At 41.7% G+C, this 288,358-nt stretch overlaps 1 protein-coding gene across 1 annotated transcript; it reads right to left on the bottom strand.

Moving 5' to 3' along the window:
* Nucleotides 1-164,035: 164,035 nt before the first annotated feature.
* On the bottom strand, nucleotides 164,036-287,799 carry LOC126258329 (uncharacterized protein C05D11.1-like). Its single transcript, XM_049955634.1, has 19 exons — nucleotides 287,681-287,799; nucleotides 287,402-287,559; nucleotides 274,754-274,894; nucleotides 272,383-272,483; nucleotides 260,401-260,610; nucleotides 241,185-241,307; nucleotides 240,861-241,015; nucleotides 234,913-235,012; nucleotides 226,131-226,400; nucleotides 225,354-225,608; nucleotides 225,002-225,175; nucleotides 224,567-224,803; nucleotides 209,619-209,799; nucleotides 207,924-208,176; nucleotides 194,663-194,849; nucleotides 177,722-177,865; nucleotides 177,247-177,407; nucleotides 176,985-177,137; nucleotides 164,036-164,706 (listed from the first exon to the last, which is right to left on the bottom strand). Exons 1-19 carry the CDS (start codon nucleotides 287,761-287,763, stop codon nucleotides 164,646-164,648), a joined length of 3,147 nt encoding a protein of 1,048 aa, XP_049811591.1. The 5' UTR covers nucleotides 287,764-287,799; the 3' UTR covers nucleotides 164,036-164,645.
* Between the last annotated feature and the right edge of the window lie 559 nt (nucleotides 287,800-288,358).

Genomic DNA, 288,358 nt, shown 5'->3' with positions numbered 1-288,358 from the left:
CTCCGCTTACAATTGTTTGCAGTTTTGGATTAAGTTTACTTGTGGAAATTATCAGCAGCGATTTCAAATGCTCATCAATTAAATTAGATTTGTAAATATTTCTTGCATATTTCATTTTGGACAAAGTTTTTTCATACAGAGAAGTACTCCCGAAATAGGTAAAAGGCCAGGAGCAAACTTATGCAACTGATCAGACTGTGTTAGTGAAAGACTCTTATAACATTCCAGCAATTATGAATTTCGATTTTTTCTTTATAAAAATCCTTACGTTACAAATCAATAATTTCCATAAGTTCTGGAGCAAGAGTTTCTATATCAGCGTTAAAATGATTTTTTTTAAAAAAAACTTGATACCGTCTGCAATCGCATCGAAATCTGAGAAATGAGACTCAACCTTTATTTTTAAAGCAATTAAAGTTTCATTTACGAAGTCTACCGAAAATGAAGTCTCTGATTTTGGCTGACTGTTTCGTGTGTATTAATATGTGTAAAACATTTTTTGTTAAATCGAGACAAACAAAACATTCTTTTGCCGAAAGAATTTACTGTGAGTGTACATATCAGGCAGTAGCTGGTTTTCCCCTCGTAAATTTAAATTAAGATCGTTCATATGTTTAATTAAATCGGTATAAAATGATAACTTCCATAACCATTCAATGTTTTCTACTTCAGCCTGAGAAGGATTCCTTTCATTCAAGAAAATTTCGATTGTCGTTCGGAGCTCAAAGGCACCGGGGAAGTGTCCAAAAATACCTACGGCGTTTGCGGCTTCATCATAGGAACGTCAGGAAGCAAACTGTAGGCACCACAAAAAAACCTTTTCGTAATCATTCAAATGTAATTCTCAGCGAAGATAAAGTGCTAGAACAAGGAGCATGGACATCGGAAGTCCCAGGTATAGCAAACACTTACACAAACGACAGTAAAAAGGAAAGTAACGTAAACCAGGAGGACAAGAGCTGACGCAGTCGTAAAACGCTCTCGAGACTAACTCATACGGCGCTGCGCAAATTAAAAAAGGCAAACAAGAAGTTAATTGGGGGAACAGTTTAGAACGACAGCCAGCTTGTGTTTTTCTTGCAATAAATTTATTCGAATTCTGACTGTGACTAAAAGGTGCAACATCGATGAGCAAGTGCCGATATAGCACTTACAGTGATGTATAATCCTGTTAACTAGAGCGTAACCCCATACGACCAATGCCTGAACATGGCACTGGCCCGTTGGCAACTTCCATCAGACCACCTGTCTGTTCACAAAGTACAAATGTGTTTCCTGAAACACTAGAGCAGCTCGCCTGGCTGACACTTACCACTCCTCCATCTGCCCTCGCTTTATGTTTAAAACTAAGCACAAAATTTGACATTAAACTTACTCTCATCTTAGACAATTCCATTACAATGTCCACCTGAACACATACCGCCTCACACAGACACTAAGACGTCCGAAGACACTGATTTAGCAGATTCTTGATAGATAGACGATAACAAATTTTAGTCTCTTGTCAAACGAAATAAGCGTTAGAAGTCAGTTTGCAAGGCAAACCGGGACTCAAACTGAAGGGAATGATCTCTCAATGAGCTGCATTCTTGTAGACATGTTGGCGCATTTACTGCAAATGATTTCTTGCCTGAGTCACTGTGCGTGGTTCCCCTCATGGCTGTTCGCCCCACACACACATGTCTCCTTCATGAAGTCTTCTGAGCCCAGTAAACGATGATATCACATTTCCGATAGCTGCAATAAGGCCACGTCGTTCTTCAGCCGATCCAGAACTAGAGAGTCCTCGGTGATCACATTGTGAACAAATAATATACGTCCACCCAAAAGTTCCGAGACTGATCTTATTTCTGGCGTGCAAGCGACGTCAGCGCAGTACTTACGGCTACAGCCTAAACTATCAGATGTAAAGAACAGACATGCATTCGACCAGTCAGTTGTAAGCATGTTTGAAAGAGTTCTCTATAATGTGGCACCTGGATCAAGTCTAGAGACATGAAACTGAGTACCAAGAACACAATGTCACTGAAAATGCGTTTTGTGAAAAAATAGCACTTACAACTTCCATTCCCGCTCTTCAATTCTTCTCTGGAAAGAAATCAACTCGGGGGTCGAGACTTGTTGTTATCACTAAGACCCTTCCAAAAAATCACAAAGTGTAGAAATTCGTATGAAGGGTCAATGCTTTGACGGAATAACCATCATTCAAGAGATCGTGACATGCGAGTTGAACAACAATCCAAAGAAGCAATTTTCTGACGATTTTAAGTCGTGCAATGGACGTTCTGTGCATTGTACTGTAGTGTGTGTGCGTGTGTGATGGTTGGGGGAGGTGGGAGGGGGAGGGGGGTGCAGAACACCAGAAGTATAAAAACCACCGTTTTGACTTCTCTCTATTTTTTTCTTAACCCAGTATCGAAACTTTGCCGACTGACCGTGTAACCTCCCAACAGATAAATTCCGTAACCTCGCAATAAAAAAGAGATTAACCTCCCAATAAAATGTGAGTCATATATAACTTTTCAACAGAAATCTCGTAATGTAACCTTTCAATAATTAACTTACTGTGAATCTAAACTGGTAAATCTGGACGTCAGCAGTGCTGCGTCATGGCCCTGAAAAATCATTCTGAATAAACTGAAAATTCTTACCTCAGTGATGTCACCAGATAACGCGTGTATATCTGCTCCTATAAGACATTTTTTTGGCACAGCCCAGTGCAATGCTGGCCACTAGATTCTGTTGTGTATGAAAAAAAAAAAAAAAACTGATTTGCTTTACGATAATCGGCATGACTATCGATAGGAGAAATTAGTAAAAACTTTAAATTCAGATGAATGCCTGTCAAAAGTTATCTTTATAAGAAAGATTATTATTGAAAGATTTTTGAAAACATTTACATGGGACTTTGATATAACAATAGTACAAAAATCAGTTGTAGCAATTAACATATGCGCGCGGCAATAAAGAACAATAATATTTTGCTTTTACCTTATACTGCATCGCTCAGGCATCGCCATCGTTCTCCACGACCGGCCTTGGTAATTCCATAACTCTACTGCTCTTCTCAAGCTACAAAACACCACTACTGGACTGCATTGTCCGTACTCCAGGACACAAGAGGTCTCTGCGAGCTATACAACTCGACAACTGCTGTCTATGAGCGACCTGACCCAATCGCCTGACTGCGATCTAGTACTCCTACTGCTGCCAACACTGCTCTCTGGTCTGCGATTCTATTGTAGCTTACATATCGCAGGCAGCGCGTGAGCAATCCATCGAAGTTACATCTGCTCGAGTGCGCTACCAATAAATTCCTTAGTCATGGACCTCTTACAACCGGTTATATACAAGAAGGGCAAAATAATACTGGTTCCGAAAGTTTTCACTCTTCTTAAAACGGGCAACCCATATTCCATCTTCTGCTCTGGGTTCGGCTCATGTAAGTTTGTATGCCTACTGAAAGGTGCATGAAATATTTTCCGGGACAGTGCTATCTTACCCAACCTGCACGTATTGAGAGCCTGATAGTCACATCGATTTCTTTCAAGGACGGTCATCTCAGTATCCACTAAAAACCTTGTAATTTAGGAGAAAATATATATATATATATATATATATATATATATATATATATATATATATATATATATATATACTCCTGGAAATGGAAAAAAGAACACATTGACACCGGTGTGTCAGACCCACCATACTTGCTCCGGACACTGCGAGAGGGCTGTACAAGCAATGATCACACGCACAGCACAGCGGACACACCAGGAACCGCGGTGTTGGCCGTCGAATGGCGCTAGCTGCGCAGCATTTGTGCACCGCCGCCGTCAGTGTCAGCCAGTTTGCCGTGGCATACGGAGCTCCATCGCAGTCTTTAACACTGGTAGCATGCCGCGACAGCGTGGACGTGAACCGTATGTGCAGTTGACGGACTTTGAGCGAGGGCGTATAGTGGGCATGCGGGAGGCCGGGTGGACGTACCGCCGAATTGCTCAACACGTGGGGCGTGAGGTCTCCACAGTACATCGATGTTGTCGCCAGTGGTCGGCGGAAGGTGCACGTGCCCGTCGACCTGGGACCGGACCGCAGCGACGCACGGATGCACGCCAAGACCGTAGGATCCTACGCAGTGCCGTAGGGGACCACACCGCCACTTCCCAGCAAATTAGGGACACTGTTGCTCCTGGGGTATCGGCGAGGACCATTCGCAACCGTCTCCATGAAGCTGGGCTACGGTCCCGCACACCGTTAGGCCGTCTTCCGCTCACGCCCCAACATCGTGCAGCCCGCCTCCAGTGGTGTCGCGACAGGCGGGAATGGAGGGCGAATGGAGACGTGTCGTCTTCAGCGATGAGAGTCGCTTCTGCCTTGGTGCCAATGATGGTCGTATGCGTGTTTGGCGCCGTGCAGGTGAGCGCCACAATCAGGACTGCATACGACCGAGGCACACAGGGCCAACACCCGGCATCATGGTGTGGGGAGCGATCTCCTACACTGGCCGTACACCACTGGTGATCGTCGAGGGGACACTGAATAGTGCACGGTACATCCAAACCGTCATCGAACCCATCGTTCTACCATTCCTAGACCGGCAAGGGAACTTGCTGTTCCAACAGGACAATGCACGTCCGCATGTATCCCGTGCCACCCAACGTGCTCTAGAAGGTGTAAGTCAACTACCCTGGCCAGCAAGATCTCCGGATCTGTCCCCCATTGAGCATGTTTGGGACTGGATGAAGCGTCGTCTCACGCGGTCTGCACGTCCAGCACGAACGCTGGTCCAACGGAGGCGCCAGGTGGAAATGGCATGGCAAGCCGTTCCACAGGACTACATCCAGCATCTCTACGATCGTCTCCATGGGAGAATAGCAGCCTGAATTGCTGCGAAAGGTGGATATACACTGTACTAGTGCCGACATTGTGCATGCTCTGTTGCCTGTGTCTATGTGCCTGTGGTTCTGTCAGTGTGATCATGTGATGTATCTGACCCCAGGAATGTGTCAATAAAGTTTCCCCTTCCTGGGACAATGAATTCACGGTGTTCTTATTTCAATTTGCAGGAGTGTATATATATATATATATATATATATATATATATATATATATATATATATATATATATATAATAAGGTGTGAACATTTCACGACGTGGAAATCTTTGGGTGTGATATGTCTTTTGTCCACCAATGTCTCTCTGCAGCAGTTCGTCCGGCAAGTAAAACCTGCGCCAGTAAACGTAGTATGCAATCGCAGCTGTCTTCTCCATTCATGTAGCACTAACTGCTGTACTGCACTTAAACACGCCACTCGTTTACTTGCAGCCGTTTCGTAGAGCACTAATACGCTAAGAACATAATAATTTTTGTATAAGATGCTTTACATTTTCCTGAGTCGTTACTTTCTTTCCGAATTGGTGGAAACAGGTAGCTCTTGTTGCTTATGATTATAATGCAAGTGTTCCACTGAATCAGGATACTGTGGAACGTATCTGGTATACCAGATGTAAGGGCCTACTACCCTACCTACTGACTAAATACAGGCACTGTGACGAAACAAGATTGGACTGAACAGATACAATAAAGCGCTTGTAGCTCTATGTTTTGTACACTTATTTTCTTATTCACTAAAGGTGGTACATATAAGCTGAAGTAACTTTTACTATTTGAGAGATAATTGAACCAAATTTTGCAGGTATTTTCACTATTTTACTAGCTATAATCAGGCTTTTTTCGGTTCTCTTGTCACGCTATTTGATCAGGACTTTGCTGGATACACTTAGAACACATACTATCACACGAATAATATTTTCTGAAATGTTACTTTCTTCAGGAGCCAAGGAATTCAACGCACTGCATATTCTGACTCAATGGACTTGTACTCAATAACATGGAAGCATCTTTCATGTTAGAATCATGCGACTGTGAATACATGCTGCTGACAGGGTAGAATACCTGATATTTGGCTAAAAGTGGAGAAATGTGACAGGAGAGAATGTAAAAATTATAGGAGCATCTGTTCGCTGGATACTGCCTATAAAATTCACACCACAATAATTATTAATTGGTTTAAGGGCATAGCGAACACTAAAACCAGTGAACAGCAGATGGGGTTAGATAGGGCAGCTCTACAATATATGCCATTTTTGTAGTGAATCAAATGAGTGAGAAAAGAAGGGAATTCAATTTGGAAACTCGCATCGCCTTCATTGATTTCCAAAAGACATTTATCAGCCCGAATAGAAATACTCTCAGGACATCTTTGATCAGAAAAGATCTGTCTGATAATCTGTTAAGAGCAATAAGAAATTGTAAGGGGTTCATTAGGGGTTCATTACTATTCGCTAGCGCACTTGAGCAGATGTAATTTCGATGGCTTGCTCACGCACTGCCTGCGATATGGAATGTCTATGCTACAATAGAATCGCAGGTCAGAGCAGTGTTGGCAGGAAGTCGAGTTTAGTAGCTCGCAGAGAGCAGTCGTGTTTTGTTGCTCGCTCAGAGCACTTGAGTTCTGGAGTTCGGACAGGGCAGTGCAGCGGTTGACTTGTGTTGGGCCGGTTTGCAGAACGATGGCGGTACCTGAGCGATGTGGTGTAAGGAAAAAAAAATTATTGTTCTTTGTTGTCGCGCGCATATGTTAATTGCCACAACTGACTTAACCACAATTGTAATGTTAAAGTCCCATGTAATTCCTTGCAGAAATGTTTCAATGATGACTTTTGTTCTGAAGAAAACTTTTGCCAGTCATTTATCTGAGTTTAAAGATTTTACGAATTTTTCCTGTGCATAATCATGTTGATTAAGCAAAAGAAAATCAGTTGTTTTCCTACAAATGAAAATCTAGTGGCCAGAACTGCACTGGGCTGTGCCAGAAATTTCTTATAGGAGCAGATATATAGATAGCGTTATCCGGCGGCATCATTGTGAGGTAAGAATTTTTCAGTTTATTCAGGATGATTTCACAGGGCCACGACGCAGCACTGCTGACGTCAAAAATTATTAATCTCGATATGCAGTTAGTCTTTAATGGAAAGTCACATTAAAACTTGAAATTTTATTATTAGAAAGAAATTTCTCTATTGGGAATCTAAACGAGATTTTTCTGTTGGAAGATTATACTAAATGTGAATATTATAATTATTTTTCTGTTGGGAGGTTACAATATAACAAAACACTGTTGTGTTTATTGATACGAGGAAGCAACTAACGCCTCAAGTGAACATAAATCAAGGAGTTAGGTTGCTGTCTCTCTCCTGCTATTTCCTAAGACTGTCTCCTGCAATGACAGCTATTAGCAATACAGCCGTGTCCGGCAGGTTGCTAAAGCGCCAGCCCACTGGCGACGACTTCTTGTGAAGATCGAACGTCAACTTTCTTGACAACAACATCAACACATCGCTTTGTTGTCGAGGGAATCTGCTGCAGCCACCATGGAAACGTGTGCCGCTAGATTCATCACTAGTGGTGCAAGTACCACCGTCAACAGCAGTGTAATCAGGGTCACTACTTTGCATCTGTGAATCACGTGCTCACGGAGCACCAAGCAAACATCCTTTCATTGGGCGTCTATTTTTTTAGGACACCGCCCGACCGCTATGCTGCCACTTCAGTTCACTCAGCCTACTGTGCAACCATATCGTTTACAGCAGTGATACCAACCTGGACATTGTGCCTCTACCGCCGCCACGAGCCACCAACCATCGTCAGGCACCTCAACCTCGCCAAAGTTGATCTCCGTTGACTCGGGGCGTCAAGACTTGGTATCAGCCTGTGTTTACTGATTCTGTATAAGGACATCCGTCCACATAGTGGTCCATCCAACTTTAGAATTGAACTAATTACCACTCTGCAGCTTTGTGGTCCAAACTGGACATATTGTTCAACGATTTTGCCTCTTTGTCACAAATTCTAAAATACTGTCATTCTATATCAATTTTCGATGAAGAGAGCAATTCTTTGTGTTCCACTTATCTTGCATATTACTTATGGACTTAATTTTTGAGTCATTACAGAGCTTACAGAGCTTCTGAAGGTAGGAGACGAGGTACTGGCAGAAGTAAAACTGTGAGGAAGGGGCGTGAGTCGTGCTTGGGTAGCTCAGTTGGTAGAGCACTTGCCCGCGAAAGGCAAAGGTCTCGAGTTCGAGTCTCGGTCCGGCACACAGTTTTAATCTGCCAGGAAGTTTCATATCAGCGCACACTCCGCTGCAGAGTGAAAATCTCATTCTGGCATTTCGTTGATGCTTGTAAATATAATGTCTTTGGTTTTATACCTACATGGGAATCTTGTCTTACATTATGCACCTTTCGATATCTATATGGATGAGGTCATACACTATGTGATCAAACGTATCCGAACACCTGGCTGAAAATGACCTACAAGTTCGTGGTGCCCTCCATCGGTAATGCTGGAATTCAATAGGTTGTTGGCCCATCCTTAGCCTTGATGACAGCTTCCACTCTCGTAGGCATACGTTCAATCGGGTACTGGAAGGTTTCTGGGAGAATGGCAGCCCATTCTTCACGGAGTGCCGCACTGAGGAGAGGTATCGATGTCGGTCGGTGAGGCCGGGCGCGAAGTCGGCGTTCCAAAACATCCCAAAGGTGTTCTATAGGACTGAGGTCAGGACTCTGTGCAGGCAAGTGCATTAAAGGGATGTTATTGCCGTGTAACCACTCCGCCACAGGCCGTGCATTATGAACAGGTGCTTTATCGTGTTGAAAGATGCAGTCGCCATCCCCGAATTGCTCTTTAACAATGGGAAGCATGAAGGTGCTTAAAACATCAATGTAGCACTGTGATGTGACAGTTTCACGCAAAACAACAAGGGGTGCAAGCCCTTTCCATGAAAAACACGACCAACCCTAACAACACTGCTTCCAAATTTCACAGTTGGCACTACACATGCTGGCAGATGATGTTCACCGGCCATTCGCCTTACCCACACCCTGCGATTGGATCGCCACATTGCGTACCATGATTCGTCACTCCATACAACGTTTTTCCACTATTCAATCGTCGTTTGGCATTTACCGGCCTGATGCGTGGCTTATGAAAAGCGGCTCGGTCGTGAAATCCACGTTTTCTCACCTCCCACCTACTGTCATAGTACTTGCAGTGGATCGTGATGCAGTTTGGAATTCCTGTGTGATGGTATGGACAGATGTCTGCCTATTACACATTACAACCCTCTTCAACTGTCGGCGGTCTCTGTCAGTCAACAGACGAGGTCAGCCTGTACGCTTTTGTGCTGTACGTATTCCTGCACGTTCCACTTCACTATCACATTGGCAACAGTGGACCTAGGGATGTTTAGGAGTGTGAAAATCTCGCGTACAGACGTATGACCCATGTGACACCCAATCACCTGACCACGTTCGAAGTCTGTGAGTTCCGCGGAGCGCCCCGTTCTGCTTTCTCACCATGTGTAATAACTACTGAGGTCGACGATATGAGAAAAGTGTGTATTTGGGGGTGTCCGTATACTTTTGATCACACAGTGTAGAAGAGGGAATTAAATTTTCAAGTGTACTACAGTGCTCTCACCGCTGTATGAATTAGGTAGTACTTTATATGCAGACATTGTTACTGTGCAATGGACAAAAGATAATTTACAAAGGGGCAATAAATTTTATGAAATATAGCAAACGAATTTGAACTGATAATATCTCCAAATAAATAAAAAAATAATGGCGTTCCTCAGAAAAACACGATGAGATCCAAAACTGAGATAAGTGGCAAAATATTGGAGGGGGTATCAACCATTAGCTATCTCGGATGTGAAATATCCCCAAGAATAGATCACGTCACATAAACAAAACTTTGTTAATTTAAACATACCTGTGGAACAATTCCTAGAACTCTGAAATATAAAACCGGAAAGGAAACGAAATTGAAGCTTTGTAAAACAACGGTGGTGCCGGTAGTATTATGTGGAAGTGGGACGTTGGTAGTCTCGAGGAAAGACAGAATGAAGATTACGTCAGCTGAGACGGAATTTCTGAGGGTAGTTCAAACGTTCAAATCTGTGTGAATTCCTAAGGGACCAAACTGCTGAGGTCATCGGTTCCTAGACTTACACACTACTTAAACTAACTTAAAGTAACTTACGCTTGGCGGCTACTGTGGTCGAGTGGTTCTAGGCGCTTCAGTCTGAAACCACGCGTCTGCTACGGTCGCAGGTTCGAATTCTGCCTCGGGCATGGATGTGTGTGATGTCCTTAGGTTACTTAGGTTTATGTAGTTTTAAGTCTAGGGGACTGATGACCTCAGATGTTAAGTCCCACAGTGCTTAGAGCCATTTGAACCATTTTAACTTACACATAGACCCATGCCCGAGGGAGGACTCGAACCTCCGTCGGGAGTGTCTTGTTGACAACGTAGTGTAGGGTCCACCCGATATCGTCACGAGCCCAGGAGGGGCGCTGCAGCATCAGTCGTCTACTGCCATAGCCCGTTAACGCCTCATTTCCCCATACTGTCCTAATTAATACATTCGTCGTACGTTCAACAATGATTTCTGCGGTTATTTCTGTTAGCACTGAGGACTCTACGCAAACACCACTGGTGTTGGTTGTTAAGTGAAGGCCGTCGGCCACTGCATTGTCCGTGGTGAGACGAAATGCCTGAACTTTGGTATTTTCGACACACTCTTCACAGTGTGGATCTCGGAATACTGAATTCCCTAACGATTTCGAAAATGGAATGTCCCATACGTCTAGCTCCAACTACCATTCCGCGTTCAAAGTCTGTTAATTCCCGTCGTGCGGCCATAGTCACATCTCTATTGTTCTGAAATGAATCACCTGAGTACAAATGACAGCTCCGCCATTGTACTACCCTTCAATACCTTGCGTAAGCGATACTACCGCCATCTGTAGATGTGCATATCGCTATCCCATGAGGTGTCACCTCAGTGTATGATCTACCTTGTTAACTCTGTGACACAGGCTAGTACGATTCTATGACTACAGGCTAGTAAACCGTGACTTATCGTCTCTGAATTGTAAATGAGATCACACGAGATAGGAGTATGCTATGCATAGCAGCTGTGTTCGCAAGTGTGATGGTGCAGGAAAAGGCCAGTTCGGATATAATAAAATAAGGAAATCCACTAGATTATTGCCTTTGGACGCCGTCTGGAACGAAACTGGTCAGTGCTACACTCACTGATTAATAAACAACAAGGAATACTATTCTTGTATTTATCACAATACATTAATATTTCACATAGAATTATTTAACATCTATATGTGTAACTAGCATGTTATTTTAATTATGTTTACATAAGTATGAATACGAGTTGCAGAAATAAATCGCGTTTATATTCAAATGACTGTAATTCAAGATTATTAGGCATAGCTCGTATTTCCAGAATGAGATTTTCACTCTGCAGCGGAGTGTGCGCTGATGTGAAACTTCCTGGCAGATTAAAACTGTGTGCCCGACCGAGACTCGAACTCGGGACCCTTGCGTTTCTACTGGCAGAAGTAAAGCTGTGAGTACGGGGCGTGGGTCGTGCTTCGGTGGCTCAGTTGGTGGAGCACTTGCCCGCGAAAGGCAAGGGTCCCGAGTTCGAGTCTCGGTCGGGCACACAGTTTTAATCTGCCAGGAAGTTTCATATCTCGTATTTCTTTATATAGTTTGATCTTTTGAAAATATCCGTTGTACGTTTGTAATTATTATTACTTTACGAGTATTGAAACATTTGTGAAAAGCGGAAAAATTTTCAACATGAATGAACAACCTACGTTCGCAGCTGAGGCCCCTAATGCACGCTTATACGGTGACGCTCGAACCGGGGGGGTAAACCCGTTCGAATCCTGGTGGTGAAAAAGTTTTACTGCCAACTTTTGGTCGGCAAATGGACGAGAGGTGGTGGCGTAAAGTTCCTGATTACCAGACTTCGCGCCAGTGCCTGGCTTAAGTACCAAAGCTCCCCGCAGTGTCTCATGAAGTGAGCGAATGTGGCACTGTTGATGGTGCTCGGTCTGATGGGGTCTTTAAGCTTGGCGGCCCTCTTGATGCTGTTCACGAGGAGCACGCTGTGTGACGTCACAGGGTTTCATCCTCTTCTTTCTCTCATCACCGTCATCATTACCATCACCATCATACAACACACAAGCTTTGCACTGCACTCCACACAAACACATTACATATATCCAGTATTACAAATAATGCGCCGCGCGGAGTGGCCGCGCGATTTGAGGCGTCATGAACGAACTGCGCGGCCTCTCCCGCCGGAGGTTCGAATCCTCCCTCGGACATGGGTGTGTGTGTGTGTGTGTGTGTGTTGTTCTTAGCATAAGTTATTTTAAGTAGTGTGTAAGTGTAGGGACCGAAAACCTCAGCAGTCTGGTCCCTTAGGAATTCACACACATTTGAACATTGAACAACAAATAATGCAATGTAGAATGAGCAAAAAAAGACATGAATGAACTCCTTTTTGTTCTTGTTGATATTGCAGTGTGACTTTGGTGCCAAGCTTTAGCGGAGGTTTTTATAACACATTTGTGTCTCAGCAAGCCTGCATAATAGTGTGGCTAAGCAAGCGGAACAGAAAGATGTGCTAGTAAGCAGTAGTACAGTTTCAGAAGTCGCGTGTTCAAGAAAATGCGAATGAATGGAAGTATGGCTAAAATCAGACGTTGAAGTTCATTTAAAAATCACCAGTGCCGTAACTGCTGGAGTGACTTAATCACTAGTTGTCGAAATCATCGCTAAAAAATTTTTAAAAAAATAAAAAAATAAAAAATGTTAAAATCTATGTTTCGCTTCCGGCGCTTGAATAATTATGGATCCATTGCAATAAACTCGCTATTATGGACTCAAATGAAATTACAGCTACAATCTACTTCAATTCCGTAATCGAGAACAAAGCCGGCAGGAGTGTCACAAGACTGATGATGTGATGTCCTGACAAGAACATCCGTTTCAGATGGTGCAGCAGGGCAGTGTGACTTACATTCTAGAATGCACTTCTGTCATCATTCAGTTGCTCTTTAATGGAAATTTACAGTGATAGAACGGTGAATAAGAAAGGTACAGTCTATCCTAATAACAATTACATCTTCTAAACACGCCTTATACGCACCAGAGGAAAACCTTGACGTTCCTCTCATCGAAATTGTCATTCCAATATTCTCACTCTCACTTCAAAATCCTGTGACGTTATGTCTAGTGTCGGGTGCCAGGACTGACAACACAGTAGAGAGATAGCTGGACGCAAATTGCAGCATCCTGTGCGGGCGCACGGGGTACCAGCAACCGCTCGTCGTATACCAGCCAGTAACTCGCGGATTGCTAATGTTCACCAAAACTTGTTTTTCATATTTCTTACCGTGCATATGCAACACTTTCCTTCTTCTTCAACATTTTGTTATATATGTGCGTTTTGCATGTGAATATTTCATCACTCCAACTTTCTCTTTTCCTTCCTGTCGAGCAGGGGCCGATGGAATATGTTATCACTTTCCACACGAGTCTCAGTGTCACAGGCTGACTTTTAATTCATAACTTCTTTATACTATATTCGCAACACATTTTACAGATCGTATCCACAAAATTACAGCGTTGTACAACACACAGTTAAAGAGATATAACGACTATGGCTAGGGACCAGTGCCTGAGTGAGACTCGATCTCGTCTCGAAAGTGTTAACTTAACACCAGTCCTAAACGTGACTGGCCGTTGAATCACTGTCTTTGAATTACAAACAATGCTTCACGAAATATGCGTATGAATGCATAGCGGCTTCTTGTCGCAAATGCGGTGATCTACAAAAAAGACATGTTTTTTGCTCGCGTATCATGTCATTTCTGGAAACCCAGAATCTACTCTGTAGGAATCAACATGGATTCCGGAAACAGCGATCGTGTGAGACCCAACTCGCTTTATTTGTTCCTGACACCCAGAAAATATTAGATACAGGTCCCCAGGTAGATGCCATTTTCCTTGACTTCCGGAAGGCGTTCGATACAGTTCTGCACTGTCGCCTGATAAACAAAGTAAGAGCCTACGGAATATCAGACCAGCTGTGTGGCTGGATTGAAGATTTTTTAGCAAACAGAACACAGCATGTTGTTCGCAATGGAGAGACCTCTGCCGTGCCACAGGGAAGTGTTATGGGACCACTGCTTTTCACAATATATGTAAATGATCTAGTACATAGTGTCGGAAGTTCCATGCGGCTTTTCGCGGTTGATGCTGCACTATACAGAGTAGTTGCAACATTGGAAAATTGCAGCGAAATGCAGGAATATTTGCAGCAGATAGACACTTGGTGCAGGGAGTGGCAACTGACCCTTAACATAGACAAATGTAATGTAATGCGAATACATAGAAAGAAGGATCCTTTATAGTATGATTATATGATAGCGGAACAAACACTGGTAGCAATTACTTCTGTAAAATATCTGGGAGTATGCGTACGGAACGATTTGAAGTGGAATGATCATATCAAAATAATAGTTGGTAAGGCGGGTGCCAGGTTGAGATTCATTGGGAGAGTCCTTGAAAAATGTAGCCCATCAACAAAGGAGGTGGCTTACAAAACACTCGTTCGAACTATACTTGAGTATTGCTCATCTGTGTGGGATTCGTACCAGGTCGGGTTGACAGAGGAGATAGAAAAGATCCAAAGAAGAGCGGCGCGTTTCGTCACAGGGTTATTTGGCAACCGTGATAGCGTTACGGAGATGTTTAGCAAACTCAAGTGGCAGTCTCTGCAAGAGAGGCGCTCTGCATCGCGGTGTAGCTTGCTCGCCAGGTTTCGAGAGGTTGCGTTTCTGTATGAGGTATCGAATATATTGCTTCCCCCTACTTATACCTCCCGAGGAGATCACGAATGTAAAATTAGAGAGATTCGAGCGCGCACGGAAGCTTTCCGGCAGTCGTTCTTCCTGCGAACCACACGCGAGTGGAACAGGAAAGGGAGGTAATGACAGTGGCACGTAAAGTGCCCTCCGCCACACACCGTTGGGTGGCTTGCGGAGTATAAATGTAGATGTAGCTGTAGAAAAGCTAAGTTTGATAAAATAAGGAAATCCAATGAACTGAACCAAGTTAGTTGCTCTCCGACGTATCGCCAGTCAGTGTTAAGATGAAGTTCAAATGTTCAAATGTGTATGAAATCTTATGGGACTTAACTGCTAAGGTCATCAGTCCCTAAGCTTACACACTACTTAACCTAAACTATCCTAAGGACAAACACACACACCCATGCCCAAGGGAGGACTCGAACCTCAGCCGGGATCAGCCGCACAGTCCATGACTGCAGCGCCTTAGACCGCTCGGTTAACCCCGCGCGGCTAAGATGAAGTTCTGATAAGAAGTTTCCTTTTCGAGGTGTTTGTCTCGATATTTTTTGGCGTAGCAGGCCAGTCTACCTTCTATACAAGAATTAACTTTTATCGTCATGCAAGAAGTCTGGAATAGAAGTGTTCAGTGATAGATCATGTTTTAATGTTTGTAGAGAGATTTTTCGTCAAAAAAGGTGGGGAAAACTGTTACCTGTAACAACTAAGGCCGAGAGCTGTTTCCATACCGTTATGCTATGTTTATATGGGAATTAAGGTGACATTTTTTGTTTCCTGTGTGCTATGCGTCGATGTCTTGTTAACTGAGAGTCTGTTCTACATTTAATCTTCGTTCAGTTTTCTGCCGTATGAGTATCCGAACACCATATAAAATGGTCGGGTAGAATTAACGTGAACTCGCTTTCGCCCATGCGCGAAGTTTGCCAAGATCACAAGTACGGCATTTGTTCTGCATAACAAGTCGTATTTAGATGTCTATGATGATGTATGTCTAGTTCTGGTTTTTTATGTCTGTAAATGCTACACTGTCTATATAAATTTTATCTAGGTTTTGATCTCACTTGAAGATTATAAGCCGCGGCTCTGTATCAAAGTACAATGATTCTTACACATTTTATATCAAAACTGTCCCTGATTTTAACACACACTACGGATTGATTTTTGTTCTATTGCACAAGTAACTAGTTGATTCGGAATTTACAGAAAATAAGACAGTTAATGATTCAACAGGCCAATTAAAGCGAAGATCTCCTAAAACGGAGCCAAGTTACTTACTTTACACAAGAATGAAGTATGTAAAGCGATCATATACTGCTAATATCTAGACACCTCTCAAAGTACTGTTCGAGCCATCTCGCGTAAGCCTACCAGTATTAACATGAAGATAAGCGCTCTTACAGTAAGTGGTAACCTGCATATGGAACCAATACAACTAAGAGTTTAGAATATGAAGCTGCGATATGAGAGATAGACATAAACAAAACATGATAGCGACCGCCGCAGTGCGAAGTGCCGTTACACTATTATAGCCGTGCACCGTCCCTAAACTTTCGAACACGACAGCCTCCAGATTAATATTAACGCCATGCTCTGGGTGAAGGAAACTGATTTTGTCTACGTGATAAAAATAATACTGATAGTCCAAACGATTTATTACGGTAGGATTTACAACTTTCGCCTGACTGAAATGTGCACTGACTGTAACAAAGAATATGACATGCCTAACAGACCTGTCTTGGAATGTCCAGTCGTGCTGAAGTCAGGGTTTTACTGCAGTTACCCAGTTCCTTTAGAAACCTTACTTCTGGCCTCATAAGACATTGTTTTACTTGTGCCATCTTCGCGAGAAGCATAACTACACACTTTCTTTATCAACAATAGCTTCTTAATTACTATAATCAAGTCATTAAATTAAGTATTTAATTGTGGAGCTGCCTAAGAAATTCTTGTGAGAAAATGTATCCACTAGGAGTGTTATACAGCGTTTATAATAATTAATGGCCTAAACGTATACAGTAGAAAGCACACGATACTAGCAACAAACAAATATGTTCAGTAAATATAGAACTACAAACGAACCGTGTACATTGCGATTTTATGGCTACCAGCCAATACTGACATTCTGTGTAAACACCCCGTGCCGGTCCGTCGGTCCGTGGTGTGGTCTTCGTTTACGTTTTCGAAATGTGGAGCTGAAAACTGAATGGATACGACCGTACATTACACAGTCAGAGTGCCACTCATGTCAGTTGTTTGCGGAGCGTTAGTTGTGTTGCACGAGTATTGGTGGTAACGTTGAACATTATAACAATAAGGAGTACGCTGGTATGCATTTCATGCGTGGTAAGAGCCACATCAATACACGGGAGGCTGCACGCTTGTACCAAGAAGCAGTCCCTGCTAGAAGGCACCCCGAGAGTTGGACGTTTACAAGGTTGCATCAACGACTCCGAGAAACTGGGAGCTTTGCACATGCTGCGAGAGCCGGTAGGCGGGCATGAATTACACCTATGCTTGTAAATGTGGTGCTGGAAACAGTCGAACACTCTCCAGGAATCTCGGCGAGTAGACTTGCTTCACTAATTCCTGGAATGAGCCACAGCAGTGTTTGGAGAATAATTCACCGCAGTGCAGTGTATCCGTACAGTCTCCAAGAAGTTCAGTGCCTAAGTTAGGGGTCTTTAATTATCGCAATTCTCACGTTTGGAGTCATCTAGGCTCCAACCCATATGCTGTGCGTTAGTCTCCGCATCCGCGACGTTGCTCATTGAATGTATGGCTAGGGTTACTACGTGAACGTCTTATTGGACCGTATATGTTACCAAATAAAGCAAATAGACGGAGTTACCTTCGGGTTCTGTGGCATCATCTTGCAGGATTGCTCGAGGAGGTTCCGTTGGAGCAACGTCAGAGAATATGGTACATGTGTGATGGAGCACCGGCACATTTTGCTGCCATGGTAAGAAACATCTAAGGTGCCGATATGGCCAAAGATTGATTGGATAAGAAGGACTTTTACCGCTTCCAAGGTCACTTGATCCGAACCCCATGGATTTCTGTGTTTGGGCCACCTTAAAAGTTTTGTATGCGCCACTCCAGTTAACATCGTTGAAGAATTGGAGCAGTGACTTGTCAACGCTTACCGAGAATTTAGAAACGATCTAAGCGTATTTCAAAGGATTGTGACTACGGGTACAGACCCACATTTGGGGTAAAAAATGGAAATGAGCGTATGGCGACAGTGGCCGGGAGTTCCCAGGCGCCGGCCGGAGTGACCGAGCGGTTCTAGGCGCTTCAGTCTGGAACCGCGCGACCGCTACGGTCGCAGGTTCGAATCCTGCCTCGGGCATGGATGTGTGTGATATCCTTAGGTTAGTTAGGTTTAAGTAGTTCTAAGTTCTAGGGGACTGATGACCACAGTCCCATAGTGCTCAGAGCCATTTGAACCATTTTTTAGCTCCCAGGCGGGAAGTTCGGCCGCCAAGTGCAAGTCTTATTGAGTGCGACGCCACATTGGGCAACTTGCGCGTCGACAATGGGGTAAAATTATGATGAGGACAGCACAACACTCAGTCCCTGAGGGGAGTAAATCTCCCACTCCAGCCGGGAATCGAACCCGGGTCCCCGTGCGTGGCGTTCCAACGCGCTGACCATTCAGCTATTGGGGCGGACACATTTGGGGCACAAGGACGAAACTGCGAACATTTCCCTTAACTACGAGTACAATCATGTAACCGTTGTCGCGTTCATTCAAAAACACCTGCATTTCTACCAAAGCAGCTTTAATAACTTTTCTTAACGTTGTGAAGTATTATTACTTTTTCCTGACTGGGATGACGTTTACACAGAACCACGCCATTGATGGTATCTGTTCTTTCTGACAAGAAAGAACAAATTCCATTGGCGATCCTGCAGCTCTCGAAGAAGGAAATTACAATGAAATCCAAACCATTAGCTGCTTACAGGCGTTGATAAATATCAATGGGGACAGTTGAAAACGTGTGCCTCGACTGGGACTCGAACGCGGGATCTCCTGCTTAAATGGCAGACGCTCTATCCGACAGAGCCATCGAGGACACAGAAGATAGTGCGACTGCAGGGACTTATCTCTGGCATGCTCCCCGTGAGACCCACAGTTCCATCTTACTGTCCACACACTACATTTGCAGTGCCCCTGTCCACTGTGCTCATTACTCGCGGTAGTCAGTCTACGAATTCCCGTAAGAAATTGATATGAGACTGCATCTTCACTGAAGAAGATCATTGGCCAGTAAGCCTTATCTATATAAAGATGGTATCTGTTCTTTCTGGCATTCCCGAAAGAGCAGATTCCATCAGTGATCTTGCAGCTCTCGAAAAATGAAATTGCAATGAAATCCAGACCATTAGCTCATACAGGCGTTGATAAATATCAACGGGGAGAGTTGAAAATGTGTGCCCCGATCGGGACTAGATCCCGGGATCTCCTGCTTACATGGCAGACGCCCTACCCGACCTTTTTTTTTTATAGGGCTTAAATTCTTTCATTCATAACAGTTTTGACTTACAAGCGAATTTTTGGTTGAGCTATGATACAAGAAGTGAAATTGATGAAATAAAATATTTGCATCGGCCGGGAATCGAACCCGGGCCGCCCGCGTGGCAGGCGAGCATTCTACCACTTTCTTTTTTAATTTCTTTTTTTTCATTTTTTTAAAGAAAATATTAAGCATCAAACAAGGTTTTTTATATATATATATATATTAATGTAGTGGACCGGTGGGGGCTCGGGGGGCAAAGTGGGCAGGAGTCGAAACCTGAGGCCTGGCCACAGTGTCCCCCTCACCACCACCGATCCTGTGGTGCTTAGGGAAATAGGAGACACAGGAATCAACAGTAGTGGAAGGCGTTGTTATTTATTTATTTGCATGTGTTTTTGTAAGATTCACTAATATCATGAAATTATGGGAACACATATGCGAAATAGAAAAGAAATATAAATTCTGGTTAAAGAAAAAGAAAGGAAAAAGGAAAAGCAAAAAGAAATAAAATCCGCGCAATCTGCGACGCGCTCTCCCATCTGCGGAGGTCAGAAGTAGAATAGATCGTAGGCGGTTGAAACTCAGACACCGCTGGGGTAGGAGGGGTGGGTGCCCTCTGAGCCAGCCTCCCCCCAACTCAGTGGAGGTCTAACAAAGACCGCTCGAAGATAGTTAGCAAATAATGTTCGGTAACGTGGCGTGTTTTCGAGAGCTGCATGGGCTGTTCGTAAATGGGTCCAGAAGTCGAGGCGGGATTTAGGTCCCTCATGAAAGAGATAAGCGACCGCCCACCCTTTGATCCACGTAATAGCATGACATTTGGCCGCGGGAAAATGTCGGTCCTCCGGGTATAGAAACATTCGAGGTTCGATTGTGTCTGGTGGCACCCGGAGATAGCAGGCAATGATTTGCTGCACGAAGCGCCATACATCTTGCGATGAGGCGCATGTCAGACGGTGTTCATCAGTGTCCAGTTGCTGGCAAAGGAGACAAAGAGGGGATTCTGACAAGCCAATGTTGTGCAGGCGCTGCTTCGTGGCAAATTTCCTGTTGATACCACAGTGCCCGGACGTTCTTAGGGAGGAAGGGCTGGTGGACGGTAGTCCACACTATGGGCCACTGGATGGAGGGATGTTTGGTCTCCATCACATTCCGGGGAACACAGCGCAGCAACAGGCTGTAAAAATCTTTAGTCCTAGGTGGGCGTGTATCTGGGAGACTGGTATGTATGTAACTGTAGTCGACGAAAAAGGTCGAAATATGGGACAAATAAGGCACGATATGGCCGACAGACACCGGTGGTGAGGTGGAAGCAGGTAGGAGGACCTCAAGCAAGCTGCGTGTTATAGATGTACCCTGGCCCATCCACTGTTTTCTCATGGTACTTATGTACAAGGCTGCAGCTCGCATACGGACATTGACGAGCCCGACGCCACCATACCGTGAGGGCAGGGTAAGTGTCTCATAACGGACTTTAAACATTGAACCAGCCGTGAGATAATAGCCAAAAACTGCCTGAAGGTTGCGCCCAATTGCAGTTGGCAGAGGGAGAACTTGCGCGATGTGAACCAATTTTGATGCCACATAAATATTAATAAACTCAACCCGTTGAAGTGTGTCCTGGCGGCGCAAGAGGTTCTGGCGAACGTCGTTGCGGATGACGTGTAACAGGCGACGGAAATTCGTTGCCGCTGTGCGTGTGACCGTGGGGGTAAAGGTAATGCCCAGGTACCGGAAAGTCCGCACAAGCGGGAGGGGTGCCACTTCACCCTCCTGGAGGCCTCGTCCAATGTGCATTGCAGAAGATTTGGCGACATTCGTGGCACTGCCAGCGGCAGCCCCATAACGGGTAATCAATTCGAGGACTTCCCGAATCTCAGAGCCGGAGCGAATGAGGAGAAGGAGGTCATCAGCATATGCTCTACAGCGAAAAGTGTGTTGGCGTAGGGTGAGGCCAGAGAGCTTGGTCGTCAAGCCCCCAATAAGGGGCTCAAGGGCAATGGCATACAGGAGGGTAGAGAGGGGGCACCCCTGCCGTATCGAACGGTAGATAGGTACCGGCCCTGCTAAACGTCCATTGACTTGGACACGTGAACTGGCACTGTCGTAAAGACGCCGGATGACGTCGAGATATGGAGGGGGGATGCCCATTCGGGCTGCCACCGAAAACAGGAAACCACGACGCACTTTATCGAAGGCGCTGTCGAAGTCTATAGCGACGACCGCTGCCCTGAGTCTGCAGGCGCCGCCATCGCAATTAAGTCGCGGCATTCCCCTGTGGCAGTCTGTATGTTAACCTGTCTTCCAGACGTCGTTTGCTCTGGCGAGAGGATATGAGGGAGTGTAGTTCGGAGCCGCATTGCCAGTAAGCGCGCGAAAATCTTGTAATCGGCATTGAGTAGGGTGAGCGGTCTGTAACTCGTGACCATCGAACCACGGGCTGGTTTGTGGACTGGTATAATGATGCCCTCAGCAAAGGCGGGTGGGATTGCTTGGTCAGATGTCATCAGTTCTTGATACATAGTCGTCCACCGTGGTGCCATGAGGTCCCGAAAGGTACGGTAAAACTCAATTGGTAAGCCGTCAATGCCGGGCGATCTGTTGACTGCACCCTTGGCGATTGCGTTGTTGACTTCGTCTAGCGTGACCGCCACTGTCAAAGCATTCGCCTCCGTGTGGGGGAGGGTGCCCACTGTACTCATTATTCGCGGCAGTCAATCTACAATCTACCGAAAGCTCAACCCAGTTGCATTTATGCTTTGAAAATGACAGGGCATGCAACTGTCGGAATAGCAGTACTTACCGAGGACGTCACATGGCTGTATTCCCGATGTCCGAAAGAACAGATACCATCTTCAGACAAATAAGGCTTACCGGCCAATGATCTTCTTCAGTGCGGGTGCAATCACATTGCTCAAACTCTTACGGAGATCTGTAGACTGACTGCCGCGAGTAATGAGTATAGTGGGCAGGGGCACTGCAAATGCAGTGTGTGGACAGTAATTTGGAAATGTGGGTCTCACAGAGAGCGTGCCAGAGATACACTATGTGATCAAAAGTGTCCGAACACCTGGCTGAAAATGACTTACAAATTCGTGGCGCCCTCCATCGCTAATGCTGGAATTCAATATGGTGTTGGCCCACCCCTAGCCTTGATGACAGCTTCCACTCTCGCAGGCATACGTTCAATCAAGTGCTGGAAGGTTTCTTGGGGGAATGGCAGCGCATTCTTCACGGAGTGCTGCACTGAGGAAAGGTACCGATGTCGGTCGGTGAGGTCTGTCACGAAGTCGGAGTTCCAAAACATCCCAAAGGTGTTCTATAGGATTGAGGTCAGAACTCTGTGCAGGCCAGCCCATTGCAGGGATGTTATTGTCGTGTAATCACTCCACCATAGGCCGTCCATTATGAACAGGTGCTCGATTGCATTGGAAGATGCAAACGCCATCCCCGAATTGCTCTTTAACAGTGGGAAGCAAGAAGGTGCTTAAAACATCAGTGTAGCCCTGTGCTGTGATAGTGCCGCGCGAAACAGGGGGTGCAAGCCCTCTCCGTGAGAAACACGACCACACCATAACACCACCGCCTCCGAATTTTACTGTTGGCACTACACACGCTGGCAGATGACGTTAGACCGGGCATTCGCCAAACCCACACCCTGCCATCGGATCGCCACATTGTGTACCGTGATTCGTCTCTCCACACAACGTTTTTACACTGTTCAATCGTCCAATGTCTACGCTCCTTACACCAAGCGAGGCGTCGTTTGGCATTTACCAGTGTGATGTGTGGCTTATGAGCAGCCGCTCGACCATGAAATCCAAGTTTTGTCACCTCTCGCCTAACTGTCATAGTACTTGCAGTGGGTCGTGATGCAGTTTGGAGTTCCTGTGTGATGGTGTGGATAGATGCCTGCCTATTAGACATTACGACCCTCTTCAACTGTCAGCGGTCTCTGTCAGTCAACAGACGAGGCCAGCCTGTACACTTTTGTGCTGTACGTGTTCCTTCACGTTTCCACTGCACTGTCACAGTGCACCCACGGATGTTTAGGAGTGTGGAAATCTCGCGTATGACAAAAGTGACACTCAATCAGCTGACCACGTCCGAAGTCCGTGAGTTCTGCAGAGTGCCCCCTTCTGCTCTCTCACGATGTCTAATGACTACTGAGGTCGCTGATATGGAGTACCTGGCAGTAGGTGGCAGCACAGTGCACCTAATATGAAAAACCTGTTTTTTTGGTGGTCTGGCATGTAAGCAGGAGATCCCGGGATCGAGTCCCGGTCGGGGCACTCATTTTCAACTGCCCCGTTGATATTTATCAACGCCTGTAAGCAGCTAAAGGTCTGAATTTCATTGTAATTTCACACGTCATTAATGGCTGGTAATCTAAAAGTCGCAATTATCTCGCAAACTATTTGTTTATGGACCTATGTTTACTGATAACCGATTAACGTCGTCGATGGTAGCTGATGTATTTGATTAGCAACATAAACGAAGTGAATCGTTCGGATCGCTCTTTAAAATATTAATATACATATATAGAATGTTTAGTAACAGTGGGTTATAAGTTTATGACAATTCGTATCTGCCCACCTACGGACAGTGGAGGAGTATATGACCGGTGCACGAGACTACAGCGGCGAACGAGTCTGGCTCAATAAACGGGCCGCTCAGCCTCGAGACGTGTTCAAGACATGTTCAAGACGCTGCTCATAGCAACGCAAGTTTGCTGAACTGACTACCGTTGATTGTTGAAACGTTACATCGCTTGATTCACTACAGTGGACAGTTGATTGACGCCGTAGCGGGTGATTTTGCTTTGCTGCCGTATTGTATTTGAAGATGACGTTGATTTCAGCAAGAGGTACGTTGAAGTTTACTTTTGTGCGTATCTCAGAGCACTGGTATTTCAATGCTGGCAGAAATACAGGGTCTCCCAAAAGTAGTGTACCTATTCGAACAATAGCTAATTTGTTTAATAATGGTGTTACAACTGAAATGTTCATAGCTATTTACAACCTATAACCAGAAGTTTATTTGGGAGAAAACATTAGGGGTATGTTGACTACTCACGCTTTGACAGTAACGAATCCGTAGCACAACATATTGCTGACTTTCTGCCGCGTCTCTCGTGAAAGGTTGCGGGTTGCCGTGTTAATGTTATCTGTAGGGTAATGAGAAAGTCAGTAGGAGCAGTACTACTGGATATAGTAAAAGCATTTGGCCGCGCCTGGATAGATGGTCTCGGTTACAGACTTGACCAGATTATATGCCCATCTGCATTAATGACTCTTTTCTTTCGAAATTGCAGTTTTACGTAAGAAATAGTATTCGATCCAGCCAGACACGGCCAACTGAGGCAATGGTACCAGAAGGTTATGTCTTAAGCCCTGTCCAACACACAAACGACATCTATAAACAGGTCGGCGGTGAGACAACTCTCTACTCCGACACGGGTACAAAGAGTGGTCAGAAATTGTCTGAAGAGCTTGTAATGGTGTTACAGGGTATGTTGTGCTGAGAAATAATTGTTAAGAACAAATCCGATACGTTGCGCTATTTCCGAGTTAATTAGCATTGAAGTTAGCCAATCAGGCCGCTGAGCGCGAAAATTCAAGCAGCCCGCCAGATAGAATTAGTGTCAGCTGTTGTCATGGCGTAGATGATACCGCCCGAAACTGTTCAGCCTCTGAGTCGGGTTCGATCCTTACTGTCGTCGATATTTAAATAGCTGTCTTGTTCGGTTTTTAGGAATCCAAACGAAGAACACGTTTGATGACACCGTCTCTGGCGGTCCGGTTGAATTTGCGCGCACAACGCCCTGACTGATTAACTTCAGTGCTAATTAAATCGGAAACGGCACAACATATTGGGAGCTGTGGCAACCTTCTTCTCATACATCGCCATCAGAACTTGGACAAAATCACGTTCTGAAGGACAAAATTAACCCGTCAAAATGCTAAGCTCTCAATTTCACGACCAAAATAAAATTCCCGGACCACTAACTCTCCACTAGCGGCCGTCATTTGTTTTGGTGTGGCTCGGTAACACGTTTTGTGACGTATTACCCAGGGCACACATAACAAAAGCTGCAAACAAAGGTTGTGCACACGTATCTCGACTATGCTTTCTCCTGAGAGGTGAAGAATTAACAGTGAAATGCAAACTCCTTCTCTGACGCCGGGTCATACTTTTAAAATTCTGGTACGGCTCGCAAGTGTGGTTTATGGGGACAGACGCCATCCTCGCACGTCTCCAAACTCTCAAAATAAAGCTTTCTGGATTGTCTCAGGTGCTGACAGATATGTCCCAAACACACACATAAAACGTCTTTTAGGACAACCCATCATTTGCAACCGCACGTAGAACAAATCAATAAAATTCTATGGGTCTATAACCAACATTTGCACAGAAACCAATTCCATAAACATTCGCCTTTTAGAGCACACTAGCGCATTCTGAAGTTAGACGGCCACTGCCCACTGACACTTCAAATACAGAGCCTCCCCGAGAGAGCTGCGAGTTTATTTCTGTGGGCACTGTCCTTTATGAAACCCTAAAGAAACAAAGAAGGAGCCGAGAGATCCGGCAATCTCGGTGGACTGAAGTGCAATGTTCTGTCGAGCGGTGTGGTAGGTATCACTGTCTTCCTCAATCCACAGTTCATTATTTTTCATAGCTAATAACGGTCTTAGAAACGTGTTTAGCATGTCAAGGTAACGTCCACCATCTAAAGTGACAGTAATTCCGTAATTCCTTCTGCAGTTTCAAAAAGCAAAGAGTGAAACACATTATGCGACATTATACCACATCACATTGTAACACGTCGCTCCTGGAGAGTTCTTTTGTGGATAATTTCAAGGCATTCTGTGGCCCAATTGCGGTAATTCTGTTTATTGACACAGACACTAATGTCAAAATGAGCTTCATGGCTCTTAATACGTTTCTTATGGAAACTAAGTTGTTCTGCCAATAAGAGAAATCAATTTTCAAACCGCAGCTTTCTCGCAGGTCAGTAAGCCAATACTCTTTGGGAAATCTGAATTTTATACCAATTTGTGTATAAGTCAGTTGTTAAAATTCTTTGTAACGAGGATTTGGGTAAGACAAGTTCCTGAAAAAGACGACTAAGCAACGTTTAGGTACGGCTTGCCATTGATATATAGGCGTTGTCACTATTCGCTGCCTTCCGCGATGATTTTGGACGTTTTTAGGTTCTTTAAATGGCCCACACATATAAATAAATATTCGCGTCGTCTCCGTGAGGCAAAGATATCGCAGGGATGTATGATTATATCTCTGTTGACAAAAATAATTGAAGAACAAAAAAAGCAACTATTTCATGTACCTCATTTGTCTTTTTTCACCGATCTCGCTGTCCATCGATCTTCTGAGCTAGTGCGAGAAAGACGTACGTAATTATATTTGTCTCAGTATAGTGTTAAGTAAAAGTTTTAATATGTGGGAGTCGCAAGTTTTTCATTCTACTACCGAGCTACGTGCTAATGTCCTTCTCCAGATGCGACAAAGACTTGCATTTTAAAATTCAGCTCTTCGGAGAGGAAGTCAACTCGAAGAAAGAAAAGCCGCCGCAGCCACGCCTGCACTGTTGTAAGTCGTTGGGAAGAAAAGGTAAATCACCAAGCTGCACACTAAAAGTACCAGTTAACATTTATTTAATGTTTTAGAACGCATCTACGCCAGCGCGCTTTTCTGGGCAGATAATTTTGGTGCGGCTTCCCGATAATGGATGTATATACCTCTCTCCCCATAGCCAATATAAAGTCCACATCTGAGGCTATCGGCAATATTACCAGTGTTTGGAACTGATTCACGCATCTTATTACGTTCTGATGATGCAGTGCGAGCATTAAATTTTCTTTGGTGTGTCTACTGTGCTTGCACAATTCTTTGTCAATGTGTAAAGCACAGTTCAATAATAGCAGGACGTCCTTTATTACTACGCCTATACATGATTAATTTGCTAGGTCACAGCAACAATCTGCAACAATCTGCAACAAAGCTTTCGAGCTTCCATTTGTAATCCCTTGCGATCATGTAACTGAAGTTCCAAGTTCACATAAACTAGTAATTTCTGTGCATGAAGATAAGTGGAGCAAGAGGTTTTCTTTCCCCGTTGTCAACAGTGTTAGGCAGGTTAACACCGATTTATTGAAGCACAATAGTAGTGAGGTTAGGGTGTTCCATGGACACGTTTTATATCAAATTGATATGCAAATTAATTAAATGAATCAATTAATTACCCTCATCCCCTCTCCAGAGGACGTCATGGGTTTCCCCAGCCGGCACGTGTGTCCCTACGCCCTCCCGCTCCCCCACCTGCCCTATTGGCGGGATTTTCGAATTTTGGTAGGGAAGAATTTTTGCAGTAAATTCAAAAAATGGTGGGAATTGAAAAATGGCGGGAATTTCTATGTACCAAGGCTTTTCTGATATCCCCCCACCCTCCCCCCCCCTAGGAATTGGCCGGAAATTCAAAATGGCGGTGTCCTATCTGAAACTTGAACCCCGGTACTTCTGGGCAAAGGGCCCAAGTGCACCCCTCAATACACAATACAGGGAAACTGTTCAGATGCAGGAGAGGAAGTTTATGTTAGTGTACTTTATCTATTTTGGGTAAGAAACTGAAAGTAATGATCAGTCCTAATTATGTAATTAATCATAAAAATCAGTCCTAATTACACAACTATGTGCACAGCGCTACACAAGGAGCGCCTAAAATCGAAATACAGCTCAAGAATGGACAATATACAACTGATGTTATCCTGCTGGGAAAAAAATTCACAATAACACTCAAAACTAGTGGCAGACGTACTCAAACTCTATATATGATGATCCTTTCATCTACAAGCTGGCAGAGAAAGGCTATTTTTATTTTCGACAGGAAATTTGTTCATCTGATGAGATGTTGATGTTGGATAGAGAGGAGTTTAATAAGTGTATTACCTATAATATGAGGACTGTGTCTATTGCAGTTTGATGTTGAAGTTCGCTACAGATGTCTCCCACTGTATTGTTCAACAAACAACACGGTGCTCAAAATTCAAATCAGCAGAGCTCTCTTTATTTCTTGACAATTTCGTCCTGTTCTACTGGTCTTGAGAGGTCACCATAGGTGTAGCTGCTATGTAAGTTGTACATAGCAAGAAGGGATAGGGCAGCAAACCATCGCTGAAGGATTAGGGGAAACAATGCATACTACCACACCCAAAGAAAAATACTTCACTATTCTAATTACACATAGAAATTGCCATGAAAAAACCAGCACTCGTAAACAATGTGTCATAATGCAACACATGCACTGGGGATTGAGAAAAAATCACTGTAATAACACAGCTGCTGCAAAAACCGACCCCAAAAGATCACATGAGGAGAGAGGGGTGGCAGCTCCACATGTGTTCTCCTTGATGTGCGGTCACGAACTAACCAACTTAGAACGAGTCTCACCTCCTCACTACCACCCTTCATCCCTTCCTCTCCTCATCTTACGTAGGGATATCTTATGTAGGGATACAGGCCTGTTCTCTCTTGTCACTTATGGCCCACAAAGAGATCCATCTGGTAGCAGCGATATACTGTCTCCAGTCTGTAGAAATCAGTTACTGATGGACAAAAAGACTCAAAAACAGTAGGTGATGAAATTAAACGTGTAGGTCATTGCCTTCAAACAGCTGTTTGTAAACGTTCTACTATGTCACAAACTCTTCCAGTTTCCATATGTTGCAATGTCTTCCACATTTATGTCAAGACATCACCTCTGTGTTTTATTTCTACCATCTAGTGTGTTGTGGGAGCAGCGTAGTTTACACTATGTGATGTCCAGCATGAGCCAATGGATCAAAACGTGTCAGTGTCGGTTTAGCACCTGACACAGACGTCAAAGTCATGGTAGAAAACCAAAATGTATGGCAATGTACAAATGTGTAGTAGTACACTGATTGGATGAATTACAGCTGAAAAATAATGTATCATACTGCTTATGAAAGAACAACGCAGGAAGCCTTTCTTGTGATTGGAGGTCTGTTGGAGATGGTCTTACTCCAGTACAGGAGACAAAACTTTATACAGGCCTATACAAGCGACTTCGATTACTGCCCACCTGCTCCAATGGACCAATAGGTGTATATGTAATATGATTGGTGTCAACGTGCAGATGGCATTTGGTTTTCAATATACTGGAAGAGAGAATATGGTGAAATGTTATAGAAAGTTATTTTACAAGAAGTGGTATAGATGATTAAAGTTTGGATGCAGATAGTTCATAGCGATTCTTTACCTACTCTGGATGTTACAAAATAATGATGAGGAGTGCTCTTGAACGTAATAAATGACTATATAGATCCTGATCTGTATCAGTATTTCATACGTCTGAAAGTAATGTAATGCCCTGTGCATGACAATTTGCTATCTGAACACGCAGAATGCTCTCAAATTATTCTGAAACTATACAGAAATTGACTGTATCTATTCTCATGGAATCATGACTGTTTTTACTATATCGTCAAGATTGCGTGTTTAAAAATACATATTACCACAAGTCTTGTGTTATCTCATACTTCATATCCTGCAATTATAAAGTAGGTACCACTTGAGTTGTAGCTCATTACGGAACCTAGAAATGATAGTGTTTAGCCCAACATCTGATTAGATTGAACAGGCTGTTCTGTAATGGTCATATAACTCACGAAACTACAACACAAGAATCTGGTGCTATTGCGAATGATGTTCTACTGGGTGACAGAAACTTTACACATGGGTCAGTAGAGGCGAGTTACAGAACAAAAGTGTCAGATGCCAACACGCAGACAGTGTTTGTTTTGGATGTATTGGTCGAATCTTATAAGGTTCTCTTCTAAGTTACACTAAGACATTAACTACAATGCATGCTCTCACGGCTTATTTTTTTATATTTCATAAACGCCAGCACTATATACCATTCCATTGGCCCTAATGACACTCTCTGGCGGCTGTTGTGGCCGCACTGTCCTCCGTACCCATGAATCTGGGGAAGAGAGAGAGACTGAAAGATCATCGTGAACATGGCAGACGCGAAGTTGAGTTTGATGGCGGTGCTGCAAGCCATCTGGACCTGAAAGAAGATACATGGAAGCGCCAAGTCGACGGATGATCTCGCCTCGCGCTCACCGTTTGCTGCCGGTAAAATCCCTGTAAAACACAATATCATGCGGCGCGAAGCGTTACTTGGGGCCTTCCTTCGGCACCGGATGCTGAGGAGGGTGGAGCGGTGTCCGATGGCGGCCGTGAAGCAATTCCGCCGGCGGTAGTCCATCTCTTGGGCGCGAACGATATGAGGCGAGAAACAGTTACAATGCTTGATCCCTGGTGTGTGCGGACCGAAGTTTGGCCATCTGCTGCTTGAAGGCTCTGACAAAACGGTCCGCTTCGCCGTTTGACTGTTGATGGCTCTGAGCACTATGGGACTCAACTGCTGAGGTCATTAGTCCCCTAGAACTTAGAACTAGTTAAACCTAACTAACCTAAGGACATCACAAACATCCATGCCCGAGGCAGGATTCGAACCTGCGACCGTAGCGGTCTTGCGGTTCCAGACTGCAGCGCCTTTAACCGCACGGCCACTTCGGCCGGCACTGTTGATGGAACGGTGCACTAGTTAGATGCTGTATTCCATCCTCGTCGCCAAAATGTCGAGTTCTTGTTGCCAAATGTGGGGCCTTGCCCACTCGTCTCGTATAGGGTGCCTAGAGGATGCTGCGTTCTCGGAATGCTGTACAACTCAAGCAAATAACATTAGTAGTTTTATTTCAATAAAGCAGATTTACAATACTTAACTTGTATTTACAGTGGTGCCGCAAGTGATGGTCGCCATGCAACATAAATCCGAGTCCTTGCTATACACAATGTTCCTGCAAGTTTGACACACAGTTTGTGGATCACTAATGCTGTTCTCGTAGCACTCTCTGCTAGACCGTGCTAATACTATGCAAATCCTGTCCACTAATGATTGACCGAGGCTGGCAGAAGCGGCGCTTGTATTCACTTCTTGCAGAGGTCGCTCTTGTCGTGGCACGTCGCCTCACTGCCGTTTCTGGTCTTGCGTTCTTCCTCTTTGTTCCGGCGCTTGTGGCTACGCCAGAACAGTCCTACATTGATAATTTAGTCGTCTGAGAAGAATGTAATGCCCTTGTGAACAACAACTGAGATGATCATGTGCCATCATTGTCGATCTTTAAAGAGTATACAGGGAGGTGTGACAGACGCAGCAGGATGCCTTGGATTGTTGTTATTACTGGAGAATCTAGACAATTATGTAACAGCTATACCATGGTGACATCTCTGTGGCAGTGGAAAAGGACGAAGTTGTCGAGAAATAAAGAGAGTACTGTTTATTTGAATTTTGGGCACTGGGGTTTTTGTTGAGCAGTGCAGTGGGAGGTGTCTGTAGCGAACTCCGACTTCAAACAGCGGTGGACACAGCCCTCACCTGCATGATTACAAGTAATACTCCTCTCTGTCCAACATCAACATCTCGTCAGATGGACACATTTCCTGTCAAAAATAAAGATAGTACCTTCCACTTCAGGCTTTTTACTGCCAGCTTATAGGTGAAGGTATCATCATACGCAGAGTTTGAGTACGTCTGTCTGAGCTGTATTCCGATTTTAGGTGCTCCTTGTGTAGCACTATGCATATCGTTGTGTAATTATGACAAATCTTTACATTTGTATCCCACTCAAAATAAATAAAGTCCATTAAACTAACCTTCCACTCCTGCATTTGGGCAGTTTCCTTTTGTTGGGGGGTGCACTTGATCTCTCCACCCAAGAAGACCAGGGTTCGAGTTCGGGAAAGGGCACCGCCATTTTGAATTTCCCGCAAAAATTCGAAATTCCCGCAAAAATTCGAAATTCCCGCCAATAGGGCAGGCGGGGAAGGGGGAGGGGGAGGGGGAGGGAGGGAGCAGGGACCCACATGTTGACTGGGGAAAACCTGTGATGTCACCTATGGGAGGTAATTAATTGCTCAGTTTAATTAATTTGCATATCAATTTCATATCAAAAGTGTCCGAGGAACTCCTGTACCTGCCTACTCACATTCCATCTTTCTTAAATATATCTGGGTACTGAGTATTAGTTATATACGACGGATAGATGAGGTCATGTCCCATACAGCGCGTATCATCCTAGTTTTATTATCATTAAGTCACTGATTCGAATTTTGATAGGAGATCCTTTTTTGAAACTTTATTTTAATTCATAATTGCCAACAAATGGATATGTTAGTCAGAAACACACATATATAAAAGTGGATGTGTTTGCGTCTGTGTGTGTACATGTACCACATCTCCTAAAACCATTGGATCGAATGCAACCAGACTCCCTTTGTGACTTCTCCCCAGTCACTAAAGTTTTATACCTTTCCAACATTGTTTGAGTTATTCAGCACAACTTTTCACATTCTGCTTGTTAAGTGTGATCCAAACCAGCTGTGTGTAAAGCAATCAGTTCCTCAAATACACTCCTGGAAATTGAAATAAGAACACCGTGAATTCATTGTCCCAGGAAGGGGAAACTTTATTGACACATTCCTGGGGTCAGATACATCACATGATCACACTGACAGAACCACAGGCACATAGACACAGGCAACAGAGCATGCACAATGTCGGCACTAGTACAGTGTATATCCACCTTTCGCAGCAATGCAGGCCGCTATTCTCCCATGGAGACGATCGTAGAGATGCTGGATGTAGTCCTGTGGAACGGCTTGCCATGCCATTTCCACCTGGCGCCTCAGTTGGACCAGCGTTCGTGCTGGACGTGCAGACCGCGTGAGACGACGCTTCATCCAGTCCCAAACATGCTCAATGGGGGACTGATCCGGAGATCTTGCTGACCAGGGTAGTTGACTTACACCTTCTAGAGCACGTTGGGTGGCACGGGATACATGCGGACGTGCATTGTCCTGTTGGAACAGCAAGTTCCCTTGCCGGTCTAGGAATGGTAGAACGATGGGTTCGATGACGGTTTGGATGTACCGTGCACTATTCAGTGTCCCCTCGACGATCACCAGTGGTGTACGGCCAGTGTAGGAGATCGCTCCCCACACCATGATGCCGGGTGTTGGCCCTGTGTGCCTCGGTCGTATGCAGTCCTGATTGTGGCGCTCACCTGCACGGCGCCAAACACGCATACGACCATCATTGGCACCAAGGCAGAAGCGACTCTCATCGCTGAAGACGACACGTCTCGATTCGTCCCTCCATTCACGCCTGTCGCGACACCACTGGAGGCGGGCTGCACGATGTTGGGGCGTGAGCGGAAGACGGCCTAACGGTGTGCGGGACCGTAGCCCAGCTTCATGGAGACGGTTGCGAATGGTCCTCGCCGATACCCCAGGAGCAACAGTGTCCCTAATTTGTTGGGAAGTGGCGGTGCGGTCCCCTACGGCACTGCGTAGGATCCTACGGTCTTGGCGTGCATCCGTGCGTCGCTGCGGTCCGGTCCCAGGTCGACGGGCACGTGCACCTTCCGCCGACCACTGGCGACAACATCGATGTACTGTGGAGACCTCACGCCCCACGTGTTGAGCAATTCGGCGGTACGTCCACCCGGCCTCCCGCATGCCCACTATACGCCCTCGCTCAAAGTCCGTCAACTGCACATACGGTTCACGTCCACGCTGTCGCGGCATGCTACCAGTGTTAAAGACTGCGATGGAGCTCCGTATGCCACGGCAAACTGGCTGACACTGACGGCGGCGGTGCACAAATGCTGCGCAGCTAGCGCCATTCGACGGCCAACACCGCGGTTCCTGGTGTGTCCGCTGTGCCGTGCGTGTGATCATTGCTTGTACAGCCCTCTCGCAGTGTCCGGAGCAAGTATGGTGGGTCTGACACACCGGTGTCAATGTGTTCTTTTTTCCATTTCCAGGAGTGTAATAATGTACGACAAACATGTTGTATCTTGGAAATCCTTAGGAACAGGGTATATGCCCATATAAAGTTTTATGCCTCAAACGAGCGTTCCTGTCGTATTCCTGAATACTGACTGTTGCTCCTGGGACATCCTGTATGCCGGCCGCCGTGACCGAGCGGTTCTAGGCGCTAGCCGGTATGGTAGCTCAGCGTGTTCGGTCAGAGGATTAGCTACCCTCTGTAACAAAAAACTGAGTGGACAGATCAAAGGAGAACCTAAATGGATGTCATCTTACGTCAGCGCCGAACAAATTCAACAAACAATATGGAAGAAAATGAGATAAAAAAAAGAAAAAGAAAAAAGCGCTTCAACCCGGAACCGCGCTACTGCTACGGTCGCAGGTTCGAATCCTGCCTCGGGCATGATTGTGTGTGGTGTCCCTAGGTTAGTTAGGTTTAAGTAGTTCTAAGGGGACTGATGACCTCAGATGTTAAGTCCCATAGTGCTTAGAGCCATTTGAACCATTTTTGAACATCCTGTATGAGACATACACTTACCGGGACGAAAATGCGGGTAAAAAACTAGTTTTTTGATCAAACAACGTATTTTTATTTTTAGTTACTGATCGCATGAAAGTGCGAGTATTCTCAATATATTCAAATTTAGTATAAAAATTAAAACCACCAAATATAAAATAAAATATTCCGTTTCTTCTAAACATTGAACAGTACAATTGATGTATATAAGTTTTTTTTTATTTAACGATAAGGTATTTCGCATATCTGCATCAAATTCTGGTTTATTTTCGCGTGACTAGCAGTTAAAATTAAAAATTCGCTATTTTTACTAAAATTGAGATTCAATATTTGTTGACTGGCATTGCCGTTTGATAATAAACAATTTAAATAAAAGTGAGAAAAAGCATCTACTAGAGATTGCAACGTTTTTACACTACGAACTTACTTACGAACGACAATTTTTAAAAGTTAAAAATGTGTGTACCTAGCAGCGCTCGGAAATCTTTTAATCTCAAAATATGATTTTTGCGAGTTTTTGTTTAATAATTCTGCGTTACTACATTAGGAATTTGCATCTGGGCAATAACCTTCAAATCCTTAAGTACGAGGAAAATAAGACACCCAGACAGTAACGCCTACATGTTATGTTCAAGGAAAGCAGCGAACGTCTACATGTTATGTTCAAGGAAGCAGCGAATAATAAATTAAGCCTTAAGGAACTGTGAAATAATTCTGCTGTGATATAAAAAGATAATTGAATAATCACTATACTGTGGAGTAAAAACGGAATAAAGGCGTCTGTTTGAAAGTGTAATTCATTGCATATCTGTAAAACCAAATCTGCTGCTGGGTAGCATTCAGAGTCGTTTTGCTTCATTCCGTGTATTGTAACATGATTTGTTTCGCCTTGGCTTCCTGTCCACAAGACACTCGACGCTGCTCAAGCCTACTGAATTTGACGGTCGAGTGTCCTGCGAACCGTAATAATAATACCAAATAGTGATCGGCGAGTAGAGGATGTCGTCCATAATGACTGAAGCACTCATCAAAGTTGAAGTTTTATTCGAATCTGATGGCATACTTTTGTTGCTAAAATTCACTAACAGACTCCAACAACCGATAGAATAAACTAACATTGGGACTGCAGTCAGTTGTGCTTAGTGAACTTCTCCCAACTGGTCATCATATAATGGAAATCCTACGTGTGGGTCATGTGTCAAATTTGTTGTAGGCAACAGTTATGGTCAATCTGCTAGCAGATACGTTTTCTGCAGTTAGTCAAACAGCAAACCAATCCACTTGGTCTAACCCTCAGGAATGCAACTCAAAAGTATCCTGTGTTACACCAAACTTTCAATTATTTTAGAATTTCTTACCACTTTCGGACTCTTAGTTTTCACAATACTTTTTTCCTCGAAGGTTAGCTAAAAATTTTGTCAATACAAGTAAGAATATAAACGCTTTTAGAAAACGTTGTTTGAGGAAGTGTCGTATAGCCCCTCCTTTCCGACTGGCTTAGCCAGCACAAATCACTCCGTTCGGGGCACATTTTTTTTTTGGGGGGGGGGGGGGAGCCGCTGTGTCTCGAAGTACTTCATCTGCATGTCATTTACTAATGTTACTAAAAGTGCTTTTTAAAATGAAATCTGAAGTGAGTGGATGATATATCACTACTGAGACTTTGGCTAGTATGACTGACAATTAAATCTGAGTTACGTTTTAAAAAATAATGTTGTTGTTGTGGTCTTCAGTCCTGAGACTGGTTTGATGCAGCTCTCCATGCTACTCTATACTGTGCAAGCTTCTTCATCTCCCAGTACCTACTGCACCCTACATCCTTCTGAATCTGCTTAGTGTATTAATCTCTTGGTCTCCCTCTACGATTTTTACCCTCCACGCTGACCTCCAATACTAAATTTGTGATCCCTTGATGCCCCAGAACATGTCCTACCAACCAGTACCTTCTTCTTGTCAAGTTGTGCCACAAACTCCTCTTCTCCCCAATTCTATTCAATACCTCCTCATTAGTTATGTGATCTACCCATCTAATCTTCAGCATTCTTCTGTAGCACCACATTTCGAAAGCTTCTATTCTCTTCTTGTCCAAACTATTTATCGTCCACATTTCACTTCCATACAAGGCTACACTCCATACAAATACTTTCAGAAACGACTTCCTGTCACTTAAATCTATACTCGATGTTAACAAATTTCTCTTCTTCAGAAACGCTTTCCTTGCCATTGCCAGTCTACATTTTATATCCTCTCTACTTCGACCATCATCAGTTATTTTGCGCCCCAAATACCAAAACTCCTTTACTACTTTAAGTGTCTCATTTTCTAATCTAATTCCCTCAGCATCACCCGACGTAATTCGACTACATTCCATTATCCTCGTTTTGCTTTTGTTGATGTTCATCTTATATCCTCCTTTTAAGACACTGTCCATTCCGTTCAACTGCTCTTCCAAGTCCTTTGCTGTCTCTGACAGAATTACAATGTCATCGGCGAACCTCAAAGTTTTTATTTCTTCTACATGGATTGTAATACCTACTCCGAATTTTTCTTTTGTTTCCTTTACTGCTTGCTCAATATACAGATTGAATAACATAGGGGAGAGGCTACAAACCCTGTCTCACTCCCTTCCCAACCACTGCTTCCCTTTCATGCCCCTCGACTCTTATAACTGCCATCTGGTTTCTGTACAAATTGTAAATAGCCTTTCGCTCCCTGTATTTTACCCCTGCCACCTTTAGAATTTGAAAGAGAGTATTCCAATCAACATTGTCAAAAGTTTTCTCTAAGTCTACAAATGCTAGAAACGTAGGTTTACCTTTCCTTAATCTTTCTTCTAAGATAAGTCGTATGGTCCGTATTGCCTCACGTGTTGCAACATTTCTACGGAATCCACCAGTTTTTCCATTCGTCTGTCAAGAATTCGCGTTAGTATTTTGCAGCTGTGACTTATTAAACTGATAGTTCGGTAATTTTCACATCTGTCAACACTTGCTTCCTTTGGGATTGGAATTATTCTATTCTTCTTGAAGTCTGAGGGTATATCACCTGTGTCATACATCTTGCTCACCAGACGGTAGAGTTTTGTCAGGACTGGCTCTCCCAATGCCATCAGTAGTTGTAATGGAATGTTGTCTACTCCCGGGGCCTTGTTTCGACTCAGGTCTTTCAGTGTTCTGTCAAACTCATCACGCAGTATCGTATCTCCCATTTCATCTTCATCTACATCCTCTTCCATTCCCATAATATTGTCCTCAAGTACATCGCCCTTGTATAGACCCTCTATATACTCCTTCCACCTTTCTTCTTTCCCTTCTTTGCTTAGAACGCGGTTTCCATCTGAGCTCTTGATATTCATGCAAGTGGTTCTCTTTTCTCCAAACGTCGCTTTAATTTAACTATCTTATCCCTAGTGAGATAAGCCTGTACATCCTTACATTTGTCCTCTAGCCATCCCTGCTTAGCCATTTTGCACTTCCTGTCGATCTCATTTTTGAGACGTTTGTATTCCTTTTTGCCTGCTTCATTTACTGCATTTTTATATTTTCTCCTTTCATCAATTAAATTCAATATTTCTTCTGTTACCCAAGGATTTCTAATAGCCCTCGTCTTTTGACCTTCTTGATCCTCTGCTGCTTTCACTACTTCATCCCTCAGAGCTACCCATTCTCCTTCTACTGTATTTCTTTCCCCCATTCCTGTCAATTGTTCCCTTATGCTCTCCCTGAATCTCTGTACAACCTCTGGTTCTTTCAGTTTATCCAGGTCCCATCTCCTTAAATTACCACCTTTTTGCAGTTTCTTCAGTTTTAATCTACAGTTCATAACCAATAGATTGTAGTCAGAGTCAACATCTGGCCCTGGAAATGTCTTACAATTTAAAACCTGGTACCTAAATCTCTGTCTTACCATTATATAATCTATCTGATTCCTTCTAGTATCTCCAGGCTTCTTCCATGTATACAATCGTCTTTCATGATTCTTGAACCAAGTGTTAGCTATGATTAAGTTATGCTCTGTGCAAAATTCTACTATGCGGCTTCCTCTTTCATTTCTTTCCCCCAATCCATATTCACCTACTATGTTTCCTTCTCTCCCGTTTCCTACTCTCGAATTCCAGTCACCCATAACTATTAAATTTTCGTCTCCCTTCACTACCTGAATAATATATTTTATCTCATCATACATTTCATCAATTTGTTCACCAACTGCAGAGCTAGTTGGCATATAAACTTGTACTACTGTAGTAGGCGTTGGCTTCGTGTCTATCTTGGCCACAATAGTGCGTTCACTATACTTAAAAAAAGTAATAATAAATGAAAAGTATAGATTTGGGATGTTGGCCCAACGGAAATCTATATATCTCCTCTTGTGCCAGTCAGATTATCCGACTACTAAACTGGCGGTATTTCTCACGCAATCGGTACCCTCTGTACCACCTGTCGTCTGCAGCTCACTCCGCTACTTACGTCACCTAATACGATCTCAACTAAAGTATGAAGCGAAGCTTGGTGCTGGACATTAAGCCATCTAAAGCCAGAAGTGTTGCAGTCTGCGAGACGGCAGCCACGTATCAGTATTTCCCGCTTTAAGAAGCAGAACTCTCTGTGGGTGATATAGGGCATGTCTAACGTTGAACTGTCCCCGTTTCTCGAGCTCCTTCCATATTGAGGAGAGTCCTGCCGTTTGCCAGCACTTAACTGCCTGCTCTTCATCTTACGTGTCCCGGGGCAGTGCCTGCGCGCCGGAGGGAAGAGCAGATGTGTGCCACCACAGCCGTCACGCCGGTGAAAGGCGGCCGCGGCCGGACGTACCCCGCTGCACTTCCTGGAGCACTGACACCGCCCTGCCCCCAGCCACCACTCTGACAAACAACAACAGCGCTGAATGCTGTCCTTCCGGGTCTTCAGCCGAGCTCTTTCTGTTCTGTGCACCCAGTCGTCGTCCTCCGATGCTGCGACGACTCCAACCATACTGTCGTCAACTATGGTTGGTATCACGACGTTGTTTATAGCTCAGTTCGATGCTCACTACACGCTTTGATTCTCTTTTGCTTTTCAGACTCAGCACTGATATTCCGTTAAGGCGCATCGTCTCAGCGTTTTCCAAGTCTGGTAGATGTGATCGCCGGCGAGACCTTGAAAAAACTGCGTGCCGGCCTCCAAGCCTTGTTTACATTGAAATCTTCGTCCTCCTTTATGAGACCTTCGCACAGATTCATTTTGACAGACGCCTTAATTATGCTGTCCCAGGTACTTGGCGCTTGCAGGACGATACTAGTCTCATCGCATTTCACTTCAAAACTATACCCGACAGCTGATTCCCTTAGTTTATTTAGCTGGGCGTGTCGCTGATGTTCCTAGCATCCCTCCTCGACTGTTCTAATAGTCTGCCCCATGTCAGACGTGCCACATTTGCATAGTATGCTGTACACGCCCGGCTTTCGGAGGCCTAGATCGTCTTTAATTTACGAAGAAGGCGTTTTATCTCCGTTGACGAGCGCAAAATACGCTGTATTCTATGTTTCTGTAGGAGTATACCGGTCTTTCAGGATACTGTGCCAGCATAAGCTAGATAAGGGATTCTTGGCTTCTGTTTCTCTGTCTCAGTATCAACATCGTTCTCAGGTGTGCTTGATTTTGACAGGAACGTCCGCTCAGTTTGACGGAGAGAGTACCCATTCTTTCGGAACACTATTTGTACATGGCGTAAATCTTCGGCCACGCTCTCCTTCTCGGAAAGTCTTCGAAGCTTATAAACCAGTGTCTTCAGCACGCAATTTCTTTGGGGTGGATGGCTCGACGCATGGAAATAGACATAAGAGTGCATGGGTTTTTTACATACGCTGTAACCATGGATCCATCCCCCACTGTCTCGTGGATTAACACCACGTGACATAACATTGGAGGTTTCCTTGGTGGTATTTAACAGGGATGGGCTGTATGATACTATCGGGTTGTATTCATTCCTTTAATCTTCAAGAAAACGGCAGTAAAATACACTCCTGGAAATTGAAATAAGAACACCGTGAATTCATTGTCCCAGGAAGGGGAAACATTATTGACACATTCCTGGGGTCAGATACATCACATGATCACACCGACAGAACCACAGGCACATAGACACAGGCAACAGAGCATGCACAATGTCGGCACTAGTACAGTGTATATCCACCTTTCGCAGCAATGCAGGCTGCTATTCTCCCATGGAGACGATCGTAGAGATGCTGGATGTAGTCCTGTGGAACGGCTTGCCATGCCATTTCCACCTGGCGCCTCAGTTGGACCAGCGTTCGTGCTGGACGTGCAGACCGCGTGAGACGACGCTTCATCCAGTCCCAAACATGCTCAATGGGGGACAGATCCGGAGATCTTGCTGGCCAGGGTAGTTGACTTACACCTTCTAGAGCACGTTGGGTGGCACGGGATACATGCGGACGTGCATTGTCCAGTTGGAACGGCAAGTTCCCTTGCCGGTCTAGGAATGGTAGAACGATGGGTTCGATGACGGTTTGGATGTACCGTGCACTATTCAGTGTCCCCTCGACGATCACCAGTGGTGTACGGCCAGTGTAGGAGATCGCACCCCACACCATGATGCCGGGTGTTGGCCCTGTGTGCCTCGGTCGTATGCAGTCCTGATTGTGGCGCTCACCCGCACGGCGCCAAACACGCATACGACCATCATTGGCACCAAGGCAGAAGCGACTCTCATCGCTGAAGACGACACGTCTCCATTCGTCCCTCCATTCACGCCTGTCGCGACACCACTGGAGGCGGGCTGCACGATGTTGGGGCGTGAGCGGAAGACGGCCTAACGTTGTGCGGGACAGTAGCCCAGCTTCATGGAGACGGTTGCGAATGGTCCTCGCCGATACCCCAGGAGCAACAGTGTCCCTAATTTGCTGGGAAGTGGCGGTGCGGTCCCCTACGGCACTGCGTAGGATCCTACGGTCTTGGCGTGCATCCGTGCGTCGCTGCGGTCCGGTCCCAGGTCGACGGGCACGTGCACCTTCCGCCGACCACTGGCGACAACATCGATGTACTGTGGAGACCTCACGCCCCACGTGTTGAGCAATTCGGCGGTACGTCCACCCGGCCTCCCGCATGCCCACTATACGCCCTCGCTCAAAGTCCGTCAACTGCACATACGGTTCACGTCCACGCTGTCGCGGCATGCTACCAGTGTTAAAGACTGCGATGGAGCTCCGTATGCCACGGCAAACTGGCTGACACTGACGGCGGCGGTGCACAAATGCTGCGCAGCTAGCGCCATTCGACGGCCAACACCGCGGTTCCTGGTGTGTCCGCTGTGCCGTGCGTGTGATCATTGCTTGTACAGCCCTCTCGCAGTGTCCGGAGCAAGTATGGTGGGTCTGACACACCGGTGTCAATGTGTTCTTTTTTCCATTTCCAGGAGTGTATATAAATGACCTAGTAGATAGTGTCGAAAGTTCCATGCGGCTTTTCGCGGATGATGCTGTAGTATACAGAGAAGTTGCAGCATTAGAAAATTGTAGCGAAATGCAGGAAGATCTGCAGCGGATAGGCACTTGGTGCAGGGAGTGGCAACTGTCCCTTAACATAGACAAATGTAATGTATTGCGAATACATAGAAAGAAGGATCCCTTATTGTATGATTATATGATAGTGGAACAAACACTGGTAGCAGTTACTTCTGTAAAATATCTGGGAGTATGCGTGCGGAACGATTTGAAGTGGAATGATCATATAAAATTAATTGTTGGTAAGGCGGGTACCAGGTTGAGATTGATTGGGAGAGTGCTTAGAAAATGTAGTCCATCAACAAAGGAGGTGGCTTACAAAACACTCGTTCGACCTACACTTGAGTATTGCTCATCAGTGTGGGATCCGTACCAGATCGGGTTGACGGAGGAGATAGAGAAGATCCAAAGAAGAGCGGCGCGTTTCGTCACAGGGTTATTTGGTAACCGTGATAGCGTTACGGAGATGTTTAATAAACTCAAGTGGCAGACTCTGCAAGAGAGGCGCTCTGCATCGCGGTGTAGCTTGCTCGCCAGGTTTCGAGAGGGTGCGTTTCTGGATGAGGTATCGAATATATTGCTTCCCCCTACTTATACCTCCCGAGGAGATCACGAATGTAAAATTAGAGGAGCACCTGGCAGTAGGTGGCTGCACAATGCACCTAATACGAAAAACGTATGTTTTTTGGGTGTCCGGATACTTTTGATCGCATAGTGTATGAGGGCGCGCGAAGCGCCCCCCCCCCCCCCTCTCCATCTTGCGGGGCCGCCCGCATTGCCACCCGTTCTTTGAAGAAAAGAAGAGTCACTTTTTTTGATTAAAAAAAGACCAGTGGGAGAGGTTCTTCAATACAAGCAAACGAGCATAAACGCCCTTAATGATGGTGATTTTGTTATGCGAGCGTTGTCTGTTTGTCCTAGATCTGACTATCCTACTTAGCACACGCTGTACAAAATATTTGCTTGTCTACCTGCATCTATTGCTACAGCAGAAAGAAGTTTTTCAACATTGCGGCGTACCAAGACACGGCTGAGGCCGACAGTTAAGGAGGATCGACGTATTGGCCTAGCTCTTTTGAGCACTCACCCTGACATTGATTGACCTATTGACGATGTAATTAACCAATTTGCCAGGAAGAATAGGCGCATAGAATTCATCATTTAAGGAAGAGAACCACAATTCTAACATTTTTATATCATAAGATGACATCGTCTAATACATGTAACTTTGTAAGTGACTTGATTATTGTTTATTACAGTAAAAGTAAAAGTAGCTCAAGATATCTTTAGCGTCTCCTCCTTGGGGTTTCTCTGTGTCCACCATTGGGTATATGTCGAGATTGTCTGCTAGGTATGTTGCGAATAGATTCTTTATTAAAGAAGTAATGAATTGAAACGTCATAACTGATGCTGAAATTTTACTGCATGAACAGAGAAAATGTAGCAATCGATGAACTTTTTCCCTTTCATAATTTCGTGTGCGTATTAGCGAGAAAAAGTTTCGTAAATGTTTCAATCTGTGTGTAAAGTTTGTTGGAAGTCGCTAAGTGTTCTCATTCTCAACTACTAGGTGAATGAAGTCCGAGTGTCTGCGTGCCATCAGTTACGCAGCCTCGAGACAAACACACAGTTTCTGACTATAATAAAACTCTTATCGTGTTAAACTTTTAATATAAGATTACACCTCTTAATGAGTAGTTTACGATAGCAGTTTGATTTTTCAAATTCGGTCAAAAATTACGCGACATACTGAAAGCAGGATTTTTGTTGTCCCTGTAAGCCTTTAGCTAGTCACCCTGCAGTTGTAACCGGGTTCTGAGATAGCAGTTTAGTTAAACAGATTTAGAATAATGTTCCTCACTGTAAGATCCGCAATACTGGAAATAACAAGCCATCGGCTGACAAAAAATTTGGAAATTTGTGGTAAGATCCTATGGGACCAAACTGCTGAGGTCAATAATCTAACTTAAACTTACACTAAGGACAACACACACACCCGTACCCGAGGGAGGACTCGAACCTCCGACGGGGGCACCCACGCGAATCTTGGCAAGACGCCCCAAACCGCGCGGCAACCCCGAACGGCTGACGGCTGACAAAATTTATCATTTCAGAGATGGCAATCAGTTTTTTCCCCTGCTTACTTCTCGAGTCAGTCAAAAAGTGTGCTATAATCGACATTTCATTATTACGAAACTGTAAGAAGAGTAAGAAATGAAGAAGACTTCCACGAATAAGGAGCACTGAAGCACGAACTTTATATGAAACGTTATACTATTAATATAGACTGCGAAGGAAGACGCACTTAAAAAGCTACCTGCTCAATACAGTGTGGGGGGGGGTACTGTCGATTGTGTACCAAAAATAACACCGATAAAGGAAAGACAAAATAAGGATGGAAAGACGTCCTTGGTAACGCCACTCACGGAGAACCGTGAGGATATTTATCTCCATGTAGCTTCGTGGGTCTTCTCCTTATAGAGAAAAAAGAGCACCTGCTATATCTATTATATACCGTCTGAATAAGAACGTTGTATAACAGTTTTCAGCTGTTCCCAGATACAAACGGCGGAACAATATCCCGCATTGGAACCGACTGAAAAACTCAAAAAGTGTAACATGCACGTGAGGCGGTTAAGAATCTGATGATAGCAATGCCTGCTACAAGAGTCACGAGCAAATACATTACAGCATTTTGCAGCATCTCTTAGGAAAAGCTAATTCTCTATGAACTTTTTAACTAAAGTCATAAAAAGTTGTTTGATTCATTTAAACATTGGAAAGACATTTTGAGATTCGAAATCATCCCGCAGACGTAGCGCGAAAGTGCTATAGCTCTGAAATATTTTGCGTCATTTCTTTCTTTTCCACGTTTTAAATACGATAAAAAACAAAACACCATACCACGTGGTCGCTTAGGAGTTTGGTCATCTCCTGGGGAATACTAGCAGCACTAGCCACCAGTCTTTTTTTTTTTTTTTTTTTTTTTTTTTTTTAGTTGATTGGGTGTGGTATCACTAGTGGGGCAACAAAGGCACTGCGAATGTCTTTAGCAAACTTCTGAGGGTGTGTTGAGGTCCTACGAATAGCCTCACACACCTGAACTAGCCAAATATAATTGGGGTTGGGTATATGCCCCATAAGCGGACCGCTAACGACTGTTTTGCCTCAGCATAGTAATCCACCCAGATCTGCGATCTGCATGCAGCTCAACTGAGTTTGAGTCATGAACTTACAACTCCCGGTTGCTAAATTCTGTTACACCCGTAGCAATCATTTGTTGCCTCACGCAAACGAAACTATTGTTTGGATACAGGGCACGATAAATGTGTTTTACCTAGACAGTGCTGCAAGTTATTAATGCGGTATATCAGTCGCAGACAAAATCTGTTACTTTTGACACAATGTATTGTTTGTCACAATGGAAAGTGCAATACGGTTGATTCTAGAATATCTTCACTGACACAGAATGCAGTTTTTAAGTGCTACTCTCTTATTAGTAGCCACAGCTCATAGCATTTCAAGCTGTTACTCAGTTAGTATTGTACATCTACACATACTTCTGCACCCCTCAAGTTTCGATACGGTTTATTGCGGTGGGAACCCTGTACCACTACTACTCATTCCCTTTCCTGCTCCACTCGTAAATGGAGCGAGGTAAAAGCGACTGTCTGTATGCTTTCGTACAAGCCCTGATTTCTTTTGTCTTCGTGGTCCTTACGCGAGATTTGTATTGGTGGCAGTAGAATCATTCTGTAGTCTGTCCCAAACGCCAGTTCCCTAAACTTCCTAAGTAATATGTCACAAAAAGAACGTCTTATTTTCTCCGGGGATTGCCACTTGAGTTCATGGAGCATTTCCGTAATACTCGTCTGTTGATCGAATCTGCCGGTAACAAATCCAGCATCTGGCTTCTGATCTGCATCGATAGTTTCCTTTAACAGGAGCTGGTGCGGACTCCAGATATTCGAGAAGTACTGAAGAATGGATCACACAAGTGTTCTGTTCGCGACCTCCTTTGTAGATGAGCGACAGTTTTGTAGAGTTCTCTCAATAAACTGGTGTCGACCATTCGCCTTCTCTACAACTGACCTCCCGTGCTCTTTACATTACAAGTCGCTTTGCAACGTTCCGATAAACCTAGATATTTAATCGACTCGACTGTCAAGCAGCTCACCACTAGCATTATATTCGAACATTACATGGTTGTTTCTCCTACTTATCTTCATTCGCTTACATTTTTTCTACATTTAAAGCCAACTGCCTTGCATCACACCAATTAAAAATTCTGTCCAGGTCGTCCTGCATCCTCCTAGTCACTCAGCGACAACATTTTCCCGTACACTACAGTATCATCAGCAAATAGTTGTAGACTGCTGCTTATCCTAGCCTTCAAATGGTTTGTGCATGTAGATCGCATTTTGTCGATGATGAATACTCGCCGTCCAGAAGAACCTTCTGAGTTCTGTTATGTAAAAGGTCTTCTATCCATTCACATTTATGACAGCTATCCCGTATGTTCGGATCTCCGTTAACAGTATGTAGTGTGGCAGTCAAACGCTTACCGGAAATCTACGCTTATGGAATTTAGCTATTGCCCGACATCCATGGTTTACGAGATAGAGAGTGCGAAAAAGATAAGCTGAATTTCTTAAGGACAATGGTCACTAAAACCGTGTTGATTTGTAGACAGAAGCTTCTCTTTCTCAAGGAAATTTATTATATTCGAACTTAGAACATGCCGAAGAATTTTGCAGCAAACCGGCATTAAAGATATTAATCCGTAATTTTGAGGGTCATTTGTTTTACCCTTCTTATACAGGGTGGTCCATTGATCGTGACCGGGCCAAATATCTCACGAAATAAGCGCCAAACGAAAAAACTACAAAGAACGAAACTTGTCTAGCTTGAAGGGGGAAACCAGATGGCGCTATGGTTGGTCCGCTAGATGGCACTGCCATAGGTCAAACGGATATCACTGCGTTTTTTAAAATAGGAACCTCCATTTTTTATTACATATTCGTGTAGTACGTAAAGAAATATGAATGTTTTAGTTGGACCACTTTTTCGGCTTTGTGATAGGTGGCGCTGTAATTGTCACAAACATATGGCTCACAATTTTAGACGAACAGTTGGTAACAGGTAGGTTTTTTTAAATTAAAATACAGAACGTAGGTACGTTTGAACACTTTATTTCGGCTGTTCCAATGGGATACATGTACCTTTGTGAACTTATCATTTCTGAGAACGCATGCTGTTACAGCGTGAGTAAATACCACATTAATGCAATAAATGCTCAAAATGATGTCCGTCAACCTCAATACATTTGGCAATACGTGTAACGACATTCCTCTCAACAGCGAGTAGTTCGCCTTTCGTAATGTTCGCACATGCATTGACAATGCGCTGACGCATGTTGTCAGGCGTTGTCGGTGGATCACGATGGCAAATATCCTTCAACTTTCCCCACAGAAAGAAATCCGGGGACGTCAGATCCGGTGCTTCGACGACCAATCCACCTGTCATGAAATATGCTATTCAATACCGCTTCAACCGCACGCGAGCTATGTGCCGGAAATCCATCATGTTGGAAGTACATCGCCATTCTGTCATGCAGTGAAACATCTTGTAGTAACATCGGCAGAACATTACGTAGGAAATCAGCATACATTGCACCATTTAGATTCCCATCGATAAAATGGGGGTCAATTATCCTTCCTCCCATAATGCCGCACCATACATTAACCCGCCAAGGTCGCTGATGTTCCACTTGTCGCAGCCATCGTGGATTTTCCGTTGCCCAATAGTGCATATTATGCCGGTTTACGTTACCGCTGTTGGTGAATGACGCTTCGTCGCTAAATAGAATGCCTGCAAAAAATCTGTCATCGTCCCGTAATTTCTCTTGTGCCCAGTGGCAGAACTGTACACGACGTTCAAAGTCGTCGCCATGCAATTCCTGGTGCATAGAAATATGGTACGGGTGCAATCGATGTTGATGTAGCATTCTCAGCACCGACGTTTTTGAGATTCCCGATTCTCGCGCAATTTGTCTGCTACTGATGTGCGGATTAGCCGCGACAGCAGCTAAAACACCTACTTGGGCATCATCATTTGTTGCAGGTCGTGGTTGACGTTTCACATGTGGCTGAACACTTAAAGTTTCCTTAAATATCGTAACTATCCGGCGAACGGTCCGCACACGTGAATGATGTCGTCCAGGATACCGAGCAGCATACATAGCACACACCCGTTGGGCACTTTGATCAGAATAGTCATACATCAACAAGATATCGACCTTTTCCGCAATTGGTAAACGGTCCATTTCAACACGGGTAATTTTCACGAAGCAAATACCGTCCGCACTGGCGGAATGTTACGTGATACCACGTACTTATACGTTTGTGACTATTACAGCGCCATCTATAACAAAGTGAAAAAAGTGGTCCAACTAAAACATTCATATTTCTTTACATACTACACGAATATGTAATAAAAATGGGGGTTCCTATTTTAAAAAACGCAGTTGATATCCGTTTAACCTATGGCAGCGCCATCTAGCGGACCAACCATAGCGCCATCTGGTTTCCCCCTTCAAGCTACACGAGTTTCGTTCTTTGTAGTTTTTTCGTTTGGCGCTTATTTCGTGAGATATTTGGCCTGGTCACTATCAATGGACCACCCTGCATAAGGCAGTCACCTGCGATTGCTTCCCTTCACTTGGAACTTCGCGTGTGCGATAGATTCGAGATAAAAGCAAGCTACGTATACAGTTAACGAAAATGAAGAAAATGAAACCCTGTGTGTGGTTCGTATCAGCAACTTGTCGACAGGTACCTCGGCCTTTGCTCCCAACGCAATAATTAGTCCTACAACAATAAAGACACTTTAATCGTTTAGACAATAAATGAGCGAGCACAGTTTTTTATGTTCCCCTTTCCTCGTGACTTAAGCTGTACTCACTGATCAAACTGCTAGTACTGCTCGTGGTATGCTACATATTTTAAATACGCATGCGCGAGTCTTAAAGTTCAGAGACCAGTAAGTATTTGCGAAGTAAATATCTTCACAAAATCATCTCTTTTTCAACTACTAATTTGCAAATACTAGTCGGCTTCTACCAGAACGGAAATCTCGTAGAAACCAACATGAGGGCATATCAGTTTAGGTTGAGGAGTAACATGGGGACACGCGAGACAACACTGACCCTACGAATTATCTTAAAACATAGGTTAAGGAAAGTCAAACCTACGTTTTTAGCATTTGTAAATTTAAAGGAAGCGTTTGATGATGTGAAGAATACGCTCTTAGAAATTCTGAAAGTAGCATGGACAAACTGAAAGGACCGAAAAGTTATTCACAGCTAGTTCGAAAATCAGACTGCAGTTATAACATGAAGAGCTGTACAACATTAAATGGAAGCAACTGTTGAGAAAGAAGTGGAACAGGGTTGTAGCCTATTCCCAAAGTTACTCTCTGAGTGAGCATTAAACGATCCCAAAGAGAAATTGGGAAATGAAATTAAAGTTCAGGGAGAAGAAATAAAAACTCTAATGTTTGCCGACGACATTGTAATAGTCAGAAGTGCCAACGAACTTGAAAGAGCAGTTGGACAGAATGGATAGTATTTTCAAAAGAGGCTATAAGGTTAACATCAGCAGAAGTAAAACAAGGATAATGGAATGTAGTCGAATTAAATCATGCGACGCTGATGGAATTAGATTAGGAAATGTCACGTGAAAGTAATAGACGAATTTTTATATTTGGGCAACACAATAAAGTATGTAAAATTTAAACCTTTCTCGTAGTATTAACTGTTCCGTGAAATTTCCGAACTCCCGGATGTCTGTAACTTGGCGCCACGATATTTCTGCGCAGAGTCTTCTGCCCATCTTCAGGTGTATACTGGTGAAAATAAGCTGAGCTCGGTGTATTTCCGCCAGTATACATCTGAAGACGGCTAGAACCTTGTTCAGAAATGTAATGGCAGTAAGTTACAGACATCCGACAGTTAGTAGGAAATTTCATTGAACAAAATAAAATATGACAGAATATAAAATGCAGACTGACAGTAGCAAGAATAGGGTTTCCGTGAAAGAGAAATTTGCTAATATCTAAGATAAATTATAGTGTTAGGAAGTGTTTTCTGAAGATATGTACTTGGAGTGTAGTCCTGTATGAAAATGAAACGTGGTCGATAAAGATTTCAGACAGGAAAAGAACGGAAGCCTTTGAAATGGGGTACTACAAAAGAATGTTGAAGATTAGATAGATAGATCGAATGACTAATCAGTAAGTATTGAACCAATTGGGGAAAACGGAAATTTATGGCACAATCTCAGTAAAAAAAAAAAGGATCGGTCGATCGGACAGAGCCTGAGGCATTAAGAGATTGTCAATTTGCTAATGGAGGGAAATATAAGGGATCTAAATTGTAGTGGGAGACCAAGGGTTGAATACAAGAAGCAGGTTCAAACAAGAGTAACATAGAGATGAACATATCTGCACAGGACAGACTAGCGTGGAGATAAAAACAATATTCAATGTTAGGAACTCATCATCATCATCATCATCATCATCATTTAAGACTGATTATGCCTTTGAGCGTTCAGTCTGGAGCATAGCCCCCTTATAAAATTCCTCCACGATCCCCTATTCAGTGCTAACATTGGTGCCTTTTCTGATGTTAAACCTATTACTTCAAAATCATTCTTAACCGAATCCAGGCACCTTCTCCTTGGTCTGCCCCGACTCCTCCTACCCTCTACTGCTGAACCCATGAGTCTCTTGGGTAACCTTGGTTCTCCCATGAGTGTCACATGACCCCACCATCTAAGCCTGTTCGCCCTGACTGCTACATCTATAGAGTTCATTCCCAGTTTTTCTTTGATTTCCTCATTGTGGACACCCTCCTGCCATTGTTCCCATCTACTAGTACCTGCAATCATCCTAGCTACTTTCATATCCGTAACCTCAACCTTGTTGATAAGGTAACCTGAATCCACCCAGCTTTCGCTCCCATACAACAAAGTTGGTCGAAAGATTGAACGGTGCACAGATAACTTAGTATTGGTACTGACTTCCTTCTTGCAGAAGAGAGTAGATCGTAGCTGAGCGCTCACTGCATTAGCTTTGCCACACCTCGCTTCCAGTTCTTTCACTATGTTGCCATCCTGTGAGAATATGCATCCTAAGTACTTGAAACCGTCCACCTGTTCTAACTATGTTCCTCCTATTTGGCACTCAATCCGTTTATATTTCTTTCCCACTGACATTACTTTCGTTTTGGAGATGCTAATCTTCATACCATAGTCCTTACATTTCTGATCTAGCTCTGAAATATTACTTTGCAAACTTTCGATCGAATCTGCCATCACAACTAAGTCATCCGCATATGCAAGACTGCTTATTTTGTGTTAACATATCTTAATCTCACCCAGCCAGTCTATTGTTTTCAACATATGATCCATAAATAATATGAACAACAATGGAGACAGGTTGCAACCTTGTCTTACCCCTGAAACTACTCTGAACCATGAACTCAATTTACCGTCAACTCTAACTGCTGCCTGACTATCCATGTAAAGACCTTTAATTTATTGCAAAAGTTTGCCTCCTATTCCATAATCTCGTAGAACAGACAGTAACTTCCTCATAGGAACCCGGTCATATGCCTTTTCTAGATCTATAAAGCATAGATACAATTCCCTGTTCCATTCATAACACTTCTCCATTATTTGCCGTAAGCTAAAGATCTGGTCCTGACAACCTCTAAGAGGCCTAAACCCACACTGATTTTCATCCAATTGGTCCTCAACTAATACTCGCACTTTCCTTTCAACAATACCTGAGAAGATTTTACCCACAACGCTGATTAAAGAGATACCTCTGTAGTTGTTACAATCTTTTCTGTTTCCATGTTTAAACATTGGTGTGATTACTGCTTTTGTCCAGTCTGATGGAACGTGTCCCGACTCCCACGCCATTTCAATTATCCTGTGTAGCCATTTAAGACCTGACATTCCACTGTATTTGATGAGTTCCGACTTAATTTCATCCACCCCAACTGTTTTATTGCACTGCAATCTATTGACCATTTTCTCCACTTCCTCAAATGTGATCCTATTTCCATCATCATTCCTATCCCATTCTACCTCGAAATCTGAAACATTACTGATCGTATTTTCACCTACATTGAGCAACTCTTCAAAATATTCCCTCCACCTGCCCAAGGAATCCACAGGATTCACCAGCAGTTTTCCTGACATGTCCAAAATACTTGTCATTTCCTTCTTACCTCCCTTTCGAAGACTGCTAATTACACTCCAGAATGGTTTTCCAGCAGCTTGAGCCATAGTCTCCAACCTGTTTCCAAAGTCTTCCAAGATTTCTTCTTGGATGCTGAAATTATCTTTTTGGCTTTGTTTCTTTCTTCAACATAACTTTCTCTGTCTACCTGAGTTCTAGTATGCAGCCATTTTTGATACGCCTTCTTTTTCCTTTTACAGGCTGCCTTGACTGTGTCATTCCACCAAGCTGTTTGCTTCATTCTACACTCCTGGAAATGGAAAAAAGAACACATTGACACCGGTGTGTCAGACCCACCATACTTGCTCCGGACACTGCGAGAGGGCTGTACAAGCAATGATCACACGCACGGCACAGCGGACACACCAGGAACCGCGGTGTTGGCCGTCGAATGGCGCTAGCTGCGCAGCATTTGTGCACCGCCGCCGTCAGTGTCAGCCAGTTTGCCGTGGCATACGGAGCTCCATCGCAGTCTTTAACACTGGTAGCATGCCGCGACAGCGTGGACGTGAACCGTATGTGCAGTTGACGGACTTTGAGCGAGGGCGTATAGTGGGCATGCGGGAGGCCGGGTGGACGTTCCGCCGAATTGCTCAACACGTGGGGCGTGAGGTCTCCACAGTACATCGATGTTGTCGCCAGTGGTCGGCGGAAGGTGCACGTGCCCGTCGACCTGGGACCGGACCGCAGCGACGCACGGATGCACGCCAAGACCGTAGGATCCTACGCAGTGCCGTAGGGGACCGCACCGCCACTTCCCAACAAATTAGGGACACTGTTGCTCCTGGGGTATCGGCGAGGACCATTCGCAACCGTCTCCATGAAGCTGGGCTACGGTCCCGCACACCGTTAGGCCGTCTTCCGCTCACGCCCCAACATCGTGCAGCCCGCCTCCAGTGGTGTCGCGACAGGCGTGAATGGAGGGACGAATCGAGACGTGTCGTCTTCAGCGATGAGAGTCGCTTCTGCCTTGGTGCCAATGATGGTCGTATGCGTGTTTGGCGCCGTGCAGGTGAGCGCCACAATCAGGACTGCATACGACCGAGGCACACAGGGCCAACACCCGGCATCATGGTGTGGGGAGCGATCTCCTACACTGGCCGTACACCACTGGTGATCGTCGAGGGGACACCGAATAGTGCACGGTACATCCAAACCGTCATCGAACCCATCGTTCTACCATTCCTAGACCGGCAAGGGAACTTGCTGTTCCAACAGGACAATGCACGTCCGCATGTATCCCGTGCCACCCAACGTGCTCTAGAAGGTGTAAGTCAACTACCCTGGCCAGCAAGATCTCCGGATCTGTCCCCCATTGAGCATGTTTGGGACTGGATGAAGCGTCGTCTCACGCGGTCTGCACGTCCAGCACGAACGCTGGTCCAACTGAGGCGCCAGGTGGAAATGGCATGGCAAGCCGTTCCACAGGACTACATCCAGCATCTCTACGATCGTCTCCATGGGAGAATAGCAGCCTGCATTGCTGCGAAAGGTGGATATACACTGTACTAGTGCCGACATTGTGCATGCTCTGTTGCCTGTGTCTATGTGCCTGTGGTTCTGTCAGTGTGATCATGTGATGTATCTGACCCCAGGAATGTGTCAATAAAGTTTCCCCTTCCTGGGACAATGAATTCACGGTGTTCTTATTTCAATTTCCAGGAGTGTACTTTTACACACTACTGTTCCAAGACATTCTTTAGCCACTTCTAGTACTGTGTCCCTGTACCTTGTCCATTCCTTTTCCAATGACTGTAATTGACTACATTCAACTAACTTGGTACCTTTCTGAGATCGCTGTTATGTACTTGTGCCTGATTTCCTTATCCTGAAGTTTCTCCACTCTTATCCTCCTACATATGGACCTGACCTCCTGCACTTTCGGCCTCACAATCCCAATTTCACTGCAGATTAAATAATGATCAGTGTCATCAAAGAATCCTCTGAATACACGTGTGTCCCTCACAGCCTTCCTGAATTCCTGATCTGTTATTATATAGTCAATGACAGATCTGGTTCCCCTGCCTTCCCAAGTATACCGGTGAATGTTCTTATGTTTAAAAAAGGAGTTTGTGATTACTAAGTCCTTACTGGCATAGAAATCCACGAGTTGTTTCCCGTTCCTGTTGGCCTCCATATCCTCTCCAAATTTACCCATAACCTTTTCATACCCTTCTGTTCGATTTCCAATCCTGGCGTTAAAATCACCCATGAGCAGAACACTGTCCTTGTCCTTTACTCTAACAACTACATCACTGAGTGCCTCATAAAAACTATCCATCTTATCTTGATCTGTCCCTTCACAATGCGAATATACTGACACAATCCTAGTTTTCTTGCTAGACACTGTCAAATCTATCCACATCAGTCGTTCGTTTACATACCTTATTGTAACTACGCTGGGTTCCATTTCTTTCCTGATGTAAAGCCCTACACCCCATTGTGCTATTCCTGCTTTGACTCCTGACAGGTAGACCTTGTATTCTCCTACTTCCTCTTCTTTCTCACCCTTTACCCGAATGTCACTATCAGCTAAAACGTCCAGCCCCATCTTACTTGCAGCCTCTGCCAGCTCTACCTTCTTCCCAGAGTAGCCCCCATTTATATTAATAGCTCCCCATCTCATTACCATTTGTTTGCCAAGTCGTATGTTAGGAGTCCCTGGTTTGTCAGTTAGAGGTGGGACTCCGTCACCTCCAAAGTTCCGAGGCATTTTGCTCTGATTGTTGCCAGCATCATATTTAAAGTACCAGGGAAGCAGGTTGCTAGCCTTACTTGCCCCGAGTCCCATTGGGTTTTACCCCTAACGGTTGAGGGACTAACCGGTGGATTTGGTAGTCTTTGCCGTAAGAGCACAAAGGTGACCACGACTCAGAATATGTCCAAGATGCCCAGCCTTATTACAAAGTAACTGGTATCCCTACAGTCGGGACAACTTACTTGGCCACTCATACGTTGCCCGTGGTTCATGAACTAGGACATGACTACAGGAACCCATACCATGAACCACAATGTTAGGAACTGAGGAAACATTATGCTGTCTCCTTACTTCTGGCAGGACAGCAATAACGAGAACTCTGGACGCACTGAACTGCATAACAAATTTTCTTTTCCAGGTCCATTCAGGAAATGTAAAAAAAGAAAAATAATAAATATTTTTTCGAACAAATAGCGAATATGTGCTACCCACCCCTACTACGCCTCCAAACCTGTAATTTTTATTCATTTACACAATGTACTATTTATGGCAAATATACAGAAATTGAAAATCGTCGGTCACTTGTGTTTTAAAAGGCCACAGTCCGTAACCATTCTACACAGAATTCGAAGGATTGCTACAATGCTTACGGTACCGTACACATCTTGGAAGATGGAAAGTCACATTGGCCAATTGAGCACAGTACCACGGAAAGTGGCAGTCGGTAGTTACGCATCCTCTGATGCAGGGAGTCCCCTTCCTACCGGTTTTCGAGCTCAGGGTCAACCACAGTAACATGTAGCTTTAGCTCGCATGTGGGACCCAAGCTCGGCTGAGTGAACTTCGGCAAGGCTACGGCTGTGCCTGCGCGTCAAACTCTGAAGAACCAGTGCATCTGGCAATTTACTGCGTTCTGGTTTTCTATCCTGGGGAAAGTAGAAAGGCGGACTGATAAGCTAGGTAAAACAATAATAAATACCAAAAATTTATTTTCCAGCGTAATCTCCGTTGGAAACGATGTGTTTGGTTAACTGATAATGGATCTTTTCAGTGTCTCAAAAGAAACTGGAAAACAGTGTCTCCTCCAGCTCTACGAGTTTCTTGTTCAGAGCACTCGTCACGTAAACTGTCCATTATATCAACGCTGGACTGGGAAAAGATCAACGCCTATCGGTGCTCGTGAATTACGAGAAAGACGGCAGATCCTAGATTTCCTGGAACCATTTGACACTGTGACAGATTGCAATTCTTATCGAAAGTACGAGCATTCGTAATAGGTTCTTAGACATGTGAGTTGCTCGAAGACTTTTTACGTAAGAGAACTCAATTCGTTGTTCTGGGAGGAGAGTATTTAACAGAGACAAAGGGAACACGAGCTCACCAGGCAAGTGTGACGGGATCAGTCTTGCTCTCTACATATGAGGGCTACTCGGAAAGTAAGGAACGATAGGTCGCGAGATGGAAACCACAGTGAAAATCAAAACCGTTTTATTTGCAACAGTTAGCTACAATTTCTGGCTACTTATCTCCATAGTCGCCAATCCGACTTAGACGTTTGTCGTAGCGTTGTAACAACTTTCCAATACCCTCATTATAGAAGGCAGCCGCCAGTGCTTTCCGCCAATTCTCTATGTTGGCCTACAGCTCGTTGTCTGTGCCAAAACGTTGACTTCATAGCCAGAGGTTCATGTGAGCAGAGATGAAACTCAGAGTGAGACAATTACGGGCTGTATTGTGAGTAATCAAACATTCCAATTGAAAATGATGCAGGAGCATCTTGATTGCGCCTGCAGAATGCAGCTGAGAATTGTCTTGAAGAAGAAAACGCATGACTGTTATGTAATGTTGGCTGCATAGCTTCAGGCGAAATTTCTCACCAGGCCCTCGTACTTGGCGGGAGACACTATTGTTCTAGGTATCTTTATGTGCTCCCTGTGTGTTCAGAACTAAAAAGAACGACGTAACGCGATCGACTGGCATATTAGAGAGACTGCCAAACACACCTGTGCAAAACTTCATCGAATTTTCACTGTGGTTTCCATTTCGTCACCGATCGCTCCTTACTTTCCGAATAATCCTCGTACATAAATCTATGGCACAGTTGTGCGCAGGGAACTGTTGGCTTTGAATGACAATAGGAGGCTACAGGGTGTAGACAGATTATAATCCGTGTGATGAATGGCAGTTTGGTTTAGATGTAGAAAAAAATGTAAGTTAATAGAGTAGGGAAAACCATCCTGTAATGTTCGAATACAACATTAGTGAAGTGATGCTTCACAAAGACACGTCGATGAAATATCTAGGTGTACCGCAATGTTGTAAAGTGGCTTGAAATGAAATGAGCACGTAATGTCGGTTGTGATGTGGCCCACCATGAATTCTTCTCCCGTGCCTACCCTTTCCTCTCAGAGTAGCTCTCGCAATCTATGTCCTCAGTTCTTTGCTGGATGTACTCCAGTCTATTCCTCTACAGTTTTTACTCTCTACAGTTCGCTCTAGTACCATGGAAGTTATTCTCCGATGTCTTAACAGATGTCCTATCATCCTGTCCCTTCTTCTTTTGAGTGTTTGTCATATATTCCTTCCCTCGCCGAATCTGCGGAGAACCACCTTACCTTATCAGCCCACCCAATTTTCAATGTTGTGCAGTACCACATCTCAAACGTTACGATTGTCTTCTGTTCCGATTTTCCCACAGTCCATGTTTCATTACTATACAATGCTGTTCTCCAGGCGTACATTCTGAGAAATTTTTTCCTCTAATTAAGGCCTATATTTGATAGCAATAGACTTTCTTAGTCAGGACTGCCATTTTTGCCAGGGATAGTCTGCTTTTGATGTCTTCCTTGGTCCATCCGTCATCGGTTATTTTGCTGCCTAGGTAGCACTAACCGTCTTCAGGCCACAAGTGGCCCATCGGGACCATCCGACCGCCGCATCATCCTCAGCTGAGGGTGCGGATAGGAGGGTCGTATGGTCAGCACACCGCTCTCCGCTGCCTAGGTAGGAGAATTCCTTATATTCGTCTACTTTCTCATCCCCAATTCTGATGTTAACTTCCTCGCTTTTCTTATTTCTGCTGCTTCTCATTAGTTTCGTCTTTCTTAGATTTAGTCTCAGTTCACATTCTGTACTCATTACACAGTTCATTCCATTCAGCAGATCGTGAAATTCTTCACTTTCACTGAGGATTTCAGTGTCGTCAGCGAACGTTTTTAATCCGAGCACTTCGTTCTTGGTCTTCCATTCTTATTTTTCCCCGTTGATTCTTGTACATATTGTATATTACCCGTCTTTCCCTACTGCTTACTTCAATTTTCCTCAGGATTTCGAACATCTTGATGCAATTTACATTGTCTAACACTTTTTCCAGGTCGACAAACCACATGGACGTGTCTTAATTTTTCTTCAGTGTTGCTTCCATTATCAACTGCAACAGCCGTTTCTCTGGTAACTTTACCTGAACTTCAGCTGAAGGGGAAAATTCTAAAAAAGTGTCGCTTATCTATAAGGCAGACCACATACAGAACACCTGTGCTGCTCATTCTTGAGTACTGCTCGAGTGTTTGGGATCTCCACCAGGTCGAATTAAATGAAGACATCGAAGCAATTCAGAACCGTGCTGCTGTATTTGTACCCAGCAGTTTCGATCAGCAAGCGATTATTACTGAATGTCTCCGTGAACTCAATTGGGAATCACTGGAGAAAAGACTACGTTCTATTTAGAAAGTTTAGAGAAACGACAATTAACCAGCCGATCTGTCTCTGTCCAGCGATGATAATTTTAAGCTGCGGACCAAGCCCCTGATGATCCAACATCCAACTACGGGACGGCAGATATTTCATTTGCTTCTGGCCACCCATACCTGGGAGGCATCCTCTGTCCACCACCTGGGGACGCGCCGTCTACGAGTTACATACTACTCCGAGTGGAGTACAGATCTTTGTAAATGTTACAAAATTCCATTTTCTTTAAATTTTGTATTTGTAAACTTAACTGTATTGTCATTTCGTCAGTCCATTTTACCAAAATACTCAGAATGTATCCCTGAACAACCTCCGACATGTTTTCAGTGGATTTAGTTTTCACCCTGTATATCCTTATGATCTGTTATTGCGTCTATTTCAGCCTCTTACTCTGATGATAATGATATCTTTTATGACTGAGCTGCAACGAGTTTTTTCATTTGTTTAAGAGCCTCGTGTCGGAAAACATGGCATAGCAAGTAAATGTGTGTGTTCGTTGCACTATAAATTTTGTCAAATTTCTTCAGGAGAGCAGGTTTCGAGCTTGTATCGAAGCTTAGTTTTGGAGTCTTTGCACATATTGACTGGAAGGGACAATTCAGTCGTGAAATTGCCATCCTAGCTGTCAGTTCTCTTGGCGAATGCTCTAAATACAGGTCCTCCTCTCCATTAGCTTTTTCCAGCTCCATAGCAGCAATCAGCATAGACGAAGACTCAGGCCCAGAAAGAACGTCGCAGCAACAATGTTTAAAAAACAAAAACTCGTTCCATCATTTAGAATGTGGAGTTCCAGTACGTTTTCACATCTTTTACCATTCTCAAATTTTCTCGTTCAAAAATTGCTCTAAGTCTTTTTTCCTTTTGTTTCGAATGATCTCTAGTATTTTCTGGGCGTTTTATGAATTTAAAAATGTATCCAATTTTTAGTCTGTGAAACTGTTAAATATTACATTAGAAATACTTAACGATTCTCGATTTTGTTAATTTCATAAGATGTAAGAAAAATCAAATACCAGGTAAAATATTTAGATAATACACACATCAAAAAAAGTTTTAAATCAACTCGGTTCCGAGAGTTCCGGAACCTGTACAGAAAATTGGAATAGAGGTCAACATAAACATCATTTCCGCCCTTTTTATTGCTCATGAAAACCACACATTGCATGTTGTACCACCATACAGCGAGACCTTCAAAGGCGGTGACCCACATTGCTGTACACATCGGTACCTCTAATACCCAGTACCACGTCCTCTTGTATTAATGCATGCCCCTATTCGTCGTGGCATACTATCCACAAGTTCATCAAGGCACTGTTGGTCCAGATTGTCCCACTCCTCAACGGCGATTCGGCGTAGATCCCACAGAGTGGTTCGTGGGTCACGTCGTCCATAAACAGCCCTTTTCAGTCTATACCAGACATGTTCGACAAGATTCATGTCTGGAGAACATGCTGGCCACTCTGGCCGAGCGATATCTTTATCCTCAAGGACATCATTCACAAGATGTATACGATGGGGTGCGAATTGTCGTCCATGAAGACGAATGCCGCGCCACTATGCTGCCGATATGGTTGCACTATCGGTCGGAGGATGGCATTCACGTATCGTACAGCCGTTATTGCGCCTTTTTTGACCACCAACGGCGTACGTCGGTCCCACATAATGCCACCCCAAAACAGCAGGGAACCTCCACCTTGCTGCACTCGCTGGACAGTGTGTCTAAGGCGTTCGCCTGACCGGGTCACTCCAAACACGTTTCGCACGATTGTCTGGTTGAAGGCGTATGTGACACTCGTCGGTGAAGAGAACGTGATGCCAATCCTGAGCTGTCCACTCCGCATGTTGTTGGGCCCATCTGTACCCCACTGCATGGTGTTGTGGTTGCAAAGATGGACGTCGGAAGTGAAGTTGCGCATCATGCAACCTATTGCGCACAGATTAAGTCGTAAGACGACGTTCTGTGGCTGCACGAAAAGCATTATTCAAGAGACATGTCAACGACAGTTCCTGTCTCTCTGTATCTCCTTCATGTCCGAACAAAATCGCTTTGGTTCACTCCGAGAAACCTGGACACTTCCCTTGTAGAGAGCCCTTCCTGTCACAAAGTAACAATGCGGACGCGATCGAACCGCGGTATTGACTACAGACACCACGAGCCATGTACCTCCTTCCTGGTGGAATGACTGGAACTGATCGGCTGTCGGACCCCCTCCGTCTAATAGGCGCTGCTCATGCATGGTTGTTTACATCTTTGGGAGGGTTTAGTGACATCTCTGAACAAAGGGACTGTGTCTGTGATACAGTATCCACAGCCAACGTCTATCTTCAGGAGTTCTTGGAACCGGGGTGATGCAAAACTTTTGTTGACGTGTGTATAATTAAGAAAGCATGATATGTTTGCTAACTTTACAGATAGATTCGGAATTCCAACGGTATAACATTGATGTATTAATGTCAATATTATCACAACAAAATATCGATATTCCTGAAACATCGATATATACTATCTGATCAGAAGTATGTAGTGTGTCCACTATTCGCCTTTATAGTGGCTTTTAACTCTTCTGGGGACACGTTCAGCGTGGGGTCTGAATGTTTATGAAGATATGACAGCTCATTCTTCCTCAAGAACCGAAACGAGAGAAGATAGTGATATATAACGCTGGAATGTGGAACGGAATCTATGTTCTAGCTGACTCTAAACGTGTTCCACTGAGTTTAGGTCGAGACTCTAAGCAACCAGTGCGTTTCAGGAATGTTACTGTTCACAAACCATTGCCTCACAGGTGCTGCTATGGCATGGTGCATTATCATGCTGATACAGTCATCATCTCTGAACATTCCTCTGCTACATACAGTACGCAGTACTGTAAAATATGTTCCCCATTTAGCATTTTCTTAAGCGCAATAAGGGGACCACAACCTAACAACGAAAAACGCCCCCATACCGTAATACCGCCTTCTCCGTACTTCACTGTTGGCATTATCTATGATGGCAGGTAACGTTCTCCAGTTAGTACTCAAACCCGTAGCCTACCGTAGGACTGCCACAGGGTGCAGCGTGATCCGTCACTCCAAATCACCAGTCATCCACTGTCCTGTGGCGTTGGCCGCTCTTTGCACCACATTAAGCGTCGCTTGCCATTGGCCACAGAAAGGTGTGGCTTGGGAGAAAGTGTTGGATCATTCTTTTCAGTGCCCTACGCACAGTCATTGTGGTGGCTGAACTGTTGGCAGCGCTTTGGAACTCTCAAGTGATTTCTTCGCCTGATTTCATGCGATGATTTTACAACCACTATCCGCAATGGTCCCTGTCTGTCGCTAAGTGCGGTCTGGCTTGTCTCGGTTTAGCTATGGTTGTTACTTCGCTTTTCCGCTTCACACTCACATCGTCAATAGTCGACTTGGGCAGCTTCAGAAGGACTGAAGTGTCCCTGATGGATTTGTCACCCACGTGACTCCCAAGACTAGTCCACATCCGAAGTCGCTGAGCTCTCCTGATCGACCCACTTCGCTGTGTCTCTGCTGGCTACGGATTACTCCGCGCTTCCTTTTATACTGCCGGTTCGACTCTCGTGACATCTAGTGGTCAAGTCTCTGTATGTCCATAATTTCAAGAATGGTTGCAGGACTCAGCTGTTCAGTACTGAATGTCAAATCACACACCTTTCAGCCGTCTAATTTCCAAACTGTTATTTTATTGGGCTACCAGTTTCGGCGATTTATTACGCCCTCTTCAGTCCCCAGACCGACGTGTAGGTTCCGGTCAAAATAGGAGCCAGTATTCAAAGTCTGGTATCTGTAGATTTCTGCTTGATACAGCGATCACTGCAAACATGTGTGATCGCTGCATCGAGCAGAAATCTACAGATACCAGTCTTTGAATGCTAACCCCTATTTTGACCGGAACCGAGGTTGGAATCTTCCTGCACGGCGGTTAGGGGGCCTGGAGATGGCGTAATAAATCGCTGAAACTGGTACCCAACAAAATAACAGTTTCGAAATAAAAGGGCTGAAAGGTGTTTGATTTGACATTCTCTAGTGGTCAATTCCGCACTGAATAGGGGCGTCCAGATACTTTTGATCAGAAATTGTATTGCCTCCATTCTAGATGTATTGCATTGATCCTAAATGACCTGATTCCCATGGACAAGTATCGACCATGTGTATGGAGTAGAGGGGGAGGCGGGGAGGGTAGAGAGCACAGGACTATGGAATCGTGGAAAGACGTTTTGTGCTGTAATAAATCACTGTACATCGCGTAGTTGTCACGGCAGTACTTCTGGTTGAAGGTCTGGTGAGCACTAAATTACATTCAGCGCAACACTCATAGTGGAGATGTCAAGTGATGGTCTTGTTTTCATGCTAGTCCTATTTAGCAGCAACCAAAAAGACTGTAACACAGACATTTACGAGCACCTAAAGAGTGAGAACTTTGCAGTGCAGAAAAGGTCGTCATGAGCGAATGGAAAGGTAAGTGATCGTAAAAGTAGTATATTTATACCATCTAGTACCTGATATTTGGAAGGCGTACATGTATTGCATCTTCAATAGATCTGTTTTGGCATTAGTTATCAGATTCCTATGTAGGCCTGCAGCAGATACAGACAATTTCTCTCGCACTCCAGTTAGTTTGTTAATTTCTGGCCCATAGCCTGTTGTAAAGCTACAGATTTGTGCTCGCGAGGCCTGGGCATTTTCACTTGTTACCTAAGATACGGCAAAAATAGCTTCATCTTGAGCGTGCGATACCGTGACGCCACTCTTGTTATAGAAGAGCATAAATTATAGATATAATTTTGTAAACAGGGATGACCTAACCCAGAAGAAAGTAAAACATTCTTACTGTAACATACAACAGGCTTTTCTCTGATAAACTAACTAAATTAACAGCAAAGGTGCATAGCTTAGTATCCTTTAACCCAAATCGTGTTCTATAACCATATCAAATCACCGCATTTATCGGTCTCATTGTCGGATAAATCGTCACATAACGAGTCTCCGTTATGGCAACATTAAACTAAACTCCACCCGAGCAGTCCATGAAGGCCCAAAGGTACCGACCGGCCGCCGTGTCTTCCACAGCCCACAGGCGTCACTGGAAGTGGATATGGAGCATTAGTGTGAACTTGAATCCTATCCGTCAAGCGTTTGCAGGGTTTACCCTTACTTTGCGCTGCAACTGCATCTACATACACTGAATTTCATTAAAATTCTAACTTACAGAAATGAGAGCCTGAATGAATACAAACTCGGGAATGGAAGGAAGGGCTTAAACGTTCCGTCGACAACGAGGTCATTAGAGGCGGAGAGTGTTGGGGGAAATAACCCCACTATGTTCTTGACAAAGCAATCCTCCTCGTATTTGTATTCTACATCTACATCTACATCTACATCTATACTCCGCGAGCCACCTTACGGTGTGTGGCGGAGGGTACTTATTGTACCACTATCTGATCCCCCCTTCCCTGTTCCATTCACGAATTGTGCGTGGGAAGAACGACTGCTTGTAAGTCTCCGTATTTGCTCTAATTTCTCGGATCTTTTCGTTGTGATCATTACGCGAGATATATGTGGGCGGTAGTAATATGTTGCCCATCTCTTCCCGGAATGTGCTCTCTCGTAATTTCGATAATAAACCTCTCCGTATTGCGTAACGCCTTTCTTGAAGTGTCCGCCACTGGAGCTTGTTCAGCATCTCCGTAACGCTCTCGCGCTGACTAAATGTCCCCATGACGAATCGCGCTGCTTTTCGCTGGATCATGTCTATCTCTTCTATTAATCCAACCTGGTAAGGGTCCCATACTGATGAGCAATACTCAAGAATCGGACGAACAAGCGTTTTGTAAGCTACTTCTTTCGTCGATGAGTCACATTTTCTTAGAATTCTTCCTATGAATCTCAACCTGGCGCCTGCTTTTCCCACTATTTGTTTTATGTGATCATTCCACTTCAGATCGCTCCGGATAGTAACTCCTAAGTATTTTACGGTCGTTACCGCTTCCAATGATTTACCACCTATGGCATAATCGTACTGGAATGGATTTCTGCCCCTATGTATGCGCATTATATTACATTTATCTACGTTTAGGGAAAGCTGCCAGCTGTCGCACCATTCATTAATCCTCTGCAGGTCTTCCTGGAGTACGTACGAGTCTTCTGATGTTGCTACTTTCTTGTAGACAACCGTGTCATCTGCAAATAGCCTCACGGAGCTACCGATGTTGTCAACTAAGTCATTTATGTATATTGTAAACAATAAAGGTCCTATCACGCTTCCTTGCGGTACTCCCGAAATTACCTCTACATCTGCAGATTTTGAACCGTTAAGAATGACATGTTGTGTTCTTTCTTCTAGGAAATCCTGAATCCAATCACAAACCTGGTCCGATATTCCGTAAGCTCGTATTTTTTTCACTAAACGTAAGTGCGGAACCGTATCAAATGCCTTCCTGAAGTCCAGGAATACGGCATCAATCTGCTCGCCAGTGTCTACGGCACTGTGAATTTCTTGGACAAATAGGGCGAGCTGAGTTTCACATGATCTCTGTTTGCGGAATCCATGTTGGTTATGATGAAGGAGATTTGTATTATCTAAGAACGTCATAATACGAGAACATAAAACATGTTCCATTATTCTACAACAGATTGACGTAAGCGAAATAGGCCTATAATTATTCGCATCTGATTTATGACCCTTCTTGAAAATGGGAACGACCTGCGCTTTCTTCCAGTCGCTAGGTACTTTACGTTCTTCCAGAGATCTACGATAAATTGCTGATAGAAAGGGGGCAAGTTCTTTAGCATAATCACTGTAGAATCTTACGGGTATCTCGTCTGGTCCGGATGCTTTTCCGCTACTAAGTGATAGCAGTTGTTTTTCAATTCCGATATCGTTTATTTCAATATTTTCCATTTTGGCGTCCGTGCGACGGCTGAAGTCAGGGACCGTGTTACGATTTTCCGCAGTGAAACAGTTTCGGAACACTGAATTCAGTATTTCTGCCTTTCTTCGGTCGTCCTCTGTTTCGGTGCCATCGTGGTCAACGAGTGACTGAATAGGGGATTTAGATCCGCTTACCGATTTTACATATGACCAAAACTTTTTAGGGTTCTTGTTTAGATTGTTTGCCAATGTTTTATGTTCGAATTCGTTGAATGCTTCTCTCATTGCTCTCTTTACGCTCTTTTTCGCTTCGTTCAGCTTTTCCTTATCAGCTATGATTCGACTACTCTTAAACCTATGGTGAAGCTTTCTTTGTTTCCGTAGTACCTTTCGTACATGATTGTTATACCACGGTGGATCTTTCCCCTCGCTTTGGACCTTAGTCGGTACGAACTTATCTAAGGCGTACTGGACGATGTTTCTGAATTAAGTGACTGGAGGAAACCACGGGTAATATACACTCATGCTCATAAGGATAATGCTGATACATGGTGAAACAACACTCTGGTGGGCGGTTTGCGGGCTTAAATCACCTCGGGGTATGACCATGCGGTGCATTTGATCTGCGGTCGTCGCATGGTGGCGCTGGCAGCAATCCACATACGCAGAGGTGTGTTGGTGCATGTCAGAGTACGGTGCATCGAGTAAGTGGGCAGACGTTTTCAGACGTGCTAATGGTGACTGTGTGTTGAAAATGGCTCAAAGAATACGTACTGATGACGTTATGAGAGGTAGAATACTAGGGCGACTGGAGGCTGGTCAAACACAGCAGGTCGTAGCACGGGCCCTCCGTGTGCCACAAAGAGTGATCTCAAGATTATGGCAAGGATTTCAGCAGACAGGAAACGTGTCCAGGCGCTACAGTACGGGACGTCCACAGTGTACAACACCACAAGACGACCGATATCTCACCATCAGTGCCCGTAGACGGCCACGGAGTACTGCAGGTAGCTTTGCTCGGGAGCTTACCGCAGCCACTGGAGCAGTTGTCTCCAGACACACAGTCTACAGACGACTGAACAGACATGGTTTATTCGCCTGGAGACTTGCAAGGTGCATTCCACTGACCCCTGGTCGCAGGAGAGCCCGTAAAGCCTGGTGTCAATAACACAGTACATGATAATTGGAACAGTGGTCCCAGGTTATGTTCACGGACGAGTCCAGGTATAGTGTGAATAGTGATTCTCGCCGGGATTTCATCTGGCGTGAACCAGGAACCAGATAACAACCCCCAGGAACCAGATACCAACCCTTTAATGTCCTAGGAAGTGACCTGTATGGAGGTTGTGGTTTGATGGTGTGGGTTGGGATTAGATTGCTACACCTACACCCCTGCATGTCTTTGACAGAGGAACTGTAACAGGTCAGGTGTATCGGGACGTCATTTTGCACCCATGTCCGCCTTTTCAGGGGTGCAGTAGGTCCCACCTTCCTCCTGATGGATGATAACGCAGGGCCCCATCGAACTGCCATCGTGGAGGAGTACCCTGAAACAGAAGATATCAGGCGAATGCAGTGGCCTGCCTGTTCTCCAGACCTAAACCCCATCGAGCACGTCTGGGATGCTCTTGGTCGACGTATCGCTGCACGTCTTCAAACCCCAAGGACATTACAGGAGCTCCGACAGGCACTGGTGCAAGAATGGAAGGCTATACCCCAGCAGCTGCTCGACCACCTGATCCAGAGTATGTCAACCCGTTGTGCGGCCTGTGTACGTATGCATGGTGATCATATCCCATATTGATGCCGGGGTACATGCGCAGGAAACAGTGGCCTTTTGTAGCACATGTGTTTCTGGACGGTTTTCTCAACTTATCACTAATACTGTAGACTTACAGAACTGTGTCGTGTGTGTTCCCTATGTGCCTATGCTATTAGCGCCAGTTTTATGTAGTGCCACGTTGTGTGGCACCACATTCTGCAATTATCCTTAATTTATGAGCATGAGTCTAAGTCCGGTTGGTCAAACGAGGATTCTAACCGACGTCTTTCCGAAACTAAGCCGCTGTCGTATCCATTGTGACACCTGTAAAAATGAAGGACGTACATAACAGGAAGTCGTTCCGTAGAGATCAGTTTTGAGCCTGATGGACGCAACAGTTTTTCGGCAGACTTCATTGTTAAGCAAATGGTTCAAATGGCTCTGAGCACTATGGGACTCAACATCTTAGATCATAAGTCCCCTAGAACTTAGAACTACTTAAACCTAACTAACCTAAGGACATCACACACACCCATGCCCGAGGCAGGATTCGAACCTGCGACCGTAGCAGTCCCGCGGTTCCAGAATACAGCGCCAGAACCGCTAGACCACCGCGGCCGGCCATTGTTAAGCACCGACTGAAATAATTGTCATTTCAAAGCGAAGTTAGCTAGAGAAAATTACACATGTTGTCTCACGCTACAAGTGGGCAGACAGCACAACACAGTAAAACTCAGAACACAGGTGACGCGCATAGGTAAATTCAGCGGATCAGGAATATATGAACTCACATGCGGCACTTGCCAATCAGTATACATAGGGCAAACATGCAGCAACTGTAAAACAAGATACTCAGAACACGCCAGAGCCCTAAAAGGTAACAGAACACATAGCACATTTGCTGACCTCCTAACAGCCCATAACCACCACCCAATTACAACACCAACACATTTAAAAATACTGAAATCCAGCCGCAGCCTATACCACAAACACAACAGGTGAAAACTTCGACAAAGAGAAGGCAATAGCAGAAGGCAAACAAGTTTTAAACGAATACACTACTCTCTGTAAAGGCACATTATTTAACGCATTAAAGGAACTTTACGGAAAAGGCAACACAAACAGCTAAAGGAGCTTACACACACAACACACAGAGAGAGAGAGAGAGAGAGAGAGAGAGAGAGAGATGAAAGAGTAAACAAATTTCAGATTCGGCGCCAAACTCACTAGGGAACAAATGAACGCCGACATGGTTAGGGCACACAACATCGTTAACACCGCATTTTGTGAAGTGCAAAGGCGTTTGTTAAACCAAAATTATACAAAGTACGTTTAATATATTTGTGTAGTACTCTCATATCGCGAAAGAAGAAGGATCTGTCATAATAATATATAATAACAAATATATAAGCAAAACATTTTGCCACCTTAAAATCACGTTTTTTAAAAATCAAGGGAGGTGTTAACTCGCTGATAAAATTCACTTTTACATCGTCTGGTTTGCAGATGACAATCTATCAGTGCAGGACACCATGCAGATGGTCCTGCAAAACCGTATAATGTACAATAAAGGTAAGAACAAAAACGAACGAAAACTGTGTTTAGGCCTCATTTTGTTAGATCGGTTACAGCCTAAAGTATGTTCACCTTTTACAGTTTTTCAATAAACAAAACCCACTGATAATGGCACAGAGGTGCCGAAATATGTTTGGGTAACAAGGAAAAATAGTGTTTTGCATAAAAGGCGGAACCTATACCCAATAATTTTAACTGTAAACACGGGAAGATGCTAGAGCTGCAAATTGAAAAGATGAATGTTACTGAATTGGTACGTAAATCACTATGTGCTCAACACTCGTAAATTCGTAATGAATGAATTTATCGCATGAATGTTTCGAGAGAATCATGGAATGGATGGCTATAAATTACTTATGTAATTAAGAGTTGTTTCAGACATAAAAATCTGTAGCGTTTAGGGATTTCATTCGAAAAAATTACTCTGGAATTTGAGGTTGAAAAAGAAATGTATGTTCACCAGTTCAGTACATTACGGTATTTTCTATATGTAAAAAATAAAAGTAGAAGGTGATAAATACGATAAATAGAAATGAGTGTGACTTATTCCCAAGTGTCTATACTAAGTTATCTATCTTCGAAGAAGATACTATCTTCGAAGAAATCTAATGCCTTTGAGGAAAGTTAAATAAGCGTGCGAGAGATGATTTGCGCCGATCCCCACTGCGAATTATTCCTTTGAAATTATTACAGATGGCATCATCAGCGTAATGTTAATACTCTTATGTGCAAAATTTAAGGACGAAAGAAACCTTCGCATGATATGTTACTGCCAAGTAACATAGCTCGATGAAACTTGGAATATTCATTAGAAGGAATTACTTCAGTATAGTACAGGAGGTTACTGAAAGAAATACTCAATGCGACGAATAGAAATGACACTTTTATTCAAAGACAATAATTAACTGAAGTCACCGCGATTAATGAAGGACCTCTGGGCATTGCTAAAGGAGGGACATGGTTGTTAATACGGTGTCTGATTATCTCGGACGGGAATGTTCTGCAACGCGCTCCCATGCTGACCACAAGGTTGGTGAGAAGTGCTAGTGGTAGGACGCTCCCTACCTCCACAGCGCGGTTGACACCTATTGGACGGTCGATGGTGCACGTGGAGGTGTTGAAGTACGTCTCCCCAACGTACCCTACACGTTCTCGGTGGGACTGAGCTCGGGAGTACGGCAGGCCGGTCAATTTGCCAAGTACCCGCCGTTAGTTTGCCAAGTACCCGTCATTGCTGAACGTACCCTCCTATGGCGTGAGGTGAGAACACGTAGGCCTAATGCACCCAGGAACACTGTCGACATGATCGTTTTGCTGGTCCAGGATTTATCATACAGGGAGGCATAATGTTGCCCTGGCGTACTAAACCCCAAATCAGTGAAACAGTCAACGTTATTGTGACATTGTTGTCCTTCCCCACGTGCGTCGTGCGTCTTTTCTGGATTGCATTCGGTCCTGATTTCACTTTTATGGATGACAATGCGCGATCGTATCCACCAGCGCAGCTGGAGGGGCTCTCGGAACAAGAGGATATTCCACGAATGGATTCGCCTGCTCGTTCCCCTCTGTAATGGTACTTGACTTACGTAACCATTTCGACACCTCACCTCAACCTCTCGATACCAGCAATATTCTGCTGTGTTTCTGTAAAATAGTTAACATATTTCTGTGACAACATTCAGATTTGATTTCATTAATGTGGAGGTACTTCGATACTTCGATACTTCGATATGTATATATTGCAATGATATTATTCTTATGTGTATTCTGTCTTTTGTCACTATGATCTTTGACGTACTTGTAACTCTGATTTTTGGGCGCGTAAGCGGTTATTAGAGAGTCAAGCTTTGGTCGTCATGTTAAAAAGACGCAAATTGTAGTCAGTTTATGAAATGTGAACTTTAACAGTGAGGAAGATATTTTAAAGTATGTTTTATATTGTGAAGTGATTTTTGGAACGAGTTACGTGATATTGCAACAAAAGTAATAAAAAAGAAGTGTAACTTAAATTCGGAGTGCTGATTACTTTTTTACATCACCATTGTCCCAACTTGCAAAAGTTTAATCTTCAAGAATGGTTTATGAAACACATCTATAAAACTTTTGAATATCGCAGAATAACACTTAGACCTCTTTGCATCCGAGCTTGGAATCATCACTACCTAGATTTTCGACGATTGAGCCATGAGTTCACAACGAGACCAGCTTAGGAAACACGAAAAGATGAGTGCCTAGTTTATCCATTATTTCAAGAAATGACTTTATTAACTGTGCTTTAATCACACCTGCCACATAATATAACTTTGTTGTTGCCCGAAAATGCAATATTTTGCAGCGTGAGCAACTCTACAATCATAATTAATTTTTGACCTTTGTTGTGGCAGGGTTGTTAGACCTGACTTAAACCCCTTTGATCACTTGTAGGATGCGTTGAGGAGATGTATTACAACATATCGTTGGACCATCCAGCAGTCGTTAACCACGCCGATGGAGAAAGGGTACGCCCTACCACAAAACTCCTTATCAACCTTGCAGCCCGTGTGGGAGCACATGGCAGAGCATGCACTGCTGTCCGTGCACACCCTGTTAAGAACCGTATCTTCCTTTTGTAATGTCCATGGGTCCATTGTAAATCGCGATGGCTTCAGTGTCATTTCTGTTCGTCTCATTGTGTATTTCTATCAGTTACATCTGTGTTACAATGTTGCTGTTGTTTCCATGTACGGCCCAAGCTTGGTCAAGCTATGTTACTTGGCAGTCACACTTCATGCGAAAGCTAGTCTCGTCTTCAGTTTTACAAACCAATGTAGTTTCAATTTGTTCTTTTGGAAGTAAGCTATCATTAATTCAAATGCAATAATAAATGTCGTCAAGTAGCCACTTACTTTCCTTATATATAAATTTTCAAAATAAAGACATTGTCTTGTAAATCCTGCTTTCAGCGTCTGGAAATGTTGCATTGATACCGAAAATCAGTAACATCTTTAGCTTTGTTAGCTTTGTTGTGTACCAACCATTTAGTGAACACTGCATAGACAAAGCACTGCTTCTGTCGGTTATGTTGAGTTGCAGAGCACCTTAATATCTGGTTTATGTGAGGAAAAATACACAACATTTCACACTATCTTCGTAAAATTGCTCATCGGTGTGGCATGTCTTTTCGAAACGGTTACACAACTTCGCAAGCCCTTGAAGAAAACTGAAACGTACACAGTTTCATCAAACAGGAGGAATTAATAGAGAAATGCAGTAATATAAATTTCTTATGTATGAAAACGTTATATTGGGGAACTTAGATCGTTTCGTCGTAATGTTATATACACGACAGACACAGTGTATGTGAAGATTTTGATATTGGTTATCTTTCTTAGAGTGCTAATCACGAAATCCTAGAATTTCTAATGTCAAATTTTGGAATTATTTCCCGCAGTAAACCTCCCAACTAGAATTGGTCATACTACAACATGCTCAGACGACTGTTTTTGCCCCTACTATCTGTAATAATTTAGATATAAAAGCGATAGGAAATGCTTTTCTAACGGTGTGGGTCAAACTTTGAAAATATAAGTAGTTGGACAATCTGGTTTGCATCATAAAAGAACAACAACGAGTGAGAGATAACAGATGATTTAGTTGCCAATTTTTGAGAGATTTTGTGGAGAGGACACAGGGAAAACATTTCCAAGACAAACGCAGTGAAGGGAAAAATTGAGCATATCTTAAAACATATGCCTGTAGAACTTACAGCGTCTAAATCAAATGATCGCAGTATTTAACAGAAGCAGGGGCAACTGACTCTTAACAACGGGAATTAAAGCGTCTCTTACCAAGAATGGAAGGCACTGCCTAATTCAGAGGCTACACTGTAATCAAAGATAGAAACTCTACAGCCTGCATTTTTAAAAACCTAAAACATTCAACAAGTAAAACTTGCGTACTACGCACGAAAAACAAAACAGTTGAAGAATAAAGCCAAAAGTAATTTGACATATTACTGTAACCTGGAGCAATGCTGTAATTATTCTAGTTCCCGGGAAAAGAGGCAGTGAAGGCCAAAAAAACTACTAACTTAGCAGCCTACTCTCCGTAACGTACGATATAATCTTTGAAATTAACATAAAACTCATAAAAAGACATTGCATTTTAATCAGGCAAAAATACAAGTTCATTTTAGAACTGAATAGAGTACAAAGGAGGATTGCCAGTCGTAAATACAGAATTTAACACTGAGTGTAAATCAACATTTTGTCTGGAATTCATACACGCAGAGGCAGTGTTGACTTATTTCAACGAAATATGTACTCCTCACCCTTGAGTAATAAGACACTGATGTGAGTAAATTGAAAAATATATATCAGTACATGAGATACGATATTATCAAAGTTACTCTCAGCAACCCATGTGGGAATTTTCAGATTTTTAAACTGGAAAAACGAAGAACGAATACGTGTTAATGGTTCATTTCTTAACTACCTTAGTTTTATAGATGTCATTCTGCTGTTCGCCCCTAGTACATACAAACTTCAACAACTAGCAGAACAGCTTAACAGAAGAAGTTCGAAATTGGCCTTAAAATCCGTTTGAATAAAATTAAAAATACGTATAGACAACCGAAGTTATGCAGTGTCACTCGCTGTATCACGATATACGGTGAAGTATGTTATATAATTGTTTTTATGCATGATAATGGATTTTGTGTTAAGAATTTTTATTTACCCAAGACTACAAAATGTTTGTTGGTGTTTTTCTATTTGTTGCATGCTCGACGCAGAGACTTGGCGTAAGGAAATAGATCTTCCAGGGGCAGCACAAAGTTTTCGAGACGCTAGATAGCATTAATTCCGAGTCGACTGTTGTTCGCCGCGAGAAGGTGCCAGAAGCTATGTCAAGAATTCCGTTGTCCATTATGAACTTTCAAAAAAGACGGATATTCGTGTCAACATTGTTTCAGTTCCGATACAGCCACGATTGCCTTCACACACGTGCTGAGTAATTTACTACTTGGAAATTACAAGTAAACACCTCTATGTAATAAATTTATTTGAAGTGTCGAATATACAAATGTGTTTCTGTGGTGACTAATTTTCAAAATATTTGAATGGAATTTCTTTTGAAAACTAATAGGTTAGTAAAAATTATCACTGCAGCTGAATCAGACGTAAAAATCAAACACTACGTAAAGCTATCACAGTACAGTGATCTCTGGTGTTCCAATATTAAGGAGTGGTTTTATCACAGTTCGTTTTGATATTTCTCGAAGGAAAGATGCTATAAGCTGGCTATGAGTGAAGAGCATGACAATTATCTCGACAGTGATCATTGCTATAACGAATATTAAATAACAATGTGAAATTACTCAAAAATAATTAATTTCTATCGAGAGATTTATGCAAATATTGCGCGGAAGTATTTCAACAGGAGAGAAGATATTGCGAGAAATTTTAACTGGATGTTTTATGGAACAAACATAATGTCAACCGTGTCACTATTCTCTCCACAAGAAATTTTAGATGAACTTGCAACAAGATACTTCGGAAACGAAGTAGTGTAGTAGCGATAATAAAGTAGCAAGACTATTATTTTATTTAGAGTATTGTGTGCAAATTTGTTATGGCGTACAAGTGCGCTTACACTAAATACACGGGTCACAGCACTTTGCAATACATCGAAATGAAGCAGTACAGATTAATAATGGTTTCCACAAGGAGACTTTGTATTTAGGCCAGTTAAAGACAATCAGGAAAGGAAATGAATAAACAGCGGTGTAAAAGTGGCTTGTAGTGCCTTTACGTCAACTAAATAGTTTTTGAAAATGAAGATTCGATTTGTCTGAAGGGAAAAGTTTACTGTTCTGATTTATGTCATACGGAAACGACGCGAAGCCGAAGCGTTACACATCGAGAAATAGAGATGCGTCTTGGGAATTACTTGGAGAAATTGGAAAACGAGAAAATAGGTCACGGAGTGGCTGGAGTCCAGAACGTAGCTACACTGACGGAAAAATAATGTCACAACACCAAGAAGGAGTTGCTAGGCTTGTTTCTACAGCTCAAAGACGATATCTATTCAGATTTCTTGCCTGTGGCTTGAAAGTGGCACTAGAAGCGCCACTATGAGGATGCAAATCAGGTTTGCTTCAAATTCACCCTGTAACGGTCGTGAGCATTAGTTACCTTCGAGATTGGTGAGCTGATGTCAGTCAAGAGTGTCTTTAAGGTGACAAAGACGCCATCATCAACACCTCACTGAGTTTGAATGGGATCGTGTAATAGGGCTACTAGAAGCTGGGTGTTCCTTCTGCAGAAAGAGTTGGCAGGAATGTAGCCAGTGTACATGGTTGCTGGCAGCAGTGGTCACGAGAATGCACGGTCGCAAGAAGACCGGGCGCCAGAGGGCCACGTGGTACTAGCGAGGGGGCAGGCCATCTTGTTCGGCGTTGCGCTCTGCCACATCGTACTGCATCTACAGCAGCAATCCGACCAGCAGTTGGCGCCACATGACAGTATCATTCATGGCAGCTCTGGTTTGAGTTTTCCGTTGCCAGAGGTGGATCATCATCAGGGATCCCCGAGCTTTCGCTCATCCTCCCTTCAAGTCCCTTCCATATATCCACTACCCAGCTCCACCACCACGAAGGGAATCAACTTGAAAAAACTACGCCCTTTATGGGGGAGCGGACCTTCCAGTTGAAGAGCACCTTGAGCTGCCCCATGGGGTGCCCCATGGGGTGCCCACGGGGCTCCCAGTGACGCCACCACTGCTGACGGCGACCCTTTCGTCAGCAGTATAGCATTCGCTTACAGCGTGTTCGTAATTATGGAGGTACGCAGTGGGACAACCTGTAGTCCTCAGGCTGTCCAGGCTCACATGTTATCAATCACCAGTTTCCCAGGATCTCGGGTGGTCCCTGTCCATAGGACTGATTTTCTCGCCCTATGATGTACTCTTCTCGCCACTGGTGTCCCAGGATCCATGTAGAGCCGTCATCAGTGTTTTGAGAGGCAGCTCGTCAACCCTCCACACTCAACCATGGTTCCTCCAAGTGCATGAGAGGTGAGGGTTTTTTTCCGAATCATTGGGTCAAGAAAGATACTGGTTGATTTCAGTTCGTAATGGTTGAGTTTTTGGTCGCAAACCTGTCTATTTAGTGTGCCTAGATGTTTTTTTTACGCTACTTCATGGACTCTTGTTACTTCCCTGATTTCAAACGCTTCCTCAGCAGATGCCTTTATTGCTGAGAAACTGTCTATTGTTTAGAGAAATGTTTCCTTTCTCTGGTAGGCTGCAGGTCCCACTGCTTCTATGAGTGTGCAGGTGCAGAGTATATGATTGTAATCCTCTTCCTCGCCACATGTACATCTGGCACTTTCTTCAATATCCAGATCACAAACTTTTTGTTCAGACCATGACCTGTCAGCAGGCATGTTAGAGAGTATGGCAGAATTGTCGCCCTCTGCCAACCTGCCTGCCACAGTCCCACATCTAGTACCTAGCTGTAGGTTTTGCTTACCGTTCTGTGTCTGGTTCCATCTATTCTGCACTCTTCTTGCAGCATGATGTCTAGTTGCTTGAGAGCGCCACATCTAGGATTTCTCCTGTAAATGGCTCTTGAAGCCCAGAACTCAGCGACCAAGCCAGCCATACCATGTCTAGTATGGTACAGCAAGGCTGCCTTCACTATCTGCACATCAATTGTCATTCATCCTGCTAATATTTGCAGAGCCTCTGGCGATGCAGTCCTACAAGCTCAGATCACCTGTAACAGAAATGGCCTTTGGATTGGATCGATTATTCGTTTAACATTTCAGTGCCTTGTCCGTTCTGCACATGAGCTGCACTGTACCTGCAACCAGAGAAACACAAACCCTGATAAATTCGATTAAACGGTTTTTTCTGCAGAACCCACTCTGTTCTGATTATCCTTAACGCGATAACACTTAGCTTATTCTGGATGTTTCTCATGGGAGGTGTGAATCAGCGTCTTTCACTGAAATATGTACCGAGGTATGTAAATTTGAAAACGAACTGTATATTCCCTCCCTCGAATGGGATAGTTGGCATGCTTGTATCGCTTCCTACTCTGTCCCTTAACGATGATTGCGAGGTCATCTGCTTATTCCACTTTTTGCTCTTGGTCCCTTCCTTTTCAATTACAAACTCATCAAAAATGAGATTCCATAGGAATGGGCCGCAAATGGAGTCTTGTGGACAGCCTTTTGTCACCATTTTTTCCACACAACTAGCGCTATTTTTGACCCTAGCCCTCCAGTCCTTGAAGTAATCTGCCATTAGGTCATACAGGTTACGTAAGCATTGGATTTCTCTCAGTCCATCATGACACTAGGCCACCGTAAGTTACCAAATGGCTCTGAGCACTATGGGACTCAACTGCTGAGGTCATTAGTCCCCTAGAACTTAGAACTAGTTAAACCTAACTAACCTAAGGACATCACAAACATCCATGCCCGAGGCAGGATTCGAACCTGCAACCGTAGCGGTCTTGCGGTTCCAGACTGCAGCGCCTTTAACCGCACGACCACTTCGGCCGGCCGTAAGTTACCAAAGGTGCCTGCTATGTCCACAAATATTACCACCACATACCTCCCTTCACAATCCACATTATTCAACATTTGCCTGATCGCCATTTCTGTAGTTTTGCTTTTTCGGAAACTGAACTGGTTGCAGGCCTTGAGGGCTGATCATCATGTCATTTTTCAAGACGACCGACTATTAGCCGTTCTAGAAGTTTCCTTAGAATAGGGAGAAGGCATACTGGGTGGCAAGATTTGAGCTCGTCCCAAGGTTTGTCCACTGATTTCAGTAATACGCAGACATTTCCTCTTTCCCACACATCTGTGACCTTTCTTTCTAGTAGGCTTTCGTAATATAAATCCGAGAAAAAACGGACACTAGCATGCCAAACTTTTTTTATAACTGAATCATCAATAACATCAGGGCCCCTTGCTTTCCCTGGTTTACAAGCCTTTACAGCGGCCTCTATTTCCACTGACGTGAATTCTGGGTCGAGGTCCCAGTTGTCGTAATTGTGTTTACCGATTTCCACAGATTGTTGGTAAACTGTGACCTGTTCTGGATTGTCATCAGGTTCAAAATGGCTCTGAGCACTATGGGACTTAACATCTGAAGTCTTCAGTCCCCTAGAGCTTTGAACTACTTAAACCTAACTAACCTAAGGACATCACACACACCCATGCCCGAGGCAGGATTCGAACCTGCAACCGTAGCGGTCGCGCGGTTCCAGACCGAAGCGCCTAGAACCGCTGGCCCACCCCGGCCGGCTTGTCGTCAGGAAGCAGGTTCTGTAGTAATGATTCTACAGTCTCCTCCCATGCACTGTAGGAGTGTGGCCGGTGGTTTTTAAGTTACTGAGCACATTTTTCGTGCCATATTTTAGCCGGATTATTTGTCTCACTATGGCCCAGGGTAAACTCTGGTCACAGTCAATGACCCATTTTTTGCATGTCTCCTCCTTGGCTTTTGCAGTTTCCTTATTGTAATTGTTTTACATTCTGTTGTAGTTTTGCCTTGCTTCTTCTAGATCAGTTACATTATCGTTTCTTTGTGCACGTTGTAGCTTTCGTCGTGGCGACATGATGTCACGCCACAGGTTGGCATGTGTTGAATTTCACCATGGCACTGGATTCTGTATCCGTGACCATTTTATTGACTACTTCGTTTGGGCTATGTGGTCAATGGGCTGTGGGTCTGGTCAAAAGTGGGCCACTTTGCTAAACTTGTATTGTAGGTTACAAGTTGCACAGTATCTCTCCCTCTTTGGTGTGCTGTGACTTCAAATGTTATTGGCCTGCGGTCACTTGATGTCCATTCTTCATGGACCATCCATTGGCACAATACTCTGGCAGCAATGGGTATGCAGACCATGACATCACTATTCTTTCCCCGTTTGGGCCAAAGAATCTTATTAGCTCTGATCTCTCATTCACTTTATGAGTCCATGTTGTGAGATGAAATCTTAAAGTGTTCTGCCTGCTGCATCTATCATTGAGCTATGCCAGACTGGTAAGTTGCCATTTGCGTCCTTCCCAATACAATAATCGGTTTACCTGGAATTTTGTCCAAAATGATCTCCAGTTCATGGAGGAATTGGTCTGTGACTATGTAAATCTCACCTAAGACTCCATTTACGGTGGCAAAAGCTAAATGTATATTGCAGAAACTTATCGGTTGCAAAGCCGTTACTGTTTGTGACTTAAATGCTACGGCTACCTTAGGTGCTCCATCATTGGAGCTGTAGATCAGCTGGAAGTTTGTAGGATAACGAAATAGTTTATTGTTTACGTAATATGGTTTCTGAATCAATGGCACATCTTTATTTTCTTCTTTTATTCGCTGTGCCAATTGTTCTGGGATTATTTTTGTTCTTTGCCTATTTATTTTATAGAATTCTTATTGCGCTCTTTTGTATATGTTCGTGGTCTCCTTCCAGGCTTCATCTCTACGTTGTTGTTACAGGCCATAGTCAGTTCTGTTTTTTATAATGTCCTTAACTTTGTTGTACTCTGGGCAAGATTTCTCCGTCACTGCATGAGTGTGTGGCTACTTCGCGAACTTACAGTTTGCATACTGGGTTGTCGGACCTTCTTTGAGCATTCCTTGCTGCACAGTGGCTGCAGAGAGTTTTGCGCATTGTTGCACGTTGCTGCTGTATAGTCATCACCTTGGCGCTTGAAGCGTTTATATCGTTGAATTTTTGTACCTTGTGGGAGGTACAGTTATGTAGATCCAATCCTTTTGTATTAGGATGCTCCACAGTTTTGGTGTCGCTTCCAATAGAACGTTTGCCTCTTCCCGATTTCTTGAACAGCATCTTGATGCAGCCCATAATTCCTCCCGTGTCACATACAGCCTGGAGATGTTTCTTGCAAACAGGTCTATTTTCAATTCATCTTCCCTTTTAGGTCTGGCTACATCAAAAATAAGTAGCTTCGGATTTCTTTTCTTTGGGTCAGAGACAGCGATGCCTGATTGTGTTAAGTCATCACACTTCTTTATTTCCTCGACATCCTGATCATTAGGGGCTTGAAGAACAATGCATTTGTTCTTTATTGTCTTGCAGTTCGATATTCGTACGTCTTTCAGCGATGTTGCGATGAGGTTCTTTACAGTTTCTTCAAGTTCCTTCTCAGTTTTCTGAATTCCTTCTGCTGGTTTTATCAAGAGGACTTTTGGCTGTTGTGTTTATTATACAGGCTGCTGTTTGGGTACTGATGGTTTTGCGGCTACTTCCTTGGCATAGCTCTCGAAAAGTGATGTTATTTCTGTGTGAGGGACCTTCACGCATCTTAACACTGTTGAAGTTCGAGAATTTCCATCTCGTACTTCTGTAGTATCTGCTAGTACACAGAGTTTTTCTGAGATAAACTTCTTTTGGACATTGTTTATTTTATAGGCTTCATTAAGCAAGAAGGCCGCCATCTCTTCCCGTATGGTTTGCATTGCCTGAAAATCGAACATATCACCGAACTGTACTTGTCAGTAGGAGCAACCGAATTTCGTCCAGGTTGATATGCTGCCCCTACACCTGTTCTTAGTGGGCGATCGTTTTGGAGAGCTCAGATTCTTAGGCTGTTGTAACGTTACAGAGCATGAGACGACATGTGGACAGGCCTACCCTAACAGCCTGGATATAAGCCTACCTGAGGCTACAGGGAACTGAGCATTTGCCCGATTTGGCTCACGCACGTCTTTAAATTTACATACATGTTCCCTTACCTATGATACATACAGGAAAACTGAAAACATATTTTTGGAAGGCATATAAAATACTACTATGCGTGTACACGAAAAATTTTTTGCAGCCTTGGAAAAGGCACGAAAATGTTTGTTTCTGCCACCACCCAGCAGATGACTACAAACGACTTTACATTTGCAAAATAGATTTGCTATACTAACAGACAAGTAAGAATTTAGGAGACATATTTTAAAGAGAATATCAACATACAAAGATAATATTTACACAAAATTTTAAAAGCTTGGACAACAGAAACGAAAACGCTGTTTTCTGTCATACACAACCTCGTGGTGCACACTACTTTAGCTTTACAAGTAGATTTCCTAACCTAACAACCAAACAATAATTGCAGATGCCTGGTACGAAAGAGAATGGAACAACCTACAAGGATAGCATTCTCACAAAGAATTTAAGAGCTTAGAAAGACCTAGACAATCTCTGTTTCGTGTCCCACATGTTCACGCAGCCGCCAGCTGCACGTCACGCAAGACTTTACTTTTGTGAATAGCTTTCCTATTCTAACAAACAAATATGAAGTGTAAGGACCTCTGTTTAAATGGAATGAAACAGTTTACAAGGAAATAGGCGAACAAAATTTTTAGAGCTAAGACAACGGAAAGGAAATCTCTGTTTATGCGCACCTGCCAGTAACACGCCACACACAACTTCAGTTTTACAACTAAATTTCCTAACCTAACAAACAAATAATAAATGTAGCGACATGATAGTAAAGAGAAAAGAACAGCCTACAAGGATAATATTCGCATAAAATTTTAAGAGCTTGGAGAACCGCTTGAAATTCTTTATATTCTCTCCCAAACATTGGCACGCGCTTGGGAGATACGCGGCACACACGACTTTCCTTTTGTGAGCAATTTTCTAAACTAGAGGACACTCAGATGGTTAGTGAGGTATTCGGAACGGGCGTGAAACAAATAAAAGAAATGGCGACTAACAGATTCTACCTAGCGTAGCAGGCAATCGTTAGTTCCTAGCAGCACTTAAAGGTACGGAGTAAAGTGACTAGCAGTGTGCAAAAGTGATTATAATTCTTAAACAATAAAGAGATATCGCCACTTTCTCCAATAGTTCAAAAGAGAAGTAAGAGACCTACACAGTGATATACCTTTTATTTCCTACTCTTTGACGTTTTTTCGATTAGTACCTTGTTTCAGTGGCCGCGAAGTAGCCTGTGAGAGTGTCGGGGGACCACAGTGACACAACGAACTGTTACAAATCGGTTACTTCAAGGACAGCTTCGAGCCAGACTGCCTGTAACGTGCATTCCAGCACCTCAAATCACCGCCAGTTGCGACTTCAGTGGCGTTAACGAGAGCATGCTGGAGGGCAGGCTGGAGATCTATTGTGTTTTCTGATGAAAGCTGGTTCTGTCGCGGTGACAGTGATGGCCGAGTGTCGGTTATAAGGAGGCCAGCTGAGGCCTGCAACCAACCTGTCTGCGTGCTAGACACACTGGACCTACACCTCGAGTTATGGTCTGGGCTGCGATTTCGTGTGACAGCAGGAGCACTCTCGTCGTTACCCCACGCACCCTGACTGCTAAATTGTACATCAGTCTGGGGATTCGAGCTGTTATGCTGTCTTTCATGACAGCATTCCATGTGTTTTCCAACAGGATAACTCTTACTCAAAACGCTCTACGTAGAGTTGACGTGTTGGGTTCGCCCGCTCTATCACCAGATATGTCTCCAAATCGAGCACAAATGGAACATCATCGGGCGACAACTCTAGCGTCACCCACAAACAGCATTAACCGTCTCTGCGCCGACCGACCAAATGCAGCGGGCATGGAACTCCTTCCGTGCATCCGCACCTGTACAGCACAATGCATACATTTTTGCATGCTTGCATTCAACAGTCTGGCGGTTACAATGGGTATCAGTGTACCAGCATTTCACATTTGCAATTGTTTATCTCGCGCTTACATTAACCTAACCTGGATCATGTAATGTTAATCACTTAAATATCTTACCTAGACAAAATGATTCCAGAAATTTAATTACTCTACATTAATTGATTTTTGGTGGTGCGATTTAATTCTGTCGGTATATGACTGCAATGAAAGTGAAATGGTGGTTGCTGAGGATCGTGGTCAGGCGTATGGGTGACAGGTGTAACAAGGTAGTTGTTTGCCGGATTCCGACGGACGCAGCCTGGTGGGAGGTGCGTAGACGAGATCAGAAATTATGTAAGCAAACATGGATGCGTATAGGTGGATACCGTATGCCAGGTAGAAGTTTGGATAAAGCCTTATTCCAAAAGTTGTCTATCTACCAGGTGATCAAAAAGTCAGTATAAATTTGAAAACTTAATAAACCACTGAATAATGTAGATAGAGAGGTAAAAATTGACACACATGCTTGGAATGACATGGGGTTTTATTAGAACTGAAAAAAAAATTGCCAGACGCGTGAAAGATCTCTTGCGCGCGTCGTTTGGTGATCGTGTGCTCAGCCGCCACTTTCGTCATGCTTGGCCTCCCAGGTCCCCAGACCTCAGTCCCTGCGATTATTGGCTATGGGGTTACCTGAAGTCGCAAGTGTATCGTGATCGACCGACATCTCTAGGGATGCTGAAAGACAACATCCGACGCCTATGCCTCACCATAAATCCGGACGTGCTTTACAGTTCTGTTCACAACATTATTCCTCGACTACAGCTATTGTTGAGGAATGATGGTGGACATATTGAGCATTTCCTGTAAAGAACATCATCTTTACTTTGTCTTACTTTGTTATGCTAATTATTGCTATTCTGATCAGATGAAGCGCCATCTGTCGGACATCTTGTGAACTTTTGTATTTTTTTGGTTCTAATAAAACCCCATGTCATTCCAAGCATGTGTATCAATTTCTACCTCTCGATCTACATTATTCCGTGATTTATTCAGTTTTGATCACCCGGTATATGTTACGCTATACGAACAGCTCCTGTCAGCACACCGTCTCCTGCTGCCGAAAAGCAACATGCCCAGAGTACTCATCGACCGACGATTTACAATGACGCGCAGACTCATGATCAGAAGCTCTGTACCGTTTCCTCTGCGTCAAAAATCTAACAATTACTGCTAACGACAGTTGTTATCTCCGCGTAGAAAGTTGTGTCGGTAACGCGTGTTACTAACCTGCACCAAACACGCTAGCCATCTTCTCTGTCGAAGTCATAGAGGTTGCTTTCAGGTTCGAATGAACAAACACAGATAATTAGACTTTATATGACAGTTAACGACATTATGTTAAGGGAGATGTACCTGAAGTATAGGAAATAGATGCGTGATTACTGTTTTTTTTTTCCTTTCACTTATGTTGTTATTCGTGCATAAATGGGGCATCTAATAATGACGAGGTGTGCTGGATTGCCTCTGTCAGGCCAAATAGTCCATTTGTTTCATTGCTGAAACTATTACATAGCCTCTTTCAGCTGATTAACAGATAGTGAGCCTGTGAAGAGGCTTTTCACTGGATTACACATTCCTCGGCGTGCACGTTATGTTGCTTGATGAAAATCGAGAGGAGCGATGTTTAGCACAGAGAAATATTATGAAGACACAAAAGCTCTAGCATCCTACCTGGCGACGGACACGACACCATGCTGTCAATAACCGCGTCGGCCATAGAGAAGCACGCCGCATTCCGTGGCGGACTCCATACTGGATACTCCGCGCATGCGCCGGAAACAGCTGACCGTCGCGCAGTAGCGGACGCTGGCAGATCAACGGGCGGTTCGATACGGGTGGGTGATACGTATCTTCAGTTGACAGACTCGAAACACTCGCGTCCCCTTTCGATTAAATTGGGGGAAATTACACATGAAACATAAACAAGTGACACGAAAGATAAATGCATTGTTTTCCCCTCTGGTCCTCTCGAATACAGTCTTCCCATCACCTTTTACGCCTTCCTCTTTCCGTCGAACCTTCCACTGCATTATCCATCACTCTCTTTGCAACATGTCTTTGGTCACTTCTCATTATACGTCCACACCACTGCACTTTTCTCTCTTGCACTTTCTTGGACACTTCAACAATTTTTACGGTTCTTCAGATTTTCTCCTTTGGAATCCTGTGCATTATAAACACCCCTCACATCCACATCAACATCTTCATCTCAGCTACATTTAGAATTAGCTGTTATCCACGTCTTTGCTCCACACAAAAATGCTGGCTTTGCGACTGCCTTCGTGCGTTCCCCTTGATATTGACACTTATATTTTTGTGACCGATGGTTCTAGACATCCTTTGTGAACTTCTCCATCTGGTTTGCATTCCACGATCTATCTCACATTCCATGATTTGTAGCAGTTGATCCGAGGTATTTGATGCTATCTACCTGCCATTATTAAAGGTTTCCCAGGCGTAAATACTCCTTTTTCCTCTTCCGATTTTAAGCTCTCTGTTTCAGTGTTCCCTTTCAGTTTTCCAGTCTGCACTCCACACCATCACTCCTGATGCTGCACAAAACAATATCGTTTGTAAACAGCGTGAGCCATGGGGCTTAACTTCGAATTCCTTCCGACGTATATAACGTGACCAAAATATTTCAGATCCCTAGTGCAAGCCTATGTAAACTAGCAACCTTTCCGTTATATCTACACTGCTTCTTATTTCTATCTTCCTTTTCATTCACATCCTGTACGAGGCTTACATACTTCTCGGGTACTTACTTCTTTCTCACACATTTCCAAATCTCTTGCCGTAGTACCGTGTCATTTGCTTTCTCTAGATCTCTAGAGACCACATACAATTCCTGGTTCCTCTCTCGACTTTAACGTCATCTGTGTTCAAAGAACACAAGCATGCCTGTGGGTACAAAAAAATTTGGTGCAGGTGGACGGAGCGGCCCAGGAGGCAGAGCTATTGGTAGCCTCTAGTCGTGTCACGTTCAGAGAGACGGGCAGATGCTTAACCTTTTCGCCCCTCGATGTCCATAGACAGTGCCGGTGATTTCTAACCACAGATTCGATATTCAAAAAGTTCACCTAAAACTGTCAAGATCTGCAAGGCTCCGTGACGATCGAATTTTCTGTAATATATCAGCATCTACAACTATACTTTGCAAGTCACCTTCCGGGGTGTGGCGGAGGGTACATCTAGTACCACTGTCTTTTCCGCCTTTCCTCTTATATTCACGAATGGCGAGTGGGAAAAAGATCGTCGGTACAGCTCAAAATGAGTGAGACATATATCGAAGGGTGCAATATGTTGTCCGAATCTTCTTGGAACGTAAGCTCTCCAAATTGCAACAATAAACACCCGCTTGATGTACAACGCCTGTCTCGTAACGTCCGCCACTGGAGTTCGTTGAGCGTCTCCGTAACGGTTTCCCATCGACTAAACTCTCCCGTGACGAAACGCACCACTGTACGTTGTATCTTTTCTACCTCTTCTTTTAGTCCTATTTGGCGAGGGTCTCAGACACCCATAAATTCCAGCACAGCTCTGAAATGCCTGGAGCAATTGCTACAGAGTTTCACGCACATTTGATTTACAAAGAGACCATGCCTACTCGTCTTCAGCGATTTCCTTGAAATTTATGATGTATGTAAGACTTGGCCAGAAATAAAAGTGACAGATGTGGGACCTCTAGGTGGCCAAATGTATAGAAAAAATAGTACTTTTGGCGCGGGTAGCGCGAGCCATAGGCCATTTATATTAGCATAGTTCCCACGCAGCGGTTGGCGCATCGGAAAGAGTACACAACGCTAATCCGTGGGACGTGTGGTCGAGTCCATATGTGGAAACTTTATTTTTTATTTTCGGTTTGCCAGAAAAGTCAAATGAAAATTCTGGATCGAATACGAAAAAAAAAAAAATAAAGTGGATGAGCACGCGGTACGCCCTCATAGAGAAAGAAAAAGAAATCACATCCCGAGAAAACTGCATCAAAATACATTCCACCGTACGTCACCAGTTCCTCCTCGCCAATATCTGGCGAAATGAAACGTTGCACGTGGTTTTCTGCCAAACTGTGCGATGAGAGAGAACCTTCCATGAACGTAAACCAAGCTTGGTTTTCTACAGAAACTTTAATACAGCCTTGTAATTGTAAATATGCGTCGTTTCCGAAAAAAAATGCTGCTTGCCTTAATTGTACGATGAATATCACCCCAACAAGTGTAAAGCAAAATAATAAATGTATCTTATTTTGTGTAGGAAGTTCTCGTGGACGCCTTACAATCTCCTTCTGGTGATTTGTTTGGAATCCAAACTTTTCCTTTGCCTCTTCTTTTCATGCCTTTTATGAAAATATTAATAAATACAATATATCGAGATTATGTCTGTTTATTTGCAACTTACGTTGTTGTTGTTGTGGTCTTCAGTCCTGAGACTGGTTTAATGCAGCTCTCCATGCTACTCTATCCTGTGCAAGCTGCTTCATCTCCCAGTACGTACTGCAGCCTACATCCTTCTGAATCTGCTTAGTGTATTATCTCTTGGTCTCCCTCTACGATTTTTACCCTCCATGCTGCCCTACAATACTAAATTGGTGATCCCTTGATGCCTCATAACATTTCCTACTAACCGATCCCTTCTTTTAGTCAAGTTGTGCCACAAACTCCTCTTCTCCCCAATTCTACTCAATACCTCCTCATTAGTTATGTGATCTACCCATCTAATCTTCAGCATTCTTCTGTAGCACCACATTTAGAAAGATTCTATTCTCTTCTTGTCCAAACTGTACAATATATCGAGATTATGTCTGTTTATTTGCAACGTACGTAAAAATTGAAAATTTTAGAAAAAGTTTCCGCATAGGCACTCGACCCAACGACCCTTGGATTATCGTTCTGTACTCTTTTCGTTGCGCAAATCGCTATCACAAATGGCGCATGCCTCACCTGACCCCGCCAAAAATACCTTTTTTTTTAACGCTTGGCCGTCTGGAGCTTCCAATTCTGTCACTTTCATTTCCTGCCAAACTCTGAATATATCATGAATTTCGAAGAAATCAGTGATGACAATAGGCGTGGTCCCCTTGTTAATTCTTGCGTACGGTTACCGTGGGTGCAGGGCAAGCTTCGCGTCCCTAATGTCGGTAGATGATGGATAAGTGGTGGCACTCAAGCATAATTGTCGAACGCCTGTGGCAATCACAACGGGTTTGATACGTATATGACCTACTTCTGTGAAAATACAATATTAAGATAGGACTTGCCAAGCACAATTACAGGGTTGGGTGGAATTGCGAAGAGGTAACATAGTCTGAGACGAAATACATTACTATCAAAGCCACAGTTTTGCGGATAGCTGGACTGATCGATGACAGTCCAACTGACACTCGCCCCCATGGGCGCCGGAATTATGGACAGCCCTGCAGGATTTATGGTGCCAGTTCCCTCCAGCACTACTTCCGACATTTGTCGAATTCATGTCACCTTGTGTTGCGGCACTTCTGCGCGCTCGCAGGGGCCCTAAACGATATTAGGCAGGTGTACCAGTTTTTTTTTCTCTCACTCTTCAGTGTGTAATATGACAAAATATGCTACATTGCGAAATATTTCGTACCTAAAAGTAGTTAGAATAATCCGCCGTTCATTGTTATGTATTTATGGCCCCGATCTTTTAACGCCATTAGCTTAACCATGGCAAAATACCCCGTCTGTGATTTCCCATATACAAAGAAAGGACTTTTTTCAACTTTCACTTCGTTCAACTGCACGAAATCACAATCTCGGAGATAGTTGTAACTACTACGGTTATCAGCTACGACTCTCTGCACCACAGTCAGCGGAGCAAGTACACAACAGGAAAAACAACCAATAAGAAATGAGCAACAAAATTCATAAGGAAGCGAGCCTCCACAACTGAATGTTACCGAGGTAAGTAAAATGGCCCATATCTCGAAAGATATTTGTTTTTGACGATTCGTCTATAAAGAGCTTCTTTTTTTTTTAGTATATAGTGAACATTGGACAGATAATATTCCAAACAGCCCTCCAAGGGAAAGATTTCCACCAGGCAGTCAGTCACACAGGATGTTCTTTTCTCTCTCCTTTGCTTTCAGCTCATTTTCTTTTTTCTCATCTCAACAGCATTAATCATTTCTGATAGTTTGACTTCTTCTATCCTTTTGTCATTGTATTTTATTCTGCCACCTCGCTCTCAGAACCTACGTTTTGTGGTACTCTCAATTTATTATTATCATTATTATTATTATGAGGGTCATTTCAAAAGTTCCGCAGAGCGTAAGATAGAACCGATGAGATTAATTTATTTTACAAAATACCTTTACAGCCCTTCAATATAATCTCCATTCTTGCTTAAGACAGCTCCCCAACGCCTTGGCAACTTCTGTATCCCGGATAGGGCGCTTTCATTGTTAAGCTATCTGATTACTCGGGCCACCTCACAGGAAGCTTCATCAGTTGTATCAAAACGTTTACCACTGAGTTATTCCTTCAATTTGGGAAGCAAATCGTAGTCTGGTGGACTCATTAAGAATAGTATGGTGAATGGGGAAGTATTTCCCATCCATATCTGTCAAGCGTTTCTCTCACTGGTAGAGCAATAGTGGTCTGGCACTAGCGTGCAAAATGAGGGCACCAGCAGCAAACATGCCAGGCTTTCGTTCACGAGTTTTCGGATGTGAAATATTTTGCAGAAATATCTTGTTGTAAGCGCCTGCTACAGATGTCCCCTGGGTCACTCATTTTAGGAAAGAATCGCTCACCTGCAAAAGAAACCACATATAGGACGCTGGTGCGACCTATTCTTGAGTACCGCTCGAGTGTTTGGGATCCTGCAGTTTCTTCTCTAAATCCTCGCACAAACGAAAAAATGGCTGACATCGAAATAAGTGTACAAGGAATAGAAAAGCAACTGGAATCACTCAACAGAGGAAAGTCCACTGGACCTGACGGGATACCAATTCGTTTCTACACAGAGTACGCGAAAGAACTTGCCCCCCTTCTGACAGCCATGTACCGCAAGTCTCTAGAGGGACGGAAGGTTCCAAATGATTGGAAAAGAGCACAGGTAGTCCCAGTCTTCAAGAAGGGTCGTCGAGCAGATGCGCAAAACTATAGACCTATATCTCTGACGTCGATCTGTTGTAGAATTTTAGAACATGTTTTTTGCTCGAGTATCATGTCGTTTTTGGAAACCCAGAATCTACTCTGTAGGAATCAACATGGATTCCGGAAACAGCGATCGTGTGAGACCCAACTCGCTTTATGTGTTCATGAGGCCCAGAAAATATTAGATACAGGCTCCCAGGTAGATGCTATTTTCCTTGACTTCCGGAAGGCGTTCGATACAGTTCCGCAGTGTCGCCTGATAAACAAAGTAAGAGCCTACGGAATATCAGACCAGCTGTGTGGCTGGATTGAAGAGTTTTTAGCAAACAGAACACAGCATGTTGTTATCAATGGAGAGACGTCTACAGACGTTAAAGTAACCTCTGGCGTGCCACAGGGGAGTGTTATGGGACCATTGCTTTTCACAATATATATAAATGACCTAGTAGATAGTGTCGGAAGTTCCATGTGGCTTTTCGCGGATGATGCTGTAGTATACAGAGAAGTTGCAGCATTAGAAAATTGTAGCGAAATGCAGGAAGATCTGCAGCGGATAGGCACTTGGTGCAGGTAGTGGCAACTGTCCCTTAACATAGACAAATGTAATGTATTGCGAATACACAGAAAGAAGGATCCTTTATTGTATTATTATATGATAGCGGAACAAACACTGGTAGCAGTTACTTCTGTAAAATATCTGGGAGTATGCGTGCGGAACGATTTGAAGTGGAATGATGACATAAAATTAATTGTTGGTAAGACGGGTACCAGGTTGAGATTCATTGGGAGAGTCCTTAGAAAATGTGGTCCATCAACAAAGGAAGTGGCTTACAAAACACTCGTTCGACCTATACTTGAGTATTGCTCAACAGTGTGGGATCCGTACCAGATCGGGTTGACGGAGGAGATAGAGAAGATCCAAAGAAGAGCGGCGCGTTTCGTCACAGGGTTATTTGGTAACCGTGATAGCGTTACGGAGATGTTTAGCAAACTCAAGTGGCAGACTCTGCAAGAGAGGCGCTCTGCATCGCCGTGTAGCTTGCTCGCCAGGTTTAGAGAAGGTGCGTTTCTGGATGAGGTATCGAATATATTGCTTCCCCCTACTTATACCTCCCGAGGAGATCACGAACGTAAAATTAGAGAGATTCGAGCATGCACGGAGGCTTTCAGACAGTCGTTCTTCCCGCGAACCATACGCGACTGGAACAGAAAAGGGAGGTAATGACAGTGGCACGTAAAGTGCCCTCCGCCACACACCGTTGGGTGGCTTGCGGAGTATAAATGTAGATGTAGATCCTTACCAGGTCGGATTGAAGGAAGACATCGAAGTAATTCAGAGGCGGGCTGTTAGATTTGTTACCGGTAGGTTCGAGAAACACGTAAGTGTTACAGAGATGCTTCGGGAGCTCTAATGGAAATCCTTGGAGGGGTGGCGACGTTCTTTTCGAGAAACACTATTGAAAAAATTTAAAGAACCGGTATTTGAAGCTGACCGCCGAACGATTCACTGCCGCCCCCATACATTGTGCGCAATGACCACGAAGGTAAGATACAAGATATGAGGGCTCGTACAGAGACACGCAGACAGTCGTTTTTCCCTCGCTCTATTGGCGAGTGCAACAGGAAAGGAAACGACAAGTAGTGGTACAGGGTCCCCTCCGCCACGCACTGTACGGTGGCTTGCGAAGTATCTATATAGATGTAGATGTAGACATAGATGTAGATGACGCCAGGTCAGTGAAACTTTACGAAACCTGTGTTCTTTTCCGATGTGTTAACATTCAGCTGCGATAACCACACGGGCTGCAATCTCGGTATAAATGAGGCCAGTACCGTACGTACAGTGGTAACATTTATAGGGGGAGGGTTTATTGTAAAAACTTCCTAAAAATAAATTAAATCGTCGGATGTTCAAGATTATAAGCTACGGCTCTCTGGGAAAAGAAGAAGTGGCTTTCTCTGTTTTTTCTTATTGCATAACCAAAGTAGAGCCGCCGACAATTGAAAGCTGTGCTACTTTCTGCTGGCGCCAGACGGCCTTCGAATTTTCCTCAACACAGATGCAGTGAAAAAAAAAGTCTGACGCAGAGGGAAATCTCACCCTCGTGTTGGCATGCTACGGCTGGAATATGGTCCCTGCGTCAACGAGCATTTCGGTCAGTTCACGAGCCATCGGTGTGGTCTGAACAAGCCTTTCTGACTTGGGTACGAAGCCGGGGCGCGGTTTTGGGGTTGAGGTCGGCACGCATCTCACTTGCCGCGGCGATCTCTCAGCACGCGATGTGACCGGGGCGACCTCGACCCGGTCGCCGGCTGCTGTAAAACTCCCTGGCAGGGTCAGCGGCGCAGATAAGGCGCGCTGACTTACCGACCACCTCCGGCGCCCAGGTGACCCACTTAACACCCGCGTTTAGCGTGTGCGTTCTTGCCGCCCCGGCCATCTAGATCCACAGCGCTTGCACTGATTTATGGCTCGTGAGGTGACGGAATCAGCGTATCCTACACGTCCAACAGGGCCATGGAATGCGGAGATAAGGTGGCCAGTATCGGACACGCAAGGTTTTCCAAAATTATGATATTTTCTGAAGGTTGTGTTGCAACGCTCTTCACAAATTACTGGACTGATTTAAACCAAACTTCGTTCAGATATCTCAATCGCTGAGGCGCTAACAACCCCCTAACTACTATAGTTCAGGAGATGCGACGTCATAAACACTGAGATGCGTGAAAAACTGCCGCATCATGTATAACGTTCAAATTTATTACTTCTTTGTTGCAAACTGTATTCGCAACACTTTTCGCACACAGTATCTGTATATACCGCTGAATGTACCCACACAAATACGTCATTGTTCGACACAAAGTTCAAGAGATATGACGTCACAAGCATTCAGATGCGTGAAAAACGCCGCATCGTGCGTGAAGTTTTAACATACTTCGTCTTTACTAATAATACACAATAAGGCACTCTTACAGTCGATACGATTGATGTCCAAAGGAACAGCCACTGCAGCAACTACAGCCGTTATGAAATACATGAAATGTATTCGAAATTATGAATATACTCAACCCTCAGCTGTAGAATGGAATGACGACAGTGAAAATTTATGCCGGACCGGGATTCGAACCCTGATTTCCCCGCTTATTGCGAGCGGTCGCTTTGACATTTATATGTCCACTTACAACTCAGTGCCAGACCCAAACTTCCATATGTTGTGAATCCTGTGTCTACATCCTATACCCGTACGTCCATTATGTACATTCCTGTACAAGGGAGACATTTTACTTGAAAGTTGCTAGCCCCGCGTCGGCGAACAAATACGGTATTGCACCACCAGTGTTATTCAGGAATATGATGCAATGTTCCTTTGGACATGGTCGATTACAGATGTAAGTTTGGGTCTGTCCGTGGGTCTTGAACGGACAGCCAAATGGTAAGGCGACCTCTCGCGATAAACGGGGAATCCGAGTTCGAATCGAATCGCGGTCGAGCACAAATTTTCACTGTCGTCATTCCATTATGCAGCTGATGGTTGTCCATATTCGCAACTGCGAATACGTTTAATACTTGAAAGTATTATGTTTTTTTCCAATCTCCTGTGTCATATAAAATTGATAGCTCTCGATCTTCCACCATAATCGAGTCCATCAACATAAGGTGGCAAATATGAGGTAGCCATGGAGGTGGAAACGTGGGTTCTACTATGCCACGACTGCTTGGTAGCTACAACAGGAAAACACATTTAATTAGCAGGAGTACAAAATAAGAAATTACTTAACTTTGCTGTAGTCCATGATCAGTTGGTTGACAATTATAGAAGACGCGACTAGACTAAGCGTCTGTAGAATGACATAATGTACAAGTCACAAATCTTGCGGTGACGAATTAATCTCTCGTAAACTTGAAAGTCGAATCCGGTGAATTTGAAGACTAACTTGTAACGGAGCTACAAAGACTTGATGGCAGCAATGACGGAGCTGCAGACGATGACTGACTAACATCGGCGCTGGCTGACCACTGAACGCGGCTACTAACTGTAGACTGGCACAACTGCACTACTCTCCTGCTGCACATGAAGTGGCCTACCGGCGCCTCGCGGCGAGCTTAAGTACTGCGGCTGGCTGTGTACTGTTTGCCTAGCACAGCTTTTCTTCTGTTCTGTTTATCGAGAGAATCACATCCGGCGGATCGATCTCTCAGGCGGCGGTGTGGTCGTATCACTGACGACATCACAAAAATATTCAAAGTCCAGACTTCATCTGAAATTTTTCAAGCTTTCGATATGGACTGATGTAATAACCAATCCAAAGTGAGATTCTTACACTGTGGACGTAAGGCTATGTATGTGTGTACCCTGTACACCAATGCAACTATTTGTTCATCAAAAACGTTTATGTAGAACATGCTTCCATTAGTATACTGTAGGTGTCTGTGCTACGTTGGTATGAGCGTATGAGCGTGTGTATATATAGTTCAGTGTAATGGTAGTACATTAATTGTGTGCCACAGCTAAGTACGTGAATGGAATGTGTCAACGAATCTTCTCTGTGTAGCCCTCAAACGCATTTGTCTAATTTCCGCCATGAGCTCGCTTTCACTGCATTGGCCAGTGAAATCTGTTTTCATAACACATAGTGTAATGGGTATAAGTGCAGATATTTTTTATATGTGGTACCTTAATAAGTACACAGACCAATGTGTTGGTTGTTTTTTCTCTATGTCAAACAATCTTCCCAAAAACACGTTACTAAATTTACTAGCTGATGTTTTCTTTGTGGTCATAACTGCAACCCGAACTGCACTACGCCTGTCTGTATAGTCTAGCGCCCAGGGGAAAACAAGCATTAATAGCTTGCTCTTGCCACATGTACTTGGAGTTACTGCCCAACTTAAAAAATACAACTTGTAATAGCTTCAATTATCAGTCTGCAAATGACGTAAGTACTGATGTAATGTTGTTCAGCACACAATCCTCACTCACCATCAGAAATATCTGCACTTATACTCATTACACATTGTATAGCCAGTATAATTGATAACAAGCTGTGAAAAGCCAGTGATTACCATAGACAATAGTTAAAATCAAATCAAAAGTGGGTTTTTAATACGTCAGATCTGTGTACCTTACGTTAATAAAGTGGCGCCATTGATTAGTATTCCATGTTATCAATATATGCGAAAGTAGATATGTATGTCAATTTTATTGGGTAGTCATGAAGTAGTCAGTGCACGAATTATTTTTTCCTGCTCATCTCGCACTAAATGCGATTCGATATCTGACACTTGCTATCATCTGAAAGAAATTTGATGTTTAAGACAGGTTATTGGAATTGTATGTAAGACTGAAGCTCTGTTAAGTCACATACAGGGTGTTTCAAAAATGACCGGTATATTTGAAACGGCAATAAAAACTAAACGAGCAGCGATAGAAATACACCGATTGTTGCAATACGCTTGGGACAACAGTAAATTTTCAGGCGGACAAACTTTCGAAATTACAGTAGTTACAATTTTCAACAACAGATGGCGCTGCAAGTGATGTGAAAGATATAGAAGACAACGCAGTCTGTGGGAGCGCCATTCTGTACGTCGTCTTTCTGCTGTAAGCGTGTGCTGTTCACAACGTGCACGTGTGCTGTGGACAACATGGTTTATTCCTTAGAACAGACGATTTTTCTGGTGTTGGAATTCCACCGCCTAGAACACAGTGTTGTTGCAACAAGACGAAGTTTTCAACGGAGGTTTAATGTAACCAAAGGACCGAAAAGCGATACAATAAAGAATCTGTTTGAAACATTTCAACGGACTGGGAACGTGACGGATGAACGTGCTGGAAAGGTAGGGCGACCGCGTACGGCAACCACAGAGGGCAACGCGCAGCTAGTGCAGCAGGTGATCCAACAGCGGCCTCGGGTTTCCGTTCGCCGTGTTGCAGCTGCGGTCCAAATGACGCCAACGTCCACGTATCGTCTCATGCGCCAGAGTTTACACCTCTATCCATACAAATTTCAAATGCGGCAACCCCTCAGCGCCGCTACCATTGCTGCACGAGAGACATTCGCTAACGATATAGTGCACAGGATTGATGACGGCGATATGCATGTGGGCAGCATTTGGTAAACTGACGAAGCTTATTTTTACCTGGACGGCTTCGTCAATAAACAGAACTGGCGCATATGGGGAACCGAAAAGCCCCATGTTGCAGTCCCATCGTCCCTGCATCCTCAAAAAGTACTGGTCTGGGTCGCCATTTCTTCCAAAGGAATCATTGGCCCATTTTTCAGATCCGAAACGATTACTGCATCGCGCTATCTGGACATTCTTCGTGAATTTGTGGCGGTACAAACTGCCTTAGACGACACTGCGAACACCTCGTGGTTTATGCAAGATGGTGCCCGGCCACATCGCACGGCCGACGTCTTTAATTTCCTGAATGAATATTTCGATGATCGTGTGATTGCTTTGGGCTATCCGAAACATACAGGAGGCGGCGTGGATTGGCCTCCCTATTCGCCAGACATGAACCCCTGTGACTTCTTTCTGTGGGGACACTTGAAAGACCAGGTGTACCGCCAGGATCCAGAAGCAATTGAACAGCTGAACCAGTACATCTCATCTGCATGTGAAGCCATTCCGCCAGACACGTTGTCAAAGGTTTCGGGTAATTTCATTCAGAGACTACGCCATATTATTGCTACGCATGGTGGATATGTGGAAAATATGGTACTATAGAGTTTCCCAGACCGCAGCGCCATCTGTTGTTGACAATTGTAACTACTGTAATTTCGAGAGTTTGTCTGCCTGAAAATGTACTGTTGTCCCAAGCATATTGCAACAAACGGTGTATTTCTATCGCTGCTCGTTTAGTTTTTATTGCCGTTTCAAATATACCGGTCATTTTTGAAACACCCTGTATATGCCTGGGGAAACGTAATAATAATAATGAGTATGCTAGAATTAAACACGTATTGCAAATTGTAAAAAAATATCAGCTATAAGGTGGCAGCTAGAATGAATGTTAATTTCGCACCATACATGAGGTTTTAGACGTCATAACACGTAGATGGGTATGTCACCTGATAGTGAGCAGATTTGCCTATCAAAATGTATAGCATGTAAGGAAAAAGGTATGACATTCTGTTCGACGGTACTAACACACCAAACCCAAATCCTGCATGTCAATGACCAAAAGTTGAAAAAAAAATTGCTGGAAGAAAAACTTTAGTTTGGGACGGACTCGAGTTGCGCAGTCACAGTCTGCATACAACGAAAGGCTTCTAACAGAGATCGGTGACCCATGGCAAGAAAGCGCCAGGCGATATATCGAAGGGAGCGGGTAACGGCCCAGAGCGGCCTGCGACAGAGAATTCTGTAGAAAATTGCGTTGAGGAATTTCCAGATGGATACAAAGAGGCAGTTACAAGAGAGTTGCATTTACTGACCACGTGAAAGGTCTGTAGTGCTCTCGTGATGTACGAGTGTAACTTTTAAGCATCAGGAGCGGGAACAAAATGTCCGATTGGCTGAACTAAACTTGGAAGGAGTAGAATTGGCGAGATTTCGGCGCAGTTTGAAGGTACACCCTTTGCGACTAGCGGCGGTAGTTTCCATGAGATGAAGGGATGCTCCCATTGGTCTGAAAAGGCCGTGACGCGAAGCACAAAAGCACACGGGTGGGAGACAGTTTGCTACGAAAGACGCAATACCGAAACCTTCGAGACTCTCCGCTGAACCAGCATCAAGTGTAGCACATTACGATCTGTACAACGCCAAAAGAGGAATTTTGTGTGAACACTGCGTTCACTTTGGCTGACATTCAGCTAGAAATTAGCTGATGAGTCGTTGAGCTCCGATAGCGGACAAAGGAAACAGCCACGTAGTTAATTGTTCTTGTGAGAATTGAGAGGGCTATGAAGTATACATGCTGCTCCATGTATGCAGGTGTATATCGCCATATTTTCCAGACTAGGGATGAGTGCATGTTTTCTCGCCTAACGACAAACATAGGGCAGTTTCAGCTGATAAGATTAGTAAAGATTTTGATTGGCTTCTTATTGGATTTTCAGAGGGCGAGAGCAGCCATGCAGCCGAAACATGTTGCAGATAAAGGTAAATGCCACTGGCAGAGGCGTAAAATTATTTAATCACCAGCTTGCGTCCACTGTGAACGTGAGCAGCCTTGAGTAATCTTTTGCAGATCTTGTCACAAAAACTAACCATCATCTATAGACTTGATTGTCATCCTAAGTGGTACCGAACTTAGAACCGGAATCGGATGATTTGACGTAACATTGGCCAGCTAAGAGAGTGCTTCACGTCTAGATGTAAGACAAATCATGTATAAAACCTTGTGTCTAAATTTAATATCGTTGTGTTCATTGTTATTTCTGATAATCAGGACGTAGTACATTATCTTGACAATTGCCCTGAAATTATCATAAAACATAGTCATTCACGTTTTTCGTTCCACATCAACCCTAATCGCCATGTGGCAATATTTCGTAAATAATTGCTTTTTGTATATAAAAGTTCAAATGAAGCAATTATCTGTGTCTGTCACTCTTTTTATTTTATCCCACGACGTGTTTCGGGAATTTATACCCTCATCTTCTGGTTTAACAATGTTATTTTGTTACGTTTTTTCTAGCTGTATGCAGCCAGATGTTTGTTATAGTTTCATTTTGCTACAAAAACGTAAAACAGGCAAAACGAAACCACAACAAACAATTGGCTTCATCTAGCTAGCAAGAATGTGACAGAATATCATTGTTCCATCTGAAGGTGAGAGTGTAAACTCTCGAAACGTATCGTAGGATAAAATGAAAAGAGTGACTGCGTAGATAATTGTTTTAATTGGACTTTTATTGTCATAAACAGTCACAGTTGCTTGCAACAGTCCAACGTGGACGACATAAGCGTGTGCTTTTGGTTTGCTTTGAATTCCGAATGTATTATGCTCAAACATATTGAGACAGGCATACCATCTTGCATTGAACTTCCCATACATGCACTTATTCAGTTATATTTATCAACATCATCATAAGGAACTTTACATCCAATACACGCTTTGCAATATCGGCAAAAAACATCTTAACGTGGACTCAACATGGACTTAGTCTGTCCACTTCAATATACAGGGTGAGTCACCTAACATTACCGCTGGATATATTTCGTAAACCACATCAAATACTGACGAATCGATTCCACAGACCGAACGTGAGGAGATGGGCTAGTGTAATTGGTTAATACAAACCATAAAAAAATGCACGGAAGTATGTGCTTTAACACAAACCTACGTTTTTTTTTAAATGGAACCCCGTTAGTTTTGTTAGCACATCTGAACATATAAACAAATACGTAATCAGTGCCGTTTGTTGCATTGTAAAATGTTAATTACATCGGGAGATATTGTAACCTAAAGTTGACGCTTGAGTACCACTCCTCCGCTGTTCGATCGTGTGTATCGGAGAGCACCGAATTACGTAGGGATCCAAAGGGAATGGTGATGGACCTTAGGTACAGAAGAGACTGCAAGAGCACATTACGTCCACATGCTAACACACGTACACATGTGGTTTCCGTTTTCAATTACGGAGTGGAATAGAGTGTGTTCTGACATGTCAGGCCAATAGATGTTCAATGTGGTGGCCATCATTTGCTGCACACAATTGCAATCTCTGGCGTAATGAATGTCGTACACGCCGCAGTACATCTGGTGTAATGTCGCCGCAGGCTGCCACAATACGTTGTTTCATATCCTCTGTGGTTGTAGGCACATCACGGTACACATTCTCCTTTAACTTACCCCACAGAAAGAAGTCCAGAGGTGTAAGATCAGGAGAACGGGCTGGACAATTTATGCGTCCTCCACGTCCTATGAAACGCCCGTCGATCATCCTGTCAAGGGTTAGCCTAGTGTTAATTGCGGAATGTGCAGGTGCACCATCATGCTGATACCACATACGTCGACGCGTTTCCAGTGGGACACACTCTATTCCACTTCGTAATTGAAAACGGAAACCACGTGTGTACGTTTACCTTACCTCTCATGGTAATGTACATGTGCGTCAGTGAAAAAGACCAATAAAAAGGTGTTAGCATGTGGACTTAATGTGCTGTTGCAGTCTCTTCTGTACCTAAGATCCATCACCGTTCCCTTTGGATCCCTACGTAATTCGGTGCTCTCCGATACACACGATCGAACAGCGGAGGAGTGGTACTCAAGCGTCAACTTTAGGTTACAATATCTCCGGACGTAATTAACATTTTACAATGTAACAAACGACACTGATTACGTATTTGTTTATATGTTCAGATGTGCTAACAAAACTAACGGGGTTCCATTTAAAAAAACGTAGGTTTGTGTTAAAGCACATACTTCCGTGCATTTTTTTATGGTTTGTATTAACCAATTACACTAGCCCCTCTCCTCACGTTCGGTCTGTGGAATCGATTTGTCAGTATTTGATGTGGTTTACGAAATATATCCAGCGGTAACGTTAGGTGCCGGCCGCGGTGGTCTAGCGGTTCTAGGCGCGCAGTCCGGAACCGCGCGACTGCTACGGTCGCAGGTTCGAATCCTGCCTCGGGCATGGATGTGTGTGATGTCCTTAGGTTAGTTAGGTTTAAGTAGTTCTAAGTTCTAGGGGACTGATGACCACAGATGTTAAGTCCCATAGTGCTCAGAACCATTTGAACCATTTTTGGTAACGTTAGGTGACTCACCCTGTATATCACGCCCTGCAAACTACATCTCTTTTACGACTAACTAGGTGTGTGTGGACTAGCTGGTTTATATACCGCTCCACCAGTTGCAATCTACCAGTCATAATACTCCAGTGGCAGTGAGACCTCTGTCAACATGAAGCCTTTCAGTCCGTGAAGGACTGTTTGGTTGGAGTGGAACTATTTCTGAATTTCCTGGATATAGAGCCTGTTGCGGGAGAAACACAGAATTGAACTGCTTTTATAAACGAGGGAGAGTGTTCGATGATGGCGATGTTGTTTAAATAATAAACGAAGCAATTTTTTTAGATTCTTGCAAGGAAAGGACATACATTTTTTATCATAATACACACAAAATGTCGGATGCAACTGTGTATAAGAAGTATAATTGTTGGCAGACTGTAACCAACTGCTGGGAGACTTGAAGTTCACAATTAATATAGCACATACAGCGAAAGAAATGCAGTACTGTCCTACTACCCCGACTGTTGGAACCAGTAGTTGCCGTAAAAAACACAGAAATAACAACATGTGCACTGTCCTTATAGGAGAAAACATGCCATACTCTAACCGAAATCTGATTCCACTCTCGAAAAGCTCACGAATAATGCACGGAAAGAAACTTTTGTACCATACTAAGTAGTGTATAATAAAGGTGTAGCAGCAAGGCTTAATTGGTTATTGTTCTAGCGAATTATTAATCTGTCTTTCCTCTGCATATCATCGAAGAAATACGTGAACGTTGTGTAGTTGAGACAAAGTACCGCTGAACATGTGAACTTACCATATTATTCTCATCTACTCCTTCTGTAAATATTTAGTTCCTTTCACACCTCCTTATATATCACTCTGCCTAGCATAGTCGTTGTTTGACGTGTTGTACCGTTAAACTCTGCGTCAAACATGTGGTATTATATAGTACTGGAAACCCGGAAGAACCCACTACAGCTCTGGCTCGCTAGCTTGCTCAATCTGTTAACCATAATCAGGCACCAGAAGGAGTGTAATGTGAACTGTAACAGCTGACCTCTCTCTATCATGGGCATCCGCAGCCTAGGACATCTGTGTATCTCTTCCATACCGCAGGTAACTCTTCAGCTGGCCCACAGGGGACAGAACACAACTGCAGCCTAACGTACCGTTGTGTTTTTTATTTCGTCATAAGGAAGTATGGCTTCTGCTGATGTGAAAGGACATTATTTTTGGTGTACTGATCTTTATAATCTGGTTTCGTATTGCTTTAGTTAATGTAAACTAATATTACTAATAAAATAAGCAAATAACTCGATCAAACACGAGGAATATACCCTGAGGGGAATCAGAATTCCCACTTGTCTTTTGTATATAAATGAAAACAAATATATGTATTACAGTGCCCTTCTGTGATTTTAGTAGCTTCGGTACACTGAATAGTCAAAGAAACTGGTTCACCAGCCTAATCGCTTGTAGGGCTCCCGCGAGCACGCAGAAGTGCCGCAACGCGATGTGGCATGGACTCGACTGATGTCTGAAGTAGTGCTGGACGGAACTGACACCATGAATCCTGTAGGGCTGTCCATAAATCTGTAAGAGTACGAGGGAGTGGAGATCTCCTCTGAACAGCACATTGCAAGACATCCCAGATATGCTCAATAATGTTCATGTCTCGGGAGTTTGGTGGCCAGCAGAAGTGTTTAAACTCAGAAGAGTATACCAGAGGCCCCTCTGTAGCAATTATGGACGTGTGGGGTGTTGCATTGTCCTGCTGGAACTGCCCAAGTCGGTCGGAATGCACAATGGACATGAGTGGATGCAGGTAATCAGACGGATGGTTTCGTACGTGTCACCTGTCAGAGCTGTATCTAGACGTATTAAGAGTCCCATATCATCCCAACTGCAAGCGCCCATACCATTACAGATCCTCCACCAGCTTGAACAGTCCCCTGCCGACATGAAAAAAAAAAAAAAAAAAAAAAAAAAAAAGAACTCAGAACTACTTAAAACTAATTAACCAAAGGACATCACACACATCCATGCCCGAAGCAGGATTCGAACCTGCAACAGTTGCGGTCACGCGGTTCCAGACTGAAGCGCCTATAGCCGCATGGCCACACCGGCCGGCGCCGACATGCAGGGTACATGAGGTTGTATCCATACCCGTACACGTCCACCCGCTCGATACAATTTGAAACGAGACTCGTCCGATCGCGCAACATGTTTCCAGTTATCAGCAGTCCAATGTCGGTGTTGACGGGCCCAGGCGAGGCGTAATGCTTCGTGTCGTGTAGTCATCACCGGTACACGAGTGGGCCTTCGGCTCCGAAAACCCATATCGATGATGTTTCGTTGAATGGTTCGCACGCTGAAATTTGTTGATGGTCCAGCTCTGAAATCTGCAGCAATTTGAGGAAGGGTTGCACTTCTGTTACGTTGAACGATTCTCTTCAGTCGTTGGTGCCGTTCTTGCGGGCTCTTTTTCCGGCCCAGCGATGTCGGAGATTTGATGTTTTACCGGATTGCTGATATTCACGGTACACTCGTTAAATGGTCGTACCTCGGAGATGCTGCGTTCCATCGCTCGTGCGCCGACTATAACACCACGTTCAAACTCACGTAAATCTTGATAACCTGCCGTTGTGGCAGCACGATTTAACAACTGCTGACCGCAGCGCCGTATTCTGCCTGTTTACATATCTCTGTATTTGAATATGGATGCCTATACCAGTTTCTTTGGCGCTTCGGCGTATTAAATCCTTCAGTACAATTTTTCATGGTTCCTGCAGAAGAGTGTCAACCGACTCTTTCATTTTAACTGTATGTTTCTCAGTCGCACATACAGATTCCTCAAGCTTCAGCTGCTTCCAAAGTCAAGTAATAGCTCAAAACACTTAAAAATCGTAGAATACTGACTGGAGGCAGACTCACTGACACCTATAGGTTGTCATATGACAGTCTGTGCCTAATAGGTAATATGAACGAATTTCGTTGTGACTTCGTTAAAGCAGTACTGCAGTTAAGGCTTCTTGCTCGAATTGTACATAAGGACCTACAAGGTGACAACTATTGAACAACATGAATTAAAATCGTCATAACTTCTGAAGGTTTTGCGTTAGGACGTTCAAATTGCACGATTGGTCGCGGGACATTATGGGAATTAGTAGGCGCTTGCGCATGCGTGTTGTTGTTGTCGGCTATTTGCACGTGAGTGCCAGAGTGTATAGCGCTTTCGAAGGTTTACTATGCGAGCAATAACAGCCCAACTGCGGCTTAAAGGAAGTTTGCGACCGAGTTCAAGCTAAAGACAACCGGTCCAAGTGCGCTAACAATCTAGAATTTGATCGCCAGTTTGAGAGAACGGGTAGTATTCGTGATAACAGTGTTGCCAATGTCAGTCGACTAAAAAGGATGAAAAAGCCTGAAAACATCGAGAAGATACGCGCTATGTTTCAAACCAGCCCCAGGAAATTGATCGGACGAGCTGCACAACAGGTGAGAATCAACAGGGAGACACTGCGACAAACTGTTGCTGAAGACCTGCATCTCTTCCCACACAAAATTCAAAGCCACCAGTCACTAGGCCCCAGGGCCGTGGAGCAGCCGTTCTGTTTCGCCAACACTGTTGTCCACAAAATTGACAAACAGGACTTTAATATGAATATGATTTGGTTTAGCGACGAAGCCCACTTTCATTTGTATGGATTCGTCAACAAGCAAAATTGGTGCATTGGGGGACTGAGAAACCGCATTTCGCGATCGAGAAGTCTCTTCACCCTCAACAGGTGACTGTGTGGCGTGCAGTGTCCAGTCGTGGAATAATCAGTGCGATATTCTTTGATGGCACGGTGACTACCGAACTGTATGTGAAGGTTTTGGAAGATGATTTCATCCTCTTTATCCAAAATGACGCTGATTTCAACTAGATGTGGTTCACGCAAGACGGAGCTCGACACCATCGAAGCAGGAGAGTGTCTGATAACCTGGAGGAGCACTTTGGGGCCGCATTCTGGCTCTGGGGTACCCATAGGCCACTGGCATGGCCCTCAATTGACCGCCATATTCTCCGGATCTGAACACATGCGAATCGTTTTTGTGGGACTATATTAAAGACAAGGTGTACAGCAGTAACCCCAAAACCATTGCTGAGCTGAAAACCGCTATTTAGGAGATCATCGGCAGCATCGATATTCCGACATTTCGGCGGGTCATGCAGAATTTTGATATTCGTGTGCGCCACATCATCGCCAATGATGGCACGCATATTGAACATCTCATAACCTAAATCCGAATATCTGTAGTGACGTTTATATGTTGAATAAAATGTGTGCACGCCGTAGATTGTAATTAATTTGCGTTTTTTTTCATTCAGTTCAATAGCTGTCACCCAGCATATGACATACTGGATTAATAAAATGCTATAAATGGCACTCGCCTTTAGTTTTAAATATATGCCCCCATAATCGTCCCTTGTATACCCTCGAATCACTTAAAAATAAAATGATACTTTCTTCTTCATGTTTAATGGCGTTTTGCATTGTGCTCACTGAAACCATAAGAAAACGCTAAAGACCTTACAACGATGCCGTGTTGCACTCTCAGAAAAAAAAGACGAAGTGCTCACAAACTGATATTTATACAGGCACCGACGGCAAATGCAAATCTGTAAACTTTGGCTGTAGCGCTATTTTACTGCGCCGCTGGCAAGGACAGTAAACAAGAGACATGTCGAAACAAGGGTATAAAGTTTTTGCGAATGTCACACCGTGTACTGAGTAGACAGTGACTACGTCTCACAGACATGCGCGTGAACAATGCACGCAGATATCAGCATTTGAGAGATTACGTGTAATCGGACTCAAAGAAGCCTTTTGGAATTATCGACGTATCGCTGAGGCTGACTACCATTGACCTCTGTCCACCAAAAGCTCGTTTGCAGTGGTGTCGGGCACATTCAGCCTGGAATATCATTGACTGGAGTAGAATTGTCTGCAGTGATGAGTCCCGCTTCGAAGTGAGCCCCGATCACCCCAGGCAGCGTTGGGATACTAACCTGAGCGTCACTCGCCATACAGCACGACATCCATGAGTGATGTCTGGGGTGCCACTTCTACGTCTAGATCCACATCTATAGCTGCAACTACATAGATACTCCGCAAGTCATCGTTCGGTGCGTAGCGGAGGGTAACTTGTACCACTACTTGTCACATCCTTTCCTGTTCCACTTGAAGTAGAGTGAGGAACAAACGACTTATATATGCCTCCGTATGAGCCCTAATTTCTCGTATCTTATATTCGTGGTCCTTACGCGCAATATATGTTGGCTGCAGTGGAATCGTTCGGCAGTTGGCTTCAAATGCCAGATCTCTAAAAATTCCCAATAGTGTTTCTCGAAAAGAACGTCACCTTCCCTTCAGAATTCCCATTTGAGTTCCAGAAACATCTCCGTAATACTTACGTGTTGTTCAAACATACCGGTAACAAATTTAGCAGCCTGCATCTGAATTGCTTCGGTGTCTTCCATCAGTCTTACCTGGTACAGATCCCAAACAGTCGAGCAGTACTCAAGAATAGGTAGCACCAGCGTTCTATATGGGGTCTCTTTTACAGGTGAACAACTCTTTCCTAAAAGTCCCCCAATGAACTGAAGTCGGCCATTCACCTTCCTTACCACAGTTCTTATATTCTCTTTCCACCTCATATCACTTTGCGACATTAGGACCAGATTTTTGAACGACGTGACTGCGTCAAGTACGACACTAGTAATACTGTATCTGAACATTACAGGTTTGACCTTCCTACTCATCCGCATTAACTTACATTTTTCCACACTTAAGGGCTAGCTGCCATTCATCACACCAACGGGAAATTTTGTCTAAATCGTCTTGTATCTTCCTATAGTCACTCAACTTCGACACCTAACCGCACACCACGGTATCATCAGCAAACAATCGCAGATTGCTGCCCACCCTGTCCGACAAATCCTTTATGTATGTAGAGAACAACAGCGGTTCTATGACACTTCCCCGAGGCACTCCTGACGATAGCCCTGTCTTTGATGAACAATCCCCGTCGAGGACAACATACTGGGTTCCATTATCTAAGAAGTCTTCGAGCCACTCACATACCTTCGATAACAGCCTGCAATAGGGCACCGTGTCAAATGGTTTTCGGAAATCTAGAAACACACAATGAGCCTGTTGCCATTCATCCAAGGTTCTCAGTATATCATGTGAGAAAAGGGCAAGCTGATACTCACACGAGCGATGCTTTCTGAAACCATTCTGATTCGTGGACATAAGCTTCTCAGTAAGAAGAAAGTTTATTGTATTATAACTGAGAATATGTTCAAGGATTCTGCAGCAAACAGAAGTTAGAAATATCGGTCTGTAATTTTGCGGGTCCTTTCTTTTGTCCTTCTTATGTACTGAAGTCACCTGAACTTTTTTTCCAGTTGCCTGCGACTTTGTGCTGGGCGAGATATTCACAAAAAGGTAAGAGGCCAATCCCGTAGAGTACTCTTTGTACAATTGAAATGGGGTTCCATCCGGACCTGGTGGTTTATTTGTTTTCAAATCTTTCGCTTGTTTCTCTAATTCTATGTTGTCCATAAGGAAGTCCGTCCGATGGTCAGATGACGATTGTTTGTAAGATTCTCCTGTGTGAACGTTTTCTTGAACGTGAAATTTAAAACTTCGGCTTTCGTTTTGCTATCTTCAACTACCATACCAGACTGGTCAACAAGGGACTGAATGGAAGCCTTAGACTCGCTTAGCGATTTACGTAAGACTAGAATTTTCTCGAGTTCTCTGCCACAGCTTTTGCTAAGGTGTGATGGTGACAGGTCTTGTGTGCTTCGCGTTCAGATCTTTTCACAGACGCACGAGTCGCTACTGACCTTCGCTTGTCATTTGTGCGAGGGTGCAACAGGCTGTGTTTCCTCAGCACTCGCCCAATTTCGTTATTAAACATAACTCTCTAGACAACGATTAACAATTTGCTTAAACTTTACCCATAATTCCTCTACATCCATCTTACTGAAGTGATGCCATTTCACCGTCTAAGTCAGATGCTAATAACTTCTTATCTGCTCTGTCTAGCAGAAACACTCCCCTAGCCTTCTTGACTGATTTATTAGCTTTCGTAATCATAGTTTCTATAATGACATCATGATCGCTAATCCCCGTTTCTATACTGCCACAGAAGCACCCCTTTAGTTGTCATCCGCACCACCTTACAGTACGTCGGTACGTCGACGATATTCTACGCCCCGTTTTGTCGTCCTTCACGGCAAGCCATCCTGGACTTTCATTTCACAAAGATAATGCCCACCCGCACAAGGCGAGGTTTTCTGCTGCTTGTTTGCGGTTTGCCAGACACCACCTTGGCCAGCAGGTTGCTGGATCTCTCCCCAATTAGGAACGTTTGGAGCGTTATGGGCAGGATCCTCCAACCAGCTCCGTATTTTGACGATGTATCGGATCAAGTGGACATAATTTAATGCGATAACCCACAGGACGACAGCCAACGACTCTGTCGATCAACGCCAAGCCGAGATACTATTTGTCTAAGGGTCAAAGGTGGGTCAAAGCGCTATTGACTTGCTAAATTTGTGAATCTGTTTCTCTTGAATAAATCGTCCAGTTTTTGTGAAATTGTGATCATCTGTTTGTCTGTACATGTGTATTTCATATACTGATTTCTGTCCTTTAAGGAAGACATTTGGAATGTCAGATCCCTTAATCGGGCAGTAAGTTAGAAAAGTTAAATAGGGAAATGGATAGGTTACAGTTATATATAGTGGGAAATAGTGAAGTTCGGTGGTAGGAGGAACAAGACTTGTGGTAAGGTGAATACAGGGTTATAAATACAAAGTCAGATAATGGTAATGCAGGAGTAGATTTAATAACGAATAAAAAAATAGGAAAGTGGATTTGCTACTAGGAAAAGCATAGTCAATGCATTATCCTAGCCAGGATAAACACGAAACCCATTCCCACACAGTAGTACAAGTTTAAATGCCACCTAGCTCTGCAGCTGATGAAGATATTGAAGAAATGTATTATGAGATAAAAGAAATTATTTAGATAGTTAAGGGAGACGAAAATTTAATGGTCATGCAGGACTGGAGTTCGATAATAGGAAAAGGAAGAGAAGGAAAAGTCGCAGCTGAATAAGGACTGGGGGAAGGAATGGAAGAGGAAGCCGCCTGATAGAATTTTGCACAAAGCATAACTTATCATAGCTAACACTTGGTTTAAGAATCATGAAAGAAGGTTGTATACGTGGAAGAGGGCTGGAGACACTCAAGATTTCAGACAGATTATACAATGGTAAGACAGAGATTTGGGAACCAGCTTTTAAATTGTAAGACTTTTCCAGGGGCAACTATGGACTCTGAACACAGCTTATTGGTTATGAACCGTAGAATAAAACTGAAGAAACTGCAAAAAGGTAGGAATTTTGGACGATGGGACCTGGATAAACTGAAAGGACCAGAAATTGTACAGAGTTTCAAAGAGAGCATTAGGGAACGACTGACAAGAACAGGGGAAAGAAATACAATAGAAGAAGAATGGGTAGCTTTGAGGGATGAAATAGTGAAGACAGCAGAGGACCAAGTAGTTTAAAAGACGAGGGCTTGTAGAAATCCTTGGATAACAGAAGTGATATTGAATTTAATTGATGAAAGGAGAAAATACAAAAATTCCGTAAATGAAGCAGGCGAGAAGGAATACGTCTAACATGTGAAGTACAAAATGGCTAAGCATGGATGGCTAGAGGACAAATGTAAGGATGTAGAGGCTTATCTCACTAGGGGTAAGATAGATACTGCCTTCAGGAAAATTAAAGAGACCTTTGGAGAAAAGAGAACCACCTGTATGAATAGCAAGAGCTCAGATGGAAAACCATTCCCAAGCAAAGAAGGGAAAGCAGAAACGTGGAAGTTGTGTGTGTAGAAGGTCTATACAAGGGCGATGTACTTGAGGGCAATATTATGGAAATGGAAGAGGACGTAGTTGAACATGAAATGGGAGAGATGATACTCTGTCAAGAATTTGACGGAGCATTGTAAGACCTAAGACGAAACAAGGCCTCGGAGGTGGATAACATTCCATTAGCACTACTGATAGTCTTGGGTGAGCCAGCCATGATAAAGCTCTTTCATTTGGTGAGCAATATGCATGAGACAGGCGAAATCCCCTCAGACTTCAAGAAGAATATAATAATTCCAACCGCAAAGAAAGCAGGTGTTGACAGGTGTGAAAATTACCGAACTGTCAGTTTAATAAGTCACGATTGCAAAATACTAGCACGAATTCTTTACAGGCGAATGGAAAAACTGGTAGAAGCTAACCTCTGGGAAGATCAGTTTGGATTGCGTAGAAATGTTGGAACACGCGAGGTAATACTAGCCCTACGACTTACCTTAAATGACAGATTAAAGAAAGGCAAACCTAAGTTTCTAACATTTTTAGACTTAGAGAAAGCTTCTGACAGTGTTGACTGGAATACTCTCTTTGAAATTCTGAATTCTGAAGGTAAAATACAGGGAGCGAAAGGCTATTTACAACTTGTACAGAAACCAAATGGCAGTTATAAGAGTCGAGGGGCGGGAAAGGGAAGCAGTGATTGAGAAGGGAGTGAGACGGGATTTTAGTCTGTCCCCGGTGTTATTCAGTCTGTATACTGAGCAAACAGTAAAGGAAACAAAAGAAAAATTTGGAGTTGGAATTAACATCCATGGAGACGAAATAAAAAACTTTGAGGTTTGCCGACGACATTGTAATTCTCTCATGGACAGCAAGGGACCGGTTGTTAGGACACGTTCTGAGGCATCAAGGGATCGCCAATTTCGTATTGGAGGGATGCATGGAAGGTAAAAATCGTTGAGGGAGACCAAGAGATGAATACATTAAGCAATTTCAGAAAGATGTAGGTTGCAGTAGTTACTCGGAGATGAAGAGGCTTGCACAGGATAGAGTAGCATGGAGAGCTGCATCAAACCAGTCTCTGGACTGAAGACGACAACAACATCGAGGAAGAGTTAGATGATTAGGATGTATATTTATATTACAAGCTGGCTGTTACTAAAGCTACTAGCAGGTGGTCTGATACTTCTGATCAGAATATAGACTACATGTTGCTGAAAGTGCAGAAAATTTGCTCGAAAAAGAACTTCATAATTAGCGTTACGAGCAATGGTGAATCCGCTGCTGGCGCTCGTCTTCTGCTGCAGCCTGTTTGGTAGCACTCGTCTCTTATCCGGCAGTGGCGGGCACCGGATGGCGCGACCTATCAGATACAGACTTATAACTGGGGGGCCACACAGGCGACGGTAGCTGGAGCGACCTCCGAGTCAGGTGACGGAGCCGCAGCCCGCGGCTGCCAACTGCCGCGGTGGTTGGGCTCTCACGGCGACATCCTGTCGAGCACAGTAGAGATCACGCCCACTTATGGCACGGGTCTCAGCAGAATTTTTTTACAAATAAGCTGCACACCTCCTCCTCCATTCCTGTTCTAGTGATAACATCGATGTACTGTTTGTTTGTCACCTGCGGAGTGCGGCATAACTGTAGAAATGTTTTTAATTTCCATCATTATTTTACGAACTCACTGTAATATCGCGTTTTCGGACTCCTCCTCTTAGGCGATGTCATAATATTTAAACCATTGTTTTTCTTAACACATCTAATCACCCCAGTTTAGTAAACTTCTAATTCAAGTTAAGCATTAATTTACGATATCATAGCAGACTGTCAGTTCTTTACAACTAGGCTGTCAGTGTCATTGTTTAAATAATACAGTGTATTGGAGGGGATGGTGATGAATCTACCCTATTTTGTATAAGCTTCTGTTTAAGCAACTAGTACTTCACTCATCGAGCAATAGAGGCTACACGTCTTTATAAACTCGCATTTAAATTGACAGTATGGGGTTGGCGGGAAAACAGACAATTTTGTTGGAACATAATACGATACATTAGTAAAAATCCTACATTAGGTTTAGTAATTCATCACCTTAAAAAATTTGCTTGCCTTATTTTTTTACTACACCAAGTGTGTGCTTATTTTCCAAATAATTCTTTCTTATACGCCCTAAATTCCGCCTGTATCACAGGCAAACAGATGGTTGCAAAAAAATACTTAGATATTCCATGTGTAATTCCGCTTTTATAGATTTAATAGTTACTGTGGGTATAGCTGGCGATTTTGGCTCAGCATAGAGACATCAATTTCAACACAAGGCACCTGCATCTACCCAGTGATCTCACAGATAACGCAACGTCATTGGATACAGTAACGATATGTGGTTGCCATCGAATCAGTCTATCAAACACAATCCCTAATGCACCTCCAATGTCACGTAATTTCTGAACACTTGAATGGCGTAAACAAATGGAAGAGTCTTCTGTTTTTACATCAAGTACTGCATCTTCGTGCATATCTATCATAGTTTCGAACCAAAGAGGTGCACGTCTGGAGGAGAATGAGATGGGTGATACTCTGACGTCATATGAGCATTGATGTTCTTCATCGTAACACGTAACTCTTCCCACACGATCTCCATAAATCGCGCTTTAATACCACAGTTAATATCCTCGATTTTTGTTCCTGCATCACAATCACTGTCTGCTATTATACCTATATCTATACGTTTGGACCCACGGGCAGTAAAACTATACTCGTATGTAGTGGTGAACAGTAGTACACTGGGATCACTTAGCTCTGGCTCGACAGGTGGTGGTGGTGGTTCAGGGGACGGATGTATGTCCTGATATGAGAGTATCGCTAACCTGTCTGCGCGGTGTTACTGCTCGATGGCGTGGTGAACATGTCAGCTAGTGAGGCATTATGACGCTGTTGTGCTGCTGAAAACAGGAAAAAGTCGTAGTTATTTGTGAAATTATGCACACACATATGCAATGAATAATGAAAGAGAGGAGTGAATTAATACACTATGTGATCAAAAGTATCCGGACACCTGGCTGAAAATGACTTACAAGTTCGTGGCCCCATCCATCGGTAATGCTGGAGTTCAATATGGTGTTGGTACACCTTTAACTTCGATGACAGCTTCCATTCTCGCAGGCATACTTTCAATTAGGTGCCGGAAGGTTTCTTAGGAAATGGCAGCCCATTCTTCACGGAGTGCTTCACTGAGGAAAGGTATCGATGTCGGTCGGTGAGGCCTGGCACGAAGTCGGCGTTCCAAAACATCCCAATGGTGTTCTATAGCATTCAGGTCAGAACTCTGTGCAGGCCAGTCCATTATAGGGATGTTATTGCCACGTAACCACTCCGCCACAGGCTGTGCATTATGAACAGATGCTCAATCATGTTGAAAGATGCAACCGCCATCCCCGAATTGCTCTTCAACAGTGAGAAGCAAGAGGGGTACTTAAAACATCAATGTAGGCCTGTGCTGTGATAGTACCACGCAAAACAACAAGGGGTGCAAGCTCCCTCCATGAAAAACACGACCACACCATCACATTATCGCCTCCGAATTTTACTGTTGGCACTACACACGCTGGCAGTTGACGTTCACCGGGCATTCGCCATACCCACACCCCGCCATCGGATCACCACATTGTGTACCGTGATTCGTCACTCCACACAACGTTTTTCCACTGTTCAGTCGTCCAATGTTTACGCTCCTTACACCAAGCGAGGGGTCGTTTGGCATTTACCGGCGTGATGTGTGGCTTATGAGCAGCCGCTCGATCATGAAATCCAAGTTTTCTCACCTCCCGCCTAACTGTCATAGTGCTTGCAGTGGTTCTTGATGCAGTTTGGAATTCATGTGTGATGACCTTAATGGATGTCTACCTATTACACATTATGACCCTCTTAAACTGTCGGCGATCTCTGTCAGTCAACAGACGAAATCGGCCTGTACGCTTTTGTGCTGTAAGTGTCTCTTCACGTTTCCACTTCACTATCACATCGGAAATAGTGGACCTATGGAAGTTTAAGAGTACGGAAATCTCGCGTACAGACGTATGACACAAGTGACACCCAATCACCTGACCACGGTCGACGTCGGGAGGTCGCTGATATGGAGTACCTGGCAGTAGGTGGAAGCACAACGCACCTAATAAGAAAAACGTATGTTTTTGCGGGTGTCCGGATACTTTTGATCTCATAGTGTTCTTACATTTGAGTGTGACAATCTTCTTATTCTGTCTGCGGGTGGTGACTGATCTCTGATGATGCTCCATGATGGACTCACTACGATGTACAGAACACAAGTGAGGAGTGTGTCTGATGATTAGTAATACCAGGGAAGTGGCGAGATTTTTTGGAGTGGTGGGGAAAAGCTCATTATTTTTAGGTAATAAATCGTTATATGAGTAACTGGGTTATAAACTATGACAGGTCTTTAATTAATCAATAAATAATTGAGACAATAGTGACAGATAATAAACATAACTGACACATTTTTATATGAGATAAGGAAACTAAATCAAGTAAAGAATAATAGATCCCTTGTCCCAGGAGGACTTTGACCAAGGACGGCATTAACCTGTGACCTTGAAGGACGAAAACTGTCGCAGGACATTGACCAACAACTTTGAAGATAGCGAGGACAACTGCCTCAGGATGATTATCCATGACCTTAGATCTTGATCCTTTATTGTCCCTATACTGGCTTTTCACCGCAACTTTCATCGACCTAAATAAGGCATTTGACACGGTCAGCAGGGAGGGACTGTATACTCTGCTCGTGAAGATATGGTGTCCTCCAAAACTCCTGAAGAGGATAATAGCTTGTCATGATGCTATAGCGTGTGTCGTGGTACTTGGAGGAAGCACGTAAGATCCATTTGATGTGAAAACAGGAGTCAGACAAGGTTGTGTACTGGGTCTTACCTTGTTTGGTACATTCATCTCATTACTTCTCAAAGTTCCTTTGCGTGAAAGAAATCCCGGCAGCTATCTCCATACCAATTCTGAGGAAAAACTTTACATCTTACTACTCAGATCCAAGCGCTATCGTGAGCACCTAATTGTATTCAGTCTTCTTATTTGCTGAACGTTGCGGCATTCGCAGCACATACTCGAGACGACCTTCAAAGGGTGATGGATAAATTTGCTGCTGCGCGCTAGTTCTTCTGTATGTTTGTGAATGTAAGGTACACCGTACAAGGATATACAGATATACCTACCATAAAATTAGATGGCTTCTTGTTGAATGTAATCTACAAAATTATGCTACCTCGGTTCGTTGGTGTCAGAAGATACCCAGACGACAAAATAAATGCGAGAATTGGCAAAGCGGTGAACACTTCCTGAAAACTCCGCACCTTACGACGACCACAAAACTACTCGTCTATCAAGCATGGCGAGCACCATTTTATGTATAGTTGAGACCCGGACATCACGTGGTAAACATGAATGTAAGCTCAACACATTTCATCTGCGGTGCTTACGAAATATTCTGCGCGTAACGTGGAGGGACCATATGACAAATGAGACTGTCCGCAGTGTCGCTGTCACTCTCAAGCAACGTCGCTAGCGGTGTCGAGGACGTTAACATCGTAAAGACCACTCCCGTCTTCCCCAACACAAACTACACTACTGGCCATTAAAATTGCTACACCAAGAAGAAATGTAGATGATAAATGGGTATTCATTGGACAAATATATTATACTAAAACTGACATGTGATTACATTTTCACGCTATTTGGGTGCATAGTTCCTGAGAAATCAGTACCCAGAACAACCACGTCTGGCCGTAATAACGACCTTGATACGCCTGGGCTTTGAGTCAAACAGAGCTTGGATAGCGTCTACAGGTACAGCTGCCCATGCAGCTTCAACACGATACCACAGTTCATCAACAGTAGTGACTGGCGTATTGTGACGAGCCAGTTGCTCGGCCACCATTGACCAGACGTTTTCTATTGATGAGAGATCTGGAGAATGTGCTGGCCAGTGCAGCAGTCGAACATTTTCTGTATCCAGAAAGGCCCATACAAGACCTGCAACATGCGGTCATGCATTATCCTGCTCAAATGTAGGGTTTCGCAGGGATCGAATGAAGGGTAGAGCCACGGGTCGTAGCACATCTGAAATGTAACGCCCACTGTTCAAAGTGCCATCAATGCGAACAAGAGGTGACCGAGACGTGTAACCAACGGCACCTCATACCATCACGCCGGGTGATAACGCCAGTATGGCGATGACGAATACACGCTTCCAATGTGCGTTCACCGCGATGTCGCCAAATACGGATGCGACAGTCACGATGCTGTAAACAGAACCTGGGTTCATCCGGAAAAATTACGTTTTGCCATTCGTGCACCCAGGTTCGTCGTTGAGTACGCCATCGCAGGTGCTCCTGTCTGTGATGCAGCATCATGGGTAACCGCAGCCATGGTCTCCGAGCTGATAGTCCATGCTGCTGCAAACGTCGTCCAACTGTTCGTGCAGATGGTTGTTGTCTTGCAACAGTCCCCATCTGTTGACTCAGGGATCGAGACGCGGTCGCACGATCTGTTACAGCCTTGCGGATAAGATGCCTGTCATCTCGACTGCTAGTGATACGAGGCCGTTGGGATCCAGCACGGCGTTCCGCATTACCCTCCTGAACCCACCGATTCCATATTCTGCTAACAGTCATTGGATCTCGACCAACGCGAGCAGCAATGTCACGATACGATAAACCGCAAACGCGTTAGGCTACAATCCGACCTTTATCAAAGTCGGAACCGTGATGATAAGCATTTCTCCTCTTTACTCCAGGAACCACAACAACGTTCCACCAGGCAACGTCTGTCAACTGCTGTTTGTGTATGAGAACTCGGTTGGAAACTTTCCTCATGTCAGTTCGTCGTAGGTGTTGCCACCGGCGCCAACCTTGTGTGAATGCTCTGAAAAGCTAATCACTTGCATATCGCAGCATCTTCTTCCATCTTTCGCGTCTGTAGCACGGCATCTTCGTGGTGTAGCAATTTTAATGGCCAGTAGTGTACTTAATGAGAAAGTACCTTCCAGAGACCACATGGAAGACCTGTACTGCACTTTAAGATTGCCTCAAGTACGATATGAGTGCGTTTAATATTGCCTGCGACAAATGTGAGGAGCTCGCCGAAGACCGCAGCAGACGGAGGTGACTCGTCACGGATGACAGCAAGTTTCCAATGGGGCATGGTTCAACACCTTAACAGTGAAGAGAGCGTGTAGATACGTGGTTACGACGAACCCCTCTTCCTGGGCGTTGCACACTTGTCCCATCTACGAGCACCAAGTGGGAACCCGGATTGGAGTCCTGAGTCACCAACGAAAGTGCGTGTGTAATGTTACTTGAATCTTCCTTTGTGAAGTCCCAGTAACACTCACCCCGATTCTGCAAAGAATCGAAATCTATAAAACAGCATCAAACGTCTTATTACTCGTACTTTACAAATGTCTTACACGTTAAATATTTGACGTAAAGTGTCCAAAACGTTTATCATTGAAGACGCAAAACCATAATTATGTTAGTGTTATTAGTTTCGGATTATTCACCCACAGCAGTATAGAAATAATAAAGTGGAACGTCATTACTTGATGGTGGAGTTTAACCACATGAAGAACGAACACTTAGTAATCGATTAAGCGTTTTCAAGTGGTTCAAATGGCTCTGAGCACTATCGGACTTAACTGCTAAGGTCATCAGTCCCCTAGAACTTAGAACTACTTAAACCGAACTAGCCTAAGGACATCACACACATCCATGCCCGAGGCAGGATTCGAACCTGCGACCGTAGCGGTCGCGCGGTTCCAGACTGTAGTGCCTAGAACCGCTCGGCCACCAGGCCGGCTAAGCGTTTTCCTTTCATTATTTTGTGAGGCAGTACGCTAGGAACAGTTTACACAAGGTTTGAAATAACGTTTCAGATCTGTTGGATACCACTATGTGCGCTCATCATCAGACACTAGGTGAGTATAGTGTGGGTAACTTGCACTCCGTTTTAAGCAAAAGCTAGTTTTGCACGTATCTCATTGTTTATGGCGGCATGTCTCCTGAGCTGTATGCCGCGCAATAATACAATTTTCTAGATGCATTCTGTGGTATACGTGGCTACCGTCCGCCAAATATGTTACGGATAGAGTTAGTAGTAATAAATGACAACGCCGTACTGAAAAATATAACAAGCGCTAAACTTTTTTAATTTTACCATTTTGTGAGCAGCGTCAGAGAGACAGACTTTCGTAAAAGTTTGAAATTATATGTAAAGTTTGCTGGACGTTGCTAAGTGCTCACGTTCTCAAACACCGGGTGAATATAGTCGGGGTAATTTGCGTGTAATGAGCTACGATGCCACAAAATATATACACAATTTCTAACTGCACTATTTATTTTATTGTTAAGCATTTAACATACAATTGTAGTAAATGAGTAGGTTATGGCAGCACTTTAAATTTGATCACCAATTATATGAAATATTGAAACTCAGATTGTTGTTGCTCCTGGAAGCCGCTAGATAGGCAACCTCGAACAGGTACCGCGAAACATGAACCATGAACCTAGTTAGTCGGTTAGTTACATAGACAGCTTGTGTCAAGGGGCCTGCCAGCTGTTGAGCCTCCTTGCCAACTTATCCACTACTTCATTGTTGAGTTTCCTAATGTCTTTTGATCCAGACGCATGAAATTCTGGTAATTGCGTTACATGATTTGGAATAATAACATCACATATATCAGTAGCGATGTTTTATCCTAGCAGTCCTCGGTCTTTAAGCACGACCAAACGCTACGAATGAATTCACTGCGTTAGACAAACCAGGAATTACAAGCAGAGAACCATAACCATCATCTCATTAGAAATTCTGCAGATATATTGTTTTCACATTATTTTGTCAGTAGCTTCTGAATCACTTTCGTAACATCTGAATCTGATAATAAATTACGGAGTGTTATTGGCAACATACTTCTCCAGAGTGTTCAAGGTTCGTCCTGCTTCTCTTGCGACCATATCAGTTTTCTGTTAACGTCTCTTTCTGTCCTCCATCACAGATGTCTTGTACACAACCATGTAAAGAGCTTTATCTCACATCATTGGAAACAACTCGTTTAGCCAAGGAATTTGGAAGAGTTCTCCTACAGGCATAAATTTAAATACTTCACTTTTTCTTTGCGGTTCAGGCCAGAGGTAGCATATACATACTTGCTGAGTTCTCATACCGACCACTGATACAACGAATTTTCAGTTGTGTAACCTTAGATAAAATCTCACTTACAGAGGAAAAGCGACAGCAGTCCATTCATAAAGCAGAAAATTAGTAAAAACAAACACAGTTCACACAGATACAGAAAAAACAATAAGAACAAACAAGTATAACTTACACTCAAACTAGCTCATACAAGGTTTCAACACTATTATCGAGCAGGGAGTTGCAGTCTTGACATCAGGGACAGAACAGCCGTGCTATGTATTTAGATACAACCTGCTGGGAAATAATAACAGGCATTGTATGAAAAGTTTAAAGAATTAAGCAAACTATATGACTTTCAGAAGACACCAGAAAAAGTACATACACAGTCTCATTAAGACAGAAAAAGATGCGAACGTCATCAAATCGAACAATCACAGAGGAGATCGAAAAGAAGTAGTAAATATCCCAGAGCATATAAAAACGCTATAACCTCTGAAAATGATTAAAACACAAGAGATAAAAGAAAACAAAAAGTGAGGAAAAAGTAATTTCAATTAAATAACTGACAAATGAAAGCAAATTGTGAAAAAGGATAAAGAACAAGATAATAAATAAGTGGGAAGGGGATGGCGTAATTTTGAGGGTCAGTGGAAACCTTGCATTACTAAACCACAGACCAAAAACGTCACAGACACACAATAGAAGTAGAACAGAACAATAGGATTCTGTCTGATGTGAACCATGTATGTACTGGGACGTAATCAACAGAGTCTTTGCTCCAGGTCAAATACTGGTGAAGCTGTACAGACAGTATAGAACAAATAATTCAGCAGGCTGAAGTGGATCAACATAAGTGGCAAATATAAAGAGATGCAGGATACTAGAAAGGTCGAATACATTTCTGTGCTGTAAAGAATCTGCTAAAAACTGCTCGCTCTGCTCATGCACGAGATCCAGAAACCAGTAGACGTAGGCGCACAGATCCATGTCGTGTTTCTCGTCTCTTCCAAGTAATTCTACACATTTCCTCACTGTCTCCTAGTGAACAAATTATGAGCTTACGGAATAACTGCTCAGATTTTTGACTGATTTCAGGGCTACCCAGCAGAAGGAATTCAACATGTTGTTTTTATCAGACCGAGATTGTCAGATGTTACTTCGAGCATACCCAACGACAGGGATCGAGCTCGAATTCCTTGTTCTTTTCGAAATACGACCATTTCTATACTCAGGGGTTGAAGAGTACAATTACAGATAACGAAAAATATGTCATGAAAGTTTCACAGAGTATATAAAATGTGCCATATTTGCATCTACATCCGAGCTCTGCAAACAACTGTGAATAGAATGGCAGTGACCACTTTCCATTATATCACATATTATGGTTTCCTTATGTTCCATTCGCGTTATGAAGCATGGAAAAAATAGTTACTTAAACCGTTCCGTGCGCGCTGTAGTCCAAACTTGCCTTCGCGGTTCCTATGAGGGCGATATGTAAAGACTGTAGTATGTTCCTTAATATTGGTTGTTAAAACTTGGCAAGCAGACTTCACGTGATTGTTAATGTCTTTGTTCAAGCAGCTTCCAGTGCTAGTTATCCAGAATTTCCTGACACACTACCACGGATCAAACAAACCTATCATTTGTGCTGTCCTCTTTTGTATGCGTTCAACACCCCATGTTAGTCCTGTTGGGTCGCACACACTTACTTGCTAGCAAAATTCCATTATGGATCGCGCAAATGCTTTGTAACCAACTTCCTTTTGTAGTGTCGCTACCTAGTTGTAAGTGAACCGTGTAGGAATATGTAGGAAAGCCACCATGGAGCCGCGCTGGTAAGCGCAATGTGGCGACATGCAGATTGTAGCAACATGTTCGCAAAAGGACTGCAAGAGGGACTTGTAACGCCGGAAATGCATATCCTCCTATTTCCATCTATTGTACTATAAATTTTTTTCCTTATTTTGTTACCTGAAGATATGACATTTCTGTGCCTTTATATATTGTAATTGTTTTACTATTTGTATATATATATATATATATATATATATATATATATATATATATATATGTGTGTGTGTGTGTGTGTGTGTGTGTGTGTGTGTGTGTGTGTGTGTGTGCGCGTGCATTTATGTCGATGAATAATTGTTTTGTTTTGTAAATACTATTTGTATTTTTAGGCTGGGTGTGGCATAGGGAAAACTATGCTATCGAACGATTACATCGATAGGTCGTGTGGAGAACCAAAGTGTTTAGGATCTTTGGTAGTGTTAACTCTGCCGCATGGAGCGCGGGCAGAGGGAGTCTGGCTGGAGCAGGGCGGTGGAGCAGGTATGTTGTGTGACGCTCCCGCGAGTTGCCGCACTTTCGGGGTTTGGCAGCATGTAATTGCGCTCGACTTGCTATGATAGTTCTTGACACGGTGTCGCGGACGGGAAGCACTATCTGGCGCACATCAAGAGCCCGTTTCGCCTGGTGACCGTGTCGAGAAGAAGGCGCGCCAACATCCAACTTCTGCAACAGCGACGGCCGACAATGAGTGACTGTCGCCACCTTCCCAATCGACAACTGCAAACCTTCAATCAACCAACAAGGAAGACTAAAAGCACGTAAAGTTTTAGAACTGCATGGCAGACCTCAGCTTTTCAAACTGTTGCATCACAAAAATACAGCAACTTAGCATGAACCTTTGTTGCTCATTGTCCCAATTGCATTACCAAGCAGGGCCCCTTCCTTTTCTGGAATGAACCCGAGTGTCGGTGAAATTCATACGCCAGCATTAAAGTAATATCATTCCATTTCACTGCTTTAATTTCAAAGTTCAGTTAAAGTATTCACAGCTGGCTACAATATTTAGATTACACAAGCAGAAATTAAGAGTGCGAGTTTTGTTACCATATTTTAGCTTACCTGTGACTGCAGCTCAACTTGGTACCTACTAAATTTTACTATTGTTAATTGTTCAGAATCATTTAATTCAAGTACAAAGTTAAATCTCTTATTTCTAAATTGCGTAGATTCAAGTAGCTTTTGAAATGATTGTTGAGGTAGCCCAAGACTAACCTTATTGTATTGAACTGAATTTCGTAGTGCTTCAGAAACGAAGTTCACTATTAATTTCAGTCACTAAATTAACTTTCAATTTTCCGGTTTTATTAATTCTTTTGCTAAATTAAGTCAGAGTGAAGTGAAATTCATTACTTCTGACAAACATTAAGTTTTCACACAACACGTGTCAACCTTCAGTTGCCACGCTTTTGTGCTAATTATGTGCATTAATCCTTCATTTTCAGTTATTATGGTAGTTGTCCATAGGACTGGCGACCGTAATTTTCCCCAAGTCTCAAGTATCTAATTAACGCCAGTTAATTGTTAAAGTAACGACCGCATATTTACTTTCTTTATTAATTTTACCCTGTTCTCAAAATTAATTTCCACCAATTTCATTTGCATTTTTCCTTTCATTTAGATGTAACCATTTCCTCCCTCTTTACCGACAAATTAACTTCGGTGACGATTGCTTTTCCCAAATTTCCATTAGGTGCACGCGCTTTAATTTTTCACTGTCATTAAGGTCGATAAGTGAGGGGGAGGCTACAGACTGGCCGTGCATGGTGACACATGCACCGTGCGGCGGTAACAGCTGGTGTGGGCAGGACAGTGTCAACATCTCCACATCAAGGCAAGAACCATATTACGAGATACGTGACTGCGGGCTTGGTAATATTGCAACAAATGGGCCCCAGAGCCGTACAAATAGCTGTGGATTTCGAGGCAGATTCATTCGGAGTGCAGCAACGCCACCATGATACAGAGCTACACTAGACGACGAGACGACTGGGCACCGCCAGTTGTTGCTGTGGATTAAAGACCGAGTCAAGCCAGCTGCCTCCCGCACTGAGTCCACATTGTGGGACTTAGTGTCTCAGCGCCGCCGATCAGCTGTCCGCGCCGGCAGCATCCAGACTCCAGCCAGCGGGCAACGGATCGTGACCCCTGTACAGCAGGCTTCCTCGTTTCTGCGGTGGACGCAAGCTGGGCCCGAGTCACCCAGACGTGGGCATATGTGCAGTAGAATGCAGTCGCAGCACAGGATAGGGGAGCGCCACTAACATCAGGGACTTGGCCGAATGTCAACCCGCTGGATTGCTGCCAGCGTGAGGTCAGCAGCGCAGGATCCTGACGCCTGTATCTCTTCACTGGGATGGGAGCCAGCTGTCTGCTGGCCATCACCGGCCTGCCACGCCGGAGTGAGGTGTGTCTGCCTCGCATTGTCAACGGCGGAATTTGTAACGAGGGTATAATAAAATATTTCTCTCGACCATTTGTCTGTCACTGGGCCCCACCGGCCCATCACTCCACCGCTCACCCTATGGACTGGGGGCTGAAATAGGCGCCACAGACTTCAGAGCGCTGTCAGGAGAGCTGCCGTCGTCGCAATGGACGGCGGTGGATGTACAACCCCCACAGCACGATGTTCGAACCGCAGTCCACGGTATCTACTTTGTGTGATGTTTGAGGCTACTGTTTCTGGTTTGGTAACAATCACAAGGTTCAGTGGTTAGAGCTCATGCAGTGTTCACAGCGTAATTTTAGTTGAGCATACTGCCCCTTGTGCGGAATTTGTGACAGTTTCTTTTATGTGTCTCGTCTGAGGCCATGCAGGGAGTCTTGGTGGATCTTGGTCAGAAAAAAGAAATAAGTGTGGCAGCGTTATTAATTAAGGAGAGTTCTGCTCTTTTTATTGTTGGATTGTTACTGTCGAATTCGTTAACACGAGTAAAGATGAAGCAATGGCGAAATCAGAGACAGAAGGTGTCACTGGTGAGGTAGCTATGCAATCATTAGTTGATCATGTAGTGCAGATAAGAGCAGAGAACATATTTGTGAATAATAATCTAGAAGAGAAGTATGAAGAGTTAGCATTGTAGAAATCAGAGAGTCTAGGGATAGATCCAGTTGTTGGGAATTTCCAGTAGGTCGTCCAAGAATATGTTGTCATTTGTGGAGGATCTCTCGTCATCGGCCGACAAACAGTTGTTGCATATTGCAAGATTGCACCTTTTGGGAGAAGCAAAATCCTTTGTACGATGCACAGAGGCACTGGACAAGCTGGAAACATTTAAGCAGCTCAGACAACTATTGGTGTAAAGATATAAGAAGCAAAGTAGTGCGTGGTTTTTTCGTGGACAATTGAGTGTAATTTCTAAGAGGCCTAATAAAGCCATGAAGACAGGAATGGAAAAATGAACTTACATACGTATGGACTGACGCAGAGTGATGAAACAAACGAAATGTTGTTACAGTAGGCCGAGCAAAGGGCATCTGATGCTTTCTTGAGCGGCTTGACATCAGAAACTCTAGCAGAGTGCGCATAGGTCAGCCTAGGGGTCTCCATGCAGCAGTTAGGTTAGAAATGGAATCTGAAGAGATTGATATCGTGAGGGATCGACGAAATGTTTGCAGAAAATGTGAAGTGTTTTAACTGCAGGTGTGTGGATACGTGCAGTGGCACCCACAGAATGATAGAGCTGGTATGAACTATCAACGGTTCTATGGGAATAACGGTAAGGGTGGTATGACCAGCAGCAGCATTATAAGAATAAAATTAGGTGTGGTCTGGGTGGTAACATGCACCCGTTATACTCAAGAGGAAACCCCAGAATCGAAAAGCAGTAAATATGAATGCAGAACTGGAAAATGCCATAATGGGCGTAACAGAATGGAAGATGATTTTGTTGGACACAGGGCCACATGTGTTGTTGGCCTTCAGAGATTTAGTGGGTAGGAGGCATTGGCACCCACCACATTATAATTTGCGAGGGGTCGATATTAGTGATATATAACCTGGAGGCAACCAAGTTTAGGCAATATGTGGAAGCGGTGCCTCTTGTAAGCGAGAGCTACACACAGGGTTAAAGGGTTAGAGTTTCTGCATTAGCATCATGCCATAATTGACCTTTGATGACGTGTGGCAGAACTTAGTTGGAAAACATTCCGGATAGGGGAAGCTGTCGTCAATGATGATCTGTCGCAAGGAGCGTCTGTTGTACATGGCAGTCCAGTTAACTCACGAATAATGACTAAGGCTTAATTTGCATGACTCTGTGTTGAGTGGCACCGGGATGTCGCTGTGGATGAGTGAGACCGACGCTTACTTAGCGGTTGGTATGTTGCGTATGTGGAACCGCTGAAGAATAGCTATGTATTAGATGCAGCATGTTGTTTAGTAAGCCAAAGTATTGCGTACGTGCAGGAAAAAGATGGAGGCGAAGTAATACCCATCAATATCGATAATCTTGCGCTGAGGAGGTTAAGTTGTTAAAGGGAACATTAGTGGAGACGTTAGAAATATCTGAAGAGGGAGATTGCTGCACGGAACGTGTAGTCTACGAAAAGGAACAGGATGCTGATAAGACTCTATTGCGTGAGAAGGTAAGCATTTGAAGGAAATCGAGAGAGCACAGACTGAAGAACTGTTATTACAGTTTCAAGACTTGTTCCTTCCATGGGGTCACTGCCTGCAACGCTTGTGATGCAACACAGGATTCCTACAGGGAACAAAGCGCCAGTACACTGCAGTCTATCTTAGAAGATTTTATCAATCAGCACTTAACGTATGGAATAATAGGAGAGAGTAGTAGCACCTGGGCGGGAATTGTAAACGAACCGAAAAGTCTACGGAGTTTTAAGGAAGTATCGGTTCTGCTGCAACTAGTACTATTTGAACAAGAAGAGAACAAGAGATGCTCACCCCATTCCAAAAAAAAAGACGTTGATAATTTCGGATAGTCGATGATGCACTTGAGGAGTGGTTAGCATAAGTTGGAAGCGCCTCCAGCGGATAGATCACAGATTGCGTTTTCAGTACCTTGGGGACATTATCAGTATAAAAGAATGTTATTTGTTTCGTAGAATCTACCAACAACTTTCCAGTGTTTATTACACGGAGTGTGTATTTAGATAACATAATTGTTTTTCCAAGGAATATGCAAGAATATAGGCACACAATATGGGAAGTGATCAAGAGGTTACAAGCAACACATTTAACACTGAGTCATTTTGCTTTGAAAGAAGTAAATTACTTGGGTCCCATAATTACGAAGGATGGTTTGAGGACTGACCCAAGATTGATACAGGCAATAAGAGATTTATCAGTACCAGGGACAAACAAGGAGCTTCAGTCTTTCGTGCGCTTCACAAATTATTATAGGAAATTCGTGAGAGGATTCTCCAATACAGCATGAGTTATAATGCAATTATTAAGGAAATGTGTCAGATTTGTGTGATCTGAGAAGTGTCAGAAAGCATTTGACGAGTTAAAGGAAGTATTGATGTCGAGTCCAGTGTTGGTATTCCCAAATTTTCAGAAGGAATATATTATACCATACAATGCATCGAACCATACTCTAGGCTGCATTTTGAGCCAGGAGGTCAATGGAGAACACCCTATTGGTTTCGCGCTCACACAGTTGAATGGAGTAGAGTGTCATTACGAGGCGTGTTCTTTAGGTAAGTACCGTTTTGAAATTAAAAAAAGACGTGCTAAGATATCTCAATAATTTAGTTTTTACATGAAAACCTGTACCTTAATCTACGCACTGACGCCATTGCAGTCTGATTCTTCCTTGTTTACGTTGTGTACTGAATGTGTAAGTTGCCTCCGATAATCGTGAGTCCCGCCGACCATGAAGTACGGGCTGTTATAAGATTTCTTAGTGCTAAAGGCCTAAAAGCGATCATCGTGAGATCTGTGCAGTTTATGGAGAAAACATTGAGTGAAGGAATGGTAAGAAAGTGGGTGGGAGCATTTAAAGATGGCCGCACAAATGTGCATGATGAACAACGGAGTGGGCGTCCTTCGGTCGTTAATGAAAGTTTGGTGCAGGAAGTGGACAATAAGGTGAGAGAAAACAGACGCTTTACGATTTCCTCCTTGCGGGATGACTTTCTTAATGTTTCTCGTAGTGTTGTGTATGGCATTGTGACCGAGCACTTGAATTACCGAAAATTGTGCGCACGTTGGGTACCGAAAATGTTGAGGGATGTGCACAAAACCAAACGTTTAGACAGTGCATTGACTTTCCTTGAGCGGTACCACAACGACGGTGATGATTTCTTAAGCCAAATTGTTACGGGCGATGAAACATGGGTGGCCTACGCCACACCAGAATCAAAGCAACAGTCCATGGAAGTTGAGCAACGGCATCGTTTTTGCTGCAAGACAATGCCCGTTCGCTTGTGGCGAATCAGACCAAAGATCTCATCACATCTTTTCGATGGGAAACTCTAGATCATCCTCCGTACAGCCCCGATCTTGAGCCCAGTGACTACCATCTGTTCCTGCACTTGAAGAAACTCCTGGCTGGTCAGCGTCTTCAAGACGATGACGAAGTCAAAACAGTGGCGATGCAGTGGTTAACAAGTCAGGCAGCAGACTTCTACGAGGAGGGTATTCAAACACTGGTACAACGTTATGACAAGTGCCTCAATATTGACGGAAATTATGTAGAAAAGTATATTAAGGTACAGGCTTTCATGTAAAAATAAAATTATTGAGATATCTTAGCACACCTTTTTTTAAATTTCAAAACGGTGCACAGAGTAACATACTTGAGTGTTACTAGTATGGCAGGAAGATGAGAGTAGTGATTGACCACGCTGCTATTATGTGGTTATTGGGTTTGAAGGACCCATCCAACAGACTGAAGAGATAGGCATTAAAACTCAGTGAATTTGATTACAAAGACATCCACAATCCAGGAATAAACACGAAAATGTGGACACATTAAGCAGGAAGCTAGTGCTGGTGCAAGCACTAATGGAAAAGGTGCTGGGAATAACGCATGATCACGTTTTGTCTGCCCATGGAAGGTGCAGAGCAGCGAATCAGTATGGCGAAAAAATACTGATGGAAAGGAAGGAAAGGTGATATCGAGAAGTACACCAGGAGTTGTGTGCTGTGTGCACAATGTGCAGGTCTAACTGCAAACAAGTACTATTGCAGAGGTTGCGAAAAGTGACAGTACCATTTCAGTTTATTGGGTTGCATGTATTTGAACCGTTTAACCGAAATCCAGCAGGGAATCGTTTTGTGCTGACTATAATAGACCATTTTTCTCGTTACTCGATATGGTACAGAAACCAGATGGCAGTTATAAGAGTCGAGGAGCATGAAAGGGAAGCAGTGGTTGGGAAGGGAGTGAGACAGGGTTGTAGACTACCCCGATGTTATTCAATCTGTATATTGAGCAAGCAGTAAAGGAAACAAAAGAAAAATTCGGAGTTGGAATTAAAATCCATGGAGAAGAAATAAAAACTTTGAGGTTCGCCAATGACATTGTAATTCTGTCAGAGACAGCAAAGGACCTGGAAGAAATGGCTCTGAGCACTATGGGACTCAACTTCTGAGGTCATCAGTCCCCTAGAACTTAGAACTACTTAAACCTAACTAACCTAAGGACATCACACACATCCATGCCCGAGGCAGGATTCGAACCTGCGACCGTAGCGGTAGCGCGGTTCCAGACGGTAGCTCGGCTACGGACCTGGAAGAGCAGCTGCACGGAATGGACAGTGTCTTGAAAGGAGAATATAACATGAACATCAACAAAAGCAAAACCAGGATAATGGAATGTAGTCGAATTAAATCAGTTTATGCTGAGGGTATTAGTTAGGAAATGAGACGCTTAAAGCAGCAAATGAGTTTTGCTATTTGGGGAGCAAAATAAATGATGATGGTCGAAGTAGAGAGGATATAAAATGTAGGGTGGCAATGGCAAGGAAAGCGTTTCTGAAGAAGAGTAATTGGTTAACATGGAGTATAGATTTAAGTGTCAGGAAGTCGTTTCTGAAAGTATTTGTATGGAGTGCAGCCATGTATGGAAGTGAAACATGGACGATAAATAGTTCAGACAAGAAGAGAATAGAAGCTTTCGAAATGTGGTGCTACAGAAGAATGCTGAAGATTGGATGGGTAGATCACAGAACTAATGAGGAGGTATTGGATAGAATTGGGGAGAAGAGAAATTTGTGGCACAACTTGACTAGAAGAAGGGATCGGCTGGTAGGGCATATTCTGAGGCATCAAGGGATCACCAATTTAGTATTGGAGGTCAGCGTGGAGGGTAAAAATCTTAGAGGAAGACCTAGAGACGAATACACTAAACAGATTCAGAAGGAAGTAGGTTGCAGTAGGTACTGGGAGATGAAGAACCTTGCACAGGATAAAGTAGCATGGAGAGCTGCATCAAACCAGTCTCTGGACTGAAGACCACATCATCAACAACAACAACAACAACAACAACAACAACAACAATCGATATGGTGCTGATGCCAGGCCAATAGGCAGTGGCAGTCATGCAAGCACCGGTGAATAGACAGGTACTGAAGTGTGGTGCGCCAGAGACAATAACAACAGATCAGGGGACGAACTTCATGTCTGGCCTGACGGAGTGGTGTTAGGTGTTGAGAGTGAAAAAAGTTAAGAACTAGTTTACTTCATACTCAGACGGAGGGTAGTATGGAGCTGGTTCATCGGACGATCTGGAGGATGCTTAGTTATTATGTTAACTCCTGTCATACAGACTGAAACATATTCATATTTTATGGTGAGTGCGCATAATTCGAATGTATACACCAGCACAGAATTGTCGCAATTCGAGGCGGTGTACGGTAAAAATATGTCGTCACCATTCGATATCATTATTAGAAAGGAAGCAGGAACAGAGAGTCAGTCCGAGAGTTTGCGACAACTGAGGGAGAAGTTTGGAAGAAGACCCAATAAGTGAACACCAAGACATTGGAAATGCAAAAGGAGGCAATAAAGTATACAGGAACCGTACCTCAATACAAGGTGGGTCTGTGGGTGATGTCGAGTCTATATACTCTGAAAGAGAAGACAAAGAAGTTTGTAACACGGTATCAGGGCCCTTAAGTGATTGAAACCATGTCAACTGAGTTTGTGAAGTTACAGTTGAAAATGACGTCAACGATCGCACGAGTCACATGCTTATGACCATTCAGGGGTGTGCCAGAGTCGATCTCAGGGGGAATTTTGGTAGAACCAAGGGAGAAAGCAAAAAATAACGCGCAGAGGAGTGAGAGCAATAGGCGGAGGAAGACCCTATACCTCGTATATAGTATTCCATAAGATCGAGGAGATAGTCAATGTGTTTTATGTTTGTTATGATTTTTGCGAGTTTGCTTTTGTGTGTTGTGTAGAACGTTAAAGTACTGTAATTGTAAATAGGATCATATGCTTCTGTTAGGATTAGTATTATCTTTAACGAGTGTGTGAGAGCTGCTGATCTGAGACAACAGGCTTCTGGTTGCAGGGGATATGATAATGGTCTCTTTCCTCAGGCTGTCACTCGGCGACGGCACGGGAGGAGAAATGCTAGTTTTGGAAGTGCTGTACCTTGTCGCCTGAGGTGGAGTAGGGGCACTGCAAGGTCATCATCTGGACGCAGGAGATGTGTTTTTAGGCAGCAGGATGTGGTGTTTTCAAATCACAACTGGACATTAAGTTTTGTATTTAATGCTTAGGAACTACGAAATGAAATGAGGAGGTTGGAACAGGTACCTTCTGGTTTACAACCAACAATGAAGTACGAGGGGGATGGCAGAGAAGCAGAGGAAGTTGCTTCTTGCACATGCACAGTTAAAGGTGCAGATGCAAGAAATAGTAGAGTGATACGACATGAATTGTGGGGGAAGAAAGGGGATGGATAGATGCAGGAGCAGGAATAGTCAAGACAGTGTTTGAGACAGCGGACTGAAACGACGTGAGTGAGTTGAATAGGACAGCAGAAGTCGCAAGAGAACTGACATGAGAGAATATGGCGACTGCAGAGTGGCCTTCCACACGGTTTATGTATTTGAAGAGCAGTATGTTGAATAACACCCGCACGTTTTGACTAGCTAGAGAGGTAATCGATTATGCCATAGTGTTAGCTATGTTACAACTGTAAATCGGGAATTACAGGCAGCTCAGGCATGGATTAAGAATAACGCTAAGAAGCCTGTTGCAGTCACTGGGGGAAACGAAATGGGATGCGAAATGATTTCACAACAGTAGGGGTGTCAATGTCCCAGCCAAACATGTCATCTCAAATATTAAAATCTTCAATGACTACATCCCCGATTCTGTTAGTAGCCTGAAAGTTATCATCAAAAATGTTTGAACAAGGTATACTGGCATCGAATCAGCGTAAATGTGAAGTGCTGCCAGCTATCCACTAGATACAGGAAAATAATGGAAAGGAAATGTGTGCGGTGCATATCTACATCTGCAAACATATTCCACAAGTCACTGTACAGTGCACGGCGGAAGGTAAACGAACCAGTATAGTCGATTTTCTTTCCTATTACATTGCCTTATTGATCGAGGGAAAAATGACAATCTACATGCCTCTGTACGCGCCTTTATCTCATTCTCGTGATCCCTACCCAGGATATACGATTGAGGGCAGAAAAATGGTGGCATTTTCCCCCCAATACATGTTTTCTGCATTTACCCATCTGGATTTCGGACATCTACGTCGTCTTTCTTCCACAAATTCCCATTTACGTTCCCATAGCACTTCTGTTACACTTTCGGCTGGTTGTAGCGACATGTTACTATCCTAGCAGCATGTGTCTGATTTCGTTCAATGTGTACTGTCATGCCAGCTTTTTAATGACTCCAAACGCTTGGAGAAATATCGTACAGTTCGTCACGCGAACATCTTGTATGTGAATCCCTTTACAGATTCATTGCAATTTCCCAAAAGCCAACAAACATATCTAAATCTTCCAGTTGCCTTCCCTAGTATTGATTACACATAATCGTCATATTTTATTTCGTTTCTTAGTAGTTACACTGTGGAGACAAAAGTCATGGGATACTCTTAATATCGTGTCATACCTCCTTTAACCTTGCTTAGTGCAGCAACTCAACGTGGCATGAACAGTAGTGCTTCTGGCCCACTTTTGATATCAGATTAATTATGGAAATTAATTAATTGGTCAATGGTGTGGGTTCCTGTTGTCATGTCCTAGTTCATGAACCACGGGCAACGTATGAGTGGCCAAGTAAGTGGTCCTGACAGTCGGGATACCAGTTACTTTGGAATAAGGCTGGGCATCTTGGACATATTCTGAGTCGTGGTCACCTTTGTGCTCAGATGGCAAAGACTACCAAATCCACCGGTTAGTCCCTCAACCGTTAGGGGTAAAACTCAATGGGATCCGGGGCAAGTAAGGCTAGCAACCTGCTTCCCTGGTACTTTAAATATGATGCTGGCAACAATCAGAGCAAAATGCCTCGGACCTTTGGAGGTGACGGAGTCCCACCTTTAATTGACAAACCAGGGACTCCTAAGATACGACTCGGCAAACGAATGGTAACGAGATGAAGAGCTATTAACATCAATGGGGGCTACTCTGGGAAGAAGGTAGAGCTGGCAGAGGCTGCAAGTAAGATGGGGTTGGACGTTTTAGCTGTTAGCGGCATTCGGGTAAGAGGTGAGAAAGAAGAGGAAGTGGGAGAATACAAGGTCTACCTGTCAGGAGTCAAAGCAGGAATAGCACAATGGGGTGTAGGGCTCTACATCAGGAAAGAAATGGAACCCAGCGTAGTTGCAATAAGGTATGTAAAAGAACGACTGATGTGGATAGATTTGACAGTGTCTAGCAAGAAAATTAGGATTGTGTCAGTATATTCGCATTGTGAAGGGACAGATCTAGATAAGATGGATAGGTTTTATGACGCACTCAATGATGTAGTTGTTGGAGTAAAGGAGAAGGACTGTGTTCTGCTCATGGGTGATTTTAATGCCAGGATTGGAAATCGAACAGAAGGGTATGAAAAGGTTATGGGTAAATTTGGAGAGGATATGGAGGCCAACAGGAACAGGAAACAACTCTTGGATTTCTGTACCAGTATGGGCTTAGTAATCACAAACTCCTTTTTTAAACATAAGAACATTCACCGCTATACTTGGGAAGGCACGGGAACCAGATCTGTCATAATAATATAATATAACATATAATAATAACAGATCAGGAATTCAGGAAGGCTGTGAGGGACACACGTGTATTCAGGGAATTCTTCGATGACACTGATCACTATTTAATCTGCAGTGAAATTGGTATTGTGAGGCCGAAAGTGCAGGAGGTCAGGTCCATAGGTAGGAGGATAAGAGTGGAGAAACTTCAGGATAAGGAAATCAGGCACAAGTATATAACAGCGATCTCAGAAAGGTACCATTTAGTTGAATGTAGTCAATTACAGTCATTGGAAAAGGAATGGACAAGGTACAAGGACACAGTACTAGAAGTGGCTAAAGAATGTCTTGGAACAGTAGTGTGTAAAAGTAGGATGAAGCAAACAGCTTTGTGGAATGACACAGTCAAGGCAGCCTGTAAAAGGAAAAAGAAGGCGTATCAAAAATGGCTACATACTAGAACTCAGGTAGACAGAGAAAGTTATGTTGAAGAAAGAAACAAAGCCAAACAGATAATTGCAGCATCCAAGAAGAAATCTTGGGAAGACTTTGGAAACAGGTTGGAGACTTTGGGTCAAGCTGCTGGAAAACCATTCTGGAGTGTAATTAGAAGTCTTCGAAAGGGAGGTAAGAAGGAAATGACAAGTATTTTGGACATGTCAGGAAAACTGCTGGTGTATCCCGTTGATGACTGGCCAGATGACGGCAATATTATGAAGAGTTGCTCAATGTAGGTGAAAATACGATCAGTAAGTAATGTTTCAGGTTTCGATGTACAATGGGATAGGAATGATGATGGAAATAGGATCACATTTGAGGAAGTGGAGAAAATGGTCAATAGATTGCAGTGCAATAAAGCGGCTGGGGTGGATGAAATTAAGTCGGAACTCATCAAATACAGTAGAATGTCAGGTCTTAAATGGCTACACAGGATAATTGAAGTGGCCTGGGAGTCGGGACACGTTCCATCAGACTGGACGAAAGCAGTAATCACACCAATCTTTAAACATGGAAACAGAAAAGATTGTAACAACTACAGAGGTACCTCTTTAATCAGCGTTGTGGGTAAAATCTTCTCCGGTATTGTTGAAAGGAAAGTGCGAGTATTAGTTGAGGACAAACTGGATGAAAATCAGTGTGGGTTTAGGCCTCTTAGAGGTTGTCAGGACCAGATCTTTAGCTTACGGCAAATAATGGACAAGTGTTACGAGTGGAACAGGGAATTGTATCTATGCTTTATAGATCTAGAAAAGGCATATGACCGGGTTCCTAGGAGGGAGTTATTGTCTGTTCTACGAGATTATGGAATAGGAGGCAAACTTTTGCAAGCAATTAAAGGTCTTTACATAGATAGTCAGGCAGCAGTTAGAGTTGACGGTAAATTGAGTTCATGGTTCAGAGTAGTTTCAGGGGTAAGACAAGGCTGCAACCGTCTCCACTGTCGTTCATATTATTTATGGATCATAAGTTGAAAACAATAACTGGCTGGGTGAGATTAAGGTATGTGAACACAAAATAAACAGTCTCGCATATGCGGATGACTTAGTAGTGATGGCAGATTCGATTGAAAGTTTGCAAAGTAATATTTCAGAGCTAGATCAGAAGTGTAAGGAGTATGGTATGAAGATTAGCATCTCCAAAACGAAAGTAATGTCAGTGGGAAAGAGATATAAACGGATTGAGTGCCAAATAGGAGGAACAAAGTTAGAACAGGTGGACGGTTTCAAGTACTTAGGATGCATATTCTCACAGGATGGCAACACAGTGAAAGAACTGGAAGCGAGGTGTGGCAAAGCTAATGCAGTGAGCGCTCAACTACGATCTACTCTCTTCTGCAAGAAGGAAGTCAGTACCAATACTAAGTTATCTGTGCACCGTTCAATCTTTCGACCAACTTTGTTGTATGGGAGCGAAAGCTGGGTGGATTCAGGTTACCTTATCAACAAGGTTGAGGTTACGGATATGAAAGTAGCTAGGATGATTGCAGGTACCAGTAGATGGGAACAATGGCAGGAGGGTGTCCACAATGAGGAAATCAAAGAAAAACTGGGAATGAACTCTATAGATGTAGCAGTCAGGGCGAACAGGCTTAGATGGTGGGGTCATGTTACACGCATGGGAGAAGCAAGGTTACCCGAGACTCATGGGTTCAGCAGTAGAGGGTAGGAGTCGGGGTACACCAAGGAGAAGGTACCTGGATTCGGTTAAGAATGATTTTGAAGTAATAGGCTTAACATCAGAAGAGGCACCAATGTTAGCACTGAATAGGGGATCATGGAGGAATTTTATAAGGGGGACTATGCTCCAGACTGAACGCTCAAAGGCATAATCAATTTTAAATGATGATGATGATGATGGATGATGATGATTAATTACCCCACTCCCTGACAATGGCATGAGATTTCGCCAGCCGGCATGTGCTTCCCTTCCCCCACCATTCCTCGCCCGTCCCTTCCCCCTCTCCCACCCCTCCCGCCACCACCCTCACAATCCTCCATCCCTGGAAATGGAGGAAAACTCGCTCAGTCTGTATTGCACTGTTGGACTGGGAGGATCTTGCAACAGCAGGGTAATATATCGTCAATCACACTGCATTAAACAATTTAAGAAATTGTAATACTGTTTAAACAATTTGTAGGCGACAAGGCAGTGCAGAATATTGTTTATTTAACAATGATGAATTTCACACAGTTTATTTAATTATTTCTAGAGACCACAATACAGCTTGAAATGACGATGTCACACAACTGGTGTTAAAAAAATTCACCATACCATTCGAAACTAACAGCATACAGACTCAAACCCTGCATAGCGCGCTCCTTCAGCTACGACTGGAAATAAATAAATATCTCTGTAACTCTAAATAGGACGCTCATCACTTTTCGAGTTTTAGCTGCTCGTCTGAAAGCACTGTTAGAGAAACATTTCTGAGTCCTACAGCTGCTGTGGTTTTGTTTTGTTTTGTTTTAGGGAGCTAAAACAACTAGGGCCATACGCGCCCATGTCAGAACAGTAGAAAACGAAGACAAAAAAAGGAGTTAAAAGCGACCAATCAACGGAAGGAAAGACAGCTAAAATCAGGTACTTGGAGGAAGGTCCATAAAATACGCCAAAGAGAAACAGGGGTCCTGAACTAAAGATTAAATATATTCGCCATATTGCTACGACAGATAAAAAGTAAAAGGCAGTCGACTGCCCGCGCATCGTTCGCTAAAACGGCCGATAACTCAGACGGTAAACATATATTGGAACGTAAGTAGTTAAGAAATTCGAACTGTCAAAGGTTGAAGGCAATGAGCACAATGTGTTGGGAGAGCACCACTTAAATATAGATGACCAAAAAGACAGTGCCCAATACGCAACCTAGGGCCACGGCGAGAGGGCCAAGAGAAGGTCGTCCAAGTCACTGGGAGACGTTTAATTTCCTGGAGCTTGTTCCCATGAAGGGAGGACCAGTGGTGATGCCAAAGTGACATCACCTGCAGACAGACGGCCACACAGAGATCAGTGGAGGGAATGGAAGAACTATTGAGCCGAGGTACCAGGACTGCAGCCTTGGCAGCAGCATCAGCAGCCTCGTTTTCCGTCATACCGACGTGACCAGGAACGTTCATCACTTTTCTGAAACGCTGAGTGGGCTTAGTTTATATTTGCTGCTGGATTCGGGAATGAGACATTTTTCGAAACCAGAACTGATCGTGAAAGAAACACAGACAGAATTCGAAGCACTGTCCTACAGATAAAAAATATGGCTGGACTTTTCGATGTCTACAATTGGTGGTCTGGAGATGTTCTAAAGCCGCAATGGCGGGTGTGGGACAGTACCCACCTATCTGAAACCGAGGAGGCTGGTCTGCCTGGACTTGTCTCCGAATACTCGAACAAAGAAGACATCATGTGACTCTCAGACTCACGAAACTTTCCATAGATACCTTACCCCTGTCTTATTCGAACCAGAATTCTGACTGGTCCTTCCTGAATTTACCGCTAAATTGCTACTACTGGTGTGGGAGCACTGTCCACCCTGTATTACAGACGGACAAATTACGAGAATTTCAGTGGAAACTTGTTTTGTAAAGATCGAAAAACGTACAGAAGTCATATTTCGCTCTCAGTTAAACCCTGCAAAAGTGGTCTACAGATCATGAAATACGGAAATTATCGCCAAAGACACTTCGTTAATTGCACTGCTCTGCTACTATCGAGGAAAGTTGAATTTCTCGGCGCGAAATCGATCTCCAATTATGCTGTACCACCACAAACGATTGGACCACGGTACCATATCACTATACTAAACACACACTTCTGCATCCTGCATATAGCCGTCGACCAGCTGGGCTCGACGCATATATTGCAAAGAACACATATCCCGAAAACATAAAAGCACATACAACATATGTAGTCGCAGCACCAGATATTCCTTGGGGGCTGGGGGGGTCAGTCAGTCAGTCATCTACTGCAGCCAATTACGATAAAGATGATGATGATGATGATGATATTTGGTTTGTGGGTGCTTAACTGCATGGTTATCAGAGCCTGTACAAATTCAAAATCTTTTTACTGTCCTGTCTCGCCACTTTCGAAAATGACACTGGAATGATGAGGTCAACACAAACACCCAGTCCCCAGGTCGAGAAGGTACCCAACCCAGCCATGAACAAATCCAGAACCCCACGATCCAGAGGCAGCAACGCGACCCACTAGACCATGAACTGTGGACCGTGGTCAGTGGGCACGAGGTCACTGCCGCCTGCACAAACTGGCCTGGTATGCGATCAGAACACCCTCTGTGGACAGCAGCAACTTTGCAAAATGGTGTGCAAAGGCTCGACTGGTTCTGCTGGCACAAAGGCGTCCACTAACAGTGCTGTTCCCAGTCTCGCCTGCTAACTGCCGTGGTTTCTGCAACGAGTTGCGACCATATACAGATTATGGGATTACAAGAACATTTACTTTCTGAGTTCTGTCGATGAGAAATGCTCCTTCAATTGTGAATTAATTTACCTATCTCAAAACCAATACCAGCTGCAGTGTGTCTGTCTGATATTACACGCCAAGCAAAACAACATAATTTGTGACTCTTTCATGCTGAAATCATCGAGTAGCATATGAGAGTATCATACCATTTACGCAACTGTTCTCGATTTCAGCATTGCATTATCTACTGATCACTTGAACAATATGATTCCGAAGACAAAGAGTGGAATTTCCACTCTACAAATCTGCAACTTAGCGAGGTCAAAATGTGGGATGTGCTACAAACCACTGAGTAAATTGACATGTATCTCAACCACGAAGATTTTTACATGAAAACTATAAAATAGAGAAAACTGGTAGTTCCGCTCATATTTTTTTAACGAAAAACGATGTCAGTTATATAAAAGTTTCCAAATCATTCTTGTACTTTACAAAGTCAACTAGGCTTTCAGTACTCATAATTCTATATATTCCTCATGTCTAGAGAACCAGAAATGTTTCGTCCACCTGTGTTTCACCATCTTAATGCAAACAACACATCACAATCTATGTTCTCTCAACCAAATAAAGACAAGAAAATTGTAGATCGGCAGCACAAGCAATCAAGACGGTCAATTTACCCAAGGGGGGGATAATTGTCCAGTGCAGACATTCGCCATATTGAATCTTCTCTAATTTCCATATAAAAATCGGAGAACACTCGCAACACACGCGATCACTAAGGATTCCCAACACATATAGAGTATTAGTTCGCTATTCTCTCGCCCAGAGGCCGACACGGATAGGTCAGCCGCATCCCTGTTCCCCAACTGACCAGTTCCGGACTCTTAGTGAAGGCTTGCTCCTTAAGCCGGAAATGTCAGTTCACCCACTACCTCCGCCACACACACTGCATGTCAAGTGGTGTCGTCTTAGGAAGCCAGCCACATATTTATCAATGTAATTACATTTGAATATTTCGATTGGAGCCACAATCTGGTGACATTCGACAATGAGCAAAGTATTAGAAATACCTTCTCCTGACGGCTGTGCCTCTGGAAATATCAAATGTTCAAATGTGTGTGAAATCTTATGGGACGTAACTGCTAAGGTCATCAATCCCTAATCTTACACATTACTTAACCTAAATTATCCTAAGGACAAACACACACACACACACACACACACACACACACACACACACACACACGCCCGAAGGAGGACTCTAACTTCCGCCGGGACCAGCCGCCTGGAAATATCAATTGTCCACATAAATCTATATCTTTCTTATGACTTGACTTAACTTTCAATGTAAAATCTTTCATATCCTCTAATGGCTGTCAATGCACTGAAATCACCGTTTTCCACATCACATCTATACCTCCCTCTTGACCAGATATAGGCATTTTCTTTGCACATGTCGGAACACTGACCACTGTAACTTTACATCCTAACACACACTTTATAAGCCTGCTGATTACAGCGAATCTATCGCACATTCGCTACAAAGTATAATACTTTGCCAATTATTGAATGGTGATGGCACCAAACAATACTGAGCGAAAATTCTGGGATGGATGCACATTCTGTCTGTTTTTCTTGTGATTGGTACCAGTGTGCCTTAGGAAGAGGGATATGTTACCAACAACCTGCATAAAAAGTGGTCTTGGTTCTACAGGCACACACAAGTATCACTAACAATATACATGTTAAAAAACATACATACTTTATAAATCGAGGTATGGTATTACTTTCAAATAGTGGCCGCCCACACAAATACTGCAATATTGAATATAGAATGTGATCGCTGGGGTGTGTATTAACAGACCGAATGTACGAGTTGCACGCCACCAGTGGTGTAAGCTCGTAATAAAATCACTCATCTGAGCGAATTTAGAAAGTGATTCGGCTAAGGAACGTTGTACACTCCTGGAAATGGAAAAAAGAACACATTGACACCGGTGTGTCAGACCCACCATACTTGCTCCGGACACTGCGAGAGGGCTGTACAAGCAATGATCACACGCACGGCACAGCGGACACACCAGGAACCGCGGTGTTGGCCGTCGAATGGCGCTAGCTGCGCAGCATTTGTGCACCGCCGCCGTCAGTGTCAGCCAGTTTGCCGTGGCATACGGAGCTCCATCGCAGTCTTTAACACTGGTAGCATGCCGCGACAGCGTGGACGTGAACCGTATGTGCAGTTGACGGACTTTGAGCGAGGGCGTATAGTGGGCATGCGGGAGGCCGGGTGGACGTACCGCCGAATTGCTCAACACGTGGGGCGTGAGGTCTCCACAGTACATCGATGTTGTCACCAGTGGTCGGCGGAAGGTGCACGTGCCCGTCGACCTGGGACCGGACCGCAGCGACGCACGGATGCACGCCAAGACCGTAGGATCCTACGCAGTGCCGTAGGGGACCGCACCGCCACTTCCCAGCAAATTAGGGACACTGTTGCTCCTGGGGTATCGGCGAGGACCATTCGCAACCGTCTCCATGAAGCTGGGCTACGGTCCCGCACACCGTTAGGCCGTCTTCCGCTCACGCCCCAACATCGTGCAGCCCGCCTCCAGTGGTGCTGCGACAGGCCTGAATGGAGGGACGAATGGAGACGTGTCGTCTTCAGCGATGAGAGTCGCTTCTGCCTTGGTGCCAATGATGGTCGTATGCGTGTTTGACGCCGTGCAGGTGAGCGCCACAATCAGGACTGCATACGACCGAGGCACACAGGGCCAACACCCGGCATCATGGTGTGGGGAGCGATCTCCTACACTGGCCGTACACCACTGGTGATCGTCGAGGGGACACTGAATAGTGCACGGTACATCCAAACCGTCATCGAACCCATCGTTCTACCATTCCTAGACCGGCAAGGGAACTTGCTGTTCCAACAGGACAATGCACGTCCGCATGTATCCAGTGCCACCCAACGTGCTCTAGAAGGTGTAAGTCAACTACCCTGGCCAGCAAGATCTCCGGATCTGTCCCCCATTGAGCATGTTTGGGACTGGATGAAGCGTCGTCTCACGCGGTCTGCACGTCCAGCACGAACGCTGGTCCAACTGAGGCGCCAGGTGGAAATGGCATGGCAAGCCGTTCCACAGGACTACATCCAGCATCTCTACGATCGTCTCCATGGGAGAATAGCAGCCTGCATTGCTGCGAAAGGTGGATATACACTGTACTAGTGCCGACATTGTGCATGCTCTGTTGCCTGTGTCTATGTGCCTGTGGTTCTGTCAGTGTGATCATGTGATGTATCTGACCCCAGGAATGTGTCAATAAAGTTTCCCCTTCCTGGGACAATGAATTCACGGTGTTCTTATTTCAATTTCCAGGAGTGTATTAAGTCGATGTTTGCAACTCCCTCATGCCACTGCTAGCTATTTTTCACACTAACAAACAGTATTTGTAACGATCTATCTCGAAGCCACGTGATATATCCACAGGACTATAGGCGAGGGAGGATGATGCTTGGTTGGAATGATCAAACACAGTAGATGGTGTGCTATGTGAGGAATTACTTTAAAAATGCAACGCTAGACTGAAGTTATAAGGAATGTATTAAATCCTATGACCAATACGTTGGCTTTTCAGAACTATATTGTTAGACTTCCTGGTGGAAATGCTGTATGCGTTTTGTAATCAAGTCTCTCCATTCAACCACACACTTGCGTTGGATCCTATTTAGTCTCTTAATGATTCCAGTCACTGGTGATCATATTCGTGGCGTTCTCATATCTCAAAACGAATCACCTTTTTCGAACCTATCAGCTAAGGAGCTCATACAGCAAAACTCCAGCGTGTTTGCAGAGTCTTTCTGCATCATGTAACTGTTCCTTAGTCTCTGCCCCACCCTTCTTGCAGCTTTGTCCATGCTATCATTCCAACTGAAATCGGAGAGGACTATATCTCCCACTTTCTGCACCCTGTGGAGAAACAAGGTGAGCCAAGTAAATTCGACAGGGCCATTATTTTGACCACTGAGTGGAAATGGGAACATGTTGTCATAGTTCCAGCAACCGTGTACAATGTGTAAGGCCAGCGCCAAAGGAAGATTTTTGCTGCAACATGGAACAGTAGATAATACAGTACAAGCAGTTAAAGTGATGTTTCTTATTTTGAAAATTAAGAAGACTTCACATCATATAGGAACTGGAAGAAGATCAAGGATTTCGTTACTGTACAGTATGAGCAGTTAAAGTGATGTTTCTTATTGTGAAAATTAAGACTTCATACAGGAAATGGAAGTCGAACAAGGATTTTGCTACTGCATTGCAGTGCATTTCCAAACTACCTACAGCTAATGCAGTCTGAAGATTTTCGTCTCTCAATGTGCATTCATGTCTGTCACCCAAACATCTCTCTCTCTCTCTCTCTCTCTCTCTCTCTCTCTCTCTCTCTCTCTACTCGTACCATCCAACAGAGATAAACTAAGAAATATATGCAGCCTATCTTCTAAGTTCCATACTATGCACTGTAACAGCACTTCACTAACATTCTGATGTAGGACACACGTGCCTGTGTCGTGGATGATCAGTCCTCCCACTGCGTGGATACATCTTCAGACTTTGAACACATCTCCAGATGTAATGCATGGTGGATCCACCTCTGAAACTCATCCTGGATATAATACGTTGTGGATCCACCTCTATGCATCATTCTGGATATAACGCGTGGAGGATCCAACTTCGAACCCTATCCCAGGTGATGTCACAGACACAGACATACAGCAAATGTACTGCAACTGTAGAATATGTAGCTGGAAATGAGTAGTGTTGTACTATACCGTTCGACTAATGTGCTGTTCTATCTCATGAATAATACTCACAAAAGACTGTCTTCGTCCATCCAACAGAAATCTAGCACACAAAATAGTGCGATTGCGGTAGCCATGTCCCATCATCATGGATATTTGGAGTGTAAAAGGATGTGTGGTAGACACAGAGGGACGCTTTGGATGGTTGTTATTAATGGAGGAGCTAGACAATCTTCTTGCAAATATTGCTAATATAAATTATATTGGAGATGTTATGCTCTTTAGCATCACGAATTAAATGTGCTTACACCCATTGCAGAATCGTTTTGTGAAGAGTATTTCGCTATTTGCATGCTGTGGCAGTGTTGAAAATAACGTACAAGTGGTTGAATTCAAGACTTTGTGATTGTTAATATGCCTGCAGAGTCTCTATGTGCATTTGTGTAGAGCTGTTGGAGGTGAATGGTTGTGGTTCATAAGCATAACATGCTAACTATCCATCTGTAAATGAAACTGCCGGGGAGATGCACTCTGTAGGTAGTGTGAGAGAAGGGAAACTTTTATGGCCAAAGATGCTACCTGCAGCCAACACATTGTCAACTACGAATAACTTATTGCTGTGGTATAAAAATAAATACCCAAAATCTACAGCTTGTAGATGCCCTGACAGGAGTATGGATATGTATCAGATTTGTAAGGTATATACAGAAATAATGAGGCATATCTGCTAAAGAATAAGAGCATACACTTATAGAAAAAAATCTGGGCAGTAACAGAAATCAACTACGTACACATGTCAACTCCCTGTTGCTGAACCCTACATGATGGAGCAGAAGTCAAATGAACATGCAGAACTGTTATCAGACACTGAATTTCATCAAGTGCAGCACTACATGAGCCTATGGACAAGTTCTCTGATGGGTCAGAGCAGTACACACAATCGTTTCCCGACTTCGAGTTTCCAATGCAACCAACACCTGCACCATTCAAATGGCTCAAAGCACTATGGGACTTAAGATCTGAGGTCATCAGTCCCCTATACATACAACTACTTAAACCTAACTAACTTAAGAACATCACACACATCCATGCCCAAGGCAGGATTCGAACCTGCGACCGTAGCAGCAGTGCGGTACCAAACTGAAGCGCCTAGAACCGCTCAGCCACAGCGGCCGCCTCCAGCACCACTCGTTGAGCCTCATACAGGTATGAAGCGACTGTTATTGTACTTTTCATAATTGTCCTGTCTGAAATGCATGCATGTGGATCATTGGGAAGAGGGGAAGTCTTAGGATATTTTTAGTAGGTTGGTGTACAAGACAAGCAAATATTCTTGTAGAAGATCAAACAACACATGGGTGTGTCAGCAATATGACATATGACACGTGGAAAACTGTTGAGAAATATGAAAAATGACACAAAATTGGTACTATTCGGGGAAAACCTGTTATAAAATTTATGTGAAACACATGAAATTGAAGAGAGTATTATGAAATATGTAAAATCGCGAAAAACTAGCAAAATTATACAAATTGACTGAGAATACATAAAATTAGAGAAAAAATACTATGAAATGGATACTGATCGAAATCAATAAAATTGCGTGTTCTGGAGGATAATGGACAGATGCTATATATACACACCATAACAGTGGAAAGAGGAGGCATTCTAGAGATGTGGTGTCAAGGCAAAACGGCCATATTATCCCACAAATGAACATTACAACGTATCATTAGGCCATGACTTCTGTGTGCAAGAGGAAGGTTACCAGGGGCGGTGGTAAAGTGCGATAACACTTACATCTCCTATGGCTACTGATCATGGTATTAATTCCCTTATAGGATGTTGCTATTTCTTCATATGCATTTTCAGTTGCCGACAATCATTTTATACGACTGTTGTGAACAAATCATAGTTTCTGAACCATAATCAGGCTTGAACTTCATAAACAGCAGGCTCCAACACCTGCAAAAACCTATGCAGTGTTTGTGTTACAAAGAATGGAGGTTTTCTTTCGGTGTGCGTGGTAGTTGTTTTATCAGCTTACAGTTTGTCACCATAGTTTAGTGGAGAGCAACTTGCAGGGAGAATGTATGCCATGCGCTGGAAATACACTACTGGTCATTGAAATTGCTACACCAATAAGAAATGCAGATGATAAACGGGTATTCATTGGACAAATATATTATACTAGAACTGACATGTGATTACATTTTCACGCTATTTGGGTGCATAGACCCTAGGAAATCAGTATCCAGAACAACCACCTCTGGCCGTAATAACAGCCTTGACACGCCTGGGCATTGAGTCAAACAAGGCTTGGATGGCATGTACACGTACAGCTGCCCATGCAGCTTCAACACGATACCACAGTTCATCAACAGTAGTGACTGGCGTATTGTGACGAGCCAGTTGCTCGGCCACCATTGACCAGACATTTTCAATTGGTGAGAGATCTGGAGAATGTGCTGGCCAGTGCAGCAGTCGAACATTTTCTGTATCCAGAAAGGCCCGTACGGGACCTGCAACATGCAGTCGTGCATTATCCTGCTGAAATGTAGGGTTTTGCAGGGATCGAATGAAAGGTAGAGCCACGGGTCGTAACACATCTGAAATGTAACGCCCACTGTTCAAAGTGCCGTCAATGCGAACAAGAGGTGACCGAGACGTATAACCAATGGCACCCCATACCATCACACCGGGTGATACGCCAGTATGGCGATGACGAATACACGCTTCCAATGTGCGTTCACCGCGATGACGCCAAACACGGATGCGACCATCATGATGCTATAAACAGAATCTTGATTCACTCAAAAAACTGACGTTTTACCATTCGTGCACCCAGGTTCGTCATTGAGTACACCATCGCAGGCGCTCCTGTACGTGATGCAACGTCAAGGGTAACCTCAGCCTTGGTCTCCGAGCTGACAGTCCATGCTGCTGCAAATGTCGTCCAACTGTTCGTGCAGATGGTTGTTGTCTTGCAAACGTCCCCATCTGTTGACTCAGCAATCAAGACGTGGCTGCACGACCCGTTACAGCCATGCGGATAAGATGCCTGTCACCTCGACTGCTTGTGATACGAGGCCGTTGCGATCCAGCACGGCGTTCCGTGTTACCCTCCTGAACCCACCGATCCCATATTCTGCTAACAGTCATTGTATCTCAACCAACGCGAGCAGCAATGTCGCGATACGATAAACCGCAATCGCGATAGGCTACAGTCGGACCTTTATCAAAGTCGGACCTTTATCAAAGTCGGAAACGTGATGGTACGCATTTCTCCTCCTTACACGAGGCATCACAACAACGTTTCACCAGGGAACGCCGGTCGACTGCTGTTAGTGTATGAGAAATCGGTTGGAAACTTTCCTCATGTCAGCACGTTGTAGGTGTCGCCACCGGCACCAGCCTTGTGTGAATGCTCTGAAAAGCTCATCATTTGCACATCACAGTATCTTCTTCCTGTCGGTTAAATTTCGTGTCTGCAGCACGTCATCTTCGTGGTGCAGCAATTTTAATGGCCAGTAGTGTATATTTCTTACTTTGGAATATTAACAGTATTGAGTTCCACATGGCTAATATGTCGGAAACTGCACTGCTCTAGCATTATAGCCTGTTTAAGTGCAGAACCATGTAGCCTTAGGAGTGCCTCCAATGTTCCACGATCATGTGTCTTTTTCCACTATCTTCTTTTTTTGTACAGACTCCCGACATTTGAACAGTACTTGAGAATTGCAAGGTAAGTGATTTACATAAAGAGTTTCAAACTCCGTCCATCTGGAGCCCCATCATGCATTAACCACATGTTTCTTCTTCTTTTTACCTTAGTTATTTCACCACAACACTGCCAAATGTTTCGGACTCATATTTGTTACACACCAATAAGGAGTGCTAGCCTCCTCAGTAAACACACATCTAAAGAGATCATGTGGACTTCGATAGGTGCTGTGCGTAAGATTGGGATGGAACAGTTTTTGCTGAATGGTAGTTACGATACTGGGAACTTTCATGCAGTAACAGTAGGTCATGTCAACTAAGAGAATACGCAAAAAAAAAAAAAAAATGCCTAAAGTAGAGTTTAAAATATGCTACCTCAATATTCAGGGCATGGCAGATAAAAACTTAATTGTCAACGAATTTTCAAATGAAAACGTGATAGATATTCTATGTTTAAGTGAACATTGGTGAAAAGAGGATGAGCTTGGGTACAAAGTATTGGATGATTACACACTACTTAGTTGCTATTGCAGAAAACAGCACTTGCGTGGTGGGGTAGCAATATATGCAAAAACACCTCTTGCACCAAACTGTGGCAGGATGGATCTCAATACCCTTTGTGATGAAATGCATTTTGAAACGTCAGGTATAGTAATTGAGAGCCTTAAGCTAATGGTAGTAGTAGTGTACAGGCCACCTAGTGGTGACCCCCATATCTTTCTGGAGAAACTTGAGCAACTCTTAATGTACATATGTATACCGAAATGGAAAAAATACAATGTTGTCATTGGAGGGGATATCAATTCAAGTTTTGATGTCCTGCAGGACAGAAAAACTGTGACAGAGCTCAAAAATGTGCTTCGACAATTTAACATGTACTATGTTAACTGCAAACCTACCAGAGGCTCATCCTGTCTAGACAATATATTTACAAATATTAAGAGAACTTGTATGTCCACTGATGTAATCAGTTTCCCTTTCTCAGACCATGATGCAGTATATCTTAGTCTTAATAATGTAACTTCAGACTGCACCAAACCAGACTCTAAAACTGTGATTACTAGACCAGTGAGCAGAGAGAGGATGGATAGGTTTAGACATGCCCTCACTTATTTCAGTTGGGACATATGTTTTATTAGGCTTCAATACTGTTCAGCTGATATTGTATTCACAAAGTTTTTCTCCATCTTTTTAAATGTATTTGAAAATAGCATCCCTCTGAAAAAATGTACAGTGAATATTAGTAGTAATTACAAGAAAAGGAAAATGAAGGAATGGTATACTCCACAGTTAGGGCAACTGAAAAATACTGTTATGCTGTATTCTAATCTGTACAAAACCAGTAAATCAGAACTGTATAAAGACCTGTATGCTAAAGCTAAATGCAAGTACAGGAAGGCAATAAATGAAGCAAAGAAACTGCATAACATAGTAAACATTGAAAAATCTAACAATAAATGCAAGAAGGCCTGGAGTGTAATAAACTCCATTGCACACACTAAACACAAAGAGGAAATTGCCATTACCCCAGAAGAATTTAATAAATATTGCATTCAGTCCATTGAAGCAATTAGTAGTTCAATAATCAAACCACCTGAAAATGCACTTAGTATTATGGACAGCTGCTTTGAAAAGCTTCCCCCAAGCACCTTCACTTTCACAGAAGTGAGCCCAAATAATATCCTAAAAATAGTGAAAAATTTCAAACCTTCAGTTAGTGTTGATTACTATGATATGTCATGTAATTTGTTGAAAGATGTTATTGATTGTGTGATTTATCCTTTAACCTTTTGTGTTAACAAATGCCTAGTTGAAAGTAAGTTCCCCGACATACTAAAAATTTCTAGAGTTGTGCCCATATACAAAAAAGGGGAAAAGAACTGTCCCACTAGCTACAGACCTATATCCATTACCCCAGTTTTTTCAAAAATTTTAGAAACGATTATGTATGAGCAAGTTAGTGCCTCCTTGGGTAAACTAAATGTAATTAGTGATAAACAGTTTGGATTTAGGAAAGGTAAATCCACAACAGATGCAATGGACTCCCTCGTAAAATTAGTCCTAGATGTGTTCGAGGCTAGGGACTATGCCCAGGCTACATTTTGTGACCTGAGCAGAGCCTTTGACTGTGTAGAGCATGACACTGTGCTGAATAAGCTAGTTTACTATGGTTTTGATGACAACAGTATAAATATGTTCAGGTCTTTTCTAGAGAACCGTCAACAAGTTGTGTGCATTGGTAGGGAGAAATCAAATTTGGTTAATGTTAGGTACGGAGTGCCTCAAGGGTCGGTGCTTGGACCTTTACTGTTTATACTAATGATAAATGACCTGCCCTTATTCATAAAATCTCATACAATATTGTATGCTGATGACACAACTTTTCTACATAAAAGCTCTGATCTAGGTACACTGAAAACACTGACCGAAAGTACCCTTGCTCAGTCCTCATTATGGTTCAAAGCTAATGGCTTCTTGCTAAATAAAAACAAAACCCAGACACTTTACTTTAGCCTCAGAGAGATTCCTAACTACCAGGAATTAGAAATTGTTAAATTTTTAGGTGTTACTATTGACAATAAATTGACGTGGGAACCACACATTAAAAATATATTGGCTAGGCTTTCAAGAGTGATTTATCTAATTAGAAATTTAAAAAGACATGTTCCCAATGACTATGTGAGATCAGCATATTTTGCCTTCTTCCAAAGCATCATCTCTTATGGAATTTTACTGTGGGGTAGTAGCTGTCATGTAAATGACATTTTACTTTTACAGAAGAAAGTAATAAGAATAATAACGGATTCTGATAAAACAGAACATTGTAAACCTCTGTTTATTAAATTGCAGTGTCTTACAGTAGTAAACATATTCATTTACAATGTTTTAATGTACATTAGAAACAATGTGTCTAATTTTGTGTTGAGAAGTGATATTCATAGCCATAATACTAGAAACAGAACATCTGTAGACGTACCATATCATAGATTATCAAAATCGCATAACTCTTACCTAGTTCTTGGACTAAGGATGTTTAATAGACTAAGTGCTGACTATAAAGAACTGCCTGTAAATATCTTTAAAGCTAAATTATACAAGCTACTAGTGAACAATCCGTTTTACTCCATTGACGAATTCTTTGAAGATGAAAATACTGTATTCTAACGTGTACCTATTTTATGTAAACCAATTCACTTCGATATAGTAGTTTATGTAGAAATATATGCTCTTGACTTTGTCTATTGCTGTAATCAGCTGAACGACAGTAAAATTATTATTATTATTATTATGTATCACTGGCATCGGTCAGTTGTGCCAGTGTGGAACACATATTATGCTGTTTCGAAAGCAGAATATCGGAATGTACTGCTTACCTCTTCCAGTTTCCAAATATTGCAATGTCATCCACATTTTGTCAATAAGAAACATCACCTCTGCTTTTTTTCCTCCCTACCACCGCGTGTGTGTGTGTTGTGGGAGCAGCTTACCTTACACTGTGCAATGTCCAGCTTCCTGAGATAGCCAATGGATCAAAACGAGTTAATATCGGTTTAGCACCTGACACAGACAGTGCAGTCACACTAGAAAAGAAAACAAAACATATGGCGCTGTACACAGTCATACACTGCTTTGATGTGTTACAGCGAAAAAAACAATGCATGAAACAGTTTATAAAGCTATAACGCAAGAAAACTCTACTGCAAAAGATAGTCTGAGGGATATAGTCTTCTTCCAGCACAGGCAATGAAACTTTACACATGCCTGTGAAAGCAACTTCGATTGCTCGCCACCTGCTCCAGTGAAGAAATACGTGTATATTTAACAACATATGCTCAATGCCGACACACAGAATCTATTTTTTGTCAATGTATTGGAAAAGAGAGGCAAGGTAAAATCTCATCGAGTTCTCTAACAAGCGACATTAGCGCAGTGCTGTAACAGTGCATGGTATGGAACTTAAAAGTTGGATAGAATATAATTCATAGTTTTTCTCTGTTGGATGGTATGAGGAGGGGGGGGGGGGGGAGAGAGAGAGAGAGAGAGAGAGAGAGAGAGAGAGAGAGAGAGAGAGAGAGATGTTGGGTGACAGACATGAATGCACCTCGAGAGATGGGGATCTCCTTCGGACTGCATTACCTGTATTTAGTTTGGAAACACACCACATTCTTCTTCCAGTTCCTGTACAATGTGAAGTCGTCTTAATTTCCTGATAAGAAACACCAACTTAACTGCTCATACTGTCTTTTATGCTGCCTAATGTTGCAGGAGAAATCTTCATTTGGCACCTGCGTTACACATTGTACACAAGTTGGCAGAGCTATGACAAGATGTTCCCATTTCCATTGAGTGGCCAAAATACTGCCCTATCGAATTTACTCGGCTCGCAAGATGCAGAAAGTGGTGGTTATAGCGCTCTCCGGTTTCAATTGGAACGATCACATGGACAAAGCTGTAGAGAGGGTGCGGCAGAGACTAATGAATGGTTACATGATGCAGAAAGATTGTCTACAAAAACGCTGGAGTTTTGCTGTGTGTGCTCCTTAGCAGATAGGGTCAAAAAGGTGACTCGTTCTGAGGTATGAGAGTGCCACGAAAATGGTCACCAGTGGCTGGAATCTGACATCTAAATAGGATCCAACACAAACAAGTGTGTGGCTGAATGAGGAGACTTGATTCCAAATCGCAGACAGCATTTCTACCACTGAGTCTAACACTATAGATCTGAAAATCCAACATATTGGTCATAGGATTTTAAACATTTCTTATAACTTCTATCTAGCATTGTATTTTTTAAGTACTTCCTCACATAGCACACCATCTATTGTTATGTGATCATTCTAATCAACCATCATCCTCCCTCGCCTATAGCCCTGTGGATATATCACATGGCTTCGAATAGAATGTGTTACAAATATTGATTGTTAGCGTGAGAAATATCTTGCAGTGGCATGAGGAAGATGCAAACATCGACTCAATACAACCTTCCTTAGCCGAATCACTTTCTAAATTCGCTGAGAAGAGTGATTCTATTACGAGCTTAAAATACTGGTGGTGTGCAACTCATACATTCGGTCTGTTAATACACACCCCAGCGATCACATTCTATATTCAATATTGCAATATTTGTGTGGGCGGCCACTATTTGAAAGTAATACCATACCTCGATTTATAAAGTATGTATGTTTTTTAACATGTATATTGTTAGTGATACTTGTGTGTGCCTGTAGAACCAAGACCATTTTTTATGCAGGTTGTTGGTAACATATCCCTCTTCCTAAGGCACACTGGTACCAATCACAAGAAAAACAGACAGAATGTGCATCCATCACAGAATTTTCGCTCATTATTGTTTGGTGCCACCACCATTCAATAATTGGCAAAGCACTGTACTTAGTAGCACATGTGTGATTCGCTGTAATCAGCACGCTTATAAAGTGTGTGTTAGGGTGTAAAGTTACAGTGGTCATTGTCCTGACATGTGCAAAGAAAATAACTATATTTGGTCATAAGAGAGGTACGGATGTGATGTGGAAAACGGCGATTTCAGTGCATCGATAGCCATTAGAGGATATGAAAGATTTTATGTGGAAAGTTACGTCAAGTCATAAGAAAGTTATAGATTTATGTGGGCAGTTGATATTTCCAGAGGCACAGCTGTCAGGAGAAGGTATTTACAATACTTTGCTCATTTTCGAATGTCACCAGATTGTGGCTCCAATCGTAATATTCAAATGTAATTACATTGATAAATATGTGGCTGGCTTCCTAAGACGACTCCACTTGACATGCAGAGTGTGTGGTGGAGGTAATCGGTGAACTGACATTTCCGGCTTAAGGAGCTGGTCAGTTGGGGAACAGGGATGCGGCTGACCTATCCGGGTCGGCCTCTGGGCGAGAGAATAGCGAACTAATACTCAATATGTGTTAGGAATCCTTAGTGATCGCGTGTGTTGCGAGTGTTCTCCAATTTTTATATGGAAATTAGATAAGATTCAATATGGCAAATGTCTGCACTGGACAATTATCCTCCACTTGGGTAAATTAACTGTCTTGATTGCTTGTGCTGCCGTTTTACAATTTTCCTGTCTTTATTTGGTTGAGAGTACATAAATTGTGATGTGTTGTTTGCATTAAGATGGTCAAAACCAGGTGGACGAGACATTTCTCATTCTCTAGACATGGGGAAGAATTTGGGAATTTGTGATAAGTTCCTATGGGACCAAATTTCTGAGCTCATCAGTCCCTAGGCTTACACACTACTTAATCTAACTTAAACTAACTTACGCCAAGGACAACAAACACAACCATGCCCGAGGGAGGATTCAAACCTCTGACAGGGAGAACCACATGAACCATGGGAAGGTGCCTCAGACCCTTCACTTCAAGATTATTGGTTTTCTATATGTCTTGTATTTAGCTTTTAATAGTTAAAGTGCCTTATTTGTATTTGTGTTACCTAGTGAAACCACATAGTTGTTGATCCTTGATGCCTGCTAAACTGTTTCTCATACAATTCAGAGAGCTACTTAACAATAAATAAACTTGCCACGAACATAAATTTAAACAACTTGCAGTATCTAAATGTTTCAGTCAATTTCTTTCTGAAACGGGACAAATGCCTGACAACACAAAAAGAAATTACACCTACTAATCAATTTGATTCTACTTACAGTACTTTTTTCACTTCAAGTTGGAGTAATATTGCAATGCATTTCATTTCAAGATATTAAATACCATACTGTATAAAAATTCACTTTATGAATGTAGTAGAGGGCAAGTAATTTAGTAAACTCACGTCATACAATTCAGACTGCTGCCTCACTACATCAATTAATCTTCGTCATTTATTACAAATTTTAACAAAAGAAACAACAAAACGAAACCATTTATAATAAATAATGAACAAAAAACTGATATTAACCATGAAAACCACAGAGAAATGAAATAGGGACACCTGTGCATAGCTGTACGAGGAAATGAGCTTGGGGGTCACATAATCAACAGCAGATGGATGATGTCAGCTGGCAAAACTTTCTTCCTGAGCAACCATGACGGTGTTGTGATGTGACGTGACATTATGGTATGAACACTGTACATGCCGCCATTTGAAATGCATTGCAAATGTTTTGATGGGATGGCATGTGATGTGATGTGACATGACAGCTAGTGTCAGTTGGCCTTTATACTGTGTAAGCACCCTCTACCAGGTACTTATGTGTGAATTGCAGAGTATCCATGCAGATATAGAAGCGATCAGTAGCATACTGATTTGTGATCTGTAACAATGGTCAGCCTGCAGCTGTCAAATCAAATAAAATTGATTGTTGATACTGCAACTGTTGAAACCTAAATTCAGTTAGTGCTGTTATGAATTTAAAGGTTCCTATCCATCAACTGTGTACTGTCTTGTTGGTCATGTTAGTGTTTATCAGATCGGATTTTTCACTACAAAATCAGGCTGAAGGTTAAGAAGAAAATGATGTGTGCACTTTCAGAAGAATTCAAGACTCATTCTATCAAAACTGATGGCATCATTTTGTGATGTGCCATCTGCGAGGTAAATATTGCAACCAATGACAAGCATCGAAGACACAGAGTAATCAGAAAATTCAGAATAACAAACATTTACACAATATTGAACTTCGCAGCCAGAAACTAAGCAGATTACTCCGATACAAGAGTTTGCTGCAGAATCTGAAAAGCAGCAGTCATTGAATTAGTTCTGAGCGGATTTTGCCATGGTATAAATCTGGTCAGGAATTCCGGTCCACACGGTTAACAATCCTGAAATCAAAACATTTGTTGAGAAGTACACACAAAAGTCGATACCGGATGAGAAGAACATTTTAGAGAAAATAAAAGAGACAGTCGGCAAACATGAAGTGGAATTCGTTTTAGATAAAACTTCTGATGAACTGCAAAGATATATTTTGTATATGTTGGTTTTTCTATTATCTGGTGAATGGGTAATACCTGTGCTTTTTAAAATGTACAAACTCGAGAAGACAAACACCTGCACAACAATGCAATCATTCAACGGCTAATGTATGAACCTGTGGCCACGAGGCTTACAATACGAAAAAGTCAGGCTTGTGGTGACTGATCAGGCACGCTACAAGCTTCTAGCTTTCCAGCAATTGAAGAGCATATGCCTCAGTCTCAGCTACGACACACATATTCCACATGGTCCATCCTGTGTTTGCGAAAAGTATCAGGGAAATTACTGCAGGATAAATTACTTTATTGCTGCTCTGAAGAAGATACTGGTAAAGCCTCATAGTCGTCAAGTTTTTTTTATCAAGAAATGACAGGGCTCCCCCCTCCTCCACCCCAGTTACCTGTCATCACAAGGTGGGATACTTGAATAAGATGCGCTATTCTCTTGTACGAAAACTTTGATAAAATCGGGTACTTCATAGGTGTCCTAGACTCAATGGATGCAGCAGCCATCGAGCAGACCCAACAATTAGTCAACAACAAAGATCTAGAGTTAGTACATTTTGTAGTGTATGGCTGCAAGTATTTTCCTGATGTGATTCAGAGTTTGGAAGAAGAAGATCCGGAAAAGGATGAACAATGGAAGAAGTTGATGTGTGTGAGGCACAGCCTTTTTTGGATGTGTTAAAAATAAATTCGCATTAAATTTGAATCCAGATGTTGAAACCTTTGCAGCTTTGACTGAACTCCCTGTATGGGTGCTGGCAAGGTATGCACCATTGGTTTCTGTAGATACCGAGCAGATTTCTCCGTAAATTAGGAGCTACAGAGCTCAAGGAGACCACGATGAAGTGTCAGAAACATTGATATGGTATGTGTAATATAGCCTAACATAAACCTGTAAATGGGACTAAGGAAATTGATGAAGCTAGTTTAAACTCAAAATAATTGTATCAAACCTTTTTCAGAGCTTTTAGTAAGCATTTTCAGAAGCTTCTTACCCCCTTTTCTGACAATAATTTGCGCCTTCAAATCTTTTCACTAGTTATTATCTCTAAATACAGGATGGTCAGAAACAGTCTGAAAAGCTTGCAAGGGTATTGTGCTGAGAAATAATTGTTAAGAAAAAAATTCTGTACATAGCGCGGTTCCGAGTTAATTAGCATTGAAGTTAACCAATCAGGCTGCTGCACGCCCAAATTCGAGCGGCCTGCCAGATGCAGTTTTTAGTGTCAGTTGTTCACATAGCATAAATGATAGCGCATGAGACTGTTCAGCCTTTGGCTTGCGTTCGATCCTTACTACCGTCCCACATCTAATTTCTGTATCGCTCTTGTTCGTATCAAGGAAACAAAATGAAGAACACATTTGATGACATCTGTGGCGGACCGCTTGAATTTGCGCGCACAACGTCCTGAATGGCTAACTTCAATGCTACTTAAATCGGAAACGGTGCAAGTATCAAATTTTTTGCTTAACAATTATTCCTCAGCACATTCTGTCCTGCAACACCCTTACTAGCTTTCCAGACTGCTCCCGACCCTGTATAAAAGGAAATGTTCTGAGTAGCTTATCATCGCCCAGGCAAAACTCTAAGGACAGAACCCTGAGGTTTGGAGAGGGTGTTGATCTCACAGTATGGACATTGTTTAAAGAGGGATTTCTTTGAAATTCCAACCCAACATAGGTGAAATAGGGGACGAAAGTTTTTTTGGGACATATTGTTGATAAGGCAGTTTTGAAGCTAGAACTACGAAAATTGGTATTTGCATTCTAGAACAGAAATAAAAAATATATGTTTCAACATTTTTGAAAATTTAACCCCTGTTGGGGTGAAAGTGTGGGTGAAAACTTTTTTAAAGTAAATCATCAGTATGGAAGTAGTACAGCATTTTTAAGCTAAACCTATGGAAATTGGGATTTGATTTCTCGATTAAAAATTAAAAAAACATGTGTTTCAATGTTTTTGAAAAATTCACTTTCTGAGGGAATGTAATATGGGACAAAAGTCTTTATGGAAATATTTCACTATGTCAGCATTTTTGAAGCTAAATCTGCAAAAAATTGTATTTGGATTCTCGTTTGGAAATAAAAAATTATAGTATGTATCATGGAAATTCAAGCCTTAGGGGAGTGGTTCACCGATTCATCACTCAGCCCAAACAGCTAAAGATAGAAACTTTAAATTTGGAGAGGGTATTGATGTTATAACGTCGGCATCATCTAGTATGGAATTATTCGAAATTATTTGCAGTTCATGGATAACATATGTGGTCACACAGCAGATGCATGTTCAGAGTGTTTTTGGTGAATGATTAGGCATAGGAATTAAATGTAATTGTTTTAATGCAAAGAAAGCTTCAGATATGAAATGTTTATTGCCTTGATCACATGTAAATACACTGGATTACTAGTTTTGACAGCAGTAAGCTGCCATCTTCAGATTCACGGTGTACAGGTTATGAAATTACGCTGTACACTGTGGATGCCCAGATGGCAGCTTAGTCTGGTCGAAACGAGTAATCCAGTATACTACATGCGATCAAGGCAGTAAACAATTCATATCTGAATCTTTCTTTACACTGAATTCACTGATTGTACAATGCAAAAAAGAAACAGTTAAAAGCCAATGGGAATGTTCCTTCCATTGGGAAGTGTCCACAGTAAATCGTAGTACTGGAAAAAAGAATGCAGAGATGCATTGTTGGTAGATTGGATAAACAAGAAGTTGTATAAGTTTTTAGTAGATACTGGAGCACATGTATTGGTTGAGAGTCTGAACCTCGTCAACAAGAGGAGATCGAAAACGACAAGATGCAGATTGCATGCAATGGGAGATAAAAAAAAAATAGATTCAGTGAGGACACCACAGCTCAAGTTGAGAGTAGTAACTGTGGTTTCTGGAGCAAACAGAAGTGTGGCCAACCATGGAGCAGAGACTTTCTGCAATACTGAGATTAGACTAACTGGTTAGGCATCATGCTAATATCAACTTTTGGCAACAAACAGTTGAACTCAACGGGAATTTGTTTCTGATGTGTGGAACAGTTGCAAATGTTTCCATGTTACACGGTACATTCATTATTAAGGTGGTACCAACTAAACTCTATACAATATGACAAAAGTTGTTTCACATGACGGAGTCCCAGCAGGTACAGGAAAGCTAATTTGGGTTATGACAGATATTGATGATCCACAACAAGCTTTATGTTCAATTGAATCTCTGTCAAATAATGACATGTTGGATGAACAGCATTGTTTTGTATGAAGAAATATAGTACATGCTAGGAAAATAAGTGGCCAGGTTATGGTACCAGTAAGCTTGGATAGTTTCAGAATGAATGAAGTACACCTTCTGAAGGGACTGGCAGTAGCTATACTACGGATACTCGATCAAGAAGACATTGATAGGTAGTGATCGATCAGTCATGTAGAAATTGTTAGTTTGGTACAGAGATTTGTTTGATTCAGAAAGTCGTTTAACAGTCACACCCATAACACAAAATTGTATTCCAGTGGGTAGTCATGCAGCAGCACACGGTAAGCAGTATAGGTTACCAAAACATCTCCAGCCATTGACAGAACAGTTTGTAGATCAACAACTTAAAGAAGGCATACTAGAGCACATCGATAGTCGTTGGTCAGCAAATATAGTAAAAAAAGTCACCTGATTGAACAAGAAAATATCTATTCTGTTGGGATTATATGTTTTTAAAAGAACATAATAATAACCAATGCATACAGAAAGAAAGTATTGACTGCACAAAAGTGAGCAGTAAGAATATTATTTGGTGTTCACCCACGGACATCACATAGATATCTCTTCAAGGAGCTAGGCATTTTAACTGCGCCATTACAATACAAATTTTTAGCTAATGAATTTTGTCATAAATAATCCATCACAAATTGATGATAACAGTAATGTCCACATGTGCAACATTAGAGGGAATAATGGCCTTTATTATCCATCATTAAAGATATCAAAGGCTCAGAAAAGAGTTCAAAATGTAGCAATAAAAATTTTTGATCATTTGCACAATAACATAAAATGTCTTGACAGGCAACAAAGCAAATTTTAAGTCTAATCTAATATCATTTCTCCTGATAACTCCTTCCGTTCCATCGATGAATTCCTAGATGATAGTAATAAAAAAATAAAAAATAAATGTATTTAAGTGTAGTTGCATGAGTAGGAATAAAATGATAATGTGATCATTAATGTTAATAATAATGTATACATATCCTGTAAACTATCAACATTTCAATAAAAGAATTGTTCAAATGATCTCTGAAACTAAGTAATTAATGACCTAGCTTTATGTTTCATGAATACATTCATTCAGATGAGGTACTGTTTTAACGTCAAGTTGAACACATATATTTCGAAACGACACAACACACATAAGTCACTGAGCAAGTTGACAAAGCAAGACATGTGAACACAGTAACATTCGAATGAACACCGAGTCCAAGTCTAGCGGCCGCTGGCTGGCTGGCCGCTTAGGTGGCGTGGCTGCTGCATGGCTGGCAGACAGTGCCGCATGTAGACGACGCGCGTAATTGCGCAGCGGCACTTTGAATGATCAGCGAGTCACAACACTTTTCCCCCCTTTGAAATTTTCACACTGGTCTTGATGGAGGTGGCCTGTAGATTGCTAACGTCCATAGGTGTTGTTTGACTGGCTGTAAAGTCTCGAGGAGGAGGCTTCCCGTATGGACGGAAGTATCCCCGATGATACCAGGTCGAGATGACAGGAGACGTAGGGGGCGAATCAGCTGGGGCCCCATGCACCAATTTGCCCGTTGCGGCAAGTCCAGTTGATATAACAGGAGACATGGGCGATGTGTCGGCGTCCGTAGGAGAAGGAGGCAAGTAGATTGGCTCCGACAGATGATGGTCATCCGGTTCCTGCATGGGCACGTCTCCTGGTGGCGTCCATTCTTGTACTGCCACAGAGATGATGGTGAGAGGGCTGCGTTGTGAGTATTGAGAGATGCCAAGATCCCGAGTGTCAGGTAGAGCCGAAGGTGGTGTAGTGGCATTCGGAACAGGCGTTGCCAGTACACGAGGCTGAAGCTGGTCCGAATGACGCACTGCAACACCCGTGTTCGTCTGGATTTCATACAGGCGTCGGCCACGGTGTCGAAAAATGCGGCCCGGACTCCATTTTGGCCACCTGCCATATCCCCGTACCCAGACAAGGTCGTCGGCAGTGAACTGGCCAAGCGAAGACACCCGCAGCCGTGAGGTGGAAGGCCGCAGAAGATGAAGTAGTGTGTGGGGCTGTCGGCCATAGAGCTCAGCCGGGCTGTGGTCGCCCATGGGGGTGAAACGGTAAGAAGCCAGAAACTGGAGAAGCGCATCATCAGCAGCAGAAGAAGTCAGGAGTTTCCGCATCTGAGCCTTAAATGTGTGGACCAGTCATTCAGCCTCACCATTTGATTGTGGATAGAACGGAGGGGCCGTAACATTCATAACGCCGTGACAAGCACAAAAATCTGCAAATTCGGAAGAGGCAAATTGCGGACCATTATCAGTAACAAGAGTAGAGGGAAGGCCTTCCAAAGAAAAAATTCGGGAGAGAGCACTGGTGGTTACCGCGGTGGTAGGCGACGTGCAACGGACAATGAAAGGAAAGTTAGAGTAGGCGTCAATTACGAGGAGCCAATAAGTACCTAAAAAAGGTCCCGCAAAGTCAGCATGAATGCGCTCCCAGGCCGTCTCAGGCGAAGGCCACGGTGACAAAGATGACTTCGGGGCGGCGGCCTGTGACACACAAGGGCCGCAGGCAGCGACCATGTGTGCTATTTCAGAGTCGATGCCAGGCCAGTACACATGACGGCGCGCCAGAGATTTTGTGCGAAAGACACCCCAGTGCCCTTGGTGAAGGAGGCGCTAGACCGAAGCACATAAAGACGCAGGTACAACAACACGCGGCGAAGCATTGTCAGTGGAAAGGAGGATAACACCATCCTTAGCCGTGAGGCGGTAGCGCAAAGCTTAGTAGTTCCGCAACGGGTCAGAAGTTTAGCGGACGGACGATCTGGCCAACCCTTCTGAATACAGCGTAAAACCCGGGAGAGGGTAGAATCAGAGCCCGTAGCAGCCGCCAGCCAGTCCCCAGTGATGGGGAACCCGCTGCTCGGCAACATCCAGGTGGAAACACAAAAGTTCGTCCCTATCGAATGCCAGATCGGGACCCATGGGAAGGCGAGACAGTGCATCAGCATTCGCATGTTGAGACGTCGGCCGGAAATGAACCTCATAATTGAAACGAGACAAGTAAAGAGCCCAACGCTGGAGGCGGTGTGCAGCCTTGTCGGGAAGTGACGAAGATGGATGAAACAAGGAAACAAGTGGTTTGTGATCCGTAACAAGATGAAATTTCAATCCATAGAGAAAAACACCAAACTTATGAAGAGCATAAATAATGGCCAAAGCTTCTTTTTCAATTTGAGAATACTTTTGTTGGGCATCCGTGAGTGTTTTGGAGGCATAAGCAATGGGTTGTTCAGAGCCGTAAGAAAAATGGTGCGCAAGGACTGCACCGACCCCGTATTGAGAGGTGTCCGTGGCAAGAACAAGATGTTGACCAGGTCGATAAGTAGCCAGGCACGGGGCCTGTTTCAGCGTAGTCTTCAATTTCTGGAAAGCCGCATCACATGACGCGGACCAGTGAAAAGGCACTTTTTACGCAACAGGCGATGCAACGGCTGAGCCACCGAAGCAGCAGACGGTAAAAACTTGTGATAGTATGCCATTTTCCCCAAGAAGGCCTGCAGTTCCTTAACAGATGTAGGGCGAGGAAGGGCATCGATCGCAGCAACAGTTTGCTGAAGCGGACGAATACCATCCCGAGAGAGTTGAAACCCCAAGTAAGTGATAGATGCCTGAAAAAATTGTGACTTCTGAAGATTACACTTAAGACCGGCAGTCTGTAAGACATGAAAAAGCGTGCGGAGGTTCTGCAGATGTTCTTCAATGGTGGAGCCAGTGACAACAATGTCGTCCATGTAATTTATACACCCAGGGACAGGGAGCAATAATTGTTCCAAGAATCTCTGAAAGAGAGCAGGGGCGCTGGCAACCCCGAATGGCAATTGTTGGTATTGATAGAGGCCGAAAGGCGTGTTAAGGACCAGAAACTGCCGGGAAGCAGCGTCGAGAGGAAGTTGATGATAAGCTTCCGACAGGTCAATTTTAGAAAAATACTGGCCTCCCACAAGTTAAGTGAACAATTCTTCAGGTCGGGGCATGGGGTAAGTGTCGATGAGGCATTGCGCATTTACAGTGGCTTTAAAATCGCCACAGAGATGAATATCACCATTGGGCTTAGCAACGACGACAGGAGAGGACCACTCACTGGAAGTGACAGGAAGCAAGACCCCTGAAGCAATGAGACAATCCAGCTCCCGTTTTACCCGATCACGAAGTGCCACAGGAAAGGGCTGAGCCCGAAAACACATAGGCCGAGCAGTGGGTTTGAGCGAGATATGAGCTTCCAAGTCGTTTGCACGGCCTAACCCTGGAGAAAAAAGGGACGAAAATGTCGTCGACAAGGAATCCAATTGAGCATAAGGAATACCATCAGAGACGATATTGATAGAGTCATCTATGGAGAACCCAAAAACGCGAAAGGCATCAAAACCAAAAAGATTCTCTGCGTTACTCTGGTCGACCACAAATATTGCAACAGTGCGAACGACGGATTTGTAAGATACCTCAGCATTAAATTATCCCAAGAGAGAAATCTTCTGTTTATTGTACGTCCGTAATTGCTGAGTGACAGGTCATAGGTGTGGAGAACCCAACTGAAGATGCGTCTGAGAATTAATTATAGTGGCATCAGAACAGGTATCCACCTGCATGCGAACATCCTGACCAAGGATTTGGACAGTGAGGAATAACTTCCCTGAAAGGGAAGAAGCGCAATTGACAGACAACACAGAAGCAGAATCAGCGTCACGGTCATGAACATCATGTATACGGTCGGATTTGCAAACGGCAGACACATGACCCTTCTTTTTGCAATTGTGACACACGGCCCAACGTTGGGGACAGTCCTCCCGTGAATGTTTCGTAAAACATCGCGGACATGAAGGAAGTTGCTGGGGGTTTTGCTGCAGTTTCTTAGAGGGTTGTTTACGGTTTGGGCGAGGCTGCGCGTGGGAGCGTACTGTGGCCACGTCGGCCGGTGGGGACGCACCACACGCATCGTCAACAGCGCACAGAGGTTGTATTTCCCCGACGTCGCCCCATGCCTCTATTTGCTCCCCAGCGGCACAAGAAATTTCAAAAGACTGCGCGATGGATAGGACTTCATCTAGAGTCGGATTTGCCAACTGAAGGGCACGTTGCCAAACTTCTTTTTCGGGCGCCGACTGGATAATAGCATCCCATACCATGGAATCGGCATAGGATTCTTTGTGAACGTCAGTAACAAATTGACACTTTCGAATGAGGCCGTGAAGTTCAGCAGCCCAAGCGCGATAGGATTGATGCGATTGTTTTTGACAACGATAAAAGGCAACACGAGATGCTACCACATGTGTTTGCTTGTGAAAATAGACAGACAGCAGTGAGCACATTTCAGCAAAGGACAAAGACGCAGGATCTTTCAAAGGACTCAATTGCGACAACAACCGATACATTTGAGGTGAAATCCATGAAAGGAACAGAGACTTACATGTTTGTTCGTCCGTGACATGAAATGCAAAGAAGTGCTGTCGAAGGCATTTTTCGTAATCAGACCAGTCTTCCGCCGTCTCGTCATAAGGAGGAAAAGGAGGTATAGGCAACAACGAGAAACGCCTGCATTTGATGCCGCGATGAAATTGCGAATCGCCGATGTTAGAAGCATTTGCTGTTCAATGAGACCTTGCAATAGTTGCTCGACAGTAGCCATGGAAACCTGTGGGTCAACGATGAAAAGGAAAAATCCACTACCTCATCGCCAATTGTTTTAGCATCAAGTTGAACACATATATTTCGAAACGACACAACACATATAAGTCACTGAGCAAGTTGACAAAGCAAGACACGTGAACACGGTAACATTCGAATGAGCACTGCGTCCAAGTCTAGCAGCCACTGGCTGGCTGGCTGGCCGCTTAGGTGGCGCGGCTGCTGCATGGCTGGCAGACAGCGCCGCATGTAGACGACGCGTGCACTTTGAATGTTCGGCAAGTCATAACAGGTACTACTACTACTTTTTCGTGCAAAAAATTTAGCCACTGTAAAGTATTGAACATGTTACATTTATCACAAACCATTTTTATTTGTTTCTGTCTCAAAGCAAGGTTTTTAAAGATTTTGATGTAAATAACAACTCTCATTGATCAATGTCAAAGAGTGGATCTTCCAGTATAATGCTCATATAACCTAGTTATTTACTGATGTACAAGCACAACTACTTTTTGCAACTTATTGTGGATTTGTGTGCATGTAATCAGATTGAAACACAGGTACCAATAACAGGGTATTTCAAATTTTCATTTCCTAAGTATAAAACATTCTCCAATGCCGATAAGTAGAAATTTTTTCACCCAGTCTAGTAAGGCAATAATTATGTTAAAGGTTTAAAATTAACATTAAGTGCTTCCTCTCACAGTGCTATACAATCTGAAAGTTGTGCTGAGTCAGATATTGGCTGTGAAAGGTTCTCAGTCAAAACCAAGAGGATAATACTGATGTTTGCATAGTAATTGATCTAAGAGTATGTAACAAATATTTGCAATAGTCAACAATGTACTTTTATTTGATGTAAAAAATATGTACTCTTTATTACATTTCAAACACAATATATTTTTTTAAAAAACAAACTTCAAAAAGTGCAAATGCTAATGTACAAAAGCACCAGTAGAAAAATTGAGTTTGGTCATTTGTTTTCAGTGGAGGCATACAACTGCCAGTCTCTGAGATAAATTAATAATGGCTTCAGAAATGCAACACAGCAAAAAATAAAAATGCACTCTAGCAAGAGCAATTTCAGTACTCCAAATGTTTATGTAATTATGACTATCTTGGTCAACAGTCTGATTTTGCCAAAAACAAACATGATAGCATTTGAAATGAAACAAAATTCGATTGATGAACTTCATAACCATGACAATCATGTTAATAACAGTGCACCCTCATCACAAGAAAAGAAACTAATAAAGTTTAATAAATTATCCACGCTGCATAAGCAACATTCAAACTGGCAATACAGACTCAGGCATGTCTGATCAGGGACCACACCATTACTCCTTGATGTTCATTAATTATAAAGGATGAATCATCATCTTTAGTCTCAGTAAACCCTTCAATTTTGATTTGCAATAGTCCACTATCATGGCAGTTACCACTGACTTAGATAACTTTCCTCTAGGCTGTTGTAAACTTGGAGATTTTTGTTCATCCTGGAAAAAGGAAATCAAACTTAAACACACACCACAGAATGCTTATAAAATGAAATGAGAAAATACAAATCGGAATTAATTATAATAGCAATTTTAACAAGATGGGAAAACCATAAAGTTTAATAGAAATCAGCCTGATATCCATGTACTTCTAGCTGCTAATGAAGTATTTTTCCAACGAATAGTATACTTATGGCATTTACATAAAACTCTTAGTTCTGAGCTGTAGGAAGGCCTCAAAGAAATTTCCCACCTCCACCACTCTAAAAATTGTCCAAAACATTGGTACATTTGTCATCTGTGATCAAAACTTGACTGCATCTTTGTTATTTGTGAATGAAGCAAGAGTCAAGTCTATAACTGCTACAAGCTGTGTCTGGGCACAAGCATAATGATAGGCAGCTGTCGGATCAGCCTGATTTTGATTCTTTCAAAAGGAAAATTAATGTAGAACATTTTAAAAATTATGAGACAGAATTTCTGGCCAGTGCTTAACTTCCAGATGACAAAAAATTCAGTACTACTGATGAGTGAGCAACTGCATCCTAACTTTCTAAACTACTAGTTCCTCAGGGAAGAAAGAGTGATGATTCATTAATTAGTTAGTTATTTGTATGTTCCATGGATCATAATAGCACCTCTCACTGTTGTTTTACTCCCTCCTGCACCACACACTTGTATCTGTGAACGTCATTGTTGTTTTCCAACTCATACTGATCATTGGCAACAAACCTCATAAGAGTGTAAATGCATCATGAGACTGTTGTCAGTATGCTACAGTATGAAGAGCAATCTACAAAAGGTTCTTGAATGGACACTGCATGTCATCCGTATTACATGCTTCTTTGCAACAAGGTTTAAAAGGAAGGACCTTCGTGGGATTTACCTGACTCTTTCCTTTTTAAGTTCTCAGCCTAACACTCCCTTGTCCCTGGGGAAGGAACTTCTAGTTCAAAAAACCAGGACGGTGTTGTGTAATTTCACATTGTCCTATCAGCTGTACTAAATTTTTCACCTCCTGAGTGCAAGAAATTCTGTCTCACGTGTTTTCAATTTTGATTTTGTGAGTTGAAGCTGCTGAACCACCCCCTGAAAACAGTGGCATCACAATCAGATATGCTCTGATAGTGGTAGTAGTGCCACACACACTGGCATTCAACAATGAAGAAGAAGATTACGATTTAGTGTCCCACTGATGATACCTGAGCAGCATGACCCAAGGAGAAAGAGTCTGAAAGTTGCATAAAGTTTTAAAGGAACAGTTATGTAAAACAAGAATGGAGCAATGGAAACAGTTTGTGGAGGCTAACTTAGAAACTGATCCCTGGGATGTACCATATAAAACAGTCTGCAAGAAAATACACTCACCAATAGTCTTATCCACGCTCAAAAGGAATGATGGGATGGTTAACAGAAAGTAGGGAACAGTCAGCTGCCGTGCTAATGAAACACTACTTCCTGACAATGGGGAAGAAGGCGAGACAGATGACAAGTGTAGGTTATGAAAAATGTTATGGGAAGACCATAGAAAGAATAAACTTGTGTACCCCTTCACACAAGAAGAAATAAGGCAAACAATTTTAAGACCGAAAAAGAAAAAATCTCCAGGGCCAGACAGATCCTTGCTAAGCACATGTCCAAAATTAAAGCAACAAACCAAAATTTGTCAATGTTGTGTATATTTTGCCACAAACAGTACAATCAGGTGATAGTAAAGTAGAAACAACATAAAGAATACAGAACAAAATCAACTGCAACACAATTAACGATAGATAAAAAAGTTGTTTTGTTTTTTTCCAACTTAATGGATTTACATACACACTCCAACAACTGGTGTGAGGTGCAACCACCACTGGCAAGCAACATAGGCCTGACAAATGATGGGGCATGCTGCGAATGACGCCATTAATCTCATGTTGAGGCAATACCGCCCATTCTTCCTACAGCATTGCTCACAAGTCTTTGAGAGTGGCTGACGGATGCTGGCGTGGTGCAACTCCTGTCCCTAGTGCATCCCAGATGTGCTCTATTGGATTCAAATTGGGAGAGTGAGCAGGCCACACCATGCATGCAATATTTTCCATTTCCAAGAACATCAACCATGCGTGCTCTATGAGGTCGAGTATTATCATTCCAAAGTCTGGGCCCACAGCACCTCGCGACAACCACACATGAGATCAAGATCGTGTCACGATACTGGACAGCAGTTGAACTTTGCTGATTTAACTGTACAACTTCATGAAGAGCATTCGAGTGGTCAACATAATCCCTGCCCACACCATTACGTATCATCCTCGATACAAGTCTTTCCACAATGGTTGGGTCCCGTAATCACAGTCCAGACCGAATAAGGACTCATCTGTGAAAAGAACTTTGACCCACTGTTTGACTAACTGCCAGTTACTGTGAAGTATTAAGGAGGTACCGCTGTGCCCTTACAGCCAAATAACAGTTCTCTCTTTCTGATGTTACACATGGTCGGCCCCACCCTGGTCTTCGGAATAGTTTCAATCTCTATAAACTGTCACCAAACCTGAAAAACAGTAGAATGATCCACATTCAGCCACCAAGCCACATCAGTTTGTGACTGTCCTGCTCCCATTCTTCCCATGCCCCTCCACTGTAGGGAGCCTGGTAGGCGTCTTTTCTGTGCCATACTGCACCGTCTGTGCTGTGTACACAATGATTGTGGATGTGGGACTACCCAGCAAAGACTGTCACATTTAATGTGTGGTTGTCTGTTGACTGGAATGGCATCTTTCATGCAGGACACAATCTTACGGTGTGAGTACATTGTGAATTAGACACAGTACAGGGAAATAGTGGTTTGTTGCTTTAATTTTGGACACCAGTGTAATACAATCCCTATGTGATGTATCAGATAGTTACTTGCGTGAACCGTACAAGTGTCTCTTGCAAGGAGGGGTCCCTGTACCGTGGAAGAGTACTGAAGCGTTAATAATCAGTAAAGAGCAAGATAAGGGTCCAGTGATATTTAAATTCTTTAGACCAATCTGTCTTTTGAATGTTCCCAGTAAGATGTTTGAAAAGCTATTACACAAATAATGATTGATATTGCTGGCGCATTCGTTAACCTACAGTGGCAGTCTTTCTTTGGTCGCCTTAGAGATTTAGTGTGTTCAGAAGCAGTGTACAACTGCCTGAGAGACTACTGCCACAGGCGACATGATTCGTAACATTCCCAGGAAAGAATGTAACAAAGACAATAATGAAAGGCTATCTGTAGGGATGAGTTTGTGGTACAGAATTTTGAGATTTAGCACTGGAGCCCATACTATGGAAGTTACATGACAGTGGACTGGTAGCATGTGTAAACGATGTGCTGTTCACTGTAGGTGGTGACTCCAGAAGAATTATAGAAGACAAATATAATGTGACACTCCACGATCTCTAAGGCTGGTGTCTAAGTGTTACATTATCACTAGCATCTCACAAGACAACGTACCTCCTGCTGAAAGGAAACCTAGTAAGAAACTTTAAAATAAACTAAGGGTATTTCTGGATGAATGTTATAACTCTGTACTTCATATAGAGGAAGCAGGCAGAGAGGGTACAAACATGATTAATAAAATTAAACCACTGCAAATAGGCAATATTGGCTTCCCTTGAGAAAAATCAGAGTATACTGCCAATCTACATAAGCATCAGTCATAGAATATAGTGCATATATTGCAGCTAGTGAAGCCAAACTCGTTAGCGAGAAGAGTTCAACAAGGAGTGCTACTACGGTAACAGGTGCCTACTGCCCTTACCCCGAATGATGCTTTGTTACTAATTCTATGCCCACTGGGCTTGGAAATCAGAAAAAAGGGAGCACTTCAATGATTAAAGAAAGAGAACCAAATGGAAGTACGAAAGGTGCTTGGAACTGAGTCCAATTCGAAAAAGGCCATAAAAGATTGCATATTACAACTGTGGCAAAGTGAATGGGACACTTGCAGGCATGGGCAGGAAAACATACAAATTTCTCCCTAACATCAGGGAAATATTAAAAATGAGGTTTCTTAACCTGTTAAGTGGATTGATACATTACCTGGCTGGCCGTGGCCTATGCTACGCATGTAAACAAAATCAGAAGACAAATGAATGATAGCTGTGCCTGCGGCTGTGTGGGCACTTCTGAAGACACATTGTGGGGTATCACACTTTATGAAGATGTGGCAGGTAATGGACATCAGGTACTAAGGATATTGGCTCCCAGATCAGCAATAAGGAGCAAGTTGACATGGCACATCTTTGACGATACTGCAGCCACAGTATGCAGGAAGGCCAAGGAAGACTTCATGAGGTATTCAACCATAAGTCAGCGAGCTGCCATTCAGGCTGAACAACATATTCTGCAGATGGAGATAAGGTAATTGTGGTCTGTGACTACCAAATGAAATAATGTTTCAAGAATTCACACTGCATTGGTGCAAGTTATTAAGGAAGTGTGGCATGCTGCCTGACACTCAAGGAATTTAGCAGGCAATGGCTGTTGACAGGGGTAGTATGAGGACAGATCCAGTAGCGAAAACAACCATCTACAAGTTTAATGCACCAAAATAAATGAACAAAAAAGAGAAAAAATTCTGTAGTGCTTATAGTAGTACTAGTAGTTGGGTAACTGGTTAAGGGTTTTACTGTAGTTTTTTAGTACTAGAAGCAGTTGTATATTACAAATTAATTATCAGAAATAATTTATTACTATTCATGGAAATGTGGTTTGTGTGGCCTATTTTAGCTTTTCAGATAATAGGCCATAATTATGAAGAACAAATAAATACAAACTGATTCAGGCAAACTTCAGCTGAATCGTGGTAGATGCTATAAACAACCAAAGTGCATCATATAGATTCCCATGGTTGACAACAGGATGAAATTTGCTTCTCAGTCACTGCTCCCCTCCCAGCAACCATCCTTGCTCTCAGCCAGGCTGAGCTTGAGCAATTGTGAAAAACAGTCTGCAATATCTTCTAGCGTGAAGGTCATATGTAGCAACATGAAGTAATGCATAAATAAAAGATCATAATTACGATTCAGTCCCATTCTCAAACTTTCACTTCTCCCACAATCTAGTTACATCTGTCGATACTATCTCCATGACTGGTCTTGCCGCTGTAATTTATTACCACAAAATCAACTACAGTCAGTTTGTAATTTATTTCCTGTGTTAGATATTTTATTCTGGATTAATTTTACTTCTTGTTTCAACTGTATATCACCATCATGTTCTAGAGCTGGTAACATTTTTACCCAGTATTCTAATATGTGAACAGCGGCCAAATTTCTCATTTGCAATCCACTTAGTAAACCATTACAGTCTCTCGTAATCAAATGAAATGCTGGTCTGGGTTCTGAATCAACTCATTTGTTTGAAGGACACTTCCATTTTTTAATGTTTTTGTATATGATATCCATACATGTTTGGAACATTCATTGCAAACCTGTACAAATACAACAAAAGTTTGTAAGATAGAATTTGATGATATTTCCTCCTGTGTTCCACAAAATTATCAAATTTTGATCAGAACAATAGACTGTTGCAGTGGCTAGTTCATCGTTTCTCACATCTCTTGTACTAGTGCCGTGCAAGTCAGTGACACGTGATTGTTCACGCAACGTCAACACTGTATCAAGTGCTTCGGCATATCAGGAAATCTCGAGCCTGTTGGAAAGTGTATTATTTGCTGAGCCCTGCCCTTTCAAATACTTCAAAATAAATCTGCACATGACCTCAATAGAAAAAGCTTCATCTCCAAATGTAAAGATGATCCCTGTAAATGTAAGGCTCCCCCTATATACCCTATTAAACAATATAAAAACCTTGACGTCAGCACCAATAGTTTAATCTACAAACAAAGGACGATCCCGTATTTTTCAAATGACAAATCTGGGAAAAATCGTCATCTTATAATAGGGTAAACCAAGTCATATCGCAAAGTCAGTTGTATTCTCTTTGCAACACCATAAAACATTGTTGAGAAATTCTTTTATGCACTTGCTTTTAGTCAGTGTTGCATTCATCTGCACAAAGCTTTGTCATACTTGATTCTTAATATAAAATGTTCTGTACTCTTTCACATGATGCAGACAAATGGTGGTGTTTGTGTTTCGTAACCTTTAACTGCCAATCATCCAAGACTAGGGCTATATTTAACACTTTCTTGATGTTTTCATCAGTGGTTATAGCTTTGGGAAAACCCCGAAATATGGATAATGATTTTGGTTTGTGTTCATGTTCATTTTATTGTCCAATACATTCATTTACCTCACTAGTTCAAAGAGTTTACAGCTGAATACCTCACTGCTTTCTGTGCCTCTCTGAGGCTCAGTGATTGATAAAGGAAATTATTTCTCCAGCTAGTATAATGGAAATGAAGTCCCATGCTTCTTGGCAGAGCGTAGGGGAATGATGCGGGAGACCCGCACCGCCATACTAGGCAAGGTCCTAATGGAGGTAGTATGCCGTTACCTTCCTCTGGTCGTAATGGGGATGAATGATGATGATGATGATGATGATGATGATGATGAAGACGACACAACAACACCTAGTCATCTTGGGGCATGTGAAAATCCCTGACCCCGCCAGGAATCGGACCCAGGACCCCGTGCTTGGGAAGCGAGAACGCTACCGCTAGACCACAAGCTGCAGACAGCGAGTATTATATTTGTTAATATTACTGTTGTTTTCAAACTGAGACTACGTGTTAGCAACAAACTTCACAAAAGTAAATATACAATGAGGCTGTTGTCAGAATGTCCAACAGCTTGAAGAGCTGTCCACAAGAGGTCCTTATAACATACTTTTTCCACAATGATTAGTTACAAAAGAATAAGATGCCATAAGACATTAGTGAATAAAGATAGTGTGGAACAATGGAATAGTATAGCAAGTAAGTACAAGTGTAAAAATTTTGTTAAGAACCCACGGACACAGCTGGGTGGGCTGCATCTGCCGGCTATGCAACAAACAGATGGAAAATGCAACTATAACAAGGCTAAATGTAGTAACTTCACATAGAAATGTCATAAGAACATCTCCAGGATGTAAACTTTGCACAAAGGAATGCTGTGAAACCCTGAGGCTAAACAAAGTCGAGAGCACTGATGGGCTCAAAAAACAAGATCACATTCAGTCACCAAGTGTGTGTGTGTGTGTGTGTGTGTGTGTGTGTGTGTGGGTGGGTGTGTGTGTGTGGGGAGGGGGGGGGGCAGCAGCACATTATTGCTTTCTATAAAACCTACAGCCTCCTCAAGCTCATTCCCAGGGTCACACCATTCCATCTGCATTACAGATACTGATGGAAGTCTAGCTCTATTAAATTGCAAGATGTTCTGGTGAATCCAACAACTGTCTACAAGCTTCCGCCCACTTGGGAGAACACTGCTGCAAATTAATAGCCATACGGTTGTGGAGGAGACTTCTGACCCTGCTGGTACAACGGTGACTCACTGAGGATTGGGAGTCGGGTCCATGGATGAAGAGCTGATCTTCTCGTCTGCAAGTTCAGAGTAGGCACTGGATGCCTGTGTCAACACTACTGTGGTAGTACAAATACCGCCTTATTGGCTGTATGCTGGGACTGCCACTTGGGCTGTCCGTGTTGCTGCTGGATCTTCCACCTACATGCCATCCTTGGCACCACAGATATGCAGATTTCTGGGGCCGAGCCTTATTGCAGCGTCACTCATTGGGAATGTTGAGGCTCTGTCAGATGCCCATAGCCACGCCACACTGTAGGGATACACAAGTTCCTATGATGGGGCCACATCACTGACCATAGGCATTGCAGGACCTGTGCTCAAGTTCCTCGTCGGCCAATGAAGTGGCATCTCACTCTTTCAAGCAGTGTGGACTCAGCACGGTCATTGCTGGCTAGCACCAGGAAAAAAAGTGGAGTGATCAAATACTTTCACCAACAAATAACTGTTAATTGAATGTGTTTTATCAATACCCCAGTGGTCTACAAAATCACTCACCCCCATTCTCCTCTCTATCTCCTGATAATACGATCCTTGCTCAGGTCATAACAACAGGAAAAGTAAGTCAATTTCATGAAATTTTCTTTTCCAAAATCTGATATTATCTGTAACGCATAAATTGGAAAGCTTAGACACTTAAGATGATCTGTAACATGGGACTTACTGTTCAAGTTCTTTATCAATATATCATACGAGTAAAAGTTCGTAATAATTTGTTCCATTTACTGATTTATCCTTATTTATTATTTTTAACGGTGTGGTCACCCATGTGCATTCGGGTGCTGAAATTACTCCATTAGCCTTCATTATTCTACTTGTGTTGTCACCAAAAGTAACTATTTTTGCTTCCTGTATGTATGATGGAAGATCGTTTATATATGACAAGAACAAGAACAGAACAGACCCAATATCGATCCCTGTGATACACCTGTAGTGATTATACTCCATTCTGAATATGCTGTTTCATTGTGAACACTTGCCAAGTTTCCCAATACAACACTTTGCATCCTTTTAGTTAAACAGGGTGCACACTGATTGCCAGCAAGATATCTGATATCATAATATTTTAGCTTCTGTGTTAAGAATACTAGGAACTACACTATCAAATGCTTTTAACATGTCACAAAGAATACCACTTGGCAATATTTTGTGATTTAAATTTTGTATTATCTGCTTGGTGAATTGTAAAATGGCATGTACTGTGGACAGATCCTTTTGAAATCCAAACAAAGACTGACTGACAATCTTATTTTGAGAGAATGAGACAACGAATGAGCCTTGGGAGTAATTATTAATATCTATGTATCATTTCTTGTAAAGAGGTCTGACAATATCATATTTTAGTCTGTCAGTCTGCCACGATTTATCCATCATGATGGTGATGTATTGCATATGTGACTGAATAAGAACGGGATTTTAGTACTTTGTATGAGACATTATCAACTTGAGAGTTTTTGGTACTGACCAGTTTATTACATTCTCACTTTCTTTGTCGGAGTAATTGGGTTTACCTATATGTATAAGACACCGCTCCTTGCATGTATTCTATTGCCTTATTAACTGTCCATGCCAATCTTCTGAGTTCAATAAAGTGATTATTAAATATGTAGGTTACCATTTATTCTTTGACTATTTTCATTACTACCAAAGTCCTCACATTATTTGTCTGATTCCACGTTTCTCTTAACTATTGCCCATATACCTTTCAATTTTATTATTTGAATTATTGATTTCAGATGTTATACACACCTTTTTTGATTTTTTAATCCATTTTGTTAAAACAGCAAAGTATTTCTTGTAATGTGTAATCAGTTCTGCTACTTTCTTTGTTCTAACTATTTCATAAAACTTCCCTTTCCTTTCACATGCTATTTTCTTTCTGTAATTCAGATCATTTTTCTATCTTATTTGTGCCATACTTGTTTTCTTACAAAATTAGCAACTAAAAATTTATGGAAACCCACTTGGGAATAGATTAAATTTGGAATAGTGTTACAAATCATTCCAATCAGCTTCCTGCAAGACCGCCTTGAAGTTTCCTGTAAGGACGACTAAAACTGTTGTCCATGATAGCACTTCACAGTAATCAGATCTGTTATTTAGTATAGCCAGTAGTGCATTGTGGTTAAAGAGGCCATTCACTATAGGATAAAAATTCACATAACAGATTAGGAGATCACCTATTAGTATACTACTATAATGTGTACTTCTGGTGGGAAAAATTGTGTATTCTGAATCTTTCGAAAAATTAATACTAAAGTCTCCACAGACTATCATTTCATGTCTTTTGTCTGTGAGCTGGCAAAACAGTGACAATTTTTTCTATGAATGGTTTCCTGCGGTGATCTATATACAGTGTACTCTTGATTATTCACATGTGGATTATTCATGCATCTAAAAAAACTGCAATATTTTTCTGTAGCAAAGAGCAATAAACAATCTGCCACGTGACAAAAAGTGCCATTTCCCATCATTTAAACAAATGCCATATGTGACAACAGAGTATCGTTTTCATTGCTGTTAGCCAGCCCGTTCCGTGAAAATTGAAAACAAACTCAGTTTTCTGAGTTTGAGAAGGTGGAAACTGCAAACCTAAAAATACAGAGGGGTTCAGGCCAAAAATAAGAATAAGCAGAAAATACAGGATTTTGTCAGGATATGCAATTCTAGTTCTGGTCCATGTGCACAAAAAAACATGAAGAGATCCACATTTGATGAATGAGATGCTGCTCTTTTGCAATTGTTTAGCCAAAAAGGAACAGAAGGTGTCATTGTTTTAGGTGCGATGTTTGCCATAAAAGCTAAACATTTTCATGAAGCTCTAGAGTTAGAGGGAGAATTTAATACCTTATCTGGATGGCAAACCAGATTCAATCATCATCACAGGATTCACGAACTTACTGTGAATGGACAGCAGCTTAGTTCAAATATTGTAGCAGCCGATTCCTTCCGGTACAAGTTCCAGAAGTATGAGGAAGAAGACAATTTCACACCAGATCAAATTCTAAATACACAAAAAGTGGTCTGTATTGGAAATTTTTACCAACTGGAACCCTTGCTTTTAAGATTGAAGTTCATGCTCCTGGATATAAGTCATCTAAAGAAAGCATTGCAGTTTTGTGAACTGTTAATGCTTCTGGGAACCACAAAGTGAAACTACTGATGATTGGAAAATTGGGAGAAAAAAATTAAAAATATCCTGAGCAGTCACAGATCTCACAGCTAAGGATCTCCCTGTGCATTATAACCACCAAAAAGTTGTATGGATGGATAGTGAAATTTTCAAAAACTGGTTCCACAGTTTCAGCAATTTCCAGACGAGAAAGGATTGTCAAACAGAAGGCTGTTCTTTTGCTTGATAACACCCATTCACTCCCAATGAGAGCATTCTCGTAACTAAATTTTTACCTCCTAACATGACTGCTATTATCAACCAATGAAGCAAGGCTTAATTGCATATGAAAATGCCACTACCGGTATGGTCTACTGAGAATGGTAGTTGTTGATTTGGTGGCATTCTGGAAGAAGTTGACAATTCTGAATACCACACACAGGATTTCTGGTGCCAGATAAAGAAGACCACGATTTTCAAGGTTTCAGTGGTTAATAAATAACACAGGCACAAATAATAAATCTGGCAATGGGTTTCAATGGTTTTGAAGATGTCGACAAAGAAAACTTGAAGGAATTTGCTGATGATCAATGAATGTGACCCCAGCTTCCAGTACACGAGTGATGCCAAAATTGTAACCGCCGCTTCACAACAAAACAAAGACGACGACACTGAAGGTGAAAGTGGGGATGACGACAGTGGTACTGTCAGCCATTATATCACATTGCAAAGTGTTGATACTCTTTTAGATTATATAGGTCACAAGGAGTTTCAGTGCAATGACATTACTACTGCAAGAAAAATTCAAACTGTCCTGCGAAAAAATGCCATCTCCTCTCAAAAGCAGACCAACACCACAAACAATATTAAGAAATAAACAGGCCTACAGCACAGAACTTGAACAAACTTTCAAACACAGAATACCTGTTTGAAAATATCTCTATTATTTGTGCATCTTCTCCCCCACATTACCCAGAATATCAGGAGTATACTGTGCTTTAGTATGCATAAATAGCTTTTCCAGTAGCAGAAATTCATAAAAACAGGCTTCTAACTGGTGATCCATGCAGAAACTACTTACGTTAATAGATTTCAACTCACTTTTTTGCTATCTCCTTTCTCCATATTTTCTATCCAGAAATGGGTTTCTGATTTATAGTTATCCGTGTCTAACATATGGCCTCCTGTCTTTACATCATCTTCAGACAGATATAACACCTTAAATTCCCTTCAACATTCTAGATAATGTTAACTGATAAGAATGCCACTAACTTTGGTTTTTAGTCCTCTAACATCCTGATATACAACAATATAGTTACTCAAACAAGTTCTGTTATATGAGGCACTTAATTTACCTGGACCTCTTTCAAAGCATTTTATCTGCATGAGATATTTAACCTAAAAAGTCTTACCTCTCACATCAACATTAACACAAGTTCTGTTACAGCTCAAGCAATAATAAAATAAGGACACAGTATGGAGTCTCAGTTCACACATTTACAAAAAAGAAATGAAGAGGAAAAAAATACTGTAATCAATCCCAGCAAAACAGTTAGTGTCAGGGACACAATACCATGATTTATTTTAAATAGTTAGTCTTCCAAATGGTCATGCTACTCTCTACTACTTCCTATTTTGTGCTAAGATTATGATACATGTTGTTAAGACAACGTGAACTTACGCTTTAAATCCCAATGAAATTTCCTCTGATTTTGTAGGATGACACACAAGAGTTGTTTTAGATTTCTCTGGATCGAAGAGTTGAGCTACATATTTGGGACCAATTTGTGTCAAGTCCTCAACGGTGACTTGCGATATGAGCTGCACTAGATGCCTGATAAAACAATCATTGAACTGAACAGTAACAACAACTACAACAACATGAAGCTAGTACATCATATTAGAAATATTGATTATATCTGTGCATAGCTTGTGATTCTCACCTATTGTAGTTCTGATCAACACCTTTAAAATATGATAGTAGAGACTGCGTTACCACATCTCCCACACTCTTCTCACGTTCTATAATTTCAAAAATTAGGGAACTTTTTGCTGAATCAAACAATGTCTGATCCCATTTGACATCTTTACCTAGATGAGAATCCTGCACAAAATTAAAAAATGATATACAAACTCATATTTATTGACAGAAAATTACAAACTACGCATTAAATGTATTGCTATAAAATTTGTTTTCTGAATTTTTTCACAATACAGTAATATTACACACATAGGCAACTGCTAAAGCAGACCACATTGTAACATTATAAACTGATTAAAAGTGTTCTTCCCTGTGCATAGAACAAATGATTTGATAGCTATAGTCTTCAAGTGTACCGATTCACAGTTTCACATTCCATACCAGACAAACATTTCACAATATAATTAGCAAGGCTTAAGGAAATAAGTATAACTCACAACAATACTTTTTGCTTCTTTATATGCCGCAATGCAATTAGTGGCTCGATAAAGTGTCAGATGCAGAAGTCCCTCATGTGGCCTCGGTATTATGCTGTAACTATATGCTAAACCTTGACCTCTTATTTGTCTCCACATGGGTCCCTGCAAAATAATACCAATTTTCGGTAAACTAACATGAATCATTCTATTATCACACAGACTAAAACAAGTGCTAATTCAAGCAGACTTATAAAGTACACCTTTCAGAAACTAAATATTTTGGATTATAGGAGACCACACAATGAAAAGCAGAAGATTGGGATGTCAACAGGCATACACAAAAAGAAGAGACTTGCTAGGGTTTTGAAGTAATCCTTTTACGAGCTAGCAAGCGCACGCACGCAGCGCTTTCTCTGGTACATATTTTCCCTGGACTGCCCCTTTTGTAGAAATATAGGCAAGACTAAGAAGCCCAGGAAGAAAGCTGGGAAAGGGAACACAAGAGCCTGACTGCAGTATTCTATGCAATTGTCAATTGTATGTATTCACACAGAGGAAAAATGCCTAACTGTAGAGCTAAAAGTGCTCACAAGTAGTTTTCCCTGCACTAGCTCATAAATCTGAAGACCACATAGAATGTGTATCATGGCAAGGGAAGGCACTGGAAACACAAACAAAAAAATTGTGTGATGCAGCACTCTCATGGCTACCTAAAAGGAGAAGCAATCTGATATACGCAATTTGCAGGCATCCAAATATGGCCTATGACAAAGAAGAAATTAATAAAAAAGTATTTTAGCAGCAATTTAAGGAACCAATTAGAAAATTTAACTGGTCTTTCTATTATTGACCAGGACAATTCCATGTGTCTAATGATTCTGCACGAGGTATTCAATTCCATTAGAATATATTTCACACTAGATGTCTGTATACAGTATGGCTTGCTAGACCTCACAGCTACAAATGAACATAAATATGAAACAAACCCCTTTACAATCACCTTAGCCGCATAAACTTCTGGGCAGATTAAAAGTGCATGCCGGACAGAGCCTCAAATTTAGGACCTTTGCTTTTCACGGGCAAGTACTCTACCAACTGAGCTGCCCAAGCAAGACTCACAACCTGTCCCTGCAGCCGGGCCAAGTCTCAGTCTAGCACACAGTTTTAATCTGTCAGGAAGTTTAATATCAGTGAACACTCCGCTGCAGAGTGAAAATTCCATTCTGGACCTTATCCACTCTTCTGCAGAGTGCTTTACATGTTCTTAGAACACTATCAGATAGCATGTGATTCAATAGATGATACAAGAACTAAATAACAACTTGAAAGTTACATGTACAAACATATGTAGAATGTGAAACATATTTGGTGATTCTTTTAATGATACCTTACAATAACCAAGATACCACGATATGATTTCTTCATTGACACCACCTCTGTACCATATTAATAGTATGCCAAACAAAGTACATAAATATCTCAGTGTGTAAAAGCAAATCCAAAACAGCCAACTGCTTCTAGTAATGACGCAGATGAGAGTGTCACGCAACATTACAATTTATTTGTTCAACACAGCAAAAGTGGTTAATTGCAATGCCTAGTTGTAAAACTGCAAGAAATACCTATATCCATCATTTGTCTGTACTACTGAGATAGCACAAAGAATTGGAGTGTTTACACTGCACTCATAAAATGTAGTGAATTGTATTGTTTCTGTAACAATAATGATAAATGTGAGAATATGATCAAACTTGCACAAGGATAACACACACCACAAGGCATAAATTCCACATGATGCAGTGCAATGTGCAAATTTCTTTCTTTCCACTGGAGGTTTGGTTTGCTTCCAGTATTTGTCACTGTATCATTGCGTATCCATTGTCTGTCAGTTAATCAGCTGGATTTCAACTATCTAACTCCGCTCTCTACACAGAGCTAGCCCAGAAATATTTGCTGCAACCCATAAATAACTGGAAAAAGGGTAGTCTTTCTTTGTTAGTAGTTCAGTTGCAGGGAAAGGCTCGATAATTGTCTGCTAATTCTAACTGGATACATAAAAATGGCCCTGTACATCTGACATAATTAAAACAGTTGCCCTAAAAAATAGTGATCAAGTAATTCATTATCTGCAAAGTTAAACAAGGACCACAATTAACACCATTTATTACATCAAATGCAAAAGAAATAGTTTGACAATCATTGACAATGATAAGCTAATGCCTTGGCAAGGCCTCTGGAATGTGATTCAATGAACACATACCAGGATAAACAATTATATTTGGATTAGTCACAACATGATTGCAGAAGGATTAGTGTTTAAAGACAGAAAGGGCTACAGATTGATATGCATTTGCACTTACAGCCTGAGTTGAGAGCTCATTGAACATTTAACTACAAACACTTCTTCAGAAGGAAGATCCGAGTTACCTAATCTCACAAAAAAAAAGACTCTGCTTTTGCTACACGTCACCTCAATGTTGCAGCTAGACCTCATTTTATTAATGTTAAGGTGGTGGCTGAAACGGCTGTAAAATCAATCGTTGGCTCTGTACCAAATATCTGCATCTGTGTCTAAATTCAAATAGGTTGGGTAGAATAAGTATGTAAGTGAAGTCTGTCAGAAGGTGCCCATTCATCAAGATGCTGAAATCAGAAGATTGCCCAAGAAGGTGCCTGGATGAAGAGTGATTTGCTTTCACTTGCTTCCTACAAGGAAAAATAGAGTCTCTGCATTTTTCTGGCATCACAATATTTTAATTGGCTGAGTGATAATTATTCAAAGTGGTGACCAGTACGAAGCTTTAAAAAAATTTAAAAAAATAAAAATTCTTCGCTTCCTCTCATTTCAGGTGGTTAACCCGTAATAAAATTTGTAATACCTGATGCTGCAAAACTGCGTCCTGTTCTCTCCCTTTCTCGATATATGTTTGTGTGTCAGCCAATGAGAGTGGACCTCTTTAAGTACAGCCATGTGTCTCACTCCAACTTCTAAACTATTTAGGTTAGCCAATAGTAGCAGTTTCCAATCATCATCTTATCTTGTCTTGCCTTGTAGGGCTGAGCTTGGTGGCAGTGTGTCACACTCTCTAAAGGTGTCCTAAAGTCTGCTTTTCCCCATTCCACTCTCAAACGTTATCTTTAGTGGTCTTTGTATGAATTCTTTCTACCATTCCATCCACAATAGCACTCTTCTGGAATTCTACCAAAAACAGCATGCACCTACTACCACATAAAGCTCATTAAAAATATAATTCATCTTCCTGACACGTCCTGAAGATGCAAACTGTATTGTGACTTTAGTGTGTCCGTTGCCCAAGGTGGCTTGCCTCAAACCATGGCCCATCCTAAACGACTGCCGTTTGCACTTGTGAGTATCTGCTACCTTCTCCAAATAATGCCATGGCAGCTCTCCCATCCTGGATTCTGACCCAGAGCACATCGTCTTGCTTACAGTTAAGGTCATCTTGTTATCACAGAGGCTTCTTATTTAAAAATACATGCAATTCAAATTGGGAATTGTATTCTATCTTAGTTAAGCACTGGCAATCATTGGTTGTTGCTGTGGTCTTCAAGTCCAGAGACTGGTTGATGCAGATCTCCATGCTACTCTATCCTGTCCAAATTCTTCGTCTCCAAGTACCTACTGCAACCTACATCCTTCTGAAACTGCTTTGTGTATTCATCTCTTGGTCTTCCTCTATGAATTTTACCCTCCACACTGCCCTCCACTATTAAACTGGTGATCCCTTGATGCCTTAGAACATGTCCTATCAACTGACTCCTCCTTCTAGTCTAGTTGTGCCACAAATTGCTCTTCTCCCCAATTCTATTCAGTACCTCCTCATTAGTTACGTGATCTACCCACCTAATCTTAAGCACTTTTCAGTAGCACCGTACTTCAAAAGTTTCTATTCTCTTCTTGTCTATACTATTTATCGTCCATGAGTCATTTCCATAGATAGCTACACTCCATACAAATACTTTCATAAAGGACTTCCTGATGCTTAAAGCTAAACTGGATGTTAACAAAGTTCTCTTCTTCAGAAACTTTTTCCTTGCCACTGCCATTCCACATTTTATATTCTCTTTACTTTGACCATCATCAGTTATTTTGCTCCCCAAATAACAAACCTCGTCTACTCATTTCCTAATTTAATTCCCTCAGCATCATCTGATTTAATATGGCTACATTCCATTATCCTCATTTTGCTTTATTAATGTTCATCTTATATCCTCCTTTCAAGATGCTGTCCATTTCGTTGAACTGCTCTTCCAGGTCATTTGCTGTCTCTGATTGAATTACAATGTCATTGGTAAACCTCAAAGTTTTTATTTCTTCTCCATGAATTTTAATTCCTACTACGAATTTTTCCTTTGTTTCCTTTACTGATTGCTCAATATAGAGATTGAATAACATCGGGAATAGGCTACAACCCTCTCACTCCCTTCCCAACCACTGCTTCCCTTTCATGTCCCTTGACTCTTATAACTGCCATCTGGTTTCTGTACAAATTACAAACAGCCTTTCATTTCCTGTATTTGACCCCTGCCACCTTCAGAATTTCAAAGAGAGTATTCCAGTCAACATTGTCAAAAGCTTTCTCTAAGCCTACAAATTCTACAAACGAAGGTTTGCCTTACCTTAATTTCTCTTCTAAGATAAGTCATAGGGTCAGTATTGTCTCACATGTTCCAACATTTCTACAGAATCCAAACTGATCTTACCTGAGGTCGGTTTCTACTAATTTTTCCATTTGTCTGTAAAGAATTCATGTTAGTATTTTGCAGCTGTCACTTATTAAATCGATAGTTCGGTAACTTTCACATCTGTCAACACCTGCTTTCTTTGGGATTGGAATTATTACATTCTTTTTGAAGTCTGAGGGTATTTATCCTGTCTCATACATCTTGCTCACCAGACGGTAGAGTTTTCTTATGGTTGGCTCTCCCATGGCTATCAGTAATTGTAATGGAATGTTGTCTACTCCCAGGGTGTGGTTTCGACTTAGGTCTTTCAGTGCTCTGGCGAATTCTTCACGCAGTATCATATCTCCCATTTCATCTTCACATATGTCGTCTTCCATTTCCATAATATTGTCCTCAAGTATATTGCCCTTGTATAGACCCTCTATATACTTCTTCCACCTTTCTGCTTTCCCTTCTTTGCTTAGAACTGGTTGTCCATCTGAGTTCTTGATATTCATACAAGTGGTTCTCTTTCTGTAGGCAGTATCTGTCTAACCCCTAGTGATATATGCCTCTACATCCTTACATTTGTCCTCTCACCATCCCTGCTTGGCCATTTTGCACATCTTGTCGATCTCATTTTTCAGCCGTTTGCATTTTTATATTTTCGCCTTTCATCAATTAAATTCAGTATATCTTCTGTTACCCAAAGATTTCTACTAGCCCTCGTCTTTTTATCTACTTGATTCTCTGCCGTCTTCACTATTTCATCTCTCAAAGCTACCCATTCTTCTCCTACTGTATTTCTTTCCCCTGTTCTTGTCAACTGTTCTCGAATGATCTCTCTGAAACTCACTACAACCTCTGATTCTTTCAGTTCATCCGGGTCCCATCTCCTTAAATTCCCACCTTTCTGCAGTTCCTTCAGTTTTGGTCTAGGGTTCATAACCAATAGATTGTGGTTGGAGTCCACATCTGCCCCTGGTTCCTAAATCTCTGTCTTACCATTATATAGTCTATCTGAAACCTTCCAATATCTCCAGGCCTCTTCCACTTATAAAACCTTCTTTCATGATTTTTAAGCCATTCCTTACCCCCATTCCTTATTCACCTAATACTTTTCCTTCTCTTCCTTTTCCTACTATCGAATTCCAGTCCCCCATTACTATTAATTTTCCGTCTCCCTTCACTATCTGAATAATTTCTTTTATCGCATAATACATTTCTTCAATCTCTTTGTCATCTGCAGAGGTAGTTGGCATATAAACTTGCACTACTGTGGTATGCGTGGGCTTTGTGGCTGACTTGGCTACAATAATGCGTTCACTATGCTGTTCATTGCAGCTTACGCGCGCTCCTGTTTCTTTATTCATTATTAAACCCACTGCTGCATTACCCCTATTTGATTTTGTATTTATAACCCTGTATTCACCTGAGCAGAAGTCCTGTTCCTCCTGCTACCGAATTTCACTAATTCCCACTACATCTAACTTTAACCTATCCATTACCCTTTTTAAATTTTCTAACCTACCTACCCGATTAAGGGATCTGACATTCCACACTCCAATCCGTAGAACACCAGTTTTGTTTCTCCTGATAATGACATCCTCTTGAGTAGTTCCTGCCCGGAGATCCAAATGGGGGATTATTTTACCTCCAGAATATTTAACCCCAGCAGACTCCATCATTTAACCATACAGTAAAGCTGTATGTCATCGGGAAAAATTACAGCTGTAGTTTCCCCTTGCTTTGTTACAAGGCCAGATCAGTCAATCATCCAGACTGTTGCCCCCAACCACTGAAAAGGCTGCTGTCTCTCTTCAGGAACCAAACATCTGTCTGGCCTCTCAACAGATACCTACGATACGGCTATCTATATCGCTGAGACACACCAGCCTCCCCACCAATGGCAAGGCCCATGGTTCATGGGGCACTGACACATATTTCTTTTACCAGTGAGTGGAGATTAACTACTCCCATTAGATTTGCCTTTATATTTTGGGTTTTACATCGGTTACTGGACAGTTTGGTAAAGAAAGTCACGTATCAACTTACATGTAATTTCTGCATTTGTTCATGAAAACATCATTCAGTAACTTTGGAAAGATTAATTTGAGAATGTCGATTTCTAGCTAATAGTGGAAAATTACTGCTTTAAAGAACATTCATTTTTTCATGAAACACTTAATCATGAAAAAGAGAAGCAAGCCTTTTCTAATTGTAGAACTCAAATACAGTGGATGCTCAACAGGTTGTTGTAGCAGCCTGTCACTGCCCACTGACTGCAGGAAGCTCAGTCGCATCCAGCCGTGGCAAGCAACGACACAGATATCCGAGGAGTGAATCCTGGACTACCAGCTGTCTAGTCTCCACTGATGTTGGTGAGTGGCCCAGTGGCTCATTAGCTAGGATAATGTCAGTATGATCCTCAGTCCATCTGGCAGCAGATGTTGGAATGACATCAGAACTCAGTGACCTCATGGTGGAAGCCAATACTGACGGCTGACAATTTGATGACTCACTTTTTTCAACTCATGCCCAGCCTGGCCGAGCAGCCAATATTTATTTGCACCAAATAGGTTTGTTGTGGTGTCGCAAGCCAAAGAGTCCCTGGTTATGGTAATAGTCTGGGCACTGACACTCAGGTGGATGGTGATGCCTGGTGAACGCTCTGGTGGAACACTGGATTAGTGTATTGCTGTAAGTGGTCCACTTTACAGCACTAAGCGCATCTGCCTAGGTTCCTGTCATTACAATAAGACTTTTTTTTCTTAGTGAAACTTGTAGAAAGTACATAGTAGCATTCACTTTTTAAAACAAAATGTATGAATTCTCAAACAATTTACAAAGTAATTTGTCATATGACCCTACAACATTGATTAAGTTGTGACAGTGAAGTGATATTGTATTGAATCAACTGACTAAGACAGGTCGACGGGACAGAATGGCGTGTAGTGGTTCCTTTGCTTTGCCTTGCTGAAGAAAGCTAGAGGTTGCCAGATGTTTTGCAAACATTATTGTAACATGACTCCAACTGCATCTGATGCTGCATCTACCATAACTCAGAAAGGTGTCTCAGGAAAAGTGTTAGCTAACAATGCGGCCTCTGCAATAACAGCATTTACTTTTCCCAAGGATGCTTTGTTTTCATCAGTCCACTGCAGTGAATCTCCAGGTTGAGACATCCCATTTACATTTCATTGACAGGTGCTGCTAACAATGCCTAATTGAGCACAAAATGTCGATAAAAGTTTGTGAATCCCAAGAAACATCATAATTCTCTTATTGTAGTGGGCTGGGGAAACTGAGAAATAGCTTCATCTATACTGAGAAAAAGCTTCCACTCTCTTGAGGAGGCAAGATTCCCTGTGCACTGATAAGGTATCCTAACAAGTTTACTTCCATTAATCTGAAGACACATTTTTGTGGGTTAATCAGTAAACCACGTTCTTGTAGGCTAGCGAGCAGTTGCTGTAGGTGTGCTAGATGCTCTGCCTCTTTAGACAAAATTACAAGCAGGTCATCAATGCAGATGTAACACAATTCTAAGTCTCTAATTACATCATCCACAAAGTGCTGGAAAGTCTGGGCAGTGTTACACAGCCTGAATGGCATTTGCATAAATTCCTACAGTCCAAATGGAGTGCAAACAATGGTTTTGGGTGTATCTTCCAGTGCAACTGGTATATGAAAACAATAGTATAGTTTCTTTCAGTAACTGTAAAATTTTACCATGGGTGACAAGTGTGGACTCTGTTGTAGGTTTGGGAGTAGTGGATTATGGTGTGGGGTTTGTTCAAAGTATTTTCATTGGGGGGGGGGGGGGTGATGCAGTGGGGAAGCCAGTGGGCATTCTACCGATATCCTCTCCTGGGAATGCAGAATCTGTAGTAGAAATAAGTTGATAGAGGAGTTGAGTGGAGAGGAGCCTCTTGTAGCTGTAGATGTAGAGAACATGCAGCAGTCCTCGACAGTTAGGAGGCCTAGGTCAGTTGCAAAGTGGCTAAATGGCTCTGAGCACTATGGGACTCAACTGCTGTGGTCATAAGTCCCCTAGAACTTAGAACTACTTAAACCTAACTAACCTAAGGACAGCACACAACACCCAGCCATCACGAGGCAGAGAAAATCCCTGACCCCGCCGGGAATCGAACCCGGGAACAGTTGCAAAGTCTTACAGAAAGAAGAGGTTCTGCAGCTAGGTAGAGGTGTGTGCCAGCAGTCGCAGGAAGTGTTGGGGAGTGAGTACCAGGTCATCAGCATTGTGAAGCCTAGTGCAGGATGACTGACAGCACGGGGGTGTTATGGAGTAATTTTACAAAAGAGGATCAAGTAGTGATGGTGTGTGGAGCAGGGAACAGTCTTGATAGGGATGGGGAATAGGATGTACGTGGTGACCTGGTAAAGATAGCTACTCAAACTGGTAGCACTAATGCGTATTTCGTGCAACTGTTTCAGCGTCATGATCGGCCTCATCTTAACGCGGCTGTTAGGTGCGTTAACATGGAGCTGGAGAGGGCACTGATGGCAGAGGGCATGGGTCACATTTCAGTGGTGCCAGTTGGGTCTATCAGTAGATCGGGTTTCACTAGGCATGGCCTGCACCTCAATAGGTATGGGAAGGGGAGGCTGGCAAAGCTTACAGGTGACAGTGTAGTGGGGAGTGGTGGTGGTGGTAGTGGTGGTGGTGGTGGTGGTGGTGGGAGGATCACTCATAGAAAAATTCCTGTAGTAGTTGGTGTTAGAGCTGCACTTTTTTAGATTTAAGTCAGGTGATAGGTATACCTCCTTAAAGGAAGTCCCTCTAAGGGCTCACCTTCAGAGGATGGAGTGTTTCCAAGTAGAGAAGGAATTAGCATATTTCATCAAAATATAAAAGATATTAGAGATAAAGTTAATGAAATGCTTACAGACATTAACTCTGAAATTATTGGTGTGCCGGAGCACCACTTAAATAATTTGACAATTTACCAGGATACAGATTAGTTGGCTGTTTTTCAAGTAGTTCCTTGCAGGGTGGGAGAGTGGCTATGCACGTAAAAAAACAGTATTCCCTTTGAGTCCATAGACATATCACGGCACTGCACTGAACAGATGTTTGAATGGGGTGCGGGGGCAGTCAAATTTAGTGAAACTAAATGTTGTGTCGAGCTCATACAGCATAGACACAATGAGGTAGCTAGGTGCACGCTAAACTAACGCAGACGGGCTTGAAGTTCTGGAACATGAGACTTATTAATGAATAAGAAGAAAAGTACGTAGATATAGGTTACTTAACTTTTATTCTCTTGTTGGAATACATCTCTCTTGAATATTAGGAAGCTATAAGCACTGATACAAATGGCGCCTTGCTAGGTAGTAGCTAGGGACTAAGCTGAAGGCTATTCGATCTGTCTCTCGGCAATTGAGAGGAAAGCTTCGTACGTCTGGTCGCAAGCTATGTCGTCCGTACAACTGGGGCTAGGTCATGTCCGTGTCTTGTGACCTGCCATGTGGTGGCGCTAGGTTTGCGATTACACAGTGGCGACACGCGGGTCCGACATGTACTAAGGACCGCGGCCGATTTAAGTTACCACCTAGCAAGTGTGGTGTCTAGCGGTGACACCACACTAAACTTATAATTGTTGTTAATTATAGGTCCCCTAACTCTTACTTCAGAGCATTTCTGCTCAACCTAGAGAGGGCTCTTAATTCACTTTGTAGGATAATGATGATTGGTTTGTGGGGCACTCTACTGCACGGGTATCAGCACCCGAACAAATTCCCAACCTTTCCTCAGTCCAATCTCACAACTTTCATGAATGATGATGACGTGATGAGGACAACACAAACACCCAGTCATCTTGAGGCAGGTGAAAATCCCTAACCCCACTGGAAATCGAACCTGTGATCCTGTGCTCAGGAAGCGAGAAAGCGACCGCGAGACCACGAGCTGGGGACTACTTTGTAGGAAGTACCAGAAATTAGCAAATTAGTTATATGTGGTGGCTTCAATATAAATTTTTTGTATGATGGTGCAAGAAAAAGGATGTTGGCAGAGCTCCTAAATTCATATGACCTGATGCAGACTGTTTTTTCCAACTAGGGTGCTGGGGAACAGTAGCACAGCCATAGACAACAGTTTTATTCATTCTGTTAGTAGAAGGGTGAATGGCCTTTCAGACCATGAGGCACAAATTTTAACACTAAAAGGCTTTTGTACTCAAACAAATATCACATGTAATTACAAACTATGTAGGAAAGTTAATCCAACAGCAACAGAGACTTTTTTAAACCTTGTCAAGGAACAAGAGTGGCAGGATGTTTGTAGTGCCGATAACATAGATGATAAATATAATGCTTTCCTTAACACATTTCTCGTGCTCTTTGAGAGTTGCTTTCCATTACAACATTCTAAACGGGGTACCAGCAGTAATAGGCAGCCTGGGTGGCTGACTAGTGGGATATGGATATCATGTAGAACAAAGCGGGAATTATATCAAAATGTTAGAAGTGGTCACAATCAAGCTGCAGCAGCCCATTACAAACAGTAATGTAAGGTGCTTAAAAATGTTATTAGGAAGGCAAAGAGTACATGGTATGCAAATAGATACCTAATTAAGAAGATAAAATTAAAACCATATGGTCAGTTGTGAAGGAAGTGTCTGGTCAGCAGCACAAGGTTGACGATGTAACATCAGTTCGCAGTAAAAATATTTCTGTTACTAATAAATCAGATATATGTACAATATTTAAGAATCATTTTCTGGGCATTGCTGGTGAATTAAATAAAAATTTAGCTTGTACACGGAATCATATAACTCTCTTGACAAATGCCATTCTGAGATTGATGTCTGAAATATGCCTCTGTGATACAGACAAGGGTCAATAATTAAATCACTGAAGACTAAGGACACTCATGGTTATGATGGAGTGCCTAGCAGGATTTGAAAGTACGGTGCTGCACATGTTAGCCCTACATTTAGTCATATTTGTAATTTTTCCTTTAGGAATGGTCAGTTTCCTGAATGAAGTACTCAGTAGTAAGCCCGCTTTACAGAAGGGGAGAAAGGAATGATGCAGACAATTTTAGACCCATTTTTATGCCATCAGTGTTTGCTAAAGTTATTGAAAAGGGTGTGTATGTAAGGATAATTGATCATTTTATATCGCACAATTTGCTATCAAATGTACAGTTCTGCTTTAGAAGTCGTTTAACAACTGAAAATGCTATGTTCTCTTTTCTCTGTGTGGTACTGGATGGGTTAAACAAAAGGTTTTGAATGCTAGGCATATTTTTTGATTTAACTAAGGCATTTGTTTGTGTTGATCACAAAATATTGCTCCAGAAGTTGGACCATTATGGAATATGGGGAGCAGCTCACAACTGGTTCATCTCTTATTTCAGCAACATGCAGCAAAAGTTTGTTATTCACAACATTGAGAATGGCTGTGATGTGGGGTCTGAGTGGTGTACGGTCAAGTGAGGGGGGGGGGGGGGGGGTCAGGGATCAGTATTGGGGCCACTCCTGTTCCTTATTTATATAAATGATATGCCCTCTATTATTACAGGTAACTCTAAAGTATTTCTGTTTGCTGATGACACTAGCTTGGTAGTGTAGTGTTTCGAGAATTTCCGTGTAAATTCTAGAACCACTCTGCCTTTCTTCCATCTGGAATGGAATATTGTTGAATGGATGCTCATCTTTGACTTGGAAATGATAAGACATGTATTCAGATTCAGGATGAGAATGGAGTTGGTTTTTTAAGCCAACTTTCTCTTTTGTGTAAATGAACTTTGTTTCTAACCTTTGCATGCGTGAAGAGACTTAATTGACAGTGTTTGTTTGTGTGGAGAATGAGATTTGTAAAAGTTTTGATGTTTGAAATATACATCATTAAGTGAAGCAAAAGAAACTGCGTATGTCTGCTTATTTTTATAAGTAGAAAGAGTCTTGAGAAACTCCTGTTCCTAACAAATATACTTCGGAGAAGAAGAGAAAAGGAGTTTGCAGCAGCAAGCTAACCAGCAAGGAAAGTTGGCTGACAATCTCAACTAAGTCATATCGTTAAGGAAGTGGGAGTTTACACACACACTTCATACTTCACTACTTTAAGTTGTCCAAAGTGTTACAGTAGTAAAGGGTGTTGTGTGCAACATTGGCTCGGTTTCAAATAGTGCAGTTCATGACCTAAGTTCACGGCTTGTAGAAAATAAACTAACACTAAATGAAAGTAAGACTCACTTTTTACAGTTTCTAACACACAATTCAACAAAACCTGACATTTTAATTTCAAAGAATGGGCATATGATAAGCTCAAATTTCTAAGTGTTCAGATAGATAGTAAACTGTCGTGGAAAGCTCATGTTCAGGATCTTGGTCAGAGACTTAATGCAGCCATTTTTACTATTTAAATGGTATCTGAAGTGAGTGATCATTCAACACGAAAATAGCCTACTTTGCTAATTTTCATTCGCTTATGTTGTATGGTATTATATTCTGGGATAACTCTTCCCATTCTAAAAGGATATTTTTGGCTCAGAAAGGAGCAGTTTGGGCAATAAGTGGTGTTAAGCCCATGAACCTCCTGTCGACCCATGTTCATGATTCCGGGTATTTTGACATTGGCCTCTCAATATATATATATATATATATATATATATATATATATATATATATATTCCTTACTGTCATGTCTTGTTAACAATATTAGCTTATTCCCAAAAATAAGCAGCTTTCACTCAGTTAATACTCGACAGAAATCGAACCTGCACTTGGATCGGACTTCTTTAACTCTTGTGCAGAAAGGTGTGCAGTATACTGCTGCATCCATTTTCAATAAGCTACCACTCGAATTCAAAAATCTTAGCAGTAATCCATGCGCTTTCAAATTGAAACTGAAGAGTTTTCTCATAGGTCGCTCCTTCTATTCTGTCGAGGAGTTCCTTGAAAAATTAAGCTGATTCTTGTTGTATTGTTGATTGCATTTACTTAAACTTATGGATTGACGTTTTTTGAGCTCATAAACATTTTATTTTTATCTGTTATTACTTTTATGTTGTAATTTCATGTACAGACATGTTCTATGACCTTTGAGATTTGCTCCTCAATTTGGTCCTACAGAACTTGATGTGTAAAAAAAAAAAAGATCATCTGGAGAAAATAGTCTTCCCATAAATTTTCTAATATGTGGCACATGATAAAAAGCAGGTATCATTGTGACATTACGCCGATGATAATCACCACAAAAGTGGCACTTATTACTCTTGTTAGGTGCAACATGGTGAAGAGGCCTAGTTACTATTTAAAGGGTGGTAGATCCCTTGTGCTAACATGAAGGAGAACTCTTGCTTTGTGGTCTTCAGTTTTCATGGATGCAGAAGAAAAAGATGTATAGGAATCTGCTGTCCTGGTGTGGTGACTGCAATACAAATGAAGATGATGTAAGAATGTAACTGGCAAATATAGTATTCTATGCAATGGCAACCAAGGTGGTTATTTAAGAGTATTTTATATTGTCAATGGTCGTAGTAGAACAATTATGCTGAACATGCGTAATACTCTTTGTTAATTACAATATTATAATTTATTACTTCACAAAACACTGACAGCAGTTCTAGAAGACAATAAAATGGATTCACAATCTAGGTACTGTGATGTACATCTGTGGATGGTATGATTAATTAGCAACAAATCAGTAGTGTCCAAACTTATATTAAATGTACTCAGGTTACTTCAATAAAAATATTTCTTCCTTCTTCAGATTATTTGTGTGTGGCCAAATACCTCTTCTGTAGTTTCAATTCCCCATTTAAACATATAATTATGATATTGAGGTACACTCTCTCCCACATTGACACTACTGATGATGACTGCAGAAAAAAACAATATAAGTGCATATTTTGCCTTGCATCCAGAGAGCAAAAACCTTCCAACTGCATGAGCATGTCATGCTGCAAGCTCGCAGAGAATATCTTTCAATTCTCATTTATCACTGTAAGTTATTTTAATTCTGCAGCAACCAAACTAGTGTTTTAAAAATCTTGGGGATCAAACAAATTGAGCACTGTACAAAGGTATAGCTTGCACAGCATATGATGCTTGACGTGCAATGAACAGTTTTCATCCAAAGAGCTGGGCTAGTTCATTCGTTTGTCTGGAAGGGGAGGCCAGTAAGCATTTTCCACCTTTCAGTTGGTCAGCGATGACAGAATTGCGGCGCACACCCTGCAATCTTTTTCAAACAACATTAGAGAAACCATTTGGTTAAAAAAAAAAAAATTGCTTTCCTTATAGTTTTATATGTCACATTCAGGATGATGTGCCCATCAGTTGTTAATGGTAATAGTTACTGTGATATTTACTTGGAAATAAGACAAGGCACAAAATTTGGAAAAGCATGCAATAAAAAAGAGAGATTGCTATGATTTTGCATTTCATGCAAATTACATAGTACGTTATTGCGTATGAAATTTAGCTAACATACTGAATTTTTCTTTAGACTTGGGTGGAGGTCCATCTGCCACCAGTCTCTAGAAAACTGATCTAATGTAGCACACTCATTTGTTATCGTTCTGCGCCAGCGATAAAGCCAGAGCGAAATGTCCACAACATTCTTCATATTTGATAAATGGTTTCAGGTATCGAAATGAGATTTTGGCAAATGATAGCATGCATAGAGGAGAGTATTTTACCATATCATTATTATGTAAAACTTTGTTATCTACCATGTTGTTTCAATAACTACAGACTTTTTCAATGAAAGAACGTAATTTTTAAGGGCCATTGGTAACTGATTAAATGAGAAATGCTGTGGGTTTTGGAACAACGTATGTGAAGACATTACATGCTTCTTTGTACCGAGGATATGGTTTTTCATAAGTTACTGACCTTACTTTTCCTCAGTTGCTCACTTAATAAACTTAATAAACCACTGTTTCTGAATTCTCTCACAATTTTGTCTGCACAACATGTTAGTGAGGTGAGACTGTGTGAAACTCTGCTGTGTTTTGGGAAAAAGCAAATATTTTAACATAGCAACCGGAGTGCTATGCTGGCTCTACTCAAAAGTTCACCACTCATGGCACTTCTCTGAAAGTTACAAATGGTTAACAAGCCAGACAAAAATAAGCTGCTGCATCTTCGGTGAAATTCTTTTTAGATACTAACAAAAGCATAGATGACAGTGATCTTTTTGAATGGTCACCGTGTAAGTGTGGACATGGAGGGGCACCGCTTAATATTTACAAAAAATGTGAGCATAGGCTTCAGCTTAGAATGACACTTCCCCTCCAGCGCTCGGCATTTCCCCTACAATCGCTCTCCCCATGCATGCCCTGTTGGCTGCGCATCTACCGGCAAGTACATTCTATGTGGACTATAGCAATGTGTTTGTTATTCTGATATTATACAATGCCTAATTCTTTCCATGCTCCAATCCTCTTTTTGTTGCTCCCAATTTGCATTTACTATATTTTATTTCCTTCCTTATTTCTCTACCTAATTGCCCTCCCCTCCCTCCCCACCCCACCCCAAAATCTCTCCACAGAATGTTTTCCTTTTTCTCACAAATTTTCCATTTTTGTTTTTTGTCCCCCTACCACTATCGGTTTTTCCTCTGCTGTTTGGCAACTTTGACTCATCTACACTTCTGCAGACTCATTAATTAGACTGTCATCTCTGTTGCTTCTAACTTTACAGGTTTGCAAATTTGGTCTGTGAAATATATTTCTCTCAGTTTCTGGATGAAATAAATGCAGATACCACATTTGGTGAATAACACGGCTTTTGTATATTTCTATGGTTATGTTGTTATCTAGCAAACAGTTATTTTCTGCATATGTTGTGTATATTTGAGTTATACTTTAAATTTTAGTTTTTTTTAAGTTTTCCTCAAACTAGAAAGTTGAAAACAATGAGGTAAAAAACATTAAAAACTGTGTGCAACAGTATCTGGTCCCACTGATTTGGCATATAATAGGGAAAATCTCTGTTCTCTCATTTGCTAATCATACAAAATATTCCCCCCCCCTCCCCCACAATTATTTTTTTTTTCCTTACAGCTCTCGCCAGGTCATATTCATACTTCTGAGTATCAAGATAACTATAAATACATGGAGGAAAATAGTACTTTCACAATCTGATTAACCTTCTGCGAATGATTTACATGAAGCAGTGCAAGTACGTTATATATCAAGAGGAGTGAAAGGTTAGTTTCTATCATCCTTTTCCTATTAATAAAATTATCTACATCTAACTGCATTTGCAATACCAAGGAAATAAATTGTGTTACCTCAAGCTGAGTCAAATACTGAAGAAAGAGTAGCAGTGGTGCCAGGTCTGGATCATCAAAAGTTTTTATAGAAGTTGTAGTTTGGCACAGGAAACACGACTCGACACAGCCTAACCCAACAACACATCCTTTACCAATGCATTCTGATGGAGGCACCAACAGAGACCAGTCTGGAGTCACGGCAAGTCTGAAGGCAAATGAATAAATTCTAAAAATCATAAAATCAAAATAGAACATAACGCAATAAACTGATTTAACTTAAGTGAAACATTGAAGAGAGACCGAACAGGATATGTTGACCATTGAATTGTAACATAAATTATAGCATTAAGTGCGTAAATTAATACAGGCTGAAAGTATTTAAACCGACAAACTCTGGGAGGTTGTACGGGACATAAAAACAAATATTTTTCCCTAATGTCATTTTTTCCTATGAGGACTATTTCAACCGGGGGGGGGGGGGGGGGGCCTTATTACGCTCTTCACTTGTTAGAGGTCGTATTACGGTCTTCAGTTGTAGGCAACTGCTGTCCTCCAGTGTAGTAGTGCATTCTCTCTGTGAGTACACTGATTTGGTTAATCAACAACAATATCCTAATCGCCGTATCCCGCATCATATGACCTTTGCTGCTGCTGTGTACCAACGTCTGCATGATACTGGGTCATTTTGCAGATTACCTGGACAGGGACGCCATCACATGGTAAGAAAGCTGCAATTTGAGGAAGCTGTCTTGCAGCATGTGGAGCGGGATCCTTCAATCAGCACTCGTGCAATTACACGTAGCATGGGGACGAATCAGACAAATGTAAGAACAGTCGAATCAGACAAATGAAAGAACAGTCCTTCGAGAGCAATTGTTACGTCCTTTTCACTTACAGCGTGTCCACAACCTGGAACCATTTGTTTATCCACCCAGAGCACAGTTTTCGCAGTGGTACCTGGAACAGTGTGAAATGCATCCTACATTTCCATCCTTTGTGTTGTTTACCGATGAAGCAACGTTTCGGCTTGATGGAGTCTTCAACAAGCACAAATCGCATGTTGGGAGTGAGGATAACCCACATGCCACAGTTACTAGCACTCATCAAGTGCGGTTCTGCGTTTATGTGTGAGTCGGTGTTGTTGGGGGCTGTTTAATTGGGCTGTATCTGCTACCTAGGCCATTAAATAGCAGGCACTATTAAAATTTTCTCATCAGAGCATTGCCACAATTGCTGGAAGACGTCCCGCTCCCTACAAGACAACGCATGTGGTTCCAACATGACTGGGCGCCGGCACGTTTCAGTCGATGTGTGCGTCGATTCCTGGACCGACGGTTCCCAGAAACGTGGATTGGAAGAGGTGGTCCTGTACCAAGGCCTGCTCGATCCCCAGATATGTCCCCTCTGGACTTTTCTATGTGGGGAGAGATGCGCAACCTTGTTTACGCAACTCCTGTTGCATCAGAAGAGGATCTGGTTGCCCGGATAGTAGCAGCAGCAGGAACAATTCAGGATACTCCTGGGGTTTTTGCCTGTGCCAGACATAACATGATCCAACAGTGTAACCTTTGTTTACATGTCAATGGAGGAATTTTTGAAAATCTGCTGTAATTGCAATTGGGTTGCGTCAGTATGTCTCTTGGTTTAATTAATTTGCCGCCAGAGAAATCTTCCTCTCCTGGTTTAAATACTCCTCATAGGAAAAAATGACATTAGGGAAAAATATTTGTTTTGATGTCCCCTACAACCTCCCAGAGTTTGTCGGTTTAAATACTTTTCACCCTGTATAAAGTCAGTCACACAGGCAACACAACGACCTAATATTGATTTCCCAAAGGTCTGGTGTACATTTTTGTTAAACATTAGAGTACAGTGGCTTATAAGGCAAACAGCACACCAAATCAAATAATTTTGAGTGGATACTTTGGTACATACAAGCATAATGATTTGTCCAACATGAAAAAAAAAAAAAACTGCATCTACATTATGAAAAACTTAGCAGTCAAGTTATGGAACACATGTCCCCAGAAACGCATTGTGTCATGTATGAGACAAGGAGTTACATAATTGACGGCACTGAATGAAATTTAAAATAGGTGGAAAGGGCACTCACCTGTAATGGGGGAACTGAAAACAAGCTTTAATACAGGTACATTCTAACAGAAAACTCAGAAATCACATAAGCACATTGCCTGACAGAAGTCCACATTGGGAAAAAAATGCGACAGTAATGCTTATGGCTCTCCCAATTCTTCAGCAACACAACAAATATGTAAACAACAATGAGCCCATGAACATGTGGGAATATAAGCTCAACATTTGCTTTAAGTGTAGTGTGTACTCCTAGGTCACACAGTTTCTGCAGTAGGCATCTGTCCACTTAAGAGAATCAAGACCATACAAAACATTACCCTCCCCAAAGACTTTCAATACCTAAGAATCCCAAAAAAAGTCCACTGGGGAGAAAAATTGTGGTCTCAAATTTTTGTCCAGCAGTATGGAGGAGTGTCATGTCATGAACAACACACTAAAAATGCTGACAAGTGGGTGTGAATGTGGGGTGGGGTGGGGTGGGGTGGGGGTCATGTTTAAAGGTCACTTTTCTAAGTTTTCCTTGAATACTTCAAAAACCACAGCTTCTAGCAAAAATGTTTCCTAGTACAAAATTAATATAAATTACATTTCCTACAGAAAGGGTCTATCGATTTTTTTCTCTAGGATTAATAGTTTCTGTGTTGCACAGGGTAGAAACACCACAAATCATTAAAAACACTGTTTTAATGGCATAACATTGATGTTTGTTTGATGAAGTGGGTCAAGAGCAAATATTAAATGTGTGTACCACATCTACATGCAGTAGAATTGTACTACGGGACAAACTGTGGTCTGGTGGTGCAATAGGGTGGAGAGGCGGGCTGGAGGTAAGAAGCATGAGGAAAGGAAGGTCACTGGATTGTGATTGTGCACTACCGTCCTTCATAGGTCTGCAAAATGGTGAGCGAGCACACAATTCCCCATTCTCTCTACTGCATTACATCTCAAAGAGCAACCACAGGACTTTCACAAAGTTATACCGACCCTTCCACAGCTAGCCTTATGAATCACTGGTGACAGAGTGCAGACAGTTCTGGGGGAAGGGAGGGAGATTGTGGGGGGGGTTCCACAAAGTGTGTTTACTCTAAATTGATTACATAAATGAGTTGCTAATACAACAAATGCAAAAAAAGTTTATGGGAAGATTCTACTTAAATCTCTGCACACTATATTACAGTGCTGCAGGGGGAAATTGATTCTTAATCATCCTGTACGACAGCTGTAGTGTTATTCCGAGAAAGACTCTTCCACCAAAAGTGCTGCTCGCTTTTCAATTCACAGGCAGACTGCATCTCTCCAACATCTCCTGTCCAGCATAAGTAGACAAAAAAAACTTCACTGAGCCCGTGTTTATAGAGTGAAGTTAGTTACAGTTTATTAAATGAGTACCTATTTGCAGTTGCTCGGTGAGCTTTTATATAAAATATGTTTGTATGAACAATGGCTGAGAAGTGCTCAATTTATAAATATAATGTTGTCAGTGACCTACTCAATGTTGGTGGGAAAGGGATCGAATTGTTAAATGTGGCATCTTGCTGATTTCTGTCATTGACAGCATATTGTAAAGCCCTGTAACCATGTTGTATTCACTTGGTGCTGAATTGATGAATGATCAGAATGCATTTCTCTTCAATTCACTATGTTACTGGCAGAATACATAAATCTCTGCCATTCATTAGGGGAATTGCTGGCACTTCTAGAGTGGACTGCACTGAGTGGAGCCAGATCTCCTGTAATGCACTGCTCAAGTTGTGTTGAAATATCTTAAATTCCTTGACACTGTCAGAGAAAGAGCCAATTTCAGCCACTGGGCCTCTTCAGGTATTGGAGAGCTGAGGTGGGGGTGATGCACTTGATATCCTCAAGCTGAGAAAAGCATTCCAGTTAAATACATATTGGCAGCTTGTTACACTTGGAGTGGGTTCCTCGACGTGGTACACAGCTGACACCACCAGTTGTTGAGCTTTTTTACAAAATAGCTCATTTAACAATCTCAAATAAATACTCACTCAATAAATGGAAAATAATTTCACTATATAAATGTGAGCACAGTGGAAAATCCAAGATGGCCCCAGTCTCCTCCTTACACCTACCAGGTTGCCTCTCCCATCATGCAATGCTGCTCGCAGTCTGGCTCCAGCTGCCAGACTCTGTGATCGTGCACGCGAGTTTGTGTGTGTGTGTGTGTGTGTGAGAGAGAGAGAGAGAGAGAGAGAGAGAGAGAGAGAGAGAGAGAGAGAGAGAGAGAGAGAGCAGTGCAGTTCTGGTAATTTCCGATACCTCTGCAATTCACTCATGTTCTGTGGACAAATAAATTTGTAAATGTTTGCTGCCAACGAGTAACCACCCTCGTGGGACTGTGCCATCGTTAATCTTCTATGCTCCTCAATACATTGCTGTTCTCAAGTTTCTCAGAGATGTTGTATTTAGCTTAGTTCTTGTAATAAACAGTTGTTACTGCAAAATGTATGTCTAATTTCAGGAGTCTCATTTCTCTAGAAGAGGATAGAACACAATAGCACCTTATTAGATAGTACCTTATTAATTTACCAGAAAATTTTCACTCAGGGATGTAAATTTCATTAAACAGGTTTTAACTATGTCAGTAATTGGCAGCTCAGGTGTTGCTCATAGTTAAAGGCTGAGGCAGAGCCGTTCTCTATAATATATTTGTTGTTGTGGTCTTCAGTCCAAAGACAGGTTTGATGCAGCTCTCCATGTTACCCTATCCTGTACTAGCCCCATCAACTATTGCAACCTACATCCTTCTGAATCCGTTAGATGTATGCATCTCTTTGTCTCCCTCTATGATTTTTACCCCTCACACTTCCCTCCAATACTGAACTGATGATTCCTTGACATCTGAAAAAGTGTGTTATTGACCAATCTCTTGTTTTGTCTAACTGTGCCACATACTTCTTGTCTTCCCAATTCTATTGAGTACTCCTCATTAGTTACATGATCTACCCATCTAATCTTCAACATTCTTCTGGAGCACCACATTTCAAGAGCTTCTATTCTCTTCTTGTCTAAACTATTTATCGTCCACGTTTCACGTCCATACATGGCTACACTCCATACAAATGCTTTTAGAAAAGACTTCCCAACACTTAAATCCATATTTGATGTTAATAAATTTCTCTTCTTCAGAAATGGTTTTCTTGGCATCTCCAGTCTACATTTTATATCCTCTCTACTTTGGCCCTCGACGGATATTTTACTGCCATAATAGCAAAAGTCATCTACTAATTTAAGTGTCTTATTTCCTAATCTAATTCCCTCAGCATCATCTGATTTAATTCAACTACATTCCACTATCCTGGCTTTGCTTTTGTTGGCATTCATCTTATATCCTCTTTTCAAGACACTTTCTAATCCGTTCAACAGCTCTTCCAAGTCCTTTGCTGTCTATGACATAATTACAATGTAATTGGCAAATTTCTTCTCCTTAAACTCTAATTCCTACTCCAAATTTTTCTTTGGTTTCCTTCACTGCTTGTTCACTGTACTGATTGAATAACATCAGGGATAAGCTACAACCCTGTCTCACTTCCTTCTCAACCACCCTTTTGTGCCCCATGACTTATGTTCCATAAACGAATGGGAGAAACAATGGAATTTTTCAAAGGAGCTCCTTTTTCAATAAAATAATTCCTATGATTATCAATGTGAGTACATTAACAAGGATCATAATTTGTTGTTAGTAAACTTTCGAGAAAAAGCTTGCCATGGTTGTTACTACCTGTTAATAAATAACTTTCCTCTGAAAGCTCTCCATGGCGGAATTCACAGGACATGAAGGAAGGAAGGAAGGAAGGAAGGAAGGAAAACTAAGATTTAATGTCTCTCCAACAATGAGGTCAATAGAGACTGGGCCCAAGCTCATATTGAGGAAGGAAATTGGCCTTTTTAATGAACTATCATTGCATTTGCCTTAATCAATTTAAGGAAACTCCAGATGAGACGGACAGACAAGGAACAGAATCGCTGTCCTGAATCCAAGTCCAGTGTCTTACGACTGTACCACCTCACTCAGTACAGAACAATGTGTGTATGATTGACTCAATGATATCCAAGTGGTCCTCACTATGTTGCAATCCTTCACACACAGAGATTTGCTTGATGTCACGTAAAGAAGATGGTGAAGCATTGCAATGTTGTAAGTCATATAATACTACTCAAGGAGTCATTCTGTTCTTACAGTTACAGTTAACTGAACAGCAACTGCTAAATATTAATACAGTATATAGCAAAGTGATTTAAAACACAGATTGTAACTGTTCAGAGTATAAATGTTTCTCCTATTTGTTGTAAATCTCATTATGTCTTCTTCATTGATTGTACAAGCATTAAGAATGTGGAATCAATCAGCATACAGGCAAGCAACAGTCAACAAATGTCATGGCTATTTAACATAATTATTATGTAACATATAAGAGTATTACGTATTTTTTGTCAAATGATATTTATGTTCCATTCTTTTACAAGACCATTAGTGTGATAATGTAAGATGAAGGAAGAAAACGTATGTGTGGTTAATGTTTATGATATGCAATTTCAACTATTCCAGTAAATATGCTCCGCTCCCTCTCCCATATCTCTGACAACGGAATGAACTATCAGCATGGCAACTGGCAATATCCCAACTTGTGGCATAGCAATGTTTATTCTCTGATTAAGCTGTGTTGTGTGCCTGTGTACATCATGCACAGAAATGTGTCTGTGAGGTCCATTAGCACAATATGTGAGCAGCAATTGGTTTTCTGTGCACACACTGAGCAACTACATCATACACCAACATGTGATTTAATTCTTGTCTATTTCATCACATTGAAGGTAATAAAATTTCACACAACACTGACGATTTACTAAAACTAGACATTTTCTGTATTAAATACAGAACAGCCTCCTCATACACTGGTACGACATTGCACATGCATCACAGAATTCTAGGCAAACACGTCTACATTAAATAGTCAAAATATAGCCCCTAACATCACAAAAAAGCATATCACAAATATTTTTGAAATCTTTTTTTTCCATTTCAAGTTGTTTTTGGTTAATATCATAGTTTTCATGCTATTGGAATATGTGATGGAGCGAATTGAGACCGCATGTGAAGAATGAATTTTAAAACTGTAAATGATTAAGCGTATGCAAGTATGTACCTAATATGCAATCATTCAGTGTATCATATACACGGTATGGAAAGAGTCACCGTAAAAACAGCGAAGAAGATAATATCTTTACTTCATTCCTTCAAACACATAAAGATATTGTTTGTTAGTTTTAGAGAACACATTTCGGCAGAATATGCAAATTCATTTAATTTTTATTGTCGGTCAACTAGTTTAAGGATCTAAATATACCAGGGCAGCTACAATACTGAATGACTATAATGCTTAGCCAACCAGGGATGAGTGCAGTCTCGCATTACAGACCTGGTACACTGGCTGCACATACTAAGTTATCAAGAAGTCAGGACCTAGTTCTCATAGAACTTTGTGTCCCCAGGCGATCTAAAAATTTCAGTAATATACTCAGTCATACATTTTGTTGAGGAACAGGGTTATAAGGATTGTACAAAGTACACATGATCATTAATATCTGATTTGGATGGTTTTTCCAAGAATTTCATTTACTAAAGTGAAAATACTTTTTCTTACTGCATGCCATAGCCCTATATGGAATTTTATGTTGATTTGGTTTACATGCACTAGCTGCTAAGGTGTAAGGAACTCTGTAACATTTTGGAAAGCAAAACTAACTACTGAATATTGTGTAAACATTCGAGTACTAGTAAACTGATTCAGTTTCAATTTCTAATTGGAAGATTGCTGATTCAGTACAGATACTGACTGCTAGTGACAGTGTTTAGTAAAGGAACAGATAAACATTAACTTTCGTTTCATGAACTGTGTGTTAAAAAAGTGTGATTTTTATTTAATACGAACTCTGTGGTAGAATTTGTGACTTTTCTGTTTGAAGGTATGGTACAGTTATGTTTCTAACAATTTACCTCATTTAGCTAGTGATTCTACAATGGGCTATTTGCCTATGTTAAAAATGTGGTTCTGACTGTTGTTATACTGACTGATCATAACATTTAAACAGCATTTACAGTCAGTATTCTCACAAAATGTGTGTTACTTTTGCACAATTAAAGCTTAAAAATCATTAAATATCAAGAATTGGTCACATAATCGAAAACACTCTTATTGGCTGATGCTCTGGTGACGTCACAGGCTAGGAGTAGATAGAAGCAACAATAGAAAGGAATTTTGTTAACAGTGATAGTGGGAGCCTTGCGAAAGTTGATGTGTTTATGCTCCCCCATTTACAGCAGCGGTATGTGCAATGATGGACATTCTTTTCCCTTCTCCCTGCAATATCATTAAACTCACTAATTGTAGAACTTTTGTAAATGAGTTCGTATATTGTAAATAAATTGTCAACTATAAGTCATTAGCTATGACCCAAAGCACAATAAATTTATTTTTGGCAAAACTTAAGTTCTGATTTTGTCTGTAGAAAAGACTCAGCAGAAATACGACATCAAGCAAGCATTTGGTGGAACAACAGATAGCGCATCCGACTGCAGATGAAGAGATAGTATGTTGGAATCCTGGGAAGTTCATGCATCTCTAAAAAGTTTACACAAAATACGAAAACAGCGTTAGCAACAACTGATTGGAGTAGTTCTTCCAGTTGTGAGATGTATTATGTATAACTTACATTAGTCTTAGTCTGGGAAACTGACAACAGAGGATAAATGCATTTACTTTGTGAACAAACAATTCACTGTTTTGGAAAGAATTGCTGGAACTGAATACACCCACAGTACAACGAGGTGTAGGACAATGACATTATACAGAGAGATTTTAGGCGTCAACATGCATGTGACACAAACGTAAGGGCTGTGATGTTTGTAAGTGTAAACAAACTTTAGTGTCTGAAGCAGACTTACTTCATCTTTACTTAAGATGATAAAACTGCAAAAGCTTAAACAATTTGGATCCTAGCTGGACAGTACAAAGGTAAAACTGTGTTTCTAATAAAGTAAAAAGTGTGGGGTCATATTAACTAGACAATATCTTTAAATGTGACCTGTGTGAACGGTGATTGCAAATGTAAGCACATGTGAATAGCAAAGGCAAACATAATAATACTCTGTTTCTGAGGGGTGTAGTGAAATTTTGTAATTGTAATTTGGTTTCCACATGAGAGGATTCTCAAGTTGTTTTATATATAAGTTAAAATGTACTTTCGGGTTACATTTCAACCAGCAATCTATGGACATTATCTTGTAAAATTTGATGGTCTACTGCTCAAACAACTGAACTACCGGATAATTGATGTGTAGTTGGGTAAAAAGACAATTTTCACTATGAGTTTAATTGCGTTGAATGATGTTATTCTTCACTGTAACAGTACAAGAGCGTGTCTCGAAGGTAAATTAATGTTAACTTCACAGTGCAAAACATTTTTAATTAACTTAGTGAACTTCTGTGTCGATGTGGTGGTAATTTGCAGGTTCAGTATAACAACATTTTACGCATCTTCTCATTCTCTGAAACACTCAAAACACTTAAAAACAACTTTTCAGAAATTTTTATAGATATAATTGTACAATATGTTACTACACACCATCTGTAAGTCATTTTCTAAAACATAAATTTCAAAACAACAAGTCACTGTATGTTAGCATTATGATATTAAGAGCAGCGAGCTAGTCAATGATGTCACAGGCATCACATGACTCGAATGGATCGTTTTAGCAGGCTTTCAAATTATTTGAATTTCATTTCCGCTTTTATAGAAGAATACTGAAATTCAAATGGGAAAAAGCATGTTAAGAGCATAAAATGACACAGTTAATCATTTGAGGAAATCTCCAGAAAACAATGAAATACTCTATTTGCGAGCAGATTAAACATACAAAAGGTTAACAGTCAAAAGAATGTTAAGTTTACTGGGATAAGCGAGCAGTGAGTTGGAAAGCATCAAGCTGGTGCAAACTGCTACACAATAACACACCAGTGTGGTTGAGGCTCCTCTTGGTAAAAATGAGTTATTGCACTCCCTCGTTCATTGCAATTTTTAGTAGTTTTATTAAATAATCCTCAAATACATCCAGGTGCAAGCATTCCTCAACAACTCTTTATGAAAACAACTAAGTAAAATATATGCTGTTTAAAAATAACAAAAGGCAATTTTACGTCCTGGTTGTGAATTGTATGTCACTAATAGTGTTAACTTTCTCATAACCTGTATACAGTGCTTTATAACTTCTTTCAATAAATTAAATGTTGCATTGCTATTCAATGATTTCTTTCGCAAACCTTTCTGATAATGACCATAAAATTCTAGTATGACTATCTTTATGGGATCATTAGGCTGCAGTTTCTGCATTATTTGCAATTTGTGCAGGCTCTGCTGATTGCTCACACAGCTTCTTCCTAATTGCTGACACTGGTGACCAACTATCGTCTGGATCTTCATTCTGATTTCCTGGGGCTCTGTACGCAACATTCACTCACTTCGTCAAGTGTAACTTAATGTACACTTGATCTCTCAACATTTAACCATGATGACAAATGCAGTCTCTCTTGTGAAAATATTTGTACCAACTTAGGCCTGATATCGCAAAAGGACCATATAATCCAAATAAAAGTCTACCAGTTCATCAGTACCACCATGTACATTATCACCGAAATCACGTATGTTTCAGCGTGATGACGTAAGTAACAAAATTCAGGAATATGAAAGTGTGACAATTTTGTAACAACACTAAGTAACAGAAGACAAAAGTAACAGCTATATATCAATTAGAAGTCACGTATATGAAGTAGAGGTTACACATTAAGTATGGAAAGAAACCACAGTTCATTTGCAATACTGCACAATGAGATTTGTGCCCTGCAAAATTCATTGACAGCTCATCAAATGGCCAGCTGAGATGACACAAAATTCGCAAGCTGATTTATTACTGACGTAATAAAACTCTCATCTCAATAAACTTGTACATAAATTCAATGGATACATTAATGATTCATTACAAGGTTTACAAGTGGTGTGTGTGTGTGTGTGTGTGTGTGTGTGTGTGTGTGTGTGAGTGTGAGAGAGAGAGAGAGAGAGAGAGAGAGAGAGAGAGAGAGAATGAATTCAGGGCATCCTCGAAATAATGTGCAGGAATTCAGGCAAATGAGTGAAATTCAAAACATAATTGAATTATTGTTCATATAGGCTGCAATAATAATCTATTTACACAGAATCTAGCATACAACTGATATAAGCAGCAGTATTACATCTACAGTTCAGATGTAAGATAAATATAAATTTCACTCATTTTACATTGATGTGGGTGGTACTGGCAAACTAGCACTTCAGTTGTACTCTCTTTTTTTTTTTTTTTTTTTTGGTAGTGTAGAGGTCCATGTAAGGGAAACTAATGAAAGTGTTTATCACTTCCAGGGCTTTTTCTGTTTCTTGGTCTGTCTGTTTCTTCCTTCAACAAAGGATTAATTACTGAAAACACTCTTTCAGCTGATGCCTTATATTCTGCAATAGCTAGTGAAAATACAACCAAGCTTCTGATACATTTCAGACACACTCACTCACTGTGAAAAATCAGTTAAAATGGTCTGACATTTTTAATGACACCAACATTTGATTTCTTATGCCAGTTAAGCAGTTAACACACAGCAGTGATTCATTATATTATTATATTCACTATATATCTATATCATTATATGTCACGACACTACTTGAACACTAATCCTACTGATTTGAAGAAAATAAATACCGACAGCCATAATTCTATTAATTATTTTATTTGACTACCAGTTTTGGTGTCTCACTGGCATCATTTTCAGGCCCCTAAACATGTAGTCATGTAAACATCTGTGCCTATAATGGCAAACGTTTAGATGACTTACCTAACTACATGTATAGTGCCTGATGGTGCCAATGACGCACCAAAAGTGATAGTCAAAGTAATTAATAATATTACAGATGCCAGTATTTATTTTCAAGTTTTTGACCAGCTGCAGTCCCATTCTATTTGCACACCTACATCTACGTGGCCACTCTGCAAATCACACTTAAGCGTCTGGTAGAGGGTTCATCGAACCACCTTCAGAATAATTTTTGATTCTCCCACTCTCCAACAGCGCATGGAAAAAATGAGCACCTATATAATAAATGAAAAGCACCAGTCTGCTTTTGTTCTACAGTATTACTTTTATTGTGTTAACCAGTTCTTGGCTTACAAGGCCATCTTCAGAGCCATCCTGTAGGCCAATAACCGGGTAACACAATAAATGTAATACTGTAGAACAAAAGCAAACTGGTGGTTTTTATTTATTATAATGTTGTTCTACCAAGAACCGACGGAAAATTCAGTTAACATTAACACCTAGATCTTTCCATGCGAGCTCTGACTTCCCTTATTTTATTATGATGCAAGATTCTCCCTATGGAATTACAGAAAATGCAACTGATGGTTTTATTTATGCTTGTCCACTTTCTGACTGAAGTTTCCACAAATGGTTCACCATTCATAAATATACCTGATGCAGGTACAGTATCACAGAATGTCCTTGCACCGATTCCATGTCCAAGCTCATCACTTTCCAACTAGTGTAATTGCTGTTTTACAACCAATATCACAATCTTCTTGATTTTATGGCTTCTATTTTGTTAACCTATACATAATTTCAACCACACTTACATCTTTTTTTTAATGCTCGGAATACTGCTGGGGAAAATATTCAACCATCATTTGTCAAGGGACATGAAATCGAGACAAATGGATGGGAATCCTACCACTAACGCCAACACTAACAACACAGAATGTTATGGAACCAGAGTGCTGATCCACTCTTCTCCTCAACATTAACCACATCACGTTTATTAACCCATTCTTCTCAATAACTTTCATCCATAACAGGACATGCCTGCTATTGAGATATTCATAAACACTCTGGCACAAGTATGAGGTAGCCAGCCCCCCCCCCCCACCCCCACCCCCGCTTTCCCATAAGGAGAAAGTTACCTTTCTTTGTCCAACTACAGCCAAATTTTCCTGATAGAAGTGCTTCAAAATGCTCTAAGAAACTCACCATTCCATACAGATGCCACAAAACAAACTTAACATGTAATTACAATAAAAAAGAATACACACTGCTTCTTTGCTGGAGTTTTATCCTCAGGTAGTAGTTTCTCCCATGGTTTTACTGGATCGGGGTATTTCATGACGAGCTGATCCACATTCGTTGACAAATGGACTACCATGTTGCCTGGATCTGTGAGCAACTGTCTAGCTTTTTCCATCTCATTTATTACCTCACTGCATTTTTCTCTTGAATCCAGTTTTTCAATCAAGGATGTAAGGAATTTGTGCTGCCTTATCATCCCAGCAGAATAGTGATTACTTTCTGCAAAACAGATAACAATATCTACAAGTTCCCATGAATCAAATACAGAACAATGTTGCTTGTATTAGGAGATATAAAATATACTTGCACTTACGTAATTTGGCACTAAAAAATACAAAGGTGAATTAACAAGTTAGACAAAAAGTATGTTGGCACAAGGATTACTCTAAAGTTTGTTTCCTGTCACAATTCTATGAAAGACTGTATCCAAAGTAGTTTTCAGTGCAGTATTGCGTCAGAATCAGCATTCCTATACTTTATTACAATCTAAAAGTGGGCTTGAGTGCTGATAGGTGGAATTTCACACATTGAGATTTTACTCCTACCATAGCAGCAGTCTTTAATTTTATCAACAAATTCCAGAACAGGAACAAACAAGTCAACTCTCTTTTAAGATAAAATCTTGTCCAGGACCCCAAAACAGTTGCAATCAAATAAAATGTGTTGTGCTTGCAGGATAACTGAAGACAGTGCCCACTGCACCAACCAACAGATACAGGGTACTCTCAGGACTGAATGATGGCTGTCTCCAAGTTCTTAGACGAGATTTTTCAAGTAATGAAAATTTATAATCAATGGATAACACAGAAGATTGTGCAGTTGGAGTTACATCAACACATCAATGACTGATTTCAATCTAAAAAGGAACATCTTATTCTCACCAGACAAGAAACGGATGTGGGTGTCCCAGTTTTATTCTGTGTGAAGATTACATTCACCTACTGACATTCATTCAATAAACAGGCTAAGTGCCTCTCTATGGTCTGGCAGTGAAATGAACAGCACTGGAAGCAAGGAAGGTTATCTGTATTAACTGCAACATCATTCAAACTGCATTCACACACAGGAGTAAGGCAATACATAACGTGAAATGTTAATCCTTCCCAGGAATCATACCTGATCTACACATTAAATTTGATGGACTTCCTACAGCAAAAACCACAATCATTCTGAGCACTTCACTTCTTCACATTTAAAGTTTGACTATGATTCATTGAGTTAAGTTGCTTCTAAAGCTGTTGCTTCTATTGCCAACAATATTAATAATTACACTATCTTAAGTATAAGTTCTACTCTGCCCTTTTCTAGATGTGTTTGACTTATTCATTCTTAAATGCACTCTACAATAATAGCAATGTAAAGAAAGACCAAAAAGTCTGCAACTCGAGCCAGTGGATTCACAGTCAGGTTTCTAAAGTAACATACTGGTACTTCATACTTCAACAACTTTTTTCCAACTATACGAATAGTACCCATTTACATTTCTAATTCAAATAACCCTCCTGACATTTTAAAAACTGTTAACACACAATTAATTTGGTACAGATTATTATTAAATATGATGAAATGTACTACAACGTATATTATCTGTAAAATACAGTTAATCTGTGTAGCTTGCACAACTGTAGAAACATGTAAAAAGATAACATAAAGGAACCTACCTTTACTGAAGCACAAACCCCTCATTAGATCCTTTGTGACACTGTTTCCTTGCCTCTTAGCTTGTGCTACATCATTTGCAATTTTCGAAGCAATGACACGAAGCCTTTCTGACACAAATTTGGTTTGATACAGGAGTTCTCGTATCCAAACAATACAGCGTTCATATTTTTCAGGCTCAAGCTGGAACAATAGTTACTTCATATATTGCATAACTATCATCATCAACTATAGTAAAGATTAATGATCTACTCAATCAATTTAAAGTGTTTTCCCTACTGAGATTACATTATTTATCGAAAATGTCACTAAAACACTTTTAATATGCTATCTTCCTATGGATCAAGCTTATGTTCACATAATTTTGTAACTAATTTCCACATTCAAATTCTGAAGAGTAACTGTTAACAAATATCTTGTTAAGTACAGAGTCAGCTGAACTTTGATTCAGAGGAAAGCCAGAGCAGGGGATCAGCTCATAAAACCTCTATGAGGTGAGTCTGAAGTACCAAAAGTGTAGCACAATAGAACTTCCAGATGAAAATCAGGACAGTGGTATTGAGAGTCAGGAGGTGTAGAGCATAATTACATTTTATTTGTTCAACACAACATATGCAATTAATTAAAACAACCCTAGACTGCAAGGAGCATCTATATCTTATCATTTGTTTGTAATACAGAGGCAGCACAAAGAATCAAGAGTTTACATTGCAAGCACGAAATGTAGCAGACATTCACAACGCCTACTCAGTCAGAAGTCTGAACGAGAGCATCAAGGTCACCAGCGCACACTGTGAGTATTTTCCATACATCCACAGGCAAGCAAGGAATCTCGTCATTAACCGTATTGTCTGAGAGCATGCAAAGATAACACAGTAGTTGAGATGGTGTGCAGTCACCAGGTTCTTCAGTGTTCTGCTGGCCACAAGTGCATTATGAATACATGTTTCATAGACACACATTATTCAGTGCTTGGCAGCGAAGCTAGGATGTCTTGTACTTCCATAGCCATTAGCTCATTAAATATAGCCACCAGATCACTATATTTAGTTTCATCCGAGGTAATGTGGCTCAAGAAAAAGTGGTTCTCGATTTGGGTGAACCATATTTCTGGATTATCTGACCAGAAGCTTGGGAGCTTCACCCCTAGTGGACTAAGGATCACATTGATAACTTCAATGGTTCCACAATACTGTATGTGTCTGTCATGGTGGGCAATGATTATGCAACGCAGTTGTTCACAGGTGGTTCTGTGCGGCACGATTGATGCAATGCATTTTATCATAGCAGTGCACGATTCAGTCTTTCTGGCATGTGATGCAGTCATTCCAGTGGACAATCTGGAACCTGAGATCACCAAATGTTGTGCAGAAAAACAATTCATTTGTTTACAACTCATAACCATAAGATTGCAATGAGCATTTAGATCTATCATTTGTAGTTCAGAGACAGCACGAAGAATCAAGAGTTTCCAATGCACACACAAAATGTGGCAAACAAATCACTGTTCACAGAAGTGAAGTGACTTTTTTTCACTGCACAGTGGTAAAGAATCCAGAGAAATTCAAACAAAACAGCTACAGACAAATTGAGCTGCAAGTTAGGTATAAATTAAATACGAAATTTTTAAATTGTGAGGCTGTAGTCACAAGATCAATATAAATTTTATGCCACAGGCACCAGTGCAAACAGTGAAACACTATTGTCACAGTAGAAGTTACACACTGAGGTGAAACGGAACAACCTTAGTAGAAAACTGGCAACACAAATGACAGAGAAGAGGTTTCAAAATATGGATTTAGCACGTGCTGTAAGTTTTGTAAGAGACAGTAGAGACCAAATTTTTGATGCCTTGAATAAATTTCAAACTTCTTGTGACAGGCCGATCAACACACTGATTTCACTGTTCTCCACGTTAAGTAAAAGTGTTTCTCTTAAGTATGTAGTATTACGATAATTTACTAAGCTTTTGGTGCAATATTCAACATTGTTGTTGTTGTTGTTTTTGTTGATGTTGTCTTCAGTCCAAAGACTGGTTTCATGCTATACTATCCTGTCCAAGTCTCTTCATCTCTAAAAAACCACTGGACGCTACATCCTTCTGAACCTGCTTACTGTATTCTTCTCTCCCTCTATGATTTTTACCCCTCACATTTCCCTCCAACACTAAATTGGTGATCCCTTGATGTCTCAGAATGTGTCCTATCAACCAATCCCTTCTTTTGCTCAAATTGTGTCACATACTACTTCTCTCCCCAATGCTATTCAATAATTCCTCATTAGTTATGCGATCAACCCATCTAATCTTCAGTAGTCTTCTGTAGCACCACATTTTGAAAGCTTCTATTCTCCTTTCATCTACACATTTATTAGTTACGTTTCATTTCCACACATGGCAACAGTCCAGACAAATACCTTCAGAAAACACTTCCTAACACTTAAATCTATATGTGATAAATTTTTCTTCTTCAGAAATTGCTTTCTTGCCATTGCCAGTCTACATTTTATATCCTCTCTACTTTGGCCAATACCAGTTATTCTGCTGCCCTACTAGCAAAACTCATCTTCTACATTAAGTGTCTCATTTCCTAGCCTAACTCTCTCAGCATCATCTGATATAATTTGACAACATTCCATTATCCTTGTTTTCCTTCTGTTGATGTTCACCTTTTTCTTTTTCAAGACACTGTTCATTCTGTTCCTTCAAGTCCTTTGCTGTCTCTTGACTGAATCACATCATCGGCAAACCTCAAAGTTTTTATTTCTTCTGCCTGAACTTTAATTGCTATTCACAATTTTTCTTTGGTTTCCTTTACAGTTTTATCAAAGGGTAGAGTGAATAACATCGGAATGGGCTAAGACCTTGTCTCACTCCCCTCTCAGCCGCTGCTTGTCTTTTATGCCTCAGCTCTTATAACTATCGTCTGGTTAAGCTGTAAATAGCCTTTCACTCCCTGTATTTTAACAATGCTACCTTCAGAACTTCAAAGACAGGATTCCAGTCATCATTTTCAAAAGATTTCTCTAAGTCTAAAAATGCTACAAATGTAGATTTGCCTTTCCTTATTATATCTTCAAGACGAGTAATAGGGTCAGTATTACCTCTTGTGTTCTTACATTTCTCTGAAATTTAAACTGATCTTCCCTGAGGTCACCTTATACCAGTTTTTCCATTCTTCTGTAAAGAATTTGTTAGTATTTTGCAACCACGACTTGCAGTTCAATAATTTTCACACCTGCCAGCAACTGTTTTCTTTAGAACTGGAAAGAAGAGATTTGTCGTGGCTGGCTCTCCCAAGGCTATCGGTAGTTCTAAAGGAATATCGTCTACTTCTGGGGCCTTGTTACATCTTAGGAGGTCTTTCACTGCTCTGTCAAATTCTTCATGCAATATTATATCTCCCACCTCATCTTCATCTACATCCACTTTGATTTTAACATTACCTTCAAGTTTATCTCCTTTGTACAGACCCTCTATGTGCCCAACTTTCAGCTTTCCCTTCTTTGCTGAGGACTGGTTTTTCATTTGAGCTCTTGATATTCATACAGCTGCTTCTGTTTTCCCCCAAATGCCTCTTTAATTGCCTGTAGGCAGTATCTGTCTTTCCCCTAGTGAAATATGATTCTAAATTCTTACATTTGCACTCTAGTCATTCCTACTTAGCCATTTTGCACTTCCCATCAATCTCATTTTTAAACATTTGTATTCCCTTTCAACTGCTTTATTTCTGCATTTTTAAACTTTCTCCTTTCATCAATCTTATGTTATCCAATGATTTCTACTGGGTCTTGTCTTTTCAACTATTTGAGACTCTGCTGCCTTCACTATTTTATGTCTTAAAGCTACCCATCTGTCTACTCTGTATTCCTTTCTCTGGTTCTAGTCAACAGTTACCTATCATGCCCTCTGAAACTCTCAGCAACCTCTGCTTCTTTCAACTCATCACCCGGGTCCCACCTCCTTAATTTCCTACCTTTTTTCCAATTTTTTCAGTTTTAATCTACTGTTCATAACCAATAAATTGTGGTCAGAGTCCTCATCCATCCCTGGAAATGTCTTACAATTTAATAGCTGGTTCCTAAATCTCTGTCTGACCGATTTATAATCAATTTGAAACCTTCCAGTATCTACAGGTCACTTCCACGTATTAAATTTCCTTATACGAGGGCTGTTCAAAATGTAAAGGAACTTTTCAAATTGCACAATAAATGTACTTTCGATTATTGATCTTTTTCTTTTGTTATGTTGGTACGCATGTCTCGACAAATGTTCAGTTTCAAGTGTACAGCATACTTCATTTGTTTTTGGCAGATAGCTTAGACGTGTTTTAGTGTGCTCGGCAAATTTTGATTATTATAAAGAATGGAGCAAAGAATTTGCATCAAATTTTGTGTGAAAAAAGGAATCAACACTTGTGTGAAAAAAGGAATCAACACTTGAAATGTTGACAGTGGCATGTGGTGAGTCTGCTCTATGAAAATAAAATGTTAACATGTGGTACAAGCTCTTCCAAGATGGCTGAGAAGATGCCGATGACAAACCTCACCCCGGATGCCCCAACACATCAACAACAGATGACAATGTTGAAGCTGTGAAGAAAATTGTTTTGGAAAATAGTCAAATTACCAAAAGAGAAGTTGCTGAGGATGTTGGCATATCAGTCGCCTCATGTCATGCAATTTTTTCGGATGTTTTGGGCACAAGACATGTGTCAGCGAAGTTTGTTCCAAAATTTCTCAATTTTGATCAGAGAACCATTACATGACCATCGCCCAGGAGCTCTTGAATGACATCAATGATGATCCTGATTTGCTCAAAAGGGTCGTAACTGGTGACGGAACATGGGTTTACGGTTATGGCGTCAAAACCAACTTCGTAATAGCGTATCTGCATTCCTATTTTCTGCATTACGCCTATTTGACTTTTGTATTTATAACCCTGTATTCACCTGACCAGAAGTCCTCTTCCTCCAGACACTGAGCCTCACTAATTCCCACTACATCTAACCGCAAGCCATCTATTTCCCTTTTTAAATTCTCTAACTCACCTGCCTGATTAAGGGATCTAACATTCCATACTCCAAGTCACAGAATGACAGTTTTGTTTCCTGATCCAAATGGGGGGACTACATTATCTCCACAATATTTACCCAAGACAAAGCCATCATCATTTAACCACACAGTACAGCTGCAGGTCCTTGGGAAACATTACAGCTGTAGTTACCCTTTGCTTTCAGCTGTTCGCAGTATCAACACGGGAAAGCCATTTTGGTTGACGTTACAAGGCCGGATCGGTCAATCTTCCACACCATCACCCCTGAAACTGCTGAAAAGGCTGCTGCCCCTTCTCACGAACCACACATTTGTCTGGCCTCTCAACAGAAACCTCTTTGTTGTGGTTGTACCTACAGTAATTCTGTCCATATCACTGGGGCAACACAAGTCACCCCACCGATGGCAAGGTCCATGATTCAATATGCAAAGCTAAATCTCCAATCTTTGACAAATATTAAGTTCAATATAAGCTGACAGCAAATCCAGAACATGTTATACTTGCATTTATATGCTAACAGGTTACCACCCGGCAAATAAGTGTGTTGTGTAGTATGGGAAAGTGAGACCCACTGATGCCATGATCCAACTGCGGTGATTTCTGTCCTAGACATTTGTTGGTGGCAGGAAAATGCTGAGCAAAGTGAGAATCAGGTTGGGAAGAAGTTACACAATATTGTGTCAATGTGAAACAATTAGGTGGGTCGTTGCAGAGGAGGTGGTACACACCTAAACGGGGGGAGGGAGGGGGAGGGGAGAATTCACAGTAAGGGACATACGAAGAAAAAAGTTTTGTAATCCACTTTACAAGGGAGTGTGAAATTGGTGTGGTGGACTAGGAGAAAGAGGGGTAGACTGAAGGCAAACACCAATGTAGAAGTGAATAACAGGGTTTGTGAAACCTATGATATGTTGTAGGAAGAGTTCCCCATCAACACAGTCAAGGAAAAATAACTCATTTTGAGGAAGAAGATGGCGCAAGAAGGTGTCACAGATTGTGAAGAAGACACTGAAATCAGCAATATATTATGTTGACAGCATGCTCCACAACTTGTTACTGCTTTGGCAGAGTACAGCAGTGGCCATTCAACAAGGTGTGAAGGATAGCACAGAGGTATTCCTTATCTTAAGACATGGAGATCTACATACTGAAAGGACTGCATTTCACTTCATTTCAAAGCAAAGTTAGCCTGACATTGTGACAAGTGGTGCCAACTGTAGCATGAACACAGGCATTGCAGATGATGGAATTAGCACTGACAGTGACAAGCAGAGCACTAAATGATTACGGGCAAGAGACCAAGAAGAAGAAGAAGAAGAAGAAGAAGATATAGGAAGGTACATTGTGTGCAAGAAAGCAAAGTACTGATCCACAAGAACAGAGATTCATTATGAGCAGGTGAAATGATCAGATAAAATGGCACATCCCAGGTGATTTGGCTGACCATTAGCATGCAAATCTATTCTCACTGTACACCCTATCATTTCTTTATGCTCTTCTACATCTATTATGTAAGTCCTAACTTATAGTGGCTGACAAATGATCACAAATTACATCAGATGAGTATTATACTTATTTTCCTCTCGCATTCTGTTTCTAAATTTTAAATTCGTACCTCTCTCATTTCCTGGCTTGATTAGGCTGTATGGGAACTAACAACACCATGAACTCAAATCAAATGTCTATCTTAATCTAGATGAATCGCTGACAAAGCTGGCCGAGAGCCACTACTTTTCTAAACCAACCTGGCTGATGCATACCTACAGTTGTCTGTTGAAGTTGAATGTGACAAATTTTCAAATGTGTCGTTACTGTTTGGGGTCATAACTGTTTTCGCGATTTTTCAAAGATATCTTGTACAGCGCATACAATAGTGTGAACTATCTGGATGATGTAATCATGACAGGGGTCACATGAAAAAGATATCTGCATAACCTTTAGGCATTATCTGAATAATTTAAAGCCAACAGCCTTCACTGCCATTTGGGCAAATGTAACTTCTTTGAGCCAAGCTTCAACTACCTTATAAACACATTAACACATTGAGGACAGTGGCAGTTGATGGTGGACAGGTTTATGTGTGATTAAAAAGGCACAGTGTCGAGTCAGGCTTGTGCTGTTAGGAACTATCTTCAGTGTACAAAGAAGGGTGCTTCTATAATCCTACCGTCAAGTTAGGACCAGCTGAACTACACTATGAGATCGGAAGTATCTGGACACCTGGCTGAAAATGACTCACAAGTTCTTGGTGCCCTCCAGCAGTAATGCTGGAATTCAATATGGTGTTGGCTCGCCCTTAGCCTCGATGACAGCTTCCACTCTCGCAGGCATATGTACAATCAGGTGCTGGAAGGAACAGCAGCCCATTCTTCATGGAGTGCTGCACTGCAGAGAGGTATCGATGTTGGTTGGTGAGGCCTGGCATGAAGTCAGCGTTCCAAAACATCCCAAAGCTCTACAGGATTGAGGTCAGGACTCTGTGCAGGCCAGTCCATTACAGGGATGTTATTATCCTGTAACCACTCCACCACAGGCCATGCATTATGAACAGGTGCTCAATCATGTTGAAAGATGCAATCGCCATCCCCGAATTGCTCTTCAACAGTGGGAAGCAAGAAGGTGCTTAAAACATCAATGTAGGCCTGTGCTGTGACAGTGCCAAGCAAAACAGCAAGGAGTGCAAACCCCCTCCATGAAAAACATGACCACACCATTACACCACCGCCTCCGAATTTTACTGTTGGCACTACACACGCTGGCAGACAAAGTTCACCGGGCATTCGCCATACCCACACCCTGCCTTCGGATCATCACACTGTGTACCATGATTTGTCACTCCACACAATGATTTTACACTGGTCAATCACCCAATGTTTATGCTCCTTACACCAAGCGAGGTGTTGTTTGGGATTTACCAGCGTGATGTGTGGCTTATGAGCAGCCACTCGGCCATGAAATCCGAGTTTTCTCACCTCCCGCCTAATTGTCATAGTACTTACAGTGGATCCTGATGCAGTTTGGAATTCCTGTGTGGTGGTCTGGGTAGATGTCTGCCTATTACACATTACGACCCTCGTCAACTGTCGGTGGTCTCTGTCAGTCAACAGATGAGGTTGGCCTGTACGCTTTTGTGCTGTAACTGTCCCTTCACATTTCCACTTCACTATCACATCAGAAATAGTGGACCTAGGGATGTTTAGGAGTGTGAAATCTCAAGTACAGACGTATGACACCAAGTGACACCCAATCACTTGACCATGTTTGAAGAACGTTCAGTTCTGCAGATCCCTCCTTTCTGCTCTCTCACGATGTCTAGTGACTACTGAGGTCGGCGATATGTAGTACCTGGCAGTAGGTGACAGCACAATGCACCTAATATGAAAAACATATGTTTTTGGGGGTGTCCAGATACTTCAACAGGGCAGTGGTGGTAATTGTGATTATTATTATTATTATTGCCAAACAGTGTTACCCCCAAACTACATCTGACAGCTACTTGTGTGTTTGCTAGCACATTATTTGTGCCCTATCACAGCTCTGAGATGGTGATATTCAAAACATGCACTCCATAATGCTCTTTGAAAGTAAGTTATGTGCCGTACAGAAATTTTTATGTACGATATTGCTGATTCGGACTTATTTTGGATTCCTCTTATGAAGGTCAGATCTCACTTACTGATGACATTTGCTTTGCTTGTTTTTTCTCTCAACTATCCCTTCATGAGATCTGCTTTTACCAACCACCCACAATGAAACCCTGCTTTTACAATTTTCAAGGGACTTCAAAAACATGGTGTAAAATACAGGAAAATGTAAAATGGAAATAACGTTTTAAGCGCTGTAAAAGTTATGTATAGCACAACCCCTTGAACTTTTGCACTTTATGTAAGTGCACATTATAGGCATCAAAACACTCATGGTAGGAACTTGTTTATCATCTAATAATGGTTTATTATCTAATAAAAACCACTGATATAATGGGACTGATAATTGGGAAGGAGAAACGTTTGACTTAATTTCATACGCAATTATTGATGGAATGCCTGCAGCTGTCATTCATTATTTAAATAATGAAACACTAAATAAGTTACATATTTTTTTCATGCTTAGCACAGAGTGTTTCGAGAATAAATCCTTGAAACATGCATTGCTCAGCATGAGAATATATGTAATTCGCTCTCTGTTTAAACAAAAAAACATTTGAGCAACGCAAAATGAATGAAGGTGTCACAACTAGTGCTACAAGCGGCCAAAAGACAAACACACAAAATATGGTTCAACAGTGGTGTGACAATGATTACAACAATCACAAAACTGCACATGCGCTGTAGAGACAGTCCGGAAATCATTGTGATTGTTCAAGATACCTTTATCTGTACAAACCTAGTTACTCCATCAGCCATCATGCAGTGTAGAGTTTGGCAGCGGCAGGAGATACGGTACAAATTGTCCCAACTTTTACACATTTACTGGTTTCAATCTGCTAAGTAGAGCACCCAGATGTGAAGAAACTTAACCACATAATGTTTGTAAACACTACTCGATGGCCAACATCATGCCAGCATCATTTTATGTCAGTTTTCTTTCCACACACATTTTTTCATAAAGCATAAATTGCGGGAAAATTATATATATGTTAATGCAAAATCGGGTGTGAATTTACATTGTGGACATAGCAAATTTGACAGGAGTGATAAAAAATGTAAACGGCAGAAAAACATTAATTCCAGGAACGTAAAAGCGGGGTTAGACTGTATCTTTGTGTTCTCTCAGTCACAGCTTAGCCACCCCGCTGAGTGATTGTGCAGATCAACCCAGTCTGCAGTTAAAAACAAAAAAATATTTAGTAACTGGCACTATGTTACTGTTGATGCACCCTCCTCTACACTGACATCATCAATACCTATGAGCCTGCCACTATCAAAAATTAGCTTCCCCAATTCTTAGCTGACTCCAAATGTGCAACAACTCTCAGTACAACGACAGGAGCTAAAATTGTCCTCTAGCAATCTGTTCATGAGGCATGTTAAAAAAATCTTTTCTAGGTATCCAAAATCGTGAACCCTTCACTTTTCTCAGATTTATTGGTGACAACATCTACATTTACATCTACATACATACTCCGCAATCCACCATTTGGTGCGTGGCGGAGGGTACCTCGTACCACAACTAGCATCTTCTCTCCCTGTTCCACTCCCAAACAGAATGAGGGAAAAATGACTGCCTATATGCCTCTGTAAGAGCCCTAATCTCTCTTTATCTTACCTTTGTGGTCTTTCCACGAAATGTAAGTTGGCAGCAGTAAAATTGTACTGCAGTCAGCCTCAAATGCTGGTTCTCTAAATTTCCTCAGTAGCAATTCACGAAAAGAACGCCTCCTTTCCTCTAGAGACTCCCATCTGAGTTCCTTAAGCATTTCTGTAACACTCGTGTGATGATCAAACCTACCAGTAACAAATCTAGCAGCCCGCCTCTGAATTGCTTCTATGTCCTCCCTCAATCCGACCTGATAGGGACCCCAAACGCTAGAGCAGTACTCAAGAATAGGTCATATTAGTGTTTTATAAGTGGTCTCCTTTACAGATGAACCACATCTTCCCAAAATCCTACCAATGAACCGAAGACGACTATCCACCTTCCCCACAACTGCCATTACATGCTTGTCCCACTTCATATCGCTCTGCACTTCATATCGCCCAAATAGTTAATCGACGTGGCTGTGTCAAGCGCTACACTACTAATGGAGTATTCAAACATTACGGGATTCTTTTTCCTATTCATCTGCATTAATTTACATTTATCTTTATTTAGAGTTAGCTGCCATTCTTTAGACCAATCACAAATCCTGTCCAAGTCATCTTGTATCCTCCTACAGTCACTCAACGACGACGACAACTTCCCGTACACCACAGCATCATCAGCAAACAGCCGCACACTGCTATCCACCTAAGCCTAAAGATCATTTATGTAGATAGAAAACAACAGTGGATCTCCCACACTTCCCTGGGGCACTCCAGATGATACCCTCACCTCCGATGAATACTCACCATCGAGGACAACATACTGGGTTCTATTACTTAATAAGTCTTCGAGCCACTCACATATTTGGGAACCAATCCCATATGCTCGTACCTTAGTTAGGAGTCTGCAGTGGGGCATCGAGTCAAACGCTTTCCGGAAGTCAAGGAATATGGCATCCGTCTGATACCCTTCATCCATGGTTCGCAAGATATCATGTGAAAAAAAAGTGCAAGTTGCGTTTCGCAGGAGCGATGCTTTCTAAAGCCATGCTGATGCATGGACAACAAACTTCTCTGTCTCAAGGAAATTCATTATATTCGAACTGAGAATATGTTTGAGAATCCTGCAATAAACCGATGTTAAAGATATTGGTCTGTAATTCTGAGGATCCGTTCTTCTACTCTTCTTATATACAGGTGTCACCTGCACTTTTTTCCAGTCGCTCAGGACTTTACGTTGGGCAAGAGATTCGCAATAAATGCAAGTTAAGTAAGGAGCCAATGCAGTAGAGTACTCTCTGTAAAACCGAATTGGAATCCCATTAGGACCTGGCAATTTATTTATTTTCAACCCATTCAGCTGCTTCACAACCCCAGGGATGTCTATCACTATGTCCTCCATACGGGAATCTGTACGAGACTCAAACGGTGGTATGTTTGTATGATCCTTCTGCGTGAAAGATTTCTCAAATGCTAAATTTAAAATTTCAGCTTTCGTTTTGCTGTCTTCAGTTACCAGGCCAGACTGATCAGTGAGTGAGTGGATGGAAGCCTTCAACCTGCTTACCAATTTTACGTAAGACCAGAATTTCCTTGGGTTTTCAGCAAGATCTTTTGCTAAGGTATGACGGTGGTAGTGGTTGAATGCTTCGCGCATTGCTCTTTTTACAGCAGCACGAATCTCTACTAACTTTTGCCTGTCCTCATTCTCCCGATCTTTCATGTACCGCAAGTGCAACTGTCTTTGCTTCCTGAGCATTCTCCGAATTGCGCTGTTAAACCACGGTGGGTCTTTTCGGTCTGTAACCCACTTTTTCGGCACATACTTGTCCAATGCGTGATTTACAATGTGTTTAAAATTTGCCCATAATTCTTCCACGTCCATCGTACCGGAAGTAAATGAAGTCGATTCATTTACTAAGTGGGATGCTAACAACTGCTTATCTGCTCTTTCTAGTAAGAATACTCTCCTAGCCTTCTTAACCAACTTTTTAACTTTCGTAACCATAGTCGTAATGACAACATCATGATCACTAATCCCTGTCTCAACACTGACACCATCGATGAGATCTGGTTTGTTCGTGGCTACTAGATCTAAAATATTTCCATTACGCGTTGGCTGTCGAATCAGCTGCTCAAGACAGTTTTCGGATAATGTGTTCAAAAGTAATTCACACAACGGCTTGTCAGTACCACCTGTAATGAATCCATAGACATCCCAGTCTATACTTGGTAGATTGAAGTCGCCTCTGACTAATATAGCATGATCCGGGTACTTCTGTGATACAGAATGTAGACTCCCTTTGAATGATTCTAGAACTGTCACGGTGGAACCTGGTGGCTGGTAATAAAACCCAACAATTAACTTTATTTCCCCTAGCCCTGTTAAACGTGACCAGATAACTTCACAATCACACTCTACTTCAACCTCAGTAGACACAATATTTTTGTCAACTGCAATGAAGACACCACCTCCTACGGTGTCTAATCAGTCTTTCCGATACAGGTTCCAACCCTCACTAAATATTTCACAACTTCCTATCTCAGGGTTCACCCAGGTCTCAGTCCCGAGAATAATTTGCATGCCACACACTTCCTGGAGGGCATTAAATTCAGGAATTTTATTCCGAACACTATGAAAATTTACTGCTAATATCTTGGTAGCTGAAGTGTCTTTACACTGAGCACGTCCTGATTTCCCTGCCTGCACGTCGACTGGTGAGTGTTCATCAGGACACCTCGCACTACTGCCTAGCCTAAAAAACTCCAATGTGCACGCCACAAGTACTCTGCTACCCGAGTAGCCGCTTCCTTTGTGTAGTGCACCCCTGACCTATCTAGGGACGTCCTACAATTCCCCACCCAATAGCGCAAGTCTAGAAATCTGCAGCCAAGACCGTCATGAGTCGACGAAGCCTCTGGTTGACACCCTCCACTCGGCTCCAAACCAAAGGACCCCGATCCACTCTGGGAATGATGCTGCAAATAGAGAGCTCTGCTTGCACCCTGCATGCGAGGCCAGCGGTCTTCACCAAATCCGCCAGCCGCCTGTACGAACTGAGGATCGCCTCAGAACCCAAGCGACAGGTATCACTGGTGCCGACGTGAGCAACTACTTGCACATGACTGCACCCCGTATGCTCGATAGCTGGATGAGGCCCCCCAGCAGACGTGATATGGATACAGCATGAGATACCCTATCCCAATTCTTCCACAACTTAAACATTTTCTTCAGCTCCTCAAGTCATTTACGTGGGTGTTCTCCTCCGTCTCACTGATGAATTCAACTTACCCTAACTTTACAGTAAGTAGCAATCTATCTTTTGCTACTTTCTGATATTCCTACATGGAGTTTCCATTGTTTGATCAGTTCAACTGCTTTTCTTGAACGGTGCAGGTGGGAACTTCTCCACTACAGTTCATTATCTTATAATCCCTCTTGTCCCAAAATACATTACTATCTGTATTGCAGCCACTTCCTGCTCCTATCTCATTCCACCTTCCAATCTTAAATCAACCTCTCACTGTCCACTGTTACTTATCTATTAAAAATAATGTCACCAATTTTATATTTATACATCTCTTTCTTCTTTTGTGGGTCCTCCATTTTCCCACAATGCTCTGTATCAGCCTACCTTCTAAATGTCCCCCTCCATGGCCCTCATACCCTGCAACCTCCCCTTCACACATCATGTTCCACACCACCATAATCTTTCTTAACCCCCCTCCCTCCCATTTCTTTGCCAACTGAGCCAAGTCTGCTACTAGCCTCAGTTAGTCCTCAGCACTTGAGATAAAAGTGTGTGTGTGTGTGTGTGTGTGTGTGTGTGTGTGTGTGTGTGTCTGTCTGCATCTGCGTCTGCGTCCATCCTATACACGTAAAAGTATTGCTACCAATGAAGTAGTGGAAAGTGCACGCAAATCAAAAATTTTGCTTCTAATTCTTGGAAAATCTTATTTGCTCTAATCTTTATACCCATAACAAGCCTAATACTGGAAAAATGTTGCCACTGATTATGAGATTATCTTGCCCAGCCCCGAAAACATTGTTTCATCCACAACATATAAGAATATGCACTTAATTGCAATATCTTCACATTTAAGGGAAAATAACTGTTTGTTATGAAATGCTAACATGCAGCAAGTTCGCAATTTGTCTAGCCAATCTTTAAGAAAGTCATGTGTGTGAAGAATGGGCAAAATTAAGCACTACCATTTAAAATTACTCTCAAGCTGTTATTGAAAGTTAATGAATTTATATAGAGCCAACAATGCCACAGTGAGCTGAAGTAAATGTGACAAACCATCACAACAAATGGCAGACACAATGATACATATAAATGACCAACTGCCTCACATGGTTTCCCAAATGTTAAATGCGAGCACTTGCAGTTTGGAATGTTCCAAATTTCCTTAAATCTATTTATTTGAAAATGAGCATAAATTATGGAAAGAATACATACTTCCCAGAGTAGAATTTTAACAACAGATTGTTTTGTCTTCTACTCTAATAATCACAATATCTCTGACAATGTTTAACACTCAACACTAATGCATAAGTAAACTACATTCAAAGCAACTGAAAGGTTTATAAATTACCAACAATTAAACTGTACTTATATTTTAACTGTAAATAAACACTCAACAGGTAACTTACTTGTAACGTAAGTAAAGCTGTATGTGAATAAGGGCCACACTGAAACCTCGATCCAGATTCCAGCCCTATGCGAGTACTGCTTCCGACTGTATCCTCCTCCAATTCAGCAACTACTTCTTCATATGGAACTAATTTATCACCCCGCTGTATAGGTAGTTCCAGAAGAGAATCCAACAATAATGGAAGATATGGTCTGAGATTCTGATCAATGACTGAAGTATCCATCAGCACAAACATCTAAGAAAGTGATCAGACTCTGTCACTTACAAGTAAACATCAATGTGATTTTATTATACATCAAGTGGTTATAAACTTCCATTGCAATAAGAAGAGAGTTCGCATTTTGCAGACTATTATCTGTCCTTTACCTTAGAGTTATTCACATTTATAAATTACGATAATGGAAAGGCAAATACACAACACCTGATAACTTACATAGATAAAATTTGTATGTATATCATCAAGATGCATCTGTACTGGCACACCAGAAAGGTCGAATTTAAGGTGCTGTTCTGATGAATCAGTTGTGTATCGCTTAATAGGATGAAAATTTATGGACGCTATACTAGGAATTGGCACTGATGTCAGCATCTCTTCTGGAGGTGGTTTCTGGAAAGTAATACATCCTATTTAAATAAATGTAACACACTTACTATGAATTGTATCCTTTGCTGTCTTTTTATTGTCACTTTTTTTTTTTTTTTGTTCACAATTACAGTAATTGAACTAGAAATATGATTATCATCTCTACTGCAAAATCACATGGGGGGAAAATATATATTTATACCTCATTCTCTAACATAGCATGGCGGAGTTTCTCCGCTTTTTCTGATAGCCCTTCCTTGCCCAAAGACTGTCTCTGGGCCTCAACCCTCTGACGTTCCTCATCAGCCATACGTTTTTGTTCAGTTATACTTGGCACACCACGCACTGTTACGCTTGGTGCCTCCACCAGGTGTTTCCTTAGTAGTCCTATCCAAAAGTCTTCCGGTTCTCGTTCCATTTGACGAAGATCTTCAACTTGATTTAAGCGATGGTCTAGCTATTACAAACAAAACAACACATCAGTTCACTGCTTCTTGAAGATTATTTAACAGCTTTAGCAATGATAAATACACAAGTACTACCACTGTTCCCACCAGAATATACTCTGCCATATGTGCATCACAAAGAATGGCGCACACATACACAACTAAGAATGGTGCTGAACTTTTTTCTGACTACTTTGAGCATCCATATAGCTTTCATTGTTACTAAACAGATGTCATTTTCTTTAAACATTCTTTGCAGAAATAGATCTGAGGTTAAGAGTAAAGCAAAGACAAAAAATGCATAGCTATCCTCACATATAAATTATTTTTCTTAAATATAATGAAAAGACCCAACTCACTTTAATTAGGCAGACAAAATAAAGACATCCTACCATCAAAGTTGCTAACCTGAAGCTCCTTGCTGGCATCCTACTACTTCATTAATATTTAATATATTCTACTACCTATTGCTATTTCTATAATTAAAAGTATGTTTCCAGCAGTTTAATTTTCTGTTTACCAAACTGACTTACATCTTCTTTGGTGTTCCCATATAACATGTCGCCGATAATCATGAATGCAATGCTGTCATGAGGGCTGTTCTCCAAATGACTAAGAGATTCCAGAATTTGTCTGTGAATAACTGCACGCATGCGGCGCATATCAATTTTTTCATCACCACGTGCTATTCCATTGAGTACTTGCATTAAACGATCACGTACCAAGCACAGTTTTTGATTAGGAACATTCTCAAAGATCAGATATAACATTGATTCAGAATTCTCTGCCAAAGAGTAGCCCACCTGCAAATGTCAGATGTAAAAATAACAGTGAGTGAGGAAACATTACACACGTTAAACACCAAAAGTAAAATTTCATTTTAAAAAATCACTAGCTAGATTTTATTTCAATTCACATACCATCAACTTTAATATCAAATGTATGGCCACGAAAATTGAGAATCATCAAACAGGCAAAGATTGGAAACTCTGATACATGAAAATGAAATCAAAAGAATGTATGCACTAAAGTATTACTATTAGTAAGGCACTATTATGAACTTCTAATATCTTCCAAACAACACTGGTTGCAAGGTGGAGCAGTAATTTGTATTGGATAGTTATTCGCAATCCTCCATGTTCAGCTGTAATGATCTCATTAGCATTTTATAGTTTTCTCTCATGTAGTATAATAAACACTCAAAGTCTGTATCCCAAACAAAAAGCACTTAAGAATACTGCCCACACATAAGCATCACGAGAAACAATGCCTAACTTGTATTTGGACCTTGTCTTTCAATGACGTGTGATTTATTTTAGCACCTCTTCTCAAATTTATGGGTTGGGTCATCGGATTAGGGAAGGATGGGGAAGGAAGTCAGCTGTGCCCTTCCAAACGAACCATCCCAGCATTTGCCTGGAGCGATTTAGGGAAATCACGGAAAACCTAAATCAGGATGGCCAGATGCAGGATTGAACTGTCATCCTCCCGAATGCGAGTCCACCTCGATCGGTGTCAACTTTAAGACTGGATGGGGTTCACATAACTGAATCAAGTACAATGCATTTCTAACCTGCCCCAACCCTCAATTGCAGATTTAATACACTCCTGGAAATGGAAAAAAGAACACATTGACACCGGTGTGTCAGACCCACCATACTTGCTCCGGACACAGCAAGAGGGCTGTACAAGCAATGATCACACGCACGGCACAGCGGACACACCAGGAACCGCGGTGTTGGCCGTCGAATGGCGCTAGCTGCGCAGCATTTGTGCACCGCTGCCGTCAGTGTCAGCCAGTTTGCCGTGGCATACGGAGCTCCATCGCAGTCTTTAACACTGGTAGCATGCCGCGACAGCGTGGACGTGAACCGTATGTGCAGTTGACGGACTTTGAGCGAGGGCGTATAGTGGGCATGGGGGAGGCCGGGTGGACGTACCGCCGAATTGCTCAACACGTGGGGCGTGAGGTCTCCACAGTACATCGATGTTGTCGCCAGTGGTCAGCGGAAGGTGCACGTGCCCGTCGACCTGGGACCGGACCGCAGCGACGCACGGATGCACGCCAAGACCGCAGGATCCTACGCAGTGCCGTAGGGGACCGCACCGCCACTTCCCAGCAAATTAGGGACACTGTTGCTCCTGGGGTATCGGCGAGGACCATTCGCAACCGTCTCCATGAAGCTGGGCTACGGTCCCGCACACCATTAGGCCGTCTTCCGCTCACGCCCCAACATCGTGCAGCCCGCCTCCAGTGGTGCTGCGACAGGCCTGAATGGAGGGACGAATGGAGACGTGTCGTCTTCAGCGATGAGAGTCGCTTCTGCCTTGGTGCCAATGATGGTCGTATGCGTGTTTGACGCCGTGCAGGTGAGCGCCACAATCAGGACTGCATACGACCGAGGCACACAGGGCCAACACCCGGCATCATGGTGTGGGGAGCGATCTCCTACACTGGCCGTACACCACTGGTGATCGTCGAGGGGACACTGAATAGTGCACGGTACATCCAAACCGTCATCGAACCCATCGTTCTACCATTCCTAGACCGGCAAGGGAACTTGCTGTTCAACAGGACAATGCACGTCCGCATGTATCCCGTGCCACCCAACGTGCTCTAGAAGGTGTAAGTCAACTACCCTGGCCAGCAAGATCTCCGGATCTGTCCCCCATTGAGCATGTTTGGGACTGGATGAAGCGTCGTCTCACGCGGTCTGCACGTCCAGCACGAACGCTGGTCCAACTGAGGCGCCAGGTGGAAATGGCATGGCAAGCCGTTCCACAGGACTACATCCAGCATCTCTACGATCGTCTCCATGGGAGAATAGCAGCCTGCATTGCTGCGAAAGGTGGATATACACTGTACTAGTGCCGACATTGTGCATGCTCTGTTGCCTGTGTCTATGTGCCTGTGGTTCTGTCAGTGTGATCATGTGATGTATCTGACCCCAGGAATGTGTCAATAAAGTTTCCCCTTCCTGGGACAATGAATTCACGGTGTTCTTATTTCAATTTCCAGGAGTGTATTTTCAAGATGATTACCACTATCTATCTCAAATTCATGTCAACCAAAACAGACAAGCATTTCATTGAGTACATCGATTGAATTCCAATATATTATCACCCGTATCATTTGTTGGAAAGCAATAACCACTTCACAAAATGTATAAATTTAGCATTGGAAATAGCAACTACATCACTGACTAGACATCTGCATGACATCACAATTATGAAAAACCCAATATTATCTCTGACCAAAAGACTGCCACATTTTCATTTGTGCATACCAGGTCATGTTTCGTAAGTATAAGGAGGCATTAAAATACTGGAGTATTTAAAGCAAATTTACTAAGATAAACTGAGAATTACACCTTTGTATCACAGTTCAGATTTAAGCAATCTCTTCGCAAGTTAAATTCCTTCTGTATAAAATGCTGTTGCCTGACTGTAGCCAGCTCATGACAGAATCTTTAAGTTTTTCATCAGAGATACACCAATTTTTCATCCACATTACCAGATGGAAATCACTTGTAGCCAAGTCTGGACAGTAGGGTACATGTTCAAAAACACCTCAATTGAAAAGATGCAACAATACTTGTGTTTGCTGAACAGATTTGGCTGAGTACTGTTGCTTAAAAACATTACACTGGAAGTCAATACTGTGTGTTTTCAATGACTTCTCGGTTCACTTAGTGTCTCAAAATAGGCTTCAGAATTTATTGCCTTTTACACTCCATCAAATCCACATACAGCATTCCTTTAGTGCCCCAAAAAACTACAAGCATAACCTTGCTGACTTATAAGTGTTTGGTTTATGGATGAAGTAGTATGATCCCAAAACGTTTATTGGTGTTTTGTTGCATATTAGCTTAGGAAACGCTTATCTTGTCACAATTCTTTTCAATAGCCCTTCTACTGCATGAAAATAAAAGGAAAGGCCATAGAAGCAGTCACTCAATTCGTTTAGTGGTTCTGAGAAACCAATAAGCACTAAACTTGGGGTACCTTAATTGTTTGATCACAGTCACTTGCAAAATGTACTGACAAATCTCTGCCCACTGCTGAGGTATCCTGAACCCGTTTTCATAAAATTTTTCATCAATTTTCTGTAGCCTTTTCACAACGTGTTTGGTCACTTACGCTATCGTCATGACCACTTATTTGTCTTTGCATTCTCAAACAAGTGATACTAACAACTCACATCTTCAACCACCACATTCAGTCTGCATATGGCAGATATTTCATGATGAATGTTAAAATCTTTGAGATTTTTTTGCACTAAAAACTGCACTACAGAACATATTTCATATTTGTAGCTGTCTTCAATTGCATCTCTCAGTATAGACGGCTGCTATAGGTGAAGAAGATGCAATGTGGCTTTCCCACTACTGCAGCTCTTAGCACACTTACCTGCTGCACGAGTTAGTGTAGACTATTTTTTCCCTTAACTACTTCCCATGCTACATGAAAATGAGCATCTCAAACAGCCCTCTGATTAAGTGCACATTTTAAACAGATTTATAAGAATTGCGGGGGTGGGGGTGGGGGTGGGGGAGTGGGGTGGGGGCAGATCTCAATTGCATCTTAGTGAGGATTAAGAGAACAAACCAGGATAGATCCCAAAGTCCAATTCAGATGTTAGGACCCCTGAGGTATTAATACTGATGCTGATGCATTACTTTAAGTGCAACAGATGCATACGACCAGCTTCCCAACACAAATTTTAGACAGCATTTTGAGTCAAAGTCTGCTGTCCTTTGGATTAAATGTAAGACATGTGACACAAAACTTCAGGGCTTTACATGAATGTGAACAACATGTGAACCAGTCATGTTGGTCCCAGGCTACGAGATTCAGAAGCAAACAGGTCTGGGCTGTAACTGCTGTAAGTATAGTTCTGTTGAGCCTTTAGCATAGTTGAGTGTGTCACCCTGACAGGGCAGTGAACCACTGGATAGTGTTGTTAGGTGCCCTGTTACCATATGTGTATTCCTGAGACATCTGTATTCTGTCTTACACAAAATGTTGGGCATAGTGGACTGAGGCAATTCAGGCTATGACTTCACATCAGGCAGCAGCCCAGTTACTTCTACTCCACATCTTCCTATAGGAATACTGACTCAATAAGACACTGACATGGACCTTACAAAACAATCTGCTTCCATTCCTTTTTATTTAAGGACAAATGGAAAAGCTTGATACAACTAAGTTTGACAGCAGACAAGAGAGTCAATGACATAATACTAGAATTGTATATGACCAACATATCTAAAAGAAAATAAGATATGTTAGTAATTATGTAATACAACCATTTGATGAGTTTTTGTGTTTATGGCAGTTGCAGACAGGAACTAAGAGGTCAAGAGGGAAAGGGGAGAATGCAGAAAATAGTTTAGGTTTGAATAGTTCCTTACTTGATCACCTGCAATTTTTTAAGATGAGTGCTAGTGCTCCAAACCAGGTTTGACAAAATTCAATTATTATTTATTTCTCAACATAAGCTTTTAAATTCGACAACTCTTAAGAATAGTTTGTGTAGTGGTTACAGCTAATTAGTAATTGTTGTTGTGTTGTTGTGGTCTTCAGTCCTGAGACTGGTTTGATGCAGCTCTCCATGCTACTCTATCCTGTGCAAGCTTCTTCATCTCCCAGTACCTACTGCAACCTACATCCTTCTGAATCTGCTTAGTGTATTGATCTCTTGGTCTCCCTCTACGATTTTTACCCTCCACGCTGCCCTCCAATGCTAAATTTGTGATCCCTTGATGCCTCAAAACATGTCCTACCAACCGATCCCTTCTTCTAGTCACGTTGTGCCACAAACTTCTCTTCTCCCCAATCCTATTCAATACCTCCTCATTAGTTACATGATCTACCCACCTTATCTTCAGCATTCTTCTGTAGCACCACATTTCGAAAGCTTCTATTCTCTTCTTGTCCAAACTGGTTATCGTCCATGTTTCACTTCCATACATGGCTACACTCCATACAAATACTTTCAGAAACGACTTTTGCTTTTGTTGATGTTCATCTTATATCCTCCTTTCAAGACACTGTCCATTCCGTTCAACTGCTCTTCCAAGTCCTTTGCTGTCTCTGACAGAATTACAATGTCATCGGCGAACCTCAAAGTTTTTACTTCTTCTCCATGAATTTTAATACCTACTCCGAATTTTTCTTTTGTTTCCTTTACTGCTTGCTCAATATACAGATTGAATAACATCAGGGAGAGGCTACAACCCCGTCTCACTCCTTTCCCAACCACTGCTTCCCTTTCATGCCACTCGACTCTTATAACCGCCATCTGGTTTCTGTACAAATTGTAAATAGCCTTTCGCTCCCTGTATTTTACCCCTGCCACCTTCAGAATTTGAAAGAGAGTATTCCAGTTAACATTGTCAAAAGCTTTCTCTAAGTCTACAAATGCTAGAAACGTAGGTTTGCCTTTTCTTAATCTTTCTTCTAAGATAAGTCGTAAGGTTAGTATTGCCTCACGTGTTCCAACATTTCTACGGAATCCAAACTGATCTTCCCCGAGGTCCGCTTCTACCAGTTTTTCCATTCGTCTGTAAAGAATTCGCGTTAGTATTTTGCAGCTGTGACTTATTAAACTGATAGTTCGGTAATTTTCACATCTGTCAACACCTGCTTTCTTTGGGATTGGAATTATTATATTCTTCTTGAAGTCTGTGGGTATTTCGCCTGTCTCATACATCTTGCTCACCAGATGGTAGAGTTTTGTCATGACTGGCTCTCCCAAGGCCATCAGTAGTTCTAATGGAATGTTGTCTACTCCCGGGGCCTTGTTTCGACTCAGGTCTTTCAGTGCTCTGTCAAACTCTTCACGCAGTATCTTATCTCCCATTTCATCTTCATCTACATCTTCTTCCATTTCCATACTACTGTCCTCAAGTACATCGCCCTTGTATAAACCCTCTATATACTCCTTCCACCTTTCTGCCTTCCCTTCTTTGCTTAGAACTGGGTTGCCATCTGAGCTCTTGATATTCATACAAGTGGTTCTCTTCTCTCCAAAGGTCTCTTTAATTTTCCTGTAGGCAGTATCTATCTTACCCCTAGTGAGACAAGCCTCTACATCCTTACATTTGTCCTCTAGCCATCCCTGCTTAGCCATTTTGCACTTTCTGTCGATCTCATTTTTGAAATGTTTGTATTCCCTTTTGCCTGCTTCATGTACTGCATTTTTATATTTTCTCCTTTCATCAATTAAATTCAATATTTCTTCTGTCACCCAAGGATTTCTATTAGCCCTCGTCTTTTTACCTACTTGATCCTCTGCTGCCTTCACTACTTCATCCCTCAGAGCTACCCATTCTTCTTCTACTGTATTTCTTTCCCCCATTCCTGTCAATTGTTCCGTTATGCTCTCCCTGAAACTCTGTACAACCTCTGGTTCTTTCAGTTTATCCAGGTCCCATCTCCTTAAATTCCCACCTTTTTGCAGTTTCTTCAGTTTCAATCTGCAGTTCATAACCAATAGATTGTGGTCAGAATCCACATCTGCCCCTGGAAATGTCTTACAATTTAAAACCTGGTTCCTAAATCTCTGTCTTACCATTATATAATCTATCTGATACCTATTAGTATCTCCAGGATTCTTCCAGGTATACAACCTTCTTTTACGATTCTTGAACCAAGTGTTAGCTATGATTAAGTTATGCTCTGTGCAAAATTCTACAAGGCGGCTTCCTCTTTCATTTCTTCCCCCCAATCCATATTCACCTACTATGTTTCCTTCTCTCCCTTTTCCTACTGACGAATTCCAGTCACCCATGACTATTAAATTTTCGTCTCCCTTCACTACCTGAATAATTTCTTTTATCTCGTCATACATTTCATCAATTTCTTCATCATCTGCAGAGCTAGTTGGCATATAAACTTGTACTACTGTAGTAGGCATGGGCTTTGTGTCTATCTTGGCCACAATAATGCGTTCACTATGCTGTTTGTAGTAGCTAACCCGCACTCCTATTTTTTTATTCATTATTAAACCTACTCCTGCATTACCCCTATTTGATTTTGTATTTATAACCCTGTAATCACCTGACCAAAAGTCTTGTTCCTCCTGCCACCGAACTTCACTAATTCCCATTATATCTAACTTTAACCTATCCATTTCCCTTTTTAAATTTTCTAACCTACCTGCCCGATTAAGGGACCTGACATTCCACGCTCCGATCCGTAGAATGCCAGTTTTCTTTCTCCTGATAACGACGTCCTCTTGAGTAGTCCCCGCCCGGAGATCCGAATGGGGGACTATTTTACCTCCGGAATATTTTACCCAAGAGGACGCCATCATCATTTAATCATACAGTAAAGCTGCATGTCCTCGGGAAAAATTACGGCTGTAGTTTCCCCTTGCTTTCAGTCGTTCGCAGTACCAGCACAGCAAGGCCGTTTTGGTTAATGTTACAAGGCCAGATCAGTCAATCATCCAGACTGTTGCCCCTGCAACTACTGAAAAGGCTGCTGCCCCTCTTCAGGAACCACATGTTTGTCTGGCCTCTCAACAGATACCCCTCCGTTGTGGTTGCACCTACGGTACGGCCATCTGTATCGCTGAGGCACGCAAGCCTCCCCACCAACGGCAAGGTCCATGGTTCATGGGGGAAGCTAATTAGTAATAAAATAATGAATTGTTTTATCAAGGCCAGATCAGTCAATCATCCAGACTGTTGCCCCTGCAACTACTGAAAAGGCTGCTGCCCCTCTTCAGGAACCACATGTTTGTCTGGCCTCTCAACAGGTACCCCTCCGTTGTGGTTGCACCTACGGTACGGCCATTAGTAATAAAATAATGAATTGTTTTATCAAGCTTTTTGATAGTCTAAGCTACTAATTTAAGGAATCTCTCTGAAATGGCAACTGTGTAGACAAACTGTTGTCGAACCATGAGAAAGGACAAAGTAGCTTGGAAGAATAACTACACACCAATGTCACTGTGAGCAACTGCAATAATTTTGAGGCACTCATGTACAATCAATTTGATATACACTTAGTCGAGAAAACATCTTGAGTGCCAAACAGTTAGAATTTTTAAAATGACTGTACTGAACAGTATATATAGCCATTTAGACAGTAGCTACACTACAAACAACAAAGGAGCTACTACCACTGAGAATATTCTGTAATATAGCTAAAGCTTTTGACTGCATTGCAAATAATTGTTGTGGCAAAAATTACGTAATTAATTATGAAGTGAATATAAAAATTGGAACTTTTTTTACAACAAAAGAAAATATTGTTGAAAAAATTGTCAATATCTCTTATCTTTTTACAATTATTTTATAATACCTTACTAGCATATGGATCATCTATTTCAACAAATTCCTTCTGCAATGGACTGACAGATGTATCCGTCAAGTACTTCAGCATCACAGAGCAGGCACACATTCTGAAAAAACATGTTGTTGAACTCACATTATGATAAGACTTTTACAAAGAAGAAAACAAAAATGCATGGAAAAAGCTTGTTTAAGCTTAGTACTACTCCCAAAATGAACAAAGAATAACCATATTTTTTGTTGCTTTCTTGTTCACTTACGATATAATTACACAAAGAGAATGAGACCACATTAACTTACTCTCCACTCTCATTCCACTAGTCGTTACCGGTTTTGGTACAACACTTCTTGAATTATTCATGTTGACAGAAAATAAAACAATTGCAGGAAACAGAGACTGTTGCCTTAAAATCCTGTCACATTTTCTAAGATAATAATGCATAAAATGCTTTTTAAGGAGATGCACATATAAAGTGGGCAAAATGTAACTCATCCAGAAAATATTTACAATAATGCTGATGCAAGACCGACCGACCCTTGTTATGAATGTCACAAATTATCCTGGAAATGGCCACCAATGACATTAGTGTGCTGCGCTCGATTTCAAATTGTGAGATACATGTAGTAGCTTTGCCCAAGAGATAGCAGTAATAGTGTTTACGCTGTTCAACTGTAGCTCTTATAATGAGTGAGGATTATTCGAGTACATCTGACCCTTCAACTTGTCCCATAGGTAAAAACCATAGGGAAAGAGAGGATGTGATCCAGATGGCCAGGAGGTTGCATTGCCTGTGCTGATTGTCCTTTCCTCACTGAACACCTATGGCACTCATGACAAGAATGTCAAGGCAGTGTGTGCTACTACTTCGTCCTGCTGTCCGATAACCATACAGTCGTTCATCATCCTCGAGTTGATCCACATATGGTTTAAACATTTTCCGGATATACTGAGTAGCATTTGATAAACAGTTTGGTGAAATAATTGTGTTACAATGCAGACACTGGACGCTGCAACAAACACCAATCTTGAGATTATACAACAAGTTTTCAAAGTATTGATGGGGATTTCCTGATGCTTAATGAGCGTATTCTGCGAGCTGACATACCCTGGCTTTCTGAACCAAGCCTCATCTGTACAATGGAAAACAAGATGAAATGGCTCTGAGCACTATGGGACTCAACATCTGTGGTCATAAGTCCCCTAGAACTTAGAACTACTTAAACCTAACTAACCTAAGGACATCACATACATCCATGCCCTGGGCAGGATTCGAACCTGTGACCTTAGCGGTCATGCGGTTCCCGACTGAAGCGCCTAGAACCACTCGACCAGACTGGCCGGCGGAAAACAAGATCTGAAACTCTTGATTCCACTTCACTCAGAAACTACTGGCAGAATTCACTGGCAGAATTCTACATACAAAAGTTTGTCTAAACATTTTAATTCATGCTCAATAGCAAATTTGCATGGATACAAGTGCAAGTACTTTTTGATAATGTTTCAACATTATAATCTCTTAATTCCTACCAACACAGATAAATGAGTTTTTGTCAGACTTTTCTCAGGCTTTCCTTGACTCAAGCAATACTGTGTAAGAATTCTTTCAGATTGTTACAGCTTTTATTCACAACAGAGCCCATTTCGTGTAATTTTACCAATAATATTTTTATTGTAAACTTTGCTGAAGATTTTGCTAAAACACTTCCAGTCTTAAACTCTTGTGCAAGCCATTACACTTGTTTTTCATGAGTTAAGTTACTTGACAACGAACATGCACTGTTTATTTGATAATTACTTTGTGTTACATTCAACTAGTCACTAAACATGTCTGCTCCTCTCATTCACTCAAACATGATGACACAGAGAAATAGTCAGGGCAGAGTACGTGGGGAATGTATATGCACAGATATGTGATAGCAATGAATTGGTGATTCGGAATCATGGTTTCCATCATTTTCTATGATAAGCAATTCTTCTGTTCATTAACATGGGTCTATTCTGTGTCAGTCTTATAAATATTTCCAGTCCAGTTTTATTTGTCCAGCCTGTATACAGGGTGAGGCAGCTAAGAAAGGCACCCCACATAAACCCATAATGAATAAATACATCAAGAAGCAGTTTTTGCCAAGTTACAGTTGACAAAACGGTGAATTTCCTACATTCACCAGCAGTCTTAATCATTTATACTCACTGAATTACAACACTATCTTTTTTTCTAATGGTACTATATACATTTTTCTGTTGGATTTGTATGGAACTTCTAAGAGAACTTCAATGACATAACATATATGGGACTTGATCAAATAGTATCAAGACAATAGTACTGTAAAGCCCTGTCGTGCTGTCAGAAGAAAAAGTTCCATACACATCTGCCCTATTGTACCAAATATAAGCACACTTGTAGTTCAGGTATGGTTCTTTTGTTTACCTGTTGTGTTCTGCTGTTGTAACAATGAGATAACTTGCTCATATTGCTATCGAGACATTCACAATGTATACGGCAGTCGAAAAAGTAAATATTGTTTATGTCAAATGTTGCCGAACTATTAGAGCAACAGTAACACTGTATGCTGAAAAGTATCCAGATTGTGCCAAGCACTCACAATTTGTCTTTGCAAGTATTAAAGTTCCATAAACAGGCAGTGTGAAGAATGAAATACGCCAAGGGAAATGAAGATCAACTGATGAAAGAAATTTAACTAACATTTTAGCAGCAGTAGCACACTGCAATTGTCACTAAGAGGCATCTCTGAAGAACAAGAGGGATCTACCAAATGAGTGTTCTGTGAAGCTACATTCCACGACATTGCATCCTCTTCATATTTCGCAGCATCTACAGCTTCACGCATTGACTTGCAAAATTAGTTCAAGTTCTTCGAATTTTATCAACAAAAAGTGCAAAGCGATGTGGCATATGCTGGCCAAATTTTGTTTAAGGAAGAACCATCATTTACAAACCACAGGCACGTCAAACTTTGCAATATGCACTAATCTTCAGTTGAAAATTCACGCTGAATGAAAGAAGTGGATAAAAACAATACTCTTGGTCTATCCTTGTTTGGTGCATTTAAACACACTCAAGGTCAAATTCCTACAATATGATGATGCCGCAATTATTGGAAGACATCCCACTGGACACAAGGCAAACAGTGTGGTAACAATGTGACGGATGTTCATAATGTGAGGACAACTAAACAATCTAAAATCAGAGATGGTAAGGTAATCTATATTAAAATTGAGTGAAAGTCCAAATCCGCAATAGCTGGTTTTGTGTGTGTGTGTGTGTGTGTGTGTGTGTGTGTGTGTGTGTGTGTGTGTGTTTCCACTATATGAAAATTGGTTTCATACCCTGGAGGTATATCTTCAGGTCATACCTGCGTACAGAAAAAGCTATGTAAGTAAAAGCACATTATGAACGTATGATAGGATAAAACCTGTGAGCACAAAACATTGCAGAATGAACATAATGTAAATTAAAACACATGAAAGAGAAGATAACTGCCATCATCAAAACCCATGGTAGAAACAAAGAATTAAGACACCTAATCCTTGGGAGTCATTAATGTACTATTATATTTGTTTCTCCCGCAGATTTTGATGAGGGTAAGTATCTTCTCTTTTATACTCTACCACTGCTGTGACCAGTGTTTCTATTCACATTACATTCATTCTGCAATGTTTTGTGCTCATAAGTTTTATCATATCATATGTGAATTGTCTTGTACTGTCCAGGCTCATCTTTTGACTGAGTTCTGGAGATGTATGAGTGATCATGCATGGTTTGGATCGGATGCCCCTCTGCCATTTCATCTGCGATTTTACTGAGTAGTGACATTTTGGGGCGCAATTTTACTTTGGAATTCATGGCACATGAAATATTCGTTTTGTGAGTACATCACTTTACTGTCTACTTTGGTAGGTTATGTTGACTACTAGTGCTTTTACTTACATAGCTTTTTCTGTCACGTGCTCTCTGCGCTCATCTTTTGATTGGGTTTTGGAGATGTAGTGACCATGCAAGGCTCAGATTGGATGTCCATCTGTCATTTCATTCAAGGTTTTAGCAACAAGTGACATGTTTTTACACGCGCTTGTACCTTGCAATTCATGACACACGAAATATTAGTCTTGCGAGTATGATGCTTTACTGTCAAAGTTTGTTCGGTAGGTTATGTTGCTTTTACTTATGTAGCTGTATTCTGTATGCAGATATGACCTGAAGATCTACTTCCACAGGGTATGAAACTGGTTGTGAAAACACAAGAAATAGCTAGTGTAGATTTGGACTTTCTCTCACTTTTAATTAGACTATTTTACCATCTCTGATTTTAAATTATTTGATTGTCCTCCACATTATGCACAGGTTTTTTTAGTTGTGGTTGCCCGACCTATAAGGTTATTTGTATGATAGATGTAATTCCCATTCCACATGTCATGACTGACACTCCTGAGCATTGTTCAGGAAACTCAGAACAGTCTGCAGATTCATCAAACTTAACAGTGGCTAAACTTAAAATTAAAGGTCCTTTAGAAGACACTGATGACTCCCAAAGGCATGAAATGCCTTATTAACAAGGACCTGTGCCGTTAACTCCAGATGAAGTTCAATGTGCAGTATTGTTTCTCCAGAATCACTTTTTAGTGTAACGGTGCTCAAGGTCAACATTTTAAGTGCTTGGTAAGACATCCGTGATAATAAATATGAATTATGTGCTTGCTTACATTTGGTATAATAGGACAGGCATGTATGGGAACCTCTCCTCCTCATGGCAGGACAATGGTTTGCGGCACTGCTATCTTGATACTATTTTATCAAGTCCCATACATGCTATGTTGTTGACATTTTCTTTGAAGCTTCTTCCAAAGTTCTGCGATTATAAACAATAAAAATTACTTGTGAACCTTGGAAAATTCTCCATATTGTCTGCTCTAACTTGGCAAATACTGCACCTTGATATATTCGTTCATTTTGGATTTTCAGTGGCCAGTCTCAGTTGCATCACACTGTACACGGCTCCCCCACACATTTGTAACACAGACATACTTATTAGAGATCAGAGCTAACATTAACATTCATCTATTGGCACGAGGAGAAACCAAAAAAGCTTGTAAAAATGGAGGCAGGCAGTGTATTTTAATCCTTCTTCCCCACAAACATACACTGATCTTCACACTTTCCATAGCAGTTCCTGCTTCGTGCCACTGTCTCCAACAGTCATCATAGAGTAACTGGTCTGCAGATGTTCTCACACAGATCAAAATCAGTTACATTTTAAGAAAAAATAAATTATGTTTTTGGTTAAGATAGTTCCTTAATTTAAAAATTTTAATACCTGAACAACTTCATTTACATCATGAACTGTCAGTATACAGAGAACTTATGTACACTACTACAATGTCTGAGTGCGAAACATCCCAAGAGATTAAAATTATGTGGCAGAAGGGAACTTGAAACAAGACTCTTGTCTTTTATGGATGTGTTCTGACCAAATGATCTACCTAGGCACTTTTCAAAGCCCACCTCTAAGATATAAACAATAAAGGTACCCTTACAATACTTTTCTATTCCAAAGGTGTTCTCCAACACATTGGGCAGAACTAGCATTCCCTGGAGAAATGGTAGTGTGGAGAGTGGCTACTCAACAGACTAAAGATTGTTTCCTGCCACTGATTGAACAAACAGTCTACATTTATCAGCATGTTTCATAACAGCATAATTGAAAGATTCGCTTTGGAAACAACCTTTCGATCGTAACCATGCCACTATTGCAGGAGTCCTTCTCCAGTAAGGTATGATGGGAGAGACTCTGCAAAGTTCGGAAAGGAGGGACAAAGTACTGCCGCTGGTACTGCAGAATTGGTACCAACTGCAGAAACAAAAAATTGCCAGTATTTTACAAATACTGTCAGCTGTTGATGTGTTTTCTGCCAAATATTTCTCTGAAGCTGCAACAGACCTATATAGTTCCTTGACTGCAGAGGGCCCCCGCCATGCGATGTAGACCATACCATGATCCTCCTCATCGCATGGGTATGGTACTTCCAAATCCAAGCTTTCAGTCAGCGGAGGCACTGGCGACTGCCACGGACGTGTGAAGGGACCCCTACTTCCCTGCAATAATTTAAAGAACTGAAAACTATCTGTTTGAAAAGCATATATAGTTTTATGATCTCTACAAGAATTTGCAATTACAATTTTATTGCGATATTCAAGACATGCTTTGCCAATGTGCTATTTACCCAAGAGTTAGCTTGTCACTACTTTTTTTCACAATACCAACCTTAGAAAAAATTTTCTCCTCGAGTGGGACCAAAGCTTCAAACACATCTTCTGGTTTCACTTGCCCAGTAATGATTAAAGTCAGGTTCTCTGGTCGATAGAACTGTTTATGGTAATTGCGCACCTGTGGATCAAGAAGTGTGTCACTTAAGAAAAGCGAATGAAATATTATAGACAGACAGTATAAAGATTTTGCAGAGCCATTATAAACAGAATAAGAGAAATAAGTTCAGATTCTTCGAATAATAATAATAATAATAATAATAATAACAGATCTGAGGAATGAGCTGTGTGTAGCATTTTTATAACAACGCCCCCACAGTATCCCGGCAGTATCCCAGAAGATCAGAAAAGACTGCACGAGACATTCAACTGCATAGGATGCTGCCATTCGTCACAGTCAACATTCTGTTTAGATGGTGAAAAGATAACTGAACTCCATAGGGTGCTGCCATTTGTCACAGTCAGCATTCTGTTTAGATGGTGAAAAGATAACTGAAGTCAGTGACTGCAGAAGGAAACACTCTTGAAAACTTTCAATCATGTTAGAGCAAGTGGTTACAGAAATATGTGTTCTGTAATGGTACCGAGAATCAGGGACTGATTTTCATGCATAAACTCTGCTGATGAGCAGATCTGTCTCCAAGGAACAGCATTAGCTGTTGGATTAGGTACTATCAGGACAGATCCAGTTGCAATAAACAACCTTTATAGTTCAACTGACTAAGTTCCGCAAGGAAACTGTGAAACTGATAAAACAAACAAATGAGAGAAGCATAGTAATAGTAACAGAACTAGCAGTACAAACAATAGTAGTAGCAGTTCTGTAATTGGCTAAAGAATCAATGGCTCAAGTCAATTCCAGAGGCAGCAGCTGTCACAGTGGTATTTATCTAATGCTCATAAATTGGCAATGCATCAGCTCACGCACCCAATGGAATGATTCTTTGACATAACCAATGTGAAGCGAGAAGAGCGGCACCGTATTTTTAGCGCCAAAATTGAAACTATTGCTTTTTTTTTATTAGCAAGTTTTGAGAGAAGTATTTTGTGATTATGGCACGAGTGCTGCAAAGTGGACCAATTTAAGTGATTTAGTTCTGTATGGCAGTGTTGTCCAATGGTGCATGTCTCATGGATTAATTGCAGAAACACAAAAATATGTTAAATGTGGTTATGAAATGACTATGCAATCAAACTATGTGAGCATATCGAGTAAGTGGGTCAATGTTTTTTAATCAGATCACGGAGAATGGTAGATGGATCAATGTTTATTAACAACATAGCCACACATTCAATACATTAATAAACACTGATCCATTACCTTCTCACATCATTTAATTACAAAAACAATGATCCACTTACTCAGTGTGCTCGCGCACATTGATTGCATAGCGACACTGAGCAGAGAAATATTTCTCTGCTTTTTTGAATATATCATAGGTTGCGATGCTGTCCTTTGTTTGCAGACACTAGCACAGTTTAAAAAGCTGCAGCTCAAACAAGAAGCAATTAAATTTATAACCATCATTTACAGCAATGTTTCACCCTTTCTTCCTAATGTATTACTGTTCAACACTTCATCAGACCACTGCTCTCATATTTGCTGTGTAACGCAAATAGCTGACACACCTCCTTTTGTTCCTATCATACCTCAGGGCCAGCACTGACCACATTCCCGAACGAAAGCAGCTGGCCCTATTCTAGACTTTTACTGAGATCAATGGCAATTTTGTAGTGTTGAAAAAACATTTTTCTTTTTCTGTTTCTTCTTCAGAAGTAATAATTTTTTGGTGATATTACTATGCAGCAAGCAGCACATATTTTTTAATTCTTCAAAGTGACCATCTAGGATCACATAACTTAAATTCCTTTTGCTTCTTAGTTCTTCCTTATTTTTCCATATTCAATCTTGTTCCCATGTTGTCTTCTCCTTTTTCCTGTCCATGTCATCCGTGATTTCTTATTTATTCAACCACAAAAGCCTACAAAATTTAGTATTCCATTCAGAATCATTTGCTTCTGTTATTTAGCAGTCTTTCATGTTGTTTCCTTCCAGCTCTTTTCTTATTTCTATAACTCATGCTACTGTGGACTTCTTTTTCCATAAATAAGAAATATTTGTTTTGTTAGCATGTTCTCATTCAATCAATAGAGATGTCCAAAGAAACATTTTGCATAAGTTCTGAATGTTTTGTACATTTTTGTAGAGCTTCTCATTCCTTCTTGTTTTCTAACCACCTGTTGCTACTGAACCCAGTTTTCTAATCATCCATCTTTCAAGTACTTTATTCTGTACAGCTTGCAGTTCACCATTAAGTCTTCACAGGCATATAAACAGTCTTGTCTTCTCACAGTGGCATAGCATTTTAGTTTTGTACCAGTAAACCCCTGACTGTTTAAAGAACTGAGCTGCCATGTATAAAACAGCTTCAAACATCTGGTGACAAATGAGCTAATGTGTTAAATATTTGCTTTCCGTATGTAAGAGAGAAAAATTTTGAAGTTATGCTTAAAGTTCAATAGAAATCATTAAGTGCTCTCATTATGAAACACTGGATGAATATAAACTGGGTAATTTGCACTGCATATTAAGCAAGAATGCTGAAGATTAGATGGGTAGATCACATAACTAATGAGGAGGTATTGAATAGAATTGGGGAGAAGAGGAGTTTGTGACACAACTTGACAAGGAGGAGGGACCGGTTGGTAGGACATGTTCTGAGGTATCAAGGGATCACAAATTTAGCATTGGAGGACAGCGTGGAGGGTAAAATCGTAGAGGGAGACCAACAGATGAATACATTAAGCAGATTCAGAAGGGTGTAGGTTGCAGTAAGTACTGGGAGATGAAGAAGCTTGCACAGTATAGAGTAGCATTGAGAGCTGCATCAAACCAGTCTCAGGACTGAAGACAACAACAAAAACAAAAACAACAACAACAACATTAAGCAAGAACTACTTTATCATGCATCTCAATGTTCTCCTGAACTATGTGTCATACAACAATATAATTTTTCAGGTACATTTAGTGGTATGTGTAGATACCGTATGCAAAGTGAGTTGATGGTAAACAAGTAACAAATTTAAATGTCATGCCTGATGAAGCTTTACTGCACATCATTTTAAGCAACACCTCGTTTTTCACTAATCTTAATTTTTATGACTTTGTATTTCCTGAACTAAGTGTCAGACCAGGATATAGTTCTGCAGGTACATTCCAGTGGTATATGGGGATACTGGCTGCAAACTGTGTTACAAATAGAATTAACAGCGAAGACATAATAAATTGAAACACCGTGCCAAATGCTGCATGAACAGTGAAAATTCAATAAACTTTTTTCCTTTCATCATTTTGTGGGTGGGTGGATGGGTGAGTGGGGGGAAGGGGTTTTCCAGCAAGAAACAGTTTCAAAAATGTTTGAAATTACGTGTAAAGTTTATTGGAAGTCACTAGGTGCTATCATTCTCAAATCATCATCATCAGTTGTCTGCTATATTAGCAGGTCCTCTGCCTCTCCATTTTCTGCAATCCATTGCTTCCTTCTTAAGGCTGCTGTATGTTGTACAGTCCATCATGTCATCCAGTATCTGGAATCTCTTTCTTCCTCACTTCCTTTTCCCTTCTACATAACCTTCTAAAGCTGTTTTTATCAGTCTGTCATTCTTTCTTAATATATGCCCAATCCAATTTCTTTTTCTTCTTTTTATTACATTTAGTAATTGTCTTTTCTCTCCCACTCTTCTCAATACCTCTTCATTTTTTACTCTCAAATACTAGATGAATAAAGTCTAGACATTTGTACGCCATCAATTACATTGCCTTGAGACAAACACCAAGTTACTAACTGTAAAATTTGTCTTATTTAACCTTAGGTTACAGCTCTTAATTTTAGAAGATTTTGACAGCACTTTAAATTTTTACATTCAGTCAATAATCAAGAAAACATGGAAAAATACACTTTTGTTGTCCCTGAAAACCATTAATAAGCAACCTGTAAATGGATCAGAGATGCCTTGATCCAGGTTCTGAGATTTCTGAAGATGCTTTTCTTGTTGTACACATTGTTTGTTGAAACATTTGCTCTTCCCATTTTGCCAACTCTTACATCAATCTCAAATGTTTCTAGTCAAATTTGCTGTACAGTATCTCAAAAATATTTAAATTTTCAAACTTGCTCTATTTTACTCAGTTGTGTTTATGTACTTTGGTGCATTTTTTAAATATTTGTCATGGTGTTTGTTTCTACCGACGAGTGAGTGGCTGTGGAGGCCTTCACTGCATCACTCGCATTGTTAGCGGGTTGCAGCTGGACAGCCCCCTTACGCCTTTAGGTGCTGCAGTATGCCAGCAAGTGGCATGTGCAGCTTAAATCATTTGAGTTAAATAAAAGCAATGATATTCAGTTACCTAATGTTGTTCTATGATTTTTAATCTTAACTCTATGCAGTGCCCTGTAAACAAAATTACCGCTATGCCAAACAAGCCACCCAGTAAAAGTAGATACTATACTTGGGGCTACCCTTCCGAAGCCAAGGCGGGTTCCCAGCTTCTTTAAAACACAAGCAGTAAAGGTGATAAGTCGTGCCCTTGCCTAATATCAGTTGCTACTCAAATGCCCGAGTTATTTTGTAAACAAATTTAACTTAAGATATCATATTTGTTTGAGTTTCATGAATTATGTTTGCTGAATTTGCTTTGGCACTGAATTCTTTAATATTTTACCTATTATTTCTCTGTCTACAGAATCATATGCTTTCTTAAAACAAATAAATGATACTGTTATAAGTTTGCTCATTAACATTCTGTGGCAAATCATTGATTTTAGATTAAACAAAATGTCGTGTGGCTAGAGCCTGCCATTGGGTAGACAGTTCGCCTGTTGCAAGTCTTTCAAGTTGACGCCACTTTGGCGAATTGCGTGTCGATGGAGCTGAGATGAGATGGGATGAGACGATGATGATGATGATTAGGATAACACAACATCCAGTCCCCAAGTGGAGAAAATCTCCGACCCAGCTGGGAATCGAACCCGGGCCCCTTGGCATGACATTCCATCGTACTGACCACTCAGCTACTGGGGCGGACATTGATTTTATATAAAAAGTCTGTTCTGTACATAGTCTTCCCTTTCGAAAGCACCCAAATGTTCACTCATTTGCTGTAGAGGTGAATTTTTGATATTTTGTATGTCATTGGTAGAAGTGATACTCCCCTGTAATTCTTGAAATTTTGTATGTATTGCTTCTTATGTAGCGGGTTAATTATTGCTACTTTCCATTTGATGGAATATTTTCTGTTTTCCAAATGTTTTCAAAAAACAAATGTAGAGCTCATCTAATTCTTGATTCTGACAGTTTGAATAATTCTGCAGTAATTGAGCCTCTCCCACTTTTGTTTTCATTTTTGTGTGTTCTGATGATTTCATGAATTTATAGCAATGTTGATGGGAAATCTCTCTCAGTATTTTCTTATATTACTGAAAATTCTGATTTAACTGTAGGAACTGGACAGTTTAAACACCTGTCAAAAATTTTTATTAATATTCCACAATATTGTTTGTTATTTATACAATTTTGCCAGTATCATATTTGAAAGAAATGCTTACTACCTGATATGCTTTAAACACACACTTAAAAGCCTGGAAAAAATCTCTAGTGTTATTTTTGGTGAAATTTTGTTGTATTTCCATAAGCTGAGATATTTTAAAGGTTCTTTTGATTTTCTGGATTACTTTTTATGTTTCTTTTACTTGTTGTTTCAATTGTTCTAGGTGTTGATATTGTTGCTGCTCTTCTTTTTAACATCTCCAGTTTTGAGCCCTTTGTTCTGGAAGTTCCACACAATGCCTGTTCCACAATATCCTCTTTCTCTTCTTGGTCAAACATTATGTCTTTTCTGCCACATTAATAATTTGTTGTTGGAATTCATGCCATTCACCTTTTAGTTGTTTCAATTTCTTCTCTAAATATTTCTATATTTTCTTTTGTAATACTGGCTGTACTGATGTATCTCTTAACTTTCTCAGTTGTCTTCTTTATTAAATATGGGAATAATTAAATTTGGTAAAAAGTTTCAGACAGATTATATAATAGTAAGACAGAGATTTAGGAACCAGGTTTTAAATTGTAAGACATTTTCAGGGGCAGATGTGGACTCTTACCGCAATATATTGGTTATGAACTGCAGATTAAAACTGAAGAAACTGCAAAAAGGTGGGAACTTACAGAGATAGGCCCAGGATAAACTGAAAGAACCAGAGGTTATAGAGTGTTTTAGAGAGACCATTAGGAACAACTGACAAGAACGAGGGAAAGAAATACAGTATCTTTGAGAGATGAAATAGTGAAGGCAGCAGGTAAAAAGACGAGGGCTAGTAGAAGTCCTTGGGTAACAGAAGAGATACAGAATTTAATTGATGGAAGGAGAAAATATAAAAATGAAGTAAATGAAGCAGGCAAAAAGGAATACAAATGTCTCCAAAATGCGATCGACAGGAAGTGCAAAATGGCTAAGCAAGGATGGCTAGAGGACAAATGTAAGGATGTAGAGATACATATCGCTAGGGGTAAGATTGATACTGCCTACAGGAAAATTAAAAAGACCTTTGGAGAAAAGAGAACCACTTGTATGAATATCAAGAGCTCAGATGGAAAACCAGTTCTGTGCAAAGAAGGGAAAGCAGAAAGGTGGAAGGAGTATATAGAGGGTCTATACAAGGGCGATGTTCTTGAGGACAATATTATAGAAATGGAAGAGAATGTAGATGAAGATGAAATAGGAGACATGATACTGCGTGAAGAGTTTGACAGAGCACTGAAAGACCTAAGTTGAAACAAGGATCCAGGAGTAGACATCATTCCATTAGAACTACTGATAGCCTTGGGAGAGCCAGCCCTGACAAAATTCTACCATCTGGTGGGCAAGATGTTTGGATTCCATAGAAATGCTGAAACACATGAGGAAATAGTGACCCTACAACTAATCTTAGAAGAAAGATTAAGGAAAGGCAAACCTACGTTTCTAGCATTTGTAGGCTTAGAGAAAGCTTTTGACAATGTTGACCGGAATACTCTCTTTAAAATTCTGAAGGTGACAGGGGTCAAATACAGGGAGAAAAAGGCTATTTACAATTTGTACAGAAACCAGATGGCAGTTATAATAGTAGAGGGACATGAAAGGGAAGCAGTGGTTGGGAAGGCAGTGACAGAGGGTTGTAGCCTATCCCCGATGTTATTCAATCTCTATATTGAGCAATCAGTAAAGGAAACAAAGGAAAAATTTGGAGTAGGAATTAAAATCCACAGAGAAAAAATAAAAACTTTGAGGTTTGCCGACGACATTGTAATTCTGTCAGAGACAGCAAAGGACCTGGAAGAGCAGTTGAACGGAATGGACAGTGTCTTGAAAGGAGGATGTAAGATGAACATCAACAAAAGATGAGGATAATAGAATATAGTCGAATTACATTGGGTAATGCTGAGGGAATTGGATTCGGAAATGAGACACTTAAAGTAATAGATGAGTTTTGCTATTTGGGGAGCAAAATGACTGATGATGGTTGAAGTATGGAGGACATAAAATGTAGACTGGCTATGACAAGGAAAGAGTTTCTGGAGAAGAGAAATATGTTAACATCAAGTATAGATTTAAGTGTCAGGAAGTCTTTTCTGAAAATATTTGTATGGAGTGTAGCCATGTATGGAAGTGAAACATGGACAATAAATAGTTCAGACAAGAAGAAAATAGGAACATTTGAAATGTGGTGCTACAGATGAATGCTGAAAAATAGATGGGTAGATCACGTAACTAATAAGGAGGTACTGAACAGAACTGGGGAGCAGAGAAATTTGTGGCACAACTTTACTAGAAGAAGGGACCTGCTGGTAGGACACGTTCTAAGGCATCAAGGGACCATCAATTTAGTACTGGAGGGAAGCATGGAGGGTAGAAATCTTAGAGGGAGACCAAAGGATGAAAACACTAAACAGGTTCAGAAGGTTGCAATAGTTACTTGGAGATGAAGAAGCTTGCACATGATAGAGTAGCATGGAGAACTGCATCAACCAGTTTCTGGTCTGAAGAAGAAAACAACAACAACAATTAAATTTGAACCTTAGAAAGAATGATCTGAATTAAATTTCTATCCTTGATATTCCTTTTTGACACGATTATGTGATCCAGCTGAAATTCTCCTAGAATTGGGTACACTCAAGTCTTGGATTTTCTTAGTAGATTGTGTAAATTTATGGGCATAAGTTTGAAGTTGAATATTTTACACATACAGATAAGTATTCCACCATTTTTGTATTTTCTTCTCAAGTCTGCTGAATTATTCTTAAATTTCTTTTCCTCCCCTTGCACACTGAAATTGATGATATGTATTTTAATGTACGTTGGAGATTTCAAATTATAAGAGATCCCAAAATTGATTCACTTTGTGTAGATTTCTTCTGTTATCTCCATTTATGGGTACTTCAAAATTCATAAGAGTCAATCTTTTATTCTTGCTCTTCATTGTGAACATGGACATCCATTCTGACTGACTTTAAAGCTACTATACTATAAATGATATTTTTGTTGACATAAAATGATGATCCAAAAATCAGTACTTTCTTTTTTGTAACTGCTAGTTGCCCTTTATATATTCTGCAACATTGTGTATCAAATACATTCTCCTCCAAGACCCTAATTTCCTGCAATGTTAAAATCAGTATATGGTTCTTCTATAGAATTAATTGCAATTCTTTCCATTTTCCAGCTTTCAAAAGAGTTTATGTAGCCTATTCAATGTTCCAAAACAGTACTTCCAAACAATAGAAAATCCAGGGAAGAATCATGACAATATTATGGATAGGTCTGGATTCAACAGCCAGAGACTATCATTTTTTACATGTTTGACAGTCTTTTTGTTGTGCCTATCTGTGAGTCAACATATCCACTACAGGGTAAGCAGCAAGTCATCCTTTTCATAATAATGTCAAAACAATGCCCCCTAACTTAAACTAGGAAGGTATTTCAGCATGTTCAAGTTCTCCTTCGCCGCAAATGCTGGAACTTACCAGAATTACCACCTGAGATAGAGCACCTATTACACAAACATTCTACAATTTGTGATTGTAAACTGTAGGTAGCAGGAAATGCAGTCATCATGGAATTCTGAGAATAAAATCAGGTAGTTTGCTAAGCACATTACTGATTTAACAGGAAATGCAGTCATCACTGAACTCTGAGAATAAAATCAGGTTGTTAGCCAAGAACTTTACTGATTCAACCATTGCTAATGTGTAAAACAGATGTTGCCAGAGCACCATTACTAACATCTGGAATTATCATGCCTTCTGTCCACTTCATTCTTAAACAGTACACTGCCTCTTTTGCCAGCTCCAGTGTCTGATGTCCACTTCTCTGCCTTGAGGTAATAGTAATTATTATATATATATTTTTATTAATACAAATATGTGGGTTGTATGGACTATTTCAATTATCTTTTATTTGTTAAGTATAAATAAATACAATTTTCCACCATTTTTGTCATATTTGAACCATTTATTTCAATATCTGTTAACTTTTATTTTTACAGAATAGATGTCAGATTCTTTTCAGATTCTCTCACTTCTTATGCTCTCTCTTGGAGTAGCCTTCAACTGCACGTGAGAATCTCGTTTCTGGTGCTCAGATCTAGAATTCATCTCTGCAGTTTAGCACACGTCTCACTCCTGTAAAACAAGAGCTGAGAGTCGCTGTTCTGTGGAACGTTTGTAGCATTTCTCTTAAATCCACCAAATGGCCAAGGACACCCACATGGCACTCTCCTGTACCAACTTGTTTAGGGGCTCTCTGGAGGAAACCTTGTCTCCCAAAACCCCAAATCCCTTATCTGGTTCAAGTTCATTGACGATATCTTCACGATGTGGGCCCAGTGCCAAGAAATCCTACCCTCATTCCTCCACAGCCTCAACATTTTCTCTCCCATTTAATTCACCTGGTCCTCCTCAGCCCAATGTGCTACCTAGTTGGACATTGATTTCCATCTATCTGATGGTTTCATCCACACCTTCTGTACATATCAAGCTAATAAGCAACAATACCTGTATTTTGATAGCTATCACCCCTACCACAGCAAAAAAATCACTTCAATATAGTCTGGCCACCTGTGGACTGAACTATCCATTGTTCTGGAAGTCTTAACTCCTTAGCCCACACACAGATTTCCTGTGCCCTATCTCCGAACACCCCTAATCTCCACACCAGCCCCATGAACCAGCTCGCTTCACTATTTATCATCATGTCCGGTAATGATGGCCTACCCTATACTCTTACCACCCTTCATAAAGTGGTATTCTGCCACCCGCTCAATCTACACAATATCCAGTGTGGCCCACTCACTCCCAACCCCTTGCCATAAGGAGTCTTATTTCTGTGGAATATTCGTGTGCAAGACCTGTCCAATTCACCCACCCAGCACATACTGTTGCAGTCCTGTCACAGGCTTATCCTTACCCCATCAGAGGCAGAAGGAGAGGCACCCATTAGTGCCACTATATCAAACACTAGTTCTGATGCAATTTCTGCACAGCATTTTATGTGAGCAAAATCTATCAATTTGATATCCATCAGAATGAATGGTCACCATCTTGCTATGGCTGAGAGAAGAACTGACCACCCAATGCTGAAAATGCTGCTGAGCACAGCATGCTCAATTTCAATTGTTTCTTTCTGACCCATGCCCTCTGGATCCTTCCCCGAAACATCAGTGATTCTAAACTGTGTAAATCTGATTTGTTCTTAAACACATACTTCATTCCCGTAATCCTCCTGGTCTCAATCTCCACTAGCCCTTGTCTCACACACCACCTCTACACTCACCCTGCACCATAACCCTAACTTTACTCATACTGCACTCACATCACCTTTCCCACAGTCTCTCCTTCCTCTTTCGTTCCAGCCACTTTCTGTCCACATCATCATTACCACATGCTGCATCAACTCACCAGTGCTGGTGACCATGAGTCATATTCCTATCCCTGCCACCTTCCCCCTACATCCTATCCTGTACACCTGCTGCTTCCCTCCAAGCTGTTACCTCCTCCTCCCCAACTTTACCTAACTCTGCCTTCCTCCTTTTTCCATCTACCCACACAACCGACACAAACTTTCATCACAGTCAACCTTCATAACTGCAATCCCAGCATTGTGTATTTCAGTTGGTACTATGTAGCTCTACAGACAGATATGCCTGTTGACTATTCAGTGCGTATTATTCTGCGATTTGTTTCCTCTACTTCTAAATTATTATATTCTCCCTGAACCTTCCATTATCATATTAATCCTACTACATGCTTTTATGCAAACAATGTGTGCTATGTGTGTTTCCAAATTACAGTGAAACCCTGCTTTTACACTTCTGAAGGGACTTCAAAAAATGATGTAAAATGTGGGAAATAACATTTTAAGCTGCAAAAATTATGTATGGGATCCCCCTTGCATTTTCACACTTTATTTGTGATATATGTACACAACAGGCATCAAAAGACTTGTCAGGGACTTGTTAATTATCTAATATAAACTGCTGATGTAACTGTAACTGATAACGGTCTGGGAAATAGGAATGTTTGACTCAATCTAATACATCATAAGCAATGTTTTTGAAAGTCTGTAGCCATCATTTGTTATTTAAATGCTGAAATACTGCACTACTTACGTGTTTTTTTATGCTTAGAATGGCACGTTTAAAGAATTTTTTCTCGTTGTCATGGGCAAATACACTACTGGCTATTATAATTGCTATACCACGAAGATGACGTGCTATAGACGCGGAATTTAACTGACAGGAAGAAGATGATGTGATTTGCAAATGATTAGCTTTTCAGGGCATTCACACAAGGTTGGCGCCGGTGGCGACACCTACAACGTGCTGACATGAGGAAAGTCTCCAATCGATTTCTCATACACAAACAGCAGTTGACCGGCACTGCCTGGTGAAACATTGTTGTGATGCCTCGTGTAAGGAGGAGAAATGCGTACCATCACGTTTCCGACATTGATAAACGTCGGATTGTAGCATATCGTGATTGCGGTTTATCGTATCGTGACATTGCTGTTCGCGTTGGTCGAGATCCAATGACTGTTAGCACAATATGGAATCTGTTGGTTCAGGAGGGTAATACGGAACGCCGTGCTGGATCCCAAGGGCTTTGTATCACTAGCAGTCGAGATGACAGGCACCTTATCCGCATGGCTGTAACGGATCGTGCAGCCACGTCTCGATCGCTGAGTCAACAGATGGGGACATTTGCAAGACAACAACCATCTGCAGGAACAGTTCAATGAAATTTGCAGCAGCATGGACTATCAGCTCGGATACCATGGCTGCAGTTACCCTTGACGCTGCATCACAGACAGGAGTGCCTGCAATGGTGTACTCAATGACGAACCTGGGTGCACGAATGGCAAAACGTCATTTTTCGGATGAATCCAGGTTCTGTTTACAGCATCATGATGGTCGCACCCGCATTTGGTGACATCGCAGTGAACACACATTGGAAGTGTGTATTTCTCATCGCCATACTGGCATATCACCCGGCATGATGGTATGGGGTGCCATTGGTTACACGTCTTGGTCACCTCTTGTTCGCATTGACGGCACTTTGAATAGTGGACGTTACATTTCAGATATGTTACGACCCGTGGCTCTACCCTTCATTCGATCCCTGCGAAACTCTACATTTCAGCAGGATAATGCATGACCGCATGTTGCAGGTCCAGTACGGGCCTTTCTGGATACAGAAAATGTTCGACTGCTGTCCTGGCCAGCACATTCTCCAGATCTCTCACCAATGAAAACGTCTGGTCAATGGTGGCCGAGCAACTGGCTCGTCACAATACGCCAGTCACTACTCTTGATGAACTGTGGTATCGTGTTGAAGTTGCATGGGCAGCTGTACCTGTACACACCATCCAAGCTCTGTTTGACTCAATGCCCAGGCTTATCAAGGCCATTATTACGACCAGAGGTGGTTGTTCTGGGTACTGATTTCTCAGGATCTATGCACCCAAATTGCGGGAAAATGTAATCACATGTCAGTTCTAGTATAATATATTTGTCCAATAAATACCCGTTTATCATCTGCATTTCTTCTTGGTGTAGCAGTTTTAATGGCCAGTAGTGTATGTAGATAAGTATTTTGTGCTGCGTTTGCACATGGTGTTCTGCGTCTCTCCTGTAGTCATCTTTTTGAGGTTATCAGGTACTGTGCCTCCTCAGTTATGCAGAAAACCACACACTTGCAAACTATCACTCACATTGTTTGTGTGACATCGCAAACAAAAAAAATTAATTAATTTAAAAAAGCACATACATAAATACTGCACTTGACAATGAGAATAAATTCTCGAAACCCATTTTGCTCAACATGAAAAACTTGCGTAACCAGTGCTTGTTTATACTAAAAAGTAAAAACATTTGAGCAACACGAAAGTGAATGACAGTGTCAACTAGCGCTACAAGTGGACAAACTCCGAAACTCGCTAAATATGATTCGACAAAGGTGACAATGATCACAACAATCATGAAAATGTGTTTGTGCAGCAGAGACAGTTTGGAAACTTGTTGTGATTGGTCATAACATCTTTATTCGAACGAACCTAGTTACTTCCATCAGCCACGATGCCAAGTAGAGCTTGGCAGCGGCTGGAAATACAGTACGAACTGTTGTAACTGTTACACGTTTACTAGTTCAAATCCTCTGAGTATAGCACTCTGGTGTAATGAAACTACTTACTATTTATAAACATTACTGGATGGCCAACATCATGCCAGTGTCATTTTCTTCTCCATGAACACTTTTTCGTAATGTGTAAATCGCAGGAAAACTATAAATATGTTGACGCAAAATCTGAAGCAAACGAACATTGTGGACTTAGGAAATTTGACGGGAACGATAAAAAATGTCGTAAATGGCGGGAAAATGTCAATTCCAGGAACATAAAAGCGGGGTTATACTGTATATTCTTGGCACTTCTCAATTATCTGTTACACATTGAACACAGCAGAGACACCTCTCAAGATGGTCTCTAAGAAGACCAAAGAAATTTTTCTTATCAATGTTCTAATTATTTTCACAAAGATTTTATATCTTGAGTTAGGTAAACATATACTTCTGTATTTGACCGAGTCACTTTTATCCTTCCTCTTGAACAATGATACAACAGGACTCTCTTCTTCACATAGCACATGTTTAAAATTATGGCATAGGTTTCCTCCAACTGTACGCCAAAAATAACATTTTATGTAACTGTAACTTTCTCTTTAATATTTTCTTGCACATTGCTGCCTGCCATGAACATAATATTATCTGTAGTTTATATAGCAAGTCCAGCTCTCCCAATGATTTTAACCTCACATATTAAAAGCTGCATTTAAAGGGCTTAGGGAGAGAAGTAATTTTTAAATGTGCAACACATTCATCTCATATGAAAACACTGCCAGCAGACAGTATCCTGTATGAACAGAAACGAGGTGACTTCATCCCAACAGAAGTAACTAGATATAGTTACACCACACATAGACATGCTTTCACCATCAGCAGTTTCTCATCTCAACATGAGATGATATCCTGCAAGGAAGTGATACACTGTGCTGCTTACATTCCCTCTAAGCTCCTTGCTTGTTTCATTTTGTATACTAACCAATTAACTCTACCACAAGCCAGTGAGCTAAATCCATGAAGAGGGAACAAAACTCTATATGCAGGTCAGTCTAAGGGGGAGCAGACAGTCCGGACACCTCATAGAGCTGGGCACAAGCGAGTGAACAATTAAACATGTGGAAGTAGACCACAACACGAGGTGTGAGCTAGGTCGCAGACAACTGATGCCAGCATAAGAACTGACAGGCCTGGTCTATTACTGCCAACAGGTAAATACTTGGGTCAGTGGTTCTGTCCATAAAATGCTTGATGCACACTCCTGCCGCACTACTCTGCTGCGACACACGCATCTCACCTGTGTATCCATCAATGTCTGCTGGCAGGGATACTAAATCTGCCCCCACTAGAAAGGCTTTGAAAGACCAAAAATGGCCAGCTTTGTGCCAAGATCTGCTCCGTAAAAGCCTGAGAGGCCTTGAGATTCCCCAGCAGCTGATCTAGCCCAGAAGTAGACAAAGCACTTAGTGTCTCCGAAGTGGCGAAAGACTGCACAGGCCTGCATCAGTACGGACAAGGACTCACCCGTGTGCATATAGGGAAAGGAAGGCAATGGTTGCAATTGCATTCACTCTGTAGCTAGAGTCACTGGAGCCTATTCCACGGGTGTAAGTAGGACAACAGCAAATGTGGACACTGCCGCAACTAGTAGCCTCCTACCAACAAATCACTGACTAATCCCATTGCCCAGCAGGCGAGGTGAATGGCAGCGTCATGTTTCCAACAGATTTGCAGCAAGAAAACTAAATGGTGCACTGTCTCATGACGAGCCAGAAACAGACTACTACTTTTCGTTCCTGATCTTCACATGAAGTACTCCACTTCAGAGTTAGTGGCCAGGTGAAATGGGACAGTACTTACATGCTGGATACCACTGCACATGCAAAAATCTCCAAACTCCCATGACACAAATTACCATCTGTGGTAGAACACAAGGGTCCACAGGAAGCTTTTGCTAGCAAAAACTACGGGCAACCCACAGATAGTAGCTGTCGACAGCAACTTACGGGAAAATGGATAACACATTCACTACTAAAAACCATGTGCTTTCAAAAGGGGCTGGAAAAGTTGATGTGCACGTGATCCAAGTGTGGTGCAGGATGGCCAAGGGGAAAACGGAAGCAGCAGCACCCATAATTTTCTTCACAAACTGCACCAGCCTGCACAAAATGTTCGATATCACAATCAATTGCCAGCCAGTAGACACAACGCCATGCCAGAATCTTTGTACCAGACATAACCCAATGCAGTGACTGCAGCAGCTGGAAGTATGCGAGCACGTTATGCTGGAGGGAAATCATACTCCAGCTTTGCTCCTCCATGGCAAGCAGAGAACCCACCCTGGCACAAGCTGAGGGGGCCAGGTAGGAAGTGAGCATTGTCTGCTATGAGGTACCGCCCAATACAAAAATGAGAGCTTCCTGTTGATCAAACTACGGATCTGGTACTGCTTGCAACTGTGATAGTGCAGCTGTATCAGCAAGCTAGATGGTTAACAACTAATGTCATAGCTATAATTACTGAGAAAGAGTGCTCATCTCTGCAAGCAGTAGGCAGTCCTATCCAGAAGCTTGGAACAATGAATACGGAGACCAGCAGCATGCAGCTAGTGATGAGTGGGAACTTCGCTCCATACAAGAAATCGTGAAACTTTTTAATACTAAAAATGATAGCCATTGTCTCCTTTTCCACCCATGAATAATTACATTGACCACTGTAGGTGTCTTCAATGCTTTAGCAATGGGATGCTCAGTGCCATATGGGTCCTGATGCGATAGAACTGCACCTATGCCATACTGGGACATTTCGGAGGCCTGTGTTAACAGCTTATCCAATGTAAAGAAGCAAAACAGGGAGTGGATGGCAGAGGTGTGTGGCCTGGGGGTTGAACTTAGTATAATAAGAAATCTTACCCACAAAGGATTGGAGCTCCTCCAGGTGCTTGGGTGCCAGTAGGTTGACGATGGCTCTGACTTGCCTGTTCGAGGGTACAAGGCCACCTTCGCTAAGCACATACACCGCACATGGTACCTATGTATGGACAATCCTGTCTAACATCCACCACCTGACAGTCATGGCAGGACTCCTAACTTGTCCACTATGCAGAAACAGAGACAGAAGGAGACTGACACTGATTGGCTAAGAAATTGGAACCACAGCTCTTCAACTTACAAATATCTGCCGACCTCACTGCAGATGAAGGCAGGTGGCACACAATCCACCAACAACGGAAGCGCACATCGGCTCAGCAGAAAGTAAGACTGCTTGGCCAACCCTTCAGGCCACTTTTAGTTATTTAGTACACACATCTAACATCGCCACCTGCCAACTTTCATAAAGTGCATCCCTTGCCACTGCCATAAGTTCTTGTGATTCAGTAATCTGGGCAACTTTGGCTAAAGCAGGGTCAAACAAGGCCAATGCCCTAGCTTGGATCTCGACGTCAGGTGCTAAATGGACAATCATATTCATAATTAGCAAGTCTGCATATGAGGTAGGACAATGGAGACACTAAAATACATTTGCAAAAAATGATCTTTCACATGTTGCTGACTGAGGCTGCTTACATCTACCTGGAGGCACTTGTGGTGCTGGTTAAATTACGACTGTGCCACCACCACATGGGCTTCATGTAAAACATAATGCATCAGCAGCTGACAGAACACCTGAAAGTTAAGTTTCCTGGGCTCAGCGGAAGACTTCAAGTTTTGCACAATTTTCTACTACCCCAAACTGTTGGACAATAACAAGGCAGCCTCATCAGCAGGATTTATGATACACATTACTTGACAATGCAGCAAGAACCAGCACAAGGAACTTCCCCACTTTTCCATTGATGACTCATCAAAACCAGCAAACGGCAAGCTTCTCTGCAAACATCTAGTCCACCATCAGCACAGTGTGCAAGCAGATCCATTCTGTTTGAGCACCTCCTGCAGCTGCACTTGATACTGGTTGTGCTTCAGCTGCGGTTGCTTCTGGAAGCACAACTGTTCCTGCTAGTATCACATAAAATATGTGCCCATGATGACTACAATTTAACACTATGAAAATAGGGAAAGTATTACATACATAAGAATGTCCACTTCACCACTCTCGTATAATACACAAAGCCACAAAACCATCGCTGTCGGCTCAAATACAACTCTTCCAGCCAACAGGTTCGACAACAAGCCAGGGATCTGAACTCTTGAAGAGGGAACAAAACACTATGCAAGTGACTCTATGGTGAAACGGGCAAAACAAAAACTTGACCAGCACAAGCTACTGAACAATTAAGCACAGAGAAACAGAACATAGCGCAAAGCGAAGGCCACATACAAGGTAGCTGATACCAGCATAAAAACTGACAGGCCCAGCCTGTAGCTGCCAACAGGTAAACATCTGGCTCAGTGGTTCTGCAATAAAGTGCCTGATGGGCGCTGTCTGCGACAGTTGCCACATTACTCTGCTGCAAGACACACACCAGCTTGTCTGCATTAATACCAATATCTGCTGGTTGACAGTTGGAGTGCTGACGCCAAAGTTTTCAGATAGTCTCTGTAACCAGTTATGCTGGTCACTGATGCGGTACATAAAGGGACTGTGTAAACCCTTCAGCATCAATTACAGCCTGAAGATGGCGCACTGAAGCACCGAACTCATACCTACAAAATAAATAAAATCATAAATATGGCTACAGGTGTTTCATTTTCTCACAATAGTAAATGGCTGTCATTCCCAAGACCTCCCGTCAAAAGGATGGGCATACAATGTTGATAGTGTTCCCCCTTCAAGACTTCTAGATTATTAGAGAAGTTTTCTTGCTAAATTGGTTTTGCATGTTCCTCAGCAACCAGCAGACCACACCCTCCTCCCATTAGTGTACCAAACTGAGTTCTGGCAGATCATATTTGCTTCTTACACCACTCCCCAACAGTTACACTCCTTCCAGATAAGACTGATTACAACTTTCTACCAAGCACAGACCAATTTTGAAAAAAGAATTCCGAGATGATCAACTATCCAAGGGGGAAATTACTCTAACCTTCCTGTAAAATATTAAAACTGAACATAATAATTTATAGAATGTCGATAATGCCTTAACTATGTGAGAAAAATTATGATAGTGTATAAAAAATTAGGAATGGCAGCCACTCTGCTGTAGTTGATTGATGTGTAGTGCATGTGAGTGTTGTATGTGTGAAATGTGCACATAGGCAATTATTCACAAATAAGAGCAGTTGTTCAAAAGCCAGTTAAGTCTCTCTGCTGTTAGGAGGATGTTTTTGCTGCATACAATGATTAGCAATATGTGACTGTTTGCCATTCATCATATGTATTTATTAAATCAAATTACATATTTTTTTAAATAATTTAATAGAAATATAGACAGTACCTGAGCACTAAATCACGTTTTCTGTGAAATACATTACACTGCATTTCACTCCATATTTAGTTTTGTTACACAAAACAAAGTTTCGTCACATATTGCATATGTGCACAAAATTAACATTGCTTCTATTTACCTTTGTGTTATCAGTGCTTTCCCTCAAGTTCTTCATAATGCCTCCAGTTTCTGATTTATAGCCACAGACACCAGGGTAGACACCTCGTACCATTGCCAAATGAGATCTTGATTCGCCCATGTTTTCACGGCCTTGCATTTCACAATAAACCACCCCAGCATCTTCCCCTTCTTCTGTGATGTGGTGAACTTCAGTGATGAATCCGGAGTCCTGAAAAACAAAGGAAATGTTATTCACCAATTCACGTGCTTTATTTATAATTATATTAATTAAGCTATTGCATATCAATCAACTACTGTATATTCTACATTTACTGAGCTCTAACAACACTTCACACTTCAACTTACTGTAAAAAATGTAGGCTGACATTACTATGAGCATTATTCCTAACATTATGTGGGTATTTGCAAGCCACGTACGCAGAGATTGTGCTTCAACTTTTTTCAATTTTGTTTTTAGTTACCAAAACTTTAAATTTTCTGTCCTATACCTGTGGACAACTAGTTAAGTACTTCAACAACGGAATAAAATACCACTCTGAACCTCAAACAAGACTGTAAAGATAGTTTGGAAGCCTTTTCCATGTGATTTTTCTTATTCACTGGTATGATAAAATAGCAAAATGTTAAGAATGCTCCTAGAAAACTTCAAATACATGTCAGGTATGGAAAAGCAGCAGACATCAAATCTAAGCATCTTCTTAACAGATTTTCAAACAACGTAGATTATAATTCAGGGTCCCTATAACATGTTAACGCTTCCATACTACTACAAACATTAGTGCCTACTCTGCAATTCTCCAATAACATGATGTTAAATTGCTTCATTATTGAAAGATTCACATGAAAAATAAGAAGTAGGTCCTTCTTTTCAGTGCACAAAAAAAAAATTTACAACATAGAAATCAGCCTTCATAACATTCTGGTTGGAACACCCATTTAAGATAACCACTCATCATATAATTGACGCATTAAGTGGTAGACAGTCACATAACTTAAAATTTGGAACATGTACTTTAGCTTTTCTCTGATTGCTGGGACTCATACAGTATCAGTCAGGTCACAGCACAGGACAATGCACCTGTACTTATTAGCTCGGCATCAAAAGGACAGTGTCCGAATGCTAAACTATTAATTTTGTATATGGTTTTTGTGCCTTTCTCTACTCAGTGGTACACCCAAACGATCAGTGGTTACTATTTCCACTGCTTATGACCTAGAAGTGGTTAGGATGTATACGTGGACAAGGAAAAAAAATTCCTGGATTATTCCCAGATATCCCAATTAAAAAATATATTTTCTCCAGGGAGAAAATACACTTTTTCCGTGCTAGGTGACAGTAGGTTTTCCGTAGATTTTTTCCTTTGGAACTGTAAAACTTATCAATCCTTTGAATGGTTTACATTTTATACACTGGCGTAGAACCCCCAGAAGAAGGGAAAAAAAAGAAAAAAAACGGGGGAGAGAAGTCTTGGAAAGACTTTTGATGAAAAAAAGGAGAGAAGTTTCGGAAAGACCTTTGATGTGCAGCAACATATACGCTGCATATTTTCGTATTACAGATGTATAAATTCGAATTCCACCAAACACAGCACGTTAGTTTCTGGAGCTTTGAAATTGGGATTGCGATGTCCTTTTGCAAGCCAGTCATATCTCTTGCCACGTTATCTCGCCAGCTGATGACAGCAGATATTCAGAGCATTGGACACGTGTTATAGTTGGCCAATAGCCAGATCACTGTTACGTAGCGCGAACACACAAAGAGGAAAAGTTAATGGTTTACATAAATATATATAGTATAGCTACAAAAAAGCTTAGCTTTCACATACACTATTGGTCTCTAAGATTAATAAGCTACAAGAGAAGCTAAGCTTTCACATGTAATATTGATCTTTTTTCCGTGTGTTGTACTTTAAGATACATCACACAAATGTGCCAGTAAATTTAAAATAATGACACAAATGTCTGGTCTTCTGGGCTCGAAATTCTTGTAAGTGGCAGGTCCTCAAAGCGTTCAGTTTTAAATGTAATTTAAGAAATTCATCCAACTTACTCACACGTAACATATTTATCTTGCGTAAAAAGAAATTTACTTGGAAAGTAACGCTTTTCGAACGGTTCGATTTAGCAGTTGCCAGAGAGCGCCAGACAACAGGCATTATTGTACGTGCACAGCTACAGTGGTTTAGAAAGCCCTCATGGCCGTACGTATAAAGCACTAAGAAAGCTTACATTACGTCACAAAAGAAACAGGACATCAGACGAAACTCCAAGAGCATCGGGATTTCGTAAACCATACTGAGATGCATAATTCGGCTTGAAGTACACATTGGTTTTTTCCAGATTCACACTGACGTAGGTCCCGTCTGATATTAAGCTTTTCAGTGTAGCTTAGGGGATGTAAATTTTTTTGGAGTACCAGTAGTGTACTACCTCATATTTGGTTCTTTATTACGGCATAATGCCATACATGGCAGAAGATGAAAACATGCACTTGAAATTCAGCGAACAGTTGGAACAAAACACTTTGTTTCAAATAAATTTATTGCCTCAGTGGAAAGATTAATAAAGCCAAATTTCTTTAGCAAACTGACAAAAATAATTTCATTGTTCTGCAAGGCGCTTAATGCTTGACTGCTAATAATTTGGAAATAAAATCAGAAAACTGAAACTAATAATATAATTTTGCCCTCTGTAATTATGTGAAAGTATAATAATTCACTTGATAGCTCCCGGCCGCAGTAATCCGTTTTGTTTTCATTTGATGTGGGAGCTGTAAACAAAGAGGAAACAGCGGAGTCACTTAACGCAAACAGGAGTCAGACGGATACTAGCCCCCTCCCCACTACAACTCAGACAACTCTGCGCGTGCGCGAATCTGGCTCCTATGGCGCACGAGAAAAATTTTACTCGTTAGCATCTGGCTGCTTGCTGCTACAGCTAACAGCCACACTTCAAGTAGCGGGAAGCGGAAGAAGGTACTGCTCATACGCAAGTCAACTGCGCATGCGCATGAGCCCGCTGGCAACTGGTCAAATGAACCTAACGTAAACGGTTGTGACATCACGCTCATAATAGAAAGCAGTTTATTGTTACGAAGTATTACATAGTCTTCGCCCTAAGGCCTTTGACATATTTTTGCTGTTTGCAGATGCTTGTGCATGCACAGTGTTTTATTGTTTTAAGTGGCGCATTTTCTTTGCCACTGAAGTTTTTTTTTGTCTCATTTATATTTTATTGCTGCAGTATCATTCTCCAGTAGCAGGATACAGTAACATTCTTTGCTAGAAAATCAATTCTTACCAGTCAAAACTACAAAAATTTAACTGAAAGCTAAAACAATGAAAAATTTCCGAGTTATTCTCAGTTTTCTGTCGGATGAAAAAATTCCCAGGTTTTTCCCGGATTTCTCGGTTGTCCCGGGTAGACCTGGTAGACATGTTCTGCTCTACAAAAACATTTTGACAATCAACTATCTTTAAGAAACAACTTTGTAAGTCAGAAAATTACTTTTTTGATAGCATATTTCAACAATACTTCTTTTTGGAAATTAATTTATCTCTTTTGGATCAACACCATCTCATAACACTACAGAGGGTACCATGCATGGTGCAAGGCTGAAGTTATTTATCTGTAATGTTCTGAGCTCAATGTGAGTTCTCACAAAATACAAATGGAATTTGTGATATCCGTGTTTTCCTTGTCATGAGTTTACATGAAGTTTGGTTCTGTGCCCTTTCTACAGTGTTGTATTTGGATTTCATGTTGTTTCATAATTTCAGCTTATCAACTATGGTTTTTGTTGTAGGGCTTAATTTAAAGAAATAATTGTTATCTGTCATCTGCATCTGTTGCCTTAGCATTTTTTTTTCTTCGTAATGCATCTCCGTAACTGAAAATGAAAGTCAATGCAATTGTGAGGAAAAATCATCAATCAAAGGTACTAAAAGGGTTAAAGCAGGACTGTTTCAAATCCCAGAAATTATCAATAAAGAAAGTTAACTAACTGTCTCTAAAAAAGCATGAAAACAGTTTAATGGATTTGAACTGAATGACTAGTTCTTTAAGCCAGATCTCTCACTGTGGCTTGAAAATTGAGATTTTTCCAGCACACTATACCTAGTTATTAAACAGAAAACAGTAATTAAACTGGCTGAGAATTAATTACAAAGTGTTTACAAAAATTGAGAACTGAAGAAGTACGTGCTTTTGTTTTCATCTAAATACAGCCATTAGTTTCCAGGCCTGAAAAAAAGAGACATTACCAAAGAATAAGGGTTTTTTTTTTAAAGAAATTGTGCTTTTCTCATAACATTTATCTCACAAAGACTTTATAAAATAGTGCTATATACATTATTATCAAAGTTAATACAGAAAATTAATAACTTAAATGTATCTGTTGGTTACTCAGCAAAATCTGTACAATATTTTTGTAGAGAAAATTACATTCTTAATTTTATTCAAATTATAGGGGTTAATGGGTGTCACTTTCCCTTTTCTATAGAGCCCAAATTTCACACACCTCATTTTTCTGTGCCACAGAAAAAACCTGACAAGTAGCTCAAAGGAAAAGAATACAACTCAGATAACAAGTGTCACCATAGCCTATCTCATCTCTTAAAACTCCCAATTAAGAATAAAGTTATTGTGTATTGCCCTAAAGCCTCAAGTAGATGTAGCATTTCTTAATTTTTGAAAATCATTTAACTCAGTACCACACCTACGCTTATTATCAGAAGTATAATCATACGGGGTATCAAGCAAAATTTGTGACTCGATTGGGGACTTTTTGGTAGGGACAATGCAGGAAATTTTCTTGGACAGGGAATCACCAACAGATATATAAGAAACTTTGGGTGTGGCCCAGGAAAATGTGATGGGACCCTTGCTGTTCATGTCGTACATTAATGACCTTGCGGACAACATTAGTGGTAATCTCAGACTATTTGTAGATGATGCAGTTATCTATATTTAACTACTGTCTGAAAGAAGCTGTATAAATGTTCAGTCAGATATTGATAAGATTTCAAAGTGATATGAAAAACACAACTTGCTTTAAGTGATCACGAAAGTAAAACTGTACACTTCACAAAACAGAAAAGCATAGTATCATATGACTATAATATCAATGAATCACAGTTGGAATTGGTTAACTTATACAAGTACCTGTGTGTAACACTAGGCAGAGAGATGAAATTAAATGAGCACATAGGTTCAGTTGTGGGTAAAGCAGGTGGTAGAGTTCGGTTTATTGATAGAATAGTGGGGAAGCACAGACTACAATGGAGATTGCTTACAAATCACTCCAGTCACCCATCCTACATTATTGCTGTAGTGTGTGTGGGACCTGTAACAAATAGGACTAAAAGGCGGGACAGAACATATACGGACAAGGGCAGCACAAATGGTCAGAGGTTTCTTTGATCTATGGGTGAGTGTGACAGATACTGAAGGAACTGGAGTGTGAGGCTATTGAAGATAGATGTAAACTATCTCAACAAAATCTACTGATGAAGTTTTAGGAAACAGCTTTAAATGATGACTCTAGGAATATACAACAACCCCCACACATCTCTGCAGTAGCGTTATCGAGGACAAGCTCAGCTTAATTACAGCACACACAGAGGCATTTAAACAATCATTCTTCCCAGGCTCAATACATGGATGGTTGGTTGGTTTAAAAGAGGGAGGGAGGGAGGGACCAAACTGCTAGGTCATCGGTCCCTCGTTCCAATTAAAATTATTACACAATGGTGGGAGTAAAATAATCGAGACATACAAAAAACAGCTGGAAGAAAGGAGTAAACCACAAGAATGACAGAAGGGCAACAAACACTAAAATGGACAAAATCGGTCAAGAAAACCACAGAGAGAAGCAAGAAACATGTAGAAGAAATCAAAACAAGAGAGCAAATCACCATGGGTGGCTGACCATGAGAATAAAAGCGAGAAGCCAGCTGCTCTGCAACACATTAAAACCTCCATCCTAAAAGTACTAGGGTGGAGGACACAAGAGGGACAAAGGACATACGCTAAAACTTAGAGTGAATGATAAAACCCATCCTCACGAATAAAACGTAAAATTAAAGCTGCTGTTGAGGCATTGCTGCCCAACACCGAAGGTAGGGTGCTGGGAAAGTCGAAAGTCTGCTGCAGAGCAGCTAAAAGTGGGTAGAGTCCATCAAGAAGTGGACGACCAACATTTTTGAGCCACAGGGACACTGAGGTGGGTCCTCGTGACTGAGGAGATAACCATGCATTAGACACGTTTGGCCAATGCGGAGCCGGCAGAGAACAGCTTATTCCCTGCGAAAGGACCGCATGGAAGACTTCCACACATTCATATTCTCCTTAATGACACGCAGTTTTTTGTGCATACTGTTATGCCATTCCGTCTCCCAAAGCTGAAAAACCATGCGACGTAAGACCGAACGCAGGTAAGTTTCTGAGATGCCCATCTCCTGAAGCGGTTTCAATGTAGCCTGTTTGGCCAGCCTGTCAGCAAGTTCGTTGCCTGGGATTCCGATGCACCACCGAACAACAGGACCGTTCCAGGACATCGATGGACTCCTCAATGGACAATACTCAAGGATGGTGAGGGTAGCACTGGTTGATAGCTCGTAGGCTGCTCAAGGAGTCAGTACACAGGAGAAATGACTCGCCACGGCATGAGCGGACGTGCTCAAGAACACTAGATATGGCCGCCAGCTCTGCAGTCAAAACACTGCAGTCATCTGGCAAGGAGTGCTGTTCAATATGTCATCAATGAACATATGCAAAGCCTACGTGACCATGAGCCATCGAGCCGTCAGTGTAAACCACTTTATGGCCCTGGTACATATCGAGAATCGAGAGGAAGTGATAGTGGAGAGCCGCAGGGTTAACGGAGTACTTAGGGCCGTGCGAAAGGTCCAGAAGAATCTGCGACCTAGGTCTACACCATGGAGGTGTATGTGAATGGTCCTGAAGGAGAGGTGGTAACGGGAAGGACTCCAGTTCAGACAGAAGGGACCGGACGCGAACCACAATCGTTTGTCCTGACCTGGGCCGCCGATGCGGGAGATGAACAGCCTTGACTGGGGAAAGGAGACAGTAATTTGGATGCACAGAACTACAAACGTGTGCAACGTAACTGGCGAGCAGCTAAGCACGCCTAACCTTCAATAGAGGGACTCCGGCCTTCACCAGGAGACTGGCCACCGGACTAATTCTAAAAGCTCCTGTCACTAGGCGAACGCCACAGTGGTGCACTGTGGCAAGTAAACGCAACGCTGAGGGTGCCGCCGAACAGTAAACCGGACTCCCATAATCAAGACGGGATTGAACAAGGGCTCTGTAGAGCTGCAGCACAGCAGCATAGGGCGATCTGCACCTCAGTTGATGTTGCTCAGGCAGCGCAGCAGAGGGCATTGAGGTGCTGTCAGCATTTCCGCTTAAGCTGACGAAGATGAGGTAGCTAAGTCAATCAGGCGTCGAAAACCAGTCCTAAGAATCGATATGTCTCCACTACAGTGAGTGGATTGTTATTACGGTAAAGTCTGGTTCTGGATGAACAGTGCGACGCCGACAGAAATGCACGACACACGACTTCACAGCTGAAAACTGGAAGCCATGGGCTAGAGCCCCATGACTGCTGCTTGTGAATGGCTTCCTGTAGGTGCCCTCAACAACACCAGTACTGGAGGAGCAGTACGAAATGCAAAAGTCACCCACATACAGAGAATGTGAGACCGACGGCCCTACAGCTGCTGCTAGACGATTAATAACCACCAAAAATAGACACACACTCAATACGGAGCCCTGCGGAATGCCATTCTCCTGAATACAGAGGGAACTATGGGACACACCGACTTGGACACGGAAAGTACGGAGCGACAGGGATTTTTGGATAAAAATTGGGAGCGGGCCATTCTCCTGAATACAGAGGGAACTAAGGGACACACCGACTTGGACACGTAAAGTACGGAGCGACAGGGATTTTTGGATAAAAATCGGGAGCGGGCCATTCTCCTGAATACAGAGGGAACTATGGGACACACCGACTTGGACACGGAAAGTACGGAGCGACAGGGATTTTTTGATAAAAATCGGGAGCGGGCCCTGGAGAACCCACTCATACAATGTGGCAAGGATATGATGTTGCCAGGTCATGTCGTATGCTTTACGTTACGTCCAAAAAGACGGCAACCAGATATTGGTGTCTGGAAAAGGCTGTTCGGATGGCAGACTCGAGGGACACAAGGTTATCAGTGGTAGAGTGACCCTGGCAGAAGCCACCCTCACATGGAGCCAGTAGGCCAAGTGACTCCAGGACACAACCCAACCACCGACACACCATACGTTCCAGCAGCTTGCAAAGAAAGTTGGTGAGACTGATGGGCCATTTGCTATCCACATCAAGTGAGTTTTGACCGGGTTTGAGCACTAGAATGATGGTGCTCTCCCGCCATTGCGATGGAAAGATGCCATCGTACCAGATTCAGTTAGAGATGATGAGGAGATGTCGCATGCAGTCAGATGACAGATGTTTAATCATCTGACTGTGGATCCGATCCGGCCCACGAGCTGTGTCGGGGTAATGTGCAAAGGCGCTGAGGAGCTCCCACTCTGTAAATGGGGCATTATAAGGTTCACTGTGGCGTAAAATGAATGAGAGGACTTTCCTTTCCATCTGCCATTTGAGGGCGCAAAAGGTAGCGGCGGGGGAGGGGGGTTTGTTCTCCGACGCATAGGCTCGAGCATAATGCTCGGCAATTACATTTGTGCTGGCAGGTAACATGCCATTGATGTTAATGCCAGGGACACCTGTTGGGGTCTGGTACCCAAAAAGATGTCTGATCTTCATCCAGACTTCGGAAGGTGATATATGGCACCCTATGGTCGACACATATCCCTCCCAACAGTCCTGTTTCCATCGCTTTACAAGCTGGCGAGCATGGGCACAGAGCTGCTTAAAGGCCTTAGGTGCTCTAGGGAAGGGTGCCACTTTGTCGCTGTAGAGCTACCCGACGCTCTTTAATTGCCCTTGTGACTTCCAGCGACCACCAAGGAACTGTCTTTCGCCGGGAGCACCGTAAAGAACGAGGAATCGCGTTTTCCGCAGCAGAAACAATTGTTGTAGTGACCTGCTCAACAACAACATCGATAGCACCATGTGGGAGAAATTCAGCAGTGACAGCAGAGGTGAATGCTTCCCAGTCTGCCTCGTTTAAAGCCCATCGGGGTAGGCGTCTGTGGGCATGATGCCAGGGGAGTGACAGGAAGATGGGTAAGTGGTCACTGCCACACTGGTCGTCATGTCCTCTCCAGTGGATAGATGGGAGAAGGCCAGGACAGCAAACAGAGATATCGATGGCCAAATATGTGCCATGTGTCACATTGAAATGTGTCCGGGCAGCCGTATTTAAGAGGCAGAAGTCGAGCTGTGACAGTAAATTTTCAACCTCCCTACCTCGACCAGTAAGCATGGCGCCACCCCACAAGGGGTTATGCGCATTAAAATCTCCTTAAAGTAAGAAAGGTTTAGGGAGTTGATCAACCAGTGTAGCCAACACGTTCAGGGGTACTGCACCATTTGGAGGAAGATATACACTGCAGACAGTTATTTCCTGTGTTGTCCTTATCCTGACAGCCACAGCTTCAAGAGGGGTTTGCAGGGGCACAGGTTCACTAGATACTGAGTTCAGGACAGATGCATACCATACCTGACGCAATATTATAGTTGCTACGGTTCGTGTAATATCCCTTATAGCTGTGGAGGGCAGGGGTCCGCATTGCCGGGAACCAGGTTTCCTGGAGTGTAATGCAGAAAGCAGGTGTAAAGCTTAACATTTGCCATACCTCAACCAGGCGGTGGGAAAAACTACCGCAATTACACTGGAGGATTACTTGATCGTGAGACTAGGAAGGCATGAAACACTCAATGAGGCAGTCTACGCCTCAGGGTCACCTGCTGCCACCAGATGAGTACCTGTGCGAGCAACATCCATTGTGTCTGAGGGCCCAGCAAGATCTAAGTCCTCAGCGGATCCCAGAATCTCCACCTCATCCTCAGACACAGAGCTTGTAGGTAGAGGTGGTGTGAGTGTGGGTGCCACCACAGTGCCTTGGTTCTTGAGGGTCTTTTTCTTTTTAGGTTTCTCTCGCTGCTCCTTAGGTTTGTCCGGCTGGGAGGGCTTCACTGATTCAGTCTCAGGGACTGCGGAGGACCTGACCCTACAACCAGCTACCTGTGGTGGCTTCAGCCACTGGCAGGTGTCATCTTTGCCACTGGTAGGAACATGGAAAGGGAGTGACCCAAGGGATTTGTTCCTAGAAGACATGCGCTTCTCCAGCTGAGAAATGGGGACTGACATCCTGGATGGTTGGGTTGGGGGGGGGGGGGGGTTGTATTGCTCCTGAAGTAGGTTGTGGCAGGAGCAACAGGGTGGGAAGTTCCCCCCCACCATCAAGGGGGCAGGTGGAGTCTGACGGCTCAGAGACCAAACTGTACACGTTGGAACGGAAGATGGTAGAACTGTTGTCATAGCAGCGGCGTAGGTCGACGTCTTATGCACAGGATGTCAGGATGTAGCCTCTCATATTTTCTCTTAGCCTCTGTGTAGGTCAGTCAGTCCAGGGTCTTGTATTCCATTATTTTTCTTTCTTTCTGGAGAATCCTGCTGTCTGGCGAGCAAGGCGAATAATGGTGCTCTCTGCAGTTGACAGAGAAGGGAGGCAGGGCACGGGGAGTATTGGGATGTGAAGGATGTCCACAATCCCGACAGGTGACACTGGAAGTACAGCGGGAAGACATATGGCCGAACTTTCAGCACTTAAAGCACCGCATCGGGGAAGGGATATATGGCTTAACGTCACAGTGGTAGACCATCACCTTGACCTTCTCGGGTAAGGTGTCACCCTCGAAGGCCGAGATGAAGGCAACAGTTATCCCTCGGACCCCAGTGATGCGCCGGACTAAATGAACACCTCGCCACTCTAAATCGGCACGCAGCTCATCGTCAGACTGCAAAAAAAAAAAGGTCCAAGTGAAATATGATAGCCTGGACCATATTTAAGCTCTTATAGAGTGTGATGGAAACAGAAACACCCCCCAGCTTGTCACAGACGAGTAGTGCCCGTGACTGGGCAGAGGATGCTGTTTTGATCAACCTCCCCAAACTTGTCCTCTAAATGCTCCACAAAAAACTGAGGTTTCATTGATAAGAAAGATTCCTCATCAACTCTCGTACATATGAGGTATCCTTTTCCTGGCGTTCCTCCCATGGCGTGGCCAGGAGGGGGGGAACGATTTGGGGTTGTATTTCTTAGTGCTGAAGTTACACCTTGACCGCTTAGAGGCTGCTGGTGTTTGACCACCAGCAAGAGATGACGTACTACGCTTCATGGCTTGTCATCCACCCTGATGCCACCCACTCTGACCCACGGGCGCCACCAGCCGCAGCAAAGGCCACCTGGCAGGATGTCCATTGCCAGGAGTCCCAATGCCCCAGGGTGAAGGGCATCTACTCCTTGACATATGTGGAGAGTTAACGGCGCAGGCATCAGCAGAGCCATCCCTGTGTGGTCAGGGGGCTACAATCAACAGGGTACATGATGGCCCCACCACAATGGACTGGCTACAGTGCTGAATATCAGGCGCAAATGAGCTAAGAAGTCCATTATCTTACACTGATAGTGACACAAATGCTGTGATACTCATGCATCTTTGTTGCACTGAGAAAGCCTCTATTGTTATAGCTGCGAACACTGGTCACAGGCATCTTTCAAAGAGTAAAAGAACTATTGTGTCGTCCTCACTAGATGAGAAAATAGCCTTAAATTTATTATTTTGTGGGTTAGGCACCTACAGCTCTAAGCTATTCAATGTTACCAATGCTGGTATATATAACACAGACTTTACTTTATAGTTTGATTATCCTTACATTCAAACTTTCTACACTCTATATTATGTTTTCATTTGGTTTAATTTTTATACACTTACAGTTAAAGTAGGATACAAAATATGATCCAAATATATAGGCATCAATGTGAGAAACCCCTCACTGCCAGCTGTTGTCATCGTGTAGCATGTGTGATCTGTATCTGTAAAAAATATTAAAATATTCAGTACTTTTTGAATTGAATTTAATGTTGAGTAGTACAAAGCCAAAAATAAATGAGACAACATAAACATTTCATTATCCCAGTTAACAACAGTATCTCAATCTGTGCTTACAAACTGCCACCAACTGAAACCTGCTCTCATCCCAGTTTTCAATGCTGAAAGGCAGAAGCCATATTAAAATGCTGATAAAGGTTCTGTTACAGAATGAAGTTCTTTCTATCTCATTTAATCAAAATTAATCAACTTCCATCATAAACTGTTAACAAAAATCAATGCTTTGTCACTGTTTGCCAGTTCATGAGTGATCTCTCCCAGAGATATTCCATTTCGTATTCTACATCTACATGTAGAATATGAGGTCAAATCTCTCTACGACCTAAGAATGATGAGAAGATGGGTTTTAAAACAACAAGTGTGGTACATCAGACAGGTGTTGATGTTAACACTGGCAGCCTAGATCAGCTATCTGTTTTATAATGTTCAGCTGCCGATACTCTGGGAGGTGTGCACTTCACATTCATTTGCACTTCTTCAATTGCCAGAAAATGGCACTTTCTCGATTGCCTGAAAATTGCTCTTATGTGTCTAATAAAGTGATGGCTATCATCATAAAAAAATAAAAATGAAAAGATCTTCACTAATTATCAACATGATGCATACTGATCTGTAAAAGTCAAAGTGGTCATTGTTATCATAGGAAGAAACAATGATTCCTCACGATTAAGTTTACTTCTCAAAAAACACAATTTCTGGGTGTGGAGTACATTAACTGACACGACATTCAAATCACTGACAGCCTTTATTCTGGGCATGTATTCACAGCCTACTGAACATGATTCATGAAGGTGGGACAGTATCGCACACAATTACGAACTACTATGTAATCAGGACAAGATTTATAGAGTAATCTACGGAGGGTAGAAGTGCACTTACAGCATACTGCGGCTTTTCCTCTACATGCAACAGTTGGTACCTATTTTCAGGCTATGAGCGTCCTAAACACACCAACATACTACTTATACAACTCTGTTAAGTAGATTTGTTACATGTTCACTTTTACTATTGGAGTTGGCTCTTCTTATATATTTTGTTCAGCTGTTATACATTTCTTTATTTCTACTTTCTTGTACAAAAGTTTGTTTAGCCTATTTTTGCTCCAACTGTTTACAGATCTGATGATGGTTGTGGAAAGCAAACATCATGCTTTAATTTTATAATGAAAATTGTGGTCTAGGCAGTAAATGATTTTTATCTTAAAAAGTTTTTATTCAGTAACATCCCAAAACATACTGCCATATTCCAGGAAATACAATGCAAGACATAAATAAGAAAACCACTAACCGATCTTATAATCCTTAATAGTCAGATCATTAATCACCAATCTCACACTCTCCATGCTCAAAACAAAAGTAATCAAGTAATATCTGTCGCCGAAACAAATCATTGAATTCGGATACTCTCATTGACTACTGTGTACTATCACCTGATTGGTTACGAACAATAACAACAAACTGCCAGCAGCATCACACAACAAACAACCCATGGTATAATGGATACGCACTTCACGCATCACTTTTGAATGTAACAGACTCATCCAAAATGCATGCAACAGTTGGTACCTGTTTTCAGGCTATGAGCGTCCTAAACACACCAACATACTACTTAAAGTGCCCTCCGCCACACACCGTTGGGTGGTTTGCGGAGTATAAATGTAGATGTAGATGTATGTTTAATTACATCACTGTAGCACTTGTGGCATTATTTGAACCAACATTACAAATATGCCATAACTCACAATTGAAATTTGTAAGTTTCATGTGATAGCTAACAACTCTGAAAGCCTTTAATACAACTCTCATCAAGAATGACAATTATTAAACAATGCGCTGCAATGAGATATTGTTACAGGACTAGAAAAGAACTTGTCGCTGAAAACCATACATCACACTGAAATAAAACTGTACACCTCATATATAACAATGGCATTTACAAATACTGCACATAAATTATACAGAAAACTGAGGGTGAAAATTCTAAATTATGTGTAGCTACAAGCACACACTTCATAATTACTACTCCTGCACTAAACAGCTCTAGTCTGCACATCTAAACACTTTCTTATGATGTCAGTACAACATTAAACATTATTTCATCATGTCATAAACAGCAATCTCATTAGCCTACTATGTCAACAAAAACTTACCAGATTACACTTGCAACAAGAAAGTTTAAGGTCTCCATTTCTTACCAGTCCATGCATTTGTTCCTGAGGCTAGACACCTATTTGCAAGTAAATCAAGTACACCTTTGTAGGGATAATTTTCACTTCCAAGAAAAATAAGGTGCTCCAGTGTGTGGGGAAGTCCATCATCATCATGTGCTTCAGTGGCTGCAAATGAATAGAAGTTAACATGTTAATTTCCAATGAATCAGTAAAAATAAAAGTAATAGTCGTCCCAGGAGCCTGTTCTATTCGTCAAGTAGGTTACATGCCACATGTATCTTGTGTGATATCTAACAAGAAGATGATAATGGATAAAAACAAGAAACTGAACCTCCCCAGCATGTTGAAGTACCCGGTTCCAGGCCACGTGGAGGTGTGCCAGCCTTGCATCAAATAAGACTAGCAGATTAACAAATGGGGACCAGTAGCCTAGCCAGCTATGATGTAGTTTTTAGGTAGGTTTCGGTATCCAAAGAAGTGAATATTAGGCTGGTCCCCTGTCCTGCCACAGTTACACAATTTGCAAACACTTTGGAAAACATTGTCAAGTTCTGGCAAGCAATGAAGGCAGGAGTAGTAGACAATTCCTTCCTGAGTGGGGTGGGAGTGGGTAGAAGGGGGCAGGGGCAGCAAGGTGGAATCAGCTTTAAAATGTCTTTGGGAGTAACTGGCCCATCATAATAATAGCCTGTAAAAGGTATCATTGATCCTGTGTGTAACAGGAGAAGTACCTCACCAGTCCCAACCTGGCATACACTGTATAAAAGGCAATAGAATGGATGGATGGATGGAAATACAAAAGTCATGTCACTAATGGAAAACACAAGAGAAAGCAGTATATTACTTCAACTGAAATGGTGTGTTCCACACAACATCAAAATATTCACACGCTCAAGACCATCTTCCCTCAAAGAACAGATAGAGCACCGAGATATTTTGCTTCGGTTAATATGACGGAAGCCTGTCATCAATATGGAATTGGGTTTGAATATAAGTTAACTACGCATTGTCCTACTGGTACACCCATACCTTTTGGCTAGAGAACAGTCAATTACATAGAGACCCACAGTTTAACATTAAATTCAAACGAGGCTGAAATGGATTCTTTTCATGAGTAATTCCTTCCCTCAAAAGGATTAGTCTACACTGCGAGCTACTACTTTACCCAGGCATCACTGGTACAAGCAACATCACAGAAATGATACGCTATGGCACTACGTTAGCAAAATAAATCTTACATCTGCCAAGCACGGCATACAGGCTCATGAAGGATATCTTGTCTGTGAGGAAGCACACTGACAGCAACGTCTCTTGAACCACTTTTCCTCATCCCATACATTCTCTAACTGAGTTGTCAAGTACCTTACAAAACTTTGATCACACCTAGTGAATACGTTGGGTTCCACCATGTGCTCCATAATATGTAGGATGGATAAGATTACCTATTTTATATCGTACTGCCAAACTGATGACGTGGGCCCCTACTGTACACCAGACAATATCCCAATGAGACACAATATGGCCACTTCACACATTTAACAAGCACTTAATTGGAATCATTAATGTGCATGTACACAGAGTGATACAGTATTTGTTGGTACAAAAGCCTACACTTCCCTTTGGCTTGATACCTTTCAGTCTGATCTTCATTAAAAATTATATAAACATCACAGAATATTTTGTGGTCCTTTGAAGGTGTTCTTCACATGGGTATATTGCTTTCTTGATTCCCACCAAACAATGTCCCATGGAATTTTTATTCAAACAGATTTCTGTCATAGGCAAATAATAACCCTTCCACAACTTTGAAACACACAAATAAAAAAATATTGGTATCATAAAGCACTGAAATACATTACTGTGTGTCGTAAGACATTTAAGGACTGTTCAACAACTGCGACTTTTCTGATGAAGGGCCCAAATACATACACGCCAGACACAGAGAGGAGAATAATGGAATAGACTTATGACTGATTCACAATAAAATGTTTAACCCTCAATCTCACAAAGGCTCGTATTACGTAAATCCAGATACACAAAAATCGCTTATACCTACCAGAAGTCTGAATAGTGGGCTAGAGGATGCAGGCCTGCCCTGGAGGTCCCAGGTTCAAACCCAAATAGGGGATTTTTCCTCATTCCATTATCTCCTTAATCGTCCTACGTCCACTCAAGTCTGTTACTGAAGGGGTGCGAGGATCTTACCTGGGTGAAAAACGCTGCTGGAGCAATGGGCCCTGCACCCTTGCCCATCTAGTGTCATGGCAAAGACAGGCTGCAATCAACTGCAGTCAGGCCAATAGCCGAGTCACAGGCTGTGCATCAATGACTATTTTTACCTTTAGATGCCACAACTATAACACACTGCAGCAGGCTCTAATGTATGAAGTCCTTGACATCCAGGTGAATAATAAACAAAGGTAGCATCAGCACATGGATAAATTAATCGGAAAGCTTAGTTTTGACAGTATATATAAAACAGAATTTTCACAAAAAAATGTCATTAAAAGTACATTCTAGAAGATGTCAGTGATAATATAGTTCATTTTTCTGTAATTCCTTGGTCTTCACTCAGTACTGCCAAGAAAACCAGAGAAAAAGTAGACGACAGCAGCATCAGCATTTTGACATGAATTATTATTTTGAATATCTTACATACTGGAAGCGAGTCTATATGCAGTTTTATATTTGTTGCAGTTTCACTTTGCAGTGTATACTAACACACTATTTAATTTTTTATTTCAAGATAGTGTTTAACACTGTAAGGGCAAATATTGATCAGATGCCTTTTTAATTTTCTTTTAAAAAGAGACATACTTTCTATCATCTATATACAATGCAGTAAACTGTTGTACAGTATGCATCCAACATTTACAGTTTCTTTGCCTGTTATGTATTTATTTTTTTATTTACATAGTTTACACCCACATTGTAGCAGTAAAATCAAATGTAATACAACAGAGTCTAAAATGATTAACTTTAGGTCTTAGCAGTCAGTAATTACTTCGTTTCCCAAAATTTCTTCATTCGCTGTGATCTGGTTGCTTGTTCTTCTGATGGTTTGAATATCAGTCATGTTCATTTGTTCTTCAGAAGCAGTTTCTCTTCTCGGTGTTGAATTTGGTGTGTGGTGATGTTCAATTATCCAGATCACTTTCTACTTCTTTAAACCCAATATTTTTGGTTATACTGTTCCAGAAGTAGTCAAAAAGTTGCTTCAGGATCCTAGTATTTGGTACGCGAGATATGTTGCCAAAAAAATGCAATCCTTCTTTTCCACATTGTATCATTAATGGATTCACTTCTTTATACACTACTGAATTGGGCAAAAGTCTCCACTGCCCATTAACTTGATGTTTTTTTACTGATAGTTGTTCAGAGTATTCTTCTATCAACTTTCTGCAATTTGTCAGTTGTTGCTTGAATATTTGGTTTGGAAAGTGTTTCACTTGCATATGATGCTTGCATTTATTGAGAGAGATCATTTTTTTATAGGTTGGCCATGGGGTTCTCTGCACTCACTGTAGTTGTAATGTTCTACTATCTATTGATGCTCTTTCATTAGCATTTCAGGTAATAATCTCACCAAGATATTTAAACTTTTTTACTACTTTAATTTTTCGGTCATTATGGAGTATGATATGGGATGTGTCAATGTGTGGGCATTATTTCTGTTTTCTCAAACTAAATTTGCAATCCAACCTTTGGTGCTAATAGTTCGAGTTGTTCTATCTGAACCTTTGCTTCATCAATATTGTTTGCTAACAGTGCCAAATCATCTACAAATGAAAGGCAGTTAAGTTGAATCTTTCTTCCAATCTTAACAGATGGTGGACATATATTGTTCCATTCACACATCATTTTCTCCAGCGCACAACTGAATAATAAAGGAGACAATTCATCGCCTTGTCGAAGGCCAGTATGAATCTCAAAAGGTTCAGAGAATTCATTTCTGAACCTTACTCTAGCTTTGATATTTCGAAGGGTGACTGCAACGAGGTCGACAAGTTTCTGATGTAAAACAAATTCTTTCAGAATTGACAATAGAGATTCACGATGGGTACTATCGTAGGCTTTTTTAAAACTGACGAAGGTGATCACTAGCTTCTTGTTCCTGACCCTTTGATGTTTCATTATCCATTTGAGACTAATAATTTGATCAGGACAGCTTCATCCTGGCTGAAAGCATCCTTGATATTCGCCTAGTTCACCATCAAGCTGTTCATTAATTCTGAAATACAAAACATTGGGAAAAAGTTTTTAAGTAATAACCAGTGGGGTACATCCCTGTAATTATTTGGATCTGATCTATCTCCTTTTTTGTGTAATGGATGGATTATTGCAACATTCCATTCCTCTGCTAACTTCTCAGTATTCCAAATGTCAATAAGATGTTTGTGTAAGTTCAGAATAGTTTGTACATTTGCATATTTCCAAGTTCTGCCATTAGTTGGTTCTCACCTGCCACTTTATAATTCTGTAGCAAGTTAATCGCTGCTTGTACTTCATCTGGATGTGGTGGTATAACTCTTTCTATATGTGTTTTGTTTCTTGGATAGAAGTCAACTTTCAAATGATGTTCAGGTTCCGCACTATTTAGTAAGTGTTTCAAATATTTAGCCAATATCATTAAATTGTCATAATTGTGATGTGCTACCTTTCTATTTGTATCCTTCATGAAAAAGAGTTGGTGGAGTGTATTTGAGCATTATGAATCTCTTTTCTTGTGGCAATTGAAAACATCCTCCATAGATTTTAGCGAGTCCTTATGAAATTGCCTTTTGACCCTTCTAATTTCTTTGGTGGTTGATCGTCTAGCATTTATTAATTCCTCCCTGGAGCTTTCAGTTCTCTTTTGTCGGTCATTTAACCAGGTCTTATGTCTATGCTGAATCGCTATATCGCAATCTTCGTTCAACCATGCATGTTTCTTGCATTTCCATACAGGAGCTATTTCTTCATCCAAGGCTTTTAATCGATTGACAGCCACTTGTCACTGAAAGGTATTCTTGATCTCTCGTAATATATCTGATTATTAATAATATAACTAGGGTCATATGCTCTCTTTGTATCTAACTTTTGAGGTTTGCTTTTTCTTTTATGTGTCAGTTTCATTTTAATTTTTGAAATGTAGTGGTCTGAATCAACATTGACACCACACAGCACTTTAACATTATAGATTTCCTTATGGAATTTCTGATCAACGGCTACATATTCTATATGGTACTCTCCTAGCTTGACGTTAGGGCATTTCCATGTCATTAACTTATGTGGTCTTCTCTTAAGCCTTGTTGTCTTCAAAACCAATCCATTTGTAGTACAAAACCATTCACCATTCTTGTTTGTAAGTTTATGCGCTAGCCGTCGCCCCACCACACCTCAAAATTTCTTCTCTCATCCTATCTTCGCATTACAGTCTCCAAGCAGAATTTTAATGTTAGTATCCGGTATGGTCCTTACTAGTTGATCAAGTTCATCCCTGTTAATTTTCACCTATTTCCTTCTATATGATAGTCATTTTTCTACTTGTATTGTATTCATGATATTCTCCATTTAGCATTGCAGTGCAGTTAGCTTTTAGGTAGATAGTTGTTTCATACATATATACTGATGCTACTGTTAAAATGTTTAGGTCCCTGAATTTATTTCTACAAGATTATCTAGGTGATACTTTTGCGATGCATCATATGGCTCTCTTTTGTACTCTTAATATCCTTTGTGGGTGCACATCTGCAGCATTGCCCCAAACCAGGATGCCATACAAGAGGTGCAGATGGACTAGTCCATATTATATTGGTTGCAGAGAGTGTCTATTTACTGACTGACATTTTTCTCATCAGAAATATGCTTGATCTATATTGCTGCAAATGTTACTTATGTGATATTCCCATGTCATATACCTGTTCACTTTTACACCTACAAATTTACAGGTGTCTGTCTCCTATAGTTCTAGGTCTCCAAGCTTGACAGTAATGTTGTCCAAAGTGTGTTTTTTGTTTCATGTATCTGAATGTCTGTTGTTTTGTTTCCATTTATAAAGAGATTATTTTCCCTGAAAAAAATGTTTCCACTTTTTATATTTAGTGAAGCATTCTCCTGCAGGTCATCTGTCGTAAAAGTGGGAACAACATATGAAAACTATACTATCAGATACTGTTTTGGTCATATCATTAACACAGAATGAAAAGTAATGGACTAAGGACAGATCCTTGAGGAACCTTGTATTTCATAACTTCAAAATTAGAAAGGACACTTTTTATATTATTTTTCACTTTTTGCTTTATTTCTACACACTGCTTTCTATTTTCTAAAAACAATTTAATGATGTCTACTGCTTCCTCCTTATAAAATAACAATGAAGCTTTTCTAATAGGATGTCATGGTGTACACAATCAAAGTGTGGATAGGTCCAGGAACATACCACATACTTTCTTGTGTTCATCAAGTGCTTTCGTTACAAGTGTTACAAATCGAGCTATTGCTATTTTGGTAGATTAGCCTTTTCTGAACCCATGTTGTTCATCATTGAAAATATTGCATGTTTGTATAAAATTTAATATTCTGTCTTTTATTATGGTTTCTATTATTTTACAGAGTATAGATGTAATAGTTACAGATCTGTAATTTCCCGGGTCTTTTTTGCAGGTTCCTTTATATGTAGATTACTTTACTCTTTTCAAGTACACTGAAAAATACTCCTTTTTCCATAGATAAGTTTATCAGACAGGCTAATGGCTTTATTACCCATTGTAAACAACATTTAATTAGTTTAGTGGATATACCATCTAGTCCTTCAGTGTTTTTTGTTTTTAGACTATTTAGTATTTATCCAATTTCTGATTCATTGGCTGGGGTCAGTGATAAGCATTTTGTCTCATATGGAATGTTTATTGTGTGTATTTTGGAAGTATAATTTTGATTTATTAATTCATTTGTAACTTCAATACAATGATGTTTGTTTAAAGTATTGCTGACATTTTGTGCATCCTTAAGTTCCCTCCCATTTACCTCAAGTGTTTTCCACACCCACACCTTTCCTCTCTTCATTTATGAGAGACCATATGGTCTTAGTGAATTTGTTGAGGTTGTTATCTTGTTTTCATAATTTGTTGATTTAGTTTCTTTTATCAGTTTGATGTACGATTTCTTCTTTTCCCTATATGCATCACTATTTTCTTGGGCTGGCCTTAGCCGACAATTTTTATACACACATCTCGCCTCTTCCTTTTTACCTCTACTGTGACCCAATTTCTATTATACCTCTCATTTATTTCCCTACGTACTAATGGAAATGTGACATCTGCATAAGGGCCTAATGTATTGCAGAATAATTCCCATCCTTTATCTGGGTTTTCTGATAAGTATACTTCACTAAAATCTTTGGTTTCCAATAGCCTTTGTAGCCTGTCTATGTTTGTTTGCTTAGTTTGTCTAAACTCTTTAAATATTTTTTCTCGACTTCCTACATTGCCTGCTAATTCAACTAATACCCCATATTGGTCTGCAATGGTTGTGTACATGACCTGTACTGACTGTCTGCTCTGTGGTATATGAGTGATTATATGATCTATTAATGTTTCTATTCCTTTACAGCATCTCGTAGGACTGTCTACTGCTAAAGTAAGTCTGTAAGTTTTAATCAGATCTTGAAAACTCCTTGTGCAACAGTTGTCTTTTAGTGTGTTAATATTTAGGTCACCAGCTACAATTATATAAGGGATTCCCTGCTAGCCTCATCTAACAAGACTTCGAACTCTTTTAGAAATCCATTTATCTTACTGTTTGGTGATACGTAGAGCCCTATCATCACATACTTTTCCCTGTTAAATGTCATCTGTATTGCTGCAGTTTCAAACAGCATTTCTGTACCGTTGTCTTCTGACCACAGAATGATACCCTCTATTTTACTGTGTACATAGTCTGCCACCCCGCCGCCCTTATGTTCAGATCTGCAGAAATTAGCAACTTTTTTATATTCCTGTACATTGTAAATTTCATTTTCCTTTAGCCCATGTTCTGACAAATATATGTGGTAACTCTGTAGCTACTAGTACTTCTATCTGTTCTAATTTATTGGATGCATACTGTACATTCTGATACGAGATTCTTATATTAGAAATATTTGTGTTAATGTTTTGAGTTTCTATGGCACCCTTTTTTAACTGCTAGTACAAAACATCTTGCTCCTTGAGATGTTTTTGCTTCTTTGTTCTATCTCCTCTCCTGTCTCTTGCCTGCAGGATCTCTGCCACAGATGGTGCTTCTGCAGGTGATGACACAGCTTCTTTTGCTGGTGACAACACTCCTCCTCCTGTTGGTGACAACACTCCTTCTGCTGCTGGTGACAATACTCCTCCTGCTTCCTTTCCAGGGCAAAGTCATGTTTCCTCTTTTGTTCTTTCATCTTGTGGCTGTTTTGAGTGTCACTAGATACAAAATTGTGTCTTCTATTTCTTCCCTTATGCACCTTTTCTTGTGTGCTGCTAATTTTTTCTAATATTTCTTTGCACAGACTTGTTTACCATAGTTGTTTCGGGTCGACAGAAGCGTCCGATCCCACGCGTCGGCTTTGACCCGTGACGTAAGGGTGTTGTCGTGTGTGACGTCATGACGGCGCGGAGTTTGGTTTGAGTGTGGCTGTCTCCAGTTCTGTTTTATCTTATTTTATTTACTTTTCTGATCTGTTCGTTCTATCTCGTGAGATATTTTTTTATTTTAAAAACACTTATTACTTATTTTAATTATCCGTTTCCTCCAATTTGTTTTAGTTTATTATATTTATCTTTCTGATCTGTTCGTTCTATCCCGTGAGATTTTTTTTTTAAAAAAGACAAAAAACACTAATCAGCTACTGAAGCATCTTTATCTTCTATGGGTTGCAGGGGTTACGACTCCTGGGGAGGTGGGTGGGTATTAATGCCTGGCTGTCTTCACTTACTCGTTGTAGCTACGCAAAGCGTCTAAATTTGTTTATATTTAGTTTGCCCACAACCCAAAACACCCCATTTCCCGCGCTTGTCCCGTTAGTGTCATTAGGCTTCTTGTGGAAAGTGTGTGTGTGTGTGTTTTGGTTTCCGCCATATTTGTGACGTCATGTGTCAAAGCAGACGGGCGGGATCGGACGCTTCCGTATTTCCGTTGTTTCTGTGCAGGCCATGCTTTGTGAAATGTTCTCTCACTAAGCTTTCTGCTTCAATAAATGTGACATTAGACAAAATGCTACCTATCTCCCTGAACTTTCTGTTTGTATTGATTTCTCTGTTCACATATGAAGCTTCTATCAGGTCATGCCTTTGTGGAATGCTTATGACATATACATCAGTTTTCCTAAAGATTCTCTTAGGGCCCTGGTTGCATTTACACTTTCATTCTTATATATGTCGTTTCCTCGCCCGACAATAACACACAGAAAAGTTTTGGTACAATTGTTTCAGTCTTTTAGCACGTCATGTAGAGGTGTGCCAGGATGAGTAAAACCAGTTACTTTTAGTTTAGTTTGCATTGTGGCCATAATACCTCCTAAGCCTCTTCCCTGGATAGTTGAAAATATGTGATCACCACCTTTCTTATTTTTCTCACTTGGCGAAAGAATTCGTGAACTTTTAATATTTTCTTGCTTCTTCGAGGTACTTCTTGGAGACGTGAAATCATCTCTCTTATTTCCCCAGTTGATTGCATCTTCATTTGTATCTAGCAAATCATATTTGTTCGTTGTTTTCAGTTCAAAATGTTTGTCATTTTGTTTGACACACCAGCTTTTTTTAGGCCCAAAAAATAGCTCACTTTCGACTTTTTGTTCTTGTTTGAGTTCATTTATCACTGTTTCCAGATTACTTACGTATTGTTTTGAACACAATAAGTTCTGTTTTAATGTAGAAACTACGTTTTCTTCAGGTACAGTACCATGTTTTGGTACATACATCATTTGCAAACAGGGTCAATTAGACCACAGGCACATTTTGTGTTTGCTCCGTCGGAACACTTTTGATTGACTCCATTTTTGGCTCACTGAACATAGTCTAATAGTATTTAAAAGTCTGTCACTACATACAGTGCACTTTATATTTGTAATATAGGCATTTTTCACTGAACCACTTACTAAAACTTCTGTATGAGCCGCCACCTTTATCTATTGTGTTGGCCTACACATGGAATTGCTAACATACTTGACCCTGTGGCACATTCTTCTGACAATGCAGCTATGACTGAAAATTATGTATACTAAAGAAAAGGATGGTAAGGATATCGTGTATAGTTACTAATCAAGCACCTGGCAAAAAACCATTAAAAAACCTATACTCTGTACACTGAAAGAAGAGCCACGGCAGCAGGCAGCACTGTTGTCAGCTTTCAACTGTGAATTGCAAACAACTGTTTGCAAAATCAGTAGCCTCCTACAGATCTGCAAAAACAGCAAGTTGTTGCCATAGGGGTGTCGTCAAAATCATGTTGCACGATTAGTTGTTGTGTACAGCAACTGCTGCATCCAAGTCCACTTTTAACTGTCAAGGCTTTTCTTTCATTGTAAGGACCATAAGGGCTCCCACAATTACTTGTCGGAGTGTAAGAGGAAGACCAGTGGCATATGTCTGCTTGTGAGATGTCTGCTTGTGTCTGTATGTGTGGATGGATATGTGTGTGTGTGCGCGAGTGTATACCCGTCCTTTTTTCCCCCTAAGGTAAGTCTTTCCGCTCCCAGGATTGGAATGACTCCTTACCCTCTCCCTTAAAACCCACATCCATTCGTCTTTCCCTCTCCTTCCCTCTTTCCTGATGAGGCAACAGTTTGTTGCGAAAGCTTGAATTTTGTGTGTGTGTTTGTGTGTCTATCGACCTGCCAGCGCTTTCGTTCGGTAAGTCACATCATCTTTGTTTTATATATATATATATATATATATATATATATATATATATATATATATATATATATATATAGAAAATATTAATATATTTTAATAGTATCATTTTTATCTTCAAATATGTATAATACACAAACTTGCTGCAAAAATTCATGTTGTTATCTAAAAGAGTTTTTAAGATAAGCAATTTTAAAGTTTTGAATACAAATTAAATTTACCATTTCCGAAGGTTCGGAAAATGCAAAACATAAAAACTTCAAAAACTTATTAAAAAAACTATAAGAGATACAGCAAAAAAAATTGCAGGTGTTGTCAGGATGGTATTAGAACCATTTGAGCCAAATTTCATGAAAATCTAAGGAGGTGGGTGTAAAATTTATTTTTTATTGGGTGATTTGATATGGAATGACCCTCCCTCCCTTAAGTGTGGTGGAGTGCAGTGGGATGGTAGAGCAATTGCCCATGAAAAAGAAAGGTTCAGAGTTTAAGTCTCAACTTGGCACACCATTTTCATCTGCCAGGAAGTTTCATATTAGCACACACTCCACTGCTGAGTGAAAAGTTCATTCAAGATTCAACATACGTCATTGTACACAAGACCCAATTGTAAAGATGGGGAGAATGTTTAATCTCTTAAGTAGTATCCTACAACATTTCCAACTCATAAAACCGTCAGCCAAACAAATTCAACACAGGAGAGACTCATATACCCTCTTAAGTTACAGAGGATGATGTGACCCTGAATTCACATTGGAAGTTGTTCACGAGGTTTTGGGATTTGAGAACCCATAGAGTCAGCAGTTTGCTATAGTATCAAGAGTCTTTCATAAGGAATTGGTTAGTGTGGCAGTACAGGAACTAAATCCTTGCCAAGTTTCAATAGAGGAACAAATATCTCCACCAAATGTCAGAATTATGCCAGTGAAACTAAATTTTTATTAAAACAACAAATGAGCACACATCTAGCATAGATGACACAACGTAGCACAAAGAATGTAGCCTGAACACAACACAGCAGGAAGAATATGGCCTGGTCCTGATGTGATTTTTCGTGTCACACATACAGCTCCTTGGAGACTGTCTGTGTGTGTGTGTGTGTGTGTGTGTGTGTGTGTGTTGCAATGGAAGTATGGACTGAGGTGGGAACTCATGCTACTATCTGATGGAGGCTCAAGAAAGACACTTTTCTATTTGAAGTAACCTGCTTTCAATTGGTTCACTGACAGTGGTCTATGAAATCCAGTACTGGCAATCGTGGGTATTGCTTCGCAGGTGCAAGTATTGTTTGTAGCTGGTATCATACAGAGTGTAAACTACACCCCGTTGCGACAGATTTTATCGTCCTTCGGGGGGAAAAAATTGCAGCATGCACGGGTGGGACTCACTGCTTCAAATCACTCCCTTCTCATATGTACTTTTTTCTCGGGCCACGTTACAGTCTTGTTCCCGATTAGGAGGCCGTCAATGCGTATAATCATACATAAATTGTTGGTAAATTTGGACACAATAGTCACACGTGAGAGTCTAATTGTACGGTTTGTAATGAAAAATAGACGTCCAACACATGTGACTCTCTAATGTAACTGCGTGGTGCTCCACGAAATAGCTCGCGTGATACTCAAAAACACTTACAGTATAATAGTAAAACACCGTATAAGTGTAACAGATGGCTTGTTTTCAGTGCACACTCTGAAGCTACACCACTTTACGACTTCAAACGCAGTTTTATCGTATCACGTTACATTATATAATGTATTTTCATTGTAATAGCCGTAAACGTTGGAGACCGGATGGTCTGTGGTTTGAGACTCACCTAAACAGAAATATCCATTCACTACCGGTCCTTCAACTTCTGCTATTGCAACTGTTAGACCCGTAACACTTGATTTGTATTTATGAACTGGCACCAAGTCATTAGCCTTCAACGAACAAATTAATTCAAAATTTGCGCTCTTCTGCCTCGGCGGTGAGCTGTCAACAGGAGCCATTTTCAAGTTTTTACACAAAGATACTGGCTCTCGGTGAGTTATTCCAAGGAGCTACTGTTCAGTATCTGATCTATCTGTGCGACGTAATATATTATTTCAATTACCGTAAAGAAATTTTCCTGCCGTTACTGTGCAGGATTCTGCACAGCGACAAGACAGTAAATCGTTTTCGAAATACAAAAGACATCAAATGTGCTTGCTCAACAACATCAAAGAACAAGAAATAAATACTGCACAATCAGAAAAAGACGATCGACGTCCCAAAAAAAGGTATCTGCTTATATCATTCACCAGTCACAAACAGTTATATGGCCACTCAAGTTTGGTGTTTTCTCTCCATTCTTCAAGATAAAGTTTGCAATTTTCTTAAACAGGTCATTCGTTGGGCTTTTTCCGTCCTAAACGTATAGAAAAACTAAAAAATAATTTCGCAATTTTTACAATGACAAGACGATATAAAGACAAAAATTAGAAGTGCTGCGGAAAAGAGCGGCTCAAACAAATTTATTGTCTAAAAGTTGTCAAGGTCAAAACAATGTCAACGACATCCGCGGTCTAACGCGTTGCTTCCCGAGCGGGAATGTGTGCCGGTTCCCGGCACGAATCCGCCCGGCGGATTATTGTCGAAGTCCGGTGTGCCGGCCAGCCTGTGGGTGGTTTTCAAGATGGTTTTCCATCTGCCTTGGGCGAATGTAGGTTGGTTCCCCTTATTCTGCCTCAGTTACATTGTCAGCGATTGTTCTCTCAGTGTCTCCATTACGCATACACCATAATTACCATGC

Source organism: Schistocerca nitens, chromosome 1, assembly GCF_023898315.1.
Source record: "Schistocerca nitens isolate TAMUIC-IGC-003100 chromosome 1, iqSchNite1.1, whole genome shotgun sequence".
Taxonomy (NCBI): Eukaryota; Metazoa; Arthropoda; class Insecta; order Orthoptera; family Acrididae; genus Schistocerca; species Schistocerca nitens.
Note: the sequence above shows the minus strand (reverse complement) of the source record. Positions and strands in the feature narration are given on the sequence as shown.

Excerpts from the sequence above, each read along its gene's own strand:
- LOC126258329 (XM_049955634.1), bottom strand. The coding sequence starts at position 287,763 with ATGTCTTTTGTATTTCGAAAACGATTTACTGTCTTGTCGCTGTGCAGA. Across the intron at positions 194,850-207,923 it reads AAAACTCCAGCAAAGAAGCA|ACTTGCCGTGACTCCAGACT; the intron begins GTGTGTATTCTT and ends ATTTGCCTTCAG. Across the intron at positions 177,408-177,721 it reads AAGAAGCAAAAAGTATTGTT|GATTCTCATCTAGGTAAAGA; the intron begins GTGAGTTATACT and ends AATTTTGTGCAG.